The sequence below is a fragment of the Homo sapiens genome, chromosome 1 (genome assembly GCF_000001405.40).
Source record: "Homo sapiens chromosome 1, GRCh38.p14 Primary Assembly".
NCBI lineage: Eukaryota > Metazoa > Chordata > Mammalia > Primates > Hominidae > Homo > Homo sapiens.
Window position 1 is genome coordinate 43,047,994 of NC_000001.11, and position 281,318 is coordinate 43,329,311.

Genomic DNA, 281,318 nt, shown 5'->3' on the forward strand with positions numbered 1-281,318 from the left:
TTACCACTGGACACCCCTGGAAGTTGAAATGACACAGGCTTTAGGGCAAACTTTTCTGTGGCCCGTGGGCAGCATGCAGCCCAGGATGGCTTTGAATGTGGCCCAACACAAATTCATAAACTTTCTGAAAACATAAGATTTTTTTGTGATTTTTTTTTTTGTTAGCTCATCAGCTATTGTTAGTGTATTTTATGTGTGGCCCAAGACAATTCTTCTTCTTCCAATGTGGCCCAGGGAAGCCAAAACATTGAATACCTCTGCTTTAGGGTCAGACACATCTGGGTTCAAATCTCAGCTTCTTTACTGATTGGTCATGGAACTTCAGTCTCTGCACTTCCTGAAGCGGCCTCATCTTTATCATCTCTCTGATTCCTGTCTCTTTCTCTTCCTCTTCCCATCCGTACCACATGCCCAGCCAGAATGTTGCAGGGGCAGATTCTCAGCCAGGAACTGCCAATGAGCTATTAAGGAAAAGTCTCCATTTCCAAGACCACTCACCATCCTCCTGGCCTCTCATTCCCTCTCCAGGATATCTGTCTCCTTTTATTCAGGCATTTGGGCACCCGAGTTGAAATTGAACAAACTTTCTTGAGTTCCCTACTTTGTACCAGCTCCTCAGCTAGGTACTTTCCCATAATAACCTCTATGATAACCCAGTGAGGGAGGCCTTATTATTATGCCCATTTGATAGATGAGCAAACTGAGGCTCAGCAGAAGTCAGAAAGTGGAGCTGGGATTGGTCCCTAACCCATGGCCCTTCAAGCCAAGTGCTCTGCCTCCATGCAAGCACAGCTGGGTGCAGTCATTGCCCAGAGCTGTGTGGATGGCATCAGAGAAGCCTGACTCATAACTAGGTAGTTGGGAAGCCGGGGCCACAGTGACTGCAGCCTGCCCTGGCCTGCAGTGTCTGTGTGCTGAATTAGGCAGCTTGAATTGCTCGTGGAGTCAGGGTTGTCTTGGGCAAGCCCTAAAGGCTCCCTGGAGAGTTTGGGATTACCAGAGCCCTTTGGATAATAGCAAAAGTCATGATAATGACATTAACTGTGATTTGTTGAATCCTTACTACATGCCAGGTCTCATTTAATCCTCCCGGCAACCCTGAGAGGAGGAATGGTTGCCAGAATTCCCCATCCAGGTTTGTGTGACTCCAAGGCTCACCTGGCTTCCCTTGATGCAGGTGGGATATGCATCTCCCCCAGTAATGCCTGATAGCTCCACATTGGCTTTCTTCCCAAGAGACCCGGCCTTGGCCCGGTCCTCTGGCCCTGCCCTTGCCCTGGCTCCTCAGAACCCTGCCCCTAAGCCCTCAGTTTTGAGTTGGAGTGTGAAAAGGATAAACACTTCCTGGGTGTGGCTGAGTCCCTCCTCCCTGAAACATTGAGACCTAAAAAAGATGGAAGAGACTTTCTGAACCCTATTTAGACCAAGAGAGGAAAAAAAATAAGGGGCAGGCTTAATGTTTACAGACAATATAACATAACCCAAATGACCGTGTCTTCTCTATCAAGGAGAAAACTCTTCAAACTAGACAAGTGGAACAAGTCTGGCTCACGGGAAGCTGTGGGCCTGCCTGGGCTGGGACCTGGCTGCTCCCAGCTGCTTTTGCTCCATTCAAGGCTGCATCAGGCAGAGATGGGGCCATTCCAGAGGCTCTTCTGGGGAGAAGGGAGGTGCCAGGAGACAAAGCCAGAAACATACTATCTCAATTTAAGCATGGGAAAAATATGGTGCAGCTAGCTTATGACAATCCTAGGCAAAATTCCAGAAGTTCCTTTCCTAAGCAGGGATTATTGGGAGCCAGGATGGGTTCACTTAGGTCAAGGCATGACTAACTCCCCAGATTACTCTTGGAGGAAGGGTAATCAGAGCATGTGTGGGAAAAGGACCACAGACTCAGAATGTAAAAATAGGACTGTGCTGTTATTGCAACTGCTCTGAGGAAGAACGAAGAGAGCTCATCAGCCAGGGTCTGAGATCCACTTCACCCCAGCCCATCACATATCAATGCCATAGGCTTCCCTTTTGAGCAGGTTGACTCAAGGATACTGCCACAATTTGCCTCTTGGGTGGCAATGGAGGAGGGGCTTGGGACATTCAAATGAGGAAGATGAAGAATTCAGAGGCAATGGATACTGATAACATCCATTTCAGAGGGGGTGGTAGTATTTGTCCAATAAAGCATTTAGGATCTTGAAAGAGGTTGCAGTTTGCCTGGGGGAAGAGAATATTGAGAGTCTCTTAGAATGCACGACATGAAGGTCTGCAGGTTAAGGACCTGGTGCCACCAGCATCACAGTCGATTTTGCTGTGGATGAGGCTTTTGAAATGTTTCTCACACATATCTTTGAGGGTAAATGGAGAAATATGGACCAAATCTTAGGGTAGCTCAGCCTTTGCATGGCTGTTTGCACCCCTCTGCCCAGAAGAGAAGGAATGGATTGATTCTGTTGGGTGCGGCTCTGCCTGCGTTATGACCTGGAGCATCAAGCAGTGTGGTCCTTTCACTAACCCATATTGGTCTGCTCTTGGGGCGCCCTGTGAGGAAGGCTGGGTGCACAGCACAGGAATGTCTGTCTACTGTGTGAGAGGAACACTTTGCTGACGTCCCTCCCCGAGTCCTGGGATTGGTCCTGCACTACTGTCCACCTGCCTGCACGGCACGGCCATTTCTACTGGATGCCATGGAATAGAGAGGTTAAAGGTTCAGGTTCTGGAGTCAGGCTGCTCCCTGTTCCAGGCTCAGCTCTACCATTTTTTAGTTGGGTGACCTTGGGACAAGTTACTTAATTTATCTGTGCTTTATATTCTTTATCAGAAAAGGAGGATAATAATGATGGCTAGTTCATAGGGTGAGAACACTGGCTTTCCTTTTTTTGACCTGTGACCCACAGTAAGAAATATATTTTATGTCAGCTCCCAGTACACACATTCCTACATATATGTACATACATGTGTATGTATAACTGAAAAACATTTTTCCAAACAACCCCTAACCTTAACGCAGGTTGACGAACCATGGTCTATTCTATTCTTTTCTTTCATTAAGCAAAATGCTAGTTGAGAGCCATTAAATTGATTTTACTATATACATGGGTCATTGGCCACAGTTTAAAATCTCCAGGTTAGGCCGGGCACGGTGGCTCATGTCTATAATCCCAGCACTTTGGGAAGCCGAGGTGGGAGGATCGCCTGAGGTCAGGAGTTCGAGACCAGCCTGGCCAACATGGTGAAACCCCGTCTCTACTAAAAACACAAAAATTAGCCGGGTATGGTGGTGCATGCCTGTAATCCCAGCTACTCGGGAGGCTGAGGCAGGAGAATCATTTGAACCCAGGAGGTGGAGGCTGCAGTGAGCCGAGATCGTGCCACTGCACTCCAGCCTGGGCGACAGAGCAAGACTCTGTCTGAAAAACAAAAAAGAAAAAAAAGAAAATCACCAGGTTATGGTATAGCTGGAGTAGTGTAGTTTCAAATGCTACAATTTTCTTCCACGTATCACATGTGAAGAGAACCATTTTCAAGCTAGAAAGTGTCCAGAAGAGAATGACCAGAGTATCCCATTCCATTGTTCTTTTTCTTCCTTCCTCTTTCCTCACTCATCCACTCATTCAATGATTATCTCTTCACTCACTTAGTCACATATATCATTGATATAAATTCCTGTTTCACCTAGAAAAGAGACTCCTGGGAAATATATGCTCTGTAAACCATGGGAAAGAGGGGATAAATCTGTTCCTTGCAGGCCTCTGGGCAGAAATGGGACTTTCCGATGGAAGTGACAGGAAGACGCGTGGGGGTCATGGTAGAGGAAGTGTTTTCCAGCCCTGGGTGCCAATGGATGACGGGTTCGGCTGCCCTGTGGGACTTCTCTCTTGGAAGTATGTGATCGGAGGTGGAGAAAGGGGGGTTTCAGTATTGGGTGGAGGGTCGGCTGAGGTTGTTCCTTCACCCTGTGCTCCACCAAGCTCAGGGATCTGCTGCAGCCACCACCAGGGCCACTATGGAGGTGGAGAGGAGACTATGTAGTTGGGTTCTGTGTCCTCACCTTACAACGAAAGCAACTCCATTTCTGTTTTATACAATGGGATTCTCCCTGCAGTTTCTTTTGGAGTGGAGAAAGGCCTGAAAACATTCCACGGCTGCTAAAAAAATTTTTTAATCCCCACACTAGGAGCTAATTAAATCCCTGTGAGTCTCAGAAGCAATCATTTCTAGGATTCTGAGACTCAAATTTTTTTCCTATAAAAACAAGTCCATTAAAATTATAGCATAAGCCTTTGTTTTGCACGCTTAAATCCAGATATAATTGAGAGCAAGAGTTAAAATAATTATAAGTGTGGCAGGAAAATGGATTGAGATGTTATTTTGTGTTGGTGGTTTTTGTCCTTCATTCCAAGTGTTGGGCGGTACCTTTGTGCTCCCTTGCCTTGGGGGTGGTATTGCTGAAGCCAGGCTGAAATGAGAAGTCCCTGGTAGACAACTGGTCTTGCAGGCTTTTGTTGTTTGAAAGCCTGAGTTTTTTGAGGGGATTGGGCTGGGAGAAAGAAAAGGAGGAATGAGATGGAATTGGGTGAGTAGGTCCTGGGAAGAACCAGCAGGATCCCAGAGGCAAGTGGTTGGTTATGTGCTCCCCATTAAGGAGCCTGGATTCCAGGCACCCAGGTACCTTTGATCCTCCAAAGCTGCAGAGATGTCAACCTACTGGGGTATTTGGGGTTTAGAGGGGACCATTATGGTTTGAGGTCTACAGTATTTCTCTAACATTAATGTATTCAGGAATACCTGAGAATCTTGATAAAATGCAGTCTAATTCAGTAGGCCTGGGATGGGGTCCTAAAATTATGCATTTCTAATAAGCTCTGAGGGACTCTGATGTTGCTGCTCCCAAGACCACACTTTGAGTAGCAAGAAGCTAAAAGGGCTGGTTCCGTGTTTTCTGGGCACGACAGAAGCCTTCCAGACTCTTGCATTCTCAAAGCAGGGAGGCCCCTTCCAATAATAACAGAACTGGAATTTCCCATCAGCACAGCATAAAGGGGTGCACTATCAGTTTTAATTTTATTTGAAAGAACTTGCAGACTTGAGTTTGTGATTACAAACACATAGCTGGGGTCCAGGTTGCTCAGGTTAAGTTGTATCTTTATGGGAATTTGAGGGTTATTCACCCTGCCATTCCTTCTGTCTTGCCCCAGGGTTGGATTTAGCAAGCAGCATACATCTGCTCTCCCTTTCCTGGGTTATAAATTCTCTGGGCTTTGTGTACATTGTTTGGGGTTTTCTGAGAAGCTGGGAGTTAGAGGCCTCTTCTCCTGTCCCCCCTTCTCACTCCTGGGCAGTTTAAGTCCCTTGAGGAGCTGCTTATCTTAGTTTCTTTGCCTGGAATTTTATCTGTTCCTTATCTTATCTTTGTCTGAAAGCACAAAATCCACCTTTATGTACCCCATCCCCACCCTCACCTCAACCTAGGATAAGAGAAAAACCAAGGAGTAATGAAAAAACCCAGAGAGCACCCCTGTTTGATGACCTCTCTTTTCAGGAAGGGAAGCAGTGTTAGTGTCAATTCTGCTCGATTACCTCTTCATCTCTACTTCCTTTGCTTGCTTAATGCGCTACCTGGGAGTATAAATTATTTTGTACAGATCCGACAAAGTATAATCCCAGCACTTTGGGAGGCCGAGGTGGGTGGATCATCTGAGGCCAGTAGTTTGAGACTAGCCTGGCCAATGTGGTGAAACCCTGTCTCTACCAAAAATACAAAAAATTAGTCTGGTGTGGTGGTGGGCACCTGTAGTCCCAGCTACTCAGGAAGCTGAGGCAGGAGAATCGCTTGGATCTGGGAGGCAGAGGTTGTGGTGAGTTGAGGATACGCCACTGAATTCTAGTCTGGGCAACAGAGTGAAACTCCGTCTCAAAAAAAAAAAATACGTAAAGGGTTACCATTCCCAGGCTAGCCCTCTGTAGCTACAGCCAACCTCAGGAAACAATTCATTTTCTTTTTTTTGAGACAGTCTTGTTCTGTCACCCAGGCTGGAGTGCAGTGGCATGATCTCAGCTCACCGCAGCCTCCGCCTCCCGGGTTCAAGAAATTCTCCTGCCTCAGCCTCCCGAGTAGCTGGGACTACAGGCACCTGCCACCACACCAGGCTAATTTTTGTATTTTTAGTAGAGATGGGGTTTCACCATATTGGCCAGGCTGGTCTTGATCTCCTGGCCTTGTGATCCACCCACCTCAGCCTCCCAAAGTGCGGGGATTACAGGTGTGAGCCACCACGCCTGACCAGGAAACAATTCTTAAAAGAGGCTTCACCTTCTTTCCACAGAATCCCTAAAAACCCATTTGTAAATGAAGCAATCTGTAAACACCCGTTGCTTGGAATGTAATGGTATCTCATATATGCGGAGCACTTTACACTTTTCAAAGGGATCTGGCATTGATCCAGCATCTACTTGCACTAGGGGTGCTGTCTCGTGTAATCCTCCCAGCAGCCCCCATGAGGAGGTATTACCACCCCTTCTCCATATTTATTTATTTATTTATTTATTTATTTATTTATTTATTGAGACAGAGTTTCACTCTTATTGCCCAGGCTGGAGTACAGTTGCACAATCTTGGCTCACCGCAACCTCCGCCTTCCAGGTTCAAGTGATTCTCCTGCCTCAGCCTCCTGAGTAGCTGGGATTACAGGCATGTGCCACCACACCCGCTAATTTCGTATTTTTAGTAGAGACAGGGTTTCTCCATGTTGGTCAGGCTAGTCTCGAACTCCCGACCTCATGTAATCCACCTGCCTTAGCCTCCCAAAAGGCTGGGATTACAGGCGTGAGCCACCACGCCCGGCCCTTCTCCATTTATTCATCCACAAATATTTAAGCGAATGAGCCTTCCTGACTTAAGCAAAAGTTGTAGAAACAAAGGTAGACGTGCTGACTATACAAAAGGAAAAAAAAAGGAGCTTAAAGGGATAGAAACCTGTACCTATGGCTTCCTTGGCCCATAAGGATGCCCCTCTTAGTATCTAAGGGATAGGAAAAAGTGATCAATGGGAAGCACTGAGATGATGGTAAGAAGGGACTCTGATCTCCTCAGCTAGGCAAAGCCATGGGAGGAATTTCTCTCCTTGGGTCTACAGTGAGTCAGTTCTCTGGGAAGTGGGTTGGGTGAATGCTGGAATTTCCTAAGTGGTGGGAGCCTGAATGTGCCGGGTCTTGTATCTGAAGAGGTGAGAGATTTAGAGCAAGGCTGTGCCTAAGCTTGGAAACTAGGTGACAGGCCTTGTCCAGCAGCACTGGCACCAGGAGTCCCAGAGTCGAGCTCAGCTTTTCCATTGACCACCCATGGGGCTTGGACCAGAACCTTTCTGGTTCTAAGCCTCAGTTTCCCCTTCAGGAAAATGGAGTGGTTGGATGGGATGCTCTGAAGGTCTGAGACTGCTCTGGTCTTCTAGGGTTGACAAGGGAAATGGCTTCCTTGCCTTTGAGGCTGAATCTGATTTCTTTCCTTCTTGTTTTTTTTTTTTTTTTTTTTGAGACGGAGTCTCGCTCTGTTGCCCAGGTTGAAGTGCAGTGGCAAAATCTCCGCTCACTGAAACCTCCGCCTCCCGGGTTCAAGGGATTCTCCTGCCTCAGCCTCCCAAGTCTCTGGGATTACAGGTGCGCACCACCACACCTGACTAATTTTTGTATTTTTAGTAGAGACAGGGTTTCATCATGTTGGCCAGGCTGGTCTCGAACTCCTGACCTCTCGTGATCCACCCGCCTTGGCCTCCCAAAGTGCTGGGATTACAAGTGTAAGCCACCCCGCCCAGCCTGGATCTGTTTTCTTTAGGGGGAGTGGGGTTGGGAGTGGGGTGGGGAGCACACGCAGGTACAGTCACACGCATGGGAGGCTGTCCTGTGCCAGGTGCTGGAGATGCAGCAATGAGCAGCGCTGACCCAGGTCCTGGCCCTTGCTCTTGGGGAGCTCACAGAATGTCAGGAAGGACAGACACTGAACAAGGAATTAAACAGTACTTCACTGAGTTAGGAGAGAGACCACGATGATGAGAAGGAGCCCACATGTGAAGGGCAGAAGGGAGTTCCAGGCAGAGGGAGCAGCCACACACAGGCTATAGGCAGAAACACAACCGCCATGCTTGGGCAACAGAGAAAGCCTGAGTGGCACAGTGGTGAGGGGAGATGGATGGGCAGTGACATGTCGCTCACAGTCTGGCTTAGGTACAGAGTCCTGTTTGGAGACAGGAAACAGGACTCGGTGACCCCCCTCTGTTTCTTTCTCCCTGTGTAGGGAAGACACACACACCCCCTTGGATATAGCCAGGTAGGGGCTGCTGCTCTTCAGCTGAGCTTTGCAGAAGATCATTCAAGTCAGGAAAAAGTCTGTTCTTCTCCCCCCACTCCCAACGGTGGGGGGGACCTTGGGGTCTCGCCCAAGGAAAGGAAGCACTGCTTCCTGGTTTATGTTGAGATGGGAAAGACTTGCCCAAGAACAATGGCGTTTTTGCAAAACACCACTTTGTTCTGGTGAGACCAGGAGGTGGTTTCCTTCGGGACCTAGCCTGGTCCCACTGCCCCAGACCTGCCAACCACAACAGCCACATGGCGTTCTCTCTCGGACCAACCTTTCATCTGAGACACTTGCTCACGCACAGCTCTGACTGGCTTAATTAACCCTTTGGGCCCCACCCTGCCCAGGCAGGATCATCTCAGGGCTCATGGAGATGTCCTTAGAGATCCCAGGACATGCTGGCCAGGGGAACCAAGTCTGATGGGATGGGGGAACCAATCAGACTTGACATTCTGTTTTACCATTCAAAAGGACCTTCTGGAAAAAGCACTCAGACCTATCCTAGGAGTGTCTCAGCTCAAAAAAGTCTTTAGAGCACCAGAGTCAGAAGGTCGTACTTTTCTTGGTGGGGGAAAAATAAGCAAGCTTTTCAAGGCCACACATACAGTTAGTTGTAGGACCAAGTCTAGAATGCATGGCTCTGACTGTCAGCTTTTAAACATGTACATGCAATCCCCTCACAATAAGTCATAGACACGAGGATAAGAAACATCCTTCAAAGGCGTGTTCTAAACACTTGTTTGCAGAGTTCTCTGGGAAACAGTTCAATTCCCTGTCATAAAACAGCATGCAACACATCTTGGAAGAAGCATGGGTTCTTTCCACATGCTGTTCTGCCCTACGGGAAGTTTAAAATTAAGAGAGCAAAGGGAAGAAAATCTACATTGGAGGGGCAGAGAAATCTGCAGTGGCCTGGAATGTCTGGAGGGAGGTGGGAGGGAGAAGGGTGTGTTGGGAGCTGGGCTTACTGATGTCACAGGCAGTAGGGGATGAGTCCCATGACCACTCCCGTGTTTTTCAGGCAGGCATGGCTGTTCCTCTATGAATCACTAAATGAACCAATTTAGCGAAACAATCATGTCTGTTCAAAGGGGGATATTAAGGGAAAGCAAGTGTGCATATCATTGTATGATCAGAACAATAAGTTAGAACTTTCCTTTTTTCTCTCACTGTTGTGACATTCGGCCTGGCATAGAAACGGGTACAGATAAACAGCAACAGTTTCTCATTCTAATGGAGAGCTACGGTCATGGTGACCGTGTTGGGGGTGATGGTGTGTTCATGGTGGTGGGGGTACTGGTGACAAGTATATCGTGGTTATAGTGATGGTGGTGTTGGTTGTGGTTATGGTGACACTGGTGTCGGTTATAACTGTGGTGGTAGTGATACTGATGGTGATGTTTAGTGGTGATGCTGACTGCAGTTATGGTAAGGATGGTGGTGGTGGGTAGTGTGACAATGATGGTGGTGTCTTGCTTACGGTAGTGGTAATGGTGATGGTGGGGGCACAATGATGTCGATATGGGTAACAGTGGTAAAGATAGGGTGACGATGTTGGTGTTGCAAGGAATGGTTATAGTTTTGATGGTAAAATGACAATTATGTCAATGTTTATAGTGGGGTTGGTATAAGGAGGTGTTGTTGGTCAAAATGATTTTAATGATGCTTCGTGTTGGTGATAATGGTGGTATTGGTGTTGGTGTTAGTTACAGTAATGTTTTTAATGGTATTGGTGACACCTGCCTGTCTCAGTAGGTGACATTGATGGAAGTGCTAGTCGCATGGGTGCTAGTGTGATGGTGAACTTGATGGTAGTCTTGCAGTCATGGCTGATGGTAGTGGCAGCAGAGGTGGTGTTCCCAGCGATAATGGCAGTAGTAGGGAGGGTGGTGGGAAGTCGGTGGTGGTAGCGGTGGTAGAGGCCGAGATGATGACCAGGAGGTTGGGGATTACACGGAGAGCGGTACGGGTTCTGGCAATGATACCCTTAGATACCGTGAGTCGACTGCAAGCTCTCTTCTCTGGAGCTGACAGCATGCTGGACGTGGGGAAAAAGGCTCACCACATTCTCCAAAAGCCCTTCTTTCCACCTGCTGCAATCCTGGTGAGGTTTAATTCTCTGTGCAGGCAGAGATGGCTGCTTTCTGGGGGTCTGTGGGGATGGTGCTGAAAAACAGGTCTGTTGCTGGGAAAGTGGACAGAGAGGGAGGCTCAGGATTGCTGAGCTGGAGGGTGCTTTAGGGGCAGGTCAGCAGGAACGAGGCACGTGAGGGTGTGCTGATGGATGGCAGGGGCCGCGCTGGGGCTGGGGCTGGGGCGGCAGGGAGGCAGTGGTGGCCGGCGTGCAGGGGCTCACGTAGCTGGCAGAGCCAGGGCTGTACTTCCTGCTGACTCAGCAGAGCAGGCAGGAACTGATTCTTTTCGACTAATGTGTCTTCTCCCAGGATTAGCTCATACCGCTCTGGCTGGGAAAGGGGGAGAGGCAGCCTCTCCCATCTCCCCAGGCTTAGGGGCCCTTTGGAGGAGAGGGCAGGCAGACTATGGGGCCCCAGCAGGACCAGTAACTGACTCTGTATGTCCTCGATCTCATTCTCAATGGGCTGCCATTTGGCTGGCAGGGAGCCAGCTCCCCAAATATCAAGGGATCTAGCTACCCTACCCCCACCCAAACCCAATCCAAATGGCTGCCCAGTTCTGCTTCACAAAAGGTCTACCCTGCCCAGTTCTGCTTCACAAAAGGTAGCATAGCCTGGGGGTGGAGAGAGTAAACTGGAGTCAGACTGTCTAACCTCCTTCGCCAGGTCTCCCATGTGTTAGCTGTGTGACTGTCTGTATCTTGGTTCATCATTTGTGAGTTAGGGACAATGACTGCTGCCCAGAGGCTGTTGTGGGGATAGATGAGTTAAGCCTACAAAGTGCTTGAATAAGGTCTGGCATGGAGTGGGTATTCAAAAAGTGTTTGCTGTGATTGCTACTACTGAGTGTTCAATAACTTTAAGCAAGACTCTTAAGCTCTCTGAGACTCAGTAGTCTCACCAGTAAAATGACGATAATTTCTTAACATGCATACTTGATATGAGAATTAAAATGGATTAAGTGGATGAAAGCATCCAGTACAAAGTAGCACATCAGTTATTACTATCTTTGTTGTCGTTAGCACAGGGGCCAGCTTCAGCGTCCTTCCTGGAGTGGAAGTGGGGGGTTTGAGTGTCCTATTGGGGTTTGGATCCTTAAGAGTGTGCTATCTTGTGATCGCTGCCTCTCCGCAAGAGAAGTAACTCCTCGTGAGTGGGAAGATTTGAGCAGATCAGCAGTTCAGTTTGTAGCCTCTTGCCCCCCACCCCTAGCCCTGCTCAGTACTCATGCCCTGGGTAGGGATCAAGAAAGAAAGAGAAGGTTCTGGGAGCATCCTCCTATCCTGAAATTTCCGTGGAATCTTTTTTTTTCCATTTCTTCATCCTAGCTCCCTTTCTTTCTCTTTCCTTTCCCTTCCTTGTTCACCACTCATTCATTCATTCATTCGTTTATTCATTCATTCATTCATTCATCTATAGGACATAGAAGTCATGGGGTCTGCCCTGGAGAAGCCTCTAAGTTCCCACTCTTAGGGAGAACATGGCTCAGGCTCCAATCAGGGCTTCATTACGTGATTCTGTGCATGCAACAGAGGGGCGGGGATGGCACATCAAACGAAAATTCAACTTTCTCTGCATTAAGGAAAACTATCAACAATGATGCTGTGTAGGGACTGTAAAACCAACATCTAAACAAAAGAACGACTGTCTAACTAGTTGATTGCCTCAACTGTAAAAGAGATTAAAATGGTACACTTCCACGGATGTGGTTTTTTGTTTCTACTTGTTTGGACTTCAAATGCATAGAGTCGAGCAACTCACACTCCTTCCTCCGTGCTAATGTAATTTTTCTCCCTCTTCCCAGATTCTCATGCTCATTCCTTACTCCTTTACTCACTCTAGGAATCCACTCCAATGTGTTTTAAAATGTGCCCTTAAAATATGTTTGTCTTTATAAAATATGCATTTGGTTAACAATCAGTTGCACAAGTGCTTCTTGTTTATACCTCACCATGATGTAGCACAATTGACTCCTCCACATACCACTGATGCTCACAATGATCCATGTCCAGCACTGGGTACCAGATCAAGCTATGAATTTTACAAGGCCCATGTCCTTGAGTTGCTCACAGGCTAGGGAAATAGACAATTTAGGACAGGGTTGGGACACAAAGGAGTCAGTGATCAATTCTACTGGTGGGGCGGGGGAGGGCTTCCCAAGGGCAGAGCCACCTGAGCAGAGCTTTAAAAGGTGAATAAGGCCGGGCACGGTGGCTCACGCCTGTAATCCCAGCACTTTGGGAGGCTGAGATGGGCGGATCACCTGAGGTCAGGAGTTCGAGACCAGCCTTACCAACATGAAGAAACCCCGTCTGTACTAAAAATACAAAAAAATTAGCCAGGCATGGTGGCACATGCCTGTAATCTCAGCTGCTCGGGAGGCTGAGGCAGGAGAATCGCTTGAACCCAGGAAGGCAGGAGAATCGCTTGAACCCGGGAGGCAGAGGTTGCGGTGTGCCAAGATTGTGCCATTGCACTCCAGCCTGGGCAACAAAAGCAAAACTCAGTCTCCAAAAAAAAAAAAGGGCTGGGGGCGGTGGCTCACATCTGTAATCCCAGCACTTTGGGAGGTCGAGGCGGGCAGATCGCAAGGTCAGGATATCGAGACCATTCTGGCTAACAAGGTGAAACCCCGTCTCTACTAAAAATACAAAAATTAGCTGGTCGTGGTGGCGGGTGCCTGTAGTCCCAGCTACTCGGGAGGCTGAGGCAGGAGAAAGGCGTGAACCCGGGAGGTGGAGCTTGCAGTGAGCCGAGATCGCGTCACTGCACTGCAGACTGGGCAACAGAGCAAGACTCCTTCTCGAAAAGAAAAAAAAAAAAGGTGAATAAGAGCTCACTAGGTGTATAGCAGGGAGGAGGAAATGGGAAGAGGTGCTCCAAGTAGAGGGAGCAGTATATGAAAAGGGTTGGAAGCATGTAGCAGCTTAGCATGTCTAGGAAATTGAATGATTTTGTTGTGGCTGAGGCAAATGGTATGAAAAGGAAGGGCAAGAGAAAGCAGCTGGCATTTATTGAGTGCGCCAGATGCTGTTCTCAGTGATTAAGTACTGAATTTCTTTTAAGCCACACAACAACCCTAGGCATTGTGAAAAGAAATTAAATTTTGGGACCCCAGATGCATTTAGTCGAAGGGAAAAGTCAAGCTGGGAACTGGATCATGCAAACCTGCCTCCCACTTTTAGTTCCTAAGTAAGATGGCTGGCCAGGCACAGTGGCTCAAGCCTGTAATCCCAGCACTTTGGGAGGCCGAGGTGGGCAGATCACCTAAAGTCAGGAGTTCGAGACCAGCCTGGCCAACATGGTGAAACTCTGTCTCTACTAAAAACACAAAAATTAGCCGGGTGTGGCTGCAGGCGCCTGTAATCCCAGCTACCAGATGAAAAGGTACCCATATTTTGCCCACAAGGAAATTCCTAGTGAGCTGTTAAAACTTCACAATGGCAATGCATATTGGTAGCTTATCTTTACAAGGCAGTCACCCCAGCCCACCAGACGTAAATGCATATCTGATTGTTCCCCTACCCCATTGTGTCTGTGTTATCTTATGTAAAATGCAGATTCCTCCCATTTTTCCTCTGCCCCTTTGTTTATGTCATCTTACCTAAAAAAGATGCAGATTCACTTACAGGAAAACTGTGTACTTCTCAATATCCCACCCTTTCCCCTTTAAATTGGGAGCCCTGAAAATCATCTTTGAAGAAAGGCGTAAAGCTGTCTCCCAGGTGTGTCCTTAACTTTGGCTAATCAATCTCCTAAAATGATTGAGACTCGACTCGTTATTTTCCTCAATTGACAGAGTGTACTATTATCATTCCCATTCTACAGGAAAGGAAACAGAGGGCCAGAGAAGTTAGTAACTTGCTTACAGTCACGTAGCTTATAAATGAGGTACCCAAAACTGCATCAGGCTGCCTGGGTTCCTAATCACAATGCTATGACCTCCAAAAGATGACGAAGGTGAGGAGGTCAGAGGTGAGGCTGCAGAAGACCTTAAATGCCAGTTGAGGGGCAAGGAAGAAGGCAACAGGAGGCCCTGAATCAGAGCCTGAGTGCCATTGAGCTGAGTGAGTGTGAGTGACCACAAGTGTGCATGAGGGTGCACATGCTACAAGCGCGGTGTATGGGTGAGTGCGTGGGTGTGCTTGGATGCGTGCATGTGCTTGGATGCATGTGAGTGTGCCGCGGTGCACATGTCTGTGCCACAATGTAGGACACACGTGTCTTTGTGAGACTAGGCGAGTGTGCATGTGTATGAAAAAATCTGCGGTTGTGCACGGGTCTGAGCATGTGTCTTTGTGGGTGTGAGTGTGGGCCTTGGTCTTCCTGCCACCTTGGGGCCCCATGGAAGCTGTCAGAGCCCATCAGCCTGGCCTGGTGTGAGAGGCCTGGTCTTGGCCTCAGATGCTAGATGGGCATACATCAAACGCAGCCTGAGCCTGGGACCAGTGGGGTAGAATAATTTAATGAGAATCCAGAAGGGAGGCTGCAGCTGGTGGGGAGTGGGAAGGGGGGCCCATTTCTGCCCAGTGCAGCTTCCGGGTTCCAGAGCCCAGCATCTGGGGTCTGTGTGTGTTCTGGGAAGGGAAGATGGCTGTGTTGGGTGCCTGGCCATGACCCCCTCCTGCTCCATGCAATGGCAGAACTGCATCTAATCTGGGTATGCCAGGACACCAACTAGTCCTGGTGTTGTGCCTCCTGCCTGGACACCAACCTAGTCCCCAGGTGTCCCATGAGACTTCAGGGGAACCAGGACACAAAGTCCAGCATTTTCATCTCTAAAGCTGTTCTGACATTTCCATGAGATGGAACACATAGAAAATCACTTCTAGACCAACTAGTCCAACCCCCTTGCCTTACAGAACGGAAACCGAGACTCAGAAAGGGGCAGGGAATTGCCTAAGGTCACCCAGCAAAATTGAGTTTGGACCAGGCTTAGAACCAAGAAATTCTCAGTTGGCATCCAGCGACATTTTCACACTTTTAGACCAAGATCAACAACACATATAAACATTAGCAAAATGCAAGGTTGTTTATTTGATGGCCTCTGCCTCTATGGCCTGGCCACTCCTTTCCTCCCAGGCTGCCCACCTCTGCAGAATGGAGGCCGCTTCCCCAGTGCCCACAGCCAGAGGTGCTTTGTGAGGAAGGCCAGGGACAGGGCTGACAGAGCACTCTTTATTCTCCCCTTGGATGGAAGTGTGTGTGTGTGTGTGTGTGTGTGCGCGCATGTAGGGGGGTTGCCCTTTTGTGCTGGCCTTAGGTCAGAGAGAGAAATGTGAGGGGACCCAATTTAGTCAGTTTTTCTATCTAAGATGTGGGTAGAAAAAGGAGGGATTTTGCTCCGGAGTAGGAGAAGGGGTGAAAATGACGTGCCCTGGCCAGGACACAGTTGTGATAGGGCAAATCAAAACTTTGTCCTTGTCCTTAGTATCTTGGGCAACACACACACTGTCCTGTCATGTCCAACAGTCACAGTGTGAAAGATTTTTTCTGGGAGGTTCCCATGACAACTGTCGATTCATGGCAAGAACCTTCCACAGGTCTTAGGCCACCTACAGAGCTGGGCTCGGACTCCTCAGCTCCACCTGCAAGTCTTCTCCAGATTCTAGGATCTAGATTCCGGAGTCCAGAACCTGGGGCGCAATTCAAGGTCTATTGCTGAACCTAGTCCACAATTCAGGTTCTGTTTTTTTTCTGGTTGCCACAGGATTGAAAGATTTTGTTGTTGGTGGTGGTGGTGGTGGTGAGGCAGGGTCTCACTCTATTCTGGAGTGCAGTGGTGTGATCAGATCATAGCTCATTGCAGGCTCAAAGTCCTGGACTCAAGGGATCCTGTCACGTTAGCCTTCTGAATAGCTGAGACCACAAGCACGTGCCACCACACCAGGCTAATTTTTATTTTATATTTTTAGTAGAGATGAGGTCTTGCTATGTTGCCCAGGCTGGTCTTGAACTCCTGGGCTCAAGTGATCCTCCTTCCTTGGCCTCCCACAGTACTGGGATTATAAGTGACAAATACTCTTAATGTAAAAGCTTTCGACAGGGCACGGACTCTCCTGTTAGAAACAAACATCACTACTCCCTATTAACCTATGCCCTCCATTTTTACTCATCTATATTACCTTCCTGGCACCTGAAAGCACTTAAATTTAGGACCCTTGAGCCTGAGCTCCTTGAGGGACCAGGTCCTTGTTACATGCCATCATCTAGCACACAGCAGATTCTTGGTAAATGTTTACTGAGTGCTTGACTCTAATTGGCCTCATCTTCTATACCTTCACCCTACCCTCTACTTCAGTTCACACTTAAGCTGTTCTCTGAAACATTTTTCTCTCTGCCTCAAAAGCTTTTTGGTGAACCCCTACTCACCCCTCAAGAAACTGCTTAAGTGGCCTCACCTCTGGTCCAACTTGTCTGCTTCCTGCCCAGCGTTCATCTATTAGAAGATGTTGACAACTATCCTTCCTCATAGACTAGGTTTTGAGATTAGTTGTATTTGAAATGTGCATAGCGTTCCAGTCACCAAGAAAGACTTAGTTGGCTTAACTGGCCCATCTCAAAGTGTCCTGCAGAAGCCTGAGTTAGCCAGCTCACCAACCTTGGTAAACCCCATTAGCAGCTCTGAGTCTCTGCCCCCAAATCCTGATGCCTCGATCCTCATCTTCACTTGGGTCTAGGAAGAGGCCTCGTGACTCAGGGTCTGGCCCATGGAGGGAGGAGCGTCCCCAAAAGGGCTCCAGGCAGAAGACAAATATTAGTGAACAAGCTGGGACCAGCCCTGCTGCCAGCCTGGCCCAGACACCCTTGGCCCATGACTTACTTGGCACTTGCTGGGGCTACCTGCTGGGCTTGGCCAAGATGATGTGGGACCGGTTGCCTGGGCCTGTGGGGAGCTGCTGGCAGAATACACTCCCCAGGGCTACAGACGTCAAGGGCAGGGCATACCCACGCAATGCTTCACTGGTTCCAGGGCACCCCCTCTTAAAGGCTCAGTGTGTACTCCTACCCCAGGGTCCAGCCTTGACTGTGCAGGGCCCCGATCAGGGTCAGCTTATCTCTTCTGCATCAAGAGGGTGGGTACATGTGAGAGTGGGAGTGAGGGAACATGGGTTATGTGTTGCGTGTGTGAATAGATCTGTGAGCATGAGGATTGTGTGAGAACGAGTGTATGTGCATGTGGATGGCGTGTGACTCTATGTCCATGTATATATGTATGTGTGTGAAGGGTAAATGTCTGTGGGTATGCTCAGGTGTGTATGTGTATGTTAATATGTATGCTCATGGGTTTGTGCATGAGACTCTATGAGTAAACTATGTGGTTTGTGGATGTGTATACATGTGACTCCATGTGACAACAGAGACGTGAATGTCATCTTGGTTCTGCCGTTTCATAACTGTTGAAAACTTCAACAAATCCCTTCCCCTTTCTTTTTTCATAAAATAGAATGAACAGGACAAGGCAAGATGACTTTTTTTTTTTTTTTTGAGATGGAGTCTCGTTCTTATTGCCCAGGCTGGAGTGCAGTGGCGCTATCTCGGCTCACTGCAACCTCCACCTCCTGGGTTCAAGTTATTCTTCTGCCTCAGCCTCCTGAGTAGCTGGGATTACAGGCACCTGCCACCATGCCCAGCTAATTTTGTACTTTTTAGTACTGGGATTACAGGTGTGAGCCACCGCGCCCAGCCAAGATGATCTTTTAAGTCCCCTTCCAGCTTTGATATGCAACAACTGGTTTAGGGGTTGTGTACAAGTGTGTGAAGGCTCTGCGTGCACCTGTGCGTGTGTGTGTGTGAGAGCAGCAGAGTGGTATTGTGCAAGGGGCATGGCTCGGAATTCTGATTCCATATTTATCAGCTGTATGGTCTCAGATTAGGCCCTTCCCCTTTCTAAGCCTCAGTTTCCTCCTCTGCCGATAGGGCTAATGATTCCTATAAGGCTGCTTTGAGGGCTAAGAAATATTGTTTGTAAAGCGCCTAGCCCAGAATCTGGCTCAGCTCCCTCTCTGAGATGTGTGTGTGTGTGTGTGTGTGTGTGTGTGTGCACGCATATGTGTGTTCCCCACATGCACACATGTGGGTACTCATGTGCACATGCTCCACTGTGCCGGTTGGTCCAGAGTACAGGGTAAGTGCTCTAGATCACTCCTGCCTTCCGCAGTTTCTGACTTCTGTCTGCTGGGAACACAGCCACCCAGGAGAGACTGCCTTGGGTAGACAGTCTCTCAACTACCTGTCTGGACCCACGTGGTCCTGAGGCCTCCCTGCTGCTCCAGACTGGCCGTCACATGGGTGCAGTGGCCTGGAAAGCAGGATTGGGGTGGGCAGGAGACAGGCTCCCAAATCCGATTAGGGCCCACCCGCCATCCGGTGTGTTAGAGACTAAAGAGATTCTTCTTCTTAAAGGGTCAACTGCAAGTCTGGGATGGTGGCTGAGCTGATCTTGGGACCCCAGGCCCTTCTAGAACGAAGTCTCAGCGTGGGAGCCAGGAGCAGACAGGGTCTCGACCTCAGAGAGCTTCCAGCCTGATGGAGAGAGCCGGAAGAGTCAGGCTGGCTCTGTGGCTGCCCGTGGTCTTGGGGCAGGAGGGCTCCAACTATGGGCCTGGAAAAAGGAGGGGCAGAGGCTTGAGGGACTGGTAGAGACTGGGGAGAGAAGAAAGAGGCAGGGTGTTCTAGGCAGGAAGATCAGTATGGGCAAAGTGGGAAGGCTGGACTGAGTAACGTACATATGTGTGCACGAGTCTGTGTATACTAGCGAGAGCATGCCCTAGGGGCCTTGGAGAATATAAAATCCAACTTTTCATTTTATTGGTGAGGAAGCTGAGGCTAGAGAAGGGAAGGGACATGTCTCTGGTCAGAGTGAGGTCCTGACTGACTCCAGCTCCAGTCCAGGTTCTGCCTCCAATTCCTGGGTTCTAAAGACGGAGGTGTCAAGCTGAGCTGCCAAGTCCCTCCTTCTCCGGCTTTTTGCTGGTCCCACAGTGGTCTTGGTGATGCAGAGCAGGGGCTTAACAGTGATGTCTGCCTTCTGGCCAATGGGAGGGTCTGGGGCTGGGCACTCTATCCCTGTCCAGGAGTCCCAAACAAACCCGGAGTGGCTGCTTACACCTCGGCCTTATCCACAAGGCATGTCCCAAGCCCAGACTCTGGACACCCAGAGAAGAACCCAGCACTGAACACCAGGCCGAATGGGCTCCAACACCCACGCTAGAGAAAGCCCCAACCACCTGACCCAGAGAGAACTTACAACTGGGCTCTGAACACAGAGAAAAGGTCCCAGCACCTGACCCAGACGCATCTACACAGGCTGAGTTTCCATTACAAACTCAGTACTGGATCACTACAACGCCATCCAGAAACTCCCGTAAAGAACCGAACATCCAAATGCGAGCACCCAGAGAGGGTCCCAGCACCCAAACCCTGAACACTAAGAGGAGATCCCAACACCCGAACCGGGTCCATTTGGATCTGCTTCCAACCCAGACCCAGAACATCCCGATTAGATGCCTACAATTGACTCAGATCTGGAGCCCACACCGGGAATGGACTCACCCAGTCCTCCCTCCTCCCCATCCAGCCTCGGTGAGGCTCATCCTGAGAGGTCTTCCAAGTTCGAAGACTTTTTCTGCCGATATGTGTGACCATCGATCGGGATGACTGCGACTGGGGAAGGGAGCAGGAGGCCAGGCCTGTTCCCTTTGGGGGAAAGGGGAGGGGATCCAGTTTGCAGGGCTAGGGTGGGAGCGGGCAGGCGGGGTGTGCGCCCCGGCCGCTTCCAGTCGGCGCGGGAGCTGGGACGGAAGCTGTGCGCCCTCGGAGCCCCTGCAGTCCCCTCACCGGGCGCTCCCAAACAGCCCGCGGGGCGCTGGGCGCGGGGCCAGGAAATCCGGCGCCGGCCCTTGAAGCGCACCCGGGCCGGGAGGGGGCGGCGGGGGCGGCGGGGGCGGGCTGGGCGCTGGCACCACGACCGCCCGCTGAGCAACGTGACTGCGCGGGCTCGGGTCCCCACCAGGACAAGGCGGCCTCTGTGCCGACCCAGCTGATTCCTCTCGGGCTGCAAATCCCTTCCGGCTGACAGCCCTGCCGGCTGGGGCCAGGCAAGGGAACGGGAAGCGGGGTTGGGGGCGAGGTGGGCGCTGAGGATTGGAGCCCATTGGCGGGAGGCCCCCAGGAAGGCCGTCTGCTCCGTACATCCAGGGTAGCAAAGGCTACCGTTCCCGGACAGAGAAGCCGAGGCTAGGAGAGGTCCAATTACTAGCCCAAGTCGCACAACTTGTTTCTTGGTTAAAGCCAGAGTTCTAAATGACGCCCCATGATAAACTCTGTATTTGTTGTTGAGAGTTAGGTGGCGTTATTAGTCTCAGTTTATAAATGAAGGAATGTGAGGCTCAGAGTTGAAGCCGCCAGCCCAACGTCCTAAGACAAGAAGGGAGTGAGGCTGGGACTGGAGCCCAGGACTGCCTGCTCCAAAACATGGGGGCCAGGCAGTCCCAGCAGACCCCTGACCCCAGGTAATCACTGACAACAAGCCGGAGGCTCTGCCATGGGCCCGTCCCAGGGTCCCCCTGCTCATGGCCTTCTGTCTGGTTGGTTCAGTGTGGTGGACCCGAGGAATGAGTTCCGTTAATCTCCTGGAGGACAGATGTGGGGCTGAAGGAGGGAGATGGGGTGAGGGTGGAGGCGCCAGGTGGCTGGAGAGGGGACTGGAGGGCAATGCATCTGGGAAATGACTTTCCAGAGGTCCCTCTGCCCTCCCCCTGCAGCTGGGGACGGAGCTGGAACCCCAGAGGCCATGAGGGTGGGCTGGGGAACCATCCAGGATCCAGCCTCACCCTGGCCTCCCAGGAACAGGATGGGGATTGTCCCGTGAATTCTATGGAATTAAAAAATGGCACCTTCTCAGCGGGAAGGGAGCTCGGCTGGTTCCCGGGACTGTCTGGCTTCTGTCCTGACTCCTACAACTGCGGCGGCTTGGGACTTTTTCCATTCCTTGACCAAGATTTGACCTAGACAGGGAGTGTGGGGGCTCAGGGGAGGAGGGAGGATGGCAGGCGCATGGGGGCGACTGCTGAGTGGACACGTGACCTCCCGCTATGCATGTGCCTGTGTGTCTGCACAGAATGAATATCTCTGTGATGTTCTTATGCACATGTGCCTCTGAGAACGGATCGTGGTGGCTCTGGCGGGGTGGGCGTATTGTATCTGTGGGTGCTGTTTGTGCCTGGGCACCTTGACCCTGCCAGGATCTGCGTTATCTCTCCGAGTCTGTGTGTTTGTGGCTGAACCTGTATCTATGAGTCTTTGTGTGTGTCTGGGTTTCCGCCCCCAACAGAGCCTGAATGCCATTTTGCTGCCTGAATGTGCAGAGGAATGTAGGGGGCCAAGGGAGAGGGGAGCACATGTCCTGGGCTGTGGGCCTGCTGGTTATGGAAAACTACTGAGGCCTCCTGGAGCTGGGCAGGCCAGGCCCGGCCCAGAGCCAGGCTCTGCAGCTTTTGCCCTTCCAGGCTCCTCCCACCCCTTCTCTGCAGGGCTGGGGACCTGCTGAGATGGGTTCTTGGTGGAGCAGAGAGCATGGCCTCCCTCCCACCACTCCCCAGATGGTTTGCCAGGCCTGGGGGAAAAGTAAGAGGGCGAGATTAGTTTCCTCTGAAGTCCTCCCAGCCCCAACATTCTCTCCATTCTGTGAATGTTAAAGGGATTTTAAAAAGGCAACTTCACCTCTATTTTGGGGGATGGTGAAAGCAGTAGGGTCTCAGACTGTTAGAGCAAGAAGGCTCCTAAAGATTATCTAGTCCCACCCCCTCCGTCTTACAGATGAGGGCACAGGCCCAGAGTGAGGGATCTGGATCCCCCAATCACCTTCTGGAAGGGCAAGGACCATGTTATCAGGTCCGCTGTCTCCCCATCACCACAGGCCTCTCCTCCATCATGCTGCATGACCTACCCTGGGTAGAGGAAGAGGAATTTGAGAAGGCCTTGGAGGGAGCATTTTGACATATGGAGGTGGGGTTGAGACTCTGGGTGGCAAGAAGACATGGGTTAAGGTGTGGAAGTGGGCAGCTGAGGAGTGCGGTCAGAATGGAGAGTGGGACAATTGGACACACTGGGTCCTAGGACTGAAATGGCGTGTCTGAGCTATACATGAGGGTCCCCGCAGACCAGGTGGAAGCATGTGGACTTTATCCTGTAGGTGATTCTGGTAAGAGGTAAAATTGCCATGTAGCTGAGTGGTTTAGGGCACATGATCTGCAGTCGAATCAGATTATCTTGTATTCCAATCCCAGCTCTAAGACTTTGGTAACTGTATAACCACACATCCCTGAGCAGATTAAACGCTCCATACCTCACTTTTCTCATCATTGGAATGGAGGTAATAGGCCATGCATGGTGGCTTGCATCTATAATCCCAGCACTTTGGGAGGCCGAGACAGGACAATAGCTTGAGTCCAGGAGTTTGAGACCAGCCTGGACAATGTAGTGAGGCCTTGTCTCTATTAAGAAAAAAAAAAAAAGAAATGGAGATAATGATAGTATTTCCCTTCCATGTTTGTCTTGAGGAATAAAGGAGAATACAGGCAAAGCCCTCAATGCCTGACACTGGTCAGTGCTCAGTAATAGCTGTGATGCTCCTGGTGGTGAGGCCTGTATTTAAGGCTAGCCCAGAGGGACAGAGAGAGGACAGGGACACCAGTGGGGAGTCCACGAGAATCATGTGGATGAGATGCCACGCTGAGGTCCATGACGCTGTCCCCTGGGTTAACTGGCTGGAGTCCTCAGCAGGGCTGCAGGAAGGTGGGCAGAACCCCCTCCACTGAGTGGCCTTGAGTTTGTTCCTGGGTGACCAGCACCTGAAAAACCATTTTCAGAGGAGGATTGGTGGGATGGGGAGGAGACTGGGGAGAGATGGGGCTCAGCTTCTGACAGCCTGAGGGTAGTGGGGTGGGGCCCGGGAGAGATTTGGGAAGCTCAGGTCACTCATTGCTCGTGGTGCTGGAAGTTGCTGGTTTGGGTGAGGTCATGCACCAGCCTAAGAGAGAGGAAAGGTGCCCTGCAACCCAGGGAACCCCTTTTGAGCCAGACCCTTGGGAGAAGCAGCAGCCACAGGGGCTAAGGAAACCAAGGTAAGCAGTGGTCAGAGAAGGTGAGGGAAGAATGTGCTTCAAGGAGGGAGCAGTCAAGACAGCCCCGTCTGGGGAAACAGCCAGGTGAGGAGGTAGAGGTGGAGGAAAAGGCAGCACAGAGGCCATGGGCTTTGGCATTGAAGAGGCCACCTCTGTAGAATCTGCTTTGCAGAAGAGGGAACAAAACCCAAGCTGCGGCTAGATGAGGGATTAATTAATGGGATGGGGAAGTGGAAACAGAGGCAGGTGTCCTGTGACTGCTCAGCAGCTTGGCTGAGGAGAAGGGGGAACGATTTGTGGCAGCCAGACAGGGGAGGTTCGGAGCCTTCTGGGGATGGGATGACAGGGGTGATATTCTCATATTTCCAGTGGAGAAACTGAGGCTCAGAGGGTTAAGAAGCTTGTGCAAAGTCACGATAAATTATTGGGGGAAGGCAGCCCAAGATCTCTGACTCTTAATGTAGTAATTTTCTAAATGGACAATTGAAATAGTGTAATACACACACACACACACACACACGGATATTAGTTCTGATCATAGAAGTAAAACATGTGCATGGGAGAAACCTAGAAACATGTGCAAAAATGTAAGAGAAAAACACAAAAATCACCTGTAATTCTACCACACAGAGATAAATGTTTTTACCATTGTGTGTCATGACTTTCTACTTTTTTCCTCTGCAAGTATACGTAAATACATACTGGGATCATGTTGCACAAGGTGTTTTGTAAATCCCTTGTTTCATTTAGTAACATAGCATAAATGCTTTTCCATAAGAATAAATATTCCTTGAGAATTTTTTTTTCTCTTTTAGCTCACAGTCTAGGCAGGAAGATAAGACTTACAGATGGGATTCTACAGTAAGCAGTCAAGCAAAATTCATGAGGTGGTGGCGAAGTGGCTGCATCCCTGGACTGGGAGCACAGTGAGCTGGCTCTTTGGCTTCTGACTTGTCCACTGATTGGTTATGTGGCCTTCAGCACACATAACGTATTTGGGCCTCAGAATCCCAGATATCTCCAAAGGGTTATCAATGAGTCTCTCAAGGCAAGCTGTCATGATGACAAAAGTGTTGAGGGAGAGTCTTAGAAAATGAAACCATGCCGGGCACGGTGGCTCACACCTGTAATCTTAGTATTCTGGGAGGCTGAGGTGGGTGGATCACCTTAGGTCAGGAGTTCAAGACCAGCCTGGCCAACACGATGAAACCCCATCTCTAAAATACAAAAATGAGCTGGGCATGGTGGCACGTGTCTGTAGTCCCAGCTACTCGGGAGTCTGAGGCAAAATAATCACTTGAACCCAGGAGGCGGAGGCTGCAGTGAGCTGAGATCACACCACGGCACTTCAGCCTGGGCAACAGAGCGAAACTCCATCTCAAAATAAAACCCAACAACAACAAAAAGGAAATGAAACCACATTATCATCATGATTCCGCAGGTCAATTTCTTTATCTGAAACTTGGGAAGCGTGTTTACCTACCTTGCCTGCCAGGATTGGTGATAATCAAATTAGATTAATTATTATTTTTTTTGAGACGGAGTCTCGCTCTGTCACCCAGGCTGGAGTGCAGTGACATGATCTCAGCTCACTGCAGTCTCTGCCTCCTGGGTTCCAGCAATTCTTCTGCCTCAGCCTCCCAGGTAGCTGGGATTACAAGCATGTACCATTACGCCTGGCTAATTTTTGTATTTTTCATAGAGACAGGGTTTCACCATGTAGGCCAAGCTGGTCTTGAACTCCTGACCTCAGGTGATCCGCCCACATTGGGCTCCCAAAATGCTAGGATTACAGGCTTGGGCCACCATGCCCGGCCTAGATTAATTATGATGTCTAAAAACAACTAATATTTGGACAATGTTTTGCTGTTTACCCACATTATCTCACTTAATCATTCCAACAATCCTATGGGGTAGGTACTGTTTTTGTATTCTATGTTTCCGGATAAGGAAACCATGGCTTGGAGAGATGGTGTCACTTGCTCAAGGTCAAAGGTAGTGAGTGGTAGAGTTGGGATTCAAACGTAGCTCTCCTTGTTACTAAAGCCATGAATCTTTGCACTGTGCCATTGTGATGTGTGATGCAGGCCTGCAGAGCAGTAGAGGGACATGGAAAAGAGGAAAAGAGAAAAAAAAGAGTAGAAAGTCAAGCTGCTTCATCCTTGGTTTAGCCGTTGTCGTCCCAGGTACCAACATCTGTGGGGAGTTGCCGCCCCCTGGTGTTCTATATGTGATATGTCCTGGAAGGGAGGAGAGCTAGCAATCTGCTTGCTCCACAGTAAAAGTGGGAGGAAGGAGCTCAGAATACCCCAGCTTGTCCTTTTAGAGTCGGGACGGGGGGTGGTGGTGGGTGCATATTTCACCCAACAGTTCTGGGTAGAAGCTTGGTATATTTCAGCCCCTACTTGCTCCTTATCTGGGTGCCCTAGTGCAGGGTTAGTGGCCACTTTGACAATATTCTATTTCTGACTCAAGTGCTAGTTAGAAGGGTGTTACATCATAATTATTCTTTAAACTCTCCATTAATGTTTCATATGCTCTTCTGTATCTATGATACAACTCAATAGAAAAAATAGGATTTTTGGCAATTCTTAGGGAATAATTTTTACTCTGGGCCGAAAAAATTTGTCATTGGCATAGCATCAAATGGCAGAGTGGTACAGCCAACACCTGAAGATGTGTACTTTAAAGGGCTTTTTCACCTGTTACCTCATTTTACAGTACCATAGCCTTCCAAGGAAGGTATTTATTTTCATTTTACTTATGAGAAAATAGGCTCAAGATTCCCCCGACCCCGCCATCCACCTGTCTGAAACCAGGAAACTTTCCAGAATCCCACACTGCCCCATTGTGGCAGCCCTTATGGCTCACTCAGTAAATAGGCCATAGTGGCATGCCCAAATGAGATCCATGTTGCCTCCAAAATCTAATGTGATGCTTCTTTCTTTGTGATGGGAGATGCCAGATGCAACAACTATCCTTAATCTTACAAGGGATATTTTCATGTTCACCTTATAAACGATATTTTGATGTGCTAGAGAGCTCTGGAAGCAAGAAATTTCACTAAGGTGGTAGATTCCTTAGTTTTTGTTTGGGATTTGTTCCATACCATCTGGTATATATGTGTCTTACCAGCGTGTCTAGGGTATCAAGTAATACTCACCTAGTCCAATCAATATGATTTTATCGTGTAGTAGGCCAGCATGATCTCCTATGAAATGGGGAAATTATTAGGTCCTAGCAGGCTAGAGTTTGATAGAGGGCTGGACAGTTGATATAGCTTTGAGTGAAGAAAGTGAAGTTGTATTGTTAACTCCACCAGGTAAATGCATTCTGCTTCTAGAGGTCCCTACTGACTGACATTCCTAGCTCTCTGTCTTTGGATATCTTGTTCTATAGTGTACCAAGGATGTTTTGGCCTTTCTCCTTAATGTAATATAGGCCACCATTAAGTCCAAGTTTCAGTTAGCCAGCCCAGTAAGCTGTTATAGCCACTATCAGTTTCTTGAGCTAACATATCTGTATCAATGAATTCAGTGCAATCAAAAATTACATTTTTCTCTCTCTCTGGTATAACACTCTTGTAATCCACTTCCCTAAATATTTCCCAGGCTTTTACTAGTATAGCCTTGCAAAATGTATACTGGCAAAACCTTGCAGTTCTTTTGGTGTTTTTGATATCTATTCTTCTTTTTTTTTTTTTTTTTTTTTTTTGAGATAGAATCTTGCTCTGTCACCCGGGCTGGAGTGCAGTGGCGCGATCTTGGCTCACTACAACCTCCATCTCCTGGGTTCAAGCAATTCTCCTGCCTCAACCTCCCGAGTAGCTGGGATTACAGGCACCCACCAGCTAATTTTGTATTTTTAGTAGAGATGGGGTTTCGCCATGTTGGCCAAGCTGGTCTCGAACTCCTGACCTCAGGTGATCCACCCGCCTCGGCCTCCTGAAGTGCTGGGATTACAGGCATGAGCCACTGCGCCTGGCCCCCTATTCTTTGTTAATTTGTATAAATTTAAGGTTGTACAAGTGTAGTTTTGTTACATGGATATTTTGAGTAGGCAAAATCTGGGCTTTTAGTGTATCCATCACCTGAATAGTGTACATTGTACCCATTAAGTAATTTCTCATCCCCCACCCTCCTCCCACTCCTCCACCCAATGTCTATCATTCCACACTCTATGCCCATGTGTACACATTATTTAGCTCCCACTTGTAAGTGAGAACATGTGTTATTTGACTGTTTCGGAGTTGTTTCACTTAGGATAATGGCCTCTAGTTCCATCCGTTTTGCTGTAAAAGACATGATTTCATTCTTTTTTTTTTTTTTTTTAATTTGAGACAGAGTCTCGCTCTGTCGCCCAGGCTGGAGTGCAGTGGTGGGATCTCGGCTCACTGCAAGCTCCGCCTCCCGGGTTCACGCCATTCTCCTGCCTCAGCCTCCGGAGTAGCTGGGACTACAGGTGCCCACCACAACGCCAGGCTAACTTTTTGTATTTTTAGTAGAGATGGGGTTTCACCATGTTAGCCAGGATGGTCTCGATCTCCTGATCTTGTAATCCGCCCGCCTCGGCCTCCCAAAGTGCTGGGATTACAGGTGTGAGCCACCGTGCCTGGCCAATTTCATTCTTTTTATGGCTGCATAGTATTCCATTGTGTATATATACCACATTTTCTTTATTCAGTCATCCATTTGGTTCCTATTCTTGAGTCACACTTTGTAGTCCGGTAGTCCTTCTTTCTCTTTGGATCTACTGTGATTTGAGTATTATTATGTGCCTGGAAGGAATGATGGATCATGCATATGGATTTTGAAAAGAATCAGTATGCCTCTTCAAGGTGATTACCTCTAGAAAGATAACTATAGAATCTTCTGGAAAGGGGCAGCTAACACCTTCAGATGAGAGGAAGGGCTGGTTTTCATGGCAAAAGAGAACTAGTATAATTTGGGGGCTCAAGGGGGTTTAAATCTACCGAAATGCCCCTATTACAATTCTCAGAATCTGTCTTTTTCTATCAACAATATAACTTTATATTTAAAAAGCAAGGCTGTGAATTTAATTTATATGTAATTTAGTCAACCACAGGAACAGATTCTGGTTTTCATAAATCTAGACTTTGCACTACAAAAAATAAGGGATTCCCTCAAGTTGGTCATATTTTCTGGCTTTCTACCTATGTAGCCAGCTGAGAATTTAAAGCTCTGACTTTGCCATATTATTTCTCCAACATGCTCAGAAGAAGCCAGCCCGTCCTATAGTCTTTGTATTCCTTATTTCTATCATAATGTTCTTTTTTAAATCTATTTTTTATTCCTCCTTTCTTTGCCAACCAAGAAGCAGCACTGGAATTTTTATGATAATGTTCTATTACTATAGCTACTTAGTAATAAGTAGCTTATTAAGGTAATTTTACACAGTATTTAAAATAATATATGCAACCCATCATGTGAGGTCAGGTGTGAAATTCTCCTCTTGTGGCGTCATGTTAGAGCTCAAAAAGTTCTAGGCGTTAGACAATTGTGGATTAAGCTACTAATTACTAGCCTTGTCATTGATAGGTCCTTGATTATAACCATTTGTAGGTAATAATTTAAGTAACTGCATTAATGTTGCATCCCATGGACTAGCAGTATCCCCTTTTCCACATGGATATGACAGCCACATATCATAAGAGGACATGAACAGATCTGAGTGATGCCAGGGGTGGGTTGTGTCAAACCCAGTTTAGGTGCCTCCTTAGATTTGCTCATGTCGCCTGCTCCAGGATCCCCCACCTTTTGTTCAATGGAGAGCCCCGTCCCCCGCCCCTCCCCCACCCACCATGCCTCATCTCCTAACACCACCAGGGTGTGTATCAGGGTGTGGCTTTCAGTACAAACTGTTGGCAAGCTGTTCTGCATGAGCACGTAGCTACCTGGGCCTTCTTGTGAAGTTCGGTGACGCACCATCTTGTATTTGCTTTCTTTTCTCCCTGCTTGACTTCCCTTTTCCCCTCACTCTTATTGTCCTTGGATTGTACTTTCCAAGAAAGATTTAGCATGTAAACTTTGCCTCAGGTTCTCTTTTTTAAGGGACCTGGGCTAAGACAGGAGAACTCCAGAAGTGCAGTGACTGAGCCAAAAGTGGGTATTTTTTGGTTTGTTTTCTGTTTTTGTTTGTTGTTGTTGTTGAAAGCAAGAGAAATAGCTTAAGATAAAAAGGAGATAATTCTTTTAAGGGAATGTAATTCAAAGAATCAAAGAAAAGACTGAACAAGTCCATAGACAAGATGGGAAGCAGGGAAAATCTGCTGATCTATGTAACAGAACCAATGGATGGTGTTAGTGGTACAGGTTGAACACCCCTATTCAGAAAATCCAAAATCTAAAATGCTCCAAAGCCTAAAACTTTTTGAACTCCTACAAGTAGAAATTTCACACCTGACCTCATGTGATGGGTTGCATATGTTATTTAAAATATTTTATAAAATTACATTCAGGCTATGTGTATAAGGTATACACAAAACATAAATGAATTGCATGTTTAGACTTGGGTCCTATTCCAGAGATATCTCATTGTATATATAGAAATATCCCAAAATCTGCCAAAAATCCAAATCCAAAATCTGAAACACTTCTGGTCTCAAGCATATCAGATAAGGAATATTCAACCTGTAGTTTTAAAAGATGTCCACAAATCTTTCTATATTCCTGCCTTCAAGAGTTGGAATCTAATTCCCCTATAGGTGAGTGTGAACTATACCTAGTGACTGATTTCTACTGAATAAAACGTGTTAGAAATGGTAGTGTGTGACTTCTGAGGCTAGGCCATAGAAAGAATTGTGGCTTTCACCTTACTCTGTCTTTGATCACCTGTTGCTGCCATGCCATGAAGACAGTAAAACAGCCCTGAGGTGGGAGGTGGGGGCTACAGGGTGAGGAACTGAGTCTTCCTGCCACCAGCCACATGAGTGGACCATCTCAGAGTCTATCCTCTTGTTTCAGTCAAGCTGGGACTGCAGATGACTTCAGCTTGGCTGACATCTTTAATACAATCTCACAAGAGACCCCGGGCCAGAACTATCAGCTAAGAACCTACAGAAACTGTGAGATAATAAATACTTGTTATTTTAAGCCACTGAGTTTTGGTGTAATCTGTTGTGAAGCAGCAAATAACTAATACAGTATTGTTAAGGTATCCTCAGTGATTATGGATCTTTGTGTCACCATTATCATCCCCATCTGCAAATAGGGATAATAATAGTACCTTACTTATACAGTTGTTTATAAGGATATAAAACACTCAAGATAGTGCCTAGAACAGAGTGAGGATATCTACTGACTAGTAGATATTAGCCGTAGTGATAGTACTGCAGCTGCTACTACTACTAACATCTATTGACTTCTCGCTCTGTAATCTCAAGATTCAAATTCTCAGGAAAGAGAATATGATTAACTTCTCTTGGGTTATATGCTCTTCTCTTTGGTAAGGGAGAACAGGGCACTTTGATAAGAAATCCCACCAAGTCTATATTTCCTCAAAGGAAATTAAGATGTTATTGCGAGATTAAGGGACAATGTTTGCAAGGCAGGCAAAAACAATACCCTCTACACAGATCGTGTGTGTACATATATATATATATATATATATATATATATATATATATATATATATTTTTTTTTTTTTTTTTTTTTTTTTTTTTTTTGAGACGGAGTCTCGCTGTCACCCAGGCTGGAATGCAGTGTATATATTTTTAAGGCTTTTTGAATATAAACCCAAATTGCTTTCCCAAAATATATCAAATATATCAATCTGTGCTCCTACCAATAGCACAAGAGTAGCCTTCTCACTTCATCTTTGCCAACATTGCTACTATCCTGAAGAAGGCAGAAAGAGCCAGATTAATGGATGGAAAATAACATCTTATTGTTTAAATCTGTGTATTAGTCCATTCTCGCACTGCTATAAAGAAAAGCCAGCTGGGCACAGTGGCTCATGCCTGTAATCCCAGCACTTTGGGAGGCTGAGGCAGATGGATCACCTGAGGTCAAGAGTTTGAGACCAGCCTGGCCAACATGGTGAAACCCATCTCTACTAAAAATACAAAAATTAGCCAGGCGTGGTGGCACATGCCCATAATCCCAGCTACTTGGGAGGCTGAGGCAGGAAAATTGCTTGAACCCAGGAGGCAGAGGTTGAACCCAGGAGGCAGAGGTTGAACCCAGGAGGCAGAGGTTGCAGTGAGCGGCGATCACGCCAGTGCACTCCAGCCTGGGCGACAGAGTGAAACTCTGTCTCAAAAAAAAAAAAAAAAAAGAAATGCCTGATCATGTTGTTGGCCCCCCTGCCAAAAAAAGAGAAATGCCTGAGACTGGGTAATTTATAAAGAAATGAGATTTAGGCCAGGCACAGTGGCTCACGCCTGTAATCCCAGCACTTTGGGAGGCCGAGGTGGGTGGATTACCTGAGGTCAGGAGTTCAAGATTAGCCTGACCAGCATGGCAAAACCCTGTCTCTACTGAAAATACAAAATTAGCCGGGCGTGGTGGTGGGCGCCTATAATCCCAGCTACTTGGGAGGCTGAAGTAAGAGAATCGCTTGAACCCGGGGAGGTGGAGGTTGCAGTGAGCTGAGATCATGCCACTGCACTCCAGTATGGGCAACGAGAGAGAAACTCCATCTCAGAAAATGAATAAATAAGGTTGAATTGGCTCATAATTCTGCAGGCTGTACAGGAAGCATAGTGCCTTCTGTTTCTGGGGAGACCTCAGGGAACTTACTATACAATCATGGCAGAAGGTGAAGGGGAAGCAGGTATGTCTTACATGGCTGGAGCAGGAGGAAGAGAGAGAAGGGGCAGATGCCACAGGCTTTTAAACAACCAGATCTCATGAGAACTCTATCAAGAGAATAGCACTTTGGGGATGGTGATAACTATTCATGAGAAACCACCTCCATGCTCCAATCACCTCCCACCAGGCCCCACCTCCAACACTAAGGATTACAATCCGACATGAGATTTGGGAGGGGCCACAAATCCAAACCATATCAGTCTGCAATTCTTTACTTGTGAGGTTGGACATGTTTCCATGTTTTTATTGGCCATCTGTATATCTCATATCGTGAATTATGGGAATTGAGACTCTCAAGATAGAGAAGCTGAATAGTACCGGAGACAGTGGTGAGCAATGAATCCTACAAAGCACACAATTGAAATCCTATGAATGATGAGGACATGCCTGAGAATCTTTGGTATTAAATGTGAAGAATTCTCGAAACAGAAGAGACATATAACTAGGCAAAACCTATTAACAGACTGTATTCTTGGAAATTATCCTGCTACTTTGTGATTTTACTATTAGATAAAAATTGGTATAAAATATTTATAGCCAGATACAAGAATGAATGTGACTGGACAAAACCTGAAATAGAAGCAAATTGTCTCTGTATGAAAGTATGATATCTGGAAATGTTGGTATGAACAACTTGACCCCTAAAAGTTAACTGATCTTAGATTACCAGTGTCAATATTTAGTATAAAAGGCTATGTATGCAATAAAACTTTGGAATTCTCCTACTGAAGGTAGACATTCCTCTAGTTATTAGAAATAAATCCAGGTGTCTGAAAATCTAAGTATTCTGGGTTTTGTTGTCTTTGTTTTGCTACAACTTGGACTAAAAGCTTTGTCTTTTAACTTCATAATGTTAGACTTACAGAAAAGTTGCAACAAAGCTACAATAATACAAAAACCCAATGAGCACTTCACATATTTCTCTGTGTGTGTGTGTATACTTTTTCTGAATTTTCAAGAGTAAGTTGCAGAAATGATGCTCCTTTACTCCTAAATATTTCAGTGTATATGTAGGCCCCAAACAAGAACATTATCTTAATAACCTCAATATAATGATCAAAACCAGGAAATTAACATCAATACCTACTATTTTGTAATCTACAGACCTTGTTGAGATATCTCCAGATTTTCTAACAGAGTTCTTTATAGCAAAAGAAGATTTTTATTCAAGGATTGATTCCAGTTGCCATGTCTTTTTTTTTTTTTTTTTGAGATGGAGTCTCGTTCTGTCGCCCAGGCTGGAGTGCAATGGCATGATCTCGGCTTACTGCAACCTCCGCCTCCCAGGTTCATGCCATTTTCCTGCCTCAGCCTGCCAAGTAGCTGGGACCACAGGTGCCTGCCACCATGCCAAACTAATTTTTTGTATTTTTAGTAGAGATGGGGTTTCACTGTGTTAGCCAGGATGGTCTCAATCTCTTGACCTTGTTATCAGCCCACCTTGGCCTCCCAAAGTGCTGGGATTACAGGTGTGAGCCACCGTGCCTGGCCTAGTCTTTTTTTTTTTTTTGAGACGGAGTCTTGCTCTGTCACCCAGGCTGGAGTGCATTGGCACAATCTCCACTCACTGCAACCTCTGCCTCCTGGGTTCAAGCAATTCTCCTGCCTCAGCCTCCTGAGTAGCTGGGATTACAGGCTTACACCACTAGCCTGGCTACTTTTTGTATTTTTAGTAGAGACGGTGTTTCACCATGTTGGCCAGGCTGGTCTTGAACTCCTGACCTCATGGTCCACCCAACTTGGCCTCTCAAAGTGCTGAGATTACAGGTGTGAGCCACCGTGCCCAGCTCTTTAGTTTGTTTTTGTTTTTTGTTTTTGTTTTATAGAGGGAGTCTTGCTCTGTCACCAGGTTGGAGTGCAGTGGCACCATCTCAGCTCACTGCAACCTCTGACTTCCGTGTTCAAGCGATTCTCCTGCCCTAGCCTCCCGAGTAACTGGGATTACAGGCACGCACCACCACCCCAGCTGATTTTTGTATTTTTAGTAGAGACAGGGGTTTCAGCATGTTGGCCAGGATAGTCTTGAACTCCTGACCTCATGATCCACAAAGTGCTGGGATTACAGGAGTGAGCCACTGTGCCTGGCAGGATCTTTTCTTCTTTCTTTTCTTTTTTTTCCATAAAACATTTGATGTGTTTGAAGGCACTAGTATATCAACTTCCTATTGCCACTGTAACAAATTACTACAAAGTTAGTGGCTTAAAATGACACTAATTATTTTACAAGTCTGGAGGTGTAAAGTCTGAAGCGGGTCTCACTGGGCTCAAATCAAGTGCTGGCAGGGCTATACTCCTTCTGAAGGCTCTAGAGGATAATCCATTCCTATCTTCTAGAGGCCACCTCCTTTCCTTGGCTCAAGGCTTCATTCTTCCATTTTCAAAGCCAGCAACGTTATGCTGCCATCCATCTTGTTCTCTCTCTTTTGTCTCCGTCTTCCACTTATAAGGACTCTTGTGATTACATTAGGCGCTCCCTCTGGATAATCCAGGATTATCCCCATCTCACAATCAGCTGACTGGCAACTCCCATTCCATCTGCAATCCTATTGCCCGTTTGCCGTGTAATCTAACATATTCATGGGTTCTGAAGATCAGGACGTGGACATCTGCTCACCACAATGAGCCACTTTATTTTTAGAATGTTGTTTAATTTTGGCTTGTCTGATGCTTCCTAGTGATTAGATTCAGGTTATGCACTTTTGGAAGAAATATCACAGATTTTTTTAGTCAATTGATCTTATATCTGGACACTTTGCTTAACTCTTGTATGGGTTTTAGTTTCTTGATTATTTTGGATTTTCTGTGTATTCTCATATCATCTGTGAATAGTAATAATATATTTTTCCTTCCCATTTTTACACTTACTATTTTTCTCATTGTTTTGACCAGGACTTCTAGCATCATGTTAAACACTTAACTGGGATACCAGGCATGTTTTTCCTTGTTCTTGATCTTACTGGAATGGATCTAAAATTCTATGCTAAGTCTGTATAATGTGCTATAGGGTTTTATCAAATTAAGAAAAATCCCTTCTATTCTAACTTTGTGAAATATTTTTTCATTAAAAGAAGTTGAACTTTGTAGGAGTTGTCCCTTGCCCTTTGAAGCACATGTGTCTTACCAAGGCATTCAGAGTTCTGGCCACATTTTACTCACTAGGTCCAACTAACATGACATCATCAAAGTGGTCTGTGGGGTGGTCAAACAGTTCAAGATTCTTTGGATTCTATTATAACAGGGAGAAGAAGAATTTACATAGCCCTGGAGAAATGTGAATTTTGTGAATGTAAACATGAAACCTGTGAATGCATAATGCTGTCCGTCCTATGTAAATGCAAACTCCTATGGATCCTCCTAAACAAAACAAAATATCCAAACACCTTTAGTCCTTCCTTACCAAAAAGCTCATCTTTCATACCTCATAACTTTACTTACCAAAAACATGTCTTACTTTCCTCACATATGGAGTTATTCTCCTTTTCCTTTTTAATTTTAATTGCCATATATTGATTAGTATTTTTACAAACTCTTAGAAACCTTAATTTTCAATAAAAACTAGCAAGCATTGTAAACTGTCCTATCATTTTATAATTTCTAGAAACAGGTGCTTCCTCATAGAACAATTTTTTCATGTTTGCTAACAGACCCAAATATATTTAGTCTTTTTATAAAATTTTAAAAGCCAAAAATAAAATTAAACTTGTGTTCAGTAATTTATGTTTTAGTATTTTATGTTAATTGGAAATAACATAGTTATTCAATGAATAGCTATCATTTAATTTAACCTAGCAAAACTCTAAGGGTACAGTTACTAAAGAGATTTAGAAAACTTTTTTTTTTTTTTTGAGACGGCGTCTTGCTTTGTCGCCTAGGCTGGAATGCAGTGACGCGATCTGGGCTCACTGCAAGCTCCACCTCCGGGGTTCATGCCATTCTCCTGCCTCAGCCTCCTGAGTAGCTAGGACCACAGGCGCCCGCCACCACGCCCAGCTAATTTTTTTTTTTTTTGTATTTTTAGTAGAGACGGGGTTTCACTGTGTTAGCCAGGATGGTCTCGATCTCCTGACCTCGTGATCCGCCCTCCTCGGCCTCCCAAAGTGCTGCGATTGCAGGCATGAACCACTGCGCCCAGCCTTAGGAAACAGTTTTTAAGCAGACATATTATAAAACATAATTGTTGTTAAAAAGTTCATTTATAAACTTTATCCAAGTTATAGCTATTTAGATCACTTTTTTTTTAACAATTATGCCTAGAATACTCATGAAAATTAAATGAGACATTAGAGACAAAGTTAGCCATCTTTTTAGGTTATTTCCCCATTAACCATTTATACATCATGAGCATATCAGGCAGTCATTGCTGAAGCAGGAACCCTAAAGTAAAATACATGGGTATTTCATTGATAACCCAGAAGACACAGCTGTTTTCATTAAACCAAATGATATTAAGCTTGTCTTATTTGCCAAAGACTCATCTACGTCACGTGAACTTGACAAGCATGTTGGGTTAGTTCCCATATTTCTAGCAGTTTTAGGTATTGCTCATTTATTTCTAAGCCAATTCAAATAATGCTTTTTACAAATATTAGTAGAAAAGACCTTTAAGATATTTCATTTGCTCAATTTTTAAATAGCCAAAAATCATGCCCACGAGAAAGAAAGTAGACAGATGGGGCACAGCATACAGTTAGCAGGGGTCCAAGAAGAGGGGCTTAGTTGACTGAGAAGTTTTCATGGGAGAAGCAGGATCCAATAGAGACAATAGAAAGCTCCCCCCTCTCCCCACCCCCACCAAAATTACAAGCTTCCAATTAAGCTGACTTATGTTGATAGAGCTCTTTAAAAGTCCTTTAAAAATATCTTATAATCAGGTTTCAGCTGGGACAAACAGCAAATATTCCTGGCAATATTAAATTCCTTTTTTTTCCCCGTGAGTATATGGTTCCATTTCAGCTTAGGAGAGAAGGCCAAACAAACAAAAAAGACCTTCCTATCATGCTGCAAATATACAAATAATTCAAACTAATTTTTGCAAGTGTTTCTTTCCTAAGCTAAATAAATTTACTGAAAAAAGAATTTATGGCAGGTTTAAAGGATTTGAACTGTCAGGCCTCTGAGCCCAAGCCAAGCCATCGCATCCCCTGTGACTTGCACGTATACGCCCAGGTGGCCTGAAGTAACTGAAGAATCACGAAAGAAGTGAAAATGCCCGGCCCTGCCTTAACTGATGACATTGTCTTGTGAAATTCCTTCTCCTGGCTCATCCTGGCTCAAAAGCTCCCCCACTGAGTACCTTGTGACCCCCACTCCTGCCCGCCAGAAAACAACTCCCCTTTTTCCTTTACCTACCTAAATCCTATAAAACGACCCCACCCCATCTCCCTTCACTGACTCTCTTTTCAGACTCAGCCTGCCTGCACCCAGGTGAAATAAACAGCCATGTTGCTCACACAAAGCCTCTTTGGTGGTCTCTTCACACAGACGCGCATGAAATTTGGTGCCGTGACTCGGATCGGGGGACCTCCCTTAGGAGATCAATCCCCTGTCCTCCTGTTCTTTGCTCTGTGAGAAAGATCCACCTACAACCTCAGGTCCTCAGACCAACCAGCCCAAGAAACATCTCACCAATTTCAAATCCGGTAAGTGGCCTCTTTTTACTCTCTTCTCCAACCTCCCTCACTATCCCTCAACCTCTTTCTCCTTTCAATCTTGGCGCCACACTTCAATCTCTCCCTTCTTTTAATTTCAATTCCTTTCATTTTCTGGTAGAGACAAAGGAGACACGTTTTATCCGTGGACCCAAAACTCCAGCGCCGGTCGCGGACTGGGAAGGCAGCCTTCCCCTGGTGTTTAATCATTGCAGGGACACCTCTCTGATTATTCATCCATGCTTCAGAGGTGTCAGACCACGCAGGGATGCCTGCCTTGGTCCTTCACCCTTAGCGGCAAGTCCCACTTTTCTGGGGGAGGGGCAAGTACCCCAACCCCTTCTGTGTCTCTACCCCTTCTCGGCCTTTCTGGGAGGCAAGAAACCCCCAACCCCTTCTCCTTTACCCTTAGTGGCAAGTCCCACTTTTCTAAGGGAGGGGCAAGTACCCCAACCTCGTATCTCTGCACCCCAATCCCTTATTTCCACACCCCAACCTCTTATCTCTGCACCCTGATCCTTTATTTCCGTGCCCCGACCTCTTATCTCTGCACCCCAACCCCTTATTTCTGCGCCCCGACCCCTTTCCCCCTTTTCTGGAGGGTAAGAACCCCTGAACCACTTCCCTCCGTGTCTCTACTCTCCCTTTTCTTTAAACTTGCCTATAGGCAACCTTCCACCCTCCATTCCTCCTTCTTCTCCCTTAGCCTGTGTTCTTAAGAACATAAAACCTCTTCAACTCTCGCCTGACCTAAAACCTAAATGCCTTATTTTCTTCTACAATGCCACTTGACCCCAATACAAACTCGACAGCGGTTCCAAATAGCCAGAAAATGGCACTTTCAATTTTTTCCATCCTACAAGATCTAAATAATTCTTGTCATAAAATAGGCAAACGGTCTGAGGTGCCTGATGTCCAGGCATTCTTTTATACATTGTTCCCTCCCTAGTCTCTGTTCCCAATGTGACTCGTCCCAGATCCTCCTTCTTTCCCTCCCGCCTGTCCCCTCAGTCCCAACCCCAAGCGTCGCTAAGTCTTTCTAATCTTCCTTTTCTACAGACCCATCTGACCTCTCCCCTCCTTGCCAGGCCGAGCCAGGTCCCAATTCTTCCTCAGCCTCTGCTCCCCACCCTATAATCCTTTTATCACCTCCCCTCCTCACACCTGGTCCAGCTTACAGTTTCGTTCTGCGACTAGCCTTCCCCCACCTGCCCAGCAATTTCCTCTTAAAAAGGTGGCTGAAGCTAAAGGCATAGTCAAGGTTAATGCTCCTTTTTCTTTATCAGACCTCTCCCAAATCAGTGAGCATTTAGGCTCTTTCATCAAATATGAAAAACCCAGCCCAGTTCGTGGCTCATTCGGCAGCAACCCTGAGACGCTTTACAGCCCTAGACCCTAAAAAGTCAAAAGGCTGTCTTATTCTCAATATACATTTTATTACCCAATCTGCCCCCGACATTAAATAAAACTCCAAAAATTAAATTCCGGCCCTCAAACCCCACAACAGGACTTAATTAACCTCACCTTCAAGGTGTACAATAACAGAGTAGAGGCAGCCAAGTAGCAACATATTTCTGAGTTGCAATTCTTTGCCTCCACAGTGAGACAAACCCCAGCCACATCTCTAGCACACAAGAACTCCAAACGCCTGAACCGCAGCTGCCAAGGGTTCCTCCAGAATCTCCTCTCCCAGGAGCTTGCTACAAGTGCCGGAAATCTGGCCACTAGGCCAGGGAATGCCCACAGCCTGGGATTCCTCCTAAGCCGTGTCCCATCTGTGCAGGACCCCACTGGAAATCGGACTGTTCAACTCACCTGGCAGCCACTCCCAGAGCCCCTGGAACTCTGGCCCAAGGCTCTCTGACTGACTCCTTCCCAGATCTTCTTGGCTTAGCATCTGAAGACTGACACTGCCCGATTGCCTCAGAAGCCCACAGGACCATCACAGACACTCTAGGTAACTCTCACAGTAGAGAGTAAATCCGCCCACTTCTTAATCAATATGGAGGCTACTCACTCCACATTACCTTCTTTTCAAGGGCCTGTTTCCCTTGCTTCCATAACTGTTGTGAGTATTGACGGCCAGGCTTCTAAACCTCTTAAAACTCCCCAACTCTGGTGCCAACTTAGACAATACTCTTTTAAGCACTCCTTTTTAGTTATCCCCACCTGCCTAGTTCCCTTATTAGACCGAGACACTTTAACTAAATTATCTGCTTCCCTGACTATTCCTGGGCTACAGCCACACCTCATTGCCGCCTTTTCCCTCAGTTCAAAGCCTCTTTCACATCCTCCCCTTGTATCTCCCCACCTTAACCCACAAGTATGACACCTCTACTCCCTCCTTAGCGACCGATCATGCACCCCTTAACCATCCCATTAAAACCTAATCGCTCTTACCCCGCTCAATGCCAATATCCCATCCCACAGCATGCTTTGAAAGGATTAAAGCCTGTTATCACTCGCCTGTTACAGCATGGCCTTTTAAAGCCTATAAACTCTCCTTACCATTCCCCCATTTTACCTGTCCTAAAACCAGACAAGGCTTACAGGTTTGTTCAGGATCTGTGCCTTATCAACCAAATTGTTTTGCCTATCCACCCCGTGGTGCCAAACCCATATACTCTCCTATCCTCAATACCTCCCTCTACAACCCCTTATTCTGTTCTGGATCTCAAACATGCTTTCTTTACTATTCATTTGCACCCTTCATCCCAGCCTCTCTTCACTTTTACTTAGACTGACCCTGACACCCATTAGGCTCAACAAATTACCTGGGCTATACTGCCGCAAGGCTTCACAGACAGCCCCCATTACTTCAGTCAAGCCCAAATTTCATCCTCATCTGTTACCTATCTTGGCATAATTCTCATAAAAACACCTGTGCTCTCCCTGCTGGTCATGTCCAATTAATCTCCCAAACCTCAATTCCTTACAAAACAACAACTCCTTTCCTTCCTAGGCATGGTTAGTGCAGTCAGAATTCTTACACAAGAGCCAGGACCGCACCCTGTAGCCTTTTTGTCCAAATAACTTGACCCTACTGTTTTAGGCTGGCCATCATGTCTCCATGAAGCGGCTGCTGCTGCCCTAATACTTTTAGAGGCCCTCAAAATCACAAACTATGCTCAACTCACTCTCTACAGCTCTCATAATTTCCAAAATCTATTTTCTTCCTCACACCTGACACATATACTTTCTGCTCCCCGGCTCCTTCAGCTGTACTCACTCTTTGTTAAGTCTCCCACAATTACCATTGTTCCTGGCCCGGACTTCAATCCAGCCTCCCACATTATTCCTGATACCACACCTGACCCCCATAACTGTATCTCTCTGATCCACCTGACATTCACCCCATTTCCCCATATTTCCTTCTTTCCTGTTCCTCACCCTGATCATGCTTGATTTATTGATGGCAGTTCCACCAGGCCTAATCACCACACACCAGCAAAGGCAGGCTATGCTATAGTACAAGCGACTAGCCCGCCTCTTAGAACCTCACATTTCCTTTCCATCCTGGAAATCTATCCTCAAGGAAATCACTTCTCAGTGTTCCATTTGCTATTCTACTACCCCTCAGGGATTATTCAGGCCTCCTCCCTTTCCTACACATCAAGCTCGAGTCCTGCCCAAGACTGGCAAATTGAGTCAGAAAACTAAAATACCTCCTAGTCTAGGTAGACACTTTCACTGGATATGTAGAGGCCTTTCCTACAGGGTCTGAGAAGGCCACCGCAGTCATTTCTTCTGTCAGACATAATTCCTCGGTTTGGCCTTCCCAGCTCTATGCAGTCCGATAGCAGACCGGCCTTTACTAGTCAAATCACCCAAGCAGTTTCTCATGCTCTTGGTATTCGGTAGAACCTTCATATCCCTTACAGTCCTCAGTCTTCAGGAAAAGTAGAACAGACTAATAGTCTTTTAAAAACACACCTCACCAAGCTCAGCCACCAACTTAAAAAGGACTAGACAATACTTTCACCACTTTCCCTTCTCAGAATTCAGGCCTGTCCTCAGAATGCTACAGGCTACAGCCCATTTGAGCTCCTGTATAGACGCTCCTTTTTATTAGGCCCCAGTCTCATTCCAGACACCAGACCAACTTAGGCTGTGCCCCCAAAAAACTTGTCATCCCTACTATCTTCTATCTAGTCATATGCCTATTCACCATTCTCAACTACTCATACATGCCCTGCTCTTGTTTACACTGCTGGTTTACACTGTTTCTCCAAGCCATCACAGCTGATATCTCCTGGTGCTATCCCCAAACTGCCACTCTTAACTCTTGAAGTAAATAAATCATCTTTGCTGGCAGGACTATGCTGAATCTCCTCAGGCACTCTCTAATCAGATGTCCTAGGTCCTCCCAATTCTTAGACCTTTTATAACTGTTTTCCTCCTTCTCTTATTCCATTTAGTTTTTCAATTCATACAAAACCGTATCCAGCCCATCACCAATAATTCTACACGACAAATGTTTCTTCTAACAACCCCACAATATCACCCCTTACCACAAAATCTTCCTTCAGCTTAATCTCTCCCACTCTAGGTTCCCACACCGCCCCAATCCCGCTTGAAGCAGCCCTGAGAAACATCGCCCATTCTCTCTCCATACCACCCCCCAAAAATTTTCGCCATCCCAACACTTCAACACTATTTTGTTTTATTTTTCTTATTAATATAAGAAGGCAGGAATGTCAGGCCTCTGAGCCCAAGCCAAGCCATCGCATCCCCTGTGACTTGCACGTATACGCTCAGATGGCCTGAAGTAACTGAAGAATCACAAAAGAAGTGAAAATGCCCGGCCCTGCCTTAACTGATGACATTGTCTTGTGAAATTCCTTCTCCTGGCTCATTCTGGCTCAAAAGCTCCCCCACTGAGTACCTTGTGACCCCCACTCCTGCCCGCTAGAGAACAACTCCCCTTTTTCCTTTACCTACCCAAATCCTATAAAACAGCCCCACCCCATCTCCCTTTGCTGACTCTCTTTTCGGACTCAGCCCGCCTGCACCCAGGTGAAATAGCCATGTTGCTTACACAAAGCCTGTTTGGTGGCCTCTCCACATGGACGTGCATGAAATGAACTTTGTTCTGATTTTAGATTTTTAATCTGGTTAAGGGAGTCTCTAACACTAGCTGTTATACTGTTTTGTGTCTTAAAAAAATAAGTTAGTTACTCAAGCTCTTTGTCTTCTGCGAAGAGTCTTTTAAAAGAGGCAATAAAAATGTTTGAAATCATTTTAGGAGCTTCTGCACCTCAGCAGGTATCCCTGGTGGGGCTAATTTGGGAGCCTTCATTTTTAAATGCCCTTCTTAAAGTGCAGTGTTGTTCATATGGAATGTTCTACATAATGGTCATTGTAATTTTAAATTTTCTTTGGCATAATTTGCCCATCGGTTTAAAAATATGCAAGATAATGGGCCATAATGTTTGAATATGTGGCCGGCTAAAGTCTCTGAAGGAGCACTATCTTTGCATACCTTAGAATCTGGGATCCCATTCTGTTTCTTATTAATCTCTCAAGAGCGAAAGGAAAAACTCTACAAATACACTAGCTGCAAACAGGGTGCAACCTACATTTCTGTCTTGCCATGTATTAGCTGCAAATGGAACACAAACAACATTTCTGTTTGGTTATTCTTGGGGTGCTTCTAACCTTTTGGTCTGGTGCCTGCACATGCAGCTCCAATACCTGTGTGCCTCCAATAGACAGCAAGTCAAAATAGTGTTGACTCATGCCTGTTAAAATGTTATTTTGCTCTTGGAAGATGTTCAGAAACAAGAAAAATCTAGCTAACCTAAATTTTAAATTAGGTGTGCAGAAACCGAAAGAGTACTCACCAGATGGATGATGTCCCTGAGGCCTTTATAAAACCAGATCCTGAATAAAGTCAGAGCTCAACCAAAAGGAGTGAGTCCAAAATATATGAGGCGACTGACAGAAACAAAGAGGTGATTCATGAAAATGAAGAGCACAGCAGCTCAGGTGGGTACTGTACTCTATTCCTGGGGCCACCAGTCTCTCCAAGGTGAGCTTGCTTCCCTGTCACTTCTGACACCAGATTGTCAACTATAATGAGTGACAAAGAGACCAACTCTGCAAAGCAAAGAGTTTATTTGGGAATAGCAAAGGGATTGCAATCTGGGATATACATACTATGGCAACCATATGCATATCTGGAGAGGCTGGGGCAAAAGGAAACTTTTTTTTTTTTTTTTGAGATGGAGTCTCACTCTGTCTCCCAGGCTGGAGAGCAGTGGCATGATCTCGGCTGACTGCAACATTGCCTCCCGGGTTCAAGCGATTCTGCTGTCTCAGTCTCCCAAGTAGCTGGGACTACAGGTGCGCGCCACCACGCCCATCTAATTTTTGCATTTTTAGTAGAGACAGGGTTTCACCCTATTGGCCAGGCTGGTCTTGAGCTCCTGACCTCAAGTGATCTGCCCGCCTCAGCCACCCAAAGTGCTGGGATTACAGGCGTGAGCCACCATGCCCCTCCAGGAAACTTTTAAAGACAAAAAAAGAAGTCCACATAAGGTATTTTGAAACAAAGACCATAGGTTACAGGGGCTTGTTGCAGGAGCTGGCATCAATTCATTGGTGGAGACACTTGTTGCTAGATAAATGTCCTTGTGCCAGTGGTTACCTGGAATACAGCAGTCTTGAGGAAGTTCTTGTGATAAGTCCTGTTACTGGTCTATGTGCAGGAATTTCTTGTGGTAAGTCTTGTTATGAGGATGTATGCATAAGGGCTTCTTTTTCATGGCCTCCCCTGACTCCATTTTGTTAGAATTTGACATAAATGACTCCCTTTTGGTACTGGCAACTTTCACAGCTTCTTTTAAGAAATGCTGTATCTCAGTGCTAACAATGGTACAGAGAGAAATATTGTAAATGGACACCTCTGAATTTAAATGCAGCTCAGAAGAGTCAGACTATAAAGAGGCATTTTAGGACTACTTTTACATATGTATTTCACTGGGTAATGCACTCACAAATTTATTTCCTCTTCATGCAGGCACAGAAGTGATATATAATAACAATTTAAGAAAGCCCTTTTAATACCTATTTAATGGAAATTCAATGTGATAAAAAGCATGTTATAGTTTTATTGGTAGAGTTTTTTCTTAGTGGTACATAAAATAATGATGTTCTTAAAAACGGACATCTTAGATTTAATTACACGCAGCAGTACATACAGGACACTTAAAATGATATATGCTACATAGTGTATGCAAAAAATTGTAGCTGTTATTACTACTGTATCATTTTAGTTGTGTTTCTGGAGGAGGGGGAAGAGAACTCCCACTTTTTGTGTTAGTCAAGTATGGGAAAAACAGGGTCGGGGAAGACCTCTTAAAACCATTGCAGCTTTGTAATCACAGCAACGATAAGTGCAAAAATGATCCTAATGAAAAAAACTCACAAACTTTAAAAAAGGTTAAACTCCTAATGAGAAATAACTGTGAATTTAGGACTTTAGCTTAAAAGATGAAGGTAGCTTGATGAAGAGGATGTAAAGAAGGGATATAAGTGCTGATTTATGGAGATAAGTATAAAATACACAAATACCAGGGGAAACTTTACATCAGTTACTTCCATGACAGAGCTGTGGCCAAAAGGAAGACTGTGGAGCAAATGAGTATGATATACACGATGGATCAGAGTCTCCTTAGCTTGCTGCAGTCAGTCACATTAGTGTGCTCAAATTCAAATGTTGTTAGTTGGTGGTGGAAGGCATTAATATTCCGGAAAAATTACATATGAACCAGTGTAATGACTACCTAATAATGGCTTCATTCCCCTATATGCTAGTCACATGGAGCTAATCTGACTTACAGATGCTTGACTTAGAGCAGAACAGACTGAACATTCAACATTCTTAAATAAAAGAATTTTCTTTTTTCTTTCTTTTTTTTTTTTTTTTTTTAAGATGGAGTTTCACTCTTATCACCCAGGCTGGAGTGCAATGGCACAATCTCGGCTCACTGCAACCTCTGCCTTCTGGGTTCAAGTGATTCTCCTGCCTCAGCCTCTCGAGTAGCTGGGATTACAGGCATGTGCCACCACGGCCGGCTAATTTTGTATTTTTAGTAGAAACGGGGTTTCTCCATGTTGGTCAGGCTGGTCTTGAACTCCTGACCTCAGGTGATCTGCTTGCCTTGGCCTTCCAAAGTGCTGGGATTACAAGCGTGAGCCACCGCGCCCGGCCCAAGAAAAGAATTTTCAACACAGAATTTCATATCCAGCCAAACTAAGCTTCATAAGTGAAGGAGAAATAAAATCCCTTACAGACAAGCAAATACTGAGGGATTTTTCTCACCACCAGGCCTGCCTTACAAGAGCTCCTGAAGGAAGCACTAAACATGGAAAGGAAAAACTGGTACCATCCACTGCAAAAACATACCAAAATGTAAAGACCATTGAAACTATGAAGAAACGGCATCAACTAATGGACAAAATAACCAGCTAGCTTCATAATGACAGGATCAAATTCACACATAACAATATTAACCTTAAATGTAAATGGGCTAAATGCCCCAGTTAAAAGACACAGACTGGCAAATTGGATAAAGACTTAAGACCTGTCGGTGTGCTGTATTCAGGAGACCCATCTCACGTGCAAGGACACACATAGGCTCAAAATAAAGGCATGGAGGAAGATTTACCAAGCAAATGGAAAGCAAAAAAAGCAGGGGTTGCAATCCTAGTCTCTGATAAAACAGACTTTAAACCAACAAAGATCAAAAAAACAAAGAAGGGCATTACATAATGGTAAAGGGATCAATGCAACAAGAAGATCTAACTATCCTAAATATATATGCACCCAATACAGGAGTACCTAGATTCATAAAGCAAGTTCTTAGAGACCTACAAAGAGACTTAGACTCCCACACAATAATAGTGGGAGACTTTAACACCCCACTGTCAATATTAGACAGATCAACAAGACAGAAAATTAACAAGGATATTCAGGACTTGAACTCAGCTCTGGACCAAGAGGACCTAATAGACATCTACAGAACTCTCCACCCAAAATCAACAGAATATACATTGTTCTCCAGCACCACATAGCATCTATTCTAAAATTGACCACATAATGGGAAGTAAAACACTCCTCAGCAAATGCAAAAGAATGGAAATCATAACCAACAATCTCTCAGACCACAGTGTAATCAAATTAGAACTCAGTATTAAGAAACTTACTCAAAACCACACAACTATGTGGAAACTGAACAATCTGCTCCTGAATGACTACTGGCTAAATAACAAAATTAAGACAGATATAAATAAGTTCTTTGAAACCAGTGAGAACAAAGACACAACGTACCAGAATCTCTGGGACACAGCTAAATCAGTGTTTAGTGGGAAACTTATAGCACTATATGCCCACAGGAGAAAGCAGGAAAGATCTAAAATTGGCACCCTAACATCACAATTAAAAGAACTAGAGAAGCAAGAGCAAACAAATTCAATTCAAAAGCTAGCAGAAGACAAGAAATAACTAAGATCAGACCAAAACTGGCAAGACAATCCTAAGCAAAAAGAACAAAGCTGGAGGCATCATACCACCTGACTTCAAACTATACTACAAGGCTATAGTAACCAAAACAGCATGATACTAGTACTAAAACAGATATATAGGCCAATGGAACAGAATAGAGGCCTCAGAAATAATACCACACATCTACAACCATCTGATCTTTGACAAACCTGACAAAAACAAGCAATGGGGAAAGGATTTCCTATTTAATAAATGGTGTTGGGAAAACTGGCTAGCCACATGCAGAAAACTGAAACTGAACCCCTTCCCTACACCTTATACAAAAGTTAACTCAAGATTAATTAAATATTTAAATGTAAGACCTAAAACCATAAAAACCCAAGAAGAAAACCGAGGCAATACCATTCAGGACATAGGCATGGGCAAAGACTTCATGACTAAAATACCAAAAGCAATTGCAACAAATACCAAAATTGACAAATGGGATCTAATTAAACTAAAGAACTTCTGCACAGCAAAAGAAACTATCATCAGAGTGAACAGGCAACCTACAGAATGGGAGAACATTTTTGCAATCTATCCATCTGACAAAGGGCTAATATCCAGAATCTACAAGGAACTTAAACAAATTTACAAGAAAAAACAAACAACCCCATCAAAAAGTGACAAAGGATACGAAGAGACACTTCTCAAAAGAAGACATTTATGTGGCCAGCAAACATACGAAAAAAAGCTCATCACCACTGGACATTAGAGAAATGCAAATCAAAACCACAATGAGATACCATCTCATGCCAGTTAGAATGGTGATCGCTAAAAAGTCAGGAAACAACAGATGCTGGAGAGGATGTGGAGAAATAGGAATGCTTTTGGACTGTTGGTGGGAGTGTAAATTAGTTCAACCATTGTGGAAGACAGTATGGCAATTCCTCAAGGATCTGGAACTAGAAATGTCATTTGACCCAGCAATCCCATTACTGGGTATATACCCAAAGGATTATAAATCATTCTACTATAAAGACACATGCACACGTACATTTATTGCAGCACCATTCACAATAGCAGATGTGAAACCAACCCAAATGCCCATCAATGATAGACTGGATAAAGAAAATATGGCACATATACACCATGGAATACTATGCAGCCATTAAAAAGGATAAGTTCATGTCCTTTCCAGGGATATGGATGAAGCTGAAAACCATCATTCTCAGCAAACTAACACAGAAAAAGAAAACCAAACACCGCATGTTCTCACTCATAAGCAGGAGTTGAACAGTGAGAACATATGGGCACAGGGAGGGGAATATCACACACCGGGACCTGTTGAGGGGTTGGGGGTGATGGGAGGGATAGCATTAAGAGAAATACCTAATGTAGATGACGGGTTGATGTGTGCAGCAAAACACCATGGCACATGTATACCTATGTAACAAACCTGCAGGTTCTGCACATGTATCCCAGAACTTAAAGTATATATATATATATATATATATATATATATGTATATATATATATATATATATGTGTGTGTGTGTGTGTGTGTGTGTGTGTGTGTTTGTGTGTGTGTGTGTATAACCCTCCAAAAGACTCCTAGATTTGATAAATGACTTCAGTAAGGTTTTAGGATACAAAATCAATGTACAAAAATCACCAGCATTTCTATACATCAATAACAATCAAGCTGAGAAGCAAATCAAGAACTCAATCCATTTACAATGGCTACAAAAATACCTAGGAATACATTTAACCAAGGTGAAAGATCTCTATAATGAAAACTATAAAACAATGATGAAAGAAATTGTAGATGACAGAAAGAAATTCAAAAGTATCCCAGGCTCATGGACTGGAAGAATCAATATAATTAAAATGACCGTACTGCCCAAAGCAATCTGTAATGCAATTCCTATAAATTACCGATATCATTTTTCACAGAATTAGAAAAGAAATCCTAAAACTCATATGGCACCCCATAAAAGCCTGAATAGCTAAAGCAATTCTAAGCAAAAGGCAAAAAGCTGGAGGCATCATATTACCTGACTTCAAGGATATAGTAACTGAAACAGCACGGTACTGATATAAAAATAGACACACAGATCAATGGAACAGAACAGAGAACTCAGAAATAAAGCCACATACCTAGAAGCAACTGATTTTTTACAAAGTCAACAAAAATATACACTGGGGAAATGGCATCCTATTCAATAAACGGTGCTGGGAAAATTAGATAGCCACATGCAGAAGAATGGAGGAAGGCCCATATCTCTCACCACATACAAAAGTTAACTCAAGATGTGTTAAAGACTTAAAAGTAAGACCTGAAACTGCAAAAATCCTAGAAGAAAACCCACAAAAAACTCTTCTGGATATTGGCCTAGGCAAACCACTTATGACTAAGACCTCAAAAGCAAATGCAACAAAACAAAAAATAGACAAATGAGACTTAATTAAACTGAAAAGATTCTGCACAGCAAAAGAAAAAATTGACGGAGTAAACAGACAACCTACAGAATGGGAGAAAATATTTTCAAACAATGCATCCAACAAAGGACTAATTTTCAGAATCTACAAGGAACTCAAACAGTTCAACAAGAAAAAAACAACCCCATCAAAAGTGGGCAAAGACATGAACAGACATTTTTAAAAAGAAGATATACAAGTGGCTAAAAAACATACAGAAAATGCTCAACATCACTAGTAAGATGAGAAATGCAAATTAAAACCACTATGAGATACCATCTTACACCAGTCAGAATGGTTATTATTAAAAAGACAAAAAAGAACAGATGTTGACGTGGGTGTGGAGAAAAGGGAATGCTTATACACTGTTGGTGGGAATGTAAATTAGTACAACCTTTGTGGAAAACAGTATGAAGATTCCTCAAGGAGCTAAAAATAGAACTACCATTCTATCCAGCAGTCTCACTACTGGGTATCTACCCAAGGAAAATAAATAATTTTATAAAAAAGACAACTGCACTTGTACGTTTATCACTACACTATTCAGAATAACAAAGTCTTGGAATCAACCTAAGTGTCCGTCAGTAATGACTGGATATATACCATGAAATACTGTGTAGCTGTAAAATGAATGAAATGGTGTCTTTTGCAGCAACATGGATGAAACTGGAGGTCACTGTCCTAAACGAAATAACTCAGAAACAGAAAGTCAAATACCTCACGTTCTCACTTATAAATGGGAGCTAAACAATGCGTTCACATGGACATACAGAGTGGAATAATAGACATTGGTCCCTCCAAAATGTGGGAGGGTGGGAGGAAGGTGAGGGGTGAAAATTTATCTACTGGGCACAATGTGCACTATTTGGGTTATGGGTATGCTAAAAGCCTAGACTTTACCACTACACAGTATATTCATGTAACAAAAGTGCACTTCTACCCTCTAAATCTATAAAATAAAAATTAAAATGAAAGAAATGAATTAAGGATCAGAAACTTGCTTTGCATCGCATGGTTGGTGAGTGATGATGACACCAGGAATCAGATCCAGGACTTCCCAGCTCCATAGCCCATGCTTTTTACACTTACATTGCAAAGCCCACTTCAACCAAATTTCTCTGATTCCTCACATCCTCTTCTCGCACAATTTATACCCCAAAATAAGCCAACCTTTCCTGGATGAACTCTTAGCCATGGCTTCCTCAGGCTAAAGTTTTGAAGCATGGCAGGTTAGCAGAGCCAAAAGATAGTTGGGTTTTGCTTTAAGTGTTTTCTCAAGTTGTTAAAACTGGCTCTCAAATTGGTATCTTTAATTAGTAACTGAATTTACTAATATTGTATAAGGTTTGTGAATTCAGAGTGAGTAGAACATTGCCTTTTCTTTGCTTATTTGCCTTATTATAGAATTTCCAAAGTTTATCTTGGTCATAACTCCTGACTTGGGGCCTTCAAGTGATATTAGGCCCCTGAGAGTAATTCTCCTTTGAATCCAGAGCCTTCTGATCTTATGAAAAAGGAGATGTTTGTCTTTCCCTAGACTTTTTTTTTTTTTTTTTTTTTGAGATGGAGTCTCACTCTGTCGCCCAGGTTGGAGAGCAGTGGCTCCAGCTTGGCTCACTGCAGCCTCTGCCTCTTGGGTTCAAGTGATTCTTGTGCCTCAGCCTCCCGAGTAGCTGAGATTTCTCTAGACTTCTTGTGTCTTTCTTGTGGTAGAAGCAGGAAAAAAAAAAGAATTAAAATTGTTACAGCATATGAAAAAAAATCTCAGGACTAGGTTCCCTAGAATTTGGAAACTTTTGTTTATGATTTTTTTCTTCTTTTTTTGGGAAACATTTCTGGTTTCTCTCATCAGGAAGTTTGTTTATATATACAATAGTTAGTTGCATGGGTAGTAGGTTGTGTTTAGCAATGTCCCTGAGTGTGGCTCACCAAGGGGTTGGCATTTGGTTTAGCTTTTGCAGGTGAGGTGTTCTTAGGAACTTTGATATTGATTGAAGATTTGGAGGTGATCAGAGGTGAGTTCATTGCAGCAAAGAATATTGTCGCATAGGTTAGTTTACTCTCTTTTTTCTTCTTATATGTGTGTGTTTCTTTATTTTTAGCCTGTTCTTGCTATGTGATTATTTATTATGATTCCTGCTGCCTAGCATCAATTCTTCTCTATTTTCCAATCCTCATTCTCCAGCCTTTTATTATTTCTGTTAACCCCAATAACTTCCCTTATTGCTTAAAAAAAGCTCTTTCATATCAACAGCCCTGATACAATTATTGCTGGTATATATAGCAAAACTATTGACTTCAATACTTTATTTTATTTTATTTTATTTTTTTGAGACAGGGTCTCACTCTGTCACCCAGACTGGAGTGCAGTGGTGCAACCATGGCTCACTGCAGCCTAGACCTCCTGGACTCAAGCAATCTTCCTGCCTTGGCCTCCCAAAGTGCCAGGATTACAGCTGTGAGCTACCATGACAGGCTTTATATGTTATTTTTATATCAGGCCATCTCACTAAACACTCCGTTTCAATGCTTGTCCTGAATTTTGAATGTTAATTCTAATAGTTTTCTCCATTGATTACCCTGCCTCAGAATTTCTGGCTATTCAGATTATCTGCAAACAATCTATAAGTAAGAGAAAATTTTTGTCTCTTATTTTCTTAAATTTGTGCCTCTTGCTTCTTGCTCTTGTATTGAGTAAGACATCCAGAAAAATACTGAATAGAGGAGTGACAGAATGAGATTTGCTGTAGTTTTTAGTTTTGGATACATATAAGGCTTACTTATATTTCTAGATTACTAAGCATTTTTAAAAGAAGTCAGTGTTGAATTTTATGGAATGTCTTTTCAGCAACAATTAAGTTGATCATGGTTTTTCTCTTTTCCTAGGTTAAACCATCCTAACATTTCAGTGTTGATAGTAGTGGTAATCATAGCATTGATACTTGACGTTTATCAAGTGTTATTATGCCATTCAGTATTCTTAGTTCTTTATGCTCAACTTAGCATCATAACTCTTTTACAACATGTTTGGATGTCGCTCTTCTGGCCAGAAGCCTCTGTGGCCCATGGCACCTTTGCCCAATTTTTGCTTGGGCCGCTGGGCTCATTCTGCCCACTTGATCTGGCAGGCTGCACTTGGCTCATGTTACCCAGCTGGATCCTATGCCTGCCAAGGGTGAGCCAGGCATGGAGTGGTGAGGAGTGTGTGAGAGAGTGTGAGGTCCAGCCACTGTGCAGTCAGACATGCCAGCTGCTGCTGTGGGGCAGGCAGCTCCAAGTGCCAGCATGGGTGCCAGCTCTCTGCAAGGCTGTGGCAGGTCCAGGTGCATGGCAAGCAGCTTCCTCAGCTGGCACTGGGGAATGCAGTAGTGCCTGAAAGCTTGGAGATGCCAGGCACCACAGGACCACAAAGAGGGAGTAACAGCTTTGGCTCAGGGAGCTCCCAGGTCTGGGATCCCCAAGGGGTTGCAGCTCTTCTCTCCTTCTCTTTGCCCACAATGTGGCAAGCAAGGGACATGTTTCTGCCCTGTTTGTGTTACAGCTGTTAGTTCTGCCATTTGGTCAGTCCTGAGGTCTTGTCCTGCAACCAGGAAGAATGAGGTAGACAGAGAAGTGGAGGGTGAGTAAGATGAAGAAAATGTTTATTGAACAATGGAAGAGCTCACAGGACACCTGCAGGGGGTAGCTCCTTTCTGCAGCTGGGGTGTCCCAACGAGTGTTCAGCTCCTAGCACAGGAGACCCTGGAGTGGGAAGCTCCTCTCTGCAGGCAGGTCATCCTGTCATCTCTGCAGCTCTCAGCAGACAGAAGGCCCTGGAGTGGGTTTCTTCTTCCTGCAGGCAGGCCTTCTGGTAGTCTCCTGGGGTAGCTCCTTTCTGCAGCTGGTCTGCCCATCCTCTGCTCAGCTCTGGCTGAGCCCAGGGCTTTTATGGGCCTCAGAGGGGAGGAAGTGCCTGCCAGTTGGCCCATGGGTGGCCATGAGTGGCCAGGAAAAGGCACCACAAGTTTCCACTCCAGTCTGTGGGACTGGCAGCCCAGCCCTCAGCCTTCAGGCCCTTACTGGCCTGAATGTGGGGCCTCACCAGGGGCCCACCCCTTCCACCATCTTCTGTCTGCCTCCTGCCACCATTCATGGCTTCTGGGCTCATAGCAAATTTGCTTTGAGATCAGAGCCAGTGCTGACAGCAGGGAGAAGCCAGGCAGCAGGAGCAGCCACTTCTGAGCCTGCAAGGGCAGGGGTGCCTTCCTGGGCACCCAAGAGTACGGGGATGCCTGAGTCTGCAGCTGCAGTTTGTGTGGCTGCAGCTGCACAGAAGTGGGGAGGGGGGCAGGGCTCCTGCCTGCTCCATGAAGGGGGAGACCTCTGTGAAGTATAGCCATGGTTTGGGTGGCTGCAGCTTTACCTGAGAGTTCAGGGAGGCTGAGATCTGCAGCCATAACTTGGGGGACTGCAGCCACAACTTGAGCAGCTGCAGCCCAGCCCAGAAAGGCAGGGCTTCTGCCTCCTCCATGGAGTAGGAAGCCCAGGTCTGCAGTGTGCTTTGGGTGGCTTTGAGTGGCTACAGCTGTGCCCAGTAGGGCAGAGATCCTGCCTGCTCCATGGAGCAGGAGGCCATGTCTGCAGCCCTTGTTTGGGGGGCTGCAACAGCACCTGGGGAGCTCCTGCCCAACTCGGAAGGGGTGAGGTTCTCATTTGTCCCCTGCTCCCTCAGGCTCCATGGCACATGCAGCCCCAGCGGCACCTCCCTGCTGCAGTCCAAGTGATGGCAAAGGCAGGCCGTCTGGAGCACCGCTACTACTGTATTATTACCATGTCAATTTATGAATGAAGAAAATGAGGTACTGAAAAATGTAAAAACTTGTCTCTAAGTTAGCCACTTTTTGGCCATGACATTATTATTCATTTAGAACCCTGCTGATTTTAATTTTCCTGATTTAATTTTCTTCAGAAATTTTACAACTATATTCATAAGTGAAATTAGTCTATGATTTTCTGTTTTCGTGTGCTGTCATCCAGTTTTAATATAAAGATTATGTTTTTCTTGGCCGGGCACAGTGGCTTACGCCTGTAATCCCAGCACTTTGGTAGGCCAAGGTGGGCAGATGACGAGGTCAGGAGATCGAGACCATCCTGGCTAACACGGTGAAACCCTGTCTCTACTAAAAATACAAAAAAAATTAGCCAGGTGTGGTGGCGGGTGCCTGTAGTCCCAGCTACTCGGGAGGCTGAGGCAGGAGAATGGCGTGAACCCTGGAGGCAGAGGTGGCAGTTAGCCGAGATCTCACCACTGCACTCTAGCCTGGGTGACAGAGCAAGACTCCATCTCAAAAAAAAAAAAAAAAAAAAAAAAAAAAAAGATTATGTTTTTCTCAAAGCATTAGTTTGGAAATGTTCTTCCTTTTTCTGTGCTCTGCTGTTTCCCATTTCATTTTCTAAATTAGTTTGTATTATATTTAATAATAGCAACCATTTACTGAGCACTTACTTGGGTTAGGCACTATGTAAAACCCTTAACATACATTAGGCTATTTGTTCATCACAATTGAAAAACATATACTTTTTTATTTATAAGATGTATTAGTTCTTTCTCATGCTGCTATAGGGAACTGCCCAAGACTAGGTAATTTATAAAGAAAAGAGGTTTAACTGACTCACAGTTCCACATGGCTAGGAAGGCCTCAGGAAACTTACAATCATGGTGGAAGGCACCTCTTCACAGGGTGGCAGGAGAGAGAATGAGCGCAAGCAAGGGAAATGCCGGGTGCTTAAAAAACCATCAGATCTCGTGAGACTCACTCATCATTATGAGAAAAGCATAGGGGAAACTGCCCCTATGATCCAATTACCTCCACCTGGTCCTGCCCTTGACAAGTAGGGATTATTACAATTCAAGGTGAGATGTGGGTGGGGACACACAGCCAAACCATATTATAAGATTTTTTTTAAGTTTATTTGTCCAAGGTTACACAGCTAATATGGGTAGATAAGGGTATGAATCTAGGCTATCTCACTCTAGAGCTGGGTATATTCTTAACTTGAGTGTCAGGAGTGTGGGGGAGACTATATCTACAGGTCCAACTTGCTCCTGGACAGAGGATGTATGCAGAGGAGATGCCTCACAAATGCCCAGAGTGTGGTTGGAGATGCAGTCATAGCTCCCAACTTGCAGTGCATCAGATAACCCACACAGAACAGAAACTGTATTGTTGCTTCCAGTGTGGGGAAAGCTTCAGCCCCAGTTAATTTCTTTTTATGCATAAAAGAGCCCACACAGGGGAAAGGCCTTCAAGCATTTAGTATGTGGGAAAAACTTCAGTTAGAGCTCAAGTCTCATTGCTCATTAGAGAACCCATACTGGGGAGAGACCTTACAAATGTCCCACTTGTGGGAAAGGTTTCGGCAACAGTTTTAATTGTATCACTCATCAGAAAAGTCATTCTTGAAAACAAGTGTTAAATGACCAATATGGAAAAAGGCCTTGCAACCACTAGTGCCTTAATTGACTGGTTATGTGGTAGGAAGGGGGGGAATCCTGACTGATTTAGAGTCAGACAATGTGTATCTCTCTCTCTAAAACCTATGTAAAAAGTCTGTTTCTGAATTAAAAAAAATTTTTTTTTTTTTTGAGACAGAGTCTCACTCTGACACTAGGCTGGAGTGCAGTGGCATGATCTCGGCTCACTACAACCTCCGCCTCCCTGGTTCAAGTGATTCTCCTGCCTCAGCCTCACAAGTAGCTGGGACTACAGGCATGCACTACCACACCCAGCTAATTTTTGTATTTTTAGCAGAGACAGGGTTTCACCATGTTGGCCAGGATGGTCTTGATCTCTTGACCTCGTGATCTACCTGCCTCGGCCTCCCAAAGTGCTGGGATTACAGGCATAAGCCACTGCACCAGACCTCTGAATTACAATATTCACCTCTTTTGCTGCTGTGTCTGTCCCACAGACCCTGCCCGATGGATGAAATGAGTACTCAGACACAGGTATGCAGTGTAAGAGCAGCTAAGTGACTGCCTGGCTCTAGTGGCCAGAGAGCAGCCCTGAGAAGCTGGAACTGCTTGCTTTTATTCAGTGCAGGCACAGTGTGGAAAACCTGGAGCCCACACAACCTGTAGGTAATTAACATTTGTAGTTCCCCTTCCAGGGTGTGTTATGCACATGGATAATCAAAAATCAGTTCCTTGTCAACATTAGTAAACAAGCATGTTTAAGATAAATTCCCCCACACTCTCTAATGGTGTGAAGTAGTATCTCATGGTGTTTTTGATTTGCATTTTACTGGAGGCTAATGGTGTTGAGCATCTTTTCGTGTGCTTGCTGGACATCTGCATATCTTCTTTGGAACAATGTCTATTCAGATCTTTGCCTACTTTTTCATTTGTTTATTTGTCTCCTTATTGAGTTGTAAGTGTTCTTTGTATATTGTAGATATAAGTTTCTTATCAGATATATAATTTGCAAGTATTTTCTCCCATTCTATGGGTTTTTTGCTTTCTTGATGGTGTCCTTTGCAGCGTAAAAGTTTTAATTTTGATGAAATCCAATTTGTCTATTTTGTTTGTTTGTTTTTGCTTGTACTTTTGGGTCAGATTTAACAAATTATTGCCTAATCTGAGGCCATGAAGATTTACCCTTTATTTTCTTCTAAGAGCTTTATTTTATGTCATTTATATGTGTGTGTGTGTGTGTGTGTGTGTGTGTGTGTGTGTGTGTGTGTGTGTGTGTATATATATTTTTTTTTTTTTTTTTTTTTTTGAGACAGTTTCCCGCTGCCACCCAGGCTGGAATGCAGTGGCATGAACACAACTCATTGCAGCCTTGACTTCCAGGGCTCAAGCAATCTGCCCTCCTCAGGCCCCCAGCTAGCTGGGACTACAGGTGCATGCCACCACATCCAGCTACCTAAGAGCTTTCTATTTTTAGCTTTTACATTGAGATCTTTGATCCATTTTGAGGTAATTCTCATATATTATGTGAGGTGGGAGTCTGTATTAGTCAGTTCTCACATTGCTATGAAGAACTACCTGAGACTGGGTAATTTATAAAGAAAAGAGGTTTAATTGGCTCATGGTTCCATGGGCTGTACTGGAAGCATGGGTGGGGGAGGCCTCAAGAAACTTACAATCATGGCGGAAGGTGGAGTGGAAGGAGGAACATATTACATAGCCAGAACAGGAGGAAAAGAGCAAAGGTGGAAGTGCTAAGCATGTTTAAACAACCCGATCTCATGAGAACTCACTATCATGAGAACAGTAAGGGGGAAATCTGCCCCCATGATCCAATCACCTCCCAGTGTGTCCAGAATTGGTGGGTTCTTGGTCTCACTGACTTCAAGAATGAAGCCGTGGACACTCGCGGTGAGTGTTACAGTTCTTAAAGGCGGCGTGTCCAGAGTTTGTTCCTTTTGATGTGTGGATGTGTTTGGAGTTTCTTCCTTCTGGTGGGTTCGTGTTCTCGCTGGCTCAGGAGTGAAGCTGCAGGCCTTTGTGGTGAGTGTTACAGCTCTTAAGGCGGCGCGTCTGGAGTTGTTTTTTCCTCCCGGTGGGTTCGTAGTCTCAATGGCTTCAGGAGTGAAGCTGCAGACCTTCGCAGTGAGTGTTACAGCTCATAAAGGCAGTGTGGACCCAAAGAGTGAGCAGCAGCAAGATTTATATCAAAGAGTGAAAGAACAAAGTTTCCACAGTGTGGAAGGGGACTGGAGCTGGTTGCCACTGCTGGCTGGCACAGCCTGCTTTTATTCTCTTATCTGGCCCCACCCACATCCTGCTGATTGGTCCATTTTACAGAGAGCCAATTGGTATGTTTTACAGAGAGCTGATTGGTCCGTTTTGACAGGGTGCTGATTGGTGCGTTTACAATCCCTGAGCTAGACACAAAAGTTCTCCGTGTCCCCACTAGATTAGCTAGATACAGAGTGTCAAATGGTGTATTTACAAACCCTGAGCTAGACACAGAGTGCTGATTGGTGCATTTACAAACCTTGAGCTAGATACAGAGCGCCAATTGGTGCATTCACAATCCCTTAGCTAGACATAAAGTTTCTCCAAGTCCCCACCAGATTAACTAGATACAGAGTGCAGACTGGTGCATTCACAAACCCTGAGCTAGACACAGGGTGCTGATTGGTGTGTTTACAAACCTTGAGCCCTTGAGCTAGATACAGAGTGCTGATTGATGTATTTACAATCCCTTAGCTAGACATAAAGGTTCTCCAAGTTCCCACTAGACTCAGGATCCCAGCTGGCTTCACCCAGTGGATCTCGCACCAGGGCCGCAGGTGGAGCTGCCTGCTAGTCCCACGCGGTGCGCCCGCACTCCTCAGCCGTTGGGTGGTAGATGAGACCAGGTGCCATGGAGTGGGGGGCAGTGCTCGTCGGGGAGGCTTAGGCCACACAGGAGCCCACGGGGGAGGGAGGGGGGCAGAGGGGTGGTGAGGGGCGGGGGGCAGGGGGTGGTGGGGGGTAGGGGGGCGGTGGGAGGTGGTGGGGGGGCGGGGGGGTGGTGGGTGGTGGGGAATGGGGGGGTGTGGGGGTGGTGGGGGGCGGGGGCGTGGATGGGGGGTGGGAGACTCAGGCATGGCGGGCTGCAGGTCCCGAGCCCTGCCCTGTGGGGAGGCAGCTAAGGCCTGGTGAGAAATCCATCGCAGCGCTGTGGGCCAGCACTGCTGGGGGAGCCGGCGCACCATCGGCAGCTGCTTGCCCAGGTGCTAAGCCCCTCACTGCCTGGGCCAGCAGGGCCGGCCAGCCACTCTGAGTGTGAGGCCGCCAAGCCCACGCCCACCCGGAACTCCAGCTGGCCCGCAAGTGCTGCGCGCAGCCCCAGTTCCTGCCCGTGTCTCTCCCTCCACACCTCCCTGCAAGCCGAGGGTGCCGGCTCTGGCCTTGGCCAGCCCAGAGAAGGGCTCCCACGGTGCAGCAGTGGGCTGAAGGGCTCCTCAAGCATGGCCAGAATGGGCACTGAGGCCGAGGAGGCACCGAGAGTGAGCTTTGGGGCTGCAAGGGCTGCCAGCACGCTGTCACCTCCCACCAGCAGGCCCCTCCTCCAGTACTGGGAATTACAATTTGACATGAGAGTTCAGCAGGGACACAAATCCAAAGCATATCATTCTGCCTGCGGCCTCTACTAAATCACATGTCCTTCTCACACCGCAGAATCCAATCATCCCTTCTCAACAGTCCCCCACATTTTAACTCATTTCAGCATTAACTCAAAAGTCCACAGTCCAAAGTCTCATCTGAGACAAGGTAAATCCCTTCCACTGATGAGCCTGTAAAGTCAAAAACAAGTTAGTTGCTTCCAAGATACAACAGGGGTACAGGTATTGCATAAATAAACCTGTTTAAAAAGGGAGAAATCAGACAAAACAAAGGGTCTACAGGCCCCATGCGAGTCCAAAACCCAGAAGGGCACTCATCACATCTTAAACCTGCCAAATAATCTCCTCTGACTTGATGTCACACATCCAGGCCACAATGATACAAAGGGTGTGCTCCCAAGGCCTTGGGAAGCTCTGCCCCTGTGGCTCTGCAGGATACAGCCCCCCTCAGCTGTTTTTACAGGCTGGCATTGAGTGCCTGCAGCTTTTCCAGGTGCACAGTGCAAGGTGTCACTGGATCTACCATTCTGGGATCTGGAGGATGGTGGTCCTTTTCTCACGGGGCAGTGCCCTAGTGGGGACTGTGTGGGGGCTCCAATCCCACATTTCTTCTCTGCACTGCCCTAGTAGAGGCTCTCCATGAGCACACCACCCCTGCAGCAGACTTCTGCCTGGACCTCCAGGCATTTCTATACATCCTCTGAAATCTAGGTGAAAGCTCCCAAGCCTCAACTCTTGCCCTCTGTGCACCCACAAATTTCTTACCATGTGGTAGCTGTCAAGGCTTGTGCCTTGCACCTTCTGGAGCAGTGGCCTGAGACATATCTGGGACCCTTTTAGCTATGGCTGGAGCTGGAGCAGATGAGACATAGGGAGCAGCATCCTGAGGTTGCACAGGGTAGTGGGGCTCTGGGTCCAGCCCATAAAACCATTCTTCCCTCCCAGGCCTCTGGGCCTGTGATGGGAGGAGCTGCTGCAAAGGTCTCTGAAATGTCTTTATGGCATTTTCCCCATTGTCTTGGCTATTAACATTTGGCTCCTCTTTACTTATGCAAATTTCTGCAGCCTGGCTTTAATTCCTCCCTAGAAAATGGGTGATATGGTTTGGCTGTGTCCTCACCCAAATCTCATCGTGAATTGTAGCTTCCATAATTCCCTCATGTTGTGGGAGGGACCCAGTGGGAGATAATTGAATCATGGTGGCAGTTTCACCCACAGTGTTCTCGTGGTAGTGAACAGGTCTCATGAGATCTGATGGTTTTATAAGGGGAAACCCCTTTCACTTGGCTCTCATTCTCTTCTCTTGTCTGCTGCCATGTGAGATGTGCCTTTTGCCATCTGCCATGATTGTGAGACCTCCCCAGCCATGTGGAACTGAGTCAATTAAACCTCTTTCTTTTGTAAATTGTCCAGTCTTGGGTATGTCTTTATCAGCAGCATGAAAAAGAACTAATACAATGGATTTTTCTTTTCTACCACATGGTCAGGCTGCAAATTTTCTAAACTTTTATGCTCTGCTTCTTTTTCAAATATAAGTTCCAGTTTTAGATCATCTCTTTGCTCACAAATATGGGCATAGGTTGCTAGAAGCAGCCAGGCCACATCTTGAACACTTTGCTGCTTAGACATTTCTTCTGCCAGATACCCTAAATCATCACTCTCAAGTTCAAAGTTACACAGATCCCTAGAGCAGGGGCACAATGCTGCCAGTCTCTGCTAAAACATAACAAGAATGACCTTTACTCCAGTTCCTAATAAGCTCCTCATCTCTAGTTGAGACCACCTCAGTCTGGACTTCATTGTCCATATCGCTATCAGCATTTTGGTCACAACAATTTAACAAGTCTCTCTGAAGTTCCAAACTTTTCCTCATCTTCCAGACTTCTTCTAAGTCCTCCAAAGTGTTCCAACTTCTGCCCGTTTTCCAGTTCCAAAGCCACTTCCACATTTTCAGGTATCTTTATAGCAATGTCCCACTCCTGGCACCAATTTCTGTATTAGTCAGTTATTGAATTGCTATGAGGAACTGCCCAAGACTGGGTAATTTATAAAGAAAAGAGGTTTAATTGGTTCATGGTTCTGCAGGCTATATAGGAAGCATGGGTGGGGAGGCCTCAGGAAACTTACAATCATAGCAGGGAAGGCAAAGAGGAAGGAGGGATGTTTTACAAGGCTGGAGCAAGAGGAAGAGAGCAAAGAGGGAGGTGTTACACATTTTTAAACAACCAGATCTTGTGAGAACTCACTATCACAAGAACAGCAAGGGGGAAATCCACCCCCATAATCTAATCACCTCCTACCAGGCCCCTCTTCCAATACTGGGAATTACAAATGGACTTAAGATTTGGGTGGAGACATAAATCCAAACCATATCAGGGTCCAACCTCACTCTTTTACATGTCACTATCCAGTATGTTAGTACCATTTATTTAAAGACTATGCTTTTTGCATTGAATTGTCTTGGCGCCCTTGTCTAAAATCAACTGTTCGTTAATGCATTTATTTCTGGACTATCAGTTTAGTCCACTGATTTACATGTCTATCTTTATGCCAGTAGCTGTCTTTTTTTTTTTTTTTTTTTTGAGTTGGAGTCTCACTCTGTCACCCACACTGGAGTGCAGTGGCGTGATCTCAGCTCACTGCAAGCTCTGCCTCCTGGGTTCACACCATTCTCCTGCCTCAGCCTTCCGAGTAGCTGGGAATATAGGTGCCCACCACCAAGCCCGGCTAATTTTTTGTATTTTTAGTAGAGACGGGGTTTCACCATGTTAGCCAGGATGGTCTCAATCTCCTGACCTCATGATCCTCCCGCCTCGGCCTCCCAAAGTGCTGGGATTACAGGCATGAGCCACCATGCCCGGCCACAGCTCACTGTCTTTATTACATTAAATTTGCATAAATTCTGATGTCAGGAAGTATGAATCTTCTGATCTTTTCCAAGATTGCTTTGCCTCTTCCAAGTCCCTTGAACTTCCATATGAATTTTAGAATCAGTTTGTCAAATTTTGCAAAAATGCCAGCTGGGATTATGAAAGGGATTGTGTTGAAGGTATAGATAAATTTGGAGAGTATTGTCATTTTAATAATATTGTCCTCTGGCTCATAAACATGAGATGTCTTTCCATTTATTTCAATCTTTAATTTCCTACATAATGTATTGCACTTTTCACAGAATAAGTTTTGTATTTTTGTTAAATTTATTCCTAAGGATTTTATTCTTTTTGATGGCATTATAAATAGATTTTCTTAGTTTCATTTTTAGATTCCTTATTGCCAGAATTGCTTTCTTGTATATTAATCTTGCATCCTGCAGCCTTGCTGAATTTATTAGTTCTAACAGTTTTTTAGCCAATTCCTTAAAATTTTCTATATACTAGATTATGTCATCTGCAAATATAGATAATTTTACTTCTTCCTTTCCATTCTGAATGTCTAATAAAATTTAATCTCTTGCCTAATTGTCCTGAATAGATAATCTGTGTAGTATTTTATTATGTGACTATACTATAATTTGTGTATCCATTTTACTATTGTGTATTCAACTTAGTTTTGGATTATTTTGGCTATTACAAATAATACTGCTATAAGTATTTTTACATATCTTCTGGTGTGCATATGCATTAATTAATTGCTATTGGGTATATATTTAGGACGGGAATTACTGAATCATAAGGTATGCATATGTTCAGCTTTACTATTTACTGATGAACAATTTTCTAAAGTGATTTTATCAAGTTTTACTCTCACCAGACGGACATGAGAGTTTGTTACTCCGTGTTCTTACCAACTTTTGGTATTGTCAGTTTCACACAATATGAACCATTCTGGTGGGTGTGTAATGGTATCTCATTGTGGTTTTATTTTTATTCTCCCAATGATTAATGATGCTGAACAACTCTTTACATGTTTATTGGTTATTTGAATTCCTCTATTGTAAAACACTGCCTCAAATATTTTATCCATTTTAAAAGAAGTTTGTCTTTTTCTTATTCATTTGAAGGAATCTTTTAGATATTCTAGATAGGACTCTTGCTAGATACTGTACATGTATTACGAATTTCTTCTCTTCCTCCTTCCCTCCCTCCCTCCCTCCCTCCTTTCTTTCTTTCTTTCTTTCTGTCTGTCTGTCTTTCTGTCTTTCTTTCTTTCTTTCTTTCGAGATGGGAGTCTTGCTTTGTTGCCTAGCCTGGCGTCAAGTGATCCTCCCACCTCAGCCTCCTCAGTGGTTGTGACTACAGGCACACACCACTGTGCCTAGCTCACTCTTTTAATGGCACCTTTGGAATTTCTTAATTTTCTTATCTTTTCTTTTTTCTTTTTTTTTTTTTTTTTTTTTTTTTTGAGATGGAGTCTAGCTCTGTCGCCCAGGCTGGAGTGCAGTGGCACGATCTGGGCTCTCTGCAAGCTCCACCTCCCGGGTTCACGCCATTCTCTTGCCTCAGCCTCCTGAGTAGCTGGGACTACAGGTGCCCACCACCACACCCAGCTAACTTTTTGTATTTTTAGTAGAGACGGGGTTTCACCATGTTAGCCAGGATGGTCTTGATCTCCTGACCTTGTGATCTACCTGCCTTGGCCTCCCAAAGTGCTGGGATTACAGGCATGAGCCACTGTGCCTGGCCAATTTCTTAATTTTCAAACAATCAAAAATCAAATATAAGAATATTTTTCCTTTCCTTATGGTGAATGCCTTTTGTGTGTTTTTAAATAAATCTTGCCTATCTTGAGGTCATATAGATATTTTTATCTTGCAAAACTAAAACTCTATATTCATTAAAAAAAAAAAGCCATTTTCCCCCCCAGCTTCTGGCAACCACCATTCTACACCTGTCTTTATGAATTTGACTACTCTTGGTACCTCATATAAGTGAAATTCATACAGTATTTGTCCTTTTGTGACTGGCTTATTTACTTAGAATACTGTCCTTAGGGTTCATCCATGTTGAAGTATGTGTCAGAATTTCCTTCCTTTAAGACTGAATAATATCCCATTGTATGTATATACATTTTGTTTATTTGTTCATCTGTTGAAGGATACTCGAGTTGCTTCCACCTTTTGGCTATTGTAAATAATACTACTGTGAACATGGGTGTACAAATATGTTTGAGACCCTGCTCTCAATTCTTTTATGTATATGCCTAGAAGTGGAATTGCTATGGTATATCCATAATTCTGTTTTAAATCTTTTGGGGAGCTGCCATATCATTTTCCATAGTAGCTGCACCATTTTTACAATCCTACCAACAGTGCACAAGGATTCCAATTACTCTATATCCTTGCCAATACTTGTTATTTTCTGTTTATTTAAAAAATATAATAGCCACTCTAATGGATGTAAGATGGTATCTCATTGTGGTTTTGATTTACATTTACATTTACCTAGTGGTTAGGGATGTTGAGCATCTCTTCATGTGTTTATTAGCCATTTGTATATCTTCTTTAGAAAAATGTCTAGTCATATCCTTTGCCCATTTTTTTTTTTTTTTTTGAGATGGAGTTTTGCTTTTTTTTTCGAGATGGAGTGCAGTGGCATAATCTCGGCTCACTGCAACCTCCACCTCCTGGGTTCAAGCCATTCTCCTGTCTCAGCCTCCCAAGTAGTTGAGATTACAGGCCCCTGTCACCATCCCCAGCTAACTTTTTTATTTTTGGTAGAGACAAGGTTTCACCATGTTGGCCAAGCTGGTCTTGGACTCTTGACCTCAGGTGATCTGCCTGCCTTGGCCTCCCAAAGTGCTGGGATTACAGGTGTGAGCCACCACGTCCAGCCCTCCTTTGCTCATTTTTAAATTGGAGTTTTTGCTGTTGTTGTAGAAATTCTTTATACATTCTGGATATTAACCCCTTTTCAGATATATGATTTGCGAATATATTCACTCATTCAATTGGTTACCCTTTCACTCTGTTTCTTGTGACTTTTGAGGCACAGGAATTTTAAATTTTGATGTAGTCCAAGTGATCTATATTTTATTTTGTTGCCTGTGCTTTTGGTGTAATATTCAAGAAATCACTGCCAAATCCAATGTCATGAAGCTTCCCCTTATGTTTTCTTCTACACATTTTATAGTTTTAGGTCTTACGTTTAGGTCTGTGATCCATTTTGGGTTACTTTTTGTATGTGGTTTAAGGTCCAACTTCATTCTTTTGCATGTAGATATCCAGTTTTCACACCACCATTTGCAGAAAAGACTGTTCTTTTCCTATTTAATGGTACTGACACCCTTGTCAAACATCATTTGACCACATAGAGGTTTATTTTTGGGCTCTCCAGTCTATTCCATTGGTCTTTATGTTTATCTTTATGCCAGTACCACACTGTTTTTATTACTGTGGCTTTATAGTAAGTTTTGAAATCAAGAGACCTCTGACTTTGTTTTTCTTTTTCTTTTTTATTATACTTTAAGTTTTAGGGTACATGTGCACATTGTGCAGGTTAGTTACGTATGTATACATGTGCCATGCTGGTGTGCTGCACCCACTAACTCGTCATCTAGCATTAGGTATATCTTCCAATGCTATCCCTCCCCCTCCCCCACCCCACAACAGTCCCCAGAGTGTGATATTCCCCTTCCTGTGTCCATGTGATCTCATTGTTCAATTCCCACCTATGAGTGAGAATATGCGGTGTTTGGTTTTTTGTTCTTGCGATAGTTTACTGAGAATGATGATTTCCAATTTCATCCATGTCCCTACAAAGGACATGAACTCATCATTTTTTATGGCTGCATAGTATTCCATGGTGTATATGTGCCACATTTTCTTAATCCAGTCTATCATTGTTGGACATTTGGGTTGGTTCCAAGTCTTTGCTATTGTGAATAATGCCACAATAAACATACGTGTGCATGTGCCTTTATAGCAGCATGATTTATAGTCCTTTGGGTATATACCCAGTAATGGGATGGCTGGGTCAAATGGTGTTTCTAGTTCTAGATCACTGACTTTCACAATGGTTGAACTAGTTTACAGTCCCACCAACAGTGTAAAAGTGTTCCTATTTCTCCACATCCTCTCCAGCACCTGTTATTTCCTGACTTTTTAATGACTGCCATTCTAACTGGTGTGAGATGGTATCTCATTGTGGTTTTGATTTGCATTTCTCTGATGGCCAGTGAGGATGAGCATTTTTTCATGTGTTTTTTGGATGCATAAATGTCTTCTTTTGAGAAGTGTCTGTTCATGTCCTTCACCCACTTTTTGATGGGGTTGTTTGTTTTTTTCTTGTAAATTTGTTTGAGTTCATTGTAGATTCTGGATATTAGCCCTTTGTCAGATGAGTAGGTTGTGAAAATTTTCTCCCATTTTTTAGGTTGCCTGTTCACTCTGATGGTAGTTTCTTTTGCTGTGCAGAAGCTCTTTAGTTTAATTAGATCCCATTTGTCAATTTTGTCTTTTGTTGCCATTGCTTTTGGTGTTTTAGACATGAAGTCCTTGCCCATGCCTATGTCCTGAATGGTAATGCCTCGGTTTTCTTCTGGGGTTTTTATGGTTTTAGGTCTAACGTTTAAGTCTTTAATCCATCTTGAATTGATTTTTGTATAAGGTGTAAGGAAGGGATCCAGTTTCAGCTTTCTACATATGGCTAGCCAGTTTTCCCAGCACCATTTATTAAATAGGGAATCCTTTCCCCATTGCTTGTTTTTTTCAGGTTTGTCAAAGATCAGATAGTTGTAGATATGCGGCGTTGTTTCTGAGGGCTCTGTTCTGTCCCATTGATCTATATCTCTGTTTTGGTACCAGTACCATGCTGTTTTGGTTACTGTAGCCTTGTAGTATAGTTTGAAGTCAGGTAGTGTGATGCCTCCAGCTTTGTTCTTTTGGCTTAGGATTGACTTGGTAATGCGGGCTCTTTTTTGGTTCCATATGAATTTTAAAGTAGTTTTTTCCAATTCTGTGAAGAAAGGCATTGGTAGCTTGATGGGGATGGCATTGAATCTGTAAATTACCTTGGGCAGTATGGCCATTTTCACAATATTGATTCTTCCTACCCATGAGCATGGAATGTTCTTCCATTTGTTTGTATCCTCTTTTATTTCCTTGAGCAGTGGTTTGTAGTTCTCCTTGAAGAGGTCCTTCACATCCCTTGTAAGTTGGATTCCTAGGTATTTTATTCTCTTTGAAGCAATTGTGAATGGGATTTCACTCATGATTTGGCTCTCTGTTTGTCTGTTGTTGTTGTATAAGAATGCTTGTGATTTTTGTATATTGATTTTGTATCCTGAGACTTTGCTGAAGTTGCTTATCAGCTTAAGGAGATTTTGGGCTGAGACAGTGGGGTTTTCTAGATATACAATCATGTCATCTGCAAACAGGGACAATTTGACTTCCTCTTTTCCTAATTGAATACCCTTTATTTCCTTCTCCTGCCTAATTGCCCTGGCCAGAACTTCCAACACTATGTTGAATAGGAGTGGTGAGAGAGGGCATCCCTGTCTTGTGCCAGTTTTCAAAGGGAATGCTTCCAGTTTTTGCCCATTCAGTATGATATTGGCTGTGGGTTTGTCATAGATAGCTCTTATTATTTTGAAATATGTCCCATCAATACCTAATTTATTGAGCGTTTTTAGCATGAAGGGTTGTTGAATTTTGTCAAAGGCTTTTTCTGCATCTATTGAGATAATCATGTGGTTTTTGTCTTTGGCTCTGTTTATATGCTGGATTACACTTATTGATTTGCGTATATTGAACCAGCCTTGCATCCCAGGGATGAAGCCCACTTGATCATGGTGGATAAGCTTTTTGATGTGCTGCTGGATTCGTTTTGCCAGTATTTTATTGAGGATTTTTGCATCAATGTTCATCAAGGATATTGGTCTAAAATTCTCTTTTTTGGTTGTGTCTCTGCCCAGCTTTGGTATCAGAATGATGCTGGCCTCATAAAATGAGTTAGGGAGGATTCCCTCTTTTTCTATTGATTGGAATAGTTTCAGAAGGAATGGTACCAGCTCCTCCTTTTACCTCTGGTAGAATTCGGCTGTGAATCCATCTGGTCCTGGACTCTTTTTGGTTGGTAAGCTATTGATTATTGCCACAATTTCAGATCCTGTTATTGGTCTATTCAGAGATTCAACTTCTTCCTGGTTTAGTCTTGGGAGAGTGTATGTGTTGAGGAATTTATCCATTTCTTCTAGATTTTCTAGTTTATTTGTGTAGAGGTGTTTGTAGTATTCTCTGATGGTAGTTTGTATTTCTGTGGGATCGGTGGTGATATCCCCTTTATCATTTTTTATTGTGTCTATTTGATTCTTCTCTCTTTTTTTCTTTATTAGTCTTGCTAGCGGTCTATCAATTTTGTTGATCCTTTCAAAAAACCAGCTCCTGGATTCATTAATTTTTTGAAGGGTTTTTTGTGTCTCTATTTCCTTCAGTTCTGCTCTGATTTTAGTTAATTCTTGCCTTCTGCTAGCTTTTGAATGTGTTTGCTCTTGCTTTTCTAGTTCTTTTAATTGTGATGTTAGGGTGTCAATTTTGGATCTTTCCTGCTTTCTCTTGTGGGCATTTAGTGCTATAAATTTCCCTCTACACACTGCTTTGAATGCGTCCCAGAGATTCTGGTATGTTGTGTCTTTGTTCTCGTTGGTTTCAAAGAACATCTTTATTTCTGCCTTCATTTCGTTATGTACCCAGTAGTCATTCAGGAGCAGGTTGTTCAGTTTCCATGTAGTTGAGCGGTTTTGAGTGAGATTCTTAATCCTGAGTTCTAGTTTGATTGCACTGTGGTCTGAGAGATAGTTTGTTATAATCTCTGTTCTTTTACGTTTGCTGAGGAGAGCTTTACTTCCAAGTACGTGGTCAATTTTGGAATAGGTGTGGTGTGGTGCTGAGAAGAATGTATATTCTGTTGATTTGGGGTGGAGAGTTCTGTAGATGTCTATTAGGTTCACTTGGTGCAGAGCTGAGTTCAATTCCTGGGTATCCTTGTTGACTTTCTGTCTCGTTGATCTGTCTAATGTTGACAGTGGGGTGTTAAAGTCTCCCATTATTAATGTGTGGGAGTCTAAGTCTCTTTGTATGTCACTCAGGACTTGCTTTATGAATCTGGGTGCTCCTGTATCGGGTGCATATATATTTAGGATAGTTAGCTCTTCTTGTTGAATTGATCCCTTTACCATTATGTAATGGCCTTCTTTGTCTCTTTTGATCTTTGTTGGTTTAAAGTCTGTTTTATCAGAGACTAGGATTGCAACCCCTGCCTTTTTTGTTTTCCATTTGCTTGGTAGGTCTTCCTCCATCCTTTTATTTTGAGCCTATGTGTGTCTCTGCACGTGAGATGGGTTTCCTGAATATAGCACACCGATGGGTCTTGACTCTTTATCCAATTTGCCAGTCTGTGTCTTTTAACTGGAACATTTAGTCCATTTACATTTAAAGTTAATATTGTTATGTGTGAATTTGATCCTGTCATTATGATGTTAGCTGGTGATTTTGCTCGTTAGTTGATGCAGTTTATTCCTAGTCTCGATGGTCTTTACATTTTGGCATGATTTTGCAGCGGCTGGTACCGGTTGTTCCTTTCCATGTTTAGCGCTTCCTTCAGGAGCTCTTTTAGGGCAGGCCTGGTGGTGACAAAATCTCTCAGCATTTGCTTGTCTGTAAAGTATTTTATTTCTCCTTCGCTTATGAAGCTTAGTTTGGCTGGATATGAAATTCTGGGTTGAAAATTCTTTTCTTTAAGAATGTTGAACATTGGCCTCCACTCTCTTCTGGCTTGTAGGGTTTCTGCCGAGAGATCCGCTGTTAGTCTGATGGACTTCCCTTTGAGGGTAACCCGACCTTTCTCTCTGGCTGCCCTTAACATTTTTTCCTTCATTTCAACTTTGGTGAATCTGACAATTATGTGTCTTGGAGTTGCTCTTCTCGAGGAGTATGTTTGTGGCATTCTCTGTATTTCCTGAATCTGAACGTTGGCGTGCCTTGCTAGATTGGGGAAGTTCTCCTGGATAATATCCTGCAGAGTGTTTTCCAACTTGGTTCCATTCTCCCCATCACTTTCAGGTACACCAATCAGATGTAGATTTGGTCTTTTCACATAGTCCCATATTTCTTGGAGGCTTTGCTCATTTCTTTTTCTTTTTTCTCTAAACTTCCCTTCTCACTTCATTTCATTCATTTCATCTTCCATTGCTGATATCCTTTCTTCCAGTTGATCACATCAGCTCCTGAGGCTTCTGCATTCTTCACATAGTTCTCGAGCCTTGGTTTTCAGCTCCATCAGCTCCTTTAAGCACTTCTCTGTATTGGTTATTCTAGGTATACATTCTTCTAAATTTTTTTCAATGTTTTCAACTTCTTTGCCTTTGGTTTGAATGTCCTCCCGTAGCTCAGAGTAATTTGATCATCTGAAGCCTTCTTCTCTCAGCTCTCAAAGTCATTCTCCATCGAGCTTTGTTCCCTTGCTGGTGAGGAACTGCGTTCCTTTGGAGGAGGAGAGGCGCTCTGCGTTTTAGAGTTTCCAGTTTTTCTGTTCTGTTTTTTCCCCATCTTTGTGGTTTTATCAACTTTTGGTCTTTGATGATGGTGATGTACAGATGGGTTTTTGGTGTGGATGTCCTTTCTGTTTGTTAGTTTTCCATCTAACAGACAGGACCCTCAGCTGCAAGTCTGTTGGAATACCCTGCTGTGTGAGGTGTCAGTGTGCCCCTGCTGGGGGGTGCCTCCCAGTTAGGCTGCTCAGGGGTCAGGGGTCAGGGACCCACTTGAGGAGGCAGTCTGCCCGTTCCCAGATCTCCAGCTGCGTGCTGGAAGAACCACTACTCTCTTCAAAGCTGTCAGACAGGGACATTTAAGTCTGCAGAGGTTACTGCTGTCTTTTTGTTTGTCTGTGCCCTGCCCCCAGAGGTGGAGCCTACAGAGGCAGGCAGGCCTCCTTGAGCTGTGGTGGGTTCCACCCAGTTGGAGCTTCCCGGCTGCTTTGTTTACCTAAGCAAGCCTGGGCAATGGCGGGCGCCCCTCCCCCAGCCTCCCTGCCGCCTTGCAGTTTGATCTCAGACTGCTGTGCTAGCAATCAGCGAGACTCCGTGGGCGTAGGACCCTCCGAGCCAGGTGCGGGATATCATCTCGTGGTGCGCCGTTTAAGCCAGTCGGAAAAGCGCAGTATTCGGGTGGGAGTGACCCGATTTTCCAGGTGCGTCCGTCACCCCTTTCTTTGACTCGGAAAGGGAACTCCCTGACCCCTTGCGCTTCCCAAGTGAGGCAGTGCCTTGCCCTGCTTCGGCTCGTGCACGGTGCGCGCACCCACTGACCTGCGCCCACTGTCTGGCACTCCCTAGTGAGATGAACCCGGTACCTCAGATGGAAATGCAGAAATCACCCGTCTTCTGCGTCGCTCACGCTGGGAGCTGTAGATTCGGCCATCTTGGCTCCTCCCCGACTTTGTTTTTCGATTGTTTTGTCCCTTGAGATTTTATCTTAGTTTGACGTGGATTTTTTTTCATAGAATCATTGCCCAGGTAATTTTTTAATTTCTAAAAAGAAATCATTGAGATTTTGATAGACATTATGTCAAATCTGTAGATCCCTTTTGGTAATATTGACTTCTTAACAATATTATATCTTCCAATCTATGAACATGGATTGGAAAGGATATTCTACTTAAGGGTGTCTTCCTTAATTTCTTTCACCAAAATTTGTAGTTTGCAGTGAACAAGTCTTTTGCCTCTAAGGTTATTCCTAAGTATTTTATCCCTTTGATGCTATTGTAAATAAAATTTTGTTCTTAATTTCCTTCTTGGATTGTTTGTTGTTAGTGCATAGAAAGACAACTGATATTTGCATGTTGATTTTATATCTTGTAACTTTGCTAAATTGGTTTATTAGTTTCAACACTGTTTTTGTTGGGATTTTTAGGGTTTTCTACCTATAAGACCAAGTTGTCTGTGAACAGAGATAATTTTACTTCTTCCTTTCCAACTTGGATGCCTTTTATTTCTTTTCCTTGCCTAATTTCTCTGGCTAAGACTTCTAGTACTATGTTGAATAGAGTGATAAAAAGAGACATTCTTGCTTCTAATTTAGAGGGAAAGCTTTCAGTCTTTCACCATTGAGTATGACGTTAGTTGTGGGCTTTTCAAAGATATGCACAGCGGCTTTTAAACGTCTTGATTTTCCTAAGACTTTCACCCCTGCTTCTTCTCAGGGTCTTAGATGTTCCATTGTAATTCTCTGCCTGTAATCTCCCGCTCCAAGTGCCCTTGGGTCTACAGTTCTCCGGCAGTTTTCATGTGCCATGGCACCTGCCACTGCTTTCAGTGGGGTCCAACCTGCTATCCAACTATGCCACCGTTCCCATCTAAGCTGAGTCAGATGAGATAAAAATCAGTTCCTCAGGCAGCCTCCAGACAAGACAGAACAGTGCAAACAAGTCCCAGTCTTTTCCCTCTGAAAGGGGAATTGTGTGACTTCCTCCTGACTGTGTTGCACTGAGGAGAAGGTAGGCAAGGGCTCAAAAAAAAAAAAAAAAAAAAAAAAAAAGCAACACAATTTCCTACTGTGTTAAGTGTTGCTTTGTCTTGATTGGGTGTTTAATTGATTGGTTGCTGCAGATCCTTGACTGGTTTCTACAGCTCCTACAACTGTAAGAGCCGAGATTTTTTTTTTTTAGACAGGGTCTTGCTGTTGTCACCCAGGCTGGAGTGCGGTGGTACAATCTCAGCTCACTGCAACCTCCGCCTCCTGGGTTCAAGCAATTCTCGTGCCTGAGCCTCCCGAGTAGCTGGGACTACAGGCATGTGCCACCACACCCAGCTAATTTTTGTATTTTTAGTAGACACAGGGTTGTGCCATGTTGGCCAGGCTGGTCTTGAGCTCCTGACCTTGAGTGAGCTGCCTGCCTTGGCCTCCCAGAGTGCTGGGATTACAGGCGTGAGTCGGCGCACCCGGCCTCTGATTTTCAGTAAATACGTTGTCATTTACTTGATGTTTCCATGGGAGAACAGGGACCTGGAGCTTCTGCCATCTTGCTGACATCACCATAACATAACTCTTTAGACTTCCAAGTCTTGTCTTTTTAAAAACGTTCACATTTAGTTCTATGATCCAATTTGAATTGGATTTTTGCATGAATACCTGGTTTTGAATTGTAACTCCACCATGTTATTTCAATGTGGCCTTAACCTCTCTGGGCCTCAGTTCCTTCATCAGTAAGATGAGGGGCAAAATAGCATTGGGAGGATTCTGCATTTACATCTGAAGAACTTAGAAACACAACTGAAAAATACTGTCGTTTTTTTCCTTATCCACACTGGATACATTCCAAGGTCCCCAGTGGATGCCTGAAACCACAGATAGTACCATACCCTATATATACTATGTTTTTTCCTATAGATAGGTACCTATGATAAAGTTTAATTTATAAATTAGGCACAGTAAGAGATTAACAATAGCTAGCAATAAAATAGAACAATTATAAGAATAGACTGTAATAGGCTGGGCGCAGTGGCTTATGCCTGTAATCCCAACACTTTGGGAGGCCGAGGCGGGCAGATCACTTGAGGTCAGGAGTTTGAGACCAGCCTGTCCAACATGGTGAAACCCTGTCTCTACTAAAAATACAAAAATTAGCTGGGTGTGGTGGTGCGCACCTGTAATCCCAGCTACTAAGGACGCTGAGGCAGGAGAATTGCTGGAACCCGGGAGGTGGAGGTTGCAGTGAGCTGAGATCATGCCACTGAACTCCAGCCTAGGAGACAGAGAGAGACAGTCTCAAAAAATATACACACACACACACACACACACACACACACACACATATATATACCATAATAAAAATTATGTGAATGTAGCCCCTTTCTGTCTCAAAATATCTTATTGTGCTGTACTTACCTATTTTCAGACTGCAGTTGATCATGGGTAATTAAAACTATAAAAAGTGAAACCACAGATGAGGGGATACTGTAGTACATTTAATAAATGTTACTTGCCATTAATATTTCTGTAGATTTTTGATCAACTTTTGCTCTGGAAGATCAGAGGGGACTGACCTAATTAGGTCTGATAAAAGGCTTAACTTTATCACTTAGCATTGCTTGAGTATTTTACTGGCCTGGTGGGTGTACTGAGAAAAGCAGGCTTATGTTTCAACAGTGGACTCTATTGTGCGAAATAAATATGAGTCTCCTCCCTCTTTGCTGTTGCCTTATTTGTACTAGCATGCCAGTTTGAATACACAGTGTTCATGTCAATATTTTTGTTGATCAATTTATCAGCTCAATTTATAGAAACTTTCAGAGTCTTCCTTATTGATGTGTTTCCTGGGGCAAGGCCCATTGTTTTGCTTAACATTTCCTAGAACCTAGATGGGCCTCTGTACTCAGTTGCCCCAAGAATTTTGATCAAAACATGGACCAGGCTTTGGTATTAAATTTCCAAAGCCTGGAGGCTGAAAGCAGTTTGGAAAAGAGTTGATTCACTTTAAGCAGTTCTTCCTCGTGGGTGTGTGTGTGTGTGTGTGTGCGTGTTTGATTTTAAAGATTTCTGGAATACTTTCTAAATACAGAAAAATATGCAAATGAATATAACAAAAATATAACAATCATCCTTGTATCCATCATCCAGGTTTAACACCTTTTAACTTTTTGCTATAATTGTATCAATCCATTCTTCCCCAGAAGTAGACACTATTCTGAAATTAGTGTATATTCTTCTGTTGATGTTTATAGTCTTTTATCAAATATGGATTTATTAAAAAATAATATTATATATAGTATTATTTTGTTCTCATATTTTAAATATAAAATAATGTATGTTTTACTTTTTCTGATTTGTTTTTTTCACTCAACATTCTTGTTAATGACTTATCTATGCTGATACATGGATCGTTGTAGTGGGTTCATTGTTAACTGTTGCATAGAATTTCATCCCCTAAATATTCCACAATTTATTTATTCACTCACCTACTGAAGGACACACACACTGTATAGATAGTGTTTAATTTCCATTTACCTTTCTTCTTTAGTTTTATATTTATTTATTACTAATTCATCTTCATACTTTCCCCACTATTGTCTAAGTTTTCTCCCAAATTCAGATACACAAGATTTTCTTAAAACTTCATCTTGTTGAAGATCTCTTTTCTGGAGCCTTCTGAGTTGCTTCAACCTGGTTTGGTTACTTTGTTATCATCCTGAAGTCTCACTTTTCTCTCATATTGGGGATGCCTTCTTGGCTTCTCTCCTGTGCTAGAGTCTCCGTTCCTCTGCCCCTCATCTCTGCACCCATTCAATGGTGCTTCGTGTTTATGCAAGGAGCTGTGGTAGAGGGATTAGAAGCATAAGCTTCAGAAGGAGACAGATCTAGGTTGAATCTTTGTTTATCACAATTATGAGCAAATGTATTATCTTCACTTAGCTTCAATTTCTACATTTATAAGGTGGACATAAAACACCCATCTCACAGAGTTGCCATGAAGATTAAGTGAAATGCTATTTCAGCTGATATTTGTGCTACACATATTTTCCCCCAGACTACACCGTAACTTTTCAATTTGTTTGTTGTACCTTTAGATACATAGACACATTTTATTTGTAGTCAAATGTATTATCCTACATAATTTACATTTTATATGTTCTGTATCCTTCCCTACCCCAAGCTCATAAACAGATCATTATTATAATTTCTTTTAAAAGTTTAAAGTTTTGCTTTCACATCAAACTGATTATCTACCTGAAATGGATCTGTATATATGGTGTGATATATAAGGCTCTGTTTTTTTAAATATGGGTAACCAATTGTCCTAAGATCAAATATTGAATAGACCATTTTTTCTACTTTGATTTGTAGGGCTTACTTTTGTCATATTACTGTCCCATGTATGAAGGTCTGTTTCTGGTCTCTTTATTCTGTTTCAGTGGTCAAAAACCACACAATTTTAATCACTATAATTTAAAAATAAACACTAATATCTTTAAAACACTAATATCTTTCTGTTCTTTCATAAAATTGATAAACTCTTATGTAAACTTACATTGTACTTTGTATTTTCTCTGGTGTTTCTATATACACAACCCAATTATTTATGAATGCTAGCAACTTTGTTTACTCATCAATTCTTAAACTCTATGTTTGTTTTTCTTGTCTTACTGCACTAGTCAGGACATCTAGTGCAATGTGAAGAGAAGTGGTAATTATGGGCATCTTTGTCTTGTTTCTGACTTAAATTATATGTAGTATTTTACCATGAAGGTTGATGTTTGCTATAGATTTTTAGAAGATATACTTTTTAGGTTTAAGAAAGTTGCTGCTGGTTTTTTGTTGCTGTTGTTGTTGGTTTTTTCTTTTTTCTTTTTTTTTTTTTTTTTGAGATGGGTCTTGCTCTGTTGCCCAGGCTGGAATGCAGTGGCACAGTCATAGCTCACTGCAGCCTAGAACTCCTGGGCTCAAGTGATCTTCCCTCCTCAGCTGCCTGGGCTTCCTAAAGCACTGGGATTACAGATGTGAGCCACTGCACCTGGCCAAGAAAGCTTCTTTTAATCCTTATTTGCTAAAAGATTTTTTTTTTTGTACATATGAGATATGGTTTGCTAATGTATCGAGGCTCTTTACATCTCTCTTCGTAAATGAAACTGGTCTATGTATTTTCTTTCTTCAGCTTTTTACTGGCTTTGGTATCAAATTAGATTGATTACCGTAAATGAATTTGAGAGCATTTCCCGCCCAGTGTCCCCCTTTTTGGATTATTTGGAACAACTTGTGTAAAATTAGAATCATATGCCACTTGAATATTTGACGGAACTTGCCTTTAAAATTTCCAAGGTCCTTTTTTTAGTGGGGAGGGGGGCAGATTATTACAAACTATTAATTCTATCTATTTAAAGGTTATAGATCAATGTAGGTTTTAAGACTGTTTTTGGTAAATTATATCCTTACATAAGATTGTCCATTTCATCTAAATTATATTTTTATATAAAAGTGTCCTTTTCATCAGTTTAAAAGTTATCTATTTTCAAATTTATTAGCATAAAGCTATTCATAGTATTTTTCTTGTGATTTTACCAAGCCTTATCTGTGACCATACTTTGTTATTTATTTTCCTGGGACATGGTATAGTTCATCTCCAGTCACCTTCCTCTGGACTTACAGGTTATTCTTGTCCAGAATTTTAGTGCTATTTTAAAAATTTTAACACAAAATTTGGTCATAACTATTATTGTTGGCTGGGTGCAGTGGCTCACACCTGTAATCCCAACACTTTGGTAGGCTGAGACAGGAGGATTGCTTGAGCCCAGGAGTTCCAGACCAGCCTGGGCAACATAGGGAGACCCCATCTCTACAAAAAAATTTAAAAATTAGCTGGGCATGGTGGTATGTGCCTATAGTCCCAGCTACTCAGGAGGCTGAGGTGGGAGGATCACTTGTGCCCAGGAGGCTGAGGCTGCAGTGAGCCATGATTGTGCCATTGCACTCCAAACTGGGTGACAGAGGGGGACTGTCTCAAACAATAATTATTATTATTACTTTACATACTTGATATTTATTTGTCATTTTTGTTGCCTGTAAATGTCTTTGTTTCACCCTTATTAGTGAAAGATCATTTTGCTGGATCTTGAACTCTAGGCTGACTATTGTTTTCTCTCAGCACTTTGCAGGTATTATTCCATTGTATTCTGACCTGTATTGCTGCTATGGAGTAGCCAGCTATCAATTTAACTGGCAGCCTTGCATAGGTAATCTCTCTTTTCTGGCTGCTTTTAAGACCTTCTGTTTGTCTTTTGTATTCAGTGTTACCACAACACCAGGGGCTTGGTGTGGGTCCTGCTGCTTGCCCCAGAGAAAGCCCATCACTGAGACCAGGATTATTGCCAAGGAAGAAGGCTTTAGGCTTTAATTGGGTGCTGTAGCCAAGGAGATGGGAGATCAGTCTCAAATCTGTCTCCCCTGATGACTGGAATTAGAGGTTTATATGGCAGGGAAGAAATATAACAATGTATAAGAAAACAGAAAATGTACCCCTCCCAAGGAACTAGGGAGGGGTAAGGAAGCAATAGTGATGAATGAGGTGTCTGGCATTTCATTGTCTGGATGCTGTGACCTGGTGAGTTTCAGCTCTTTGATACTTTTTTTGAGTGGCCTGAGGGTGTTGCTAAGAAGGAACTCAGATAAAACAAATGCAAGTTTCAAGCTTTAAGGGCCAGGCTTGGTGGCTCACGCCTGTAATCCCAGCACTTTGGGCAGCTGAGGTGGTTGGATCACGAGGTCAGGAGATCGAGACCATCCTGGCTCACACGGTGAAACCCCATCTCTACTAAAAATACAAAAAAAAAATTAGCTGGGCGTGGCGGTGGGTGCCTGTAGTCCCAGCTACTCGGGAGGCTGAGGCAGGAGAATGGTGTGAACCCAGGAGGTGGAGCTTTCAGTGAGCTGAGATCATGCTACTGCACTCTAGCCTGGGCGATACAGTGAGACTCCGCCTCAAAAAAAAAAAGAAAAAAGAAATTGACCAGAAGGGTCCATTTCTATGTTTATCCAAAAACAAAAAGACAACAAAAAAAGTGTCTATGGGACTATTGGGTTGATTTCATCCAGCAGTTGACCATGTTGTATCCAGATGTGAATTTCTTTTTACTTATCCAGCTTGAGAATTTGTCAGACTTCTTTAATCTGTTGTTTTGTCTTTCATCAATTTGGGGGAATTTCTTCAAGTATTGTCTTTCTCCTATCTACTCTTTCCTGCTACATCAAATTTATACAACATGTTCTCTTCTATCTTATGTGGATGTGGCTTTTAAGTTCTTTTTCATGTTGTTCATCTCTTTGTCTTGAAGTAATTTCTTCAGTTTTTAATTCCAATTTACTAATTACCTTTTCTTTCTTTCTTTCTTTCTTTTTCTTTTTTTTTTTGAGATGGAGGTCTTACTTTGTTGCCCAGGCTAGAGTGCAGTGGTGCAATCTCGGGTCACTGCAGCCTCAACCACCCGGGTTCAAGCAATCCTCCTGCCTCAGCCCCCCAATTAGTTGGGACTACAGGTGCGTGCCACCAGGACTGGCTAATTTTTGTACATTTGTAGACACAGGGTTTTGCCATGTTGCCAAGGCTGGTCTCAAACTCCTGAGCTTAAGCAATCCACCTGCCTTGACCTCCCAAAATGTTAGGATTACAAGCATGATTTATAATCCTTTGGGTGTATACCCAGTAATGGGATTGCTGGGTCAAATGGTATTTCTAGTTCTAGATCCTTGAGGAATTGCCACACTGTCTTCCACAATGGTTGAACTAATTTACAGTCCCACCAACAGTGTAAAGGCTTTCCTATTTCTCCACATCCTCTCCAGCATCTGTTGTTTCCTGACTATTTAATGATTGCCATTCTAACTGGCAGGAGATGGTATCTCATTGTGGTTTTGATTTGCATTTCTGTAATGACCATTCTTTTTTTTTTCTTTTTTTTTTTTTGTTGAGACGGAGTCTCCCTCTGTCGCCCAGGCTGGAGTGCAGTGGCACAATCTCGGCTCACTGCAAGCTCCGCCTCCCAGGTTCACGCCATTCTTCTGCCTCAGCCTCCTGAGTAGCTGGGACTACAGGCACCCGCCACCACGCCCGGCTAAGTTTTTGTATTTTTGGTAGAGATGGAGTTGCACCGTTTTAGCCAGGCTGGTCTCAATCTCCTGACCTCGTGATACTCCTGTCTCAGCCTCCCAAAGTGCTGGGATTACAGGTGTGAACCACCGTGCCTGGCCTCTAATGACCATTCTTGATGGGACTTTAAATTGAATAGTGCCCTTTTGGAAGCATCCATTAAAAGTTAGTGCATATATATATACACACACACACACACACACACACACACATATATATACACACACATATATATACACACATATATATATGTTTGGCCTAGCAATAAAAATTTGTATTATTGTTATGTTATGATGTCATTATATCCTCTACCTTAGAAAAAAGACATTATATCCTCTACCTTAGAAAAAATCATATTTCTTTATATTCACACACGTAATGTTAAAGCATATTTTTTTAAAGTGTGGAAGCAGACTTAACCTCTGGTATGAGGACTGGTGCTGAAGAGAGGATCGAAGAGAACCTTTACTTATTTGTATTTGAACGTTTATAATGAGCATATTAATGGCTACTCGTGTAATTAGAAAAAAAATAAAAGAAATCACAAATAATAGCAATTAAAACTTGAGAGGTTTCTGATGCAGCCAGGATGTACTAGCCCTTGCACTGTCACTTAAGAACCAGCAAAGCCAACTTTGAAGGCTCCTAATAGCACTGATCTTCAGTGACTGGTTTGCATGTCAAGGATAGCTGAAGGTGGATTAAAAACTTCTCAGGCAGACACATAATCACCTGAATTCAGGGACCTGCCTTAGAATTGTGTATGACACTTCGCAGTCATAATCACAGGCCCCCGGCTTTGAGCTGCTGAGAATCTCGCACAAGCTCTGCATTAGGCTGACACTTCCCAGGAGGATATAAGAACTGCCAATTATACAGAGAGCTACGCTCTGTAATATCTTGACAGTCTCCACTCTCTCTCTTTCCTCCTCCTGCTATGAGGCTCCAAGTTTATTCCCCAGTTACTGGGGGCCACTCCTGGGTCCCTCTGCCTCGGAAGTCTTCCCTCCTGGCTGTGGCCCAATTAAGCCACAGTTGAGTTGCTCAGAAGTGAGAATTCCTGGGAGGCTTGTTAAGTTCAGTGCTTCAGGAAATGGAAGGAACATCATTAAGAACTTCAGCTTAATAGGCAGCTGGGCCAACACCAGCTGCAAAGCAGAAAAAGTGTAAGTGACTCAGTGTCCCTCAGAGGCATCAAAAAAAACTTGTTTTAACTTTTACCTAATTCTATCCCAAGTGTGTACACTAGCTACGAAGCACATACCCAAGACACCTTCACTTTCCCCACCACTATCACTCTGTTATTTTCATCATGTATCATTACAACCTCATCACCCATCAGTATTCTCATCATCGCTTTGATTCACCGTCATCCCAGAACTATCATCCTTTTCCTATTACACTATCATTCTCAGTATTATCACCAACTCATCATTTAACCATTATTATCACCATCAGTATTATAATCACCCCCATTATCATTGCAAACACCATCATTCAGCTGCACCATTTCACCACTCCCATGGCCACAACCATAATATACGTCTGTAGTTCATGAGAACAGAAAAACATCCTGAAGATTCTAAGAAAAAGCCCTTATTTGAAAGGCAGACAACAAAAGTATTTTTAAATAAGTTTTTCTCTTATTTCAATCAGGTGCAAGAATAAGAAGGTAATAGACTGAGATAAGAAATTAAATGAAGAAATACAATAAAATAAAATTTGACACAATGGTCAAAATATAACCTAAACTGGAGAGAATAAACAGAAAAATGGACCTTGCATAAACATTAAAATCTTCTCAGAATGCAAGAGAAAAGAAGGAAAATTCTGATAATTACAGAATGGAGGATGAGTTACATAGATCCAACCTGTAAGTATTAAAGAATGTCTAAAGAAAACAGTAAATGGATCAGAGGGTCAGAGTAAGTGGATCCAGGGGTATAATATATAGGAAAACACTTTCTGAATTTCCAGAGAAATACTCTGAAGATCGAAATGCCCCACTATATTCCAAGCAAAATTAGTAAAAAGATCTACACCTGCATGCATTCTCTTCTGATAATCTCTTAACCACACTTCCGCTAGAATGATCCATTCAAATCACAAGTCTTAGAACATCATTCCCAGGTTCAAATGCTTTAATCTCTTTCCAGAGCTGTTAATATAAAGGACTAAATTCCAACATGGCCCACAAGGCCCATGGTTGGCCTTGCACTTCTGCACCTGCTCTCCCTTGCTTTCTGCCCGACTGGACCTTCTTTCTGTTCCTTGCACAGGCATGCTCCTTCTAGCACAGGAACTTGGCATATGTTGTTGCCTCCCCCCAGGAATGCTCTCATCCTCCCCCACGAATTTCCTCTGGTTAACTCTTATTTTAGGATCTCATACAACACTTCCACAAGGAAACCCTCCCAGACCTCTCTAACGAGGCGAAGCATACCTACTATACGCTCGTGTAGCACCATGCACCTTTCTACTTTAGTACTTCCGACAAGTAGGTTTATGTTTATTTATAGGACTCTTTGATTACTATCTGCCTCCCACTCAGAGTATAACCTCCACAAGGGTAGGGACCAAGGAGCCAAGTTAAGTTTCCAAGCAGGGCACACACTGCCAGATCCCGTATTAAACACACACATCCTTGCAACACCAAATTGGGAAGTTCCACTGCTGGCTGTCCGCTGTTGCCCTTTCTCCTCTTTCTTCTTTCACGGGCCTCTCCAGTCAGCCTTTGCCTTAAGAATTCTCCAGGTGTGCGGGAGACATCAGACTCATTTATCCCCAAAATTCCAAGGGACACATCAAAACGTCCCAAGCCCTCCCAGTGAACTGTCCAACGTCATCATGGGGCAAAGGTGGGGAGGAGACCTAGAGGACAGCCCAGGAGGGAAAAAGCCACATTACTCTCCCCCTACAATAAAGACTACATTTTCCTGTTTAAAGAACCTCCCTTTCACATTTCAAGTCTTTTCTTGTAGTCTATAGGTATGTGATAATGGAGTGATGGTCACAAGATTGGTTTGTGTCTAGCAACGTGTTGAGGCTCTTTTAAAAAGTAAAGATGTAAAGATCTCAAAGTCTTTTGAGAAAACAGGAAAAGTCCCAGTCAACATCCTGTTGTGATCATATTCCTGAAAGACTGGAAGATAGGAATATGAAAAGGGGATCAACCACGATTCCACTTCCCTAAAACCAATGGCTTTTTCTTTTCAGTGTATTTTCTTCCACTGTTTTATCAAGTACTGCTTTTCTCCACTTCATTTCACATCACATGCATTGCTCCAAATTACTCCATGCTGATTACATGTATCTTAAATGGATGCATAATATGATGCATGGTTTCACAAAACTTTATTTTGTAATCAATACTGAAATGAACTTCTTCGCAGATGTAGGATTTTCCATTTTTGTACTAATTCCTAAGGGGTGATTTCTAAAACTGATGTTATAGACTATGTTTGGCAACTGATTTTGCTAGCCAACATCCATTCTCACTGCTTCTAGTAACAGGACTCTGAAGCTTTCCTCTGCTGAAGCTTAAAAAAGCCCAGAAATTCCAGCACACTATTTTGTGTGGTTAAAATAAAAGGATGATCAAAGTATGAAGCACATAGTTTATTGCCATACAAAAATTTCCTTTGTTCACAACGCTTAAAGATGGGGAGAATAATTAGAACAAATTTCACTGGGAATACACTTGACAGGTGAAGTACATTAACCACATAGTGAATGAGTTCCAATTTTGTTACAGTCGAATTATTAAAGTCTAGTTGGTCAATTAGGATGACAACAGGCTTCTGTGGAAAGAAAAGTCTAATTGAAGTTTAGGGAGTGCCTTTATATGGCTTGAGCAACACAGTGGAAATCTGTGACAACATTTATATTCCCTAGACATGAGAGGGCAGTGCCAGTGTTGACTGGTGAGGCTTCAGAGATTAACTCAAAGGCTAACATGGTTCGGCCCTGTTGCAGCCTGAGCTGTAGGTCTTTGCAGAAGCAGCCGACAGAGTGTAGCCCTGCCACGGCCTAAATTCTCAAAGTGTCTGTCAAACTCTTAGGTTATATGTACTTTGGAACCCAGCAGTTGAAGTCTGTAACTCACCTACGAGGTGTCATAGGTGTGATGTGTTATGTAACATTCTCAGAGGGAAGAGAAGTACACTCCAAGTTCTTACCACATAAAACATATATCACTCATGTAGCAAATTATGTAAGTGTTTGAAATCATTTCAAAGCTACGTAACACACATCGAATACTTCCATCAAATGTCCATATAGACTATCATGTAATCAAAGAATAGACTCCTTTTTTCCCCAACAGATGCCTCTTTTTTCTTTTTCTTGCCTTATAGAACTGGCTAGATTCTCCAGCACAACATTGAATAAAAATGCAGATATTCTTGTCTTGTTCTTGAGCTTAGGACAAAATCATTCATGCCTTTCACCATTAAATGTAATTTTAGCTGTAGAGTTTTCATAGATACTCTTCATCAGGTTCAGGAAGTTCCTTCTATTCCCTCTTAGCTGAGAGTTTTTATCAGGAATGGTTGTTGGATTTTGTCAATGCTTCTCCTTCATCTATTGAGATCAATCACATGGTTTTTAGTTTGTTTATATGGTGAAATACAGTGATTGATTTTGGGATGTCAAATGAACTTTGTGTTCCTGCAATAAATCCTACTTGGTCATGATGTATTATTTTAAAAATATATTGTTAGATTTGATTTGCTGATTTTTAAAGAATTTGTGCATCTATGTTCTTAAGGAACATTGGTCTATAGTTTTCTCGTAACGTCTGTTTGGTTTTGCTATCAGGGTAATGCTAGCCTTGTAGAATGAGTAGAGAAGTATTCTCTTCAATATTCTGGAACAGTCTGTGTAGAACTGAAATTGTTTTCTCATTAAATGTTTGGTAGAATTCACCAGTGAAGCTATCTGGGCTGGAGTTTTCTTTTAAAGAGAAGGTCTCTTTAAAAATTTAATTTATTTAATAAATAAAGAACTATTCAAGTTATCTATTTCTTCTTGAGTGAAGACTGGTTCTTTGAGAACTATTCATTGATCTTTTTTCCTTGTTTACTGTTTACTGCTTTATTGATTTGCACTCTAATTTTCATTATTTCATTTCTTCTGCTTATTTTTCATTTCATCTGCTCTTCTTTTTCCAGTTTCTTAAAGTGGTTAAGAATGTTACTTAAGTACTGCTTGAGCAACATTCCACAAATTTCGATATGTTTTCAATTTTTATTCAGCTCAAAATACTTTCTAATTTTCTACTTTTTAGAAGTCTGTTATTTAGTTTCCAAATATTTGGGGATTCCTATTAGTCTTTGTTATTGATTCCCAATTTAATTTTCAGTCAGAGAACATACTCTTCTGAAAGGAAAATAAAATCTTGGCACTTCAAATTCACTATGCCAAAAGGGAAAAATTAACCTTGGAAGCTGAGTCATGAAAAAAAGCAAAACGCTTGCTTTTTCTTTTGTTCTTAAACTGATAGCTATAGCTAGAAGGCCACATGTGGGAGCCTCCCTCACCCTGACAATGTAAATTAACAGCTTATCTTCACAGGCAAGGGACAAAAAGAAATCATCTCCCACCCACCCCAGGAATGCATGTTTGACTGCTTCCTCTACTCTATGTTTATTTTATGTAAAGTGCAGATTTACTGAGCAGAAGACAAATACATAATTGACTGTTCCCTCTACCCCTCCTTTTGTAGTGCAACATGTGGATTCAGTGAGCCTAATCAAAACCTTGAAAGAATGTGACCATACCCTCCCTCTTTTTTTTCCTTTTTCCCCTTTCCCCTCCTGCCCACTTTTCCACATTTAAATATTGAATACTTCAAAATCCTATTTGGAAAAAAGTACAGGTCACAGATCCTACAATCCTACTGTGGCTTGTGTCTCTTTTTCCGAGGCACATCCTCAACCTTGGAAAAATAAACTTTTAAATTGATTGAGACTTGCCTCAGTGATTTTCTTTGGTGTATACTCTGTATCACTTGAATACTTTCCAAGTGAAGACATGCTTTATAATCCAGAGTATGGACTGTTTTGGCCAGATGTTTTCTATATACTGGAAAGAAATGTGTATTCTGCTGTTGTTGAATGGCATGTTCTATAAATCTCAATTACATCAAGTTGGTTGATAGTCTTGATGTCTTCTATATCTCTGTGGATTTTCCATTTGTTCTAGTGATTATTGAGAGAAAGGTATTGATATATCTGCCTATAATTCTGGATTTATCTACTTCTCTTTGGAGATTTCTCCATTTTTGCTTCATGTATTTTGAAGCCCCTACTCACCAGCATGGTCTTCCTGAGCCCCTCCAAGAGTAATCTCACCACCAGCCCATCCACCCCTACCCCAAGGTCAACAACAGTGTCAGTAGTTGGCCTACAGGGGACCCATTGTGTGCATGTGATTAGGGAGACTCTGGGACCACCTGCCTAACTCCTTGTACACTTCCAACCACCCTTACTCCGTGTCTCCCAGACAACCAGACTGGGGCAAGTGTTGGGAAGATGGAGACATAGGAATGATCAGGATGGGAAAGAGGCTCCTCCCCCTCCTCCAACAGGCACTGCTTCCAGCCCAGACTGGTGTGTGTGGTTGTAGGGCAGGAGGGGGTGTAGGGCCAGACCTGAATCCATCTATGAGGAAAAGTAAGCCTGTAGGCTCAAGTCTCCACTCCACCCTGAAGTTTGGCAGGGTAAGGCAGATGGAACTCCTCTAGCTCCTCCAGTGCTATGAGCTGCTTCCTTTCTGAGAGAGAGGTAGGACTTGTGAGTCAGTGCTTCAGGTGTCCCCATGTCACTACCAGACTGCTCATGGCCACCAAATTCTTCCAGCAGCCTTGGGCTGGGAGAGGAGGCAGTCAGGGTGACTATTGATGGCATTAAGTGTTGGAGGGCTGTGCAACTCCCCGCCCCTTGACCCACTCTCTTCCCTTTGGCTTTGCAAAGGAAAACCTCCTTGTTTCTCACCTTTTCTTACCTTCTGGTGAGGTAAGGTGAGGGAGAGAGGCCTTACGTTTCTTCTCACTGCCTCTCACAGGTTATCCAAGCCCAGAAGTGTTACCAGAAAGGGGACCGGATCCAGACCCCAAGAGAGGGTTCTTGGATCTCATGCAAAAAAAGAATTCAGGGTGAGTCCATAGAGTAAAGTGAAAGTAAGTCTATAATGAAAGTGAAGGAATAGAAGGATGGCTGCTCCTCCATAGACAGAGCAGCCCGGTGGATTGCTGATTGCCCATTTTTATGGTTATTTCTTGATTATATGCTAAACAAGGTGTAAATAATTCTGGCCTGCCTTTTTTAGATCATATTGCGTAACTTCCTGTCGTTGCCATGGCATTTGTCAACTGTCATGGTACTGGTGGGAGTGTAGTAGTGAGGACGACCAGAGGTCACTGTCATTGCCATCCTGGTGTTGGTGGGTTTTAGCCAGTTTCTTTACTGCAACCTGTTTTATCAGCAAGGTCTTTATGACCCATGCCTTGTGCCAACCTCCTGTCTCATCTTGTGACTAAGAATGCCTTAACCTCCTGGGAATGCAGCCCAGCAGGTCTCAGCCTTATTTTACCCATCCCCTAGACAAGATGGAGTTGCTCTGATTCAAACGTCTCTGACAAAAGCACTCTCAATATCTGAGCCCCCCATTAACAAGAACAAATAAATAAACGAAAACCATAATAAAACATCAATAATCTGGTGTCTAGGAGAAATTTAGCTGTTGTACACCATTTGTTATGATGAAACTCCTCCAGCTTCTCCAAATGCTGTGAGCCATCTCGTGTCTGAAGTTCAGATAGAACCTGTGACTCAGGTACCTCAGGTGTCCAAGCATCACTACCAGATTGCCCTTGACCACCAGATTCTTTCAGCAGCCTTGGGGTGGGGGAGTGGACAGTGAAGGTGACTGTTGCAAGCATTAAGTGTTGGAGTGCTATACTGCTTCCATCCTCTCCAGCCCCTCTGTTCCCCATGATTTGTTTCTCCTGGAGTGAATACACGCGGAGGACCTTAAGAGCAAGGTCTTAAAATATGTGCAACACATACAAGCTTTTCAAAGAACAATTATTCAGAATACATACAGAACTCTTACAAATCAGCAAGACAGGCAAGCTAGTAGAAAATAATTTAGAGATAGAAACAGGCACTTAGTACAAAAGGATACGCAAATCACCAATAAATAGGCAATGGCCCTGGGACTTCCTGCTCACCGTACCTGTACCAACAGCCTGACTGGGCCAGGCTTTCCACTGGTGCAGTTCTCATACCTGTCACTGCCAAGAATGGCTCTTTTTGAAGTGAGGCTGCTGAGTCTGGGAGCATCAAGAGTGGGAGGGAAAGCATGGGCTTGCTATAGCCATGTTTCAGAGCAAAGAGCACAGACTGGGGTTTGGGCACTGATTAGTCTGTCAGTGTTTATTGTGGTTTTGCCAATTACTTTTCCCCTTGGGCTTTAGCGTCCCTATTTATCTGATGGAAGAGTGGGATGAAATCAGAGTTGTTACCTGATATTCAACACATGAATTCTATTTAATTTGGCCAGCACAGTCACTGTCCTTCTCACTCTCACTCTCTCAAATAGGATTGGCTGTCAACATTTAAATATCAAGATTTCGGAGCGGGGCGCGATGGCTCACGCCTGTGATCCCAGCACTTTGGCAGGCCGAGGTGGGCAGATCACGAGGTCAGGAGATCGAAACACAGTGAAACCCCGTCTCTACTAAACATACAAAAAAAAAAATTAAATTAAATATCAAGATTTCTGGCTTCTCTTGAAGAATTAGGTGATGGGCCCACATTTCCACACTAAAACAACTGTCCAGAACTGCGTAGGAGGCCGTGTCTATTAGGCTGGATCAGAAATCTTGCTCAAGCAACACCCCTGCTGCCTCCCTCAGCATGAACCTCGGTATGAAGACAGAGACAATGTTATGTGTTCATCCCATAGGTTCTTCCCAGGCATTTCCCGGCCCCGTAGGGTTAGCATTGGTTGGCAAAAACCATGTGACAGAGATTTGCTGATGGCAATGTGATGCAGTAAAGAGATGGTGTAAATTCTCCATGTATTCTTACATTGTGTGGTTGGAAGCTAGAAACCTCTGAGAGGACAGACTGGCAAGAAAGAACCAGCTGACATCCCCAAGTGATCACTATAGGACAGCTGCCAAGAAAAGCTCGCTGACTCCTCTGAGCCCCAAATAGAAGCAAAAAACAAAGCTTGGTTGTGTTAAGCCACTGATATGCAGGGGTTATCTGCTACCATGGTAGAGCTTGTCCTCTGCTGACTGATGAAATGGATCATAAGAATAGTAGCAAATATTCATTGAGTGCTTCCTGATTTGAATGCCTAGTCATTGGGCTAAATACTTTACATATAATACCTTAGTTAGTCTTAATAATTATTCTGTCTGATAGGTACTATTATTTTACCCTTTTTAGATAAGAGGTTTAGAGATGTTAAGTCATATACTTGAGTTCATAGTAAGTGAGAGAGTTAGGCAGTCTGATGCCAAAACTTTCGCTACGCTCCTCTCTTTTTTCTATTCTATATTGTCTCGCTGAGTCTGTCTTTCTCTGTAAAAAAGGCAATGATAACCTCAACTTTAACAGTCAGATATTAGTTGTGCTAAGAGATAGTCTGGGTTAATTTTAAATTATTTGGATCAGTTTGAAGTTACGTGGAGAAATTGGCAATGGTTTAATCTACTTGAACCAGTCTATACCAGATAAGTACAGTTAGAATTAATTTGAGCTGGATTCTGCTAGTATAGACATTCTGGAACACCCTTGGATTTTTGCTAATCCTTTAACAGAGATATTATTGGCAGTTAGATAGTAATTATTATGTTAAGAAAATGTAATTATATTCTTAGGTTACTGAAGAGTTTAATCAGAAATAATTAAATGTTTCAAAAATCATGTGGGCATCTCTAACACTGCTAGTGTAGCAAAACCTCCTGTCCAAAACCTCCTTCCAGTCACTACCTCCTCCATCTTTTCCAAAGAAAAGCCTTACCCTGACTTAACATGCCATAGTGTGGGCGAAGGATTACCCAGGTGCTGAGGCAAGAGACTGAAGGCACAAACTGTTGCAGTATAATAAGGAAAATAGTTAGAATAAGAATAGTTATAATACAAATTAGATATAGAGATAACCATAGACATTATCAATCATTAGTATAAATATTATTACTCATTAGCTTTTAATATTACTCTTTGTTGTATTACTAATATAACCAAGGAATAACCAGCGGGTATAGGGTCAGGTGCCAACGGGACATTGTGAGAAGTGACCTAGAAAGCAAGAGGTGAGCCCTCTGTCACACCTGCATAAGGGCCACTTGAGGGTTCCTTGGTCAAGCAGTAATGCCAGTGCCTGGGAAGGCACCCGTTACTTAGCAGACCGTGAAAGGGAGTCTCCCTTTCCTTGGAGGAGTCAGGGAACACTCTGCTCCACCACCTTCTTGTGGGAGGCTGGATATTATCCAGGCCTGCCCGCAGTCATCCGGAGGCCTAAACCCCTGCCTGTGGTGCTGTGCTTCAGTAGTCATGCTCCTTGTCCACTTTCATGTTCCTCCCGCACTCCTGGTTCCTCTTTGAAGTTCTTAGTAGATAGTGGTAGAAGAAATAGTGAAAGTCTTAAAATCTTTGATCTTTCTTATAAATGCATAGAAGAAAATGCTGACATATACTGCCTTCCCTCTCTGCTTCGGCTACCTAAGAGCAAAGGGCCCCCTGTCCCATGATCACGTGACTTGCTTGACCTTATCAATCACCTGGACGACTCACCTGCCTTACCCTGCCTCCTTGTCTTGTATGCAATAAATATCAGCACACCCAGCTATTTGGGGCCACTACCGGTCTCCACGTCTTGGTGGTAGTGGTCCCCCGGGCCCAGCTGTTTTCTCTTTATCTCTTTGTCTTGTGTCTTTATTTCTTACAATCTCTCGTCTCCGCACACGGGGAGAACACCCTCAAAGCCCCGTAGGGCTGGACCCTACACCATAGATTAGTTTTGCTTAGCTTTAAACGCTTTATAAATGGAATTACACAGGATGCATTATTGTGCCTGCATTCATTCAACACTATGTATGCCAGATTTACCCATATTATTGTATGTAGCTGTATTGTTCATACATTTGTATTGCTGTATAATATTCCAGTGTATGAATATGCCATAATTTATTTATCCATTACACTGTCATTGAATATTGGGTTGTTTCCAGTTTGGGTTTATTACAAATAATGCTGCCATGAACCTCTTTCATATCTTTAATTATACTTGTGTAACCATTTATTTAATACATATAGATAGGCAGGAAGTTACTGGATTATACAATACATGCATACTCTTCTTTAGTACATAATGTCAAACATTTTCCAAAGTGGTTCTACCAATCTACATACCCAGCATCAGGGTATAAGAGCTCCAGTTGCTCCATAATCTTGCCAGTATTTGGTATAGACCATCTTTTTAATTTTAGCCATTCTGATGGGTCTGTAGTATTAACTCATTGTGGTTTTAATGTGTATTTTCCTGAACATCTATGAGGTTGAGCACCTTTTTATATATGATTGGTCATTTTGCTCTCCTCTTTCATGAAGTACCTTTTCAAGTCTCTTACTATTTTTCTACTGGAGTGTGTATTTTTTTATTTATTTATAGGAGTTCTTTTATATATTACTGATAAGATCCCTTTTTATATTTGTGGATTTTCTTTTTACATTGTATGGTGTGGCTCTATCATAATTTACCTATTTTTATTTATAATTATTTAGATTGCTTTCAATGTTTTTATTCCAACAACTTCTATGAATTGAGGATTGTGGGTATTGTTTAGGATAGAGTATTTAGTATCAATCTCTTAGGTTTTTTTCAACAGCATTCAGCACCATATGAAAGGCAAATGGCTGGGATCAGCCAGGTTGAGTTTTTCTTTCCAGGAAAGTGAGATTAAAAAATATAATACCACAAGATAATTGATAATATTGGTTTTCAAAAAGTCATTGAAATTATAAAATTGATAAGGTCAATCACGTGACTTGCTTGACCTTATCAATCACCTGGGCTACTCACCCTCCTTACCCTACCCCTTGTCTTGCATGCAATAAATATCAGCGCGCCTAGATATTCCAGGCTGCTACCAGAATAGCGCACCCAGCTATTCAGGGCCACTGTTGACTCTGAACTATGTAAGGAGGGAAGTAAAGACAGCATGGGAATTAGAGTTACTAGATATAGAGAAAGAAAGGATGGTGGGCTGGAGGCCAAGTGAATTGGGAGGAATAGAGTGACTACACTGTAAGGACAGGAAGTCATGGTCAGAGAACAGTATATCTGAATATGTGGTTTCAGAAGTGGGACAATTCTTCAGTAATGAGAAGGACCAGATATGCCCGTAAGTGGCTGAAGTAGAAGGCAAGTGGTGAATTTTGGTGAAAATTTGCAAACCATGCATCTGACAAGGGGTTATATCCAAAATATACAAGGAAATCAAACAACTCAATAGCAACAAAACAAAACAAACACCAAATAATTTAAAAGTGGGCAAAAGACCAAAATAGACATTTCTCAAAAGAACACATATATATGGCCAACAGGTATATGAAAAAAATGTTCAACATCACTAATCATCACGGAAATGCGAATCAAAACTACAGTGTGATATCACCTCACCCCAAATAGAATGAGTATTATCAAAAAGGCGAAAATGACAAATGCTTGTGTGGATATGGAGAAAACGGAACCCTTACGCACTGTTTTGGTGGGAGTGTAAACTAGTACAACCATTATGGAAGACAGTATAGAGTTTCCACAAATGAATTAAAAGTAGAAGTATCATATGATTCAGAAATCCCACTACTGGGTACTGATCCAAAGAAAATCAATATGTCAAAGGGAAATCTGCACTCCCATGTTTCCTGGAGCCTTATTCACAATAGCCAAGCTATGAAATTATCCTAAAAGTCCATCAATGCATGAATGAATAAAGAAAAGGTAGTACATATGCACAATAGAATAAAATTTAGTCATAAAAAAAGCATGACACCTTGTTATTTGTAGCAATGTAGATGAACCTATAGGGCATTACGTTAAGTGAACTTAGAGGACATCACATTAAGTGAAAAAGCCAGGAACAGAAAGACAAATACCACATGATCTCACTCATTTGTGGGCTCTAAAAAAAGTCAATCTCATAAAAGTACAGAACAGAATAGTGGTTGCTAGAGGAGAAATGGGGAGAGATTGGTGAAAGAGTACAAAATTACAGATAGGAGAAATAAGTTGTGGTGTTCTATTTCACGTTAGAGGGACTATTGTATATTTCAAGACACCTAAAAGAGTCTTTTCGATATTTGCACCAAGAAGAAATAAGTGAAGTGATGTATTTGTTACATATACTGATTTGATCATTACACAATGTACACAAGTATTAAAATATCACACTGTACCCCATAAATATGTGCAATTCTTATGTGTCAAAAATCAAACTTTTACAAAATACAGAATGTGTTATAAGTAAAACACACACACACACACACACACACACACACACACACACACACACACACAGAGAGGCCAGAGAATTGAATCAGGCCATCTAAATGAACACTGAAGTCACTCAGTGTGATGAACTCAAGAATAGGACTTTGAGACAATTGTAACCATGTTAATAGGAAAAGAGAGAAAGAGAGTGTCCAGGAGATGTTAGGGGACAGTGCAGGGAAATGGTGATGTATAGCACAAGCTTTAAGGAGCAAGAGGTTTTCTTTTTTTTTCTTTAAACATCCCTCCACTGGGAGTTCAGACCCACTGCCCATCTATCTCCCTAGCACCTGCTGCTCTGTGTTCCCCCACAGGCCCCTCAGGTCACTCAGCATCCTCAGCATTGGGCGGGTCACTGCTTGGCTCAGCAGAGACATGAGGAAGGGTCCTGAGCTTTATAACCCTTGGGCACTGCAGTGGGGAAGTGGTCATGGGCTGGGGCACCATTGCTGGTTTTCAGTGTTCGTGCTGAATTTATCAAAGTTTAACAACATACCTTATACCAGCAATTCAAGTCTATTTATATGTAAATATGCATATTATATTTATTCATCATATATAGTTGCATCATTTATACAAATATCAATACAACTGACTCTAAAATATTATATATTTAATAAATAAAGTCTATATTACAAATACATATGTACATATACACATAATGTGTGTAATTTTTTTTTAACTTTTAGGCTCTGGAGTGCATGTGCAGGTTTGTTATATAGGTAAACTGCATGTCACAGGGGTTTAGTGTACTGATTATTTGCCACCCAGCTAATAAGTATAGTACACCATAGGTAGTTTTTCAATCCTCTCTCTCCTCTCACGACCGTCAAGTACACATGTAGGAGCAAGAGATTTTTAGTAAGAAGAGAGGAATAATGGTTTGAAAGGAATCAAAAGGAGCAAAGAGAACCTATACACCACATTCCCACACTGAAGTACTTAGAGTTTCAGAGAATAAGTAGAGTCTCTACCTGAAATACACAGGAAGCAATGTCCTCAAGGGAAATCCAAATTACATTTAAAGCCAGGAGAAGCAAGGAACTGTCCGTAAAGAAGCAGTCTAAGGAAATAGGGAAGTTTACTAATCATGCAGCTGAACTTCCATAGAGTACAACTGAAAGTAAGGGAGGAAAAGGGTGTTGGGTCAAGAAAGAACAATCAGAATATTATGGTGATAAAAATACCAGAGAGAATAGGTGAGCAAAGGGACTTATGATTTGGATGGTGATCAAAGAAACCAGGAATGGTCAGCAGAGGGGGTTGCTTCATCAGACTAAAGAAAGGGGGAGGGTGCACTCTCCTTAGTTATCTGACATGGAGACAGGCATCTCTGGTAGTGAGCAAGGAAGTCCAAATCTAGTCGTTAGGCACCCAGGAGTGGGCAGTCATCCTGCCAGTCTCAGCCCTACGTTTATGGTTCCAGTTAAGAGTAAGTCATCAAACCAAGAGAACACAGGAACCAAGATGGTACGCTCCAAAAAGTTCAGTTCTGCTCTGAAGCGCCCCCTACAGGATCCTGTTCAGAGACGCAGGAGGAGGCAAAGCTGCTGGTCTGCGCTTTGCGCCATTCTGTGCTCCCTCCTACCTGCCCTCTTTTGGCCCAAGTTCTAGTCCCATCTGCTTTGTCACCCCCTGCCCACCTAAGGGACTTCATTCTCTGGTCTTCACCGTCCTCATGGTAAAATGGACGTGACATCTTTAATCACACATATCTATCCAGTGATGTAAATGCAGTGAAAAGGGCTTTGAACAGTGTTGTCAGGGAAGGAGACTGAGGCACTAATTTCTTCCCATTTTCCCAATTCCTGCTTCAGCACCGCTCACCTAGGCTCCAGCCCTCTAAATCTATCCTAGCCCTTTGGTCGATCTTTGCCTACTGAGGGCAAAATTACATAGTATCCCAAAAACAAGGATTAATACTACAGCCCCATTTCTTCTCTTTGCCATTTCCCATGACAACTCTTAAACCTAGAAACTGGTGCCATTTCCCTGATTGGTGGGACCTGCTCACTAGACCAAAAGGGATGTGTATGTACATTTCATAATGGGCATTCAGTTAGGGGATGATGTGAGGGCTGTGTGTGAGATAAATCCTGGAGTTGGTCTGGCCACATCCCAATGACTCATTTGGACTCCTTTGGACAAGTAACTAGAGCTCCCATTTGAAAGAATGACAAGCAAGCTACCTCAAATTTCTCTTTCTCAACCCATGACTTCACCTTTTCTGTTCCTTAATGCTCTCATCATCCAGCCCTCCTTTCTGCTGTTTTTCCTCAGTTTTCAAGCCTGCACCCTAGTCTTCTGTGCCATCCCACTTTTTTGGGGTTCTGCCCTATCTGTTACCCCTCTCCGAATAATGTCAGCCCCGCCCACTACCCTACTGTAAGGATCTGCCCAGCTCTTCCTCTGTGGGTTTTAAACCGTGCATCTGCTGCCACCACGTTCATCAGGGTCCCAATTTCCATTACACCCCTGCCTTTCCCCCGCTCCTCCTCCTAGCCCTTGTTTCTAATCCCCTGTACTCTAGCTCCCACTCCCAATCGAGCCACCCCCAACCAACCATGACAATTCACAGCTCTCATCCTGGAGAGATGGTTTCCCTCATGCTGGGACAGTTCTGGGGCAGTTCAGAATTGCCAGGACTGTGGATTCCCAGCAGCTTGGCCTGGTGGACACACGGAATGCAAGACAACAGCAAACCCACCTTCAGCCTTGGTAAGTGACAGGACCCCTTTTCCATGACCAGATCCTGGTTACCTTGATACTATTTCTATTTTGTCTCCATTCCCGTCTGGGCAATCCTCTTCAGATGCCAGAGATTTCCTTTTTTTTGACAGTTTGCTCCTTTCCTCTCATGCCTGGTCAGCCAGCCTGCATGAGGTTCTCTACGTTTGAGACTGGCTTCTCCACGGAACTTGGTCTGTAGCCACAGAGCAAACTGCAGGGCCATTGACAGAGAATGAAGAGGAGAGTGAAGAGTGGAACACATCTAATGTGTTCTCTGGAGGGTAAGTCTTGTCGATCTGCCCTGCATTCAAGTGAGTGCAACCCCTGAGAATCACACATAGGGCACAAGGTCCCTGCTGTAGATAGATGGGGACTTAGGTTTGTTTCCTTTGGTCTGGTTCCTCCCAGACTCCATTTTCTTCATCCTAGGATTCCAGGACCATCCCAAGGACGTTCTGCCCTTGAGAAATGTCTCCTGCAAAAAGGGGAGGGTCCCTCCATTGTGCTCTCATCAAAGCTCTGAGGGTGAGCCTCTTGCTCAGGCAGCACTTCTACTTCAGAATGGGAAAGGTAGCAGTCTAGAAGGCAAGAATGTGTCCAGATCCTGACCAGATGATAGCATCACATGAACACATGACATTAAGAAGTGCTCTCCTCAAACTGAGGTCTAGATTCAATATAATCTCAATAAAAATCCCAAAAGATATTTTTAGGGAACTTGACAAGCTCATTATAATTTATATGGACATACAAAGGGCCAAGAAGCGGCAAGACTGTCTTGAGAAGACATTCTTCCCTACCAGATATTAGAATGTGTTACATAAATTATGGTAATTAAGATAGTGTAGTGCTGTTGCAAGCTTAGACAAATAGACCAATGGCACAGAATAGAGTCCAGAAATGGACTTGCACAAATGGGGACACTTTTTTTATGGACACAGTAGCATAGCAGACCAGTGAGGAAGGACTATCTCTTCAATAATTTGCTGGTGGGTCAACTGGATACTCCTTTGGAAAGAAAAAATTAAGCTGGATTCCTACCTCACACTGCACTCGAAAACCAATTTCAGGTGGAATACAGATCTCACTGAGAAAGGGTAAAACAACAAATCCTCTTAAATATTAATAGTTCTGCCCACAGATGGCCATGGAGCTCTTGAGATGTGTTATGAAGTGTAAAATCTGCACTGGATTTTAAACATTAGTAGGACAAAACAATGTAAAATATCTCAATAATTTTTATATTCAAACGTTGAATCATTGACAAATTGGATATACTGAGTTAAATATCACATTATTAAAATTAGTTTTATCTAATTCTTGCTCTCTTAATGCAGATACTAGAATGTTTTAAACTACATGAGTGGCTCAGCTCATACTTTTATTGAACAGCACTGCTCTAAAAAGTAACATAAAAGTAACCTCAGGTCATCAAATTAGAAAAAGATGTCTTAAATGAAAATTAAGAAGCAATAATCATAAAGGAAAAGACTAATATATTTGACTACGTTTAACTTTTGGTGTCCAGAAGACACCATTAAGAGACTAAAATGGCAAGCCACACAGAGGGAAAATACATTTGCAGCATGTACAGCCCTCAAAATAATATATTAAGAACTCCAACAAATTGATAAACAATCCAATTAAAAATTTTGTTCAACACTGTGTCCCAGACTAAACCCATTCTGCAATTCACATTGTGTCCTGAGCGAATGAATGGATGGATGAATGAATGAAGTACTGAGTGGGGAAGAGCACAGTCTTCAGACAGTATTTAGGTGCTTACTAAAAATAGGGGTGGCTTCTTTCTTTATGCTAGACCTACTTTTTATTTATTTTTTATTTTTTAGAAGGAGTCTCGCTCTGTCCCCCAGGCTGGAGTGCAGTGGCGCAATCTTGGCTCACTGCAACCTCCGCCTCCCGGGTTCAAGCGATTCTCCTGCCTCAGCCTCCCGAGTAGCTGGGATTACAGGCATATGCCATCACGCCTGGCTAATTTTGTATTTTTGGTAGAGATGGGGTTTCACCATGTTGGTCAAGCTGGTCTCGAACTCCTGACCTCAGGTGATCCACCTGCCTCAGCCTCCCAAAGTGCTGGGATTACAGGCGTGAGCCACCGTGCTCGGCGATTCTTTTAAAATAAACTACATTATTTAAGGTATCTAGCAGACTCAAATTCATAGAAACAAAAAGTGAAATGCCAGGGGCTGGAGAGAAGGGAAAAGGGAAACTTGTTGTTTAATGGGTGTGAAAAAGTTCTGGAGATTGGTTTCACATAGTTTGAATATACTTAATACTACTGTACTGTAATACTTAAAAATGGCTAAGATGGTAAAATTATATTACGTGCATTTTAAACACAAACATTAAAAATAAACTATAAAGTCAACAAGTTCCTTAATTAGGAAAGGTTTATTCTGTCAATATTATCACATTGGTAATCTTGGTCACACTGGCCAGAACGTTTTCTCAGAGAGGAAACCTCCGGTTTTTTTGTGAGGTTTTGATTCTGGGCATCTGCTTTAAGGTGGGAGAGGTTTCTGACTCCTTCCAAAAGCTTTTTTAGGAAATGATTGGCCAAGGTGAGGTCCAATCATCTGTCCCTTACCTCCTGGGTCTGCCCCTTGCCGGGAAGCCCTTTCCTGGCGGTATCCAGGGGACCTTCTAGTAACCAGCCGGGCCTGAGGAGCTGGGGCAAGTGAGTACAGTGCCAGAATAGGGCGGGGCGCGAAATAAGATCCCGACCGGCGGGCGCGGGGCGGGGCGATGCAGGCAGGGTAAGGGGCTGGCAGAGTGAGACCCGCCCCGACCGGGCAGCACTACCCGAGCGCTGTTGCCTGGAGACCACGGGACGCCGTTGCCTGGAGACAGCGGGGACGCGTTGCCTGGAGACTGTGGAAGGCCCAGGCAAGAGGGCGCGTGGCAGCCCAAGGCCATGGCGGGACACCCAAAAGAGAAGGTGATTCCAGATGAGGTCCATCAGAACCAGATCTTGCGGGAACTGTACCTCAAGGAGCTACGAACCCAGAAACTCTACACGCAGTATCACGTGAATCCCCTCCGCAAGAGTGAGAGGCACGGCGGGGTGGGGGAAGGGCGAGAGCGGGAGGGCGCCGGGGAAGGAGGAGCCCTCCGGGTTGCGGGGTGGGAACGCGGTCCCAGCAAAAACTCTTTCCCCAGCACCCGCCCCCTTTCCTAGATTTCAGGAACCATGACTTTGGAGAGGCCACATCATATCAGATGTATTCGCTGTATTAAAGTTCATGCGCAACACGATTAAATCTTTTCGTTGTAGAAAAAAAAAAGTTGTAGGGCTTTTTATTATTTTACTTTTGAAATAATTATATTTTGCAGGCTGTTTGTGTTTTGTTTTTGTTTGTATTTTGGGTTGTTTTTAACAAGTGAAAGGTTTTTCTTCAGGCTTCTGATATTGCCCTTCGGAAAGTTCTGGGGTGCCCCCTGATAAAACATCCCTACCCTCCACTCTTGTCACTGAGCACTCTCCTTGGGCAGTTTGTTCTGTCCTGTCACACCAGCTTCCCCTGAATGCCACTGGGCCTGAAATGGAGCTTCAGATCCACACGCCCAACCACCTCACAGCTCCCCTCCCTGGACAACCCACAGGCACCTCAGACCCAGCAGGAGGAAAGCCAGGCTCATTCCCACCTTCCCCACTCTCTGCTGCTCCAGAATACCCTGTCTCTGCAAAAGGCCCCGGATGATTCACTCTCATGATCAGAATCATTCACTCTCATCATCTAATGATCTCATGATCATTAGAAGCCTCGGAGTCCTCCTCAAGGTCTCTCTCCCTCCACACACTTAAAAAAAGGCACAAGTCCTGTTTATTAACATTCCTCTCCCCTGACCCACTTGTTCCTGCTTCAGTGAAAGACACCATCATGCATATGGATTCCTCTCTGCCTCTGCTCAGGTACTTTCATGCTCTAAGTAGCACCTCAAACAGCCTCTGCCTGCATCCTCACTCCTGAAGCCTCTGCAGGGCCCTAGTCCTTGCCGCCTGGATTGGTCTGATGGGCTCCCAACTCCTTATTCTCTTTCCCTCCAAGCTGGCCCCTCCGACCAAACCCCTACACCTTTGCTAGCTTAGCACTATGCTAGGAGGACAATTAGATCACATCAATCCCACCTAAAATCCTTCTCATAGCCTCTGAGGTAAAGTTTAAATCAATCACGACATAAGGCGCATTGGATCTGGCTCTGGTTCCTGCCAGCTTCATGCCATACTCCTCTCCCCCACTTTACCCTGCTCCTTTAAGAAATACTTTGGTGCCTACTCTGCACCAGCCATTGCTGACGAATCCCACACACACTCCTTTCCCCCCTGCCATTTCTAAATACATGGATTTCCTAAATGCATCATGTCATTTCCCACTTTACCTGCATAAACATTGTTGCTTCTTCCTGAATGCCTCTCCCAACTCTGTGCCTAATATGTAAAGTCCACTTTGTTGCCTGGCTCTATAGAGAAAATGTACTGTCTTCACTTTCCTTCTAACTAACTTGGTTTTCTTCTGGAGTCCCCAACCACTAGTTTCAGGAAAGCAAATTAGTGTCCAAAGCCGTTCAAACTCGGTCCATTCCAAATAATGGAAATAATCTCTTCAGGCAACCTTCATGCTCTCTAGGGAAAATGCTGCCTCCCAGCTCATGTCCCTTGAGCATGTGAGCCATTGGAATAAAGTGAGAAAATATTACAACTTGTATTGATTACTTTTATTTATAAAGATAGAAATTTTATTTGCTAATATACTGATAATAGTCCATAAAAACTATATAATTATACATATTTTAAGGGCGCATGCTCTAAAGTTCTTTTACTGATAGGAGTTTGAGACAAGCAGCTTGGAGACCACTGGTTTCTACTGGTGTCTGCTCATTTCCCACTACTCTCCATCCAGCTCACTCCACTGGAGCCACTCTGGCTCTCTTGACGTTTCTCAAACTCCCCAGGCTCACGCTCATATGCTTCCCACACACACAGCACATTCCCTCACTTCATTCAAAACTCTGCTCATATGTATCTCCCTAGAGATACATCACCCACACCCCAGCCCCAACGCCAACTCTCCATCCACGTAACCTGCTTTACTGTTCTCTATCACACTTACATTTGCCGGGTGATATATGTATGTTTATTGCCTGTCACCACAAATAGAGTAAAAGCTCAGGGGACACAAGAGCCAGCTCTGTCTTGTTTACAGCCTGTTCTTCAGTGCACAGTAATTATGAGCTGAGTGGATGAATGTGGGTGCTGCTCCTCTGTTACCATGTGCCCTCCTGGGCATAGATCACTGCCTGGCAAACCTCTTTGGCCTTCCCCATAGGCCAGCACTGTCCAAGAGAATTCATCAGTGATGAAAATGTTCTCTGTCTTGGCTGTAGTCAAAACTGTAGCCATTAACCGCCTGCAGCTATTGAGCACTTGAAGTGTGACTAACGTGGCTAAGGAACTGAAGTGTTCATTGTAATTAATTTTAGTTATTCAAATTCAAGGAGCCACATGTGGCTGATGACCACCATTCTGGGCAGTGCCACTCTAGATTGTGAGGTTCTTGAGGGCCTTATCCAATCGTGCATTATCCTAGCACCCAGGATAATACCTGGCATGTACCAGATACTCAGTGAGTGCCAAATGGGTGCCCTGTTTAAGGTGGACCTTAGAGAGGGCAGGGAACTCATGTTTTAATCTGAACTTGTGAAGCTGTTTTCTTTTTTTCTAGTTCATACAGTCACCAGGAAGCCCATGTCTTGGCATGATAACCTGGAGGAACCTGCAGATGGTAAGTCCTGGGCTTTGAAATGCCATTGAGATAGAGCCCAGAGAGGCAGGCTGGCTGGAGAGACCTCTCAGGGTCGTGATATCTTGGAGCAAGCATCAGAGTCCTCTGCTTTGATCCTGGAAATGGGACTCATACTAACCAAGCTCAAAAAAGACGGATACTCAGACAGTCTGTGGTAGATAGAATAAAAAAAATAAAAATTTTTTTAAATAAAATTTTTAAAAGATGGACATACTCAATTATAACTGTCAAGCCAACTAACGTTCCTATTGACTTAACATTGCCTTCGTTCATTCATCAAACATGTAGATGTTATAAGCACAAGTTCTGAAGCTGTACTAACTCAGTTCAAATCCTGGTTCTGCTACTCATTAACTGTAACATTGGGCAGGTTTTTTACCTCTTTTAGCCTATTTCTCAGGATTGATGTGAGGATTAAACAAAGCAATACCAGTGCATAGAACAGTAGCTGGTACATGGTCCTCAGGAAATATTAGTCCCATGATTATTTTCATTATTAGGTAATCTCTATGGTGGGGCTGGGTGGAGGGATCTCATAGCATAATGAAGAAGAAGAGAAGTAGACTTGGAAATAAGTAGACAAGTAAAGAGGGACCATGACTGATGTGAGAACAGCATAGGAAACAGGTGCCCCCATCAGGCAGTGGAGTTCTGGGAAGACCTCTTGGAGGAGGCGACCACAGGGTGAGGTGGAGAAGATTGTGGAAGGACATTCCGAGTTCTATAGAAAGTTACAGAAATGAGAAACATGACTACAAGTAGTTTGGCATGGCCACAACATACAGGTGGAGAAAGGGCCCTATTTGGGAGTGAGAGAGGAGAGATATTTGGTGGAAAACCTGATCCCTCTTGGAAAGCTTTCCTTCTTCCCCTCTACCTTCCATGAGCAAAATTTGGTGAAGGACAGATGACCGCGGCTGGGATGGGAAGTGGGGGAGCAGAGGCTCTCAGAGCATTACGAAGGAGGCAGATAAGTCAGTAGACTAATAGAGAGGGCATCATCACAGGCAATAAGGTGTTATCTGTAGTGCACTCTCCTGACTAGGGTAAAGGATGCAAGCTGGGAACCTGTAGCAATAAGGAATAGAACAGGAAATGAGGGTCCTGAAAGCCAGGCAGGAGTTAGCTGCTCGCTCTCTTATATGAAGGATGTGCCAGCCCAGTGTCAGTCCCTTGAATCACCTTCCTTCATTTCATTCCCAGCCATCTTGCTGAGATAGACATTTTCCTCCCATTTCACAGATGAGTAAAGTGGCCCAGAGAAGTGATGCCACCCAACAAGCCGGTAGTAGCACTGACTCCAAAGCCCAGGTTCATTCCATTGTCCGCCTGCGTCTCTCCGGTGGAGACTCGATAGGGCAGAACTATGGAGCTGCAAATCCATCTGTTGTCGGCAGCCATACTTATTTCAATACACAAAGATTTGACCTCACTTCTTACAACCTTGCTCCTCACTCTCTGTTGTGCTACACTGGCCAAACTCGCTCATGCCTCAGGACCTTTGCTCTTGCTGCCTGTGGTGTGCTCTTCCTCTGCCTCTTCCCAGGGCTGGCTCCTGCTTGGCAACCAGAGAGGCCTTCTCTCGCCACCCCATCTACAGCAGCTGCCCTTGCCTGCACATGACCCTTCACCTATTCCTTTCTTCACAGTGTGTATCCCTGTCTGCCACCATCACGTCATTTTGTAAACCTGAATACTGTGTCCTCTGCCTCATCTAGAGTATGAGCTCTAGGAGAGCAGGGACCATGCTGTCACTCAGCACTCTATGCCCAGCGCCCGGAAGCATGTCTGGCACAGAGTTTGAGCTCACCACATATTTGTTGAAAGATGAGTGGAGAGACCAGACACCCTGGTCTTGAGGCTGAGGCAAACCTCCAAGGCACAGATGCTCTGCCTGAAAGGAACAATGTGGACGCAGGAAAGGGCACAGGACCAACCTCTGGTCCCAAAGCCTGACTCCTTCATAACTCATACCTCGTCTCCCAGCCAGGTTTCTGAATCTCATTCACCATGCTGCCCAGGGACCAAGGAAGAAGTACCCAGAGACACAGACTGAAAACCAGGAAGTTGGATGGGACTTAGAGCCCTTGGTAAGCGTGGCTCCTTCCTCAGGAAATACGAGGAAACACAGCAGCAATGTAAGTGGTGACCGTAGAATAGAGCAGGGGGCCAGACATGCCTGGGCTTGAACCTGGCTACCTCTTACCAGCTGGATAAGTTACTAAGCTCTCTTATGACTCAGTTTAATTGTTGTAAAATGGAGCTAATACAGTACCTATCTCATAAGCTTGTTATGAGGATGAAACGAGGTGATATTTGTGCAGTACCTGGAACAGTGCCTGGCACATGGTAAACACTGTGTGTTTAAATAAAGGTACTGACAACAGATACCTGAGTCAGCTCCATCAGCTATCAGCAAGGTGGTCTTGGGTGTACCACTCAATATCTCTGAGTTCGGCTTCCTTATCCATAAAAAATGGACATGTGGCTGAGCGTAGTGGCTCACACCTGGCATCCCAGCACTTTGGGAAGCCAAGGCAGGCGGATCACCTGAGGTCAAGAGTTTGAGACCAGCCTGGCCAACATAGTGAAATCCCATCTGTACTAAAAATACAAAAATTAGCTGGGCATGGTGTCGCACGCTTATAGTCCAGCTACTGGGGAGGCTGAGGCAGGAAAATCACTTGAACCCAGGAGGCGGAGGTTGCAGTGGGCCGAGATCACGCCATTGCACTCCAGCTTGGGTGACAGAGTGAGACTCTGTCTTAAAAAAAATATTAATTTTAAAAATATATAAATAAATAACATTTTTTAAAATTAAAAAAATAAAAATTTAAAAAATTAAAACAAAAAAGCATAAAAAATGGACGTGTGAGTAAGGGTCCTCTCCTTGTTTGATTGGAAGGGCACAATTAGCCACTTTAGCACACAATCACCCCAAGGAATACAGTGCTTCCTTTTTTAAGGAAGAAATGTGCAATATGGAATAGACAAGTCAAAGAAATTTCTGCCACACGAGTCTTTAAATCTGCTTATGTCTTTGGTCATGCAGAAGGTTTTCATTTTTAAGTCATCAAATATGCCACCAATTCTCATTATGGTTTCTGGGTTTTGTGCCTTGCTTAGGAAAACCTTCAACACCTACATTACCAAGCAACTATTCTATATTTTTCTCTAACTTTTTTTTCTTACTTCTTCTTCTCTCTTTATATATGTGTGTGTATATATATATATATATATATATATATATATATATATACTCTCTTTTTATATATATAAAAATATATTCTCCCTTTTTATATATATATTCTCTCTTTTTATATTCTTTTTATTTATATATGTAAATATATATAAATAAAATTATATATAAATTATTATATAAATTTTTATATAAAAATTATATAAAATATTAAATAAAATTTTATATAAAATTATATAAAATAAAAATATATAAAATAAAATTATATATAAATAAAAATTATTTATATATATCCCCTCTTTTTATATATATACATACAAAATATGTACATATATATGTACATATACACACACATATATGTATACATATATACGCACATATACACACACATATATGTATACATATATACGCACCTACAAGGACGGACTTGGTACAAAGAGACAGGTATGGTTAGAGAGCTGGAGAAGATAACTACTCAAAGAGAAAGAGGAGGTGGGGAGGTAACATCGTGAATAAGAGAAAAGTGTTAAAATATGTATTCAATGACAGTTATTGAATATAAATATGAATAATGGGTCAATATTCAATGACTGTTAAAAACCAGAAGGAATGGTACTGGAAGTGCTAGTGGAAAAAAATAAATTTAAAATTTAAAAACCAGAAAGAAGACTTTTCCAAGTGGGGAAACTACTGTGAAGGGCATAGGCACCACTATGAGGTTTTGCAGTGAGGGAGGGAAAGAGCCTGGCCTCGACTCTGATTACAGCATGGGCAAGTGCGACTGTGTAGCCAAGGAACGAGGTGGGGGTAAGTGACGGAAAAATACTAGGAGGAAACATCAGGGATAAGGGCAGATTCTGGCTAATTTCCACCTAATAGGGTGCTTGCTGAAGGCAGGCTAGCAGGATCAGACATCACTTGGAGAGTGGTGGAGGATGGGGAACCCAATCAGATATCAAGGGTGATCAGATATTAAAGGTAGGGGGTTCTGGTTAAATCAGCTTAGCAGGATTTTTGCTAGAATTGGACAATGTAGAGGAAATGGAAATCCCAAAATCAGACCTAGTTGAAAAGTAATTCAGGGTTCCTGAGTAGAGTTCATTCAAGGAAAGAATCTTTGCCGGGGAGAAGAAAGGTTGTGAAGGATGGGGTGTTTGTGTGAAGATAGAAATCAGCCAAGATAGATCATGAAGCAACTTAGAAGAATAGTACAATGCACAAGTAAATTAATTCACCATTCTTCATTTTGTTAAAGAGTAAAGACCTGGCTCACACAAGTACAAAGTGTGCATGTGGAGATGTTGCATCTTTGACCTTCCAGGACATCTCGTGCAGGCTTACGATGACAGGAAGGACAAGTGTGGCCTGCCCTGCTCAGACCTTCGTAGGCTCTGCAGATCACAGAGTGCATGTGTCTCCAGATCAGTGAGCACTCTGGAGTTGCAGAGGGTCTGCAAATATTCCATGCTGTTCATCATATAAACCTGGGGACAATGCCATCACAAGAGCACTGCTAGCATAGTAAGAAAGTATACCCCAAAAACCATGAGATGCAGGTGTTGTGTAACCAGAAGAGGTAATTAAGTTGGAGCTTCAGAATGAAGTAGCTGGGCCAGAAGAGGCTTGATCAGCTGCAACTTGAAGCTCCCTGCCCCCTGGCAGAGCCTCACCTTGGATAGACAAGATACCTCCAGTCTCAGTACTGGGACACTGGCAAAGCCAGACTCAATGACCATCATTCAGCCTCTCATCTCCTGGTAACATTTTCTGGAAATACATTTTTTAAATTATTTGCACGGTGTAACTTCTATAAGATCGATGTGTCAGAGTGCCGACTTTTACTTAGATTCTATGTGACTCTTTCAACAAATTCATTCTTTCAGCAAATATGCATTGAATACCTAGCATGCGCTGGGTCTTGCTCTAGGTGCTGAGGATACTGTGGCCTCCCAGTCAGGCAGTGTGACAGGGAGAACCACGACTGTGCGTAGGTTATTCTCCTCTGACCTCACAACCTTTTTGATGTACATGTGGTCATCTCCATTCCGCAATGCAGCCACAGGCTGGGAGGGTGGAGCCTGATATAAGCCAGGCCCATTGACTCCAAACCCAGGTCCTCCTGCATCCTCACAGGCTTCTTTCTGATTCTGCATCCTCCTTTCTAGATCAACCCAGAACGCCATGACCGCAGGCTGAATCACTTCAGGGTCTGCAGTGACATCACTCTGTACAAGGCTAAAACGTGGGGCTTAGGAGATGATCACCACAAGTAGCATCCCAGCGGATGAGCCCATCTGTGGATCTAATGCCTTAAGTGTGCACAGCCCAGAGAAATAAAATACTACTTTAAAACGAAGTTTCACTTTTCTCATTTCTGGTCAAGTCCACTGATTGAAATCCTTGTGTGGTAAAGCAATGTGAGAAATCAGATAAAGATGGTGGGCTAATTGCATACAATCATCTGCTCTGCCTTCCTAATAGTAATAAAGGATCACAAAGGGATACAAAACCCACCACTGAGAGAATGGAAGGAAAATGTTACCAATAGAAAAAAACTGGAAGTGTGTTCAGGAGATAGAAAGCTGATGGAGGAGGATGGCAGGAACTACAAAATGCAAGCTGATGGAATGCCTCTGGGCACAGGGTTTCCAGAACTCTAGATAGAGGTTCAGGACTCTGAGACAGAGTGAGGTGTGAAGCAGAGAACTGAAATTGGATGTGGGTAGGGGTAATCCCACCCCTACACCAGAAGCCAGGTTTATAACCTCTCCCCCACGCTGGAGGCTGGGGGTTTATTCTTGGGGGAAGAGGAGAAGCCCAGGGCTCAAGGATACTAAAACACAAGGCATGAGCCAGGCATGGAGCTGAAAATCATCTGTGAAAATCTACAAAAAGAAGGCTGAACCCCTAGCCCAGGTGCCCACCCACACATATACTACATTTTTACCCTAGGTTTGAAGATGGAGTGTTCCCCTCTGGAAAAATAATGAAACTTCTCTAGAGACCCCCACATAGTACTGTTTGAGAGACCTTTAAGGAAAGAACCAGGGAAGTCAGTTTACATTTCCCCTTCCTGCTACGAACCATTGCTCCTGGACCTCATCCTGTTAAGCTAGCACGTGCTTCAGAGTTGCAGCCATCTCAGCTTCTGCTCAGCCTCTGCAGCCACTGTGCCACCTCTGCATGACCACATAGGCCACAGATCTGTGCAGAGTGAGCAAACGACTGGGTGGGGGCTGCATCAGCAGAAATCTGGTCTCCTGCACCCCTAGGTGCTGCACGTCCCTGAGGAAAGGGTGGAGGGCACAAGGGATCCAATACCATCTCTTCCTCATGGGGCCTTAGCTTCTTAAAGAGGATGCCAAGGAAGGGAGGGGGCGGAAGGAAGGAAGTCAAAGGAATCTTTACAAAAGGGCCAGCAGGTAAGGAAAGTAATCTAGGAACTGATCATAAAGATGTCATTGAGCCAGGCACTGAGGCTCAAAAAAAAACAAAAAAGGAGAAATGAAATCAAAGAGGCAACTCACGAGATAATGGAGCAGGCAAATGAAAAGAAGTGTGCTGAGGCCGGGTGGTGGCTCACGCCTGTAATCCCAGCACTTTGGGAGGCCAAGGCAGGCGGATCACGAGGTCAGGAGATCGAGACCATCCTGGTTAACATGGTGAAACCCCGTCTCTATTAAAAATACAAAAAATTAGCCGGGTGTGACAATGGGCACCTGTAGTCCCAGCTACTCGGGAGGCTGAGACAGGAGAATGGCGTGAACCTGGGAGGCGGACCTTGCAGTGAGCTGAGATGGGGCCACTGCACTCCAGCCTGGGCGACAAAGCAAGACTCCATCTCAAAAAAAAAAAAAAGAAAAGAAGCGTGCTGCCGCTGAAGCCTCAAATGATGAGTTCCAGAAAGTTAGACTTGTTCCCAGCTGCCATCAGGCTAGAGCCTTTGTTGACCATTCTGTACACCAAGGGAGTTGTCTTTGTAAAACCGCAGAAGCCAACGTTGCCATCCTATGTTGCTATTTAAACCATAGAAAACCAGAACAGGAGCATTTTGGCATTTTTTTAAAACTAGGAAGTATAAAAACTTAGAGAAAATAAAATTAATATCTAAATTTTAATATGTAGTGATCATTTTGGCTTTTCCTTTGGCCTAAGCGGATAAAGAAGAAACTGTTAAAGATCTCTTATTCCTGAGTGAGGGGGAATGCATCTAATGACAAGAAATCATTGCTCATTATTTAAAAAGAGCTAGGTATATTTTGTCTTAGGATCTTGATTTTTATTTTAATTATTTGTTTTGAGAAGAAGGCCATGGACCCTCCAATATATAGTAGGGTTTGGTTAAGGATGGAAACCCTGAGGGCAAGTCTCAGCAGATTCGCCCCATTTTATGTCACAGAAGCTCATATACAGAAATTCAGAGTACATTGATGAGGAGCAGTGGAATCCTGCATTGTGGTACAAGGTAAGATACTTGTAAATGCTGCATATAATCTCGGTTCTCTTTTGTAAAATACAAATGAAATACTATGCATCGTTTTTATATCAGAATAGAACAGGTTAATTTTCCTCTACATATCTGTTTGCATATTTCTTATGTATCCACTCTGCTTGTTTTCAATGTTCTTTTAAAATTTTTGTTGGGCTAAAAAGAGCCTTTTCTTTGGTATCATCATAGCTACCATCATCTACAGCGAAACTGCATATCTAGTACTGGAAGTAATTCAACCAGCAATGTAGTAGGTAATATACAGGATAATGATCAGATATCATTTCTGATTGGCCAGAAGAGTGAGTTTACATGCATGCAGTTGAGGTCCAATGACTTCCAATTAAAGATCTTAGGCCTGGCGTGGTGGCTCACACCTGTAATCCCAGCACTTTGGGTGGCCAAGGCGGGCGGATCACCTGAGGTCAGGAGTTCGAGACCAGCCTGGCCCACATGGTGAAACCCCCATCTCCACACTACAAAAATTAGCCAGGCTTGGTCGTGGGCGCCTGTAATCCCAGCTACTTGGGAGGCTGAAGCAGGAGAATCACTTGAACCCAGGAGGCGGAGGTTGCAGTGAGCCAAGATCACGCCATTGCACTCCAGCCTGGGTGACAAAGCGAAACTCCATCTCAAAAAATAAAAAACAAACAACAACAAAAAAATCTTATACCAAAAGATTCTGCAACATTATTGGACATCTTGTCTTCAATGTGAGAAAGGTACCTATTATAATTACACTTGAATTCATCATCATGAATATTTGAATTTTCAGGACAGCATAAAAAGTGGATTTGTTGATATGCAGAAAGGTGAATCTAGTTTTATAATCTAGTGTAAATTATAAAATAGATTAAATGCCTGAATGTTTTCATCACAAGGTTGTGCTCTGAAAGCAATCAGTGTGCTTCTGCAGCTCTGCTCCTGCAAAGAGAGCAACCACATTTTCTGCTTTCATCTCCTTCCCAACTCTGCCCGAAAAACAGAAAGCTCTTACTTTGTATACTCATCTAAAAAAGCATATAAAGTCAGTCTTCACTTTGCACAATAGTGCAGGACTACAAAGATGTCCTGCTTGCTGAAACTATGCAAAGTGATCTTAATCATCATTGGGGGAAAATTACAATTGTTCTGTGACCTTTAAAAAAAATTGTCCAAAAGTCCTTGAGGTGGGCAGATCACGAGGTCATGAGATCGAGACCATCCTGGCTAACACGGTGAAACCCCGTCTCTACTAAAAATACAAAAAATTAGCCGGGGGCAGTGGCGGGCACCTGTGGTCCCAGCTACTCGGGAGGCTGAGGCAGGAGAACAGCACGAACCCGGGAGGCGGAGCTTGCAGTGAGCCGAGATCGCTCATTGCACTCCAGCCTGGGCGGCAGAGCGAGACTCCGCCTCAAAAAAAAAAAAAAAAAAAAAAAAAAAGTACCAATCTGGCCGGGCGCGGTGGCTCACGCCTGTAATCCCAACACTTTGGGAGGCCAAGGCGGGCGGATCACAAGGTAGGGAGATCGAAACCATCCTGGCTAACATGGTGAAACCCCGTCACTACTAAAAATACAAAAAATTAGCCAGGCGTGGTGGCGGGTGCCTGTAGTCCCAGCTACTCGGGAGGCTGAGGCAGGAGAATGGTGAAAACCCAGGAGGCGGGGCTTGCAGTGAACCAAGATGGCACCACTGCACTCCAGTCTGGGCAACGGAGCAAGACTCTGTCTCAAAAAAAAAAAAAAAAAAAAAAAAAAGTATGAATCTTTAAGTCTTCGAAACAAAACTAAACAATGAAAAAAAAATTTGTGTGAAAGTATTAAAAACTCTGTTCAATGCGTAACAAAATTAAAATACTAAAATTTAGTAGACTCACTTTAAAACAGTAGAAATATTGAGAATCAAGTGTTTTATTTCTGTATGAAAAACCATGCTTGTCTTCTTTTTTCCCTTCTATAACTTACGATGAAGAACAAGCATTTTTTCCGTGCCTTGGCAAATTGTCTTTACTCCTTTCTAAGTTTGGATTTAGTTTCAACATTTTATCACTTGATCTTCCAATGTCATTAGATAGCTCCAAGAGTCCCTTTAATGTACAGTTTTTTACTAGTGTCACTCTCTGGAGACATCTTCATCCTTTCCATCTCTTTCCTCATTTGTAAGTTTGCCTTCACAAGGTTTCTCTGGCTGTATATCTAGTCTCTAGAAGGGCAACAGCATTCACAGTCCAATATCAGCTATTTCATCTACAATTCCATTTGCATTGCACTCAAATTTTACTTCCAGCCTCACCATTTAAAAAATATTTTTTTTTTCTTTTGAGACAGGTTCTCACTCTATCACCCAGGCTGGTGTACAGTGGCACAAACATAGCTCACTGCAGCCTCAAACTCCCAGGCTCAAGAGATTCTCCCACCTCAGCCTCCTCAGTAGCTGGGACAAGTGCATACCACCAATACCTGGCCAATCTAAAAAAAATTTTACTCTATTTTTTTTTGAGATGGAGTCTTGCTCTGTCGCCCAGGCTGGAGTGCAGTGGCGCGATCTCGGCTCACTGCAAGCTCCGCCTCCTGGGTTCATGCCATTCTCCTGCCTCAGCCTCCCGAGTAGCTGGGACTACAGGCGCCCGCCACCACACCTGGCTAATTTTTTGTATTTTTAGTAGAGACAGGGTTTCACCGTGTTAGCCGGGATGGTCTCGATCTCCTGACCTCGTGATCCGCCCACCTCGGCCTCCCAAAGTGCTGGGATTACAGGCGTGAGTCACCGTGCCCTATCACTTTTTGTTTCTTTGGTGTACATTAATCCTTGGTGGTCAATTCCCTCTCAGGTATCTACTTCTATAAAATGCATGAGGAGTTTATTGCTAAAGACAAAGAGGCAACACAACTACACACTTTGCTGTGTGTGTGTGTGAAATGAATAACTGATGCAGTGACTGATCTTGGGACAGACTTTGAAAGAAGTGATGGTCACTAGTCTTCGTGCATCTGTCATTTATGAAGTGATTTGTGGACTAAAGAGCTAGCAGCGACTGTTTCTACTTTACGCATCTACTCAGTTATTACTTTGGTAACTGAAATGTGAACATTGTTGAGAAACTTATTTAATTACATCATGATAACTGAATTCATGCATATTAGAATCTGTATTGGGGACTCCTAGGTTCCTACTTATTTTTCAATTGATGGGATTGTATTTATTTTAAAGCAATATGAAGGAGGCTGAGTGCAGTGGCTCATACCTGTAGTCCCAGCACTTTGTGAGGCCAAGGCAGGATTGCTTAAGCCCAGAAGTTTGAGACCAGCCTAGGCAATAGAGCAAGACCCTGTCCCTACAATAAATAAATAAATAAATAAATAAATAAATAAATAAATAAATAAAAACACCTAGCCAGGCATAGTGGCATGCACTTGTAGTCCCAGCTACTTGGGAGGCTGAGGCAGGAGGATTGCTTGAGCCAAGGAGTTTGAGGATACAGTGAGCTATGATCACATCACTGTAATCCAGCATGGGCAATAGAGTGAGACCCTGTCTATACAAAAAGAAAAAGAAGGCATAATGCTACCTGCACCTTGATCACCCTTTATTTTGAGGGTTGGAATGATAGAAGTGATGTAAATGAGTTCTACAGAGGATATTTCTAAAACTAAGGAAAGTGAGTCCATATGTAAATCTTTGCTCTGTAATAAAAAAGAGAAAAAAACAAGAAGTAAAAGAGGGGGGACATAGTTTTCAAGAAAGCCTTTAGAGGTATGTTGTTATTAAAAACTTACTTTTGGCTTTATCAATGTGAAATGTTGTTAACCTGTGCTTTCTTTTGTGAAACTCTCAATATTTACTTGCATAATTCAAAGTCTCAAACTGCTTCTGAGCCTGTTACACATTATCCCCATTCAATAATATGGCATGAATTATGAAAGAGGACAGAGTAAATATTTTTGTCTTCTTGATATGACCTGTGTGACCAGTTTTGTTAGTTGAAATTAGTTTACAAAAACTAAATTCTCTTTGTTCTACATTACAATCTTAGTATTATATGAATCCAGAAATATCCTTTTCATGTGCCAATAATGCTACAAGAAAATGTGAAAATAAATTATTCTTTCTGCTAAAGATACTATATAGCTCTCAGGCATTTCTAACTTCTTTAAAAATAAAGTATGATTTCTAAACTGGAATGGAGAGAGAAGGGGCAGGTAAAATGGTTTACCACCCTATCAACACAGAGTAAAGCCCAACAATTAATGTGGCCTGCCTACTCAATGTACCACCTACGCAGAGCTTCCGCTTATGTATGAACAACCAAGGCTTGCCAGATATTAAGGAAAGAAACCCCAGCAAAACAATCCTAATCAAAGGAATATGAGAGGATTATCAGATTATCGGATTATATTAGGATAATGTTCTAAGTGTTTTACATTGATTAACCGAATACTGACAGGAACCCAATGAGGTAGATACATCTACATTATGCTAGAGATGACAAGGCAAATAAAAATTAAATTCCCTACGGTCAAACAGCAAGTAAGCAACACAGCCAGGCCCCAGAATCCACGCTTCTTAGCTTCTACAATACTCTACTGCTCAAACACGGGAAAGAGGAGATCAAAATGCATGGGCTGCAGAAACAGAATGAAGGGAACAGAGGGAAACTTTATCAAAAAAATTAAAACTATAATCATATTCTGAGAGATATAAGATACTGCATCTAGAGGATAAGAGTAAAATGATATGAAAAATGACCAAATAGAGAATAAGAAACTCTTGGGGGATAAATGAAATGAAAGCTAAACTTCATATTCAATAAAATGATTTTAGGCCGGGCATGGTGGCTCACGCCTGTAATCCCAGCACTTTGGGAGGAAGAGGCAGGTGGATCACTTGATGTCAGGAGTTTGAGACCAGCCTGGCCAACGTGGTGAAACCCTGTCTCTACTAAAAATACAAAAATTAGCTGGGTGTGGTGGCGCACGCCTGTAATCCCAGCTACTCAGGAGGCTTAGGCAGAATCACTTGAACCTGGGAAGTGGAGGTTGCAGTGAGCCAAGATTGTATCACTGCACTCCAGCCTGGGCGATGGAGTGAGACTGTGTCTCAAAAAAAAAAAAAAAAAAAAAAAAAGATTTTAAAAAACAAAAATATATCTCCCCCCAAAAGTAGAACTGAAATAAAACTTAAAAACAGTGCCTGCGAAATTCTAAAATTCTAAGGAGGAAATTCCTATCAGCCCAAATTAAAGGCAATTTCAGAAATGCAAGGAGATAAAAAGTTTACCTCTCATCTTCCCTTTCTTAGTAAGATACCAAAAAATGGTACACAGCAAAAGAAGGCATATGCTAAGATGGGAAAACATGGGATTCTGGAAATAATGGTGCCAACTTAAACGGTCTAGAAAAAAGGTGACAGTTGTGTGGCATAACTAGGTTGTAGGAGAAAAATTATAAAGTGGGTAAAATGACAAAGCATCTGGAAAGAACTAAGAATATAGAAGGAAAATTAGGCAAGCAGAAGAATGTAAGGTGAAGGTTAACTGGAGGAAAAACCAAAAGCTGTACCACAAAGAAAATCACGGTGGCTCACACCTGTAAAATATGGGCATTGAGCTTTACAGGGATTGATCGTAATATAACTATTTAGAAGGATGAGACAAAGGAAATGAGAAGGTGTCAGTTAAATCATTATTTATCATAAAATGAAGGCAATTTGAACTCAATGTCTAAATTATCAATAGATAGCAATGGAAAGTAACTTCTCAATCTTTTAGTCTAGACTATTTAACCAAAGGTATGTGTTCCTTTAATAATTTTTCTTTAGTTTATTGAAAGAAATGTTTACAACATGACACCAACAGAAGGGATCAAAGTGTGTCGTGAAATTGCGAGTCTTCATTCCTTTTTCTTGGTTCTTTGTATTCAAAGATGCTATTTAGTGTGTTCTGTTCTTCATCTTCTCTCTTGTTCGTTTTCCAGGTCTCTTCTACAGAAAAAGACATACCACATCTGGTCACATAGCAGCTTGCCTTCTGCCCCAGGGTGAGGACGAACAGAACTGAAGGGAGAGGGCAGGGTTGGGAGTGGGAGGGGAGGCTGAGCCTGCTCCTCACCCGGGCACCTGGGCTCACTTACATTTGACCCTTTCTTGCCAGGCCTCTTGAGGCCTCTGCCATGAGCTGTCTTGGCCCGGAAGCTAGATACATCATCATAGCTCTCCCGAGTGTTCCACTTTGAGCCTTTCTTCTTTCCACCAAAACCAAACTTCTGGTTTTTATACCGTCGTTTAGCACTGGGCCTGGAAAAGAATGGTCCTAGACATCACTACAGCACTGTAAAGCCTGATGAACCTGATGGCCCAGCAATGCTCTCAGTTTCCTTTCTATAAGCAAAGCCCCTTAGGCACGTCTGTAACCCAGAATCTCATCCTTGGCCCCACAATCCTATGCTACAGCCTCTCTAGACAAACTCATCTAGCTCACCTATTTACAGTTTTGACCACCAGGGCAGGAAAATAAAGCAAGAAGCAGGGAAGGCTCTACATATATTACATGGCTTCCTGCTGTCTTTAGAAAGCTTTCTATTTTAACCAAATCTTATTAAATCACCCTCAGTTGTGTCTATTCCTCTCAAGGGTAAATACATGCAGTTAACATCCAAATGTAATATGTTACATTTGTAACATTCAAATGTAATGTAATGAATACGTTCAAATGTAAACATTCAAATGTAATTATAGGCATTCAAATAACATTCAAATGGAATAACATTCAAATGTAAAACTGGTCATCCAATAGGAATCTTGAATTCAGCATCTCCAAATTCACATCATCTCCTGGACTGGCTCTGCTTCCTGTACATATGCCCTCACTTGAGGCTGGCGCTGCTCCCACCAACCCAGACACACAGGCTAAACATGTGGGAGTCAGCCTTGGTTCTTCTCTCACTCTTTATACCCAATTCAATTACTGAGTCCTGCTCATTTCACCTCTTAAATGTTTCTTCAATCCTTATCTCGACTTTTGCAATAGTACCCTTGTCAATTTCCCAGCTTCCCTCAAGTCTGTCACTTATACAAAATCCACTGTGATCTTTTTAAAAACATGAATATAACCTGCTCATTACTGTTAGTACAACCTACAACCTAGTCTCTCCACTGCCTTCTGACAAAGCCCAAGCTCCTCAACAAGGCAAACCCACAGCCCAGGTCCCCCCAAACACATTGCACCCCTCCTTGCTTTGCACTGTATTCCCAGTGACACCAAGGGCTTACTGTTCCTCACAAAACCCTGAGGTTTCACATCTCGATGGCTTTGCTCGTTCAAGCTCTTACTTCTTCCCAAACCCAGCTTCTCTTCTATTCTCGTGGTTAATTCCTACTCATGCTTCAAGCAATGCTCAAGTCGAACGCTCCTCCAGAAATCCACCCCAGACCCTGTCAGGTATTTATAAAAGCTGACTCAGTACTAATCCCCAAATGCCTCTATCATAGCACTTACTATCTTACATGGAAATTATCATTTCCCCTAGGCCTGGTATCCAGGTATGCAAAAAAGCAGACTAGAAAAAACAATGAGAGCCCACATTCTCTCTTTCAGTCTTCATACTATGAGGCAGACACTATTTCCTCAACTTAGCAGATGAGGCAATTAGCATTTAGAAAGGCATGGTAACTCGTTCAAAACTGCCCTCCTACTGAGTGGTAGAGTCGGGATCTGAACCCTAGGTCTGAACTCTCAACCATCGCACTGTGTGATGGGGAATCAACTTTACTCAGCATTCACTTAAAGGGTGCCACATACTTAAAAGTACCTTCTTAGGATGGGTGCAGTGGTTCACACCTATAATCCCAGCACTTTGGGAGGCTGAGGTGAGTGAATCACTTGAGGCCAGGAGTTCACAACCAGCCTGGCCAACATGGTGAAACCCTGTCTCTACTACAAATACAAAAATTAGCTGGGTGTGATGGCAGGCACCTGTAGTTCCAGCTACTCAGGAGGCTGAGGCACAGAATTACTTGAGCCCAGGTGGCAGAGGTTGCAGTGAGCCAAGACTGTACCAGTGCACTGTAGCCTGAGTGACAGAATGAGACTGTCCAAAAAAAAAAGAAGTTTAAAAAGTGCCTTCTTTTACTCTTCAAAGACTGACATGGCTAAAAGGGCCCATCACACAGTCATAGGGGTCCTGGCCCCAGGCAGCAGCTGCACTCTCTGGACTCTATGGCTGCGCCGGTGGAGGTGCTATGTCTGCCATACTCGTGACCTGTGGCCCCATCGCACCTCACAGAACCAAAGAAACCATGCCAAAACCCTTCTCACCCCTTCCTCATCTGCTGGCCTTTGGCTCCTGCCTTCTTGCGCTGTGCCAGAGGTTTCTGATCTCCCTCAAGGAAATCCAGTTTATCAGAGAAGCCTGTAAGTGAAGAAGTAGTTTTGATCAGCACCATTGTATTTTAAGAATAAAAGTTTAAACCACCATATGAGGCTGTTATTTGCTACACTGATTTTAAGAGTCACATCCTGCTCTCCAACACCATTCCCAAAACTTTGATCCGACAGGTCCACATCAACCAAGAAGGCTCCAAAGCACTAAGTGTTCAAATCAACTCTAAAGTACCTGCTACCCTCGTTCCCCTATTAGAGATGTACCAACCTTTCTGATATTTCTTAATAGCATTCATCATATGGGCTTTCTCCTGCTGCCTCTTCTGAAGAACCTCCGTTTGCACCTGTGATATGAACACAAGGACCGTTACAGCCATTCCATACCATTACTCCAGTGTCTACATTGTCTTAATAGCAACACCATGATTAATACCACTACCCTCTGACATTTACTACGTGCCAAAAACTGTGTTAGGGACTCTAAGTATATTCTCAGATCTAGGTATATTCTTCATAGATGAAGATATATCTGTCTCATAACAATCCAGTGAAGTTGAAATTTGTGTTATCCCCTAAACTGAAGCACAGGGAAGTTAACTTGCCCAAGTCGCACAGTGAAAAAATGCACAGCCAAGATGACCCAGGCTGTTTGACTCCAAAGCCAGCACTCACCCTATTATACAATCCTGCCTACAAAACTGAAGTAAATCATGTTTAAGACTACATCGATTTTTCGCATCACATTTGGACAGATTAATTATCTAACTCACTGTTACTAGGCATGAAAGTACCAAAAGGAAGAGAAAAAAACAATGTCCCCAGGTAAAGAAAAGAAAAAAGTTTGAAGGATAAAAGGAGACACTTTATAATACTCTAACAGAGGGTTTCTCAATCTTGATACTGCTACAGTGTGGAGAGAATAATTCTTTGCTGGGGGGTAGGGGCCTGTCCTACACTGTAGGATATTTAGCGGCACCCCTGCCCTCTACCTACTAGATGCCAGTAGTACCCTCCCTCCCAAATTTGACAACTAAAAATATCTCCAGGCAGTCACAGAAAACTCTTGGGGAGCAAATTCACCCCCAGTTAACAAACTCTTCCCCAGTGTTTCCTTAAATTAGGAACAGTGAACTAATAGGCCCAAGTGAGTTTGTCTTTGCTTTTGGTAACTTTGGCTATGTTAAATTAATTACTGGTGTCTTTGAGAGAATCTCAGCCATCCACCTCCAGATCAAAGAAATAATAAATCCGCAGCAGGCCTTTTGTAGAGGACAGGATCCCAGCCTATTCCTACTTTGCTGAGAATGTATCAGTGAAATGACTCCAAACGTGGACAAGAGTTCTGCAGCCCAGATCACAAGTGCTTATGTCCAAATGTTGACGAAGTCTTAACACCCACACCAATCTTCCTCACATTCATTTCTTCCCACAATCCTAACTTTAAAATCTGTCATCTTCTTTCTTAGATGACCATGAAATAAAAAAGGAAAACCAAGAAAAGTTTTAGGGTATGCCTGATCTGGTGTTACATTAGAACTCAGACATTCATAGTTCAAACACGCAGGCAATCTTTCAGATTGGATGACAATCATTATGATAATTTCTTCAGGTACGTGATTATCACATAGATCAGTGAATCCCAAACCAGGATGCATTTCAGAATCACCTGGAAAGCTTTTGGGGAAGAGGGGAAAACAGGCACAGATTCCTGGGGATTCTGAAGTCTAGAATTCTGTTTTGAAAAATTTCCCCTGGTGATTTTGCTATAAGGTCAGGTTTGGAAACCACTCATCTGGACCCAGTGTACAGATGTGAAAACTAACGCCCAGAGAGGTGATTGGCTCACCTGCAGTCACCATACTACTCCTGGGGAACCACTCATGTCCAGGCAAGATTGTGCTCATGAATACCAGCACATACACTGAGAGACGGTAAATACATGATCAACACACAGTTCCGTTCAGTTCAGGGGACCAAGTCAGACCACGGCAATCTCATCTAACACACACTCCGCCTCTTCCTGTTCCCTGCACACTTTTCTTCTCACCTTCTTCCCGTATTTCCTAAGTGCTCGCAGTTGCTTAGCTTTTTCAGACCTCTCCATGGCAGCCTGTTTAGTCTGCAGCTTCTGTCGAATCTACAACACAAAATGCTGTCAGTTCATGTCATTTGAATCTGGAATGACCACTACTTAGGATTCGCTAGAGCAGGGAACAGATATTCCCTGTTCTTTAAACTGCGGAACTTATAAATCATCAGTTCCAACCCCTGAGGACAATGGGGCCCACAGGCTGAGCACTTTACCAAAAGTGCCAGAGTGAAGCCAGAGATTGAAAGTCACCTTCCCGCTCCCAGTGTGCTGTCTGTTTCATTATACAAACTGCCTATTTGTAGCCCAGGAAAGAAGACAAACTTCTCCCCATTTCTACTGTCAGTAGACTGAGGCTGGAAACCAGTATGCGGCCTCAGTGTCCTTTTCTAGTATACCACATACACAATAAAAACCCAGGCAGATACCAGGTGCCTAGCCTTTTCAGTCAAACATACACATTTTAGTTAAAGGATGAGAAGTTGTCAGTGAGAATTTGTACAGAGTTCACAGTAAGAAGGTGAACTACTACCACGACAAAAGCTCCCTAAAATCCAGCTTGAGACCCCAGGGTACTATTTAAATATACTTATCCCTCAGTATCCATAGAGGATTAGTTCTAGGACCCACTACAGATATCAAAATCCACAGATGCTCAAGTCCTTTATATAAAAATGGTGCAGCATTTGCATATAACCTACACTCGCCTCCAGTATCCTTTAAAGTCAGAGGACCTCAACTCCCAGGCCACAGACCGCTACGAACCCACTATGAATCTGTGGCCTGTTAGGAACCAGGCCGCACAGCAGAAAGTGAGTGACAGGCAAGCAAGCATTACCACCTGAGCTCCACCTCCTGTCAGATTGGTGGTGGCGTTAAATTCTCATAGGAGTGCGAACTCTACTGTGAACTATGCATGGAACTATGCATGCAAAGGATCTAGGTTGCCTGCTCCTTATGAGAATCTAATGCCTGATGATCTGAGATGGAACGGTTTCATCCCAAAACTATCCCCTCCCCAAGTTCATGAAAAAATTGTCATCCACGAAACTAGTCTCTAGTGCCAGACCGCTTCTTTAAATAGTCTCTAGATTACTTATAATACCGAATACAATGCTATGCATCACCTCATTCTCATGGATTCAATGTAGTTCTCGGCACACGGAAAATTCAGTTTTCCTTTTGCAATATTTTCAAATTTTTTTCCCCAATATTTTTGATCCAAGGTTGGTTGAATCCACAGATGCTGAACCCATGGCTATGGAGGGCTGAATGTATGTTGGATTACATGCTGGCAATCCCTTCTTCCAAAGTTAAATGAGGTCCAAGTTCTACCCAACTCTAAATTGTACTATATCTGAACCATCTAAGAATCCCTCATTTTACAGAGGAGAAAACTGAGGCCCAGAGAAAAGTAATTGTCTACAAGTTCTAGCACTGACAGTGGCAAGGGCACAAGAATGCTGTCCTCTCTGCACACCATGTCATGACCATGCCAGCTAGGAAATGCACTGGGCCATCTTCACCTCGGGGACCACACTTCACACAGCACTGTTCCTCTCCTTAATTGCTGATTTTAGAAAAAATGTCATTTTTATATGCATCTAATTGGTGGTAACTGGCATGACTCTGAAGTAGCCAATCTATGGAAGAGGTAATAATTGTCCTCTGACAACTGGCTCCCCGTTATTGGGCTCATAGCTATCTTTCTAAGCCAGCTGAATATGCTTAAGTACAAAGTTTTGACTTTCCAGAGGAAAACTTCTATTTCTTACCTTCTGCATCTGCAGATCAGATTTGGCCATTTCCGCAAAATAATCAGTGGGTCGCTTCGTAGGGACTTTGAGCTGATGGAGGCGGGGTAAGACTGCAAGCACTGCGGCCTGGGCTTGGCGATAGCTGAGAATCGTAGGACAAAATGTGTAATGAGGTGAAGGAGGAGGCCTTACGTTCCTTTTCACCGCCAATCATGAGTTATCCAAGCTCAGAAGGACTCTCAAAATCTGACCTCCATTAGCAAGAACAAACAAACAAAAACTGTCTCACTGATTTAGTATCTAAAAGAAATGTAGCCGTATACTAGTTTTTAAAAAGGGGAGGGGTGTTGCTAAAAATAGTTTAAGAGAATGACTACTCTAAAGGTACCCATTAACACAAACGAATGTCGATTATGGATTCTTATGTAATTACTAAAGCAATTCCACACAAGAACATCCCATAAGCAATGTTTGTTTGTTTGTTTTCCTAATAACTGAAGCATGCACAAAAAGTTTTAACATGAATATTTCAAATTAGCCCATAAAGTGGATTTTGGATCGTGACCGTGGACCAAAGAGCTCTTCTCTCAAACAGGAAGAATCTCCTAGCTATTCTTAGTCAAAAGAAGCCGCTCTCTCTACTCCTAGGCTTATTCTGAGTGCAGACTTACTAATTTCCCCTCTTTCCCACTCTCCTGCACAAGGATCCTCAACTTCTCCAACATTTGAAAACAAACATACAAACTCATCTCTCGCTGGAAGTCGTCTTCTGGATCAACAGCTTTCTGGTCCTTGTTCTGAGGTGCTGGCGCCTCAGATCCACCGATCTCCGGTACCGGACCCAGTGTCACATCGAGCCTTTCAACCCATTCCAGATCCCGCTTGAATTCTGCCAAACATTGCTTCAGGCCATTCTAGGAAATCCAGACACTGAGCTCACAAGAAGGGAACTCTGAGTTTGTCTTTCCCAAGCACAGGCTGTTAGGCGAAGGGACAAAGTGCTAATCCCCAATACCCAGACAGGTAATTGACCCTCTTGGCGAGGCGCAGGGTGCATCTTTCCTGGGACAAGAATCGGTCTCCCAAGCCCAACAGCGCCTGAAGCGCATCCCATGTCCGAGTACCCCCGACCCTGTGCCCACGCTCACCACGTCGTTCACGGCCTTCTTCGGCCCCTCTAGCACGACATTGAGGCCTGGCTTCAGAAGCCCTCGGGAAAACGCATCCTGCAACTGCAGGACACAATCACGGTCACTCCCAGGGGTGTAAGGCCCCCTCTCCCACGCCCAGCCCCACGAGCTCGGCTGACACCTACCTCTCTGTCTGTGACAAGGGATTCATCGGATTCCGACTCCGAATCCGAGAGCGGGGGAGTGTCCATCTCGCCGCACGCACGTCCCACACCTACAGGAAGAAACGGGGTATCCCGAGACCCAAGCGGCTAGCAGAGGGCGGCCCTGGCCGCTGCTGCCTGCCTTCAGCCCCCTACTCCCACGCCGTGGCTCCACGTGCCACCGAATCGCTCCAGCGCCAGCAACTCACAGCTACTGCTCAACTTTTGATTGGGACTTCCGCTTCCGGCGGCAAACCATACTTCCGGTTTGTCGTTGCTATAGGAACCGCTACGGCGTTTGAAAGTGTCCGGGTTGCTTAGGATCCCTACAGGTAGCGCCTCTGGATACATGCGTGGTCTGCTGACCCAGAGAGAAACGAAAGGTGGGAGGGGGTACCTGGGGGTCGCCAGAAGGAGCTGGTAGCAGTGAGGGTACAAAGGAAAAGGCAGAAAAAGGAGCCGCGGGGGTGGGGTGGCGCGGAGGAGGACCCCGGGGGAGGGGAAAGGGGAGGGACAAGGGGAGGGGAAAGGGGAGGGACAAGGGGAGGAGAAAGGGGAGAGACAAGGGGAGGAGCAAAGGGCGGGGAGGGCGAGTCCGGGCCGGGGGCGGGGTCGGAGCGGGGCGGTGCTCTCCACTCTGAAGCGCTGCCTTGGTCTTCAGCAGAACTGTTTGGCGGGAGATCATGTCAGCCGTGGTAGCTCAGACGCTGCATGTTTTTGGTCTTCGATCCCACGTGGCCAACAATATCTTCTACTTCGATGAACAGATCATTATATTTCCTTCAGGAAATCACTGTGTGAAGTACAATGTGGATCAGAAATGGCAAAAATTCATTCCAGGTAAAACTTTTTCCATCCTGACATATACAGGAATGGTATGTGCCACATATAACCCCATAATCCCAGCATGATGATTGGAAAGAAAGATTTTGGCCAATTTGAATATATATGCAGTATTATAAATGTAGAGGAAATAAATGGCGACTTGTATTATGAAACTAGATTAATCAGTCACGCATATGTAGTTAAAATCACATATAAAATGTTAATTTAAAAGTACTTTTTTCACTGTAATTTCATGAAAATATGTTAAGAACCCCTCTTTTGGTGTCTTCAATATCACTGCCTTTGTCATCACCAGAGCCACTTTTTGAGTTGTCTAACAGTTTTCCTGAGCACACCACCTTCATTATATCACCGTTTGAATCCAAGTATGATGAAGACACTGTAAACTTTATCCCAAGTCGCAAATAACCATTTGTATAGCATTACAGCCCTTATTTTTGTTCACAGTGGTCCTGTTAATGATATTCATTATTTCAACAACCGAATCCATTTTCCCATTCTTTGTTGCATTGACACCTTTTATTGTGACATATACATACAAAAGAATGTACCCTACATATATGTCATATTTAAAGAATTACAATAGAATGTAGATCTGTGAACCCAGCCACCCAGCATAGGAAACAGAATATTACCAGTTCTAGTGCTTCTCCCTGTATTCTGTGTCTTGCTGCATCAGTTCAATGTCATGCTTTTGAGATTCACACATCTCGATACATATAGCCAAGTTCATTTTATTGCTATGTAGTGTTCCATCATATGAATATAATGTCTCAAATATATGTATTCACTCTAATATTGAGGGACATTTGGGAAATAACAATCATTTGCTATTACAAACTATACTACTATAAACATTCTTGCATGCATATACATTCATCTATTTGTGCAGATTCTCTAGGGCACACAGCCAGGACTAAAATTACTGAGCAATATGATAGTACCAATTTACACTCCCACTAGAAGTGCATAAGAGTTCTTATTCCTCAGCAACCCTGCCAACCCTTGGTATTGTCCAACTTCGTAATTTTTTGCTAACCCAATGGTTGAGAAAAGGAATTGTGGTTTTCGTTTGCATTTTGCTATCATTAATGATGATGAGTATCTGTTTATGGGCTATTCCTATTTAGTCGTATGTTAAATGCCTTGTTCAAGTCTTTTACTTGTTTTTTACAGTTTGTTGTGCAGGATATTTTTGGGCAATTTTATTGATTTACATGCACAATTTATATATTCTGTATATCAATAATTTGTCAGATATATATATATGTCTTGCAAATAATTTCTTTCAGTTTGGGGCATTTTTCTCCCATCTTACAAGTATCTTTTGATGGACAAAAATTATTAGTTTTAATAAAGTCAAATTTATCAACCACATAATATTCTGTTGGAATAAGCTGTATTAAATACAGTTGACTTTAATTTATTGATGTTTATTTCCAGCATATTTGCTAAATTATTATTAATTCTAATGATTTGTCTATAGATTATGCAGAGACTTCTACATAGACTATCATGTTATCTACAAATAACGATGACTTTCTTCCTTTTTCTTGTGTTACCTGTGCTGGTAAGCACCTCCAGACAGTGTTGATTAGGGGCAATAAAAATGGACATCTGGCCAGGTGTGGTGGCTCATGCCTGTAATTCCAGCACTTTGGGAGGCCAAGGTGGGCAGATCACGAGGTCAAGAGATCAAGACCATCCTCGCCAACATAGTGAAACCCCGTCTCTACTAAAAATACAAAAATCAGCTGGGCGTGGTGGCACGTGCCTGTAGTCCCAGCTACTCGGGAGGCTGAAGCAGGAGAATTGCTTGAACCCGGGAGGCAGAGGTTGTGGTGAGCCAAGATCGCACCACTGCACTCCAGCCTGGGAAACCAAGCCAGACCCTGTCTCAAAAACAAAAATAAAAAAGATCATATGACTTTCCAATATAAATTAAATTATGGTTTTCTACAGACAACATTAATTTATATTTGCTCTCATACTTACCAAACTTTTTCCCACCATTACTCTTTACAAATCAGATATTCCAGCTGGGATCATTTTCCTTCTGCATTTACTGATAATGTATTAATAAATTCTCCCAGTTTTTGTCTGAAAATGACTTTATTTTATCCTCATTTCTGAAAGATAGTTTCAACAGGTGTGAAATTTTTATCAGCATATTATAGATCATATTCCATTGTGTTTTTTTGGCTTCTCTTTTGTTGCTGTGGTTAAGAAATTAGCTATCAGCATCGTCTTTCTGTAGATGATCTTTTTTTCTGGATGTTTAATATCTTCTCTGTCTATGGTGTGTGTGTGTATGTATCTATACACATACACCATATACATATATACGTATAAAATACACACCATATATACACACACCATATACTATATGTACATGTATATATACATAGTATATATACATACATATAGATACAGACACACACATCAGTATAGTTTTTATTTTCATTTTTTATCCTCCTAGGGATTATTTGAGATTCCTGGATCTAAGGACAGGTATCTTTTTTGTTCTGTTATCTCCTTCTGGAACTCCAAACCATCTCAACTCCATCCTTCCAGTTTTTTATTTTATTTTATTTTATTTATTTATTTTTTAAGAAACCAGGTCTCACTCTGTTGCCCAGGCTGGAGTGCACTGGCACAATCATAGCTCACAGCAGTCTCAAACTCCTGGGCTCAAGCCATCCTCCCCACCTTAACCTCCTGAATAGCTGGGAATACAGGCATGCACCACCTTGACCAGCTAATTGTTTTTATGGAGATGGGGTCTGGCTATGTTGCTGAGGCTGGTCTTGAACTCCTGAACTCAACTCATCCTCCCACCTCAGCCTCCCAAGTAGCTGGGATTACAGGTGCAAGCCACCACACCTGACGTTCATGTTTTTGGGTTTTTTTTTTTTTGAACTCTTATTTGGATTTTTTATACCTTACTCTCTCTGTGTTGCATTCTAGATAATTACTTTAGATGTATCTCGTAGTTCATTGCTTCTCTTTTCTGCTGCATCTAACTTAATGTTTAATGTATCCATTGAGATTTTACTTTCAGTTATTGTGCTCATATTCTTACACTTCTTACTGTATCACTTCTCTTCTGCTCCTAACTCCATCTTATATCACCAGGGGCCTTGTACACATGTGGGTGGATCCTTGCAGCCCATATGTTCAAATTCTACCCATATATTCTATAAGCAACCACCCTGTGCCCATCCTTCAGGCCCAGGTTGAGTAGAGACAGCCTGGGAAGAAACCCCCAATGTTGGTCTTGTCAGCAGGCTCAAGACTATCTGAGCAGGGAACTCCAGAGTCCTGGGTACCTGCAACGTGATCTAGAAGAGGCAGGACAAACTCCAGGCAGCCACTGTATCCCACTTAATGGTAAGGGGTACAGCCAGAGAAAGACTCCGGGATGCTCTAAAATTTGAGGCCCAAGGGAGGATCTCCACTGACCAAGTCTAAGGGTATTACCGGTGAAGGGAAAAATATAAAGGTCATGACATTGGGAGACCTGGCTTTGATCTGGCTCCCCATTTTATAGGCTCACAGAGCCTCAGTCTCCTCATCTGTAAGATGCAGATGATGCTCAGCTTGTTCAGCTCAGAGTCATGATGAGGCTCAACATATTCATTTGTTCACTCAACAAAAATGTATTAAGTACCCCCTGTGTTCCAGGCACAAAATAGACACGCACATATGCACATAAAATGCTGTCCTCACAGTGCTTCCATTCTAAGAGGGGAGAGTGACAAACAAAATAAAAAGAAGTACAGTCTACATGCTAGATAGTGATAGATGCTAATAAGAACAAACAAAGCATGGAAAGTGAAGCCGTTGGGGGAGTAAGAAGTTGTAGATAGGGAGGCTGGGGAGGGCTCACTGAGCAGTGATTTTTGAGTGAAGACTGAAGGAAAGGAAGGAGCTGGCTGTGCTGATGTGGGAGGGCAGGGGGAGTAGCCGAGAGACTAGCAAAGGCTCAGAGTTAGGAGGGTGCTTATTGTGTTGGAGGAATAGCTGGGAGGCCAGTGTGGCTGGAGTGGTAAGAACCGGGGGGTGAGGAGCAAGAGGGGAGGCAAAGAAAGAATGGGGAGCAACACCACAGAGGGGCTTGCAGTTCATGAGCTCTTACTCAGAGTCAAATGAGAAGCCATAAAGGGGTGCGTTCTGAGTGGCAACATGATCTGTGTTTCCTCAGGTTCATTCTGGCTGCTGTACAGAGGACAGATTTAAGGAGGAGAAAGAAAGGAAGCAGGGAGAACAGCTGAGGGATGATTGCTGTAATTCAGGTGAGAGATAATGGCACTTGGAGCAGGTAGAGGCAGGCGACAGGGTGGTGTGAAGAGATCAATAATGGATATGCTTTGACAGATTTCTTCATAGACACCATGTGGGGTGGAAGCAGGAAGAAGCAAGGTTTTGGGCCTGAGCATGGAAAGCATGGAGTTGCTGTTGATTGTGATAGAAAGGGCTAAAGAAGGAGCAGGTTGGTTTTGGACCTGTTAAGATTGATGTGCCTGCTAGATATTTTCATGGAGATGCTCAGTAAGCAGGTTGATTTCAGGTCTGGATTTAAGGGAGGGAAGTCCAGGCTAGGAAAGGAATTTGAGGGTCATCAGCCTAGAGGTGAAATGTAAAGCCCTTAGAGTAGATGAGACTTCCCTAGGGCAGTGGTCCCCAACCTTTCTGGCATCGGGGTAGGTTTCATGAAAAACAGTTTTTCCATGGACAGGATGGAGAGGGTATGGGGGATGGTTTCAGGATGAAACTGTTCTGCCCCAGATCATCAGGCATTAGTTAAGATTCTCACAGAGAGCACACAATCTAGATCCCTCGCATGCACAGTTCACAACAGGGTTTGTGCTGCTATGAGAATCTAATGCCGCCACTGATCTGAGCTCAGGCGGTAATGCTTGCTCACCTCCTGCTGTGTAGCCCAGCACCGTGGGTTGGGGACCCCTGCCCTAGGGCATGAATATATTTACAAAAGAGAAGCAGCTGAAAGAGTGAGCTCTGAGCACTCCTGCATTTAGTGCTGGGGAAATGGGGAAGAATCAGCAAAAGAGGCTTTGGAGGAGTGGCCAAAAAGATCACAGGATATCTATGTGAGAGGTGAAGGATTCCCTATTTAATAAATGGTGCTGGGAAAACTGGCTAGCCATATGTAGAAAGCTGAAACCGGATCCCTTCCTTACACCTTATACAAAAATTAATTCAAGATGGATTAAAGACTTAAGTGTTAGACCTGAAACCATAAAAACCCTAGAAGAAAACCTAGGCAATACCATTCAGGATATAGGCATGGGCAAGGACTTCATGTCTGAAACACCAAAAGCAATGGCGACAAAAGCCAAAATTGACAAATGGGATCTAATTAAACTAAAGAGCTTCTGCACAGCAAAAGAAACTACCATTAGAGTGAACAGGCAACCTACAGAATGGGAGAAAATTTTTGCAATCTACTCATCTGACAAAGGGCTAATATCCAGAATCTACAAAGAACTTAAACAAATTTACAAGAAAAAAACAACCCCATCAAAAAGTGGGCAAAGGATATGAACAGACACTTCTCAAAAGAAGACATTTATGCAGCCAACCGACACATGAAAAAATGCTCATCATTACTGGCCATCAGAGAAATGCAAATCAAAACCACAATGAGATACCATCTCACACCAGTTAGAATGGCGATCATTAAAAAGTCAGGAAACAACAGGTACTGGAGAGAATGTAGAGAAATAAGAACACTTTTACATTGTTGGTGGGACTGTAAACTAGTTCAAGCATTGTGGAAGACAGTGTGGTGATTCCTCAGGGATCTAGAACTAGAAATACCATTTGACCCAGCCATGCCATTACATGGTATATACCCAAAGGATTATAAATCATGCTGCTATAAAGACACATGCACACGTATGTTTATTGTGGCACTGTTCACAATAGCAAAGACTTGGAACCAACCCAAATGTCCATCAACGATAGACTGGATTAAGAAAATGTGGCACATATACACCATGGAATACTATGCAGCCATAAAAAAGGATGAGTTCATGCCCTTTATAGGGATACAGATGAAGCTGGAAACCATCATTCTGAGCAAACTGTCGCAAGGACAAAAAACCAAACACCGCATGTTCTCACTCATAGGTGAGAATTGAACAATGAGAACACTTGGACACAGGAAAGGGAACATCACACACCGGGGCCTGTTGTGGGGTGCGGGGAGGGGGAGGGATAGCATTAGGAGATATACCTAATGTAAATGACTAGTTAATGGGTGCAGCACACCAACATGGCACATGTATACATATGTAACAAACCTGTACATTGTGCACATGTACCCTAGAACTTAAAGTATAATAATAATAATAAAAGGATATCTATGTGAGAGGCGAAAATGTTTTAAGGAGGAGAGGCGAGGCATCAGCTGGGTCGAAACAATGCAAAAGCATTTTACAAACTCTAAAACCAGTCAACATATATCAAGAACATACTAAGTTCCAGACACTGGTGATTGAATGAATGAATGAATGAGCAAGAATGGCCTCTGCCCTCCAGGAGCTCTCAGTATTGTAGTGGAGGCAGGTTGTGTAATTCAAATGAGTAGGACTGTGCAAATGAGCTGGACAGATGCTATACCAGGTAGGAACCTGGCACAAAAGCACAATAGGAGGGAGTGAGCAGTGTTCCTTTGCCTCATCTAGGCTATTACATACTCCTAGTTTTAACTTTCCCTTATGCTTTTTACCTCAAATCTGTATTTTCAGCCTCAACCCCTCCCGCCAGCTTTAGAACCATGTCCACCTGCTGGACCTCCGTACCCAACTGTTCCACAGAGTGTACCTCACACACAATATATCTGAGATTGAGTTTATCTTTTCCTTTCTTCTCCCTCTCTTTGGGAAATGCAATCAGGGTCACATTATTGTTTTCGAGGGCTCTAGGTACTTTTGATTTCATGGCCCCCTCCTTCATTAAAAAATGTTTAAAAATATATTTATAGGCCAGGCGTGGTGGCTCATGCCTGTAATCCCAACACTCTGGGAGGCCGAGGTGGGCGGATCACCTGAAGTTGGGAGTTCGAGACCAGCCTGACCAACATGGAGAAACCCTGTCTCTACTAAAAATACAAAATTAGCCAGGCATGGTGGCACATGCCTGTAATCCCTGCTACTCGGGAGGCTGAGGCAGGAGAATCACCTGAACCTGGGAGGTGGTGGTTGTGGTGAGCCGAGATTGAGCCATTGCACTCCAGCCTGGGCGACAAGAGTGAAACTCTATCTCAAAAAATATATATATTTTATATATATATATATAAAATATATATACACACATATATTATTTAAAAATATATGCAGTAATATACTTTATGACTGTATTGGTATAAAGAGGAATATAATCTAGGCTGGATTCACCATTATATATTCATGTTTTTTCTGATTTTCAAATAAATACTAAAACATTTTCCTAGGTCCTCAAAAGTATTGTGGGTCCTGGGCACTGTGTCTAGTGGATAAGTGGATGGTGGATACAGGCCCAGGGCAGGGAGCGTGAGTGAGGCAAGGGAGGATGAGCTAGAGAGTGATGTGACGGGTCCCCATGTGTTGGGCCCTCATGCTGCTGCTTCACAACACGCCAAGGAGAGATGCAGCAAGTTGCTCAGCAGGCGTGCATGCCCAGCCCATGGGAATTCTCTGGAAGGGATGCAGAGAGTAGCTGTGGCTCAGAGAAGATCCCAGGTTCTAGGTCACTGAGAGCCTTGCACAAAAGTTTGGACTTCACCTGGGAGGCTGCTGAAAAATTTTAGGAAGGGTGAGTGCAAGGGAGGCTGAGGAATCCAGTAGTTGGCATCCCAACCTCTGGAGTAGAGGAGGAGTGATGAGCTAGCCACTCAGGGAATAAAGACCTCTATGGTCTGACCCTATTCCACCCCTTTAGGCCCATCTTTGGTCACCCCATCTCACATGCAATGCTCCAGCAACACCCACTGCTTGCAGTTCCCGCACTATGCTGTACCCTTTGTCACATCCACCCCGTGGCTCAAGCTCTTCCTGCTATCTACCACCCAGTCCCCATCTCACCTCACCCCCTGCCCTCCTTCAGGAAGGTTTCCCTGACTTCTCCTCCCACCTCATCCTCCAAGGTGCCTGCCCTAGTCATTTTCTTTTGGGGACAGTCTCGCTCTGTCTCCCGGGCTGGAGTACAGTGGCATGATCTCAGCTCACTGCAATCTCCACCTCCCAGGTTCAAGTGATTCTCCTGCCTCAGCCTCCCGAGTAGCTGGGATTACAGGTGCCTGCCACCACACCCGGCTAATTTTTTTATTTTTAGTAGAGATGGGGTTTCACCATGTTGGCCAGGCTGGTCTTGAACTCCCCATTTCAAGTCATCTGCCCACCTCGGCCCCCTGAAGTGCCGGGATTACAGGCGTGAGCCACCACACCTGGCCCCTAGTCATTTTCATAATACCCAAACACAGCTATGCCAAGGCCGCCTTTCTTCTTTGTGTCCACCACTGTCCACTCCAGTGCCCACCACAGTGCCTGGTTCCTGTTGAACCCTGGTGAAAGTGTGATCTACCCTGATTATTTCCTTTTTCCTCTGTTTGCAGGCTCAGAGAAGAGTCAGGGCATGTTGGCCTTGTCCATCAGTCCCAATCGGCGGTACCTCGCTATCTCTGAGACTGTGCAAGAAAAACCTGCCATCACCATTTATGAATTGTCATCCATCCCTTGCCGGAAGCGCAAAGTTCTTAATAATTTTGACTTCCAAGTTCAGAAATTTATTAGCATGGCTTTTTCTCCAGACTCCAAATACCTATTGGCTCAGACGTCACCTCCAGAGTCAAATCTTGTCTACTGGCTGTGGGAAAAACAGAAAGTAATGGCCATTGTTAGAATCGACACTCAGAACAACCCTGTCTACCAGGTACCTAGTAGTGTGACAAGTATCGTGAAAATTATAAAAAATAGAACTACTTTTTATTGAATGTTTTCTGTGTACCACAGTTCTAATTTCCTCCATGCATTTTAAAATTTATTCTTACAACAACCGTATAAGGTATGCACAATCATTATCCCCATTTTACAGATGAGAGAACTGAGGATCCAAGAGGTTAAGTAACTCACTCAAGATCACAGAGGTAGTGAATAGCAGAGCTAGGAGTTCCCCAACTCCAGCTCCTGTCTTCTCTACTCTGGCCCAGAACTGCTTTCTGGTCACAGGTTTGGCCCAGAAGTGGATTAATAAAACTTGCTTTCTCTCCCTGGTCCTAGCCTCTTTTTCCAGCAGCATTGCCGGGCAGTAGGAAGATTTCCGAAATGTGATGTAACATGGTAGGTCTTTAGGAAGCTGTTGCTGAAGTTGCAGTTATGTAAGGAACAGAACCTTCTATTGTGTCTCGAGGGCAAAAGGAAGAAGACCCCTCAGGAACCTGATTGATGGCTTAGGCAGGGGGTCCCAAGGAGGTTTGATCTTGGTTCACTCACCCTAGTCTAGGATCTAGCACTCAATTCCACAAGTTCAACGACTCAGTTGTGTTCATGTTCAGAGATTCTAGCTAATCAGTGTCTCTGGCATAGACTCAATTATTCAACTCACAAGATACTGATGTGTAAACCAGCATATCACAACCAGAATGCTCACATCATTTATCCAGTGTATTCCCTTCCTAGTAATAGAGAAGTTGAGAGGTGAAATTATAATAGTAATCAGAAGGCTGCTGGGTGATTATTCCAGAATCAGACCAAAGGCAGGTAGAACCAGAAGGGTATTTCAACCAGGCCACAGTGAGGCCTGATGAAGGACCTCCTGCTCTGACTAGTAGATTCAGCAACCATTTATTGGATGCCCATGATGAATCCAGCACTGGGAAAACAGATGAAAAAGTCACAGCCCCTCAAGTTGCTCACTATATAGTCAGGACAGCAGGTTGACTGCCTATTACTGTACAGGTAGTCCCCAACTTACTATGGTTCAACTTAAAATATTCGTCTTTACAATGGTACAAGAGTGATATGCACTCAGGAGAAAGAGACCAAGTAATACGCTTTCATGATGCAGGGCAGCAGCTGCAGCCACAGCCCCCGGTCAGCCGCTCAATCACTAGGGTAACAACCAAGATACTCTACAGTGTGGTGCTGTGTGGCCACATGGCTTTGCCCATTTTCAACTTATGGTGTTTTCACCTTATGATGGGTTTATCAGGACATGATCCCATTGTAAGTAGAGGAGCAGGTGTACATTGGGATAAGAGCTGTGATTGAAGGATGTTCAGTTGGTAGGAGACCACATAGCATCCCCTGACATGTGGTTTCTTTCCTCTTGGACAGGGCTATGTAAACCTATCAGACCCTCTTTTTCTGTGTTTCCAGCTGAGCTTTATTCCATTTTGTTGGCACTGGGTGTGGCTCTTGTCAAAAGCTGTTCATTCTGCTCTTTGGCCTTTGTAGATTTCCTAGTTTGACTCCTAGTTGGACTCATATCCCTATAAATATAATGGATTATAGATGTGTGCCCTTATCAAATGCAGCATAAAGTTACATGATTTTGTGATGTTTTGGAGATATTCTGAGCAGCCTGAAATAAATATTAATTTGTAAAATGGGAAATAATTCCATCAAGAATAGTTTCATAAATTTTTTTCTTCAATTCTCTCACATTTTACAGGTGAGCTTCAGTCCACAGGATAACACTCAGGTGTGTGTCACTGGAAATGGGATGTTTAAGCTTCTCCGTTTTGCTGAGGGAACCCTGAAGCAAACCAGCTTTCAGAGGGGAGAACCCCAAAACTATCTAGCTCACACCTGGGTGGCTGATGACAAGATTGTCGTTGGCACTGACACAGGCAAACTCTTCCTCTTTGAATCTGGAGATCAGCGTTGGGAGACCAGCATAATGGTCAAGGAACCTACCAATGGCTCAAAGAGCCTGGATGTCATTCAGGAATCAGAGAGGTAATGGTGCTTCCTGGGCTGGTGCTCCCACATTCATTGTACTGACAGCATTATGCAGAAGACAGCACTCTTTAGAAACCACTCATAACCCCTCTACCGTAAAAGTCAACTATGCCCATTTTCCCTCTTCCTCTCTAGTTTTCGTCTATATTTAAGCACAGATTTAACAGTTATAACCATAGACTAAATACAATTCTTTTTATTTTTTATACCTAACCTCATTTTATAAACATTATAGTATTACTGGTCTTCAAAACTATAGTTTTTAGAAAATATATTTTCCAGTGGCTAATTTAATGAATTGATTCATGTCCACCAAGCCCTTGTAGTATGCAAAAGGCATCTCTTGCTAGATGCTGGGGACACAAGTCCTCAAGGAACTTATAATTCAGCAGGAGGCGACAGACCAACAAGTGCAAGGAAATGTTTTAGGTAAATCTGACAGAGGATAGGGGTAAAGTGCAATCTCAGGAAGGAGTGGTTATTGACCATTATAATAGAGATGCCACGTTATCTCTATGACAACCAGTAAAAATCATATCTCCTGTGTATTGGAATGTACCGTTACATGCACCAGACACTGCTTTAAACATTTTATAAATATTCCCAATTTGATTCTTACCCTGTATAGTTCATACTATTATCGTGCCCATTTTGTAGACAAGGAAACTGAGGATCAAAGAGGTAAGTGAACTACCCAAGATCATTCCGCTGATAAGTGGCAGGCTCAGGATTCAAACCCAGATCTCTCTGATGCCAGAGCCTGGGCCCTCAACCCCAATGACATCCTGTAGATTCTTCTTCCTCAGTAACCTTCAATCCACCCATTTTCACTACCATCCCCCCATGCCAATGGCATATCCTTTTTTTTTTTTTTTTTTTTTTTTTTTTTGTGAGTATGTAGGAGCTTCCTGAAAAGTCTCTATAACCTTCTCCAGGAGCTGTGTTCACAGTCCTTCAGCTCTGGGGTCCAGGCCTCCCAGAACAAAGCCCAGACTTCTTGGTTTGGCCCAAGCATACCTGCGACTGTTTTCCTCTACAACTCTCGCCTCTGTCTACTCCACACGCCCCAAGCACTCTCTTGCTTCTAGGCTTGGCCATGTGCAGTTTGTGTACGGTTCCCAAGCCAAAGGGTAGTATTTGACTGTGGAAAAGGGGATCATTGGGTGGTTTCTGTCACACCCAGTGACAGTCTTCTTTCTCCTCCCCAGCAGAATTCATCTCCTCAAGATTGTCTCTATAAATTATGTATGCTGTTTTTTTGTTTCCAGCCTGATTGAATTTCCACCAGTCAGTTCTCCACTCCCTTCCTATGAACAGATGGTGGCGGCCAGTAGCCATAGCCAGATGTCCATGCCCCAGGTGTTTGCCATTGCAGCCTATTCAAAGGGATTTGCCTGTTCTGCTGGGCCAGGGAGAGTTCTGCTGTTTGAGAAGATGGAAGAAAAGGATTTTTACCGTGAGAGCAGAGAAATCAGGGTAAGGCGGGAAGAAAAAAAAGAAGTAAAATGGGGGTCCTATTGGCATTTGTTCCCCAGCAGCAGTTCTCTGAGAAGGCATCTGATGGGGAGGGATAGGGCAGGATTGCTGAGCAGAAATGGTGAAATGGTGACTCGAGATGTCTGTCCTGAGAGAGATTTTAGGATGAGGTGAACAGAATTAGAGTTTAAAAATAGGAAAATCGACCAGCATATTGGCTTATGCCTGTAATCCCAGCACTTTGGGAGGCCAAGGTGGGTGGGTCTCTTGAACTCAGGAGTTCTAGACCAGCCTGGGCAACATGGTGAAACCCCATCTCTACAAAAAAAAAAAAAAAAAAATTATGAGGTCAGGAGTTTGAGACCAGCCTGGCCAACATGGTGAAACCCCGTCTGTACTAAAAATACAAAAATTAGCCAAGCGTGGCAGTGTGTGCCTGTAGTCCCAGCTACTTGAGAGGCTGAGGCAGGAGAATAGCTTGAACCCAGGAAGCAGAGGTTGCAGTGAGCCAAGATCGCTCCACTGCACTCCAGCCTGGTCGACAGATTGAGACTCTGTCTCAAAAAAAGAAAAAAAAATACAAAATACAAAAAGTAGCCAGGTATGGTGGCACGTGTCTGTAATCCCAGCTAGAATTGCTTGAACCCGGGCAGCAGAGGTTGTAGAAAGCCAAGATCACACCACTGCACTCCAGCCTGGGTGACAGAGCAAGACTCTGTCTCAAAAAAAAAAAAAATTAGCCAGATGTGGTGGTGTGCACCTGTAGTCCCAGTTACTTGAGAGGCTGAGGTGAGAGGATGGCTTGAGCCTGGCAGGTGGAAGTTGCATTGAGCCAAGATCATGCCACTGTATTCCAGTCTGGGTGACAGAGCCAGACCCTCTCTCAAAAAAACAAAGAATAGGAGGATCCCAGGAAGCAGCCTGGTCTGGGAGTCTGTAAGCTAAAGTTATCCAAGAAAACTCTGAAAGCCTAGGCCGGGCGCAGTTGCTCACGCCTGTAATCCCAGCACTTTGGAAGGCCGAGGCGGGCGGATCATGAGGTCAGGAGATCGAGACCATCCTGGCTAACGCGGTGAAACCCTGTCTCTACTAAAAATACAAAAAATTAGCCAAGCGCGGTGGTGGGCGGCTGTTGTCCCAGCTACTCGGGAGGCTGAGGCAGGAGAATGGCGTGAACCCGGGAGGCGGAGCTTGCAGTGAGCTGAGATAGTGCCACTGCACTCTGGCCTGGGCAAAAGAGCGAGACTCCGTCTCAAAAAAAAAAAAAAAAAAAAAAAGAAAACTCTGAAAGCCTAAGGCCACAATGACAACGTGGGGACATTACTGATAGCTGTTTTGCATTTTGGGCAGATTCCTGTGGACCCGCAGAGCAATGATCCAAGTCAGTCTGACAAACAGGACGTTCTCTGCCTGTGCTTCAGCCCCTCAGAGGAAACTCTGGTTGCCAGCACCAGTAAGAACCAACTCTACAGCATCACCATGTCCCTGACAGAGATCAGCAAGGTGAGTCTTTCCAGCAATGGTCCTTCCAGACCAGGACCTATCTGCCTGCTGGGGGACTAGTCACCATGTGGGCAAATTTTAATCCAAATAAGTTAGCATAAACTCATGCATCCCCTTAATACAGAGCAAAACAAAATTCTAATTTTAAGATATTCACATAGAAGCATGCTGATAGACTCAGTGGGGCTGTGATTGCTACAGTAACTTTGGAGGACAGACGTATTGGCATTGTCCATCAAATTTAAATCTCACATATCCTTTTACCCAGAAATTGCATTTTAAGGCATTTAATCTATTGCTATATTTGCTCATGTACACAAATATGTATATATAAAAATGTTTCTTTTTCCTTTTTACTGTTTTGGAATAACAAAGAAAGCTAGTATAAATACACTGCAGACATTACAACAAAAAAGCACTATTAAAGATAGAGATCATATTGTACTTAAAATGGCTCAGTACCAATAAGATATTACAATTTTAAGTTTGCATGTACCTAATACCATAGATTCAAAATATATAAAGCAAATCTGGGCAGAACAAGGAAAATAGACCATCTACAATCATAGTAGAAGATTTAACATATCTTTCTCAGTAATGGTCCTTTTTTTAATAACAACTTAATTGAGTTATGATTCACATACAAATTGCCTATTCAAAGTATACAATTCAGTGGTCTTTAGTATATTCAAAAAGTTATGCAACCATTTATCATAGACAGCCTTAGGACATTTTTATCACCTCAAAAAAAAAAAAAGCGCATACCCTTTAGCTATTATTATTCCTCCATCCTCCCAATTATCACCCCTCCCCACCCCAGCCCTAGGCCACTACTTACCTACTTCATGTCTCTATATATAGATTTGCCTATTCTGGACATTTCATTCAAATGGAATCATAAAACGTGTGGACTTTTATGACTGGCTTCTTTGACTTAGCATAATGGGTTTTGTTGTTGTTTTGAGACAGGGTCTTGCTCTGTCACCCAGGTGGGAGTGCAGTGGTGTGATCATGGCTCACTGCAGCCTTGACCTCCTGGGCTCCAGCAATCTTCCCACCTCAGCTTCCCAAGTAGTTAGGACTACAGGTGCACGCCACCACACCCAGCTAGCTTTTGTATTTTTAGTAGAGACAGGGTTTTGCCATGTTTCCCAGGCTGGTCTTGAGTTCCTGAGCTCAAGCAGTCCACCCGCCTCATCCTCCCAAAGTGTTGGGATTACAAGTGTGAGCCGCCACACCTGGCCAGCATGTTTTCAATGTTCATCCATGTTGTAGCAGGTATCAGTACTTCATTCCTTTTTTATGGCCAAATAATATTTAATTATATGGATATACTATATTTTATTCATCAAATTTGTATATTTGGGTTTTTTCTACCTTTTGGCTTTTATGAATAATGCAACTAGTTTTTATGTGGATGGGTTTTCATTTCTCTTCCTAGAAGTGGAATTGCTGAGTCATATGGTAACTTCATGTTCAATTATTTGAGGAACTGCCATACTGTTTTCCAAAGTTGCTGGACCGTTTTATATTCCCATAAGCAGTATATGAGCATTCTGATTTCTCTATATTCTTGCCAAAACTTGTTATTATCTTTTTTATTATAGCCATCTTAGTGGGTAAGAAGTGGTATCTCATTGTGGTTTTGATTTGCATTTACCTGGTGATTAATGATGAACGTCTTTTCAAGAATTTCTAATTCTTCTTTGAAGAAATGTCTATTCAGATTTTTTGCCCATTTAAAAAATTGAGTCATATGTCTTTTTATTATTGAGTTGTAACAGTTATTTATAATTCTAGATATAAGTCCTTTATCAGATATGTGATTTGCAAATACTATGTCCCATTCTGTGGGTTGTCTTTTCACTTTTTTGATGTTGTCTTTTGATGAAGTTTTCAATTTTGATGAAATTGAATTTATCTATTTTTCTTTTGTTGGTTGTGCTTTCCATGTTATATTTAAGAAGCCAATGCCTGAGGCCATGAAGATTTACCTCTGTATTTCTTCTAAGAGTTTCATAGTGCTAGCTCTTACATCTAGGTCTTTAATCCGTTTTGAATTCATTTGAGTATATGGGATGGTATAGGGGTCCAACTTCATTCTTTGGCATGTAGATATCCAGTCGTCACAGCATCATTTGTTGAAAAGGCTAGTCTTTCTCCATTGAGTAGTCTTGGCATCTTGTTGGAAATCAGTTGACACATGGGTTTGTTTCAGGACTTCCAATTCTGTTCCATTGATCTGTCTATCTTTATGCCAGTACCACACTGTCTTGATTACTGCTGCTTTGTAGCAAACTTTAAAATTGGGAATTGTGAATCTTGCAAATGTAGTCTACTTTATCAAGATTGTTTTGGGTAGTCTGTGTCCCTTGCAATTCCATATGGATTTTACAGTCAGCTTTTCAATTTCTACAAGAAGCCATCTGGGATCCTCACCGGGATTGCATTGAATTTATAGATCAATGTGGGGAGTGTTGCCATCTTAACAATACTAAGCCTTCCAATTCTTGAGCATGAGATATTTTCCATTTATTTAGATTGTCTTTAATTTGTTTCAAGAACATTTTGTAATTTTCAGAGTATAACTTTTGCACTTCTTTTGTTAAATATATTCTGAAAAATTTTCTTCATGATGCTATTGTAAATTGAATTATTTTCCTAATTTCATTTTTGGATTGTTCATTCTAAGTGTATAGAAATACAATTAATTTTTGCATACTGATCTTGTCTCCTGCAACCTTGCCAAACTCATTTATTAGTTCCAGTAGTTTTTGTGTTAGGTTATTCTGGCATTGCTATAAACGAGTACCTGAGACTGAGTAATTTATAAAGAAAGGAAGTTTAATTGGCTCATGGTTCTGCAGGGTGTACAGGAAGCATGGTGCTGGCATCTGCTTCTGGTAAGGGTTCAGGAAGCTTACAATCATAGTGGAAGATGAAGGGGTAGTATGCACATCACATGGTGAGAGCAGGAGCAAGAGAGGGAGGTGAGAGATGCCACACACTGTTAAACAACCAGATCTCTCATGAACTCACTCATCACCAAGGGGATGTCACTAAACCATTCATAAACCATTCATGAGGGATATGCCCCCAATGATCCAAGCACCTCCCACCAGGTCCCACCTTCAACACTGGGGTTACATTTCAACATGAGATTTGGAGGAGACAAATATCCAAATTTTATCAGCGTTTTTAGTGAATTCCTTAGGATTTTCTATATATAAGATCATGACATCTGCAATAGAGGTAGTTTTAGTCTTCCTTTCCAATCTGTGAATGCCTGTTACTTATTTTCCTTGCCTAGTTGCCATGGCTAGAACCTCTAGTATCATGTCAAATATCAGTGATGAGTGCAGATCCTTGTCTTGTTCCTAATCTTAGGGAGAAAGCATCCAGTCTCTTTTTTTTTTTTTTTTTTTTTTTGAGACGGAGTCTCGCTCTGTCACCCAGGCTGGAGGGCAGTGGCGCAATCTTGGCTCACTGCAAGCTCCACCTACCGGGTTCATGCCATTCTCCTGCCTCAGACTCCCGAGTAGCTGGAGCTACAGGCGCCCGCCACCATGCCCAGCTAATTTTTTGTATTTTTAGTAGAGACGGGGTTTCACCATGTTAGCCAGGATGGTCTCGATCTCCTGATCTTGTGATCCGCCTGCCTCGGCCTCCTAAAGTGCTGGGATTACAGGCGTGAGTCACCGTGCCCGGCTGCATCCAGTCTTTAACGATTAAGTTTGATGCTGTCTGTAGGTTTTTTTGAAGATACTGTTTATCAGGCTGAAAAAGTTCCCTTCTATTCCTAGTTTGTTGAATGTTTTTATCATGAACGGCTGTTGGATTTTGTCACATTTTTTTTTTCCTGTGTCTATTGAAATTATTGTGTGAGTTTTCGTTTTTTACTTTATTAATATAGTATATTATACTAAGTGATTTTCAGATGTTAAACCACCCTTGCATTCTTGGGATAAAATCCACTTGGCCATAGTATATAATCATTTTCATATTAGTATATTCAATTTACTAGTATTTTGTTGAGGATTTTTGTATCCATATTTATAAGAAATAGTGATCTGTAGTTTTCTTGTGATGTCTTTGACTGCTTTTGCATCAGGGCCTCATAGAATGAGTTGGGAAGTGTTCCAGCCTCTTCTAATTTTTTGAAGGTTTGTGAAGAATTGGTATTAATTCTTCTTTAAGTGTTTGGTAGAATTCACCAGTGAAGTCATCTGGGCCTGGGCTTTTCTTTGTGGAAAGTTTCTTTTTCTAATTAATCTCTTTACCTATTTTCATCTATTTAGATTGTCTATTTCTTCTTGAGCCAGTTTCAGTTTTTGTGTCATTCTAGGAATTTGTCTATTTGTCTAATATAGTGGCATGCAATTGTTCATAGTATTCCTTTATGATCCTTTTTATTTCTGTAAGCTTAATGGTAATATTCCCTCTTTTGGCCGGGCGTGGTGGCTCACGCCTGCAATCCCAGCACTTTGGGAGGCTGAGCCAGGCAGGTCACGAGCTCAGGAGATTGAGACCATCCTGGCTAACACAGTGAAACCCCGTCTCTACTAAAAATACAAAAAATTAGCCAGGCATGGTGGTGGGCGCCTGTGGTCCCAGCTACTCGGGAGGCTGAGGCAGGAGAATGGCGTGAACCCGGGAAGCAGGGCTTGCAGTGAGCCAAGATCGTGCCACTGCACTCCAGCATGGGTGACAAAGCAAGACTCCGTCTCAAAAAAAAAAAAAAAAAAAAGTAATATTCCCTCCTTCATTTCTGATTGTATTAATATGATTTTCCTCCTCCCCCCATTTTTTTTTATCTCTTTAAAGAATCAGCTTTCGGTTTCATTGATTTTTCTCTATTGCTTTGCTATTCTCTATTTCATTAATGTTCACTCTAATCTTTACTGTTTCCTTCCTTTGGCTTGCTTTAGGTTTAGGTTGCTCTTTTTTTTTTTCCAGTGTCTTAAGGTAGAAGATTAGGTTATTTATTTAAGATCTTTCTTTTTTGAAAATGTAGGTATTTGCAGCCAGAAAAAAACTCCTCTTAATATTGCTTACCATAAATTTTGCTATGTTATGTCTTTATTTTCATTAATCTCAAATATTTTGGAATTTCTCTTTTGATTTCTTTTTGACCCATTGGTTTTAGGAGTGTGTTGTTAAATTTCTGCTTATTTGTGAGTTTTCCAGTTTCTTTCTGTTTGTTATTAATTATTAATTTAATTACACTGTGCTTAGAGAATATATTTTGTATTATTTCTATTCTTTTAAATTTATTAAGGTTTGTTTTTGGCCTGGCATATAATCTATTCTGGAGACTGCTCTATATGCACTTGAGAAGAATGTATATTCTGTTATTATTGAGTTGGGTGTTCTATATACGTCTGTTAGGTCTGGTTGGTTTTTAGTGTTGTTCAGATCTTCTGTTTCTTGTCATCTTCTGCCTACTTGTCTTGATTGTTTTTGAAAGTGGTGTATTGCATGGCCTGGTGTGGTGGCTCACGCCTGTAATCCCAGCACTTCGGGAGGCCAAGGTGGGCAGATCACCTGAGGTCAGGAGTTCATGACCAGCCTGATCAACATGGAGAAACCCCGTGTCTACTAAAAAAATACAAAATTAGCCAGGCGTGGTGGCGCATGCCTATAATCCCAGCTACTCAGGAGGCTGAGGCAGGAGAATCGCTTGAACCCAGGAGGCAGAGGTTGTGGTGAGCCAAGATTGTGCCATTGCACTCCAGCCTGGGCAATAAGAGTGAAACTCCATCTCAAAAATAAATCAATAAAAAAGCCGGGAGTGGTGGCTCACACCTGTAATCCTAGCACTTTGGGAGGCCGAGGTGGGTGGATCATCTAAGGTCGAGAGGTCGAGACCAGCCTGACCAACATGGCGAAACCCAGTCTCTATTAAAAATACAAAAAAATTAGCTGGGCGTGGTGGCACATGCCTGTAATCCCAGCTACTCAGGAGGCTGAGGCAGGAGAATTGCTAGAACCCGGGAGGTGGAGGTTGCGGTGAGCCGAGATCATGCCATTGTACTCCAGCCTGGGCAACAAGAGTGAAAACTCCATCTCAAAAAAAAAAATAAAAAGAAAGAAAGTGGTATATTGCAATCTTCAACTCCTATTGTTGAGCTGTCTATTTTCCCCTTCATTCTTGACAATTTTTACTTTATACATTTGGGTGCTCTATTTTTAGGTGCACATATCTTTACAATTAATATATTTTCCTGATGGGTTGACCATTTTGCATTATAAAATATGTCTCTATTTCTAGTAACATTTTCTATTTTGAAGCCTATTTTGCCTGATCTTACTGTAACCACACCAGCATTTTTGTTGTTGCTGTTTGTATGGTATATCTTTTTTCATCCTTTTACTCTCAATATATTTGTATCTTTGATTCCAAACTGTGTCTCTTATACACATCATATAATTTAATCTTTTTTTATCCAGTCTGACAATCTCTTTTGATTGGATTGTTTAATCAGTTCACATTTAATGTTATTACTGGTATAGTTGAATTTATGTCTACCATTTTTGTGTGTGTGTATCATGGGGTTTTTGTTCTTCTGTTCCTCTCTATGCCTTCTTTCACATTAAGTAAAATTTTAAGGTAGTGTTTTAATATCTTTAATTATTTTTCCCTATATACTTTTAATTATTTCTTAGGGCTTACCATACACACTTTAACTCATTATAATCAGATTCAGTTTGATTCAATTTCATACTAACTTAATGCTAGTAACATATAGAAATGTTATTGCCACATAGCTACCTTCCCTTTCCCCTTTTTAATGGTAATATTGTTATATATATTACATCTATGAGTGTTACAAACCCCAATGACATATTCTTATAATTATTACCTTATATAATTTTATATATTTTAAAGAAGCTGAGGTTAGAATGGGGAGCAATTATATATTTATAGTCTTTTTATGTTAACCTTTACTATCATTTCTGGTTCTTTTCATTTGTTTCTTGAGTTTGAGTTACCACTGAAGTCATTTCTTTAATCTGGTACACATTTGTTCCCACCCACCATTTGTGTGCTATTACTGGGAAATATATTACATTTCTATATGTTATAGCAACAACAGTATATTATATGCATATTGTTTCCTACAATTGCTTTTTAAATCAGCTAAAAGATGATGAAATATATATTTATATTGTCTTTTATAATTACCTTTACCAGTGCTCTTTGTTTTGTGTGGATTTGAATTACTATCTGGAGTAACTTGCTTTCAACCTAAAGGATTTCCTTTAGTATTTTCTGTAAGTCATATCTGCTAGCAACATATTTTTTCAGTTTTTTTGGTAATTTTTTTTCACCTTTAGTTCTAAAAGATAGCTTTGCAGGATTTTTGTTTGACAGCTTTTTCTTTAAGCACTTTGAACATGTTATCCCATTCTCTTCTGGCTTCCGTTGTTGTTGCTGAGATATCTGCTATTAATCTTATTGGGACTCTTTTGTAAGTGATCAGTCATTTTTCTATTGATGCTTTCAAAATTTTCTTCTCATCTTTAGCTTTCATTATTTTTGCCAAAATGTGTCTGTTTGTGGAACTCTTTGTGTTTTTCCTACTTGGAGTTCATTGAGCTTCCTATATGTGTACACTGGTGTTTCCCAATAAATTTATAATATTTTCAGCAATTATTTATGAAAATGTTTTTTCTGTTCCTTTCTCTTTCTCCTCTCCTTCTAGCATTCACCTTATGCATTAGTTGGTGTGCTTAATGGTGTCCCACATTTTTCTGAGGCTCTGTAAATTTCTAATTCTTTTTCCTCTCTGTTCTTCAAATTGCTAATCTTTTTTGATCTATAAAGTTCACTAATTCTTCTGCCAGTTCAGATCTATTCTTGAGCACCTCTAGTGGATTTTTCATTTCAGTTATTGTAGTTTTTAACTCTAGAATTTCTATTTTCTTACAGTTCTATCCCTATATTGATGGGATCCTTTTATTCTTCTCTATTTGATGCATATCATTTCTACCTTTACTTGTTTAATCATGGTTTCCTTTAGTTTTTTGGACACACTTGGAATGGCTAATTTCAAGCCTTTGGGTGCTGCCGTAGGGAATTTTGTTGCCTGTGAACAGAAAAATGCAAATTAATACAACTCTGAGATGCTTCTTTATAAGAAGTTTCATTACTATATTGTCAAAAATTAAAAATCCACTTATTACCAGAGATTTCTGAGGACAGGGGAAAATGATAACCCTAATATGGTGATGATGGGAGTGTAAACTGATACAGCCATTCTAGCAAGGAATCCGATAATTCTTGGTCAAATAGAGAGTGCATGTACCTTGTTATCCAGTAGTCTGCACTGGATACACACCAGGAATTTGACCCCACAGAGCCATTAAAGAACATGGACAGGCCAGGTGTGATGGCTCACACCTATAATCCCAGCACTTTGGGAAGCTGAGGCGGGTGGATCACAAGGTCAAGAGATCGAGACCATCCTGGCCAACATGGTGAAACCCCGTCTCTACTAAAAATACAAAAATTAGCTGGGCATGGTGGCATGTGCCTGCAGTCCCAGCTACTAGGGAGGTTGAGGCAGGAGAATCGCTTGAACCTGGGAGGCGGAGTTGCAGTGAGCCGAGATCACGCCACTGCACTCCAGCCTGGCATCAGAGCGAGACTCCATCTCAAAAGAAAAAAAGAAAAAAAAAAAAACATGGACAAAGATATTCACCATAGTGTTTGTAGCAATGGACGGTTGAAGACAATCCACATGTTCATTCCTAGTGGTAATGAAGAAGTAAAGTAGCTAGATGCACACTGTAGAATATCAAACATCAGTTAGAAGCAAATTATACATACTGCAACATAGATGATTCCTTAAAAATTTCGTGTTGAGAAAAAAGTAAAAGTACAGAAAGAGATCTGAAGCACAATATCATTTATAGAAATATAAAACACATATGTATATAGTCAGTGACATACATGAAATCCTTTTGTTGGTGCCTACTTATCATAGGGAGGAACAGAAGTAAAAATTGAGAAAGAAAGGAGCGAAATAAAATAAAATTTGTCTTATATGAATTTATGATGAATCTCTGCAAGTCTGCTTCTGAGATACAAAATGAAAACAAAGACACAGAAAGCAAGGAAATATGAGATAATGTCATCAGATGAGATTTAGAATTGGAAGAAAAAGGTTGGAATGTTTGAAAAGGAGAATAAACAGTATGAAATACTTATCTTGGATATTTAGAATGTGAATTTATTGAAAAAATATGGTAGAGTTACCAGACAGGGTTAAATGCCCACTGGAGGTTTGTGGTCATGCATTTGCAGTGAAACCGGTAAGCCCACTTGTGTGATTCCCCATCATTGCATGACTCCTCAGGCAGAGGGGGAAGAGAGAGCATTGCTTTTGTTTTTAAGACAAGAGAGATTTGAGTGTGTAAAAGCTAATAGGAATGTGCTCATAGAGACAGGCAGGTTGAAGATATTGGAGAAAGAAAGCGTAACAGATGGAGAAGAATAACAATAACCTGTGCCTGCCTACCCAGCATAGCATCTCTTTCTCTGAGATAGTAGGGTCTACAGCCATAACACCGTGAATGCACCTGATCTTGTCTGATCTCAGAAGCTAAGCAGGGTCAGGCCTGGTTAATACTTGGATGGGAGATACTAGCGTAGGATAGAGTGGATGCAGATAAATTTATAAGTGGCAGAGGGGCAGAATTTGAAAAAAAAAATCCATTTCAGCCTTTGTCTTGGCTTGCGAACAGACCTAAATATGTACATCTCATTAAATTTCCCAACGATCACTCCTCATTCAGGTGTTCCAGAAACAATGCCTCTGATGACAGACATCTGTAACCTACATAACCAGTGCAGTAGGATGCATTTCAATTTAAAATCATCCATCCAACTCTCATTTGCTACTGGTGATAATTAGTGCAGTCTCTCCAGAGAGAAACTTGGCATTATTTATCCAGATCCTTAAAAATCATTCATACAATTTTTCCCAGTATTCCACTTCTAGAACTGTATACTAAGGAAATAATCAGAGAGATACAAAGACTTGTGCAAGGATATTTAGTCTAGTGTTATTCCTATAATAAATAACAAAAATTGGAAGCCACTTAAATGTTCCTACAGCAGAGGAAGGGTTAAATTAAATTCTAAGATATCCATTGAAGAAAATATTTTATTGCCATTAAAATAATGTTTAAAAATAATATTGGCTCAGCCAAGCATGGTGGCTCACGCCTGTAATCCCAGCACTTTGGGAGGCCAAGGTGGGCGGATCATAAGGTCAGGAGATCGAGACCATCCTGGGCTAACATAGTGAAACCGCGTCTCTACTAAAAATACAAAAAAAAATTAGCCGGGCATGGTGGCAGGCGCCTGCAGTCCCAGCTACTCGGGAGGCTGAGGCAGGAGAATGGTGTGAACCCGGGAGGCGGAGCTTGCAGTGAGATGAGATTGCGCCACTGCACTCCAGCCTGGGGGACAGAGCGAGACTCCATCTCAAACATAAAATAAAATAAAATAAAAAATAATAATAATATTGGCTCAGGAAAATATGCATAATATTCAAACAGTTTAGCCACAGCCTGATTTCTGTGCACCCAGGCTAATTAATGTTCATGGGAACTAATTAGAGCTGACATGTACAGCCAGCCTTTTGCTTACTCTGCGGGATCTTGTTCTGTGTGATTTCTCTAGGGGGAGCCTGCTCACTTTGAGTATTTGATGTATCCATTGCACTCAGCACCCATCACCGGTCTAGCTACCTGCATCCGCAAACCCCTTATAGCCACCTGTTCTCTGGATCGATCCATCCGCCTTTGGAATTATGAAACAAAGTAAGGAATGAAAGGCTTGCCTACTTTATTATGCAAGACCCCAGTTGTGAATTTATGTGAATTATTTTAATTACAGTGTTCCAAACTTTAATTATTTAGAAGCTTTCAGTTGGAAAAGATTTTTAAAAAATCAAGTCAGTCAACCTACCTGTTTCTCACTCTTGCGTGGGCTAGAAAACTACTTTGTGGTTTATTTAATGCTTACCACATGCTAGACACTGGGGACATGAAGAGATGAAGACAACACCTCAGTCTCTCACCTTCTTACATAAACTCCTGGGTCCCTCCAGCTCTCCTATCCCCTTGTTTCCCACAGGAACTGCTCTTTGCTTCAGGGAGCTCTCCAGACCCTTTCTTCCTCATCTTTCTCCCAGGACATCACTATCTCAACCACCCCCAACTCCCTCCTGACTTTACCTTCCAGCACAGCTTCCCTGGGAAGCTCCAACCCTAGGTGGACCCCCACCCCCTACTGTTTTCTTTGTTCTTATGTACAACTTCTGGGGCTTCTGGGGAAAAAATACTTGGACAATACTCATGAATTTTGGAATATAAACAGAGCTATGTCTTCAGCATCGCTAGACCACACCTTGACCAGTCTCCCTATCTACCATGCTCCACGCTGGACATTATCCCCTAATAACCAAGATCTAGAAAAGAGAGGAACCAACAATTGCAAACAGTAGTGTGTCTCAAATACGATGATAACAATATATATCAGATACAGTAGATGACTGGAAGGATTTAGTGAGCTAAGCTTACAATTCAGTAATTGATCTTTTTCACAGCACCCTGGAACTATTTAAGGAATACCAAGAAGAGGCATATTCCATCAGCCTTCATCCATCTGGACACTTCATTGTAGTAGGGTTTGCTGACAAACTACGCCTCATGAATCTACTCATTGATGATATACGTTCTTTCAAAGAATACTCTGTTAGAGGATGCGGAGAGGTAAAAAAAAAACTGCTGAAGACAAAAGTCCAGTTTCTTAGAAAGCCACGGCTGAAATATCAGGAACTAACATGATCTGGGGAGGTGGGACCAAAATCTGTCTTGGAGAACTACAGTGGCTTAAAAAAAGGGGGAAGGAGGAAATCCAGTTATTTTCCCAGCAACCTTATTGAGTATATGGTTCCATCCCCATATTCTTATGTCCACCAGACTATTTCATTGAACCTAAAACCTTGTGAGATCCCCGCTATGATAAGTCCTGTCTGTAATTGTGGAATATTAACAAATATTTTAAAAGAAAAGTAATCTCAGAATCAGAGTCACAGCTAAGAAGGTGAGGTTGGAGACGGAGGAGCCAGGGAAAAATAAGCATCAATGGTGAGAGGTAATAAAGAGCGCATCAGCTTTCCCTGAGGTGTCTTGCAGAAACAAGGCAATGATTTCAGGAATTACTTCCCCGGCTCTGAAACATGCTTCTACAGGCAAAATGATTGCTTGTGGTCCCAACGGCTTAATGATTTGTGGGCCTGACAGTGTCAGCATCTGGCCACTATGAGTTACAGGAATAATGAAAGTGTCTGAAAATGTCAGCCACTCCTCAGTCTCATTTGCACCTTCCCCCCACTCCCACCCTCACACGTAGTTTCAGTCTGAACTCGTTGGGAAAAGCACCTCTTGACTGTAACCTCTAATTAGACTGCTCACTTCCTGCTTGCTTGCTCTCTTGCTGTCTTTCCCTATAGTGTTCCTTTAGCAATGGAGGTCACCTGTTTGCTGCAGTCAATGGAAATGTGATTCACGTTTACACCACCACGAGCCTAGAGAACATCTCAAGCCTGAAAGGACACACAGGGAAGGTAAGTGAGTGAACAGTCTCTGGGGAAACAAGGGGCACGGAGCCAAGTATGCCGCCAGCCAGTGGGATACAGGTGAACAAAAGAGAGATGGTTCCTTTCCTCATGGGTTCACTGTCTACTTGGGGAAAGAGACAATAAAACAAATGCACAGACAAATGTAGTTACTAATTGCAGTTCCACTGAAAGAAAAACATGGTGTTGTTGTGAGAGAAATAATGAAGGGGGCGGCATAATTTAGGTGGCTGTATTTGCAAAGGCTTGGTCCTATAAGAGTGAGTAGGAGTTAATCAGACACAACTGGTGGGGATAATCACTGCAGATAGGGATCCAAAGGCCAGAGATGGGAGACTCATAGGGTGTCAGAGAACGTGAAAGTCTGTGGGCCTGGAATGTGGTGCCAGGATAAACCGTGGGGTAAAGATGGGCTGAGATTGGAGAGGTCACAAGGGCCCAAATGCATGGAAACTTGTAGGCCTTGTAAGGATTTATCCTTCTTATTTCTTGAAATCATGGAAGACTTTCAGGGCAGAGAATATGACCGGATTTGCATTTTGAAGGATTACTTTGGCAGCAGAGTGAAGACTATTGAAGGGGGCGAGGGTAGAAATGGTGAGGAGGCTATTGTGGATATCTACACCATAGATAATAGTGGTGGTGATACAGTTAGGGAGAAGTGGATGGATTCAAATGATTTTAGAAAGTAAAGTCGTGGTGGCTTATGCCTATAATCTAAGCACTTTGGGAAGCTGATGTAGGAGGATCGCTTGCACTCAGGAGTTCGAGACTAGCCTGGGCAACATAAGGAGACCCTGTTTCTACAAAAAGTAAAAAATATTAGCCAGGTGTGGTGGCACACACCTGTGGTCCCAGTTACTTGGGAGGCTGCGGTGGGAGGATCACTTGGGCCCAGGAGGTCAAGGCTGCAATAAGCCATGATCACACCACTGCACTCCAGCCTGGGTGACAAGAGTAAGACCCTGTCTGAAAAAAAAAAAGAAAGAAAGAAAGAAAGAAAAGCAAAAGAAAAAAAGAAAGTAAAATCACTAGGTCCTAGAGTAGTAGATTAGATGTGAGGCATGATTAAGAGGGAGAGGCATAGAAAGGGTAAGAAGTCAGCAGATGAATTTGGAGATAAGAGGCCATTGGAAAAGAGAGGCATTCTAGGCAGAAGGACTTGTTGGAGATGATGAAATGGAGGTATGAAATAGGACAGTGCTCATTGGTTCATATGGCTGGAACACTGGACACATTTGAGCAATGATAGAGGGAGTAGGAAAGGTTGGCTGCATCGCAGAAGGTAGTGTATGCCATGCCAAGGAATTGGACTTTAGTCTCTAGGTGACGAGAAACAACGGAAAGGATTTAAGCAAGAAAGTAATGGGATCAGAAAGGTAACTCTCTGAACAGTATTGAGGAAGGATTAGAGTGGAAGGAAATTGGAGTGATGGAGAGCAGTTAGGATGTGAAGGTGAAAGCTGGGTTAGGAACTAAACCATGACTTTAGTAGCGGAGGCAGAGAGAAGAAAGAGATGAAGTTCCATTTTGGCCATGTGATATTTGACGTGCCCAGAAGTGTGATGTATGTGTGTGGAGGTCAGGAGAGAAGTCAGGGCTGAGTATGAAGATTCGGGGAATTAGAAAGTAGAGGAAGTCAGAGGCATAGATTAGATCACCAAGGGCCTATGTAGAATCTGAGAAGAATATTGGACAGCAGAGGGAAGACCAACATTTAAGAGACTGGTGAAAGAAGAGGAGCCGATGAAAGACTGAAAATAAAGATACAAAGAGAACTTGGAATCAGATAATTATCTCAAAGAAGCCAAGGAACTAAACAATTTCTGAAAGGTTGAAGTGGTCAGTGGTACTAGATGTCAGAGGGAGGTCATGTAAAGTCCAAAACTGACCGTTGACTTTAGCAAATAACAGATCATTGGAAGGAAAAGTAAAAATGTGTGGAAAGTGAAAGTGCTATGTAAACACAAGCATTTTTGTTTGTTTTTGAGACGGAGTCTCACTCTGTCACCCAGGCTGGAGTGCAGAGGCGTGATCTCGGCTCACTGCAACCTCCACCTCCTGAGTTCAAGCGATTCTCCTGCCTCAGCCTCCCAAGTAACACAAACTCTTTTTTTGAGACAGAGTTTCGCTTTCGTTGCCCAGGCTGGAGTGCAATGGCACAATCTCAGCTCACCGCAACCTCCGCCTCCCAGGTTCAAGCGATTCTCCTGCCTCAGCCTCCTGAGTAGCTGGGATTACAGGCATGTACCACCACACCCGGGTAATTTTGTATTTTTAATAGAGACGGGGTTTCTCCATGTTGGTCAGGCTGGTCTTGAACTACTGACCTCAGGTGATCCACCCACCTCGGCCTCCCAAAGTCCTGGGATTACAGGCGTGAGCCACCGCGCCTGGCCCACGGACATTATTAATGAGAGCTGCTGAGCCTCCTCAGCTTCAGCAATATAATTAGTCTTCAAGTGACTGTGGAGATGCGGATGAAAGTACAGAAAGTGATTCTGATGCCCAAGCTCACCAGTCCAGGAAAACAGCCATTTGTTTCATCACTTTACAAGTACTTAAAACACTGGTCTCTAATTAGGGATATATGTTAGAATGACATGTGTAACATTTTTTACAAATACAGATACAGGATGCAGCTAAAGCTATGCATACAGGGAAATGTATAACCTTAAATACATATACTGTGTTAGAAATGAAAAAAGATACATAAGCATCCATCTCAAGAAGTTAGAAAAAGAACAGCAAATTAAATTCAAATAAAAGGCAGGAAATAAAGATAAGAGCAGAAGTTAATAAAATAGAAAACAGACAAAAGATCATCAAAGCCAAAATTTGATTCTTTGAAAACACGAAATAGACAAACCCTTGGCATGACTGATGAAGAAAAAATTAAGAGTGTGGAGATACCAACAACCAATATGAGGATTAAAAAGGGGATATCACTAAAGGTCCTATAGACATTAAAAAGATCTGAAAGGGGTCCGGGCGCAGTCACTCACGCCTGTAATCTCAGTACTTCGGGAGGCTGAGGCAGGCGGATCCCTTGAGATCGGGAGTTCGAGACCAGCCTGGCCAACATGGTGAAACTTCATCTCTACTAAAACTACAAAAATCAGCCGGGTGTGGTGGCACACACCTGTAATCCCAGCTACTCAGGAGGCTGAGACAGGAGGATCGCTTGAACCTCGGAGGCGGAGGTTGCAGTGAGCCGAGATTATGCCACTGCACTCTACCTTGGGTAACAGAGTGAGACCCTACCTCAAAAAAAAAACAAAATGAAAAAAAAATTGAAAGGATATTATGAACTTTATGCAAATAAATTTTAATATATAGATGAAACTGACAAATTCCTATAAAAATTGAATCTGTAGGCTGGGCGCAGTGGCTCACACCTGTAATCCCAGCACTTTGGGAGGCTGAGGTGGGCGGATCACGAGGTCAGGAGATGGAGATCATCCTGGATAACACGGTGAAACTCCGTCTCTACTAAAAATACAAAATATTAGCCGAGCATGGTGGTGGGCACCTGTAGTCCCAGCTACTCGGGAGGCTGAGGCAGGAGAATGGCATGAACCTGGGGGATGGAGGTTGCAGTGAGCCGAGATCATGCCAGTGCAGTCTAGCCTGGGCAGCAGAGTGAGACTCTGCCTCAAAACAAAACAAAACAAAACAAAACAAGAAGAATCTGTAACTTAAAACCTTTCTACAAAGAAAACTCTAGGCCCAGATCTTATCACTGGGGAATTTTATCAACATTTAAGGAAAAAAAAATAACACTATCACTAATCTTGAAAAAAACTCTTCTAGAGAATTGGAAAAAGAAGGAATACTTTCCAGTTATGTTCTATGAGGCCAAAATAATTGTGATACCAAAATCTGTCAAAGACACCACAAGAAAAAAAAATAAGCTAGTCTTTTTCATGAGCACAGATAGAAATATATATTTATATATATATTTTAGACGGAGTCTTGCTGTGTCACCAGGCTGGAGTGCAGTGGCACCATCTCGGCTCACTGCAACCTCTGCCTCCTGGGTTCAAACGATTCTCCTGCCTCAGCCTCCTGAGTAGCTGAGATTACAGGTGTGCGCCACCATGCCCAGCTAATTTTTGTATTTTTAGTAGAGACAGGGTTTCACCATTTTGGCCAGGATGGTCTCGATCTCTTCACCTCATGATCCACCTGCCTTGGCCTCCCAAAGTGCTGGGATTACAGGTGTGAGCCACCGTGGCCGGCCAGCTTTCAAGATTTTCTTATCTTTGGCTTTCAACATTTTGTTTTTGATGTGTCTGGATCTAGATTTCTTTGCATTTATCCTACTTGGAGTTTATTGTACTTCTTGGATGTGTAGGTTAATGTTTTTCAACAAATTTGAGATTTTTCAGCATTATTTATTTGAATATTTGTTGTTTTTCTCTCTTCTCCTAGTGCTCTCATTACAGTACCATACGTGGGTGCATTTAATGGATGCCCACATTTCTCTGAAACTCTGTTAATGTTAATTTTTCTTGATTAGTGTTTCTCTCTGTTCTTCCAATTGCACAATCTCTATTGAGCTATTTCAAGTTTGCCAGCTCAAATCTACTGTTGAGCCTTCCAGTGAATTTTTCGTTTTGGTTATTGTACTTTTCAACTCCAGAATTTCCATTTGATTTTTGAACTAATTTCTGTTTTCTTATTATATTCTTTATTTGATGAGGCTTGTCATCCTACCTTCCTTTAATTATTTAAGCGTAGTTTCCTTTAGTTAATTGAACTTATTTGTATTAGCTACTTTGAAGTCTTTGTCCGCAAAATCTACCATCTGGGCCCCTTCAAAGGCAATTTCTATTGCCTGAATGCTTTCTTTCTTTCTTTTTCTTATTGGTTACACTCTTTTTGTTTGTTTGTTTGTTTGTTTATGTTTCAATTTTTTGTTGGCTGAATATTTTAGACAATATATTGTAGCAGTTCTGAATATGTGTCCCCCCAGGGCATTGTTGTTGGTTGGTTGGCTGATTATCTGTTTCGTGACTTGGCTGAGCTAATTCTGTAAAGTCTGTTTCCCCTGTAGTGAGCAGTGTCTCATATCACTACTCAGATCTATTTTTCATCTTTTCTTTTAGCCTGGCTACCTAGGGTTGCCCATGAGTTGCCTAAGCTGCTTATTAGTTACAGATGGTGCATAAACCCCCTTAGACAATTAGGTTTTTACCTTTTACTACCAGATTTATGTGTGGCTTGGAAAATGCTATCACAGTTCAGAGAGTGATGGCTTTTGCATCATGTTCAGCCAGAGACTGGTAGTTTGGATGACCCCTTTCTGATTGTTCATAAGAGGGTACAGCCTTGGGCATGCACAGAGTCTTCCAGGCTGCGAGGGATGAATATGATTTCATTTTTAAGCCTGGCTTCCTAGGAGATGCCCCTGGGTCGGGAGAGCTTAATGTTCCGCATTTGGTAGACTGTTGTGTTTGGTAGGCCCGTTGTGCCAGTGAGACTCTGCCCTATGTTAACGGGTCTTTGTGTAGCTTAGGAGATGCTTTCAAGTTTTCCTCATATCCCACTCTGACTGCACCTGAATCAGTACAGTCTAACACATACACAAGACCTTCCAGCCTCTAGAGTTGTCTGTTATCCCTGAAGGACTCTTCTTCTCTGTCCCTTTCCCTTGTTCTATCAAAATTCCACTCCTCTATATCATTTTGCTTACATCCTGGAGTTATCAGCCTCCTCTTAATCACTTTCCACCAAGATCTCCACTGTTTTAGACAATGCCCATAGGCATGGACTTTTCCATGTTCTATTCCAAATAAAGTCAGCCCCCTCAAGCAGAGCTGTAGAGCTCCCTGTCTTAGCACCTGACTTTCCCACAGACAGAACCTTTGCTCCACTGCACCAGAGCTGGGGCGGGGACCTGCTTTTCCAGGAGTAACATCCTCACTTCTGTGAGTGACACTTGAGGTGTGTGCGTGTGTGTGCACATGCGTGTGTATGTGTGTGTGCACGTATGTAAGCCCCTGGTCTTTTTGGCTTGCCCTTCATGGCTTGGAACTTTCACTCTATAAGCAAACTGGGTCAGGAATCATTAGGGCACAGTTATTCTCAGTATGCTGAGCTTAGAGTGGAGTTTCTTCCAACAAGTGACAATGGGCCGAGGGGAAGAGAGTCTGAGCCCTCTTGGCCACACCTGCTTGGAATAGAGCTTCTGCAACATGGGGCTGGGGTAAGAATAAGAAATCCCAGCAGTTTCCCTTTCCAGACCGAAACCATAGCCCAAGATCAGGAGCTATGGGGAGAGGGAGTCGCTTATCTTGGCCACATCTGCCCAGAGTGCACAGCAGTGAAGTTTCTGGAGCTGAGGCCGTAACAGAGCGAGTCATGGCTTAAATGCAGCAGACTCTGTTCTTACTGGGATTGAGTAGATTTTCTTGAATAAATGTTTTTCCATTTGCTGTATTCCCTGAGGACAATTTCCAGAGACATTTTATTTATTTTATTTTAGACAGGGTCTCACTCTGTCACTGAGGCCAGAGGGCAGAGGTACACTCATAGCTCACTGCAGCCTCAGCCTCCCCAGTTCAAACCATCTTCCTGCCTCAGGCACATGCCACCATGCCCAGCTTATTATTTTTATTTTTATAAAGACAGGGTTTCACTATGTTACCCAGGCTATTCTCAAACTGCTGGGCTCAAGTGATCCTTCCACCTCAGCCTCCCAAAGTGTTGGGACTACAGATGTGATCCACTGCACCCAGCCTTCTAAAGACTTTAAATGATTATTTTTTATCATATTTACCAGTTAACCTACATTGTCAGAGAGAAGGTCAAGTTGAGGTTCTTACCGTGCCATTCCAGAAGTCCACTCTCTCTGTGCTATTTTTGCAAGTTTCTGTGAATACATAATTATTTCAAAAATGTTTTGAAAAAACAGCAATAATTGGTTGGTTCTAGCCTTAAGAAACCTGTAGGATTCAGTCTTTACGTTCATAAAGTGAAAAAGAAATGAGAGTGTTTCATCTTCAGTAATTTGCAAGCGTCATAGAAAACAGAATGTGAACGTTCACAAGAAGCTATGTTTTGTGCTAACAGAAGGGCCTACAGCAGGAAAGGACGTTCTGCTCAGTCTAGTGGAGCACCTAAGGAGTTTGCACCCTTTTCTGTGTTAGGGTGTAAGTGTGTGTACACTCTTCACTGGATATGTCTTCCTCTCCTGCAGATTCGCTCAATTGTGTGGAATGCAGATGATAGCAAACTGATTTCTGGTGGCACAGATGGTGCTGTGTATGAATGGAATCTGTCCACAGGAAAGAGAGAGACAGAATGCGTGCTCAAGTCTTGCAGCTACAACTGTGTTACTGTCTCCCCCGATGCCAAAATTATCTTTGCTGTTGGATCAGACCACACCCTCAAGGAGATTGCAGATTCCTTGGTGAGTCTGCCCCTGCCCCGCCTCTGGGCTGGTGCACGGATCTGCAGGGACAGCTTCCCGTGCTTACAGCACAAAGTATGCACGGAATGAGGGCCTCTGCATACAGGGCCCCTTCTTCCCAAGATAACATCAGGCTCCTCATTCCTTTTAGATTAGCTCAGTTATCGTCACTTCCTGAATTTCCTGCCTAGTTTCCTTCCTGACTGGGTGAAATTGTAAATTGCGGGGCTCTTTTTCATTTCCCTTTTACTTGCTGTCTGTAACTTCTCTCCCACCTTCCAGGCATGGAGGTCATGTCATCTCTAAACTGTACTCTTACCCTTGGTCTGCACTTACATTCCTGGGGTAAAAACCTAACTACGGTATGCACTGAGTAACACCAATGATGGACCACATGGACTGTAAGATTGTAATGCCATAAGATTATAATGCCAAATGTTCACTGTACCTTTTCTGTTTAGATACACAGATATTTTCCATTGCGTCACAGTTGCCTACAGTATTCAGCATAGTCACATGCTGTTCAGGTTTGTAGCCTCGGAGCAGTAGGCTCTACCACATAGCCTAGGTGTATAGTAGGCTGTCGCAGCTAGGTTTGTGTAAATACACTCCGTGATGTTTGCGTGACAAAATAGCCTAACCATGTATCCCATATCAAGCGATGCATGACTGTGCAGTGAGCTGCTCTCACCTAGGCTTGCCACTGTATTCTTTTGAAATCCCCAAACTCTGAAACCGTACAGTTACATTGGGCTCCAAATAGTGAAGGGAAAAGAGAGGAGCTCAGCAAGGATGCATCATACAAACATGGGCTGTGCGCTCCTCCAGCTGGTTCCTCCCACTTTTCCTGTGACTGGTGCCTGGGAAAGTGCGTAGATACCACGGCAGCAAGCTAGCCCAAGGCAGATCTCCCGTGGCTGGAACACAGCTGACAGTATGGTGACTCTCCTGTGTACCCCCGAGTAGCCTGGTCCTAATTCAATGGCAGCTATCAGTGCTGTGCCAGAATAAAGCCCCTTTAGGGCAGGGCCATCTTTTGCTCCTCTTGGCAGCCCTACTAGCTGGCACATTGTGTGGTGCACAGCATTCAATAAATGTGTGTGTAGGCATGAAAAAATGCTCATCATCACTGGCCATCAGAGAAATGCAAATCAAAACCACAGTGAGGTACCATCTCACACCAGTTAGAATGGCAATCATTAAAAAGTCAGGAAACAACAGGTGCTGGAGAGGATGTGGAGAAATAGGAATAATTTTACACTGTTGGTGGGACTGTAAACTAGTTCAACCATTGTGGAAGACAGTGTGGTGATTCCTCAAGGATCTAGAACTAGAAATACCATTTGACCCAGCCATCCCATTACTGAGTATATACCCAAAGGATTATAAATTATGCTGCTATAAAGACACATGCACACGTATGTTTATTGTGGCACTATTCACAATAGCAAAGACTTGGAACCAACCCAAATCAATGATAGACTGGATTAAGAAAATGTGGCGCATATACACCATGGAATACTATGCAGCCATAAAAAAGGATGAGTTCATGTCCTTTGTAGGGACGTGGATGAAGCTGGAAACCATCATTCTCAGCAAACTATCGCAAGGACAGAAAACGAAACACCGCATATTCTCACTCATAGGTGGGCATTGAACAATGAGAGCACTTGGACACAGGGTGGGGAACACCACACAACGGGGCCTGTCGTGGGATGGGGGGAACAGGGAGGGATAGCATTAGGAGATATATCTAATGTAAATGACGAGTTAATGGGTGCAGCACACCAACATGGCACATGTATACATATGTAACAAACCTGCACGTTGTGCACATGTACCCTAGAACTTAAAGTATAACAATAATAATAATAAAAGAAAAAAAAAATATGTGTGTAGGTGGGTGGGTGAATGAGTGCATGAATGAGTGAGGGAATGAAGGGGCGCTCTGATAGTACAGTAGTCCCACCTTACCCACAGTTTCAGTTACCTGTGGTCAACCAAGGTCCAAAAACAGGTGAGTACCATACTGTGAGTAAGATATTTTGAGAGAGAGAAATCACATTCACACAGCTTTTATACAGTATTCTTATAACCGTTCTATTTTATTATTAGGTATTATTTATCTCTTACTGGACCTAATTTATAAATTAAACCATATCATAGTTATGTACGTATAGGAGAAAACCATAGTATATATAGGGTTCAGTACTATCTGTGGTTTCAGGCACCACTGGGGATCTTGGAACATATCCCTCAAGGATAAGGGGAGACTAATGTATGGTTTTGCTTATGTAATGAGCATTAATAAATGCTTGCTGAATGCATTTATGAGCAATAGCCCATTCTCATTTTGAAATGCACCCATGCATAGCAGTCAAAGCAGAGACTGGAGCCCACCCAGGTACATGAGTTGAAGCAAATGCCTTTCACACAGATGGTCCGTCATCCATAGACTAGGGATAACAGTAACTGCCTCAGAGGGTTTCGTGAGGATTGAATGAGTTGCAACATGGAGAAGGCACAGAACAGTGCTTGGCACATAGTAAGTGCTATATGAATATCTCTCTCTATTAGTATTATTCCTAACTCATGAACCTGGTTATTTACCAGCAACACAACAAGGAATATCTAGTTTGCGCCTTTTTTTGTGCTAGGCACTATACCGGATGCCAAAAGGGGATAGAAAAAGCATTTTTTAAAGACAAGCCCCTAGGGATCTGTTAGAGCAGAGGGCGAGAGAGTATGGCACTGGGACGTGGGGGCCACAGCTCGACCCCTCACACTGAGCAGAGCTGCCTGTGTCTCAGATCCTTCGAGAGATATCGGCGTTTGATGTCACCTACACCGCCATTGTCATCTCGCATTCTGGACGCATGATGTTTGTGGGCACCTCGGTGGGAACCATTCGTGCCATGAAGTACCCTCTGCCTCTGCAGAAGGAATTCAATGAGTACCAGGCCCATGCCGGTCCTATCACCAAGGTGAGCAGGGCCCTCTCCCCAGGAACCCAGTCCCACACCTGCCTGCTACGTGCCTTGTTCATCCCTTCAACCTCCCAATGTCTTTTCTCTCTCCTTCTTCTCTCTTATTTATTCATCCATCATTCATTGAATCACCATCTATTGACTATGAATATACTCTTTGTTTAAACTACTTCCAGGAATTTAGCCTAGGAAATCATCAGAGATACACCTAAAAATGTATGTACAACGTTTTCACCATAATATTATGCATAATAAGGGGCCGTTTGGTGGATGCCGTAGCTGCCGTGAGTGTGGGCTGCACTTGACCACAGCTGCCTCCTCCTCCAGAGAATGCCCCAGACTGAAAGGAGCCATAGCCCTGAAGATTGGCCCCTACCTCTCCCTGAGGGTACAAAAGGCCACCCCAGGGGCAATACCATGAGTACACATTTGTAAATTGTCCTTCCATTCACCCTTCTCATAAAGTAGTATCTATGTTCAACAGTCAAAATGTGGAAGCAACCAAGCATCCATCGACAGACGAATGCATAAGCAAAAGATGGTATATCTATACAATGGAACAATACCCTGCCTAAAAAGGAAGGGAATTCTGCAATGTGCTACCACATGGATGAACCTTGAGGATGTTATGCTAAATTAAATAAGGCCAACCACAAAAAGATAAGTACAGTGTGATTCCACTTTTAGGAGATACTTGGAGCAGTCAGAATCACAAAGACAGAGTGGTGGTTGGCAGGGGCTGCAGGAAGGGGGAATGAGGAATGATTGTTTCATAGGTATAGAGTTTTGGTTTTACAAGACAAAAGGATTATGGGGGTAGTTGGTGGCAATGGCTGCACAACATTACAAATGTATTTAATAACATGAACTGTACACTTGAAAATGGTTAAGATAGCAAATTTTACAGAATATGTATTTTACGACAATTTTAAAAATGAAATAAAAAAGAATTATCTTGCACGCGAAATGGTTGCCAAGAAATCATAGCCAATAGTAAATTAAAAGTTATTCATAGTGCAAAAAAAAAAAAAGTAATGTCTATACCTACACTGGACCCCCCAAAAAACAGGCACTGGGAAGGTATGTGTCTCTTCTTCCTTACTCTCTCTTTCTGCAGATTGAATGACACAGCACCTGAGGTTTTGAGTTATATCCCAAACTCCTTAGTGGCTTACCTGCAACACTAGCTGTATTAAGAAAAGGTTTCTCATTATAAAACAGAACATTTCTGTACCAAGCCTGGGCCTTGGGTCCAAAGTAAATTACTACAACATATTCCACCTCTTCCCTTCAGATCTGCTAAGTTTTGTGGATAACATATTTATTTTTCTGATTATAGAAGCAATGCATATTTATTTTAAAAATAAAAATCCTTGCCAGGCGCAGTGGCTCACGCCTGTAATCCTAGCACTTTGGAAGCCCAAGGCGGGCAGATCATGAGGTCAGGAGATAGAGACCATCCTGGCTAACACGGTGAAACCCTGTCTCTACTAAAAATACAAAAAATTAGCCGGGCGTGGTGGCACGTACCTGTAGTCCCAGCTACTCGGGAGACTGAGGCAGGAGAATCGCTTGAACCTGGGAGGCGGAGGTTTCAGTGAGCCGAGATCGCACCACTACACTCCAGCCTGGGCAACAGAGCAAGATTCTGTCTCCAAAAAAAAAAAAAAAAATCCTCATAATGGTATCATCATTTCTTTGATGCATTTCCTTCTACATTTCCATGTGTGTGTGTTTTAAATAAAATTAAGATCATACTGTGAGGCCAGTCTCGTGGCCTGCTAGTTTTTAACTTCACACTACTGTAAGCGTTTGTCCATACAATTAAATATTCCTCAGAAGCATGATTTTAGTAGCTACACAAATATCCTATCCTATGATGGACTGTAACTTACTATTCTCTTGCAATTAGGCATTTAAATTATCTTATGATCTATAGTGAACAGCCCAGTTTACAAATTTATATGTGCATCTCTGATTCTCTCCTAAGACTAAATTCCTAGAGAGAGAATTCCTGAATTCAAGAGTATTGCTATTCTCAAGATTCTTGACACATACTGCTGATTGTGAGAAGACATTTTTCACAGTTAATCCTTTTGTTTTAACTTTTTATCTTGAAATACTTATAGGTTTAGAGGAAATTTTAAAGATGGCACAGAGTTCCCGTGTATCCCTCAATCAGTTTCCCCCAGTAATTACATCTTCTAGAACTGTAGCAAAATATCAAACCAGAAAATTGACATGGTCCACAGTGTATGTAGTTCTGAATTATTTCTCACATGTACAGTCTGTGTAACCACCACTACAATCACACTATAGAACCGTTCCATCCCCACAAAGATCTCCATCTGCCCTTCAGAGTCCTACCACTCCTCCCGACTATCATCCCGAATCCCTGCCTACCACTAATTTGTTCTTATTTCCATAACTTTTGTCATTTTGAGAACTGTATATGGAATTATACTGTATGTGGCCTTCTGAAAATGGCTTTTTTATTGATACGTAGTATTTGTACATATTATGAAGTACCTGTGATGTTTTGTTACAGTCATAGAGCATGTAATGATCAGGTCAGGATATTTAGGGTTTCCATCCATCTCGCGTATTTATGATTTCTGTGTGTTGGGAGCATTTCAAGTCCTGTCTTCTAGCAATTTAAAAATATACAATATATTGTTGTTAACTATAGTCACCTTACTCTGCTATCAAACATTAGAACTTATTTCTTCTTTGACCTGGCACGTGGGTCATGCCTGTGATCCCAACACTTTGGGAGGCTGAGGCAGCCAGATCACTTGAGGTCAGGAGTTTGAGACCAGCCTGGCCAACATGATGAAACCCCCGTCTCTACTAAAAATACAAAAATTAGCCAGGCATGGTGGTGCACGCCTGTAATCCCAGCTACTCGAGAGGCTGAGGCAGGAGAATTGCTTGAACCTGAGAAGCAGAGATTTCAGTGAGCTGGGAGATCGTGCCACTGCACTCTTAGCCTGGGCAACATAGCAGACTCTATCTCAAAAAAAAAAAAAAAGAAAGAAAGAAAGAAAAGAAAACTGATTTCTTCTATCTAATGTTTGTATCTGTTAGCCAATCTCTCTTTAGCACCCCACCAACCCATACACTCTTCCCTAGTATCTATCATGCCACTCTCTACTTCCATGAGGTCAACTTTTTTTTCTTTTTTTTGAGATAGAGTCTCACTCTGTCGCCCAGGCTTGAGTGCAATGGCATGATCTCCGCTCACTGCAACCACCGCCTCCTGGGTTCAAGCGATTCTTCCACCTCAGCCTCCCAAGTAGCTGGGATTACAGGCACATGCCATCATGCCCGACTAGGGTCAACATTTTTTAGCTCTCACATATGAATGAGAACACACAATATTTGTTTTTCTGTACCTGACATATTTCACTTAACTTCACGACCTCCAGTTCCATCCATGTTGCTGCAAAAACATGATTTCATTCATTTTTTACGGCCAAATAGTATTCCAGTGGGTATATATACCACATTTTCTTTATTCATTCATCCACTGATGGACACTTAGGTTGATTCCATATCTTTACTATTGGTGGTACAATAAATATGGGGGGGGCGGTGGAGCGCAGGTATCCTTTCAATCTGCTGATTTCCTTTCCTTTAGAAAAGTATCCAGTAATGAGATTGCAGGATTGTATGGTAGTTCTATTTTTAGTTTTTTTGAGAAGTCTACATACTGTTTTCCATAGTGGTTGTACTAATTTACCTTCCCACCAACAGTGTATAAGAGTTCTCTCTTCTCCACATTCTTGCCAGAATCTGTTATTTGTTGTCTTTTTGATAATACCTACTCTAATTGGGGTAAGATGGTATCTCATGGTGGTTTTGATTTGCATTTCCCTGATGATTAGTGATGTTGAGCATTTTTTCATATACCTGTTGGCCATTTGTATGTCTTCTTTTGAGAAATGTCTATTCATGTCCTTAGCCCACTTTTTTTTTTTTTTTGAGATAGAGTTTTGCTCTTGTCACCCAGGATGGAGTGCAATGGTTCAATCTCGGCTCACTGCAACCTCCCCCTCCTGGGTTCAAGAGATTCTCCTGCCTCAGCCTCCCGAGTAGCTGGGATTACCGTGCCTGCCACCACGCCCAGCTAATTTTTGTATTTTTAGTACGGATGAGGTTTCACCATGTTGTCCAGGCCGGTCTCAAACTCCTGACCTCAGGTGATCCACCCTCCTCAGCCTCCCAATGTGCTGGGATTACAGGTGTAAGCCACCACGCCCGCCCCTTAGCCCACTTTTTAATGAGATTTTTAGATTTTTTTGTTTGTTTAATGTTGAATTGTTTGAGTTCTTTGGTATTCTGGATATTGGTCTTTTGTCAGAGCAATAGTTTGCAAATATTTTCTCCCATTCGACAGGTCGTCTCTTCAGTCTGTTGATTGTTTCCTTTGCTGTGCAGAAGCTTTTTAGCTTAATGTCCTGATTGTGGCTTTTTCCACTCAGCTAAATCTTCAAATCCATCCAAGTTGTGTTGTGTATCAATCATAGTTTATTCCCTTTTATTTCTGAGTAGTATTCCATGAAAAACAAATCACAGTTTGTATAGCCATTCACCTATTGTAGGATATTTTTAATTTTTTCCAGTTTTCAGCTATTATAAATAAAGCTGCTGTGACCAATCATATACAGGCTTTTGTGTGGAAATAAGTTTTCATTTCTCTGGGATAAATGCCCAGGAGTATAATTGCTGAATCATATGGTAAGTGTATATTCAGGTTTGTTTTTTTTTAAACTGCCAAGCTATTTTCCAGAGTGGCTGTACCATTTTACATTCTTACCAAGAATGTATGAGACCCAGTTTCTCTGCATCATTGCCAGCACTTGGTGTTGTCACTGTTTTTTATTTTAGCTGTTCTAATGGGTGTGTAGTGATATCTCATCATGGTCCTAATTTTGCATTTTCCTAAATGGCTAATAATGCGGAGTATCTCTTCATGTGCTTACTTGCCATCTGTGTATTTTCCCTGGTGAAATGTCTCCTTATCTTTTGTCTACTTTCTGATTGGATTGTTTGGCTTTTTTACTGTTGAGTTTTGAGAGTTTCTTGTTCGTTCTAGATAATAGCTGACTCTTCAGATTCCAAATCCACAGAGAATGTAGACGTAACCTTACTTCTTCTATTCATTAACAGATGCCTGTGAGGGCTCCTCTCTCATTCTTACCTGGGATCAAGTTTACCTCCCTGTGAGGCTGTGCCCAGGATTGCATGGGGGGAAGCCTTGCGCAACAGCTGGCTCAGCCCTGGTCATCTGTGGCCTTGAAAGCTTCCTGGCCATGACCCTTTTTCTCTTCAGATGTTGCTTACCTTTGATGATCAGTTCCTGCTGACTGCTGCTGAGGATGGCTGCCTGTTCACCTGGAAGGTCTTTGATAAGGATGGCCGGGGAATCAAGCGAGAGAGGGAGGTGGGCTTTGCCGAAGAGGTGCTTGTGACTAAAACAGACATGGAAGAAAAGGTAAGAACTGGATCTAATGAAGAGGGATATGGAATTACTTACCAGACTGCATTCAGATGCAGGTCCAGCACTGGGGCCCTCTACAGCCTGGCTACACCCTATGCCCAGTGCAGACCCCCACGGCTCCCTGCACATCTGCTGTCCCCACAACCAAGCTCTCCTCCTCATTGCCACTGTCCACCCGACTCTGCCTGTCTTTCTGCCATGTGATCATCTTGACTTACACTGTGCTTTGCTTTTATTCTGTGATCTGGTTTTCTCTTCCTACTCTTTGAAACCAAGAATAATGAAACATACAGTTCTCTTATGACCAACAGTTCCTAGCACATGCTGGGCACATGGAAGACAATCAATAAATATTTACAAAAGTAAAGTATGTTCTCATTTAAATCTCACAACATCTCTATGAAGAAGATACTGTCATTCTCCCCATGTTTCAAAAAACAAGTTAGGAGAGCTTGAGGGATGTGTTCAAAGTCAGTGTGCTAATAATTAATAGGACTAGAGTTCTAATCCAGATTTAATCCAGAGCCCCCTCCCTTAATCACTATACCAAAGGGACATCCCTTCCTTCCTGTTGATGCAGTAAACATTCCATAAAGGTGTGTTTTGCAGAGATATGAGTGCATAGCTCTGTGTTACGCTTCCTAAGGGAGAAGCTGAATGGATGATAAACACACAAGGCTCATGGAGGATCGCAAAGCTACACAGTCATTGCTGTTTGTCCAGAATCTTAAGTGTGTTTATTGAACACCTACCATTTGCTAGGCACTGGGGATGCACATGTGAAAAGACAGTTGTGGGCCCTGTGACATGACCAGGAAGCTTACAGTCAAGTGAGGGATAGAAACAAGTAAAGCCATCAGAGCAGCAATACAACACTGCCACAAAGCACGGTGACAAGCCCCTGGCATTCGCTGGAGATCCCTTCCAGAGCTCCCTAGAATTTTCTGCAGGAAAAGCAAAGAGGGAGAAGAGGATGAGGGAGGGGCCCGTGAGAGTGGGGGCCTGACCTGCTGCAGAAGGGACATTTCCTTTTCTCTGTTATCTTTTCTGTTCTTCCCAGAGGGTAGGGGAAGAGGCCAAATAGGAGACAGCAGGCTGAACCAAAGGCCTGAAGGTGCCCAAGCTGGCTTCTGACCACAGCCCCCAGATGGGCCTGACAGTACCGCTGCCAGGCTGGAAATGACTTGTGCATATACCGCTCCTTCTTGAAACTCCCTTCTGTCTTACCATCCTTGTGACCACACTCTGTTCCCTGAAAACCTTTCTGACTCCTCCTCCCCGCTTCTGTCCTGGCTCTTCCTCCGCCTGTCCCTTAAAAAGCATGTTCCCAGAATTCCCAACTCTCTTTATATTCCATTATAGTCTAAGTAACTCTCAGGCCATGATTTACCTTCTCTGCCTAGGATTTACAGAGGGGTCTGCTGTGTACCTGACACTATACTAAGGTCTGGGATTACAGAGATAAAAGACATAAAGCATCCTTTAGCTGATAGCCTGGGAAGAGGGCAGAGTATCACAAAGAAGGGAATTAAACGTGCAGTGGAATGAAGTGTCATGAAAGAACGATGCTGTGGGAGCACAGGGGAAGGAACTTGGCTCAGGCCAGGTGGTGCCAGAGGACATGAGCCTTGCTCAGATCCTTCCAGGACAAATGGACAAGGGCCAGTGAGCAATGAGCAGTGAGTGTGTGCAGAGGGATGAGGGAGTGGTGGTCTGCAAAGCTGCTCCTAGTTAGGTTGTGCCAGAGAGAAGGGCTGAAGATGAAGCTGGAGAGAAACAGGTCAGGGGGGCCTTTTACACCCTGCATTAGGCTGGACATTGTTCATAAGGACCATTCATAAATTTAAGCTGGGGAATGACTTAACATGATTCGCATCTCGGAGAGAATAATCTGCAGCAATGTGAAGAATAGATGGAGGAAGGACACTGAACAAGGACCTCAAACACAGCATGTCAAAGGCCGGGTCATTCCCATGGATAAATATATCCCACTAGCCAGGGCAGACCCCTGGGATCATTGATAAGTATTCATTCAGTGCTGACCATGCTGCTAGTTTTATGCTAGGTTCTGGGGATAAAGCAGAGAAGCAAGACAGGCCAAGCCCCACCCTCAGGTACCGGTCCTTCTACCTAGGAGACAGCCTTCATCCATGATCCTTACCTCTCCACCCCACACCCAGTCAGGCACTATCCTCTCTAAACTCACTCTCTCCAACCTCTCCATTCCTCTCTGGTCCCCTTCCCTACCTCAGTCCAAACCCTGTCTGTCTCTCGCCTGGTCTATGCAGTTGCCGCCCACCCACCCCAGCAACTCATCATCCTGCCTTTGGTCCTTCCTTAATCTAGTCCGTGCTGCGTACCGCCATTGGAGAGATCTTTATAACACCAAAGTCAGCCTGATCGGGTTCGATGAGGACCTTTGGAAGCCCTCTAAGATAAAATCCAAACTTCCTAGCATGGTCTACCGGGCCCCTGATGGTCTGACGCAGTCTTGGCTGCCCCTTCCTATACATCCAACCTGTGCCATATCACATGCAGTGAGTGCCCTGGCCAGGCATTCCTGCTCCATCCTCTCTGACTTTGCACGTGCAATTTGTGCTTATCCTTCTTCTCAGTACTTCCTGTGCACCAGATCCTCACTAGTCTGCTGGCCAGGAATGCAGAAATGTGCGTAATCCATTCCTTGATGTCAAGTCGTTCACAGGTGGTAGAGGAGACAGACCAGAAATGATGAGATAGGGATGCACGGGGTGTCCCCATAGGTAAGCAAGAAGAAAACACTGCATTCTGACCCACTCTGTCATCAACATTAACTTTTTAAGGAAATGAAGGGTGTGTGTATTATAGTATTTTTAGAAAACTTTGGCATCATTGAGTACGATGGGAGAAGACACTAGGCCGGGTGCGGTGGCTCAGTCTGTAATCCCAGTACTTTGGGAGGCTGAGGCAGGAGGACTGCTTGAGCCCAAGAGTTCGAGACCAGCCTGGGCAACATAGTGAGATCCCCATCTCTACAAAAAATATAAAATATAAAAATTAGCCAGGTGTGGTGGGGCATGCCTGTAGTCCCAGCTACTTGGCAGGCTGAGGTGGGAGGATCACTTGAGCCCAGGAGGTCAAGGCTACAGTGAGCCATGATCACACCACCGCACTCCAGCCTGGGTGACAGAGTGAAACCATGTCTCAAAAAAAAAGAGAAAAAAAGGAAGAATAAGAAGATACTAGGCATAAAAACCAGCAAGACAGAAGAGTTAGGACCTATATTAAAGTATTAAAAGTGAGTCTAAGAAGACATCAAGAGGGACAGATTGGCAGTACTGAGAACCACCCAGCTTTGGGCACTTACCACAATTTGTAATAATGTGTTTGTCTGGCTGCCTCAGTAGACTCTAAGTTACATGGGGACAGCCATCATGCTTCAATAAATATCTTCTGAGATCTTACTCTGTGTTAGACATTGTTCCCGTACTTGGGATATATCAGCAAACAAACCCTACAAAGATTCTGGTCTATGTGGAGCTTAAGTTCTGATGGGGAAAGAAGAATAAAAACAATAAACAAAATAATAAGTAAATTGTAGAAAGTGCAAGATCTAAGGAAATAAGAAGTAGAGCAGAGTAAGAGAGGTGATGGGTCCTGGGAATGGGAAGGGGTTGCAGAATTAAACAGTGTGGTGCAAGTCAGCCTCGTCAAGCAGGAGATGCTTAAGCCGACTTGAATGAGATGAGCGCATGACTAGCACAATGTAGTAAAGATTTTTTGAGGATAGAGGAGGAAGCTCATATGTCTCCTCATTTTTAGCTGATGTGCCTTCTGGGGAAAAGATGACAAGTTCTAGTTGAGACACATTGAGTTTGAAGCTAGGCAGAGCTGCAGGTCTCAGGTCAAGGCCGCAGGTTTAAATATTCTGAGTCACCCTTACTGTCAGTGTTCTTGATCCTTCTGTCCTTCTCCCAAAGGCTCAGGTTATGTTGGAGCTAAAGACTCGTGTGGAGGAATTAAAAATGGAGAATGAGTATCAACTCCGACTAAAGGACATGAACTATTCTGAGAAGATTAAGGAGCTAACAGACAAGTTCATCCAGGAAATGGAGTCCTTGAAAACAAAAAACCAGGTCTGTTTAAGAGACTGACCAACAAGCACAAATAACAAGAAATTTCCACTTTCAAGACAGGACTGGCATATACTGCCCAAGCTATGCTCAAACAGTAAGATATGTGAAAATGTCCAATTTTAAAGCATAGTCGTTGATATCAGAAATGCTTACAACTGGCCAGGCACAGTGGCTCATGCCTGTAATCCCAGCACTTTGGGAGGCCAAGGCGGGCAGACCACTTGAGGTCAGGAGTTCAAGACCAGCCTGGCCAACATAGTGAAATCCCATCTCTAGCCAGGCATGGTGGCACGTGCCCATAGTCCCAGCTACTCGGGAGGTTGAGGCATGAGAATCATCTGAACCTGGGAAGTGGAGGTTGTAGTGAGCTGAGATCGCTCCACAGCACTCCAACCTGGGCAACATAGACTCTGTCTAAAAATAAATAAATAAATAAATAAAAATAAATGCTTACAATCAATTGCTAAGTGAAAAAAAGCAGAATATAAACCACTTTATGGTGAATGGTATTAATCGGTATTAGTGGTATTAACAGATTAATTAATCTGATCTATAGTAGTAAAATACATATAGAAAATAGATAACAGTATAATTATCTCTGGAAGTTGAGATTACAGATAATTTAAATTTTGTTTTACATACTTTTTGTAATTTCCAAATTCTCTACAATGAGAATTATGATTAGGAGAAACTTATTTTAAAACAAAATGAAACGATAAGAAAAAGCAAAAAGATAAGAAAATCAAAGCATAGATGGAGAATAACTAGCAGAATACTGATTCCTGGATTGTCAGGAAGTTAAATAAAATTAGTCTACATGGCCTTTACATAGTTAGATTTGGTCTGGGACTCTCCCAGATTCTTTTCTTTGTTCTACACAAATCTGGACTCCTATCTAAAATCCCCACTGGGCAAGGTGGCTCACCCCTATAATCCTAACACTTTGGAAGGCCTAGGCAGGAGGATCGCTTGTATCCGAGAGCTTGAGACCAGCATGGGCAACATAGTGAGACCCTGTCTCTATGTAAAATAAAAAATGAGTCTGCCATGGTGGCATCTGCCTGTAGTTCTAGCTACTTGGGAGGCTGGGATGGGAGGACTGCTCGAGCCTGGGAGGTGGGGACTGTAGTGAGTCATGATCTCTGCACTGCACTCCAGCTTGGATGACAGAGCGAGGCCCTGTCCCTCACCCCCTAAAGAAATCCCCAATTATGTCCTTGAGGGATATTTGTTTCTTTAATGTCTATGGGTCATAAAGTTCGGCTAAAAAAAAAAAAGAAAGAAAAACCTTGGCTATTAATTGTATTAATTAATTCACTTTATAATTTTATTCATTTAGCCAACAAACATTTATTTGGTGCTCTATATAAGCCAGGCGCAAAGTTAGGTCCTGAAGATGGCACACCACCTCCAACTCGCCCCCCAAGCCTGAAAGCTTTCCTGCTCAGTTAAAGAAAACACTTCCTCAGAAGCTTACCCATGAGCACAGCCAAGGATTTTGTTGACAGCAATGTGCTGGCAACAGAGGATTCAAATGAATCCCTACTTTTTCACCCAGAAGTCCTTTTGACACGTGTCCAAAACTGAACTCATCATTGACAAACCCATTTAGTAGCAAGAATAGAAATAGGAACAGTATAGAGCTTTTAGAGCAGAATATAACATAAATGAAAAGTGACAATGTGGTTGCTGCTTCATAGAACAGTGCTTGGTGCAAAATGAGGGCTTGAGAAATGTTTGTGAGTGAAGGAGGGTGTTACTTGTAAAATCAGTTCTTGCCCTAGTAGTGCTTTCAGCAGATGTGTGTAAATGAGGAAATGTGACTCTGTTTTAGGTCTTAAGAACAGAAAAAGAGAAGCAGGATGTTTATCACCATGAGCACATAGAAGACCTCCTAGACAAGCAAAGCCGGGAACTGCAGGACATGGGTGAGCCCACAAGTAGAGGCCTCGTTGGTTAGGGTTGGAAGAGCTAGGTTATGGGGAAACACTCAAGAGTCCCCCAGACACAGTAGAAGTCTCAGGGAATATGGCTCTGTCTAAAAACAGGCTACATGTATCCCCTGGAACTCACTGTGGTTTTCACTTCTGTGTTTTTACTCATTCACTAAGCACATTAAACACCTATTGCATGAAAGTAGGAGGCACGGAAAAGGTCAAGTTTGGAACCTGATAGTCTTGCCTTGGGTCCCAGGCTCACCACGTACTTGCCAGGTGCTCTGGGGAGTCACCTAACCTTACCGAGCCTCACTTTGCTATAAAGCAGGAGTCCTAATACTTATTTTTCACACTCAGGATATTCTTCTTGGCCCTGAGTCCCCAAATACCACTCTGTGCTTTCCTGGAAACTTTTCTTCCCAGAGCAGGCAGGCAGGGAGTTTGGCTACCTGATGAGATGATGGGATGAGGGGTTGGCAGCAAGGAAGCTAGGCAGGCATTTGAATCTTGGCTCTGGAGGCAGCTGCTCCAGCTGGTGCTGGAAGGGATGGGAGAGCGCCCAAGGCTCCTGGGTGTCCCTGAAGCAAGTGCTGCTCTCCCACCTTAAATACCATCCTTGCTTCTCTCCAGAATGTTGCAACAACCAAAAGTTGCTTCTAGAATATGAGAAGTACCAGGAGCTGCAGCTCAAGTCCCAGAGGATGCAGGAAGAGTATGAAAAACAGCTCCGGGATAACGATGAGACCAAGAGCCAGGCCCTGGAGGAGCTGACTGAGTTTTACGAGGCAAAACTGCAGGAGAAAACCACCCTTCTGGAAGAGGTACTCACAGGAAGCCATGCTGTGCCTCCCTTTCACAGAGAAAAGCCACCCATTCACTCAGATCTCCATGGCATAGCCACTGTATGCCAGGATGTGTTATACACTGGGTCAGACATGGTTTCTACCCCCAAGGAACTTATATCAAATGGGAGAGACAGCCAAATAACATCGCAAATAAATATAACATTATGACTGTCACAAGTTCTGTGAGAGAAAAATATAGGAAGGCTGGGTGTCCAGTGAACAAGACCAAAGGAGAACAGGGATGGGGTGTTGGTAAGATTGGGGTTGAAGTGGTGGAGCATGAGGCCTGATTTGGTAGGAAAAGAGGGGAGGCAGGAAGACAGGACAGACGGGAAGAAGGTGGACAGGTCAAGGGCCCTGTGGCCATGGTCTCCGTTTCTGGAATGACACTCGCCTTTGACTCCCTGGGACAGGTCCCCATGCTCATCTCACCTCAAGCCCTGTTGGCACAAAGATGTGTGAGTCCCTTCTCCCCTGACCACACGCCCACTCTCTCTGAGCCAGGCACAGGAAGACGTCAGGCAGCAGCTGCGGGAGTTTGAAGAGACCAAGAAGCAGATTGAGGAAGATGAAGACCGAGAAATCCAAGATATCAAAACCAAGTATGAGAAAAAGCTTCGGGATGAAAAGGAATCAAACCTGCGGCTCAAGGGAGAAACAGGCATCATGAGGAAGAAGGTAGCAGGCTGTTCTCCAAGAGACCTAGGGTGGGCGAGGGTGTTGCAGAGAAAGCTGGGGTGGGTGGACTGACCGGCCTGGGGGTGCTGGCCAGGGTCCTGCCTGTCCCCATCTTCAGCGAGCAGGCTGGGAGAAGAGCACCAGCCAGTGCACCCTCACGCAGATGGACCCTCCCCACCTCGTCCTTGGAAAGGCAGCTGCACGGGCTTCCCTGCTCTCCTTTTCACAGGATATTGGGGTTCCCTGTGTGCAGACAGAGGCTTTCTAGTTTTCACTTACTGGCAAGTAGGATTCAGTTAATGTTTTCTGAGATAACCCTCCGATGGAAATGGAAATGGAAATAAGGTCTTCTGGGGATGAGATAGATGAAGTCTTGGCCGGGAGGCATCCTCGGGCTCTTGGTCCAGGGAGTCATGGGCGGCTCCTGTTCAGCACCACAGGTGGGAGAGGGAATGGGGGTGTAGGATGCTTAGTTTACAAAGTGGGGAAGATGTTTTTAGTTCACTCACCATCAGGGGTGAGGGAGGATTCAACTCAGTTTCCCCAAAACATTTAGCCCTGGAAAAGCTAAGTTCAAAGCAAGCTGAAGTTTCTTCCTATTAGAAAGCACACTAGTAAATCCAGGGAACAATCAGTCTTCCCTTCTTGGTCATGGCTAAGATGGCTCATCAGTTAGGGCCCACTTTCTGTGACCTTGATGCAGTGTGGATCCCAGCTTTTCAAGATCAGTGTGGTCATAGAAGTCTCTGGTCCACTTGGTGTACCGGTCTCTGGAACCTCTTGTGAAGACAGTCAGTCCTCTCATATGGAGAATGGGCCTGGATGTTATGGGACAGAATACTACATCATCCATTTGGCCTGGGAAATTCCTGAACCGTCCCAAATGCTCCAGATATTCACTCCTAAAATCCCAGAAATGTTGAATGCTAAGTGTTTTCAGTCCACAGAAGGTGGCCAGTGGTGGGGAGCCCCTTACACTGAGACAGTGGGAGGGATGGAGATGAGTTCTGACTTTAGTGGTCTTTGTTGTTGCTGTTCGCTTTTCTAGTTCAGCAGCCTACAGAAGGAGATTGAAGAACGAACCAATGACATCGAGACCCTAAAAGGAGAGCAGATGAAGCTGCAAGGAGTCATTAAGTCTCTGGAGAAGGACATCCAAGGCCTCAAGCGAGAGATCCAGGAAAGAGACGAGACTATTCAAGACAAGGTGCAGCTCTCCTTCTGTCCTCCCTCAGCTACGGCCAGATGGGCCAAGGCGAGGAAGGCAAAGCTCAGGGGAGAGAGGGTCCCTAGCTTCTCAGGACGCATTTCTTTAACTTGATGGGGGAACCAGCCGTCAGTGAAGTGCCTGTTGTGTGCTTGGCACTGGGCTAATCGCTGTCAACACATCACTTTCAGCTCTGCCAACAACCCAGGGGGCCTGAGAACCCAGTGTTATGGTTCGGGAAGCTGAACTCCAAGAGGCTGGGTATCTTGCCCAGGGTCACACACTTCAATAGGTGACAGGCTGCAATAAGAACCGAGTCAGCTGACTCCACTGCTCCAGGCATCCTTGGAGGCGCTTCCCCATGGGCTGGGGACAGCTCACTTGCCGCACTGACCACATGGTCCCCCTGTCGCAGAGGGACTCTCCTGGGATTGACCCTGTCCAGGAGGCTGCCTCCACTTTTGGGATGCCTTTCTTACAAAACACTCAGACGTCAGAGACATCACATTCTGTGGGGCAGATACCTCAATACCCAGTATGTAGTATCATCCTCCTGAGCACATCCAGATTCCGTGCCCTCCTCTCCATCTCCCCTGCCACTACGGCCCAAGGCAGGTGGAATTCTCCAAGGGCCAAGGACGTGGGCTTCAGTGTTAGGGAACTAGGTCTGGCACAGGTTCCATTTATTGACCATTGCACCTCGAGCAACTTCTCTAAGCCTTCATTTTCTCACCTATAAAATGGGGATGATAACCACCTCAAGGGGTCTTGTAAGGATCACATAGGATCATGGGATCATGCCTGGATGTCATTTCTGCATGTGAGTGTCGGTGTACATATCCAGGGTTTTGTTTGTTTGTTTGTTTGTTTGTTTGTTTGTTTGTTTTTAGGGAAGATCCAAAGCTCTGTTCAGATTCTCAAAGGGGGCTTTGACAAGAAAGAGACAAAGGCCTCCTCACCTAGAAAGTGGCAACAGCCTCCTAAGCAGTCTAATGGCCTCACTTCCCATCTCCCACCACCATGGACTGGCAGGGTACAGGTGCAATGCTGCCACTCTCCTGCTCAAAGCCCTCACAGCTCCCCATTGCTACAGCAGGGGTCAGCACGCTCTTTCTGTAAAGACCTAGGTAGTAAATATTTTTGGCTTTGGAGGCCATGTGGTCTGTCTCAACGAATCAACACCGCTGCTGTAGTGTGAAACCACCCATAAACAAAACATTAGTCAATTAACTTGGCTGTGTTCCAATAAAGTTTTACAGAAATAGACAGCAGGCCCAATGTGGCCCACAGGCTGGAGTTTGCCAACCCCTGGCCTAGGAGATAAATTCTGAACTCTTTCCCCCAACATGAAGACCCTCACCTCCCTCCTCTATTTCCCCAGCCTCACCTCTCACTTCCCCCATGAACCACCGCTTGGCTCTCAAGCCAGTCATTCTCAGCACCCTCAATATATACTTTGCCTTCTGTGCTTTACAACATTTATCACATTTTAGGCTTAGATTTGCTTCTGTGTCTTCTTTCCCAACTAGTGTTTTCTTTTAAGGGCAAGGGACTGTGTTGTATTTATATTTGGAAACCCAATACTTGACAAAAGATCTTCATTCAGTAAATGTTTGATGGATGGATATACTTATGTTCTGATTACTATCACCGTGCAACAAATTAACCTTAAAACTTACTGATTGAGGCCAGGTGTGGTGGCTCACGCCTGTAATCCCAGCACTTTGGGAGGCAGAGGCAGGTGGATCACTTGAGGTCAGGAGTTCGAGACCAGCCTGGCCAACATGGTGAAACCCCATCTCTACCAAAAATATAAAAATTAGCCAGGAGTGGTGGCACATGCCTGTAATCCAAGCTACTCTGGAGGCTGAGGCAGGAGAATCGCTTGAACTTGAGAAGCAGAGGTTGCAGTGAGCCAAGATCGTGCCACTGCGCTCTAGCCTGGGTGACAAAGTGAGACCCATCTCAAAAAGAAAAACTAAGTGATTGAAAGCAACTATTTTATTCTGCTTACAGGTGCTACAGATCTGGAATCTGGACAGGGTACAAAAGGATGGCTTATCTCTGTCCCCGATGTCTGGGGCCTCAGCTGGGAATACTGGGGGTGACTCAAAACAGCTGGAGGCTGGAAGATCAACATCCAATGTGGCTTCTTCAGTCACATGTCTGGCACCTTGGCAGGGGTGTCTGGGAGGCTAGGCTCAGCTGGGTCTTTTGATCAGAGCCCCTAATGTGCCCACCAGCCTGGATGTCTCAGTGTAGTTGGACTTCTTACATAGCAGATGCCCTCCCCCAATGCAGGTGTCCCAAGAGAGCCAGATAAAAGCTGCTTGGCCTTTTTTGGCCTAGCCTTGGAAGCCACACAGTCTCCCTTCTGCTGCATTATTTGGGTTACGAACAAGTCACAAGTCAAGGCAAATGCAAGGGAAGGGGATTCGCTTCCACCTCCTGATGGAGAAGCAGCAAGGTCACGCTGTAGAACAGCTGGAGTGTGGGGCGGGAGATGCTGTGGGGGCCATCGTTGGAAAATACCGCTGTTCACAACCTAATATGAATGAGTGAGTGAATGCATGAGAGTCCTTGTACAGAGGCTGAGGGGTCTGTGCTGTAGCCCCATGGGGGGAGTGCCAGCCTCTGTACTGACGAAGGGAGGAGAGGAGTCTCCTGGTTGACCTCTTCAACCAGGAGAGTCACAGGCTTCGTGCTCTTTTGCCCTAAAGGGCTGCAGTATACCAGGGCCTTACAATATCTCTCACTTCTCTCTCATCTCACCCCCAGGAGAAGCGAATTTATGATCTGAAAAAGAAAAATCAAGAACTAGGGAAATTCAAGTTTGTGCTTGACTACAAAATAAAGGAGCTGAAGAAGCAAATAGAACCTCGAGAGAATGAGATCAGGGTGATGAAGGAACAGATTCAGGAGGTAAGAAGCCATTTGCAACACTCTGGCCTCTCAGACCCTCTGTCTCTTCTTCCACAATTGGCTAGCTGGCCTCAGGGACTGAGGAGAAGCTCTTCTCACAGTCCTCTCTGCTCCCAAGGTGTGTGCAGCCTCCAGTCCACAGGGGTGCAACAGGGAAGGCCGTGGCCCCGCTGCAGGCTCAGCTGACCGAAAGCAAATCGCTTGGGAGTTAACTTGCCACGGGACCTGGAGATGGGCTTTGGCCCTACCCGTGCCTCAGTGTGCGGTGTACTGTGCCCTCCTAAGGGAGATGCAGCTATTGGGCATTTGGCCACCAGAGGGCAGTGTGTACTCAGCCAACAGGCTATCCTTCTAGTTCAGCATTTTTTTCTCAAACTGGAAATGTTGGTTGAGACCCCAGGTGAGGCCATGGTGTTTGGACTTCATCTGATAAGGAATGAGAAGTCATCAGAGGCTCTTGAGCAGAAGAGTGGCATAATTAAGAATATGTTCTGGGAAGCAAACAGGATGAAGGTAGAGAGGCGAGATTAGAAGCAGGATCAACTGGACAAGGGTTTCTGAGAATCCTGTGAGGTCCCCCATGCCCCCCACCACACGCCACCTTTCCCTGCAACGTGTGTTGCCCCATCAGCCTCCCCTGCTGGGCTGACAGTGGCGTCCATGTTGATCTAAAACCGAATTCTTGATTTTTCTCTCCCCCTTCCTCCAGTTTTCCCTCTCTCAGTTAGTGGTCTATGATCCACCCAGTTACTTAATGCAGAAATGCAGAAGTCTTTCTTGATTCTTCACTTCTCTTAACTCCTTATCCAAATCATCACCAACATCTGTCTGATCAATTTCCAAAACATATCTCACATCAAACCCTCCTTTCCCGCTGCTGCTATCACCCTGGTACAAGCAGCCACCATCTCTTATCTGGACTGGACTCCAGCCTCCAGTCTGGTCTCCACATAGAGGCCTGAGTGAACTCCCCAGTGGGGTCCCATCCCACCTACAGTAAAATCCAAAGTCCCAGTCAGGCCCACAAGGTCCTGCGTGATCCAGCCTCTCCCTGCCTCTCCAGCCTCCTCTCACAGCTCCCCCTCCCTGCTCCAGCCCACTGACTTTCTGACAGTTCCTGTAAGTCACGCTTTTCCATCTCAGGACCTCTGCAGTGCTGCTGCCTCTGCCTGGAAGGCTCTTCCCCCAGATCGCCACATGGCTGGCTTCTTTGCATCTTTCAGGTCTCAGCCTATATGCCTTCCCTGACCGCCCTAGACAAAATAGGCTTCTGCTCCCTCCTCCATCTTCTCTAATTGTTTGTGCTGAGCCGGGATAACAGATACAAGGGTGTCAGACAGCACTGATGACCCAACTAGAAGTGCCAGAGCCATGGGGGTGCCAGTCTGCCCGGTGACGCCTGTACTCTGGTAAGCCCAGTAAAGAGCCAGGTGGAGATCAGTCCAGGGCCAGGGGGCCCAGAGAGGGTATGTCCTTGTGACAATGACTTTTTCCCTGGCTTCTGGGATGAGAAAGGATGCCCCCAGCTGACCACAGACCTGCCTCCGCTGGGCCTCCTACCATTCTTGAGTGCTTTCAGGGCCCCAAAATGGCAGCTGTCGTCCTTTCGGGGTGCTATAACAAAATACTTTAGAAGGGATAATTTATGGCCAACAGAAATGTATTGCTGAAAGTACTGGAAGCTGGAAAGTCTAAGACCAAGGCTCCAGCAGATTTGGTGTCCAGGCCTGTTCCTCATAGATGGCACCTGCTATGTGTCCTCATGTGATGGGAGGGCAAAAGGGGGCAAACAAGCTCCCTCCAGCCTCTCGTACAAGGGCACAAATCCCATTTGTGAGGGCTCTGCCCTCGTGACCTGATCACCTCCCAAAGACCTGACCTCCTAATCCCATCACTTTGGGGGTTAGGTTTCACCATTGGAATTTGGGGTGGAGGGCACCAACGTTCATCAGACCATAGCAGCCTGAGAAGATGAGAGGAAGAGCAGAGGCCCCACCCACCTGGAGGGCCAGCACACCACAGGCCCCTGGAAATCACTGCCCCCTTTCTCCTTCCTCATTTGACACATTTGTCAGCTGCATTTCAGGTCGGGTCCGTTGTTTGCTAATGGTCAGCTTACTTTCCCCACCAGCACACCTGGGGGGACCATTCATCTTCTCTGGCAGTAACAGGGGCCAACCGTGGCCTTGATGCTCAGCAGGGAATACACTTGCACCTTGGGAGTGATTCCAGCAGGATCCCTCCTACCTCCTTTCGCTGGTGCCAGTTGCTGTCAGGACTGATACCTGGGCCTGGGTGCTTCTGGGAGCCTCTGACCTTGGGGCTTCCCTCTGGGGGTCATAGACACCTTTGGTTCATGCACTGTGGATCTCCTGTAAAGGTCTTTTTCTCCCAGGAAGGAAGCCTCAAGCCCTTGGCTCATTTGTAGAGCTGCAACTTCTAATAACACTTCCTGATTCAGGTACCCGCCCTCACATACTCTTTTTCCAACTTGGCTCTGATGATCCAAGGGTCCCTTTGCCCTGCCTAGGGGAGAGGTTTCCCGAGGCTTGTCGTTTTAGTTTACACTCATTTACTAGGGCAGGGTTTCTCAAGCTCAGCACTACTACTATTTTGAGGTAGGTAATTCTCTGTCATGGAGGGTCTGTCCTGTATATTGTAGGATGTTTAGCAGCGTCCCTGGTCCCTACCTGCTAGATCCCAAAAACACCCCCTATCCAGGATGTTAAAACTAAAAAATGCCTTCAGACCTTGCCAGAGGTCCCCTGGGGGGTGCAAAATGCTTTCTACCCTCCTGCCTGAGCCCCATTGAGAATCTCTGAGTGTGATGAAAAACACATGGAAAAGTAGATGGATTTTCCACACTGGGAAAAGATGCTTGTTTCCACATAAGGGGCTAGGCTTCTGGCTGTCCAGCCAGCTACTCAAATTTGACCTATTTCCCAATTTTTCTATAAACAGATTATTTTTATTCTCAGAGTAGTATGAGTCTTTGCCTGGGGGAAAAAATGAACAGAAGTAAACAATATACTCCTGTATGCCCTCTCTGCTAACCTCATCTGTCACTGCTGGCCTGAGATTTAGAGAATGAGGCACTCAGACATGATCTTCGGGAGCCCCGCAAACAGAAGCCCCCTTTCTCTCTTCCAGCTGCCATTGCCTTGGCCTAGGACGCTATCATCTGCCTCCTCAGCCAAACTGGCAGCCTCCTGACTGGTCTGCCTGGCCCCCGTCTTGCTCTTTTCAGCAGAACCTCTGCATCAGGCCCTCTAAGATGCAAATTACATCATTCCACTCCTGGTCTAAGCCTTCAGTGGCTCTCTGAGCTTTCAGGATAAAGGCAAACTTCTCACCATTTGAGCCTCTGCCCTTGGATCCTGCATGACCTAGCTCAGCCAGCCTCTTCTCCCTCCCCTCTCCCCCCTCTTCAAATCCCTGCTCCTGCAGCCACCCTAAGCCACTTGCAGCCTGCAGAGATGCGCCAGGCTGCCCATGCCTCTGGTCCTCTCTGTGTGCAGGCTGTTCTGTCTGCCTGGAATTCTTTCCCCTTTTGTCCTCTAATACTTATTCTTCCTCCCAAATCCAGTGGACGCATCCCATCTTTTTGGGTGCTGCCTGCTCACCTCCTCTGTGTACACACAGTGCTTTCTGCCTTAACTGCAGTGTTTATCCTACTCCACCTGAATTTCTGATTTACTTCTTTCTTATCCTTGCAGACCTGAGGCCTCTTGAAGGCAGAAACTACTTCTTAATCAGCCTTAGATCTCTAAGTCTACAACAAGCTGGGCGGCCCTTTCTAATGGGCACATTCTTTAGCTGTGCAAATACCCACACTCAATGTGTATCCCCTACAAGGTGGTTCTATATAACTCTGCCAACACTGCCTTCTTATCTTGTCATTCCTCTTCCAGAAGCAGGGTGTTTCAGGCTCTTTTCGTGTCCCTCACTATTGCTCTCCTTTGTCCACCACACTTGCCATTATTCGTTCATTCATCAAATATTTGAGTGCCACCTTTATGCCAGGCTTTGGGTCAGAGGGCTATTCTGTCTATACAAAATGCTTCCAGTAATGAGGAAAACCTTCTAAAAGCTGCCCTTTTGTGTCTAGAACATGGATGTGTTCATTAGGGCCTCCTGGCACCCCCCAGAAGGTTACCAAGAGCCTTGAAATTTGACCAAAGGGCCTGGGATAGACTAGAGGGGGAGGGTCTACTCTACCTAGCCGTGAAAAAATCCAGTGAATGATCCCATTCTCCCAAAACAGTCAGCAAACCTCCCTCTTATCAGAAATACTAGTGTCCACCAGATATAGTCCATAAGTCATTAGGAGTTAGGTCAATGAAAGCTCATGCACAGCTAGTCTCATCCTAATTGGACACTCCAGTTGTCATTCCCATGACTTTGGTTAATATAAATGCAAAAATGAATTTTTAAAAAATCTTTCAGCCCGGGCGCAGTGGCTCATGCCTGTAATCCCAGCACTTTGGGAAGGCGAGGTGGGCAGATCACTTGAGGTCAGGAGTTCAAGACCAGCCTGGACAACATGGTGAAACCCTGTCTCTCCTAAAAATACAAAAAAAAAAAAAAAAAAATTAGTTGGGCATGGTGGCAATTGCCTGTAATCCCAGCTACTCGGGAGGCTGAGGCTAGAAAATTGCTTAAACCCGGAGGCGGAGGTTGCAGTGAGCCAAGATAGAGATCGCACCACTGCACTCCAGCCTCGGCAACAGAGCAAGACTCCATCTAAAAAAAATGTATTTCAGAAGCTCACTGGTGGTTTCTTATTTTTCTTGTGAAGACAGGACACTTCTCAGTTGTACTTTTTAAGACCTTTCAACAGAATGATGAGGCTGAGGCCCCTTCTCAGCTTCCCCTTTCCTGTTTTATGCCTTAGATGGGTGGTGCCCACATGTTGGTCCCTCCAAACTTTCTGCTTTAGAATGACCCCATTCTAAAGTGGCCCCAGAGGGTCGAGATTCACTTATACAACTTCAGAAAGCAGGTGAGGAAGGTGCTTCTCTGGGGAACCCTGCCTCAGGTGAGAGTTGAGGTTCTAGTGCTTGGGTGTCACCAATTTATAAGGAATTCAAGAAAATAAAATAATCAGCATGGTTGAAGGAAAGGGAAAGTGACTCAGAGGGAAAACTTCCCAGCCTGGCCGTGGAAACACGTGATGCTGGTTTAGCATATCAGTCTAGGGGTGGGGAGCTGTTAGGAAAGCAAGTAGAAGAAAGGTTTTGATCCAGAGGACACAGAAGGGGATGAGAAAAGAAATGCCCGGGTGTCAGGGGTGGCATCCCCACTGAAAGACTACAGTTCTCAAATACAGTTTTCATTATCTAACTTTCTTCTTCTTGACTCTTTTCCCTTGTTGTCTACAGATGGAAGCTGAACTGGAGAATTTCCATAAGCAGAACACTCAACTGGAGCTGAACATCACAGAATTGTGGCAGAAACTGAGAGCCACCGATCAGGAGATGCGCAGAGAGAGACAGAAGGTGTGAGGGTTTCAGAGTCTGGCAGTTCTTGGATTCGGGATCTGGCACCTATCTGCAATGGGCAGCTGGCTTCCAAGAGGCAGAGCCAGCCCACTGCGAGGATATGTTTCCCATTTTAACTCACATTCTTTACTTGCTCCCAGCCCTGCCTGATTTCAGGCCCATGTAGATTTACATCACTGAACTCATCTGAGACTATAAAATGACTTTGGGTAAGTGATCAAGGAGGTGGGAAGCCAGCATGGCAGGAATATTTGTAGCATTTGGCTTCTTTGGAGGAGGAAAGTACGTGCTCAGAGAGGCAATTTGTCGCCGCTGGTTTAAGGCTTTGATGACCGAAAAATTGCCAAGGCCAGGGGAACCTCAAAGGTCATTGATTCCCATTTCTCCATGTTATAAATAAGAAAAATTAGGCCCCAAAAATTGGGAGGTTAAGAAACTTCACCCAGCACCCACAGCTAGGTAGTACACACAGGGCTAATAATGGAATCTAGGTTTTCTGGATGTGGGCCAGGACACAGTTGTGCCCTCCTGCCTAGCACAGGCCACTCCTTAACATTTGTTGAATAAGATTGGAACTTTCCGTCCAGGCACAGTGGCTCATGCCTGTAATCCCAGCACTTTGGGAGGCCGAGGCAGGTGGATCACGAGGTCAGGAGTTCGAGACCAGCCTGGCCAACATAGTGAAACCCCGTCTCTACTAAAAATACAAAAATTAGCCAGGCATGGCGGCACACGCCTGTAGTCCTAGCTAACTGGGAGACTGAGGCAGGAGAATTGCTTGAACCTGGGAGGCGGAGGTTGCCGTGAGCCAAGATTGCAACACCGCACTCCAGCCTGGGTGACAGAGCAAGACTCCGTCTAAAAAAAAAAAAAAAGATTGGAAATTTCCATCTTCTGCAGTAAGCATTAACTAACTCTGCACTAGGTAACACCAGCAGCTGCAGAGCTATAAACGAGAACTGATACAGATCCTGCCATTTCCATGCTGAAGAGGATGACTGGTGATTTGTGGCATGTGCATAATAGTTATATTGAGAGGTAGAAAACGATGGAACATGTAGAAAGGGCCATGGGAGCAAGGAGAAATGACTTTCTCTAGGTCAGGGTTGGGGAAGACAGGTAAAAGCATGATGAAGAGGGGACACTAGCCCAACTGTGTAGATGAACCAACCTGCCCACTCACAGCAGCGCTCCTGACTATCGGGAAGGGTAAGCACTGGATGAGCTAACACGGGGGACGTGGAAGCCCTGGCCAGGAATCTGCAAGAGAGAAATGATGCCATCTGTCTTGGCTCTAAAGGGATATGGGTGACCACATGAGCTTCCTTTTATCTTTTAAGGCCTGTGGTCCTGAAAGGGAATCAGAGTCAATAAAGGAGCCCATCTGTGTGGCCTCTTAAGGATGAAGCCCCATGTAGGCTGTTCAGGCTGGGTGTCCAGCCGAGGGCAGGTGCACAAGACTTTTCGTGCCTCCACCTGTTGGCTGTGTGCCCGTCTAAGTTTCTATGCCCAGTATGGCCCCTGGCAGTCAGCTGTAAGTCCCAGATGAGGCATCTCTTTTCCCTTTCTGTGCCATTAACCTCTGCCTGCAGCCCCCGCCCCTCCACCGAGAGCACCCTACAGCACCAGAAGGAAACGTCTCTGATTGCAGGAGCGAGACTTGGAAGCGCTGGTCAAAAGGTTTAAAACAGACCTCCACAACTGCGTAGCCTATATTCAGGAACCGCGGCTGCTGAAGGAGAAGGTTCGAGGTCTCTTTGAGAAGTACGTGCAGCGAGCAGACATGGTAAGCTCAGCCTCCCCTCCTGCCATGCACTGACCTCCGGGGTCTCCTCTCCCTCACTGAGAATCTCCTGGGCCCCGTCAGGTGGAGATCGCAGGGCTGAACACAGACCTGCAGCAGGAGTACACCCGGCAGCGGGAGCACCTGGAGAGGAACCTGGCCACTCTCAAGAAGAAGGTGGTCAAGGAGGGCGAGCTGCACCGCACAGACTACGTCCGCATCATGCAGGTACCTGCATGCTCCCCTCAGCCCCTGTGGAGGCCAAGCCATCCAAGATGAGAGATCCCATCAAGGGTCCCTCTGAGACCACCTGTCTTCAGGGCTCCCCAGGTGTCTGGGGGCCCAGTAGCTCCCCCTAAAGTCTTATTTTGGCTCCTCTCCTCTGAGCTCGTCTTGGCTGTGACTGTGGCTGAGAGCTCACCTAGGAGGTTTTCTAGGCACTTCCATGCTGCACCCTGGCCTCCACCCCACCCAATGCCCACCTCCCTTCTCCACATACCCGATTCCTCTTTTCTACACCATCTTTATCCAGAGCACACCTGTGTCCCCTGCCTCACTCCTCTCATCAGCCCCTTGGCCCTCTAGACCTTCATCCACATCATCTTACCTCTCCTGAGCCACTTTCCCTTCTCTCTTCCATTCCCAACTCTCATTTCACCTGACTTTGTTTTGCTCCTTTGTATTCTGCTACCCATATCTCGTGGCCACGCCTCATCTGATTTTTCTGGTGCCTCAGGTCCCTACCCTTATCTCTTGTGTCCCAAGTTAGCCACAACGTCCCAGAGCTGGCCTCACTCTGGTTTAATAAGCGCCTCACACCCACCTCCCTGGATCCTTCATAGGCTGTTCAGAGAGCCTGACCCCATTACTGCCGCCTCCACACAGGCACGTTATCAGGACTGCCAGTCGGGATTCTTCTGCCAGATTTCTGTTTGGGTATCAGTATCATCTGAGGCAATTAATGTGAATTAGTATCAAAAGGGAACATCAGAATCACATTTATAAAGCACGTACCTTTTTATGTTCACATTTCTTTATTGCCATAATTAAAATACTGGAATGGGAACAGGTTGCAGTTAGATTGAAACAAACCAGTTCCCAGCTTGGCCAGTTCATACACAGCTGGGCAGAGCGCACTGTGATTCAGGCCAGACCCAGGCAGGGCTGGTCTCATGTCATCTTACGACCAGTCCCTGCTGAAAAGCAGCCCAGTCCATCTACCCTTTGCCCTACTCCTTGGCCATGAAAGCCATCGGAGGCCCAGAGATAGAAGTGCCTCCAGCTGGTGGAGCCCTGAGACACCAGCAGCCGCACACTGAGCCACTGCTTAGGGCCTGGAGTACCTAGAGCATGGAGAGCCCCCTGGGGCTCTGGAGTGCAGTGAGCAGGGAAGGGAAACCAGGATGACAGCAGGAGCAGTTGTCAGCTGCTGACATCACCTAGCACCCTCTGTGCCCTGTCACCAGAGTACAGGCCTGAGGAACTGGGTCCCTCTCTCCATGCCAAGCAGCCAAAGCAAACATCGATGTAGGAGGAGGAAGATCACAGGCTAGCCAGAGGGTGTGAGCGTCAGCATGAGGCTGCTGGGGCGGGCATCCTGTCCTCTTCTGCTTCCCTATGCCCCGGAGGGTGCTGGGCCAGGGTGGGGTAGAAAGCAGAGGAGACCCAAGCGGCCTCCTGCCCAGCCCTGCCACTCCCTGATGGCTGGCAGAGGGAGCCATCAACAAATGAAGTCCCGGGAAGAACATTTTCTCCAGCAGCATTGTAACCTATGTGCTAGGGAGTCCTGTGGATCCAAATAAGTAACTCCAGCAACTGCAGGGAGTAAGAAGGGGCCCAGGGTGGGGGGTGTGTGGCAGGGGGTGCGGGTCTCCGGGTCCCTACCCCTTCAACCAGAAAGAGACTGCTTGCTGCTAACAGTGGAGCTCTTTTTGTTGGAAAAAAGTCTGGAAGATTTAAAAAAAAGAAAAGTTTTCAAAACCACTGTGCCGACCCTGGTTTACCCTGCTCCACCACTCCTCTGCCAGGAGACCTTGGGTAAATTCCTTAACTCAAGGAGCCACCTTGCCTATATGTAAAACAGGGAAGAAAACACCAACCTGAGAGTGGGGGGTTCCTGCAAGATTGAATGGGACAACCACATAAGGCACTAGGCACTGGCCTGGTACAGAATAAGTGCTAAAAAAAAAAAAAAAAAAAAAAAAAAAGGCAATTTCCAGCCGGGCGCAGTGGCTCACGCCTGTAATCCCAGCACTTTGGGAGGCCGAGGCGGGTGGATCGTGAGGTCAGGAGATCGAGATCATCCTGGCTAACACGGTGAAACCCCATATCTACTAAAAATACAAAAAAATTAGCCGGGCGTGTGGTGGGCACCTGTAGTCCCAGCTACTCTGGAGGCTGAGGCAGGAGAATGGCATGAACGTGGGAGGCAGAGCTTGCAGTGAGCCAAGATCGGGCCACTGCACTCCAGCCTGGGCGACAGAGCGAGACTCCATCCCCCCCCAAAAAAAAAAGGCAATTTCCATCCTCTTCATCCAAGCAAAGGACCTATCCAAGAACCAAGGTAGAAATCCAGTGGGAAAGCCTAGAAGCCCATCACAGGATGGGCCACGGGTGCCTGTGGACTGCAGGTGGCAGGGGTGGAGGGTGGAGGGTGGATGGCACAACTGATTCCAGACCCTCAGTTGGTGACCTTGGTGTGTGCTGGTCAGGAGCCAGCTGGACCTCATCTTCAGTTGCCATGGCCCTGGCACTTCAATCCAAAAAGGCTGAGGAAGGCCACAGCAAACATGGCATCTAAGAGTAACTCATTAGAAAATAACAGAAAATGAGGTCACTGTCTCATTTGTTTATTCAGACAGGAGCTCAGCCTCCCCACTCCATTCCTCAGCACACTGGCAGATATGAAAATAAGAGTTGCTATGAGATACAAACATCTAGGACATGCATTTTATTCATTCAGTACACATTTTTTGAGGGCTTCTTGTACAGCAAGCTCTGTGTCAGTCACTGAGGATTCCAAGATGAACGTGATAGTGTTCCTACTCTCAAGGAGTTAATCATTGGGAACCTGGACCAGATACAAATAATTACTGCTCAACTCATTGTATGCAGTGCTGTGGGCTCATCCTGGAAATGGGGTTCAGTGATGCCTTCAGGACTTGTGGAAGGTTTCTGGGGCAAGGGGCATTTGAGCTGAGCCTTGAAGGGTGAGTAGAGGTTGATCGTGGAACAAGTCAGGGAAGAGACTTCCAGGCTGTGGGAACAACCTGAGAAAAAGCAGAGAAGAGTGAGGCCTGTGAGGTGCTTGGAGACCCAAGAGTCCACGAGAAGAGAGTCCAAGTGGAGAAGAACCCACTGAAATGGTTGGTGGCTGAGGGTCATGTTGGAAAGGGCGTCCATGCCATGCCAAAAAGTACAGTTTGTCCTGTAAACAGGCTCCACCCAAGGTTTCTTAAGTAGGGGTGTCTTTGTTTTGAAAAGACAAAACACTCCATTGGCAAGGTGGGAAGACTGGTGGGGAAAGAGGCAGGTGGCAGAAAAACCCATTAGGAAATGACTGTCATGTTAAGGGTAGATGAGAAGTACTTGGAAAGGGGAAAGTTGTGGTGTCAAAAGGCATTTCAGAGTAGAAATGACAAATAGAAATGTCAGGTTAGACATGGGAGGAAGGTTGAAAGAACGGAGAAGGATTCCAGGATGGCTCATTTGTGCAGTTAGGCAGATGGTGAGCCCACTGACTGTGGGTTCCAGAAAGATGTCACTGATGCAAGGATTCCAAGTCCATGGAATAAATCTGTTGCCTGCTTTTTCCAGGCTGTGAGGTACTGCCATATTCTAAAGGCATCGACTCAGGCCATGCCATTAGGGGGTGCTGTAGGCATTCCCTTCTCTTCTCTGCTCAATACGGAGGTCGGAAAGACCTGCCAGGGTCATCAGTCAGTTCCAAAGGCCAAAGGCAGTCCTGGACAGCTTGGCAGAGCCCCTTTGCTTAGAAAGCTTTTTACATAAACAGTTTCACATCCCCCAAGACTTGGCACGTTGGTGGACCCCAGGTCAGATTTCCTCTGCAGCTGTGTAGACCTGGGTGGGGGTCTGGAGGATTGGAGGGGATTTTGGAAGTCAAACTGACAAGGGAGAGATCAGGAAGAGAAGGCTCGGCAAACCCATTGCATTCACATTTTTAATCCACAAAGCCATCCAAAGCAAAAACGGTCGACCTCAATGTGACCTCGGGACCCCTCGGAACACAGGCCACCCCAGAAAACATTTTGCAGGTAGCCCAACTTATACTTATTGGGAGTGTCCTTGGCCATCATACTATGTGAGATATTGGAATGGAGGTGACATAAATGTGAGGGGGGACAGCAGAGCCTGGAAAGCAGTAGTCACGGAGGAGCAGGGCTCTCTGGATGGAGGCACGACAGGGTTCAGACACCAGCTCTACCACTGAGATACGGCCTCAGTTTCCTCACAAGGTTGGTGTAAGGATGAACTGAGGGACTGTATGCATGCTGTTTGATACATTTGCAGTGATCCAATCAACCCTTGCAATTGTGGTTACTCTTATTATCGTTATCATCAAGCTCTTCCTGCCTTAGGTTCTGCTTGCCGCCTCCTGGCTCTGGGCCTGGAACACTCTTCTCCTCTGTCTCCCCTGGGGTTGCACACTGTCACACTGGGTTGGGCAGGGGCCCAACCATGCTTCAGCCTCTCATGGCAGCTCTGCAGTGGAGCCAAGCGGGACCTCCCATGCCTGGCACAGTGACCAGTATAAGCTTTCAGGAACTGGTTCTTAGATTACTTTTCTTACATGAATACGTGAATGAATGAATGAATGAATGAACAGAACAAGAGAGTCAGGCTGCACTGAGTGGTGGGCCTCAATCATACTCCAAAAAGGATCAAGCCCTGGAGACCCATTTAGGTAAGGGAGCATCATGAAGATGTCAGAGGTTGGCAGGGGGGTCAGGAACAGGCATTCACACCAACAGGTACCAGGAGCCAGAAATCCCAATCACAGTGACAGGGCTGTAGAGGGTGGAGGGGGTGGGGAGAAGCCAGGGCAGGGCTCCACTTGCCGGGGGGCCTTTACAGCAGAACAAGGGAGAACACTGAGAGCTGGTGACAAACCAGCAGGAAGGATGAACATCAGAATCAACTCAGACACAAAATCAATAGGACTCAGTGACAGAATGGATGGAGATGACCAAAAAGAGGAAGCAGCTAAAGATGCAAACTGTGAGAGAACTCGAATTGTGCTTTCAGTTTCTAGTGCTTATTCTGATGATTGTTATTGAGTTATTTAATGAGGATCAGGAGAAGTGAAGCTTAGCGAGGCCTACTGAAGGGAGAAATGGAGAGAGACCTCAAGCAAGCAAGCTTCCCCCTGTGGCTCTAAGACCTTCCCTTCTGTTCTGGTCTCTTTCACCTGTCCCTTATCCCTTGGTCTGTAACTTCCTTATTAGTAAGAATCTCATCTTATTCGGTTTGGTATCCACTGCATTAGTTATACATTTTCTCATCCATTTCACAAATATTTAATGAGCACCTCTAACATGCAAGGCAGGGTCCAAGGTCCATAACCCAATAAATATGTATTGAATTGATCATGTCATGATATAAAGTCTGCAAGGAGAAGGTCCATGGGAGGATCTAGCAGAGTTTTACCAGGCAGCATCTGGAAAGGAAATGCGGGAAACCTATCACTGTTATGAGACAATTTGGAACTGTAATGTTCCCCACCCTCCCTCCCAAACTGGGGAGACCGAAGAATGACAAGTCCAGCTTGGTGAGTAGATGAGTTTATTTAGGTCTTCCATGTGGGGCACTCCTGGGCAGCAGCAGGACAGCTCTAGAGACCTGCTTTGCCTCACATCGCTAAGCTGCTTTTAAGCTAATTTTCTGGCTCTTCACCTACTGTGTATGTGCCATGGGACTGTTTTCCTTAGTAGGTTTTCAGATATCTTCTAGGATGTTTGGATTCTCAGGGACACCTGCTCCACAGCTGGGCACCATGGCCTTGACTAACTGCCTGGCCTTGAGGGTTCAGACAGTGAACATACACCCTTAAGTAACCTGGTGGGGGACCCATCACACTACAATCAGCAAGGCCTGGGTTGGTTCAAAGGGTAAAGCATTCGATGGAGAAAACATCTGATTCAGAAACACAAGTACAAATCCTAGCATGAAGAATGAGGGGTTGACAATGAGGACTGGGCATTTCATCCGAGACAGAGAGATTTCATTACTATAAAGGAATACCTGAGGCTGGGTAATTTATAAAGAAGAGAGGTTTATTTGGCTCACAGTTCTGAGGGCTGTACAGGAAGCATGGCACCAGCATTGCTTCTGGTCAAGACCTCAGGAAGCTTTCACTCATGATGGAAGGCAAAAGAGGAGCAGGCGTGTCACATGGCGAAAGAGAGAGTAGGAGAGGAGAAGGGGCCGGTCTCGCTCTGTCGCCCAGGCTGGAGTGCAGTGGCACGATCTCGGCTCACTGCAAGCTCCGCCTCCTGGGTTCATGCCATTCTCCTGCCTCAGCCTCCCAAGTAGCTGGGAGTACAGGCACCCGCCACCACGCCCGGCTAACTGTTTGTATTTTTAGCGTAGACGGGGTTTCACCATGTTAGCCAGGATGGTCTTGATCTCCTGACCTCATGATCCACCTGCCTCGGCCTCCCAAAGTGCTGGGATTACAGGTGTGAGCCACCGTGCCCAGCCGAGGCCAGGTTCTTTTAAAACAACTAGTTCTTGCAGGAACGAATAGAACAAGCACTCATTACTGCGAGGATGGCACCAAGCCCTTCATGAGGAATCTGCTCCCATGACCCAAATACCTCCCTCTAGGCCCCACCTCCAACACTGGGGATCAGTTTTCAACAGGAGATTTCGAGGAGACAAACATCCAAACTATATTGTAAGGAATACTGAAATTAAGTAATATACTGGAAGTCTAAAGGTGTAGATCTGTGCTTTAGATGAAGCATTTCTGGAGGAAAAGAATCATTGCGGTGTCTCTAGCCCGACCCCTGCTCCCTTCTGGGTTCCACAGGTACCTCCCCACAGCAGAGGACCGTTTGTCACAGCTCAGGGAGAACAGTGCTTAAGACCATCCTGTTCTCTGGGCTCTGACTCCGTAGCCACCACTCGTGAGATAATGTCCCAAGTAGAAGCACAGTTTGTTCCTGGCACAGGTCCATTTTATGTAGATTTGGCCTGCAACTGCCTTTTCTGGTATACAGACCCTCAGGTGCTTTGCAACTGAAAGTGTGGTCTGGCCTGCAGACCAGCAGCAGCATCTCTTGGAAGCCCAGTGCAGGATTTCAGGGCCCATTCCAGACCTATGAGTCAGAGGGGCATCTAACAAGGTGGTCAGGTGATGTATTTGTATGGTCATACACGAGGAACTGCTGTAGACAAGCTGACTACTGTGGCTGTGGGCTCTAAGAGCAAAGTGGCCAGTCTCTTTGGGCCCTTGGGGATGGGGCTCCTCCTTGGGGTACTTGTGCTGGGTGTGAAATGGAAGGCAGAGATTTGAGGTGTGGGAAAAGAGGAAAGAGACTGTTTGGTCCCAGGGTGCAGAGCCTGCACCACCTGGCCCCCAGCAAGCTTCGTCCTCACTCCTGTCGACTCCCCTCCTTTCACTCTGCATTCCAGTGATGCAGGACTGTTGCAGGTCTCCCCCACCCCCATCAGCTGTGTCACATTCTGTGCCTTTGCTTCTGCTGTTCTAGTTGTCTGGGACACCCTTTACCCTCTCCTTGGTGACTCCTTCAAGCCTCAGCCCAGGGGTCAATTCCTAGGAATCCACCCTAGTCATTCAGGCAGAAGGAAGCATCTTTCCTCTAGGCCCACTCCTCCATCACAGCAAGGTGGCCACCATGTTAAACTGTACCCACACCCCGCACTAAACTGTAAACTCCTCAAGAGCAGAAGCTAAGATTTACACTCTCTATACTCTAGGATTAACATAGTATCTCCATAATATTGGATGACTACATTATAGGTACTCAATAAACATTTATTAGATGAATGGTTGGTTGGATGGATGGATGGATGGATGGATGGATATTTGTCAAACACAAATAAGAGAAGTGAGCTTCCAATGGATGCAGCAGATGTTAATTATCCATTTACTTTTCTGTTTTACTCACTAAATAGCATGCTGCTAAGGGCAGACCATATCCTATTTCTGTTTGCACTTTATGGACTTACCAGATAGCCTATAAATGTGGGTTCAGCAAATGAATGAAAAATGAATGAAGTATAGCACAGTGCTTACGAACTCTGGAGCCAGACTGTTGGGGTTGGAATCCTGACTCTACCACTTGCTAGCTGTGTAACTGAGCAAGTCATATACCTCTCTGTGCCTCACTTTTCTCTTCTGTAAAATTGTGATTATAATAACAATTTATAATTGTTTTTGTGATTATAATAGCCATATAATTATATATATATAATATAATAGCCATATAATAGCCAATAATTGTGATATAATAATAGCCATAGGGTTATTATGATGCATTTAAACTCATATAAAAAGTGCATGGAAAAGCATTGTTGTTGCTGTTGACGTTGCAACAAGCATGGGTGGATGTGAATGGTGCTGAGTCTACCCGAAAGTAAGTTAGCTGGTTCCTTAAGAGGCTGAGCAATAGGCTGGAATAAAGGCTCAGGCCCCAATAGAGGATCCAGAGTTCTGGATCCAGACCTAACCCTGCCCATTCCCCATACACTCAGCCCAGGAGGGTATGCCTTGTGCCCACTGACCACTCATCCATCCACCCTCCCTCTCTCTTCCCCCTTTTCTGCAGGAAAATGTCTCTCTGATCAAGGAAATTAATGAGCTCCGCAGGGAGCTGAAGTTCACTCGGTCCCAAGTCTATGACCTTGAAGCAGCTCTGAAACTGACCAAGAAAGTCCGACCACAAGAAGTTTCAGAGACAGGTAATATCACCAGTGGCCAGGGGAGATGGGCACTGGGACGAAGGGATTGATGGCAGCTGCAGGCAGGTCTCCCTTTGGCTTCCTTCTGTATCAGGTCCCATCTACACATGGCCTTCTGGGATCCTGTCCGGGGCACACACCTGCTCTTTGAGGAATCCATGAGGGCCTTCCCACACTCCGACACACACAGGTCCACAGTCCCCTGGCTGACATCCTTGAGGTTAGCTACCGTTCAGAATGCAGACTCTTTTAGATTTTAGAAAGCGAATACTTTATATAACATTCCCAGAGGGGTCTGGGGCAGTGCCCTAAAATCAAACACTTTAGTATTTCTGTAGTGACATATGAATATTCACACTAAGCTTCCTGAATTTAAAAAAGCACTCTGTTTTTAGATCTTCTTGCATTTTAGAATAGTGAATAAGGGATTGTGAACCTGTACAATTAAAATGAAGACAAAAAGCAAGATGAGGAGCTATTTAAAGGAAGAGGGGAAATAATTACATAAATATTAAATGAGTCAGTTACTGCAATTATATCCTAAAGTTCCTCTGAATTTCTGACGGCCAAGGCAAAAAGAGAAACAAAGAAATATGATCGTTTATATCATGCTCATTGTATGGCAAAAGGGAGCTTTTTTTCTGGAGAAACAAACGTTTCCCTGGCAATAAATTCTCTGAGAAACTTACCACATGGATCCTTACAAAAGGAATGTGGAGTAACAATGAACAGCCTTTAATTACATATGCCGCTTTCAGGCCCCAAAGAAGCATTTTTCAAGTATCCACTCCTTATCTGGACAATCGATAAAAACCAAGAGATTAAGGCATCTCTATGGCAAATTAAGCCAACATGGTTCAAGTTTTTGTTTTCTGGTGGTTTACATTAAGGAATAAAGATTAGAGGCTTGAACTGAAACATCCCATAGCTATGGATTGGGTCTCTGAAGTGTCAGTTGTCTCTTGTCCCATGGTCACATAAGCTTATGATGGGGAAAAGTGGCTGAAAGGTACACAGGAACCTTGTACTATTTTTGCAACTTATTGTTAGTCTTCAACTATATAACTATATACATTTAATTACAAAATTAAATACATATATAAGATTTTATGTATATGTATATAATTTTGTTGTCTTGTGCACTTTTGGCTAGGGTTGAAGTTGAAACAAGAGTAAACCCTGAGTAGTACCTGAAGTGGCAATACCAGGCCTACAGGGTTGATGTGAGAGCATAGCGTGTGTCATAAAGACTGAGATACTTGGGGCCAGGTGCGGTGGCTCACATCTGTAATCCCAGCACTTTGGGAGGCCGAGGCAGGCAGATCACAAGGTCAAGAGATCGAGACCATCCTGGCCAACACTGTGAAACCCCGTCTCTACTAAAAATACAAAAATTAGCTGGGCGTGGTGGCGCGGGCCTGTAGTCCCAGCTACTCGGGAGGCTGAGGCAGGAGAATCACTTGAACCTGGGAGGCAGAGGTTGCAGTGAGCTCAGATTGCACTACCGCACTCCAGCCTGGACAACAGAGTGAGACTCCATCTCAAAAAACAAAAAACAAAAAAACAAAAAAACCTGACATGCTTGACTTCTCAGAGGTGAAACCATCTTCTCTTGAAAATAAAGCACAGATGTGAACAATTGCAAAACTTCTCTTAAAAAATGTTTCAGGCCAGGCGCCGTGGCTCACATCTGTAATCCCAGCACTTTGGGAGGCCAAGGCGAGCGGAACGCTTGTGCCCAGGGTTCAAGACTAGCCTGGGCAACATGGCGAAACCACATCTCTACAAAAAATACAAAAATCAGCCGGGCATGATGGCATATGCCTGTAGTCCCAGCTATTCGGGAGGTTGAGGTGTGAGGATTTTAGAGTAAAATTGATCACCTGAACCTCAGAGGTTCAAGGCTGCTGTGAGCCATGATCACGCCACTACACTCCAGTCTAGGTGACAGAGCAAGACCCTGTCTCAAAAAAAAAAAAAAAGTTTTAAATATGTCCAAGTATCCTAACAAATATTCATTTGAGACCTCCTCAGGATGCCATGTGATATAGCCAGGGTCTTCATATTACTATCTTGGAGATTTCCAGACATATACAAAAATTGAGAGAGAAGTCTAATCAATTCCTGGGACCCCAGTCCCCTACTTCCAACAAATATCAACTCCTGTCACTTGTGATTCATCAACATACCCCCACCCCGACCCAGAAGCCAGAGTGGTGAACCTAGAAGAAATCCAATGTATGCCACAAAACCCTCAAAAGGCTCAGGAATGATCAGAAGCAGATATCTCTGGAGGTGGAAGTGAAGGTAGGGCTGAAAACAGAAAAAAATCTGTTTAAGAAGCTGTTAGATCCACCTACTATCCAACACAGTGGCTAAAAACAGACCCACATCAAGTCCATCATCTTGAAATTTCAGAACACCAGAGTATGAGGAAAGAACTCCTCCAGACTTCCAAAGGAGTTAAGGAAAATTTTTATACAAAGGATCAAAAATCACAATTACAGGATACAAAATCAATGCACACAAAAATGTTGCAATTTTTATATACTAACAATGTACTATCCAAAACGGAAATTAAGAAAACAATTGCATTTACAATTGCATCAAAAAGAATAAAATACTTGGGAATAAATTTAACTGAAGAAGCAAAAGACTGAACACTACAAAACATTGCTGAAAGAAATTAAATACCAGTAAGTGGTGGATTGGAAGACTTGTCGTTAAGATGTCAGTACTACCCAAAGTGATCTGCAGATTCACTGCAATCCCTATAAAAACCTCAATGACATTTTTGCAGAAACAGAAAAATCCATTCCAAAATTCATATGGAATATCAAGGTACCCTGAATAGCCAAAACAATCTTGAAAAAGAAGAACAAGGTTGGAGGTCTCATACTTTCTGATTTCACAACCTGCAACAAAGCTATAGCAATCAAAACAGTGTGATACTGGCGTAAAAACAGACATACAGACCAATGAAATAGAATATAGAGGCCAGATATAAACCCTCAAATAAATGGTCAAGTGATTGTCAACAAGGGTACCAAGATCATTTAGTAGGGAAAGGACAGTCTTCTCAACAAGTAGTGTTGGGAAAACTGGATATACACATACAAAAGAATTAAGGTAGACACTTACCTTACACCATATACAACAATTAACTCAAAATGAATCAAAGATCTAAACAGAAGAGCTAAAACTATAAAACTCTTAGAAGAAAGCATAGAGGAAAAGCTTCATAACATTGGATTTGGCAATTATTTATTTGGCGAATGACACAAAAAGCACAGGCAACGAAATAAAAAATAGATAAGTTGTTTGTGAGATTTGCAGCAATGTAAGCAATGCAGGCATGTATGTGAGATTTGGCTCCATACTAAATCTGGCATCATGCTTAATTGTATTAAAAACCTGAACATATTTTGTTTTCGAGTACATACATGACGGCCCATCAGTGATAAACAGCTTGAGATTAAAAATTACTAGAAAGTCTCACCTTTTTTATTACTACTTAATCCAAGTGAATGTCACTTTAAATTAGTTTGAGAGAAATTCTAATCAATATAATTTCCTTAAGGACAAGGCCAATGTTTCCTGAACATTAAAACTTTGTACCCATATCACAGTTCTTCTTCATTAAAGGAAAAGATCTAAAACCAACACAAACTATTGATTCAAGTGACTCACACTAGAAACAAACACCACTCAAACAGTTCCACTTTCATCCACCTCTCCAAACAACAATATATAATGTACTATTTCTGTTCAGAACTTATAAAAGCCTTCCACTAGAAACTAAAGAACATGGATGATTTTATACATATGCATACACAAGCAAAACACAAAAGAGAACAAACAGCAAACAAATAAAAATTAGAAGCAAAACAAACAGGAAACCAACCCCAACATTTCCCCACTCAGTCTACCCTGGAGACTACCATGTTACCCAGAGCCCAAAAAACCACATGATGAATATTTTATTCTTCATACACAATTCAATATCCTTAAGTCCACCAATATCACCATACATCCTGTGCAATCAAGAAATTCACCCTAGGTACATGACCTATTAGTAAGTACTCCAGTGCCAGCACTATTGATGCAAAACAGCAAACATAGTGTGAAGCAATACAGGCATGTATGTGAGATTTGGCTTCACACTAAATCTGGCTTCATGCTTAACTGTATTAAAAAAGAACTGCCAAACCGCCAATGCATTTGTTTAAAATATTTCTTATTTTGCCTTCATCAAGACTAAGAATTTTAACTATGAAAGTGTTAATTATCCAAATTTCTCCAATTCTTTATAAGGTTTTAAAGAATATTTTATTATCTAAACTTTCTAATTTCTCTGTATGTGCAAAGAAACAAACAAACGAAAACTACATATGACTTACACAGACCATGCGTGACATGCTTAAGCTTTCCATCCAGTCCCAGATTTTATTCTTCTTCATTTTTCTTTAAAGAACCAGTCATTTGGCCAGGTGCGGTGGCTCATGCCTGTAATCCCAACACTTTGGGAGGCCAACGTGGGTGGATCACGAGGTCAGGAGATCGAGACCATCCTGGCTAACATGGTGAAACCCTGTCTCTACTAAAAATACAAAAAATTAGCCGGGCGTGGTGGCAGGCACCTGTAGTCCCAGCTACTCGGGAGGTAGCCACTCAGCTACTGAAGCAGGAGAATGGCGTGAACCCAGGAGGCAGAGCTTGCAGTGAGCCAAGATTGCACTGCTGCACTCCAGCCTGGGTGACAGAGCAAGACTCTGTCTCAAAAAAAAAAAAAAAAAAAAAACAGTTATTTTGCTCCAGGACAAAAATTCATCATACAAAATTCTTTCTCATACAAACTTACTATCTTCTCTTTATAACCTTCCTTACCAAAAAATATATCTTCATATCCATAACTTTCTTCACATCTCTCTCCCCTACATTGTTTCATAAAAAAATTTTCTTTTTTTTTTTTTTTTGAGACAGAGTCTCGCTCTGTCGCCCAGGCTGGAGTGCAGTGGCGCAATCTCGGCTCACTGCAAGCCCTGCCTCCCGGGTTGACACCATTCTCCTGCCTCAGCCTCCCTCGTAGCTGGGACTACAGGCACGTGCCACCAGACCTGGCTAATTTTTTTTTGTATTTTTAGTAGAGATGGGGTTTCACCATGTTATCCAGGATGGTCTTGATCTCCTGACTTCGTAATCTGCCTGCCTCAGCCTCCCAAAGTGCTGGGATTACAGACATGAGCCACAGTACCCGGCCATAAAAAAATTTTCATGTCCATAATTTGAATTAACTTTTAATAACTTCTAAATTAGACAAAATTATTTTTTTCTCACTAATAACATCTTTTGGCCCATTTCATATACAGAATTATATATTAACTATAATTATTATCCTTAATAACCTTAAATTTTAGTGAAACCCTAAAAAGCAAGAAATCCTGAACTATCAGATATGAGCATTTTATACATGAGAACAATTCCACAACTTTTAGAAACATATTTCTCCATATCATAACCTTTTTTTAATTTTATTTTTTGAGATGGAGTCTCACTCTGTCACCCAGGCTGGAGTGCAGTGGCGTGATCTCGGCTCAGTGCAAGCTCCGCCTCCCGGGTTCATGCCATTCTCCTGCCTCAGCCTCCCGAGCAGCTGGGACTACAGGCACCCACCACCACTCCCAGCTAATTTTTTTTTTTTTTTTTTTGTATTTTTAGTAGAGACGAGGTTTCACCATGTTAGCCAGGATGGTCTCGATCTCCTGACCTTGTGATCCACCCACCTCGGCCTCAGCCTCCCAAAGTGCTGGGATTATAGGCGTGAGCTGCCGTGTCCAGCCCATAACCCTTTCTTAATTGGAAATGACCCAGATACCCACATAGCCAATGAGCATCAAAAATAATTTTAAGATTTTAAGTTACACAAAAAGTTTACCTAAAACATTTATCCCATTGACATGTATTTGGTTTCTTCATTTTTAACAGTTTATCTAGATTACTTCTGAAAACTGAGATATTAGACACAATTATACAAAGTTAGTTATTTCCTTCTTAACCATTTCTTTTTTTTTTTTTTTTTTTTTTTTTTGAGATGGAGTCTTGCTGTGTCACCCAGGCTGGAGTGCAGTGGCGCGATCTCGGCTCACTGCAACCTCTGCCTCCCGGGTTCAAGCAATTCTCCTGCCTCAGCCTCCCGAGTAGCTGGGACTACAGGCACACGCCACCACACCCAGCTAACTTTTTTTTTTTTTTTTTTTTTTTTTTAGTAGAAATGGGGTTTCACCGTGTTTGCCCAGACTGGTCTCGAACTCCTGAGCTCAGCCAATCCGCCCACCTCGGCCTCCCAAAGTGTGGGGATTACAGGTGTGAGCCACTGCGCCTGGCCCAACCATTTTCTTAATAGCCAGTGAACATCAGGTGCTCACCTAAATAAGAGGCTCAAAGTTAAATACATAGATATTTTTGCCAATAACTCAGAAGATTCACCTAACAACATTAAATTAGTCTCATCTGTCAAAGAAGGCATACCAAAATCATTTTGTTTTGGCTAGATTAACAGCTTTATAACCTTCTATGCCAAACACTGAAACCTCAAAATATCTAGCAGAGACATATATAAAACCCAAACAAAAATGTATGCTGACAATTTCATTCTACCAATAATTTTAAAGCCGGTTTGTTTAGTAAAGATTTACATAAGTCACGTGAACTTGAAAATTGCTTGGACTTTTTCACCTAACGTATGAGTGCTCTTTTACTTATAAGCCAGTTTGGTAGACACAACATGTAACAATAAGTGTACATACAAATAGACACATACAAGTAGACACACACACAAACGAAAATCCAATAATTTTACCTTAGAACTCTAGCCATGAAATGCCAATACAAGCGTACTGGTTTTACATGGTTATACGTTGTTTGCCCCAATAGTTAATCCAGTGAAGAATGTGAACCAAAATTTTGGGTAAAGCAGTGTCCATGGCAGTTTGATTTTTAAAGGCCAAACTTCCCCGGACTCCAAAGAACACTGGGGCTAAACAGCACCGAAGGAAAACATCACATATTAACCAGGCCCAACTCTGCTTAGAACAGCAGCACAAAAGCCTGGATCCATGCAACTCCATCCCACTTTTCCATTCAGCAGCAAAGTCCAGATTCCAAACAAGATTGGGGCCAAATAGTATTGCAAAAGAATATCAAGTTGGCTAAATTCTGATTTCCCATGACTATATCAAACACACACAATCACCAAAACACTATCCAACTGCTGCAGCAACAAACAAGCCCCTAGTGTCCAAACTGAAACAGCCAGAGTGCACCCTTTCTCTACTGGTTGGGCTTGATCGACCTGCAAATGGAAATTCCATAAAGAATTTCCCAAATTGAGAGGAGCTGATCCCACTGTCTGGTACCCAAAAGAGACACTCACTTGCCGGGACACAACACACAATTACAAACAAGTCCTCAAGAGTGTCCATACTGAAACAGTCAGGGTGCTTCCCTCTCAGTCAGTTGGTCTTGTTCCACCTACAAATGGAAATTCCTTTAAAATTTTCCCAAATTGAGAGGAGCAGATGCTGCTCACCTATCTGTGTACAGATGTCAAATTTCAAAGGCAGTTCTTCCAAGGCAATCAGGAACAAAGTTGGGGCTGGCTGTGGCAGGGCCAGAGAGAGACGGAAATTCACCTCCAGCCAAAATTAGGTGGGCAGCTGCTTAGGAGGGCTTCTGAGACTCCCAGACCACAGCAACCGAGCTGCCATGAGCAAGACATTCCCGGTCAAGGAAACAAAATATATTGCTGAAACACCAGGAGTTTGGTCAAGGTCCTGGTGCTTGCAGCATAGAAAGCCAATCACTGGGAGGACAAGTATTACCAAGGAAGAAGGCTTTAATCAGGTGCTGCAGCCAAGGAGATGGGAGCTCAGTCTCAAATCCATATCTCTGACTGACTAAAACGGGGAGGGTTTATATACCAGGGAAGAAATATTACATGGGTAAGAAAACAAGAACTAGGGAGGGGCCAAGGGCCACCCGGTGCAGTGATCTGGTGAGTTTCAGTTCTTTGACATTTCCTTTTTAAGGAGCCTGAAGGTCCTTTCCTGAAGAACGAACTCAGATAAAACAAATACAGGTTTCAGGCTTTAAGAGAAGAAGGGTAAATTTCTATGTTTATTCAAAAACAACTGTCTATGGAACTATTGAGACAGTTTCATTAGCAATATGGACATATAAAATTTCACAAATGAAAAAACAAAGCAATTATTAACTTTAGGAAACACAAATTATTGTATGGAAAAGAGAAATGAATCATTGTATACTACATGGCTCAACTGTGACCAGCAATTATATAAATCATAATTAAATTCTGACTATTGATCTACTCAAAATTAGGAGGATGAAAGGACGGGAATTTGCAGGGGCAGGGGAAGGTGCTGAAGGAAAGCTAAATCCTCGTCTTTCATAGAGAGAAGTCAATAGAGAATGCCTAAAAATGATAAGTCAAAGAGGCAACGTAAGTACATTAATCAAAGCAGAGTATGGAAGTAGATATAAAGGAATTAGCTAAACTAATTGAAATTGTTGCCTCTGAGGATTGAGAAATTGAATGGAATGTAGAATAAGAGATACTGTTCTTTGTAATAAGCCTTATAGAGTTATTTGACTATGAGCATATATAATTTTCATAAATAAATTAATAAAATATTAGGAAAACTTTGCTTTCCTTCCAGTTTACTATTGCAGGCACATTTTTATTTTTCTCCCCTTATGCATATGGGAAAACTGACAAGGATATCTGTTTTAAAAACAAAGAAAAGAAAAGAAAGAGTCAAAGCAAAATAGAACGAATTAAGAAACTAAAGGTTGACTAGAGGAGAAAACTTATCTTGCATAAGAAGATGGGTGAGAAACTGTTTGTGTCAATCTTGGCTCTGGATGAAGGAAAGAAAAAACTTCAGACAAGGTCTCTGCATGACAATTTCTAACCAAAAGTCCCTACTCAGACAAGTTTTAGTCTAGAATTTGCATTCAATTTGTGGCTTAAGGCGATCTTGGCTGAAAATTTACCTTAAAAGGACCCCACAGTAGTAGTGTCCCTAGGCCCCAAGCAGAAGCAAATGCAAATTTTCTCTGGAGGAGTACCTTTTAAATATAGGCTTCAAAGAATTCCCATAAATAGTGTTCTGAGGAACATGAGCTCACAATCAAAAGTCATTAAATACTTGAAAAAATAAACCACCAGAAGTGAAAATCAACAACAACAAAAAAATCAAACTACAGAATAAAACCAACAAAGACTCATAGCTAGTATGATTATTAAAATAAGAAAATTTCATGTCTGAAAAAATAAAAAAGGAATTTGAAAATAAGACAAAAAAGCAAAAGTCTTCCAAAATTGCATAGGCAGATTTGAAAAGGAACCAAATAATACTTCTAGAAATGAAAACTATTATAATTAGAAGCTCAATGGACAGATTGAACAGTAGATTAGACACATCTGAAGGGGGAATTTGTGAGCTAAAAGAATAAATTGCCCAGATTGCAGCCCAGAGAGATAAAGATATAGTAAAAGACAAAGAGGAGGGAGTGGGATAATGCAATGTATGTCTAATTGAAGTTTGAGAAAGAAAGAATGAGGAGAGGCAACATTACAATAAGGTACAGCCAAGAGTTTTTCCAGAATTGATGAAAGATGCCAATCATCAAATCCAGGAAGCCCAGTGGATCCCAAGCAGGGCGCATGGGACAGGAGGACAGGGCAACTAGAACACTGAGGGTGCTGTTGGGAAGATGGAGGAAGAAACTCACTGGGGTCTAGCTGGCCAGAAAAGGGAGTAAATCTAAAAGGAGCCAATTTGGTAGGCAAGAAATTGAGTTGTCCAGGAAGAGAGGGTTCTCAGTTCAGTCCAAGATCATGTGTGTCATGCACAGAGCAGTTACAGCAGTTGTGGTCAGAGAACAGTGCTAGAGTGAAAGACCTAAAGCATGGCATCAGGGGAAGCCACAGGAGTGGGTGCTGGCATGGCGTGGAGGCCAAGGTCACTAATGCTGCAAGTTCAGCCTTGCGGGGCAGGGGTGAGCCGTGGACCCTGGTGGACACTGCCATTGCCCAGGATGATGCCAGCACCTGAGACAGGGAGGATGACTCAGGGGAGAAAGTTCTCAAGGAACAAGGTATGAGTGGACACACCTGGAGAGGCACGAAGGGGTCTGTCTCCAGGAGCAGGGGTTTTGCACAAGGAGAAAGACTGGCAGTTCAGAAGCCAACATAGGTCAGGAGAAGAGTGCCATCCTGCTAGGATGTGGAGAATGGGAGAAGGGGCAGCCTCCATGGGTGGGGGCCTCTGTGCAGGCGGATCTGGGGGCTCAGGAGAGGGGCTGGGCTGGGGTGGTTCTCAGTATTCACCTCATCACTCTGAAGTATGCTGCTTCACTTCTCCATCTCTCTGCGAGACAGCAAAATGGCTTATCACTGTACCTCCAGCATCTGGGATTGAGTGCTCCACAGTAGGTGCCCAATAAATGTTTGAGGAAGCAGGGAGGGAGGAGGGGAGGATCGGCTCTGCAGCAGTGCAATGGACAGGCCCACATGAGTCCTGTTGTCTCTTACAGAACCCAGCAGGGACATGCTCAGCACAGCTCCCACCGCAAGGTTGAATGAGCAAGAAGAAACTGGGAGGATCATTGAAATGCAGCGCCTAGAAATCCAGCGCCTCAGAGACCAGATCCAAGAGCAAGAGCAGGTCACAGGGTTCCACACCCTCGCTGGAGTTCGGCTTCCTTCCCTCTCCAACTCCGAGGTAGACTTAGAGGTGAAGACCAACTGACCCCCTCTGGTGAGCCATCTCCAGCCACAGCCAGAAGAAACACAGCATGTCTGTCCCCAAGCCAGACTTGCGGTTGGAGTCTGTATGGTCCCTGCAGCACTGACCCCAGCAACCTCTTTCTCTTGCCCTGGGGAATTTGGGACACAGAATAAAGGTGTTTGCCCACACCTTGTCTAACTTCTGCTTAGCTGGGGGGCCAAGGCCAGAAGAGGGAAAGAGAGGAGGCTGAGGACTGGGGGCTCCAGCTCATCTGAAGCCACCTCTGCTTGTCCCTTTCTGGGCACAGGACTGCCTGGCACTGAGAGATCACACTGGACTTGGGCTCTCTCCTCTGCCAGCTCAGGCAGGACCAAAGCCTGTTCATTCCTATCTCCTTCAGGAAATGCAGCGAGGCTTTCTAAGGACTTTTTTTTTTTTTTTTTTGAGACGAGTCTCACTCTGTCGCCCAGGCTGGAGTGCAATAGCGCAATCTCGGCTCACTGCAAGCTCCACCTCCCAGGTTCACGCCATTCTCCTGCCTCAGCCTCCTGAGTAGCTGTGACTACAGGCGCCCACCACTACACTCAGCTAATTTTTTGTATTTTTAGTGGAGACGGGGTTTCACCATGTTAGCCAGGATGGTCTCCATCTCCTGACCTCGTGATCCGCTGGGATTACAGGTGTGAGCCACCGCACCCAGCCACACTCAGCTAATTTTTGTATTTTTAGTGGAGACGGGGTTTCACCATGTTGGCTAGGTTAGTCTCGAACTCCTGACTTCAAGTGATCCACCTGCCTTGGCCTCCCAAAGTGCTGGCATTACAGGCGTGAGCCACCATGCCCAGCCTCTGAGGGTTTTTTTTTTTTTTTAATCTGTGTAAAGAAGAAGGAAAAGATGACAGTAAAATAACAGACATGGGAAGTGTTGGAAAAATTCCCCAAAGTCTTACATTATCTGCTGACCCTGTTCTTGGAACTGTAAGTAGAGCCCTGCCCTCATTTCCCTTGCCTCCATGTCATTCTAGACTTGTCATCTTTGTTCTGCAGGGTCCTGCTCTGCTCCTCCATTTCTGGAGTGAGAGAGGATGCACTTCTCCCTCTGGTTATTCCTCTCAGGCGCCATCCTGGGAGACCCAGCCACACACAGGTACCAGGAGAGATAGTTCTTTATGCATTAAAGAGCAAAAGAATATAATCCAATGTCCCTCTCTTCTCCCACATGCAGAAGCCAGATGCCCCTCTAATACCCAAATAAGAAATATTTAAGCCCACAGTCCCTGCTCGTCCCTGCTGGTCACCTATGGCTGTCTTAAACCTGGCATTGTCCCATCTTTCCCTAATCACTTTACTGAAAGTCTGGGCACTGCTCATGGGTTGACTTTCACAGAGAGCTGAGGCTTGGCAGTCACATTTGGCAAGGTCTCCCAAAGGCTGGTGTAGCAGAAGGAGCATGCAGGCAAAGGCCTTGGAGCAAAGGGTTCCACAGGGTCTGCAGGAGACTCTGTCTGCTGAGCAACAACCCCGACCCAGCCTGCACCCTGTCACAGCAGCCAGCCCCTTCCCCCCTGCTGGCATGTTCTTCACATGTACTCGCCCCACTGGGAAGCCAGATCCAGAGAGCAGGGAAGGATCCAGGCACCCCCAGAGAGGTTCAGCTGCAAAGATGACAGCCCATTACATTATTATGATGGGTAGGTGGGATCTTCCAGGACCCAGATTCCTCCACTCCAAACTAGCATGCTGGCTTCACCTTTGAAGAAGAAACGGACTTGAAATGAGACTGGGGATGAGGGGCCAGCAGGGGCAGATTGTGCAGGACCGTGAAGGCACACAGAAGCTGTGGGCCACCCAGAGGCCAATGCTAAGCCGCTGGGAGTCACCGCCACTGCTCACCAAGCTCTTGCCACATTGGCGTCCTTTCAGTTCGTACAAGAGGCCGAGGTCTTTCCTGCCTTCATCTCTTTCCACATACAGTTTCCTCTGCCCCCTCTGCTCTTGCCCCCACACCTCACTTTGTGAACTTCTATTTATCCTTTAGATCTCACCTTAAAGGGCACTTCTTCAGAAAGGCAGTCCTTGACTCCCTCCTATCTAAACTGCACCCACCACATCGTTTTTCTTCTTAATCATCACGGTAACATGTCTGTCTAGTTGCTTAATATTTGTCTGTCCTGCTAGGAGAGTTCTACAGGGTAAGGGATGCAGTAGTGGACACAAGGGATGTTGTGGTTGCCCAGGTGAAACAGGACAGTGGCTTGGACCAGGATGATGGCAGTGGGGAGGAAGACACGTGAACTCTTCGGACTTAAGGACTGGTGAGGGTTAGCCAAACCAAGGTGCATGGAGCAGGGGCCTGGGAAGAAGAAAAATGCACTAGAGACTGGAGCTTTCCTGAAGACCAGAAGGAAATTCTTAATGGCTAGGACATATCAATATTCAAGTGATAGATTTTTTAACTGCAAAATGACTTAGAATCGAGATGTCACATTCCACGTACAAGATGGACCTTGGTTCTCAGACAAGGAAATCCAAACCAAAGAGGAGTAAAGTGACTGGCACGTAGTCACACAGGCAGGGGTGGGGCTGCAGGCCAGTCGGCCCAGTGACTCCAAAGGTGCTGCTCTTACGCACTGCACTGGAGAGATGCCCAAACAAAACACTGTAGGCCAAGTGAAGGTTATAGGAACTTGAAACCCTGAGAGTCTAAATCAGAAGTTAAAGGAGTGGAAACTCCCAGGCTAAGCTAACCTAAGCCTAACCTAAACCTGGATGCTGTCCAGCTGGTGAGGAGGAAGTATGGGCCAAGGGAGGGCCCCACCCTAGCAGAACCTGGCACCTTGGCCAGCAGGTCAACAAGGTCTTTTCTTGGCTGCACAGGGGTGCACACAGCTTCTTGTTAGTAAATGTAGGGCCAGAGGTTCAATCTTGCTTATGTCTCCATGTTCTGTCTTCAGTGCTTGCTCCTAATCCACCCATCGGGAGGCATTGGTTCTCTAGCATCTGAGACCTCCCTCTACTTTTGTCTATCCAGACTCCGTGGGGAAACTGAAGGCATTCACCCCATTGGTGCCCCCTTTTCCTTCACGAGTCTCTTCATCCAGTTTACTGCTTCAGCCCCGACAGTGCTGGAGTGGGCCTAGCAGTCACCTCCTCCTGTAAGCAGCCTTAGGGCCCCTGCTGGTCACTCAAGTGACTAGGCATTGGCACACAGACTCCACTCTTGCTCTCCCGGTTGCAGTCCATCATTGAGCTCTAGGTACTCATTCAATTCTGGTGTGATGACTGGTGCCTTTGGGGAGTGCTGTGCCTCTTTGGTATAATAGCCTCCAGAATTCCTCACTGGGCCCTCTCACCTTCTAGAGTTTTGGCATCAGCTGTGGCCAAGCAGTGTGGGCTACCTAGCTGAGGCTCCCCTGGTGTCCTGCTATCTCAACACTGAAAAGCCTGCCCTACAGAAGGTTCTAGCATCACTGTCCTGCTTCTTATACAAAATATGGCCAGCCATTGCTGGTCCCAGGAGGTACCTGAGGGCCTGGGAACATCTGTGTGCCCAGGCAGGACCCCCTTATAATCATTCCTCTGCATTCGGAGTGAGAAGTGAAAGGGAAGACATCTTAGGGCCAGGAACGGGGGTTCACTCTTTCTGAACTCCCATGGGGTGAGCTCTCCTAGACCACTGGGGTTCAAGGGCCTACTTAGGCTTCAAGCATGTCTAAGATGTGCCCAGACTGCCCTGAGCTGAGGTAGGCTGGGGAGCAGATTTCCAAGAAAATAAGCCTGCCCTGTGCACCTGGAAGCAGGAGGGACTAGCATGACTAATCACCTACGATGACCAGTAGAATACAAGAATTTGTATATGTTGCTCGTCTGCTATGTGTCACATGGTGGGATTTGGCAGGGGCTACAAATAGGAATTAGTGCTAGCCACCTAATGCATGTATTAATATATTAAGTGTATTATAAGTGGAACTATGAGAATGTTAGGGAAACACCCGAGGTTTGGTCCAGGTCCTGCTGCTCACCACACGGAAAGCCAATCACTGAGAAGACAAGTATTGCCAAGGAAGAAGGCTTTAATCAGGTGCTGCAGCCAAGGAGATGAGAGCTCAGCCTCAAATCTATCTCCCTGACTAAAACTAGGGGTTTATGTTACCAGGGAAGAAATGTAACAATGTGTAAGAAAACAAGGACTACAGAGGGGCAAGGAGGCATCTGGTGCAGTGATCTGGTGAGTTTCAGTTCTCTGATACTTTTTTTAAAGGTCCTTTCCTGAGGAAGGAACTCAGATAAAACTAATACAAGTTTCAAGCTTTAACAGCAGAAGGATCAATTTCTATGTTCCTCCAAAAGAACAGTCTGTGGGAGTCTTGGGCCAGTTTCCGTGCTCACTTTCTATTTGTCAATTGCTCAATCATGAGGAATCTGGCTGTCGATCTTCCTGGCTGCTTCATGCTGAGGAGGGGTGTCATAGGCAGCTCCATACCATGAGTGACCATGTGGCCACTGAGGAATCAAAGATTAAGCTAATATAGAGTTTTCTTCTGAAACACAATCTTTCTGTCTCCAGTCTGCCACTTCCACCAAAGACGAATCACAGCAGGACCAATCTACCTGCAAGATAGGCTTCGGTCCCGTATGCTTGACCTGATTATCTACACGAAGTGCAGCAAGAATCATTGCCAACATAAGCTCTCCAAAATTGGCTTTGCTGGAACCTATCATAAGGCCATTTCAGTCAAAGCACTGGGAAAATAACCAGTTCCTCCAAGTGTGTCCCATTACAAAAGAAAACAGGTTCTTATTAAATGTATGAAAAGAAACACATTGCCATGAATTAAGAATATTCGGCTGGGCACGGTGGCTCATGCCTGTAATCCTGGCACTTTGGGAGGCCAAGGCAGGCAGATGACGAGGTCAGGAGATCGAGACCATTCTGGCTAACATGGTGAAACCCCGTCTCTACTAAAAATACAAAAAAATCAGCTGGGTGTGGTGGCAGGCACCTGTAGTCCCAGCTACTCGGGAGGCTGAGGCAGGAGAATGGCATGAACCCAGGAGGCAGAGCTTGCAGTGAGCCGAGATCACGCCACTGCAGTCCAGCCTGGGTGACAGAGTGAGACTCTGTCTCAAAAAAAAAAAAAAAAAAAAAAAGTACAAAGAAAGCCGAGCACGGTGGCTCATGCCTGTAGTCCCAGCACTTTGGGAGGCAGAGGCAGGTGGATCATGAGGTCAGGAGATCGAGACCATCCTGGCTAACATGGTGAAACCCCATCTCTACTAAAAATTTAAAAAAAAAATCAGCCGGGCATGGTAGTGGGCCCCTGTAGTCCCAGCTACTTGGGAGGCTGAGGCAGGAGAATGTTGTGAACCCAGGAGGCAGAGCTTGCAGTGAGCCGAGATCATGCCACTGCACTCCAGCCTGGGCAACAGAGCAAGACTCCATCTCAAGGACAAAAAAAAAAAAAGAATATTCACAAATAGTTTCCATATTCTGGAGAAATTAGGCAGCGAGAGAAACATGTTTCAAATTCTGCTTACAAAAGTATACTCAATACACTTAAAGTATATTTCAAGGATATAAATAACTCAAAAGAAAAAAATTCTCCAGACTCTGAAAAACAAAAGGAATCGGCAATATTTCAAACAACAAAAGCCATTAAAAAATTATTTCAGTCCCTTATTAGTTCAGTCCATGCAATCAACTCCTGCTCTGCCTCATATTGGGATATGAACACATTAGCCTTTCAATAAGGGCCCTGAAAGTTTTCTCTCTAATCCAATGGCACAATCTCCAAAGTTATCAGAAACCTGCTTTCAAGAGTGCAGTGTGGCACCATCTTGGCTCACTGCAACCTCCACCTCCTGGGTTCAAGAGATTCTCGTGTCTCAGCCTCCCAAGTAGCTGGGAGGCATACAACACCACACCCACCTAATTTTTGTATTTTTAGTAGAGACAGGGTTTCGCCATGTTGGCCAGTGTGGTCTTGAACTCCTGGCCTCAAGTGATCCACTACTTCAGTCTCCCAAAGTGCTGAGATTACAGGCATGAGCCCCCATGCCTGGTCCCAATTTTCTATTAAAGAGCAGATCAATACTCCAAGACAACCCTGTCATTCCAAAACATGGGCCCAGACGCTGGCCTTGCATCACTGTCCTGAGGATTTGACTGGAATCAATGCTGAAAATTTATTGGGTTGGTGCCTTCTTGAGGCTCAAGAGTCAAAGCCCTGTAACTTAACAGCACAAACATTAATTAATAGGATATTTATACTACAGAAAGTCCTGTCGTTTTCTCTAACATGTTACAAATTAAAACACTGTGATTTGGTGTTTAGGAATAACTGCCTGCAGTATTTCAAACCAGGGTATTAAAGTAGTTAGGTTACTCATTGCATATGTCTAATTGCTAGTATTCTAGTGACAGAACTGTGACCCAAAGTATCAAAAATGTGATAAGCCCTATGCCAAACTTATCAAACTAAGACAACTTTTTCCTCTATCATTGAAATATGGTAAATGCAAATATCAGTTTTGGAAATTCAATATGAGAAATAATCTCCTTTCACTTAAATACTGAGAGGTGAAGCTGGCTGGGCTTCTGGGTCGGGTGGGGACTTGGAGAACTTTTCTGTCTAGCTAGAGGATTGTAAACACACCAATCAGCGCTCTATGTCTAGCTAAAGGTTTGTAAATGCACCCATCAGCACTCTGTAAAAATGTACCAATCAGCACTCTGTCAAAACACACCAATCAGTGTTTGTGTCTAGCTAAAGGTTTGTAAATGCACCAATCAGCACTCTGTAAAAATGGACCAATCAGTGCTCTGTAAAATGGACCGATCAGTAGGATGTGGGTGGGGCCAAATAAGAGAATAAATGCTGGCCACCCGAGCCAGCAGTGGCAACCCGCTTGGGTCCCGTTGTGCACTGTGGAAACTATGTTCTTTCACTCTTCACAATAAATTTCTGCTGCTCACTCTTTGGGTCCGCACTACCTTTAAGCGCTGTAACACTCACTGCAAAGGTCTGCAGCTTCACTCCTGAAGTCAGGGAGATCACGAACCCACTGGGAGGAACAAACAACTCTAGACGCACCACCTTTAAGAGCTGTAACACTCACTGCAAAGGTCTGCGGCTTCACTTCTGAAGTCAGCAAGACGACAAACCCACCAGAAGGAAGAAACAACTCTGGACATGCCACCTTTAAGAGGTGTAATGCTCACTGCGAAGGTCTGCAGCTTCACTCCTGAAGTCAAGCGAGAACACGAACCCACCAGAAGAAAGAAACTCTGGACACATCTGAATATTGGAAGGAACAAACTCCAGACACACCATCTTTAAGAGCTGTAGGCCAGGTGTGGTGGCTCATGCCTGTAATACCAGCACTTTGGGAGGCCGAGGCAGGCGGATCATGAGGTCAGGAGATTGAGACCATCCTGGCTAACACAGTGAAACTCCATCTCTACTAAAAATACAAGAAATTAGCCAGGCGTGGTGGTGGGTGCCTGTGGTCCCAGCTGCTCGGGAGGCTGAGGCAGGAGAATGGCGTGAACCCGGGAGGCAGAGCTTGTAGTGAGCTGAGATTGCACCACTGCACTCCAGCCTGGGCAACAGAGCGAGATTCCATCAAAAACAAAAAAAACAAAAAAAAAAACAGAACTGTAACACTCACCGCAAGGGTCCGTGGCTTCATTCTTGAAGTCAGTGAGACCAAGAACCCACCGGAAGGAACCAATTCTGGACACAATACTATACAACAAAACAAGGACAAAGTAAGAACAAGTACAAAACAATTTCTTTTCAGCTATTTTAAAAGCACATCATCACACTTCCAAGACTGGTTTCCAGACACAGTACTGACAACTGATTAGGTAACTTTTACTGCCAAAATCTTCAAACCAGTGCAACACTTGCACATATTTTGTTTTCAAGTTACACACATGAAGGTCAATCAGTGATAAACTACTTGAGATAAAAACAAAATCACTAGAAAATATCACCTTTTTTTTATTACTACTTAATCCAAGTGAATGTCACTTTAAATTCATTTGAGAGAAATTCTAATCAATATAATTTTCTTAAGGACAAGGCCAATCTTTCCTGAACATTAAAACTTTGTATCCATATCACAGTTTTTCTTCATTAAAGGAAATGATCTGAAATCAACCCAAACTATTGATTCAGTTGACTCACCCTGGAAACAAACACCATGCAAACAGTTCCACTCTTATCCACCTCTCCAAACAACAAAATATATAATGTACTATTTCTGTTCAGAACTTAAAAAAATAAGTCTTTTGTTTTTTAGCTCTAGATCATCAGAGGCAAGCAAAACCAACCAAATTCCAAATGGCTGGTGTGCTCCATCAATTCCTGCAGGCCCAACAAAGGTAGCCTAGGAATTCCAGATAAACAGAATAAATGATGACTTCCTAGAAATGCACAGAAAACAAAATAACTATTCACAGAACAAAGTAAAAGCCTTCCACTAGAAACTAAAAACCATACATTGTTTTATATATATATACATACACAAGCAAAACGCAAAGCAGAACAAACAGCAAACAAATGAAAATTAGAAGCAAAAACAAACAGGAAACCAACCCCAACCTTTCCTCAACTTAGTCTACCCTGGAGGCTACCATGCTATCCAGAGCCCAAAAAAAAAAACACGTGATGAATATTTTATTCCTCATACACAATTCAGTATCCTTAAGTCCACCAATATCACCATACATCCTGTGAAATCAAGAAATTCACTCTAGGCACATGACCAGTAAGTACTCTAGCACCAGCACTATTCATGCAAAACAGCAAACCTAGTGTGAAGCAATGCAGGCAGGTATGTGAGATTTGGTGCAACACTAAATCTGGCTTCATACTTAACTGTATTAAAAAAGAATTGCCAAACTGCTAATGTATTTCTGTGCAATATTTATTATTTTACCTTCATCAAGATGAAGAGCTTTAACTATGAAAATGTTAAGTACTATGAAAATGTTAAGTATCCAAATTTCTCCAATTCTCTACCAGGTTTTAAAGAACATTTTATTATCTAAATTTCTTCAACTTATTTTTATTATTTTTTTTTTTTTTGAGAGAGAGAGTCTCGCTCTTGTCACCCAGGCTGGAGTGCAATGGTGCAATCTCAGCTCGCTGCAACCTCCACCTCCCGGGTTCAAGCAATTCTCCTGCCTCAGCCTCCTGAGTAGCTGGGATTACAGGCACTCACCACCACGCCTGGCTAATTTTTGTATTTTTAGTAGAGACAGGGTTTCACCATGCTGGCCAGGCTGGTCTCAAACTCCTAACCTCAGGTGATCCACCCATGTCAGCCTCCCAAAGAGCTGGGATTAGAGGCATGAGCCACTGCACCCAGCCAAAACTTTTTCAACTTTCTATTTTTCTCTGCATGTGCAGAGAAACAAGAAAAACTACATACAACTTACACAGACTATGCACTACATGCCTGGGCTTTCCATCCAGTCCCAGATTTTTTTCTTCTTGTTTTTACTTTAAATAACCAGTCATTTTACTCCAACACAAAAAATTCACCACACAAGATCCTTTCTCATACAAAATTATTATCTTTTCTTTACAATCTTCTTTGCCAAAAATACATCTTCATATCCATGACTTTATTCACACCTCTCTCCCTTACTTACTGGTTCCTTACTACTTTGTTTCATAAATAATCATTTTCAAGTCCATAATTTGAATTAACTTTACTTTTAGATAACTTCTGAATTAGACATAATTATTCTTTTTCTCACTAAATAGCACATTTGTGGCACATTTTATAGACATAATTATATATTAACTATAATTCTTATCCTTGGTAACCTTAAATTTTAGTGAAACCCTAAGAAGCAATAAATCCTGAACTATCAGATATGAGCATTTTATAGCTGAGAACCATTCCACAATTTCTAGAAACATATTTCCCCATATCATAACCCTTTCTTAACTGAAAATGACCCAGATGTCAATGAGCATCAAAAATAATTTTAAGATTTAAAATTACACAAAAAGTTTACCTAAAACATTTATCCCATTTACATGTATTCAATTCTTTCATTTTTAACAGTTTATCTAGATTACTTCTGAAAACAGTTATTAAACACCATCATTTAAAGTTGGTTATTTCCTTGTTAACCAGTTTTTTTCTTTTTTCTTTTTCTTCCTTTTTTTTTTTTTTTTTTTTTTTGTTTGTTTGAGATGGAGTCTCACCCTGTCACCCAGGCTGGAGTGCAGTGGTGCAGTCTCAACTCACTGCAACCTCTGCCTCCTGGGTTCAAGCAATTCTCCTGCCTCAGCCTCCCAAGTAGCTGGGATTACAGACATGCACCAGCGCACCCAGCTAATTTGTATTTTTAGTAGAGATGGGATTTCACCACATTGGCCAGGCTGGTCTCAAACTCCTGACCTCAAGTGATCTGCCTGCTTCAGCCTCCCAAAGTGCTGGGATTACAGGCATGAGCCACCACACCCAGCCTAACCAGTTTTTTCATAGCCAGTGAACTTCAGGTGCTCACTTAAGAGCCTCCAAGTTAAGGGCCGGGCACGGTGGCTCACGCCTGTAATCCCAGCACTTTGGGAGTCCAAGGCGGGTGGATCACGAGATCAGGAAATCGAGACCATCCTGGATAACACAGTGAAACTCCATCTCTACTAAAAATACAAAAAATTAGCCGAGTGTGGTGGTGGGCGCCTGTGATCCCAGCTACTCGGGAGGCTGAGGCAGGAGAATGGTGTGAACCCGGGAGGCAGAGCTTGCAGTGAGCCGAGATCACGCCACTGCACTCCAGCCTGGGCGACAGAGCGAGACTCTGTCTCAAAAAAAAAAAAAAAAAAGCCTCCAAGTTAAAAACATAGGTATTTTAACTAATAACTCAGAAATTCAGCTGTTTTCATTAAACCAACAACATTCATTAGTCTTACTTATCAAAAAATTTGCACAAAGATCATTTGGTTTGGGCTGGGTTTATAGTTTTATAACCTTCTATGCCAAACTCTGACGCCTCAAACTATGTAACAGAGACAAATATAAAATCCAGACAGAAATGTATGCTGACAATTCTGAAGACATTTATATTTTCATTTTACCAATAATTTTAAAACCAGTGTGTTTAGTAAAGATTTACTTAAGTCATGTGAACTTGAAAATTGCTTAGACTTATTTGCTTAATTTATGAGTGCTCTTATAAGCCAACACAACATATAACAGTAAGTGTACATACAAATAAACACATCTAGGTATGTAGACACATACACAAGCGAAAATTCAATAGCTTATACCTTGGAACTTTACCCATGCCATAGCAATACAAACTCACCGGCTTTACATGGTTACACTTTGTTTGCCCTGATAGGTAATCCAACAAAGGCTATGAGCCAAAATTTTGGGTAAAGCAGTTTTCATGGCAGTTTGATTTTTAAGGGCCAAACCTCCCCAGACTCCAAAGAACACTGGGGCTAAACAGCACCAAAGGAAAACATTACATATTAACTAGGCCCGACTCTGCTTAAAACAGCAGAACAAAAGCCTGGATACATGCAACTCCATCCCACGTTCCCATTCAACAGCAAACTCCAGATTCCAAACAATTTTGGGGCCAAAGAGTATTGCAAAAGATTACCAAATTAAATTCTAATTCCTCATGCCTATATCAAATACACACAATCACCAGAACACTATCCAACTACTGCAGCAACAGACAAGCCCTTAGTGTCCAAACTGAAAAGTCAGGGTGCTTCCTCTCTCTTCTGTGTTTGGGCTTGATCAACCAGCAAATGGGAATTCCTTAAGGAATTTCCCAAATTGAGAGGAGCTGACCCCGCCATCTGCTACCCAAAAAAGACGCTCACTTGCCGGGACATAACACACAAGTACAAACAAGTCCCCAAGAGTGTCCATCCTGAAACAGTCATGGTGCTTCCCTCTCGGTCAGTTGGGCTTGTTCCGTCTACAAATGGAAATTCCTTTAAAAATTTCCCAGATTGAGAGGAGCAGATCCTGCTGTCTGGACCCACAAAGGACACTCACCTATCTAGGTGCCTAGCTTGAGTCGGAGGCTCTGTCTAATCAACTATAGCTGCAGTGGTGGGTCAGAAAACATAATCTGGTCGTTGGGATTCTTCCTTGCAGTGAGGATGGTCATGGTGAATGGGACCAATACTCCAAAAGATGTCTATCTCAGGGAACTGTCACTCACTGAGAAGGGAGTGGGTGCCTGGAGGCATTGGAAGCCTGTAGGTGCTATGCCTTATGCCCATTGTTCCCTGAGACTGTCCTCAGGACGGAAAGAACAGTGCCTCTCCACTTAACACTATATCTCCAGCACCCCCACAACACCTGGTCCACAGGAGGGATACGATCAGTGGATGCTGAATGGATTCATTCTTTTTTTTTTTTTTTTTTTTAAGACGTAGTCTTGCTCTGTTGCCCAGGCTGGAGTGCAGTGGCTCGATCTCAGCTTACTGCAACCTCCACCTCCTGGGTTCAAGCGATTATCCCGTCTCAACCGCCTGAGTAGCTGGGATTACAGGCATGTGCCACCACACCTGGCAAATTTTTTATATTTTTATTAGAGATGAGGTTTCACCATGTTGTCCGGGCTGGTCTTGAACTCCTGACCTCAAGTGATCTGCCCACCTCAGCCTCCCAAAGTGCTGGGATTATAGCTGTGAGCCACCGTGCCCGGCCTAATTATATTATTTAATCCCCTTACAACTATATAAACTAAGTTCTGTCATCCCCATCTTACAAATGAAAGAGACTGAGACACAAGGAGGTTAAGCAATTTTTCTCCGGTTACACAGCTAGAGCTGGGGCTTGAACCTTCAAGATCAATCTAGCTCCAAATCCAGTGTTCTTTCCACCATTTATTCATTCAACAAACATTTATTGAGCACCTACTCTATGCCAGTCCTATTCCAGGAGGTAGGGATAGGACAGTAAACACACACAAATCTTTCCTTCATAAAGCTTACAATCTAGGAGACAACATTTCAGATTGATAAGACAGATATATAGCATGTCAGAGTGATAGTGCTGAGGAGAAACATAAGGAAATAAAACACAAGGGCAGGGGATAGGAAGTACTGGGAGGTTGCAATTTGAGATGAGGTGGCCAACAAGTCTCCCTGAGAAGATGCCATTTGAGAACATTCCTGAAGGAGGGAGGGAGGGAGGGAGCCATGTGGGTCAGAAGCATTCCAGGCAGATGGAGCTGCTGGTGCAGAGGCTCTGAGGCAATAGGAATGAAGCCAGAGAGGGCCTTATGGCGGTGGGAGGACTCTGTTCCTCTGAGGAAGGCGGGCTGCTGGAGGGACTCTGCACCTCCTAACTGAATCACTCGGGCCACTGGGTTGAGAACAGCCTGTGGTGGGAACATGGCAGAAGCTGGGAGACAGCCCCACAGCCTCTGTGTTCTCCCCACAGTACTCCCATTCACCACCTTCTTGTGGATCTGCGGGTGGTTCGTCCGCACCTTCCGCTTTGTGCCCACGGCCACCTCCTCCTCCTGACCTTCACCGTCACCAATCTGAATTACCCCAACAACCTCTGCTTTGGGGACAGAGTTCAACAGCCCTGTGAAGAGCCTGCCTTTCCACTTGACTCCAAGTTACTTGATAAGACCCAGAACTAGAATAGAGACTTGCCCAATCAATGTTTAAACCAACGAAGCTTTTAGGTGTTGTTTCTCCCATCCAAAAATTTCCCTTCAAACCCCTAAGGGAAGGGGTAAAGGAAGGAAAATTTCATGGGTCCCCTGCTGCAGCTCTGCCTGGGACAGCTGGCCCATGGGTCTGGCTGGGACTGGACCTGGGGACCAGGGTGGGTAAATAAATGTCAGATGTGTGCAAGAGGAATCTGCAGCCAGCAAGCCCTGTTGGGCCCCTGGCTCCCCTGCTCCTCTGAGTCAAGCCCCTTTATTATAAAGGGGATACCTTTATAATGCTTTGCAAATTGGCAGGATGAACACCTGCAATGCCACACCACTGTCTCCCCACCCCACTCCGCCCAACCATCCTCCTGATCCAGACTGCACTGACCTTTTTCTGAGGGAAAGGACATCTAAAGCCATGCCATCCAGTAAGGACACAGCCACATGACAGATGTGGTGCCTGGGCATTTGCAGTGTGGCTGGGATAAATGAGATGCTCTGTAAGTATAAAATAATACCTACCAAATTTTCAAGACTTTTGGTTCACGCCTGTAATCTCAGCACTTTGGGAAGCCAAGGCAGGAGGATCGCTTGAACCCAGGAGTTTGAGAACAGCCTGGACAACATAGCGAGACCCCCATCTCTATTTTTAAAAATAAAAATAAAATACCCTGTACAAAATAAAACTGTAAAATAGCTCATCAATAACATATATAAAAATGTGTTTTGGAATTAAAATGTATTAATTTAAATGTATTAATCTCATGGGTTTCTTTTTCATTTTTGAATGCAGCTATTAGAAAAGTTTATATATGTAGCTCACGCTATATTTCTTTTTTCTTCCCCGTGCCCCAGCCCCCGCCCGCAGACGGAGCCTTGCTCTGTCACCCAGGTTGGAGTGCGATGGCACAATCTCGCCTCACTGAACCTCTGCCTCCCAAGTTCAAGCAATTTTCCTGCCTCAGCCTCCTGAGTAGCTGGGATTACAGGGGCCTGCCACCATGCCTGGCTAATTTTTGTATTTTTAGTAGAGACGAGGTTTCACCACGTTGGCCAGGCTGCTCTTGAACTCCTGACCTCGTGATCCGCCCACCTCAGCCTCCCAAAGTGCTGGGATTACAGGCGTGAGGCACCATGCCCGGCGGCTCAGGCTATATTTCTAGCGGACAGGGCTGTTCTAGAATTATGACTGGCCTCCAGTCATCTCCGCAGAACAAAGCAAAGAGATGCGAAAGCAGGTCGAGCACCATTATTTTGTGAACTGATAATAACAAGATAAGGGTGATCTTGTTTTTCTTTTCTAGTTCATACACATCAGGAGGAGAAAGCAAGAGACATCACAGGGGCTGATCCAGGAGATGAGGGACAGCCTACAACAGCTCCAGCCAGCCTGCCCTTCACCAGTCCGGAGGGTGGTGTGTGTGTGGTGCCAGATTTGCCTATTAGAAGCTCCCACCATGTCCCTATTAAACTTTAGAACCCTCCATGGGCCCCTTACACAGCCCAAGTGCCTCACTATGGGCCTTCAAGACCCTGAACAGCCTGAGCCAAACTTGTCTTTCCAGCTTCCTCTCACATGCTTCCTGCTCAAAACCCCCACAGCTGTCAGTTCATGCTATCATTTAGTCTGCTAATCAATCATTCAACAAATATGTATTGATTACGTCCTACATACTAGCTACTGAGGTCATGATGATTAGCAAAAGAGGCACTGTCCGTCTGCTTGCTGGGGACCACACATCTAGCAGGGAATGACAGGTAAATACATAATAGGCAATTAAGCATATTGCAGTAAGAGTAGTTGTTGGGGAAGCACAGGGGCCATGGGTGCACCAAAGAGGCACCTCTAAACCAGCCTGCAAGTCAGGGAAGGCTTCCTGGAGGAGGTGGCATCTCAGTTGAAGAATGCAAGTTGCCCAGACTGAGGCTGGGGAGTGGCAAATATCCCAGGCAAGGGAGAACTCTTGAGTTCAAAAACTGGAAGGGCAGAGAGGAGGGCAGGGTGCCAGTGGCAAATGACTGGCCTGGTGTATATGGCAGGGGCTTTATGAGCCTTGTGAAGGAGTGTGGCATTTCTTCTGAAGTGTTTATTCTGGGAGTTCCTGTCTCCTGCCTGAAAGGCCTTCACCCCTCCTCCCTGTTCACTCAAATCCTGCTTCCCCAGTAGGATCCAGTCTGTGGGGCTCATTTGAGGGAGAATGAGCACGGGGCTTTTGGAGGCTGCAGCCTAGGGCCAAGGGATGGAGGTACTGGGGCTGTGTTTGGGGGTCCGCTGATGTTGGAATTTGGGGCTAAAGCTGGGTTTGAGGTTGGCGTTGGGTTTGGGGGCTGGATTCAGGAACAGGAGTCGAGGTTCGGGCTGAGCGTGAGGTTGGGATCTAGGACCTTAGTCCAGAATTTGAGTTGGAGTTAGGAGTTGGGGGCTGAGGTTTCTAGCCAGATTAGGGGTTGGATTTGGAGTTGGGACTGGAATTGAATTTGGAAATGGGGCTGGGGGTTGGGGCTGAGATGTGACGCAGGAGCTGGGGCAGGGGTGGAAGCTGGGAGTTCTAGCTAGGGTTTGCAGCTGCAGCTAGAGTTAGGGGTTGGTTTTGAAGCTGGAGCTAAAGCTAAATCGGGGTCGGAGCTGTGGAATGGGTTGGCGCCCAGGCTCTGGGGCAGATAGACGACATTCCTCCTGCTGCCCAGGTCTGCGAATTGTGTTCCGAGCCCTAACTGCAGCGGACAGAAGCCCCTCCCTTCACAGGAATGCCTCAGCCCAGCAGAAGGAGCAGTGCCACGTCAGCCAATCGGCTCAGGCCCTGCCCTGGAAACGACACCTGTTCATCCTCCTCCCGGCAGGCTCACCTGAGTGCAGGTTAGGCAGGTGAAGTGTCTCCCCGGAAACCAAGCTAGAGTGCCCCACCTGCTCGGCCCTGCCTTCTCGGATCGGATCCAGCACATCCAGGCTTCTCGTGAGTTCCCCCATTGTCCCCCAACGCCCCACCGCCCCCATGTTCTCCCACTCGCTTCTCCCCTGAGAACCTCCACCCCGCCCCCAGCCTGACACCCGTTGTCTCAGCACACCTGTGCAAGCATTTTCAGACCAACGAAGTCACAGCCCAGGGGAATGCTGGGACTGACTCCACGGCCACGCCCACCTCCCCCACTTCCTTGAGAGCATCGGCACCAGCCCCCGCCCACCTCGGGGGTAGGGGTCAGCCTCTGCAGAGGAGTCTCCGGGAGGACAGATACCTCGTCAGGATGTAACCTGTGCACGGCCACATAGTAATATTCCCAGAATGACCCAGGACCTACGTCTTCTGCCCTGTCCTGCCTTGGAGGGGTAACATCGTTTTCATGTATTCAAAAAGCACGCTTTGAGCATCTATGCAGGCTCTAGGCCCCACTGGAATTCTGAAACGAAGATGTCAGGTGACTCATCCCCACCCCTCAAGATAAATGTTATTGTCTTCACTTTTCAGACAAGGAGACTGAGGCTCTAAGAGACGAACCATTCAGGCTTCCTGGCCCCTCCCCCAGACCCCTCTCCTGGGCTCTGCAGGGCTCTGGGCTGACTAACCCACACCCACACTTAGCACAGGCACTGGCCTGCTTGCTTCTGTCTCTGTCTTCTGCTGCAGACTGGGGCTCCTTGAAGGCAGGGACCTCATGTGCTTTATTTTTGCCCAATGTGAGACATGCTTTCCTCTGGAGGACAGGTTAAATCAGCAGCCACTGTTAGGTGCCTGGCCATGTTCCTACCGGTGGGAAGGACTGGAGCTGGGGTTCAAATCCAGAGCCCTCCTTTTTCCTTTGCTCCACTTTAGAGAAATCGTGGAGGAGGATGGCATGGGGGAATGGCGAGTGTGGAGAAGAGCAAGGGGAGCAGAAAGACCAGTGAGGAGGTGGAGGCGGGAGCCAAGGATACGAGAGCAGGGAACTGGCTAGAGAAATGTTTAGAGGTGGAGCCCCAGGGACAGGACGTGGATTAGATACAGCAGAGGGAGGAGGAGCTGGCTGAGAGGGCAGTGATGCCATGCCTGAAGTGAGGAACGCAGAAGGAACAGGTTGGAGTAAGACAACGAGCTTGGGTTGGGACCTGTTGCATCACAGGGACATCAAGGTGACAATTGACTCAGGACGGAGATGTAGGTTGGAGAGAGGAATTTGGGAACTGGCAGCTTATATTACCAAACTCATGGCTGTGAGATTGGATGGGATGTTAGGGGAGGGAGGGTGTTAGGGGTCTGGTCCTAACCCACAGAGAAGGAGGAGACACAGCCCTAAAAGAGAAGTGTCAAGGTCAGTCAGGCTTCTGGTTCCAGAAGGGTTAAGTCATAAGCGCCCCCTCCATCCCCACAGCTCCTCCCGAGGAACCAGTGGTGACAGCTGAGGCCATGTGAGTAGGATCCTGAATGAGGCTTTATCTCTGGCTGTTCGTCCCATCGTCCACCGTGGCACCAGCTCCCTCAGCCAGCCGGGATGGGACCAGCGACTGAGAGAGCCAGAGGCAGAGAGGTCAGGGCCTGGGTGAGGGGATTCCCTGGAGGGTTTTAGGGGGTACCCTATGGGCAGGGTACTCCCCTGGGGTCATTGGAGAGCCATTCCCAAGGGACAGTACTGCAGAGGGGGCTATCCCAGGGGAGATTCGGGGGAACACTGGGGTGGATTCTCAGGGATCATCCCCAAGGCTCCCAGGTGGGACCGTGGGGGACAGGTGGGCTGGGAAGGTAAGACTGTGATCCTTCCCCTACAGGTGAGGGTGACCATATCCTGGACTGTGAGAGGAATGGGACTCTGGGCCTGTAGCTGCCAAGCAGGTGGCAGGTGCTCCAGGCTGTGATCTGAACCCTCTGACCCCTGACATTGACCTCCTACCCTGACCCCTGCCTGACCAAGCCATGTCTGAACAGGAGGCTCAAGCCCCAGGGGGCCGGGGGCTGCCCCCGGACATGCTGGCAGAGCAGGTGGAGCTGTGGTGGTCCCAGCAGCCGCGGCGCTCGGCGCTCTGCTTCGTCGTGGCCGTGGGCCTCGTGGCAGGCTGTGGCGCGGGCGGCGTGGCACTGCTGTCAACCACCAGCAGCCGCTCAGGTGAATGGCGGCTAGCAACGGGCACTGTGCTCTGTTTGCTGGCTCTGCTGGTTCTGGTGAAACAGCTGATGAGCTCGGCTGTGCAGGACATGAACTGCATCCGCCAGGCCCACCATGTGGCCCTGCTGCGCAGTGGTGGAGGGGCCGACGCCCTCGTGGTGCTGCTCAGTGGCCTCGTGCTGCTGGTCACCGGCCTGACCCTGGCCGGGCTGGCCGCCGCCCCTGCCCCTGCTCGGCCGCTGGCCGCCATGCTGTCTGTGGGCATTGCTCTGGCTGCCTTGGGCTCGCTTTTGCTGCTGGGCCTGCTGCTGTATCAAGTGGGTGTGAGCGGACACTGCCCCTCCATCTGTATGGCCACTCCCTCCACCCACAGTGGCCATGGCGGCCATGGCAGCATCTTCAGCATCTCAGGACAGTTGTCTGCTGGCCGGCGTCACGAGACCACATCCAGCATTGCCAGCCTCATCTGACGGAGCCAGAGCCGTCCTTCTTCTCACAGCGGCCTCAGCGTCCCCAGAGCCGAGCCAGGGTGTGAGTGCATGTGAACGTTGAGTACACATGAGTGCGTGTATGCCCCCAGGCTGGGTCAGCTCTTCTGTGGATTGCATGGCGTGTGATTAAAAGCCCATGTGTTCCCACACATCCACATCATGGGAAGGTTAATGTGTGCCTCCTTGGAACTGGGTGTTGGTGTCCATGGAACTTCCTCTCTGTATCTCAGGTCAGTAGGCGCAGAAACGCCTCATGATGAAGATTCTTGAGCCCCATTTCCAAGACCCCTCACATCCAATCCTGTCCTGTAACATCCATCAAGGATTTCCATAGGGGTGACTGGTGCCCACCCAAGACTGCACCAGTGCCTGCTCATTGAGGAGAGTAACTGCTGGCCAGGCAGAAAGAATATGGGCTCTGCAATGAGACAGACCTGGAGGGGACTCTCCCGTTGAGCACTAGCAGCTGGAGGAGTTGGGAGTTCATGGCTATCATGGTTGTGTTAATCGATTGTGGGGATGAAATGTCATTGTGTATGGAAGGCGGGGCTCATGGCTGATTGGCAATAAAATGGCGGCTGCCGTTGTCATTGTCTCCATCTCAGGATCTCACCTCAGAGACCCTTCCTCCCCTACCCCAAGCCCCGCCCCATCCAAAGCAAACTCCTCACTCCTATCTCAGCCTCATAAACCGTGCCTTGAGGGTCTCCTCAGTCAGGCCTGTGGTTTCTCCTCTTAGGTAGGGAGAGGACGGAGTGGATGCCAGCCTTGGGAAGGTGGTCGGTTTCCAGTCCCAGGGAGAGGTGAGGGACCTGAGTCCTTCGCATTTGCTCACATGCTAGTTCAATATGAGGCCTTAAGTGTTTGGTGTTATCAGCTGGTTTCTCTGGCAACTGCACCTCCCTTCGGTTGTGCCTCTTCAGCGGATTCCCTGAGGGTGGTTGGGAGGCTACATCTCCCTGCCCCACCTCTGAAACCAGAACATCCCACGTCTGGGCAGTGGCTGCACCAGCTGGCCTGCTCTAGGTTCCTGGGCATGGGAGAGGTGTTTCAAATCCCCTAGGGTGGTGAGAGTCACTTCCTGCTTGGAGTCAGCCCTGGGAGGATCTCCCCTCTGTAGCATGCAGTGCCATTTCCTGGCTGATGGTGAGCCACGGGAAGCAGCACTCAAGTGTTTCATCACTTCCTGCTTCTCGAGGTGCAGACTGCATGAAGCCCGTGGAAGATGCCCAGAAAAGCAGGGAAATGAGACCTGTCTCCAAAGAAACGTTACAGTAGAACTACAGAGGCTCTGACAACAAAAAGTTGGCTTTCAGCAGAAAAGGTCAAGGATGTCTCCTGGAGAAAACACGGGGCTGACAGATGAGGGGAAGAGTGTTGCCAGTGGAGGGAGGGAACAGCGTGAACAGACCTGGGAGAGAAAGACAAGGCGTGTCCCAGAACGCCAAGGACAACAGAAATGGCTCCCCTGGGTGCTCCAAGGGTGCCTCATACCCACCATATTCAAAACTGACCCTGCTCCTCTCATCTTGAATGAGCTCCTCTCTCTCACCCGGAGGTGCCACGCTCAGGGGGCATCTAGAGTAGAGACTCGGTGCAATGCTAGTTGGCACCGTCACTGTCTCCTCACCCAAGTCCACTGACAAATCACCAACTCCTCTGGTTTCCCTCACACAGATTTGTCTGACAATCCATATCTTCATGCTCACTGCCCAGAAGGGACCCTCTTCATTCCTGCCTGAGTGGCACATCGGCCTCCTCCTCTCTCCCTGCTTCTGCTCTTTTCTCTTCATTCCCCTTCCCCCTGCCATGCACACACACATCCCTTGAGCCAGAGTGATCATCCTAAAGCTAAAACGAAAATCTGCCTCAGAGCCTGTCTGTGGCTGCCCATACCTCAGCCTTCCCAAGTGCTGGGATTATAGGCGTGAGCCACCACACCCAGCCGACATAGAGTAGGTTCTTTATTGGATGGATGAAGGACTCCGGCATGGCCAGATGGCAATGAGTGTGCAAGGAGCAAGGAGAGACCCACCTATAGCTGGGAGGGGATAGGGAAGGTAGGCCACTGCCCCTGTTGGCCCTGAATCTGTCCCTCCCAAAGCCCCCTGCTCTCTACCTCAGTTCTCACTCTTCCTGAGTTCCCAAGGGCAATCTATCACTATGACCCACTCCTGGCCTGATATGGGACTACAGAATGTCCTGCTTTCCTGTAATATGGGGAGAAATACCCTTTCCTTTCATCTGAGACAGGGTTAGACTCTTTTGCAATTCTCACATTATTTCTTTTCTTTTGAGATCAAGTCTCACTCTGTCACCCAGGCTGGAGTGCAGTGGCGTGATCTCTGCTCACTGCAACCTCTGCCTCGCAGGTTCAAGCGATTCTCATGCCTCACCCTCTCGAGTAGCTGGGACTACAGGCGCATGCCATCTTGCCCGGCTATTTACAATATTTCTTTTAAGAAACTAAAGAAAAAACAGAAGCCCAGAGGCTTAGAAAATGGGGAAAGAGAGGGTTACCTGGCATAAGCATCTGACTGAGCAGCTGCCGTGGGTGAGTGGGTGAGCACCAGGCTCTCCTGGGAAGGACGGGAGATGGAGACTAGGGCTCATGGCCCCAGGGCACTGATCCCATAGGGTAATGGACACCCAACTGTAACAGGAGACAGGTGATGGTACCAGCTAGGTAAAGCACGGGCAGGGAAGAAATGTGTCTACCTCCTCAATCACTGAAGTAGGCTTCCCACAACCTCTTGCCTGCAGCCTGCTCAAATCATTTCACTGAATACTTTCTTTGCCTCCATTGCAACCAGAAGCCCACTGGCATCTCCGTTCTCCCTCTGTAAAGCTGCTGCCTCCTGACTTCACTGCCCCCTCCTGCCCACCCCCTTACCATCTAGTTAAGGTTCTGTGGCCATCATTTCACCTGCTCTTTGAGGGACTTGTCAAGTCCTTAGCCCTCTGCCCTTGGGTCCCACCCTCCCAGCCAAACCCCCTCCATAGACAAATCCATCCATCTGCCTTGGATGCGCCCGCCCCACTGTGAGTGGCCATTAGAGAAATCTGTACAGCCAGACAGCCTGCTGTCACTGCGAACTCCTCTATCAAGTTCTCAGCTGAGGCCAGGCACGGTGGCTCACGCCTGTAATCCCCGCACTTTTGGAAGCTGAGGCGGGTGGATTGCTTGAGCCCAGGAGCTCAAGACCAGCCTGGGTAACATGGCAAAAACCCCGTCTCTACCAAAAATACAAAAAAGAAGTTCTCAGCTGAATCTGCACTGCGGCTCCTCAGTGACACTGCCTTTTCCTGGTTGGCTCCTGCTCCTACCGTGACTCTGAAGTTCTCTCCACCCTCTTCACCACCCCCAACCCCCACATCCTCCCACCCCAAACACCACTCTCAGCAAAAGACAGCCTCCTCTCTTCATGAGAAGGCGAGAGCCCGTGACAGGAGCCCCTCACCACGGCCCCCACCAAATCTATCCTCACTTACTCCTACTTGTCCAATGGCCTTGGCAGCCCAGCAGAGGAATTTGGACTTTGTCCTCAGGACACTGGAAAACATGGAAAGACTTTCGCCAGGGGAGTAGGGTACTGTGGCCAGAATAGGATTTGGGACTTGCTGGCTGCGGTGTGGAGCCAGGGATTGGCCTTAGAAGAAAAAGAATGAGAAGAAATGGCCAAACAGCCCGTCTCGGCTGGCCACTGAGGGACGAGAAGAAGTTGGCCCAGCTAGAGAGGTTAGGAAGAGTATCCCAGAAAGAAGGAATAGCACAAAGAAGGGTCCAGACCTGGAAATCTAAACTGGCATTGGATGAAGGAAAAATCCAAAACAAGGGCTGATGGAGAGACAGCACAGCCTTGTCTGGACCTAGAGGCTCCCATCGGTGGCAGTGAGGTGGAGAGAGGAGCTTGACACATGTCCCTCCTGGGTTTAACATTCAAACTCTAGGTTCTCAGCCATGTCCCTTCATATCTGAGACTGGAAGAATATGCTCTAGAAACTGCCAAATCTGGTCCAGTCCAGGTGGTCCTCACATCACATCCAGTCACATCTCACAGGAGACCTTGGGCCTCTGGACACTCAGGTCTCAGACCTTGGAGGAGCTTCCTCCAGGCCCCAAGGGACCTGCACATGCCCCGTCATACTCAGCTCATGCAGGAGCACAAGGACAGGGGCTGCCTTCCTGCCTTTTGCAGGGGACCTGTGAGACTCCCCTGGGCATAGCCCTGGCAGCCACCCCAGATACCTGGAGGGCAATAGAAGCTGAGGGCCAGGCCCGGCCAGAGATGGGACACACCAGCTCTACCCTCATGACCTGCTCTCCCAAAACTGGACCTTGTACCCTGGGACTTCTCAGCCGCTATTCACTGTAGAGGGTAAAGGTGGGAGGACCCAGCCCAGGCAAGATGAGAGTCCAACAGCCGAGACAGTCCTTCTCTGAGTCTATTTCATCGTTACTTCAAGGTGAGATAATGGTGTTATTGCGGAGTGGGCAAATTGCAGTGAACTTGTTTGAGCCTCATCTTCTCAATCTATAACATGGATTAAGCAGGGCTGTTGTAAGAAAATGCTAGAACAGCCTGGTGTGATGGCTCACGCCTGTAATCCCAGCACTTTGGGAGGTCGAGGTGGGCGGATCACTTGAGGTCAGAAGGTCAAGACCAGCCTGGCCAACATGGTGAAACCCTGTCTCTACTAAAAATACAAAAACCTTAGCTGGGCGTGATGGCACATGCCTGTAGTCCCAGCTACTCAGGAGGCTGAGGCAGGAGAATCACTTGAATCCAGGAGGTGTGGAGGTTGCAGTGAGCCGAGATCGCACCATTGCAGTGCAGCCTGGGTGACAGAACAAGACCTCCGTCTCAAAATAAAAGTGCTAGAACAACATCAGTACTATTATTCTACAGCAGCAGAGATTCTATTTCAAACCCTTTGCTGTCCTGACCAGATCTTCCAACCTAAGTCCTGAGAAAGAGACAGTCAAATCCCCAGCGGGAAGGGAATGAGGAGGAAGGAGATGGGGCAAGCGTCTCCCTCAGAATGAACACAGGTTACCTCTTATGAGGAGCTGTTGCCCTCGGGGTGCCCGCAAGGATATCACTAACACTGCAGAGCACTTGCTCCGTTCCACTTGGCATAGACTCATTTAATCCTGCTAACAACCTTATGAGGTAAGTACTGTTGTAATCCCCATTTCACTGAGAAGTTGGGTCACTGAGAGGCTAAGTAACTTGCCCAAGGTCTCCCAGCATACATGGCCGAGCCAGGATTTAAATTCAGGTAACATGTGCCCTCAACTCACCTTGCCAGTCTGCTAGGATACTGCTGGAGTGTTTTTTCTTTGGTGTTTTGTTTTGTTTTTTTTTTTTTTTTTTTGAGACTGAGTCTTGCTCTGTCGCCCAGGCTGGAGTACAGTGGTGTGATCTCGGCTCACTGCAAGCTCCGCCTCCTGGGTTCACGCCATTCTCCTGCCTCAGCCTCCCGAGTAGCTGGGACTACAGGCGCCCGCCACCACGCCCGGCTAATTTTTTGTATTTTCAGTAGAGACAGGGTTTCACCGTGTTAGCCAGGATGGTCTCGATCTCCTGACCTCGTGATCCACCTGCCTCGGCCTCTCAAAGTGCTGCGATTACAGGCGTGAGCCACTTCACCCGGCTTACTGCTGGAGTTTCTTAAACGTCATGTTGGTGGCTTTGTGTGACTCCATCTTTGGCCTCCACACAGTGCAAGGGATGTAGCCTTGCCTTTGAGGCAGCAGGATGAGACAGTGGGTAGCTGGGTTGGGATTCCCAAGGCAGAGTAGGTAGTGGCAGCTGCCAAGGAGTGGAGGACAAGGTGCAGGGCCAGGGGCAGAGGCAGGCGGGGCCAGGACCCGAAGCCAGAAGACGCCAAACCAGAGAGGGCCTGGCTGAATCCCAAGCTCCCAACACCCCCAGCCCTTTGCGGCTGTGGGCTCAGGTCATGCTCCCTCTTTGCACTTGGGGTCAGGCATGCAAACCACAGTGGGAAGAAATTCCTCCAAGGAATCAAGGCCTTGAAGGACAGGGTCCAAGGTTCTTGTGACTACAGGGCCCTCCTCAGCCAGGCTTGCCACCCACAGCTGGTTCTGAGGGGAAGCCCCAGCTCGGGCACCCTGTGGGGCACAGGCTCAGCAAAATCAACTGCGAGTCTGGGATCAGGCCCTTACCTTCTTCTCCTGGGTCCATCAGAGGTTCTGACTGAGGCCCCAAAGAGTACAGGAGAACAGGGACAGCCAAGCATAGAACTGCACGCAGGGCAGCTCCTCTGTGGTGGGAATTGAAGGAGCCCAGGGGCAGGGGGCAGGCTCAGCTGCCTGGGCAGCAGCTTTTCCTGGTAGGCCAGGACATGCCCCTTAGGTCAGCCTCTGGGGTCCTCCTCCAGGGTCTCAGGCTGGGGCAGCCTCTGCTCTCCCCAGGCCTGTGAGGGGCAGACCATCTCTGGACTCAGGAACCATGGCCAGGTTGGGGGTCATGTGAGCTGGGCTTCCCTCCTCTCTGCTTCCTCCAACTCCCCTGCCAGGGCTTGGTCCGCTGACAGTCTTGAGATGTGTTTCCCGCTCCGCTCCTCTCTGGCGATCTCATCCATTCCTGCTCTCAATGACCCTGGTGCCAAGTGTTCCCAAGCCCGTGTCTGCAGACTAGACTTCTCCCTGTGAACCCAGCAGCCCCGAGGCATCTCCCCTGGAAATCCTGTATCCAACATTGAATCCCCATTGCCCCAACCTGCTCTTCGTCAATGTACCCAGTAACCAAGCCAGAAGCCAGGGTGCGTTTTTCTGATACCTACCTACTCCCCATATCCAAAGTCAACAGGTCCTATCAGCTCTTCCTCCCTCTTGTCTCAAAGTCTGTTCCTATGTCACACCTTAGACAGGTCTTATTACCTTCTCTCGGTGTCTCCCCTCCAATCCATCTCTGCACAGCAGCCAGAATGACTTTTCTATCATGATTATGTCATGCCCTTGCACAAAAAAAGTCCACAGATGAGCTTCCATTGCTCTCAGGTTGAAGTGTGAGCTTGGCATCCAAGGCCCTAACAGATCCACTCTTGGGCTTCCTCACTGCCATGGGCACCCCTCAGATACGACACTCAAGTCCTCTTCAATCTCCTGCCTCTTTCCCAAGCACCTCACTACATTTGCCAATGCCTCACTTTCCTTCTGTACCAGCTCATTCCTCAAAGGCTGACACTGTACTTGGGGAACACATGGGGGTGGCTGCCTGGCTCATGAGAACTGCCCCTTGTCTGAGAATGATCTGGAACAAACAGATGGGCTCCCCAAACCATGCCCCCCACTCATAGCAGATTGTGCTTTAAGCCTATGTATACTTGACCCAAACTGGGCCAAATTGATTCTCTTTTCTGAGCACTTGAAACTTGGAACTGAGAGTTTGGAAGTCCTGGTTATAGAGAGTCCCATCAGTGCCCCTAAACGACAGGATGCTAGGGGTGAAATGCCTGACCTCTGGCTGCTGGGACCGCCTGCTTCCTGCTGTCCCTTTGATTCTATGCAACAGCCAGGACTCTCCCCCAAACTCCTTTCTATTGCTTGCAATTAAAAACAGCTTAACTCAAGTCTTTTCCATCTTAAAACTAGCTCCCTTGTGCAAGAATCTGAGGATACACAATAAGACACAATCTGGGGCCTCAGGGAGCTCCCAGTTTAGCTATGGGGGCAGGCATAGTAAGAGGCAAGTACGAACCGTCATAAAGATTAAAATAAGCCTGTAAATCCCAGCACTTTGGGAGGCAGAGGTGGGAGGATCACTAAAGTCTAGGAGTTCGAGACAAGCCTGGGTGATACAGTGAGACCCCATCTCTACAAAAAATAATTAGCCATGCGCAGTGGCACATGCATGTATTCCCAGCTACTTGGGAGGCTGAGATGGGAGGATCACTTAAGCACAGGAGATCGAGGCTAAAGTGAGCTGTGATAGCCCCACCATACTGCAGCTTGGGTGACAGAGAGAGACCCTGTGTCAAAAAAAAAAAAAAAAAAAAAAAAAAAAGATGGCCAGGTGTGGTGGCTCACACCTGTAATCCTAGCACTTTGGGAGGCTGAGGAGGGTGGATCACCTGAGGTCAGCAGTTTGAGACCAGCCTGGCCAGTATGGCAAAACCCCATCTCTACTAAAAATACAAAAATTAGCTGGGTGTGGTGGTGGTGGGTGCCTGTAATCCCAGCTGCTCAGGAGGCTGAGGTAGGAGAATTGTTTGAACCCGGGAGGCGGAGTTTGCAGTGAGCTGAGATTGCGCCATTGCACTCCAGCCTGGGCAACAAGAGCAAGACTCCGCCTGAAAACAAACAAAAAGATGAAAACAAAATGTGGGCAGGACAGTACTAGAGAAGGGCTCATGGAAGGTGTCTTGGAGGGGGGAGCATCTGAGCAGTGTCTTCTAGCTCTGAGTGATAAAGCCCAGCTCAAGAAAAATAAAAATGAGTGACAGCTTTTTATTTTTATTCAAAATGAAAATAGATTTATTAATTCCTGTGAAAAACATATTATAACCGGATTACCCACTTTATTTATAGGAAAATATTTCATTAAGAAGCTGGCCGGGCATGGTGGCTCACGCCTGTAATCCCAGCACTTTGGGAGGCCGAGGAAGGCGGACTACCTGAGGTCAAGAGTTCGAGACCATCCTGGCCAATATGGCGAAACCTCGTCTCTACTAAAAATATAAAAATTAGCTGGGCGTGGTGGCGGATGCCTGTAATCCCAGCTACTCAGGAGGCTGAAGCAGGAGAATCGCTTGAACCCAGGAGGCGGAGGTTGCAGTGAGCCAAGATGTGCCATTGCACTCCAGCCTGGGCAACAGAGTGAGACTCCGTCTCAGGAAAAAAAAAAAAAGGAAGCTTGGCACTGGTTTTCACCTGCACAAATGTTACCATCTGGGCATATTTGAAATGCTGGCAGGTAGGCAGGCCATCACAGTCATAGAGGATTTAGGAGAAGAGTAGCGTAGGCAGGGGGACCAATGTGAGCAAAGGTGCCTGGGGAAACTGCATGGGAAGTGGTGGGAGGGAGAATAACATTGATTTCGACAGTAAAGTAGGGGAAGGCAAGAAAAGAAACCAAGAGGCCGAGAGGCATGATCACAGAGGGCCTTATGTCCACACTCAAGCCTTTGTTTGGCTTTATCCTGAGAACAGCAGGGAACAGTTGAGAGTTATTGAGCAAGAGAGGGTCATTGTCACTTTGCTGGCTAGTGTCAGGGAAGTGGGGTTTACTCCATCCCTGGCCAACCTTTAAGCCCCAGCCACCTCTGTCCCTGAGGTTCAAGGCCCCCATGTCATAACCACTGTCCTTAAGCTGTCAGGCATGGAGGGAGTGGGGAGGGTCTAAAGATGGGAGCTCAGAGGGAGAAGTGGTCCCTGCTACCCTCTGTCCCCAGCTCGCCAGTCCCAGGCTGAATGTAATTGTCCTCGATGAAGCCATCATCATCCTCATCTTCAGCCACCTGTGGGCGGCCTCCCCTTCCTGTCTCAGGCAGTGGGCGGTGCCGGTAGCTGGCATGGTATCGGCGGCAGAGGTGGCATTTGGCAGCAAGTGCAATGAGGAGCGAGAGGACCACAGCCCCCAGCACAAATCCTACCAGCACAGGCCATGCCCGAGCCCCAGTGCCTGGGCCAGGGGCCACAGCAGACGCTGTGGGGAGCTCCGAAGGCCCAACAAGTGCTGCAGAGAAAGGGACAGCATTATAGGTGGGCCCCAGAGGGGGCTCCCTGGAGAAACCAAGAGCAGTGCAGGTAGGGTCCTTCCCCCAACCCCAGCATCTAAGGGGAAGCCCCCCACCCCCATCATCCTCCCACTGTCACTCACTTTTGTTTGTCTCATTCATGGAGGGGCCTGATGACACCAGTGAGTCTCAGCCTCAACCAGAAAGAGCCCTGGCTCTGAGGAGGCCCCCAGATGCCAGGCAGCCCCAGGGCACAAGTCCTAGAAAATAACATAGGTATGGGTGTCAGGGATGGTCACAGGGTGCACTTTCCAGGTCACACTCACAGCCATGGTAGCCCTGCACAAACTCTGGGGACTGGACAACTGACCACACCAGCTCTCCACAGAAGAGAAACAAGCTGAGCCTACAGAAACTGGCTATTTGTAAGGGACCATCACAGGGTTTGGCTCTGGAAGCTGCTAAAAAAAAAATAAATTGTAGAACTTACTGAGCATTCCTTATAATTCAAGCACCAGGCATCATGCTCACAAAACCCAGTAAGGTAAGTATAAACATTATCCCCACTTTATAGATGAGGGCTCTGAGGCTGAAAAAGGTGAACTGACTCAACTAAAGTCTTCAGATTCGAACCCAGAGCCCAGTCTGTTGCACTGCTTGGTAAGCTGAGGATGGGAGACAGGGGCAGAGGTGGGTCCTGGCTCCCGAAGGTCAGAAAACAGCAATTGCTTGGAGCTACCCAGCCAAAGCGGAGACCACATATGGGGAGGGTGATGCAAGTTGCTACTGAGGACAGGGGCCCTGGACACAGCCAGAGCAGCCCTGGCCCTTCTAAGTTGAAAGCCGCTGCTGCCCACCTCTACCCTCAGCCCTTCAAGCAAACCCCTGTCCTTTCACCTCTACTCAAAGGAGGCCCACACTCTGCCCCCACAGGGAGGCTCAAGCCAGGGAGTATCCAAATGAGGATCACCTGAATCAGGAAATTATCACCCAGGGCTGGGGACACCTAGAGGAGGAACACTTCAATTAGGGGAGTAGCTGGAGGAAGATCATCCAGGCATGGAAACACCTGTAGGAGGAGCACCTGGATCAAAGGAGTGTCTGGAGGAGGCGCACCTGAATCTGGGGAGTATCTAGAGGAGGAGCATGAAAGTTAGAAGTACCTGGCAGACGAACAGCTAGGGCAGGAGCATATCTGCCAGTGGAGCACCTGAACCAGGGGAGTCCTTGGGGGCAGAGTAGCCGGGCTAGGGAAGTACTTAGGAGAGAAGTTGAGGGGAGTACCCCAGTATATTCTTTGATACAAGTGCCTTCAAACCCCCCCCAACCTCCTCACATCCAACCTGGTATCAATCCCCATCATGTCTTCCACTAAACATCTCTGGAATGACAATACCCTCTTCTCCACCCCACTGCCACAGCTGAGTCCAAGCCACCTTCCTCTTGTACTCTAGCCATAATCTCCTAACTGGGCTCCCCACCTCTGGTCTCTTCCACAGAGTGATGGGCCTACAACCCAAATCTGACCCCATCACTAGCCTGGTTAAAATCCCTTCAAAAGCTCCCCATGCCCCACAGTGCCTTGCAATCCAGCACACGGCCCTCAAGCCAAACTCTTCTTCCTCTTCTCCACAGTTCCCTCCCCAGCACTTCAGACAGACACACATGCCCTCCTCCCACTCACCCACCCTCCTGCTCCCTGGCCACGCCCTCCTCAGTTTTTGGGGCGCCAGTCTGTCAAGGCCAAATCAGACCATACCTGCCTGTGAGGTTGTCCCTGGACCTACCCTGGATGACCTGTCACCATCCTGCCCAGTCAACCACCAGTCAGAACCAGTCATTGCTAGGCGGGCAGCTCCCCGTGGGCAACGGCTGGCTGAAGGATCTGTACCCTGGCGCTGCAGGGAGCTGGGCGTTCAGCCCCTCAGTGTGGTGCTTGTGAAATTAACGAGGGGAGCGTGAGAGTGAATATACAGGTGGGAGCGGGAGAGACGTCCTGGGAAGGAGAGGTCAGCTGCTCATTCATTCCTCAGCCTGCTGTGGGCCTCATCCTAGTACTAGGTCCGCAAAACATGAGAATGTGTTACACTGGAATGAACTGAATTCAATTTGACGTTTCTAAGGTTGTATTCCTATTCCTTTCCTCCCTGCCCTGTGAATTCTTCCCAAGAAGACACACACACACTAACCTTCCAAGGGTGCATATACACTCCCCAACAGGCCTCTGAACTCACAGCCCACACTGATCTGCCCATCCCCCATACGCACAGCCCCTCCCCCCAGGTCACACTTTCCTCCACCAACAAACACCCCTCTGACATGCACAGACACCTACCCCAACTCTGATGTGTAGCTTCCTTCCTGCTGCCAGAAGCCCCTTGGGTACTGTGCAGAGCCTGGGTACCCCCTCCCCGGCCCCCCCGGGCCTTCTCTTCTGTTCCCACCTTCAAGAACTGTGCACAATCCGCGGAGTAAGCTTCCGGCTGGGGCCGGCAGAACCTGGACAGGTGGGCGGGTCAAGGCAGAGCTTGACTCACCTGCGGAGGCAGTGGGCGGGGCTGAAGCTGCAGGTCTGGCAGAGGGCGGGCTGCGGCAGCGCCTCCAGTGGGGAGGGATAATTCTACCTCTCCCCCAAGCTTTTGCCAAGAACTTTATGGGTGTAGACCTCACCCTCACCCCCCAATGCTTGCGGTTTGTACAGCTGGGATCCAGAGAAGCGTCCAGCGGGCCCTAGAGGGGCAGACACCTCAGCAGGCAGGTGCTCAGGTTGATAAACAACTGAACGTCCGGTGACTGGTACAAAGTCCAGAGTTGAAGAGGGAGCTTTGCAGGCCTGTAAGGGTGGTGGGCTGGAACCAGAGCGGGTGGGGAGGGCATTCTTTCCAGGCAAAGCCAGGAGGACCAAGAACACTCCCAAATTGCCTACAAATGTGTGTGTAACTGTGTAGGGGGTGAGGGGTGGATCTGGATGGGGGCTCAGCCTTCATCTGGATCTCAGGATCCCGTGACCCCACAAGCCAGGCTCTGAACCTCTCCCGGGTGCTCTCTGATTCCCTTTAGCTTTACTCCTCGTCTCTGGGCCTGGTGCCCCCTGTTCTTCAAGCTCCAGTTCAGGAATCACCTTCCCTGAGTCCTCCCTCTACCCTGCAAGTCCCCACTCTTCCATGCCCAGAGCACCCACTGTCGCAGCATTCCTCATTATCTTGTGATTATTCGCTCTCCTGGGGTGGGGCCAGGCTTTGACAGCCTGTGGCTCCCAGCACAGTACTGACCCAGGGCAGGCTCCCCGTAACTACCTAAGGGAGGAAGGACCGCACGCGCCAAGGCCTGGAGGCCCCGAATTCGCAAGGATAGGCCGGGCACAGTGGGAGCAAGGGCTGCAGAGAGGCCAAGTATGGTGGCTCACGCCTGTAATCCCAGCACTTTGGGAGGCCAAAGCGGGTTGATTGCTTGAGCCCATGAGCGGAGATCAGCCTGGGCAACATAGGGAGACCCCATCTCTACTAGAAACACAAAAATTAGCTGGGCGTGGTAATGCTCACCTGTAGTCCTAGCTACTGGGGAAGCTGAGGGGGGAGGACTGCCTGAGCCCAGAAGTTTTAGGCTACAGTGAGCCATGATTGCGCCATCACACTCCAGCCTGGGCGACAGAGCAAGACCCTGTCTCAAAAAAATAAAAGGGGGGTACAGAGAGGGGATGCAAACAAGGCATGGTAGAACTGTGGCTGGAAGGTGGGGGCCAGTTCACACTTGGCCCTGAAGATCTTAGGATGAAATCTGAACCCTCAGGGCCATCCCTTCCCACCTTTCCTGCCTCCTCTGCTGCAGCTACACCAAACTATTTTCTATTTTCTTTCTTTTTTTTTTTTTTTTTTTTGAGACAGAGTCACTGTGTCACCCAGGCTGGAGTACAGTGGTGCGATCTCAGCTCACTCCAACCTCCAGCCCCTGGGTTCAAGCGATTCTCCTCCCTCAGCCTCCTGAGTAGCTAGATTACAGGCATGTGCCACCACACCCAGCTAATTTTTGTATTCTTAGTAGAGACGGGTTTTCGCCATGTTGGCCAGGCTGGTCTCGAACTCCTGACCTCAAGCAATCTGCCCGCCTTGGCCTCCCAAAGTGCTGGGATTACAGGCATGAGCCACTGCGCCCAGCCACCAAACTCTTTTCTATTCCCAGAACTCACCATGCCCTCTCCTCTCCCTGGCTCTGCAGGCTCTGCTCCCTTCTCCTGGGACTCCTGCCTTCCCCACTCTCCACTGCACCCCTGCAGATGGTGGCCCTTCTCCCCTATATCCCTGAACATGTGGGGTGTGATTTTCTCTTTAGTTTCCCTGCCAACCTGTAAACTCTGGGAATGGACTCTGCATCTGTCTTGTTTCCATCATATCCCCCATATCTAAAATGGCAAAAGTATACCCTTCTGAAACAAATTTGAGGAAAGAAAGGATTATCCTGGATGGGGCAATGAGGTGCCAAGGAGGGCTTAGGGTTTTACTTTATTTTTGAAGCAAGGAAATCATGAGATTCAACTGATATTCATTGAGCACCTAGCGTGTCCTAGACACTGTGCCAGGTTTTCTTAAATTAAGGTGCTCATATACCATAACCTAATTCATATAACATAAAATTCCCCATGTTAGCCATTTCCAGGCACACGATTCAGTAGTGTTTAGCACACTCATAACGTCATGCAACCATCACTCTAGTTCTAAAACTTCTTCATCACCCCAAAGGGATACCCCTGACCAGTTAAGCAGTATTCCCCGTGTCCCTTTCCCCCTGGCCTCTCACGACCATTACTTTGCTTTCAGTCTCTATGGATTTGCCTGTTCTGGATATTTCATATAAATGGAATCATATTTGTGCCAGCTTTTTAATGAACTATTTCACTTAATCCTTGTAACCATGCTATGAGATAGATGTTAACTGTCCCCTTAACAGAAAAGGAAAATGAGGCTGTGAGAAGGTAATTGGTATGAAGTCCTGCAGAGGAAAACAAGCAGAGGGTCTGCTCATCCATCATTCAGTAATTTATTCAATGAATATTTTTTGAATGGCCACCAGAGTCACAGCCAGCCCATATGTCACACATTGCTAAATAGCAGATGGCTATCTGCTGAATGGCCCCACATCATGGAGAACAGAGGGCAGACTGGGTGTCAGCACCCGCGGCTCCTCAGCCAGGAGCTCTGATGCAGTGAACAACCTTTACAACCTTCTGTGGCAGCCCTGACAACCATGCAGAGGCTCTGTGCTAGCTTCTGGGACAATTTGTGCCGCCATAAAGCTTCCATTCTGGTGGATAAGACGAACAATACACAAAGAAATAAATAAGATTATTTCAGATAACAGTAAATGTTGGGAAGAAAACAGCTTCATGATAGCTCCATGTGAACTTGAGAGGTGGGTGCTACTTTAGATAGTCAGAAGAGGGGACTCACTGAAGAGGGCATGTTTGAGCTGAGATCTGGCTAAGAGTGAGACAGTGATTGTGCCAATATCTGGGGGCAGAGCATTCTAGGCAAAGGGAACCGCCAGCACAAATGCTGAGATGCGGGAGCACGGCTGGCTTGTTCAGCTACAACAAGGCGGCCGCTTGATGGAGTGCAGAAAGAGGGGTGCAGATCCAAGGGTCTACACCAGGTGCATATCAGGAGCTATTCCTGAGGGGCCTCACCGGATCTCTCCGGGAGATGGGAAGCCACTGGGGGTTTGAGCAGAGGACTGCTGTTTGCATTGTAAAGGAAACTGTCTGTCTTCTGCATGAAGTACGGACCAGGGGAGGCCAGGGTAGAAGCAGGAGGCCAGTTAGGAGGCTGTTGCGATCATCTAGGGGAAAGGACATGTGGCAGCCAGGAAGTCTGGTGGAGGTGGGGACAAGTGCTCAGACTCCAGATATATTTTGAAGGCAAAGTTGACATGACTGGCTGATTAAATGTGGGGCTTGAGAAAAAGAAAGGATTCAAGAATAACTCCAAAGTTTTGGTCTGAGCAACTGGAAGACTGGAGCTGTCGTTTAATGAAGTGGGAGGAGTCTGGGAGGGAAGCTTTGGGAGGGAAACTAGGACTTCAGTTTTGGACACGTAGGATGCCTGTGAGCTCTCCGGTAGCATCCTAAGTAGAGTGTAGCATCAAGTGGCCTGGATGCAACAGGCGGTGGGGACTAGAAACATACACTTAGGAACCAACAAAATGTAGATGATTTTCAAAGCCAGGCATCTGGATGAGATCCTCAAGGACAAGTATAGAGAGAGAAGAGCCCTGGGATGTGCCAGGAGTAGGGGTCAGGGTAGGGAGGAAAAGCAGGAAAGGAGACCAGGGAGGGGCCCACGTGGTAGGAGGCAAATACGGGGACCGTCCTGGCCAGGGAAGAAAGCATTTCAAGGGCAAGGGCTTAGCTAGCTTGGTTAGTCAAATGCTGCAGGAAGGTTTGTGAAGATAAGGAGTGAGAATTGACCTTTGAAATTGGCAAAGTGGAGATCACCAGTGACCTTGACAAGAGTAGAGGTTTTTTTGTTTTTGTTTTTGTTTTTGTTTTTTGAGACGGAGTCTTGCTCTGTAGCCCAGGCTGGAGTGCAGTGGCATGATCTCAGTTCACTGCAACCTCTGCCTCCCAGGTTCAAGCGATTCTCCTGTCTCAGACTCCCAAGTAGCTGGGAGTACAGGCATGTGCCACTACACCTGGCTAATTTCTGTAGTAGAGATGGGTTTTCACCATGTTGGCCAGGCTGGTCTTGAACTCCTGACCTCAAGCAATCCGCCCACCTCGACCTCCCAAAGTGCTGGTATTATAGGCGTGAGCCACCGTGCCTAGCAATGAGAGCAGGTTTTTTTTGTTTTGTTTTGTTTTTGTTTTTGTTTTTGAGATGGACTCTTGCTCTGTCGCCCAAGCTGGAGTGCAGTGGCGTAATCTCAGCTCACGGCAAGCTCTGCCTCCCGGGTTCACACCATTCTCCTGCCTCAGCCTCCCAAGTAGCTGGGACTACAGGCGCCCACCACCACGCCCGGCTAATTTTTTTGTATTTTTAGTAGAGACGGGGTTTCACCATGTTAGCCAGGATGGTCTTGATCTCCTGACTTCGTGATCCACCCATCTCAGCCTCCCAGAGTGCTTGGATTACAGGTGTGAGCCACCGCACCCAGCCAAGAGCAGTTTTACGAGACAAGAGAGTGTTCTGGGGACAACTGCCTGATTGGAGTGAAGCATAAGTATGGGACCAGAGGAAGTGGAGACCACACCTCCAAGGAGTTTTGCTATAAAAGGAGCAGAGACATGGGACTGACACTGGAGAGGGGTGTGGGACTAAGGGAGGATTTTGCTTTAAGGGGAGGAGCTGTTAGACCATGTGTGTAATGCTGGCCAGAATAAGCCAAGAGAGACTGGAAATTGATGATGCAGAAGGAAGAGAAGGGACAAGGCAAGTGTGGAGTCCCTGAGGAATCGAGAGGGTGGGGTCAAGTGCACGGGGAGGGTTGGCCTTGGACAGGAGCAGCAGAGTCCCTCTGAGTCAAAGGAGGAAGGTGGCTTAGACAGGTAAAATGCACTAGGTCTGTGATGGGAGCCTTAGGAAGCTTTCCCCTGATGGCTTCTGTTTTTCCCGAGAAATAAGAAGCAGTGTCCTTAGCTGAGTGAACAGCAGGAAGGGGGTGCTGAGGCTGAAGAAGAGAAGAGAAAAGAAGGTGTGAATTCATCACCCCAGAGCGTGGCAGAGAGAATGGGCCCAGGCGTATAATGGGCTTGCCAGACAGCCTCAGGCCTCCTTTAAGGTAGATGGGCATGGTCAGTTAGGGTGTCTGAGTTTTTTCCTCTTCTAGTCCCTCCAAGTGCAGGTGGGGAGAAGATGGAAAGACGGGTTTCACCAAGATTAGGGATTTGCTGGGCAAATATGATAAAGCAAGAAGGGAGTGGGCAAGGGAGCTGAGCTGTAGGCAAGGGAGTGGTTGTAATGATGGCCCACAGTATCTGGTCAGGTTAAAGGGGGAAGTGGGTACAGAGGGGTGCAGAGAACCCAAAAAGGTGGTAGGATCGATGGATTTTAGGATGGGTTGCTGGTGTACTAGAGAGAGTGAGTAGAAAAAATAGAGAAACAGGAGGTGGTGGGCAGATGGTGGCAGAAGGAAATTGAAGTTACACGAGGGATGCAGTTTTGTTTTGTTTTTGGGTTTTTTTTTTTTTTTTTTGAAACAGAGTCTCACTCTGTCACCAGGCTGGAGTGCAATGGCGTGACCTCGGCTCACTGCAACCTCCGACTCCCTGGTTCAAGCGATTCTCCTGCCTCAGCTTCCCGAGTAGCTGGGATTACAGGCACGCGCCACCATGCCCAGCTAATTTTTGTATTTTTAATAGAGACCGTGTTTCACCATGTTGGCCAGGATGGTCTCTATCTCCTGACCTCGTGGTCCACCCACCTCGGCCTCCAAAGTGCTGAGATTACAGGCATGAGCCACTGTGCCTGGCCTGCAGGTTTTGTTTGTTTGTTTGTTTGATTGATTTAAGAGACGGAGTCTCACCTTATCCCAGGCTAGAGTGCAGTGGCACGATCATAGCTTACTGCAGCCTCTGTCTCCTGGGCCCAAGCGATCCTTCCGGGTAGCTGGGACTACAGGCTTGTGCCACCACGCCCAGCTAATTATTTTATTTTTTGGAGACAGGGTCTTGCTTTATTGCCCAGGATGATCTCAAACTCCTGGCCTCAAGCTATCCTCTCACCTCAGCCTCCCAAAGTGCTGGGATTACAGGCCTGAGTCACTGCGCCTGGCTGCATGCAGTTGTTGACAAAGACAAGTCCTAGGATATGAACGATGGAGTGGTCCCAAGGTGCAGTCTACAGACCAGTGATGGTTTTGCTCTTATCCAAAGCACACGATTAACTCAACCTTCAAAATCAGAGGTCTGTAGATAACGTCTGAAAAACTCTGTTAATCAGTGGCAGAGCCAGAATCCAAACTCGGGCTTCTGACTCTCAGTCCAGCACCTTTTCAGTGGCGCAGCAGCTAAGTTCCTCTGCTCCTATGAGTGAAACTGATCATCCAGGTGTTGGACTCCTCAAAATCTTTGGAGTGACACATCGCAATCACTTCCTTTAAAAAAAAATGTGATTATATTTCCTAAGAAAACTCAGGATGCTGCCACCAGAAGATCAGGGAATGGGTGCTGAGCAGGCAAAAAACCGAGGCGCCCTAGCCCCTCCCCACACCTGCTCCCTTCTGCATCAGACACAAGCCCTCCCTGCAGCAGATGGGACTTCTAGCCTGAGGGCCTTCGCCTTAGGGTAGCTGCAGAGCCCTTCTGAGAAGCTGATGAATGCAGGAAAATGCATGTGTGCACCCAATCACAGATATGCTCACAGGCCGGATGCTAATAAGATGCTCCACAAACACTTATTGGATGAATGAATGGTTAGAATTCCAGGCAACTCACTTGCTCGCTCCAGATTAAGAACTGGTGTTATGGGCTGGGCGTGGTGACACACGCCTGTAATCCTAGCACTTTGAGAGGTTGAGGCAGGCCAATCACTTGAGCTCAGGAGCTGGAGATCAGCCTGGATAACATGGCAAAACCCCGTATCTACAAAAATAAAAAATTTTTAAAAAAATTAGCCAGGCATGGTGATGTGTGCCTGTAGTCCCAGCTATCAAGGGGGCTGAGATAGGAGGATCGCTTGAGCCTTGGAGGTCGAGGCTGCAGTGAGCTGTGATCGCACCACTGCACTCCAGCCTGGAAATGAGACTCTGTCTCAAAAAAAAAAAAAAAAAAGGAACTGGTGTTAACACTTTCCACTCTGTGTACAGGGACCTCTGTTCTGTTGTAAGCAGATGCCCCTTTTGAATCGGTAGAGGACACCTTCCTTCTCTTTGTAAGCCTCTGGAGGAAGGCTGCCCATTTCCCAGGCTTCCGGCCTCTTCCAGCCCCAGCCTCCCAGAGAGGAATTAGCCCCTTCTTGGGACTTAGGACTGTCCTTAGGGACACCACACTCTTCCTCCTTCATTCAAACTCCACCTTCCCAGAAGGCTGCCTTTCCCTATTCCTAGTCTGCCCTCCCTGACCTCCTAGACATGCCCTGGCATTGGAAGTCCCACTGAGGGCTGTGCTTGAAGCTTGGTGAAAACGAGCCCTCTGAGCCAGTTATCCCTAAGAAGTCACAGTTCCCTGAGTCAGCTCAAAGGATCTATCCTCAGTGGAGCTTCCCAGGAGACTGAGACTAAGGAATGTTTTGAGACACATCTTCTAAGGTTTCCTCACTTCTTCAGGAGGAGACCAGCCTATCCAGGGCCATGTATGCCATGAAACCCTGAGGGCGAGAGCTCACCAATCCTCATGGGTCACCAACCACACCACCCTGAAACTCCAGTGTGATTATGTCATGGAGCTGCCACATGGGATCTAACCTCAGGTTCATGGGACAATTTCTTCCCAAGCCACCAGCTCCACCTCACTACATCTGACCTAGGAAGATAATTAGATATCACACATGCATGGTGTAACGATGGCAGTCTATGAATCCCCTTGGTTATTATCTCTGGGGTAGCCAGGTCTCGCAAGAACAGAGCTCAGCAGGCCTGCCAGGGACTACCACACCCTCTCCTGAGGATGTCGTGTCCATGCAGCTGGCCAGAGGCCGTAGACCCACTGGACAGAGCTGCCCCACCACGCTGCCCCTCCCAGCCCTGCCTGCCTGGGCCCCAGCAATACCAACGGTCATCTCTGCCACATTCTTGCTTTCTCATGGGGGCCCTGTTAGAAACGGGAAGGGAGGAAAGCTGGTGCCCACCTGAGACCCCCAGCTCTGAGACTCCAGGGGTGTTGGAGCAGTTCCCATAGAGAAATCCTCTGGGGGCAGGCACCACTTAAGTCTGTAGGAGAGGTCTCTCCCCAGGGGAGCAGGAAGCCCACACCTGTGTGCTGGTGCCATAGTTCACTCCAACTCCCCAGTGGGAGCCAGTGTCCCTTCCTTAGGGTGCGGGCAAGGGTGGAGCTGGCAAAGCACCAATATGCCTTCAGGGAGAAAGGGCTAGGGAAAGAGGAGTTGAGACACTGCCTTCAAGCCTTTCCTCATCATCCCTGTGTCACCACGAAATAAATCATGCATCATGAGCACTAATGGACTTGTGTTGTCACTACCTCTTATCCTCAAAGTAAGATTGAAGCCAGGGGTGGTAGCACACACCTATAGTCCCAGCTACTCAGGAAGCTGAGGTGGGAGCATTGCTTGAGCCCAGGAGTTCGAGGCTGCAGTGAGCTATGATTGCGCCACTGCACTCCAGCCTGGGTAATAGAGCGAGACTCTGTCTCTAAAGTAATAGTAATAATAATAATAATAATAAATAAACAAAGTAAGATTGAACAACCAGAAAGCAGCCCCCATGTGTGGCTCCTGCAAAGAATGCGTGGCTGTGGCCCGAGCCAGCTTTGTCTCATAAAATGTGTTTTGTATGCTAAGTAGGCTGCTGTTGTTTGAGGCAGAAGAACAATGAGTCACTTGTGTCATGTGCTATTGGGTGTGCTATTCTTCTAGGATTTCAGAGTGACCTGAGCTAAAGCAAGGACCTGATGGAACTTAAAGGCAAGACATCCTTAAAATTCATGCCTGCCCATCTCTCCTGGTCAGCCCTTGCCTTTTAAAGGGCACCACTCCATCATCACACAGCACAGAGTTGAGCTCATTGTTTTCCAGAATAAAATTTCAGATGCATGCTGGATACAAAAGGATTGTTTTTCTTCAATCATTTTTAAGAGTTTGAAGGATGACATGCAGATGAAAGCAGCCTCCCTGGGTGTGCTGGCCTTCTTCCTGTCTAGGTAGTATAGTCTAACAGGCCTTGGGCATAGTTAAGCTCTCTGGCTGTGGATCAAACTGTCTGGGGTCAAAGCTGAACACCATCACTTAACTAACCTGAGGATGCATCTGTTTCCTCATCTGCAAAATGGGGATCATAATAATGACACCCGGCTGGGTGCGGTGGCTCACGCCTGTCATCCCAGCACTTTGGGAGGCCAAGGAGGGCGGATCACCTGAAGTCGGGAGTTCGAGACGAGCCTGAGCCCGACCAACATGGAGAAACCCCATATCTACTAAAAAAAAATACAAAATTAGCCTGTAATCCCAGCTACTCAGGAGGCTGACGCAGGAGAATGGCTTGGACCCAGGAGGTGGTGGTTGCAGTGAGCCGAGATTGTGCCATTGCACTCCAGCCTGGGTGACAGAGCGAGACTCCATCTCAAAATAACAATAATAATAATAATAATAATAGTGACACCCATCTCAAAAGGCTGAGAGTCCATGAGGTGTAGGCATCACCTTTTCCCGGCACCTGTAAACCCGTAGCAACTGTTAGCCATTATAATTGAGGTTTGTTGGTGTTCTAGCATAAGACTCTGCATTGCTGGGTAAATTCCATTCTGACCAAAGTGGGTAAAAGTTTGTTATGCTTTACTAAGTACACTCTGAGCTTCTAACTGCCTGAACCCTATGTGGGTGTTGATTTCAGTTTCTGACCTCACAGGACTCCTCTGGGCCAAATGGCCTTTGTCAAGCAGTTTCTATAAAAGGGACTTCTTTCAGAGCCTTGTTGAATTAACTGGGGCTTCCTTTAAATAAGGGCTTGTTTTTAGAAGCTTTCTTTTTCCAACAAGGAAAAGAACACAATGGATTCCAAGTAATCTCCAGTCCTCATCACAGCTTGTCACAAACACCTGGCACGTCTTTTCTGACTAGAGTGAAAACACACACACACACACACACACACACACACACACACACACACACACACACTAGCTTCAGGGACACAGCCTCAGCCTGATGCTCCAAAAGCATTTACTGCAAACTTCCTCTCACTACAGAGTTATTTCCTGGAAGAACAACAAAAACTGTTTTTGAATTGACAATGTGGCTTTAGTTGCTGCTGAAGTTAAGTGAAAGTACCAACCATTGTTACTATTAACCTAAACAAAATCTTAAAAGAATTACTTTCTTTTTCTTTTCTTTTTTTTGGACAACAACAAGAACAAGATATTTTTCCTTTCTTTGCTGATCAGTATGAAGAATGATTTATCAGTAAAGTCAATTTCAGGCAAAGGCAGAACTTAGGAATTGGGTTAAAGTGTTGCTTATTTCAACCAAAAGAAAACTTTCTAATTTGTTTGGGCAGCATTTACTTGGTTCTTCGAAAAGCAATTGTGACAAACAGTACAGAGAGTTAAGGCACTTATTGGCATATAAAAAGATGCCAGCATTTGGAGTTGCACATAACAAAGAAATATCTTAAATACTTTTCAAAATATTCTAGGAGCCAAGACACAAGGGCATGCTTCAGGAGAACACAGGAATGTAATTTGGGAGGAAAATTGCAACTACCCCTTCCCTTTAAAATCACTGAGCAAAACAAAGCAGCATTCTACTTCACATACTGACTTTACATAGTTTATATATAATAGTTTGACTTTAAGAAGCAAAGATGGGACTCTCACTGTTTATCTTTTATTTATTCTTTTTTATTTTTTGAGACAAAGTCTCACTCTGTCACCCAGGCTGGAGTGCAATGGCATGATCTCAGCTCACTGCAACCTCTGCCTCCTGGGTTCAAGCAATTCTTGTGCCTCAGCCTCCCAAGTAGCTGGGACTACAGGCGCGTGCTACCACATCTGGTTAATCTTTTTGTATTTTTAGTAGACATGGGGTTTCACTATGTTGGCCAGGGTGGTCTTGAACTCCTGGCCTCAGGCGATCTGCCTGCCTCGACCTCCCAAAGTGCTGGGATTACAGGCATGAGCCACTGTGCCGGGCCTCTCACTATTTTGAAAAATAATTGCATGGTCACCCATGTAACCCACCCCAGTCTGGCAAGTTTAATTGGGAGAGGTCTCCGTTACTTAGAAGAGTACCAATTTGACACTTTAATTCAGATAGCCCTGACTTCATTTTTGGGGAGCAACTTAGAGAGGTTCATTCTTTCCCCCCTGACTCATCCTCTGTTGATCCAGTCCCGAATTTCACCAGCTTTTTTATGCATAATTTGCATAACAATTTCACCCAAATGGATCTCAACTGAGCATCATTTCTGCAAGAAGACTATGGAGTTTGTCTATAGAGAAAATTAAATCAAATTCATAGACATTTTTAAGAGTCTGTCAAATGTTTCCACATGTATTTACATGTGGTCTAAAACCCTAAGGGCATTGTAAGAAGCCACACAAAAGACCCAAATGAATGTTCTAAGGGGCATAAAGCAGTTTGTTGTCTGAGCCACCTGTTAAGGGAAATGAGTGGAACTTGGAGAGTCAGGCTTTCCTGTCCCTCTTGATCATGACGGTCACTTGGAGAACAGTGAGTCCAACCCGCTGGGGTGGCCACAGGGGATGGACCTTTACTAACATAAAAGAAAAATTTTTTAAAAATTCTTTGAATGGTTTCCAAATGAGCACTCCCTCCAAAGTGGAACTTAATACCACAACAGATATTCACCCTGTGCAAATACAGGTTGAGCACCCCAATCCGAAAATGTGAAATCTGAAATGCTCCCAAATTTGAAACTTTTTGAACACTTTGTGATGCCACAGGTGAAAAATCCACACCTGACCTCATGTGATGGGTCATATATATCATATGAAATATTGTTTAAAATTACCTTCAGGCTATGTGTATAAGGTATGCATGAAACATAAATGAATTCCATATTTAGACCTGGGTCTTATCCCCAAGATATTTCATTATGTATATGAAAATATCCCAAAATTCAGAAAACCTGAAATCTGAACACTTCTTGTCCCTAGCATTTTGGATAAGGGATACTCAACCTGTACATGCAGTATGAATATATATTCCTATTTTTTTCTTTTTTAGGCAAACGCTAACATACAATATACACTTCTGTACCTTCTTTTTATCACTTACTAATTAGTATGTCTTAGAGAGCTTTTAAAAACCAGTATATAGACTTGGAGAGTTTCTTCAACTAATTTCACAGCTGTTATATTTTACTGTATAGCTACATCAAAATTTATTTAACCATTTCCCCATTGATTGACACAGGAATTGGTCCTAATCTTCTGCCATTACATATAATGCTACAATGAATAACCATGACATTTTGTACTGTGGGAGTATATCTGCAGGATAAATTCCCAAGAATGCAATTGTGAGTCAAGGATACGTGTGTTCATGAATTTGACAGATATTCCCAAGTTGCCCTCCATCAGAATTACATCAACATGCCTATATAGAGCATGCCTATTTCCCCACAACCTTGCCAAGACAGTGTGTTATAAAACTCCCAGACTTCTGCCAAACTGATAGTGAGTATGGTAGTGAGGAAGAGTTTTTTTATTTTTATTTTTATTTTTGAGAGGGAGTCTAGCTCTGTCACCCAGGCTGGAGTGCAGTGGCGCGATCTCGGCTCCACTGCAACTTCCACCTCCCGGGTTCAGGCGATTCTCTTACCTCAGCCTTCTGAGTAGCTGGGATTACAGGCACGTGCCACCACGCCCGGCTAATTTTTGTATTTTTGGTAGAGACGGGGTTTCACCACATTGGTCAGGCTGGTCTCGAACTCCTGGCCTCAAGTGATATGCCCGCCTCGGCCTCCCAAAGTGCTGGGATTACGGGTGTGAGCCACTGAGCTTGGCTGTTAAAAAATAAATTACCTTGAGTTGACCTGGCGCCTTGAGTTTAACTCTATCATTATCAATTCAGTTTGTTTTGGGTTTGGAGGTTAACCCTCCAATGTGTAGAACTTCATATTTGCATTATTTTTGGCCTATAACTTTCGAGTGACTGAGACTTCAAGATGTGCATTATGGCTTAAGTCGTCTTATACATCTGCAACAGCAGATGTATACACAACCCACTCAAAATTTGTGTGTGCAGTAATATTTCATTTGGGACATATTGTTTGTAAACTGATGCTATTTAAATTACTTGCAGCATAATCTCAACACATGTAAAAATACTTTTACACTTGTAGGATATTGTTTTATAATACAAATTCTTGTGTACAAACTCCATTAACATTTTATTTATGTACAGATCATTATTACCAGTTTTTGTTTCCCAGTTGAGAGTGGGGAGGGCAGATGGGCTCAGAATCTTTGCATGTGCCAGCATCCTGCAGTCTCAAACTTTTCCATTCAAAGCAAATACCTGTGCCAATATCTGTGTCACTTCCAACAAGAATGAATGCTGCCTAAGTGCTCTCCACACATTTGCAAAATGACATCAGGCCCCCCAGGTCTTCCAAGAACCAAAGGAAAAGTTCCACAAAAGTGAATCCTGCCATACAAACAGTCCCAGCACTTTCCAGCTCCTTTTTCATTCCAGATTCAAAGGTCTGGCACCAGGATGAGCTGAAGTGTAAGGCATCCACCACTCTCCCCCTGCTCCTACTCCCATCCCACCCAAAGCCTTGTCTAGAGAAAGCTCCTCCCAGCCTCAGGCCCAGGAATGGGAATCTCTGTGGGTCACACATCAGTAGGGAGGTCTTTCCCGATCCTTTTCTATGCTACTCCAGGAGTCAAAGCGTCTCCTGGGACTTTTCAGGGCGCTTCAGAAGAGCCCTGGGCCTAAACCAGCTCAACCAAGCTGCAGGGACCCAGCCTCCTGAGAAAAGTGAATGTGAGCCCGGTGCATTCAGAGGAGAATGAAGCCTTCACCCAGAACACACTCTGGGAAGATGTCCCAGGCCCAGGGGGAGGGTTTGTACTACCAGACCTAAGTCACCTAAACTGACACCAAGTCTCATCCATCCCAACCATTCCATTCCGGGTCAGAGGGGTCATCGATTTAACCAGCAAGGCTGCCCATCCAACGGTTGCTCCCTCTGCTCCCTGGAAGGGCCTCCTCGTGGGCGTTCTGTACCTACAGGTCTTGTTCCGTTCTGGGAACTGCCAGTGGTGGCAAGAGGTGGAGCAACGGGTGCCAGGGCAGGGAGAGGTGAGTCTGGGAGGGAAGCAGAGGCAAGATCCATGGGGCTTTAGAGACTTTGCCAAAGCAGTGCGACTGCTCCCAGGTTGTTGTCAGCCGTCAAGAGTGAGTGCACCTCCCTGGGCAGACTTCTGCTGCCCCAGTGCCCAGGAATAGGCAGGGGTTTGCCGCAAAATGAATGACACCTGGCAGACAATAAGCTGAAGCTTTCATTAGCAGCTTAAGCTGAGGACTATCTATGCAACCGATACTCCCTGTGTGCTCCCCGGGACTGCTTAATGTGAGCCCTTGTGGAGCGATTGGCACCAAGAAAGCAAGGACTAAGTCAGAAGTTCAAGTCCCAGCCTTGCCACAGCCTCAGGGTGCCCTCGAGCACAGCAAGCCTCAGTTTTCCCATCTGTACAATGAGAGAGGTACACAAGGTAGACTCGAAGGCTCTTTGTTGCCAGGGCCCTGTGTTCCTTTGAGTGTATGTGCTTCTCAGGCCCACAGAGGTCCTTTGTGTTTCGTATGTGAACTGCTCTCTAGGAAACCCATGTAACTGTCTGTGTCCTGGGGCACATACATGAGGACTCATGTGGGCCGTATTGTGTGTTTGTGCCGGGGGGAGGGGAGACCCCAGAACAATGTCCCCCACCCCACCCCCCTCCTCAATAGGCGGAAGCCACTGGCTTCCTCCCTTTCCTGCCTCCTGCCTCCTTTGTGCCAGCAAGACTGAGTACTGGAGAGAGACAGGGGATGGGAAAAATCAGTCCAGCTGTCCCCAGGTCTGCCCTTACCATAACCTTCCCCCCACCTCAAGTGACTCCTCCCAGGCCACACCCATCCCCAGCCTTGTGGGGGCCAGATTGGGGGGCCTAGAGGCTCAAAGGCAGAATGAGTCCTCCCACCCCCTACCCTGCCACCCCTCCCACCCAAGCCACCTCATTTCCTCTTCCTCCCCAGCACCGACCCACACTGACCAACACAGGCTGAGCAGTCAGGCCCACAGCATCTGACCCCAGGCCCAGCTCGTCCTGGCTGGCCTGGGTCGGCCTCTGGAGTATGGTCTGGCGGGTGCCCCCTTTCTTGCTCCCCATCCTCTTCTTGGCTTCTCATGTGGGTAAGTCTCCCCTGAGTCCCTCACCCCATTTCTAGGCCCCGAGGCCCTGATTTCTACCCAAGAAACCCTATTTTATCATAGAGACAGAAAGTAGGATGATGGTTGCCATGGGCTGCAGGGAGGAAGAAATGGGGAGTTTTGTTTAAAAGGTACAGCGTTTTTACAAGATTTTTACTTGGTTTTACAAGATTAAAAGAGTTATAAACATGGGGCCGGGTGCGGTGGTTCATACCTGTAATCCCAGCACTTTGGATGGCTGAGATGGGAGGATCAATTGAGGCCAGGAGTTCAAGACCAGACTGGTCAACATAGTGAGACCCCGTCTCCATTGTGTTTAGACTTTCGTCTTTTTCAAAAAAAAAAAAAAAGGATGGATGGTGGTGATGGTGGGACAACACTAGGAATGTATTTAATCACATTGGGTTATATGCTGCTTACAAATGGTTAAGATGGCAAAATTTGCCGGGTGTGGTGGCTCACGCCTGTAATCCCGGCACTTTGGGAGGCCGAGCGGGTGGATCACAGGGTCAGGAGATCGAGACCAGCCTGGCAAACATGGTGAAACCCCATCTCTACTAAAAATACAAAAATTAGCCGGGCGTGGTGGCAGGAGCCTGTAATCCCAGCTACTTGGGAGGCTGAGGCAAGAGAATCGCTTGAATCTGGGAGGCAGAGGTTGCAGTGAGCTGAGATCGCGCCACTGCACTCCAGCCTGGGCGACAGAGCAAGACTCATCTAAAAAGAAAAAAAGATGGTAAAATTTATTTTATATGCATTTCACCACAACAAAAAATTTTGGAAAACAAGCCCTATCATCACTGCCATCACTTTGATCCACTAGAAAGTGAGATCAAGGCCAGGAAAACACAGGCAAGTGCTAGAAATCACTGCAACCTGGGATCAGGGGAGGAGTGAGGAGTAGCCGCTGACTGTGTTGGATCTGAGGATCTGTGGAGGGCCATTTTCAGGGGGTGTTCATAGGGTAATTGTGTTGGATTCACTCAGTTGTTCACTGGACAAACATTTATTGAGCACCAACAATATTCCAGGAGTTGTGCTAAGTGCTGGGCCATTAGTTGAGAGGCTGGCAACACCTAGTCTGTACAATGAGATTAAATGATGCCAGCCTCCTATGGTTGTTATGGGGTTTAAATGAGAAAATGATGCAGAGCAGTTGGCACAGTGCACTGTGCTTGGTAAGGATTTCTGAGTAGGTGGCAGCTGATTCCTTCAGTCTGCTGGTCAGCCGATTAGAACACAGAGGCTGCCTTTGAGTGGTTCATGGTCTAGTGCAGAACACAGGACAGGGGAAGAGGGCTAAACAGGGACAGACACAGGAGCTCTAGAGGAGCACTGAGGAGGAGTTCAGCTTACACTGCCTCAGGTAGGAGACAAAAAGGGAATCAAGGAAGATTTCACTAAGAGGGGTGGTCTTCATTCCAGGCAGCCAGAACATAAAAAATGCAAGTCTCAGAGGCATGGAGGTGCATGGGAGAGAAGGTGCCTGTTAGGAACACAACAGGAGGGATAGCGTGGGAGCATCACGGGGCTTAGGAGCACGAACATTATCCTGAGGGCAATAGGGAGCCATGGGAGGTCACAGGCAAGAAAGTCACAAGGTCAGGTTTGGTCTTAGATCACCGTGGAGGATGAGTTGCAGAAGGAGGGGCTGTGGCTGTTGGGATGGTCTAGGTGAGTAAGGATGAGGGCTGAACAAAGGCAGGCTGGGGGGGTGGGGATGAAGTCAAGAAGCGTTCAGGAAACAATGTGCAGAATTCTATGACTGATGAGGCAGGCAGCACAGTGCTCAGAGATGTGGACTTTAGAATCAGACAACCTGGCCCTGCCACTCACTAATTGTATGACCTTGGGCAAGTTACTTAACTTCTCTGAGCCTCCCTTTCCTGGCTATAAAACAGGGATAATAACATCCACCTCCCAGGATAGCTGGGATGGTAAAATGAAACAATATCAGTAAAGTGCCTGGTGCATAACTGGCAGCCAATAAACATTCATTATTATGACAATGGGAGTAGAGATGACTCCATAGTTTGTGTCTCAAGTGGCGGGTGCTGTCCAGTGAGTCAGGGAGCACTGGAGAGGAGCAGATTTGGGAAAAGCTGATGGAAATGCAGGTCCAAGCTGAAAGACCGTTCCCGAGTTACTGACTCAGAGGTGATGGTTAAAACTGGGGGAGTGGGCGAGCTTGCTCAAAGAAGCCAGTAGAATAATTACCATGATCCTCCTCTGTAACTGGAAAGAATATCCACTTCACTGGTTGTGAGGATCCAGTGGAAAATGGGGGTTGGTATGTGGTGGGCGGTCAGTAAATGCCAGCTTCGTTTGCTCATGGTAGCCTTTCAAACACTGATAAGCTAGGTGGCATTTAAACTAATGAACTGCTTGACAGTCAGCTACAAGAGACAGAGAAGGAAGGGCTTGGCTGGTGGAGGGGTTCTGGGTCCTGGAGCTAAGGCAGGCTCGCAGGCTCTCCACCGTCCAGACTGGACTCTGACTCCACCTGATCTCTCCTGCCTCAGCCTCACATTTTGTACTCCAGTCACACAAACCTGGAGAGCCCCCTCCACCTGCCACAATATTGCCACTGCAGGCCTCTGTCCAGGCTGTTCCCTCTGTCTAGGATGCCCTCTCCCTGCCCCTGATTTCTCTCCCTCCCCATTGTCCTCACGCCAATGTGCCCTGCTCCAACTGTACCTCCCAGGAAGCATCTCTTCATCTCCCTGAGCTCCCCCAGGCTGGAGCAGGGGTCCCTTCTCTGTGCTCAAAAGCACAGCGCCCTACATTTGGCAGCTGTGTTCATGCCTGTTCCTCCAACTAGGGCGTGAGCTCTTTGGAAGGCAAACAAAGACCAAGACCTACCTCGTGTCTGTGTCTGTCTGGGCTCCAGGCCTTGCCCTGGGGCTGCCCTCCCTGGCTCTGGGCCCAGCCCCAAGCTTAGCTCCATTTCTTTTTGTTTTTCTTTTTCTGGAGAATGGGGTCTTGCTATGTTGCCCTGGCTGATCTCAAACTCCTGTGCTCAAAGGATCCTCCCACCTCTGCCTCCTTAAGTGCTGGGATTCCAGGCGTGAGCCACCGCACCCAGCCCTAGCTCCATTTCTGTGCCACAACCTTCTGGCTGCAAAACTCAGCCTCTCCCACCTCAAATCCCAGCCCACCAGACATTTCTAGATCTCCATAGTGACAGAGAGGGGGACCCATGGGACACTTCTGTTCTGGCTGGCTCTCCTGGCCTGCACTCTCGTGGTGGAGGCAGGGAGAAGTGGCTCACAGCAACCTTTGCAGGGCAGTTTTAGAGACGAGTGGGGAAACAGGACTGATAGAAATAAAGTGAGGAAACGGAGACAGGGAGCATAGATCATTCTTTCCGAAAGCTGGGGCGAAAGGGAAGCCATCTGGCAGGAGAAGGGAGGGGACACGGCCAGAGAAGGATTCGTGGTTTTGTTTTTGTTCTTTTAGAATGAAGAGACTTGAGGGAAAGAGGCCAGTGCGCATGGAAGGGGAAAGGAGGGGGATGGGAATGCCTGATAAAGTGAGGCCTGTGGGGTCTGAAGAACCGGGCAGGGGAAGGAAGAGGGGTGAAGGTTGGAGACCCTCTTCTGAGTGGACGGTGGATCAGTAAGACCAGAGGGCTGGGGCTGGGGGCTCTGGGGCACTAGGGTTGGCTGGGACTACAATAGAGTCACTGGTGTCCTGGCCCCAGGCGCGGCGGTGGACCTGACGCTGCTGGCCAACCTGCGGCTCACGGACCCCCAGCGCTTCTTCCTGACTTGCGTGTCTGGGGAGGCCGGGGCGGGGAGGGGCTCGGACGCCTGGGGCCCGCCCCTGCTGCTGGAGAAGGACGACCGTATCGTGCGCACCCCGCCCGGGCCACCCCTGCGCCTGGCGCGCAACGGTTCGCACCAGGTCACGCTTCGCGGCTTCTCCAAGCCCTCGGACCTCGTGGGCGTCTTCTCCTGCGTGGGCGGTGCTGGGGCGCGGCGCACGCGCGTCATCTACGTGCACAACAGCCCTGGAGGTGAGTTAGGCAGGCGGGGGGATGGCGCGGGGAAAACCAGGCCGCTGACCCACCTTCCACCCCGCAGCCCACCTGCTTCCAGACAAGGTCACACACACTGTGAACAAAGGTGACACCGCTGTACTTTCTGCACGTGTGCACAAGGAGAAGCAGACAGACGTGATCTGGAAGAGCAACGGTAAAGAGGGGCATTTGAACTGGTGGGGAGGGTAGACCCATCGTTCTGAGGCCCCAACACTTTCATGACCCATGGGACCCTCAGCTTTGGCCCCTGACACACCCGACCTCCAGGGCCTCTCCTCTGTAGTGGACCAGGTCCCATGGGATGTGCCTGCACCCATCTTATCTGTAGTTCTGAGCTGCCTTCCTTCTGTACACAGAGGGCCAGGAGCCTGTGGTCAGCTGCCCCTTCCCTCTTAGCCCCAAATGAGCACGATGTTAAACCCTCATCTCTCCCCTGGGAGTTAGCAGGTGCTGTCACATAGCCCACCTGGCAGACCGCATCAGTCCCCCTGAGGAGGAAGAGAACTGGTAACATCATGCCCAACACAGGCAGGGCAGAGTCTAGCCTCTCCCAAAGATCTGTCCAGCCCAGATCCTTGATGCCCAAGACAGCCTCATGCTGAGGCCTGGGTAGACCCGTGGGATCTCAGTCCCAGGCCTGTCCTCCACCCTGACCCTTTGGCCACCCCATAGAAGGAAGCTGTTTTCCTATGTGGCCCCAAGATTCCTGCCTCAGTCCTCAGATTCACAACCCCTTGGCTGACTCTTGCATACCTGGGCTCCTGAGGGAGGAAGACCCTTCCCTTTGGCCAAGGGGGCTGCCTCCTGAGCTCTGGACCCCGTGAATTGACAGGAAATGTGAAGAGGCACAGGCAGACCTGGGTCTCTAGGCTCTCTGTTCAGCCCTGAGCAAAGAGGCAAGAAGCGGGTGGGGCAGCGACTGGAGCACTCTTCTAAGAGGGAGAGGCTCAGGGGAGAGACCCTAGAGTAGATGGCACTTGAATTGTGCTCAGAGGAGAAGTGGGAAGACAAAGAAGGCAGAAAAGGAAGGAAGGGCCTTCCAGGAGGAGGGACTGAGAAGAGCAGTAGGGTCTGAAACACAAGGGTGTTTCTAGAAGAGAAACAATCCATTCAGGAATTCAGGAATGTTAGGAGTCAAGAAGGGTGTGAAGACGAATGGGGCTGGATGGCTTGGCCACGGCCAAGTTGGTGAAAATGATGTCTAAGGAGCTGGATTTTTGTCCTGAGGTCACTGGAGAACCAGGAGAGTTTCAGCAGAGGAGTTAGAGAGGAGTCTGTTGTAAAAAATCACCCTGGCTGCTGGGTGGAGGAGGGACAAGAAAGGGTGACACTGGAGGCAGAGGAGCCTTGTGAGGCCCCTGGAGGCTAGGACCAGGGCAGTGGCAGTGGGTGTGGGGAGAAGCGGACTGGGTTAGGGGATGAGGAGGAGATGGACTGAGCAGGACTTGGTGATTTACTGGGTGGCTGGTGGAGCATGAAGAAGAGGGCACTTCTGAGCTTTCTGGCGTGGGCATAGGCTCTCGTGGTGCCGGCCCTAGGTCTCATCACTGTGCATGGGGCTCATTGATGTGAGCTGAGCAGAGGTGGACAGAGAGAGGTGACACAGCCCTCATGTAGTGCTGAGGCCCCTGACACATTCATGTCCCCCAGGATCCTACTTCTACACCCTGGACTGGCATGAAGCCCAGGATGGGCGGTTCCTGCTGCAGCTCCCAAATGTGCAGCCACCATCGAGCGGCATCTACAGTGCCACTTACCTGGAAGCCAGCCCCCTGGGCAGCGCCTTCTTTCGGCTCATCGTGCGGGGTCAGAGGCAGAGGGCAGAGGTTGTGGGTAGGGTGGGAGGCTGGGAGCCCTATGGGTACTTCCTGTGGGTCCCCTGGAGCCCCTGGATCTCCAGTCCTCAGTGGTCAGGTGGGTGAGGGTCAGCTGCTGAAGACACCTTCCTCCAGGTTGTGGGGCTGGGCGCTGGGGGCCAGGCTGTACCAAGGAGTGCCCAGGTTGCCTACATGGAGGTGTCTGCCACGACCATGACGGCGAATGTGTATGCCCCCCTGGCTTCACTGGCACCCGCTGTGAACAGGGTAAGGAGGAGGGGAGCTAGGACCCAGGCAGGAGAGGATCCCTGACTGGGAGAAGACCCTAGAACCATGTGGGTGGAGCTTGGAGGGTAAGGGCGACAGGCAGGTCCTGGGCCCAGGGGCCCACAGAGGCCCATACACCCCACACACTCTCTTTCTAGCCTGCAGAGAGGGCCGTTTTGGGCAGAGCTGCCAGGAGCAGTGCCCAGGCATATCAGGCTGCCGGGGCCTCACCTTCTGCCTCCCAGACCCCTATGGCTGCTCTTGTGGATCTGGCTGGAGAGGAAGCCAGTGCCAAGAAGGTATGCCTAACCTACCCTCATGGTCCCTGACCAAGACAGCTGGCCAGGAGCTTGACCCGGACCCTCCACTCTGCCTCTGACTTACGCAGCAAGCCCTCCTGCTCACTTGACCAGTCCTTCTATCCTCAGCCTGTTGTATAACCTGTGCCCCATCTGCGCCCTCATCTGTGCCCTCATTGCCCCCTGTCCCATGCCCCTCTAATCATACCTCCTCTATTCCCAGCTTGTGCCCCTGGTCATTTTGGGGCTGATTGCCGACTCCAGTGCCAGTGTCAGAATGGTGGCACTTGTGACCGGTTCAGTGGTTGTGTCTGCCCCTCTGGGTGGCATGGAGTGCACTGTGAGAAGTCAGGTATAAGCACTATGACCTCTGAGAGCCCCCCAAGATAAGTCGGCCTTTACCAAACACATCTCCCCGGTGGAAGAGAGTAGTCCCTCCTTTCCCTACGAGGGTCCAAGTCCTGCCCTCAGGGAGCTTAGAGTCTGATGGACAGGGAGCTCTGGCAGGGAGTCAGTCTGGTAGGGAGTCAGTCCAGCAGGGAGCCAGTCCAGCAAGGAGCTCACTGCCAGCCAGCCATAGTGGAAAGGGCAGCAGCCCAGAGAATGTGGGAGCCCAGAGGATGCCCCTGGGCAGACTGAGCAGGTCAGAGAAGGGTCTGGAAGCAGGTGTGATCTGAGATTAGATATGAAGGACAAAAGAGAGATAACTGAGGAAAGAACAAGAGCAAAGACCCAGGGATTGGGGACTCAGGTTTGGGTGCCAGGACAGTGGAGTAGGGGACCCAGGGATTGGGGACTCAGGTTTGGGTGCCAGGACAGTGGAGTAGGGGACCCAGGGATTGGGGACTCAGGTTTGGGTGCCAGGACAGTGGGGTAGGGGACCCAGGGATTGGGGACTCAGGTTTGGGTACCAGGACAGTGGAGTGGGGGACTGGGGAAATGGTCAGAAGAGGTCAAATCGTGGGGCCTTTGAATGAAGGCCAAAGAGTTTGCACTTCATATGATGGGGCAAGAGGGAATTGTTAAAAAGGAACAAGGTAGTCAGATCCGTGTTGGAGAAAGGACCCCTAGCTGCTGGCCGGGGAGCGGGAGCAGGAGACCCTCGAGGACTCTGTACCTAGGGACCAGAAATGATGAGGCCTGAGCTAGTGTGCTGGCTGGGAGGATGGTGAGGGGTCTGCTGGCAGGTATTAGACGGTATCGGGAAGTGGGGAGGTGGTTAGGAAGTAGACTTTGCAGCTGATGGGATGTGGGGCTGGGACGCTGGAGGAGTCATGCGGGCCTTTGCTGGTTTTCAGGCTGGAGGGACTGGGTAGATACCTCCACTGAGAAACAGAACACGGATGAGGGGCGCTTTGGTGGTCACGTGTCTGCCCCTGTGGGAGCTCCAGGATGAGTGTCCTTTCTCCCCAGACCGGATCCCCCAGATCCTCAACATGGCCTCAGAACTGGAGTTCAACTTAGAGACGATGCCCCGGATCAACTGTGCAGCTGCAGGGAACCCCTTCCCCGTGCGGGGCAGCATAGAGCTACGCAAGCCAGACGGCACTGTGCTCCTGGTCAGCCCCCAATCACCCCAACCCACCAGCCCCTCAGGCCGCCTGCTTCACAGCTGATCCCTAAGACCCCCTAGTCCCTCAGAACTTTCTGCAGGGCCCACCCATTGGCCTGACCATTGCTCACATGAGGTCAGGCTGATTGGTGAGGGGGCTGCCACTGGGCCTCTGTCCTGCCATCAGTCCAGACGGACACCTGGGTGCCTGCCACAGAGGTGCCCGTTCCCTGTGACCTGTCCCCTTCCCCCATCTCTTTTAGTCCACCAAGGCCATTGTGGAGCCAGAGAAGACCACAGCTGAGTTCGAGGTGCCCCGCTTGGTTCTTGCGGACAGTGGGTTCTGGGAGTGCCGTGTGTCCACATCTGGCGGCCAAGACAGCCGGCGCTTCAAGGTCAATGTGAAAGGTCAGTGATGTCCTAGGTCCACAGGGAATGGACGGTGAGCAGAGTAGGCTCTAGATGATGCTGCTCAGGCTGGAGATACTAGCAGGAAGGACAAGGACATCTAAGGTCATAGCCTAGCACCAGACAAAAAGCGGGGTTGTGGTCAACCAGAGGTCCGGGCTGGGCAGTGTCAAGGCTGGAGTACAGCTTAGACCCATCTGGAAAGGACATCCCGTGCCCCAGAAACTGGGGACACTCTCCAGCCCCGCCCTTCCTCCTGCCCAGCCATGCTGTCCCCCACCAACCGTCACACACAGACAAGTATACCTTTAACTCTGCTCTGGGATGCTGCCTCCCATCTCTGAGTCACCCCACAGACACTCAGTGCTAGCCCAGGGGAGCATATGGGGCTATGGAGCTCAGAGGGTGACCAGCTTGGCTTCCTAGAAGTGGTGCATGCCTAGAAATCTTCCAGGTAAATAAGGAGGGACCTCCCAGTGCCCAAGATTACTCAGACCAGAGCACCCCCACCTGCTCTAAGGCCTCCTTCGCCTTCTCCAGCTTCTCCAGCACCCTAAGTCTTAACCATTCACACCCCTGCCACCCCCTGACCCTGCTGTCCCTCTGCTCCTGCCACCCCATGTAAGCCCCCTCTCTCACCTTCTGCTTTCTCGTTGCCACACTCTGCCTCCCAGGTCCTCGCCATCTCCCTATCCCGTGACTATGCATGACTCTCTGCCATCAAGCCTCACCTTCCGCCTTTCTCTTCTCACTGTGCCCAGGCTTAGGAGCCAGACAACCTGGGCTTGAATCCTCTCTCCACAAATTCCTTGCCCCATCACCTTAAGGAAACTACTTAACCTCTCTTACTTTGTTTCTCTCTTTGTGAAATGGGGATAGCTAGCACTTGATGGGGTTGTTACAAAGATTAAATTTGATGATGTATTTAAGCATTTAGCACAGTGCCCGATACAGGGTGTGTGCTCAATGTATGTCGATAATTATTGTTATTATTTAAAATGTCACCTAGTCCCTAGATTTTGATAGTTCTCTGGCAGCTCTCACATATGATCTGCAGCCAGGACCCCTCTTCTGACTCCAGATCATTTGGTGGGGACTCCATGAAGTGGGGCATCTACTCTGGAAGTCTGGTTTTGAAGTTGGTGTGGAAAGTAGCTGCTGTATGATTCGGAGGCCCATTTTATATCCAGCCACTTCCTGGACATCTAATCCCCTGCGTGAGCCAAAGGCACCAAGGGCTTCTCTGCACCCAAAATGGACCTTCATCTCCCCGCAAATCAGCACTGCCCTCCTGACATGCTCATTGCTGCCTGACACTCCCTCAGCTTACAGCGCGGCATCCTTTTCCTCCCTCGCTCCCTCCCTCTTTCCTTCCTTCCTTTCCTCTCAAAAAGCCAATCTGGTAAACATTTGTAAGAGTCAAGGGAACCTGTTAAAAGCACTAATGCAATAATCTGGAGAGAAAAAGTTGAGGCCAGAATAGGAGCAGCGATCATGGGGTGAGGAAGTGGGGCAGGAACAAGAAGGCTGTTTTGGAGTAGAATGGATAGATCTGAGGCGGCCTGCGCAGACAGACCTAGTTCAACACATGGCTGTATCTCCTTCTAGTTGTGTGTCCTTAGGCAAGTTATTCGGTGTCTCTGAGTCTCAGTGTTTTCATAATGCAGGGTAATGTGCCCTGACAGAAAGGTGGCTGTGAGAATTAGAGGTCATGCTATGAAGCGTGTGGCGGGGAGCAGGTGCTTCAGTGCCAGTGCCATTTTTTTTTTTTAATAAGAGAGTGGTGAATGAGGGCAGGGGCAGAGAGCAGGATGATGCCCAGGTAGTCTCCCTGACCTGGGTTTCGGCCCCTTCTGTCTACCCCCACACTGCATGGGAAGAGTGCACCCCCAAACCATGTCTGGCCATGTCACTTCCTCATCTACCATCTTTTGGGACACCCTCATGCCTTTATTGCTTAATCCTTGTGCCCCAAGCTACCCAGGGGCCTGAACTCTGTCCTCCCTGGGCCCTGGCCACTATGGTCATCTGTTGAACTTGGTGTCCCTCAAGCCCAGAGGGTCCCCAGCTTGAAACAAAGATGCAGAAGTGGACTGGATAGGCTGTGTGCCCATGCCTTACCCTGAGTCTCCTGGCAGTGCCCCCCGTGCCCCTGGCTGCACCTCGGCTCCTGACCAAGCAGAGCCGCCAGCTTGTGGTCTCCCCGCTGGTCTCGTTCTCTGGGGATGGACCCATCTCCACTGTCCGCCTGCACTACCGGCCCCAGGACAGTACCATGGACTGGTCGACCATTGTGGGTGAGTAGGGAGAGAGCTGGGGCAGGACAGAGGTGTTGGGTAATAGTGAAGGGATACAGTGAGCAGGAGAGGGAGGGCAAATGGTGCGAGGGGGCTGAAGGGAGCATGGCAGCTTCTAGAAGAGGTGGGGGCTGAATAATGTGTGCTTTACACCCCACGCCCAGTGGACCCCAGTGAGAACGTGACGTTAATGAACCTGAGGCCAAAGACAGGATACAGTGTTCGTGTGCAGCTGAGCCGGCCAGGGGAAGGAGGAGAGGGGGCCTGGGGGCCTCCCACCCTCATGACCACAGACTGTCCTGGTGAGAGGCCAAGAGTCATCCCTTCCTGTCCCCCCAAGGGTTACTTTCCCGTCGACCCCAGGGACCCCTGCCTTTCCCACTGGAGGTTGTTCTTCCTTGTTCACTGGGGATCATTGTCCTGTCCAGCCCCAAGTACCTACTGGACAGTTCTGACCCCTGACCTCTGGCCCCAGAGCCTTTGTTGCAGCCGTGGTTGGAGGGCTGGCATGTGGAAGGCACTGACCGGCTGCGAGTGAGCTGGTCCTTGCCCTTGGTGCCCGGGCCACTGGTGGGCGACGGTTTCCTGCTGCGCCTGTGGGACGGGACACGGGGGCAGGAGCGGCGGGAGAACGTCTCATCCCCCCAGGCCCGCACTGCCCTCCTGACGGGACTCACGCCTGGCACCCACTACCAGCTGGATGTGCAGCTCTACCACTGCACCCTCCTGGGCCCGGCCTCGCCCCCTGCACACGTGCTTCTGCCCCCCAGTGGTATGTGCAAGGCGCAAGGATAGCTGGGGGTTGGGGGAGGACGTGGGACACAGGGACACATGAGACCTAGGAGACACGGGAGGCTGTAGGAGATTAATGGACATGGAGAGGACACAGGACACACATAGGGTATTAGGCAGACGTGACCCCAGCGGGGACATGGGACTTGGGGAAGATCCAGGGTACCAGGAGGACACAGATCACCAGGAGCATGTGGGGAGAGCATGGGGAGGTCAGGGTTCATGGCGAGAACCAGGGTCATGGGAGGGCATGAGACTTGCGGAACACAGGGCATGGGCGGATGTGGAGAGGACTTGGGATACAAGAAGTACAAGGAGAAGCAGAAGCTTGAGGGTGAAAGTGGCCTGGGGGAATGGAGAGGAATTCAGTCTGGTGGGGAGGAGGAAGTTGGCAGGGTGGCCCCTGTGCTTGGACCCACAGAGGAGGGAGCACAGCTAGAGCAGATGTGTCCAGCCCCACAGCTACATAGCCCGGTCCTATCTGAGCCTTGCCTTCCCCCACCATCTCCCCAGGGCCTCCAGCCCCCCGACACCTCCACGCCCAGGCCCTCTCAGACTCCGAGATCCAGCTGACATGGAAGCACCCGGAGGCTCTGCCTGGGCCAATATCCAAGTACGTTGTGGAGGTGCAGGTGGCTGGGGGTGCAGGAGACCCACTGTGGATAGACGTGGACAGGCCTGAGGAGACAAGCACCATCATCCGTGGCCTCAACGCCAGCACGCGCTACCTCTTCCGCATGCGGGCCAGCATTCAGGGGCTCGGGGACTGGAGCAACACAGTAGAAGAGTCCACCCTGGGCAACGGTGAGAGGGCAGGGCCCACAGGACCCCCCGGGCTCTGAGCGGGGAGAGCTCAGCACGCTCTCCTTCCACATCACCCCCTACTGTGGAGCTAGGGCATCCCAGGCCCCTCCTGACAAAGAGTCAGCCCCAGTCCTGGGGACTCAGCCTTCCATTCTCATGATCCACTGTCCCAGGGCTGGGAAAATCATGTCGCCCCTCTGACACCCCTCATCCCTTCCTTCATGTGGCCCAAGTGATTTCCTGACAGTCCTGGCACTGGGATCTTTCACCTCTCCCTCTGTGTAACCCCATGGTGGCCTCTGGGTTCCCTGACCCAGGTGTCCCCACAATCTGCCCCTCTCACTGTGTCCAGGGCTGCAGGCTGAGGGCCCAGTCCAAGAGAGCCGGGCAGCTGAAGAGGGCCTGGATCAGCAGCTGATCCTGGCGGTGGTGGGCTCCGTGTCTGCCACCTGCCTCACCATCCTGGCTGCCCTTTTAACCCTGGTGTGCATCCGCAGAAGCTGCCTGCATCGGAGACGCACCTTCACCTACCAGTCAGGCTCGGTCAGTGACCCGCCCCGCCCCTGGGTGCATGCTTGCAGCCCGTGTTTATGTTTCTACCTGTGTACACACAATACCTTGTACACCTTGTGTGTGTGTGTGTGTGTGTGTTTATGTTGCAGGTATAAGATTACACTCAACAATGTTCAAGGGTACAAAATATAATTTTCTTTATTTCTCTAAAACTGAATTCAGCTCATGAGCCCATTTATATTAGTGGTGAAATATTTAATATTCCCATTTCAAAAGAATTCCGTGATGACCATATTTCACAATGGACATTCCAGTTTTGGGCTCCGTCAATTGGAGATTTTCCTCTCCCCTCTTTTATTTCTCCCTAGCGGTTATCTAGGCCTAGATAGCAAGGTGATCAAATGGAAGGGCACTTGGGGTTCATGCTGGCTTTTGTCCTTGCAGGCCTTCCTGGGCTCGGGAGCCAGCCTCTGTCTGCACACATCTTTGGCTGATGTTCTTAGCCCTGCTGTGGCCACCTGCCAGTAGGCCAGTCATGCTGTGAGCTCCTCATCCTAACCTTCATTCTTGCAAATCCCAGGGCCTCCTTTTGGAGACTTAAGAAAGGGGCTGGGCACAGTGACTTGCACCTGTAATCCTAGCATTTTGGGAGGCTGAGGCGGGTGGATCGCCTGAGGTCAGGAGTTTGAGACCAGCCTGGCCAACATGGTGAAACCTTGTCTCTACTAAAAATACAAAAATTAGCCAGGCGTGGTGGTGCATGCCTGTAATCCCAGCTACTCGGGAGGCTGAGGCAGGAGAATTGCTTAAACCCGGGAGGCGGAGGTTGCAGTGAGCCGAGATGTTGCCACTGCACTCCAGCCTGGGCAATAGAGCAAGACCCTGTCTCAAAAAATTAAAAAAGAAAAAGAAACAGAACTAAAGAACTGTAGGGGCTTCCTTATACCTTATGGAAGGAGGCATATTCTGTGGCCCTCAGACCGCTGCCACAACCCCTTCCCACTTAGACAACTGTTTCTACCACTCCAGAATTGTGCTGGCCTGCTCCTTGAAAGAGGAAGCACAAACCTCCACTCCTCCTGGCTTCCCTGTAATCCTGCCCGAGTTGTCTGTCCTCCTGTAGCCCACACCCTTCTGTCCCTCAGGCCCCTGCTTAGAGGTGGGGTGTGGGAGGGCACCCACTGTCACTTTATCCTGTCACATTCTAGCCGCCCATCCGCAGGTCCTGTCTCCTCTGAGGGCTTCTTCATTGTCGTCACTTAGGATCTGAACTCTGTCCTTGGCCTTCCAGGCCTGGACTCTTGATATTTAGAGCTAAGCTTTGGCATTTCAAATAAAAAATAAAAAAAGAAAGAAAACCCTCTTCTCTCTCAAGGGCTGATCCTTGTGATAGAAAGCCTAGTGTCTCTGCTATGCCTTTGAAAAATCCATTCAGAGGCCGGGCGTGGTGGCTCATGCCTGTAATCCCAGCACTTTGGGAGGCTGAGGCGGGTGGATCATGAGGTCAGGAGTTCAAGACCAGCCTGCCCAGTTGGTGAAACCCCATCTCTACTAAAGCTACAAAAATTAGCCAGGCACAGTGGCAGGAGCCTGTAATCCCAGCTACTAGGGAGGCTGAGGCAGGAGAACTGCTTGAACCCGGATGGCAGAGGTTGCAGTGAGCCAATATCACGCCACTGCACTCCAGCCTGGATGACAGAGTGAGTGAGACTCCATCTCAAAAAAAAAAATCCATTCAGAGATTCAATTGGCTTCTTTGTTCCAAGCTGTGTTGGCTCTTCCTCTGAGGTCAGTGCACACAGAAAGCCCTCACTGCTGTGGTGGGGGAGGGTAATGGGTACAGATGTCGAGGGCAGGAGGTGGGAAAGCAGTCCTTAACATACATGGTGTCATACTCTATATCAAGATATATCCCCCTAGCCTGGGCAACATGGCAAAACCCCATCTCTACAATAAAAGAAAATATGAAAATTAGATGGGCGTGGAGGTGTGCACCTGTGGTCCCAACTACTCGGGAGGCTGAGGTGGGAGGATTGCCTGTGCCCAAAAGCTCGAGGTAACAATGAGCTGAGATCGTGCCATTGCCCTTCCGCCTGGGCAACAGAGCGAGACCTTGTCTCAAAACAAACAAAAAGATATATCCCTGGTACATGTGCCTGCATATGGATAGGAAACGTGTGTGCACAAATGTGTGTGCTCCATGTATGAGTGCACACGTGCATCCCCTGTGAGTGCCACATGTTTAAATGCGTGTGTCCCAGATGCACGTGTCCCTATGCCTGTGCACCTTCAGGCCTGCATGTGTGTATGGACCTATACATGATGCACCTACATATGGTGCTGCCCAAGAACATCACGTGCATTTGCTATGTGCCGTCAGCACCAGTGCTTCTTGCAAATCCCTGGGCCCCAGGTCCTCAGCCCTTGCCCATCAAGCTGGACTTCAGTGCACTTAGGAAGCCCCACCAGAAGGTCTGTCTTAACCCTGCTTCCAGTTCTCATATTGGCAGTTTCTTTGGTCCTGTTCACTTATTTCCTTTTCCCACCATCAGCCCCACCCAGATGGCCTCCTCCTACTGAGTTAGGAAATTGGACATTCCTCTTTGTTATAGTCTTGCTATTTTCAGGTCCTGGCCTGATTTTAGAGCTATGGAGAAAAGCCAAGTGTGTGGACAGGGTAATCTCTGCTTCTGCTACTGTGGAGAAAACCCCTCCACTGGCTCCCAGCAGCTCAGGGCTGAGCATGTAGTAGGTGCTCAATAAATGTCCCCTGGCCTACTCCCTAAGGCTGGAATCTTCTCCAGAGCTTCCCTGGTGACCCCCAACAACAACAACAACAAAAAGCCTGGTTGTAGGATTAGCACAGTCATAGGAAGCTCATTCCGATCCTTTTCTGTTTTAAATGTTAGAAATATCCTCCTTCCATTGACTCACATTGTGGCTTCTAGCAACTTTACCCACAAGCCCTGGTTCTGCCTTCCAGAGTCCCGTACACTAGATCCCCTGGCTGCAGCCTCTGCATTTCTCTCCTTGGACATCTGTCCACCCAGCAGCCTACCTGTGGCTCTGTTACCTATGATTCTGTCTCAGTTATGTCCTCTGTCTGCCTGTCTGTCCCTGGCTGACCACCAGGGTGCCCTCCATCTGGGTCTCTGCCCACTTGTCTGACACTGAAACCTCCTCGTGTGCCTGTCTGTGCCTCCTTCCGCCCCCTTTGACTCTTGCGTGGACCGTCTGCCCTCTTGTCTCATCCTGTGAAGGGCGAGGAGACCATCCTGCAGTTCAGCTCAGGGACCTTGACACTTACCCGGCGGCCAAAACTGCAGCCCGAGCCCCTGAGCTACCCAGTGCTAGAGTGGGAGGACATCACCTTTGAGGACCTCATCGGGGAGGGGAACTTCGGCCAGGTCATCCGGGCCATGATCAAGAAGGACGGGCTGAAGATGAACGCAGCCATCAAAATGCTGAAAGGTCCACTGGGGCGACCCCTGGCCCAGCCCTGATGCTCTCCTTTGTCCCACAAATCCCAGGCCCCACCTGGCTTCCTCCAGCAATTGACCCCAGCCCTTGCCAGCCCTTTCTCCAGAGTTATTTCTGGCAAAATAATATTGGATTCTTTACACAGAGTATGCCTCTGAAAATGACCATCGTGACTTTGCGGGAGAACTGGAAGTTCTGTGCAAATTGGGGCATCACCCCAACATCATCAACCTCCTGGGGGCCTGTAAGAACCGAGGTGAGCCCCCAGCTCATCACCTACCCCTTCTTCCAAACCCCCATCCTCAGCCATCACCTCCACCACATGAGTAGCTTGCCAGGGGCTGCTGGTGACCTGTGCACCACCCTTGATCCTCCTTCATCCCTGTCTGTTACCATCGGGTGCCTGCTCCCACCCTAGGTTGCCTGTGTCTAAATCACCACTGTCTGTCTCTTTGCCTCTCAGGTTACTTGTATATCGCTATTGAATATGCCCCCTACGGGAACCTGCTAGATTTTCTGCGGAAAAGCCGGGTCCTAGAGACTGACCCAGCTTTTGCTCGAGAGCATGGGACAGCCTCTACCCTTAGCTCCCGGCAGCTGCTGCGTTTCGCCAGTGATGCGGCCAATGGCATGCAGTACCTGAGTGAGAAGCAGGTGTGTGTGAGTGGGGGCGGGTGGAGGCCAGAGGGGGAAGCCACTGGGCTGGTGTCAGTGGAAGAAGTCAGCCGGCCCTGATTGTATCTGGGGATTGAGGTTCCTGGCCCAAGTGTGTGGGTGGGTGCAAGCACAGCGAGGAGGCAGGGCCAAGGGGCAGGTCTGGAGGAGGTGGGGACTTCCAGTATGGAGGGTGCGGGTGTTGAGTGAGCAGGTCTAGATGCTAGCCTGGAACTCAGGAGAGAGGCCCAGGCTGGAGACAGCATCTGTGTGTGAGCTGTCACCCCACAGATGGTGCCTAATGGCAATGGGCCTGGTGCGATCTGCCGGAGAGGGGGAAGGGCAGAGATCCAAGCCCAAGTCAACTCAGGCCTGAATGAGAGGACAGGGGGATGACTGTCCAGGGGAGTGTGAGTCTGAGGGAAGGCATTTTATCTTTTTTTTTTTTTGAGACTGAGTCTCACTTTTTTGCCCAGGCTGGAGTGCAGTGGTGCGATTTCAGCTCACTACAACCTCTGCCTCCTGGGTTCAAGCAATTCTCCTGCCTCAGCCTCCTGAGTAGCTGGGATTACAGGCATGTACCACCACACCCAGCTAATTTTTGTATTTTTAGTAGAGACGAGGTTTCACCATGCTGGCCAGGCTGGTCTCGAACTCCTGTCCTCGAGTGATCCACCCGCCTCAGCCTCCCAAAGTGCTGGGATTACAGGCATGAGCCACTGCACCTGGCCAGCATTTTAAAGATAGTAAAGTTTTGAGTATGTTTGAAAGCAGAGGGGCAGGGGAAGGGGCCAGTGCAGAGGGAGGGGCTGGTGGAGAGAGGTCTCTGGGGAAGCTGGAGGGCTAAGGGAGAGAAACTGGAACCCAGGGGATGGGAAGAGGGAGGGGGAGAAGCATGGAAAGAGGAGAAGGTGCAGTATGGCCACCACTGTCTCAGGAAAAGGGATCCAGCCTGAACTTGGTCAGGGCCCAGGAACGAGCGGGTGAGAGCCAACACTGATCTTTCTCAGATATGAGTCAGCTGACGAGATTGCAGCCAGGAGGGTAGGAGTATGGGGTATTGAAGGTAACAAGGGTACCCACGAAGACTGACTCCTTACTGGCCTGACTGTCCTGGGCTCCCTCATCCCCAGTCTCTCCTGACTTCTGACCCTGCCTACAGTTCATCCACAGGGACCTGGCTGCCCGGAATGTGCTGGTCGGAGAGAACCTAGCCTCCAAGATTGCAGACTTCGGCCTTTCTCGGGGAGAGGAGGTTTATGTGAAGAAGACGATGGTGAGTCTCATTCAACCCTCACCCTTAGGGCTTGTGCCTGGCCCTGCCCCACAGGAGCCTCAAACAGGCCCTTCCTCCACACTCAGCCCCTCAAACCCATTCTCTCCTAGGGGCGTCTCCCTGTGCGCTGGATGGCCATTGAGTCCCTGAACTACAGTGTCTATACCACCAAGAGTGATGTGTGAGTGTGAGATGAGAGGGCACAGGAGGGCTTGGCCCCCAAGAATCACCCAGGCCTGACCTAGACATATCTCAGAAATGTCATAGGTGGTCTAAGGCATGACCTGGGCTGTGTTCCAGGTGTGACACAGGTGTGTCTTGGGTATAAAGTACCTAGCCAAGGTGGGGCTTGCTGGAAGGAGTCTTGGAAGGTGTTTCAGGAATAGGACTGGGGTAAAGGTAGTTTCGGATTATGTTTGTGTAAGTGACGGGGGATGCCTTGGAGAGGTTTGGGAATGCTGGCGGATGCTTCCTGAGGTAGATGGAGAGGCCACTCAGGAATTGCTCTCATCTTCCTCCCTGAAGGGCAAGGTCATGCCCACCTGAGGATCTTACCAGAGCATGACCCCCAAGACTCCCTCTCTGTGCCCCCTCCCCTGCAGACAGCCCTCTTGGCACACTCCTCCTGTCTCTCCAGGGATGTCCATCTTGATCTGAACCTACCCCTTGCCCCAAGCCCTTTGGCCTTGCCTGCATGGCTCACTGCTTACCACACTGATCACTCCTCTGACCACTACATGCCTACTTCGTGCTTCTGCCCCAACACTCCCTTGATTCCCTCCACCCCCTTTGAACTCTCTCCCCTGGTCTCAGGGCTGATGCACACTACACAGAGGCTGTTAAAGTGTGAGATGCAGTCAAGAGTAAGAGCTTTGGAGCCTGAGTTGGAACGCTTGCTCTGCCACTAACTAGCTGTATGGCCTTGGGCAATCTAGCTAACCTCTCAGTGCCTCAGTGTCTTCATCTGTAAAATGGCAAGACTAATAGAACCTGTATCATAGGGTTGGTGTGAGGGTTAAATGAATTAACATGTCTGTTAAATGACCAGGGCCTGGACCACGGTAAGTGCTCAATAAAAATGTTAGCTCGGCTGGCTGTGGTGGCCCACATGTGTAATCCCAGCACTTTGGGAGGCCAGGCAGGCAAATCACTGGAGACCAGGAGTTTGAGACCAGCCTGGGCAAGATGGCAAGACCCTGTCTCTACTAAAAATACAAAACATGGCCGGGCGTGGTGGCTCACGCCTGTAATCCCAGCACTTTGGGAGGCCAAGGCGGGCAGATCACAAGGTCAGGAGATCGAGACCATCCTGGCTGACACAGTGAAACCCCATCTCTACTAAAAATACAAAAAGAAATTAGCCGGGCATGGTGGCGGGCACCTGTAGTCCCAGCTACTTGGGAGGCTGAGGCAGGAGAATGGCGTGAACCCAGGAGGCAGAGCTTGCAGTGAGCCGAGATCTCGCCACTGCACTCCAGCCTGGGCGACAGAGCGAGACTCTGTCTCAAAAAATAAATAAATAAATAAATAAATAAATAAATAAAAATACAAAACATTAGCTGAGCATGGTGGCACACACCAGCTACAAGGGAGACTGAGGTGGGAGGACCACCTGATCCTGGGAGGTTGAGGCTGCAGTAAGCCACTGCACTCCAGCCTGGGTGACAGAGTGAGACCCTGTCTCAAAAAAAAAAAAAAAAAAAAAACAAAACAAAAGAGCTCTAATTGTGCTGAGCCCAGGGATGGGGGCAGTATGAAGGAGCTTCATTGGCGCAGAGACAACAGCTGGCCAAGGCCAGATACTTACAGAGTAGACACATACAGCGGGGCTGGGAGGCACTGCACATCTTGGGCAGGTAGAAGCTAAACTGCTAGGGACCAGGGCCTAGAAGGTAACTAAGTGCATCCTTCTTATTTCAGCTGGTCCTTTGGAGTCCTTCTTTGGGAGATAGTGAGCCTTGGTGAGTTCCTGATCCCCGTCCCCCAGAGTGCCCCACCTTACCCCACGTGGAGCCCTGGACCGAGAGCACTTTGTCCCCTCCTGCAGGAGGTACACCCTACTGTGGCATGACCTGTGCCGAGCTCTATGAAAAGCTGCCCCAGGGCTACCGCATGGAGCAGCCTCGAAACTGTGACGATGAAGTGTGAGTCACCCCATCCTTGAGCTCCATGATCCTATCTCTGTGATGAGTGACCTCAGCTTTGATCCCTGTGACCCCATCACCCCAGCTGGCCTGACTCCTCATCTCAGCAATGCCCCCTCGCAGGTACGAGCTGATGCGTCAGTGCTGGCGGGACCGTCCCTATGAGCGACCCCCCTTTGCCCAGATTGCGCTACAGCTAGGCCGCATGCTGGAAGCCAGGAAGGTGAGGAGACTGGGGCTGAGGTGGCGGGCTGGGCTCACAGAGTGCTCCAGAGTGCCCTCTCAGAGGTGCCATGACCCCTGTCCCAACCACACTGCCTGCCCAACCTCCCTCAGTGGGGGCTGTCACCACGGCTAGGCTGGGCCCCAGGATGCAGCCTGCCTTTCCAGCCCTCACTGGTTTAGACACCAGGCCCTTCCAAAACTCTTCCAAGGCCACTGCTTAGCCCCAACAGCAAATCCCTACCTTAAGCCCCAAGTCCCAGACTGCTTGCCTGTCCTCTGCTGAGGCCATCAGCCTGTCCTCATCTGGGACACCTCTCCCCACCTGCCAGAGCCAGAGCAGAGTGCATGAATAGTCACTAACCAGATGGATGGATGGGTGAATGAGTGATACAGTAACCGTATGAATGAATGAATGGAATTAGTGGATAGATGATACAATAATCATATGAACATGTAATTCAATAACTCAATCTACTAACCATGTGAATAAGTGAATTATCAAATAAATATAATGAAAAATATATCAAAATTAGTAAATATGAAGAGTTCTTCAAGTAAATTAATGATTAAATAACCATCTTAAGAATGAAGGAATGATCAAATAACCATATAAATGGATGAGTCGTCTAAAATGGCTTTTGAACAGATAAGTTACTGAATGAATGAACGCATAAGCCAAGAATTCATTGAAAGAGTGCATGTAAAAACCCTCCTCTAACAATGGCATTGAGAGCCTCTCACCTGAGGCCCCAACTGTGGCCTGATGCCTTCACTGCCCTGGGCTGGTAAAGGCCACTCTTGGCCATGGGGCCATCTTAGGTCTCCAGAACAAATCAGTGTCAGTTCAAATGCCCCCACCACATGGAAGTCCAGGAGCTTGAGGCCAGATGCACCCCCATTCCTGGCCCCCACTAAAGCTTGCTCTGCCCCCAGGCCTATGTGAACATGTCGCTGTTTGAGAACTTCACTTACGCGGGCATTGATGCCACAGCTGAGGAGGCCTGAGCTGCCATCCAGCCAGAACGTGGCTCTGCTGGCCGGAGCAAACTCTGCTGTCTAACCTGTGACCAGTCTGACCCTTACAGCCTCTGACTTAAGCTGCCTCAAGGAATTTTTTTAACTTAAGGGAGAAAAAAAGGGATCTGGGGATGGGGTGGGCTTAGGGGAACTGGGTTCCCATGCTTTGTAGGTGTCTCATAGCTATCCTGGGCATCCTTCTTTCTAGTTCAGCTGCCCCACAGGTGTGTTTCCCATCCCACTGCTCCCCCAACACAAACCCCCACTCCAGCTCCTTCGCTTAAGCCAGCACTCACACCACTAACATGCCCTGTTCAGCTACTCCCACTCCCGGCCTGTCATTCAGAAAAAAATAAATGTTCTAATAAGCTCCATTCAATGTCTACCTTTTACTGCTGGTCAATCTTGGGGTGAGGGGCGTAGTTAAACCCAAGAGACAGAAACTGGCCGGGCGTGGTGGCTCACTCCTGTAATCCCAGCACTTTGGGAGGCCGAGGCGGGTGGATCACGAGGTCAGGAGCTTGAGACCATCCTGGCGAACATGGTGAAACCCCGTCTCTACTAAAAATGCAAAAAATTAGCTGGAAGTGGTGGCGGGCACCTGTAGTCCCAGCTACTCGGGAGGCTGAGGCAGGAGAATGGCCTGAACCTGGGAGGCGGAGCTTGCAGTGAGCCAAGATCGCACCACTGCACTCCAGCCTGGGCGACAGAGCGAGACTCCGTCTCAAAAAAAAAGAGACAGAAACTGGGCTTTCTAGGAAAAGAAACACTGTCTGAGGCCTCAGCCCTCTGTTGAGGTTGCCTGTCCAGGATAGGAGGTGCTCTGGAAGACTCATTTTACACAAACACCACCAGCCCCTACCTCTGTCCTGATTAGAAGGCCAGTTTTCCCCTGTTCCCTTCCCTGCTCTCCAGCTTCCATCACTAACGTGTCTCCCTGTGTATCTCTAGGTAGCAGCCAGCCTAGGATTCTTTGTTCTGTCCAAATAGTCCATGCCAGGATCATCTATAGCCAGCCTCAACTCTGCCTGGCATCTCAGCGCCAGACGGATCCTGGCCTGTCTAGAGTTTCCTTAGGTGCCTTCTTCTTTACCTTATGCCTCCAGGCAGCCTTCCCTGGCTTGGTAGCCACTTCACTGCCCAATGTATGAGCCCAAAAGGAGGAGGGCAGAGGCCACTCCCAACTTCAGCCAGCCAAGGTAGGATTCCTTTGCCATCTTCAGGGCCTCATAGTGCTGTGAGAGGTGCTTCTCTCCTGGTCCTGAAAGTGAGTCCCACACTACTCCATGCTGTGCAGCCTCTGGACTTGCCTACTGTTTGGATTGCTCATGGCTGGCCTTAGATTTCTCTCCTATTGGTCCTTAAGAAACAAGATTGATTGTGTTTTACACATTTTTTCAGTGAATCAGAAGACATCAAAGAAGGCATAACATGGTGTGGCACTGTGATGAAGAGCACAGGTTCTAGGATCACACCAACCTGTGTTCAAGTCCCTGCTATGTCACTTATCATCTGTGTGGCCTTGGTCAAGTCTCTGAGCTTCAGTTTTCTCATCTAATTAATGGAGTTAGTAACAGCTACCTCGTTGTTTGTGTTAAATGAGACCACACAGGCCCATCTTTCACAGCACTGGGCCTGGGCCATAGTAAGTACACAGTGTCAGCTGATATCATTATATACAAATGCAGGAAGCTGCAGGGAGGTAATGATTAGGATCTGTATTCTGAAAATACTTGGATGGTTGGAGGAGGATGAATTTAAATGGGAGGCTACGTAGGATGAGGGAGATGGGAACTGCTAGAATAAAACTTCATTTCAGATCCACATTCACTGCAGGGATTTTGCCAGGTCCAGGCTGTGGAGATTAAACCATTGTCTTTGATGGAGACCAATATGTAAACAAGGATGCCTCTGTGAAGTGACAGCTATGTTAACAAGCAACAAAATACAGCGGTGTATGCTCTAAGAGAGCGGGGGAAGCTGGGGAAGGCTTAAACAGGAACTGGAGTCAGAACAGTTTCCCAGAGAAAGTGATGTTTTAATCTGGACCATGAAGAGGAAGCAGGGTTTCACCAAAGGAAGAGACCCTGGCACAGGAAACAACACCTGTGATATGTGGCATGTTCAGGAGCTGCAAATAGTTCTCTGTGGCTGGAGCAAAGGGAAAACAGGGTAATGAACCCAGAGAGGTGACGGATGCCAGGCTATGCTGAGCCTTATAGGATATGAATCTTTATCCTAAGAGCAGAGGAGCCACAGAAGAGCTATAAGCAGGGGTGAGTCATAATGAGATTTGCATTTTTTTAAAGTCACTCTGGCTACCCTGTGGAGAACAGATTATATAGGAAAAACAGTAAAGGTGAGGAGCATGGCTATAAATTAGAAACCTTAGATGAGATGAATAAATTCCTAAAAATACACAAACTACTGAAACTGACTCCAGAAGGAATTCACCAATCTAAATAGACTTAAACAAAAAAAGAGATTGAATTAGTAATAATAATTAAAAAAAAAAAACACCCACAAAGAAAAAGCCCAGGCCCAAATGCTTCAATGGTGAATTTTACCAAACATTTAAAGAATAAATACAAAAACTCTATACAAACTTTTCCAAACAATAAAAAACGAGAGAAGGCTTCCCAATTTATTCTGTGAGGCCAGTATTACCCTGATACCCAGAACAGACAAAGATTGCACAAGAAAAGAAAACTACAGACCAATATCTCTTATGAATATGGATGCAAAAATTCTCAACAAAACACTAGTAGGAAGAATCCAGAAACATAAAAAAAAGATTATACATCATAATAAAGTGGAATTTATCCCAAGAATGCAAGGTTGGTTTAACATCTGAAAATCCATACACTATATCAATAGACTAAAAAACAAAAACTACATGATCATTTCAGCAGACACAGAAAAAGCATCTGACAAAATATAACACCCTTTGTGATTTAAAAAAAAAAAGCTTTAACAAACTGCAAATGGAATCTTTGTTAATCTGATAAAAGATGTTTACCAAAAAAAATACAGTTAGCATCATATTTAATAGTAAAAGACTGAATGCTTTCTCCCTAACATCAGGAATAAGACAAGGATACGTGCTCTCCTCACTTTTATTCAACATCATACTGGAGGTCCTAGCCAGAACAGTTGAGCAAGAAAAAGAAAGAAACAACATCCAGACTGGAAAGGAAGAAATAAAACTCTATTTGCAGATAACATGATAGTATATATAGAAAATCCTAAGGAATCCACTAAAAAACTAATAAATGAGTTCAGAACAGTTGCAAGATACAAGATCAAAATGAAAAAAGCAATTTTCTTCTATATACTTGTAATAATCTAAAAATGAAAATAAAACAATTCCATTTATGATTGCCTTAAAGAGAATAAATAAAATTATCAAAGACTTATACTCTGAAAACTATAAAACATCATTGAAAGAAATTAAAAATCTAAATAAACAGAAAATGAAGCATCTCATGTCCATGAATTGGAAGGCTTAATATTGGTAAGATGATAATACTTCCCAAATTGGTCTATAGATTCAATGCAGTCCCTATCAGAATCTCAGCTGGCTTCTTTGTAGAAATTGGCAAACATTGACCGGGCACGGTGGCTCATGCCTGTAATTCCAGCACTTTGGGAGGCCGAGGTAGGTGGATCACGAGGTCAAGAGATCAAGACCATCCTGGCCAACATGGTGAAACTCCATCTCTACTAAAATTACAAAAATTAGCTGGGCGTGGTGACAGGTGCCTGTGGTCCCAGCTACTTAGGAGACTGAGGCAGGGGGGTGGCTTGAACCTGGGAGGCGGAGGTTGCAGTGAGCCTAGGTTGTGCCACTGCACGCCAGCCTGGCGACAGAGTGAGACTCTGTCTCAAAAAAAAAAAAAAAAAAAAAAAAAGAAATTGGCAAACTTTTTTTTTTTTTTGAGACGGAGTCTCGCTCTGTTGCCCAGGCTGGAGTGTAGTGGCATGATCTCAGCTCACTGCAAGCTCCGCCTCCCGGGTTCACGCCATTTTCCTGCCACAGCCTCCCAAGTAGCTGGGACTACAGGCACCTGCCACCACGCTGGCTAATTTTTTGTATTTTTTTTAGTAGAGATGGGGTTTCACCATGTTAGCCAGGATGGTCTCGAGCTCCTGACCTCGTGATCCACCTGCCTCGGCCGGGATTACAGGTGTGAGCCATCGCGCCCAGCCGAAATTGGCAAACATTTTTAATTCATATGGCATTGCAAGAGACCCAGCCAAAATAGCCAAAACAATCTTGAAACAGAGGAATGAAGTTGGAGGACTCACATTGCCAGATTTCAAAAGTTACTACAAAGCAACAAAAATCAAGACGGTGTGGTACTGGCATAAGGAGAGACATATGAGATCAATCAAACAGAACTGAGAATCCAGTATGGTCAACTGATTTTCAACAGAGGCGCCAAGGCCATTTAATGGGGAAAGAATAGTCTTCAACAAATGGTGCTGGGACAATTGGATAGCCACATGCAAAAGAATGAATTTGGACTCCTACCCAAACACCACATACAAAAATTAACTCAAAGTGGGTCAAATACCTAAATATTAGAACCAAAATTATAAAGCCCTTAAAGAAAGCATAGAAGTAAATCATAATTACCTCAGATTTGGCAGTGGATTTTTAGATATGACAGCAAAGATATGGGTAACAAAATCAAAAATACATAAGTTAGAATTCATCAAAATTGAAAACTTTTGTGCATCAAAGGACACTATCAGGAAGGTGAAAACCACAGAATAGAAGAAAACACTTGCAAGTCACATATCCTGTAAGAGACTTGTATCTAGAATATATTAATACAAAGAAGTCTTATAACTCAATAGTAAAGTGACAGATAACCCAGTATCTTTTAATGGACAAAGGCTCTGAATAGACATTTCTCCAAAGAAGATAAACAAATGGCCAATAAGCACATGAAAAGATGTTCAACAGGATGAGTCATCAGGAAATGCAAATCAAAACCAGTGTGAGATACTACTTCATACACACTAAGATGGCTATAATCAAAAACATAACAAGTGTTGGCAAGGAAGAAAATGAACCATCATACACTGTTGGTGGGAATGTAGAATTGTGCAGCCTCTTTGGAAACCAGTCTGGCAGTTCCTTAAACATGTGGAAACTCTACACATAAAGTTCTCAGAAGACCCAGAAATTCCACTCTTAGGCATATATACCAAGAGAAATGAGAACGTATGTGCACACATATATGGATGTTTATAGCAATATTATTCATAATAGCCAAAAAGTAGAAACAACTCAAATGTCCATCATCTGATGAATGGATAAATGGTATGTGGTATATCCATACAGTGGAATATTATTCAGCCAAGAAAAGGGAATGAAGGCTGGGCATGATGGCTTGTTCCTGTAACCCCAGCACTTTAGGAGGCTGAGGCAGGCAGATCACTTATGCCCAGGAGGTCAAGACCAGCCTGAGCAACATGGCAAAACCCTGTCTCTACAAAAAATACAAAAATTTGCCAGGAGTTGTGGTGCATGCCTGTAGTCCCAGCTACTCGGGAAGCTCAGGTGAGTGGATCACCTGAGCCTGGGAGGTCAAGGCTGCAGTGAGCTGTGATCGTGCCACTGTACTCCAGCCTAGGCAATGGAGTGAGACCCAGTCTCAAAAAAACAAAGAGTTGGGGGTGGTGAATGAAATACTAATGCATGCTATATTGTAAATGAACATTGAAAATACCATGCTAAGTGAAAGAAGCCAGTCACAAAAGACAACATATGGTAGTCATATTCCATTTATATGAAATTTCCATACTAGGCAAATCTATAGAGGTAGAAAGTAGATTAGTGGTTGCTTAGGACTAGAAGGAAGTTGGGGAGATATGAGGATGAGTGTAAAAGGTACAGGATTTCTTTTTGAGGTGATAAAAATGATCTAAATTTGACTGTGGTTGCACATATCTGTGAATATACTAAAAACCACTGATTTGTACACTTTACATGGGTGAGTTGTATGGTGTGTGAATTATATTTCAATAAAGCTGGGTTGTTTTTTGTCTGTTTGTTCATTTGTTTTTTTGAGATGGAGTCTTGCTTTGTCACCCAGGCTGGAGTGAGTGCAGTGGCGTGATCTTGGCTCACTGCAAGCTCTGCCTCCTGGGTTCACACCATTCTGCCTCAGCCTCCCAAGTAGCTGGGACTTCAGGCGCCCACCACCACGCCCGGCTAATTTTTTATTTTTATTTTTTTTAGTAGAGACAGGGTTTCACCGTGTTAGCTAGGATGGTCTTGATCTCCTGACCTCGTGATCTGCCCACCTCGGCCTCCCAAAGTGCTGGGATTACAGGTATGAGCCACCGCGCCTGGCCAAGCCGGGTATTTTTTTTAAGTGAAGGCAAGGAGATCAGTGAAAGACCACTATATATAGTAGTGTGGGTGAAATGATGGTGTGGTGGTAGCAAACTGGAAGAAATAACTGAAGAAAGAATAGACAGGGGTTGAATACGGGACTGAAAGAAGAGTCTAGGATCACTGCCAAGCTTCTGTTCATATGATGGGTGGGTGGTGATACCAGTC

At 45.6% G+C, this 281,318-nt stretch overlaps 6 protein-coding genes, 2 long non-coding RNA genes, 1 other non-coding gene and 1 pseudogene across 44 annotated transcripts, besides 29 other annotated features; 5 read left to right on the top strand and 5 right to left on the bottom strand.

The window, feature by feature from the left end:
- Positions 10,139-10,674: an enhancer, noted in NCBI's record as "H3K4me1 hESC enhancer chr1:43523803-43524338 (GRCh37/hg19 assembly coordinates)". NCBI's record gives its function as "activates a minimal SCP1, AML or CMV promoter by ChIP-STARR-seq in primed H9 embryonic stem cells {active_cell/tissue: H9 hESC(primed)}" and the evidence as "EXISTENCE:reporter gene assay evidence [ECO:0000049][PMID:30033119]".
- Positions 20,279-20,378: a silencer, noted in NCBI's record as "silent region_774". NCBI's record gives its function as "represses an Ori minimal core promoter by ATAC-STARR-seq in GM12878 lymphoblastoid cells {active_cell/tissue: GM12878}" and the evidence as "EXISTENCE:reporter gene assay evidence [ECO:0000049][PMID:35858748]".
- Positions 21,501-22,468: an enhancer, noted in NCBI's record as "H3K27ac-H3K4me1 hESC enhancer chr1:43535165-43536132 (GRCh37/hg19 assembly coordinates)". NCBI's record gives its function as "activates a minimal SCP1, AML or CMV promoter by ChIP-STARR-seq in primed H9 embryonic stem cells {active_cell/tissue: H9 hESC(primed)}" and the evidence as "EXISTENCE:reporter gene assay evidence [ECO:0000049][PMID:30033119]".
- Positions 25,894-25,943: a silencer, noted in NCBI's record as "silent region_775". NCBI's record gives its function as "represses an Ori minimal core promoter by ATAC-STARR-seq in GM12878 lymphoblastoid cells {active_cell/tissue: GM12878}" and the evidence as "EXISTENCE:reporter gene assay evidence [ECO:0000049][PMID:35858748]".
- Positions 42,963-43,653: an enhancer, noted in NCBI's record as "OCT4-NANOG-H3K27ac hESC enhancer chr1:43556627-43557317 (GRCh37/hg19 assembly coordinates)". NCBI's record gives its function as "activates a minimal SCP1, AML or CMV promoter by ChIP-STARR-seq in primed H9 embryonic stem cells {active_cell/tissue: H9 hESC(primed)}" and the evidence as "EXISTENCE:reporter gene assay evidence [ECO:0000049][PMID:30033119]".
- Positions 53,826-54,330: an enhancer, noted in NCBI's record as "H3K27ac-H3K4me1 hESC enhancer chr1:43567490-43567994 (GRCh37/hg19 assembly coordinates)". NCBI's record gives its function as "activates a minimal SCP1, AML or CMV promoter by ChIP-STARR-seq in naive H9 embryonic stem cells {active_cell/tissue: H9 hESC(naive)}" and the evidence as "EXISTENCE:reporter gene assay evidence [ECO:0000049][PMID:30033119]".
- Positions 71,578-72,219: an enhancer, noted in NCBI's record as "NANOG-H3K27ac-H3K4me1 hESC enhancer chr1:43585242-43585883 (GRCh37/hg19 assembly coordinates)". NCBI's record gives its function as "activates a minimal SCP1, AML or CMV promoter by ChIP-STARR-seq in primed H9 embryonic stem cells {active_cell/tissue: H9 hESC(primed)}" and the evidence as "EXISTENCE:reporter gene assay evidence [ECO:0000049][PMID:30033119]".
- Positions 72,220-72,860: an enhancer, noted in NCBI's record as "NANOG-H3K27ac-H3K4me1 hESC enhancer chr1:43585884-43586524 (GRCh37/hg19 assembly coordinates)". NCBI's record gives its function as "activates a minimal SCP1, AML or CMV promoter by ChIP-STARR-seq in primed H9 embryonic stem cells {active_cell/tissue: H9 hESC(primed)}" and the evidence as "EXISTENCE:reporter gene assay evidence [ECO:0000049][PMID:30033119]".
- Positions 73,409-73,930: an enhancer, noted in NCBI's record as "H3K4me1 hESC enhancer chr1:43587073-43587594 (GRCh37/hg19 assembly coordinates)". NCBI's record gives its function as "activates a minimal SCP1, AML or CMV promoter by ChIP-STARR-seq in naive H9 embryonic stem cells {active_cell/tissue: H9 hESC(naive)}" and the evidence as "EXISTENCE:reporter gene assay evidence [ECO:0000049][PMID:30033119]".
- On the top strand, positions 94,969-108,403 carry CFAP144 (cilia and flagella associated protein 144). 3 transcript variants are annotated; one of them, XM_005270876.5, is made up of 4 exons: positions 94,969-97,304; positions 102,768-102,827; positions 104,835-104,986; positions 108,213-108,403. In XM_005270876.5, the coding sequence occupies exons 1-4, from the start codon at positions 97,256-97,258 to the stop codon at positions 108,318-108,320; spliced, it is 369 nt and encodes a 122-aa protein (XP_005270933.1). In that variant the 5' UTR covers positions 94,969-97,255; the 3' UTR covers positions 108,321-108,403. The 3 variants fall into 3 exon arrangements, with proteins under 3 accessions (XP_005270933.1, XP_005270932.1, NP_001094846.2); XM_005270875.6 differs by lacking the exon at positions 94,969-97,304 and adding an exon at positions 99,911-100,091; NM_001101376.3 differs by lacking the exon at positions 94,969-97,304 and adding an exon at positions 99,911-100,091 and having other exon boundaries at positions 104,835-104,938.
- Positions 104,937-105,900: an enhancer, noted in NCBI's record as "H3K27ac hESC enhancer chr1:43618601-43619564 (GRCh37/hg19 assembly coordinates)". NCBI's record gives its function as "activates a minimal SCP1, AML or CMV promoter by ChIP-STARR-seq in primed H9 embryonic stem cells {active_cell/tissue: H9 hESC(primed)}" and the evidence as "EXISTENCE:reporter gene assay evidence [ECO:0000049][PMID:30033119]".
- A 7,777-nt stretch (positions 108,404-116,180) lies between the features above and the next one.
- EBNA1BP2 (EBNA1 binding protein 2) lies at positions 116,181-124,577 on the bottom strand. 3 transcript variants are annotated; one of them, NM_001159936.1, is made up of 10 exons: positions 124,287-124,577; positions 124,060-124,148; positions 123,893-123,976; positions 123,486-123,658; positions 122,763-122,886; positions 120,946-121,035; positions 119,167-119,242; positions 118,833-118,926; positions 116,650-116,812; positions 116,181-116,500 (listed from the first exon to the last, which is right to left on the bottom strand). In NM_001159936.1, exons 1-10 carry the CDS (start codon positions 124,426-124,428, stop codon positions 116,450-116,452), a joined length of 1,086 nt encoding a protein of 361 aa, NP_001153408.1. In that variant the 5' UTR covers positions 124,429-124,577; the 3' UTR covers positions 116,181-116,449. The 3 variants fall into 3 exon arrangements, with proteins under 3 accessions (NP_001153408.1, XP_047297445.1, NP_006815.2); XM_047441489.1 differs by having other exon boundaries at positions 124,475-124,533; NM_006824.3 differs by having other exon boundaries at positions 116,191-116,500; positions 124,060-124,297.
- Positions 123,372-124,008: an enhancer, noted in NCBI's record as "H3K27ac-H3K4me1 hESC enhancer chr1:43637036-43637672 (GRCh37/hg19 assembly coordinates)". NCBI's record gives its function as "activates a minimal SCP1, AML or CMV promoter by ChIP-STARR-seq in primed H9 embryonic stem cells {active_cell/tissue: H9 hESC(primed)}" and the evidence as "EXISTENCE:reporter gene assay evidence [ECO:0000049][PMID:30033119]".
- Positions 123,372-124,063: a biological region, named in NCBI's record as "H3K27ac-H3K4me1 hESC enhancer GRCh37_chr1:43637036-43637672".
- On the bottom strand, positions 123,659-123,719 carry MIR6733 (microRNA 6733). Its single transcript, NR_106791.1, has one exon. It is a non-coding gene; the product is annotated as a microRNA 6733 (primary transcript).
- Positions 123,834-124,063: an enhancer, noted in NCBI's record as "active region_911". NCBI's record gives its function as "activates an Ori minimal core promoter by ATAC-STARR-seq in GM12878 lymphoblastoid cells {active_cell/tissue: GM12878}" and the evidence as "EXISTENCE:reporter gene assay evidence [ECO:0000049][PMID:35858748]".
- Positions 124,009-124,644: an enhancer, noted in NCBI's record as "H3K27ac-H3K4me1 hESC enhancer chr1:43637673-43638308 (GRCh37/hg19 assembly coordinates)". NCBI's record gives its function as "activates a minimal SCP1, AML or CMV promoter by ChIP-STARR-seq in naive H9 embryonic stem cells {active_cell/tissue: H9 hESC(naive)}" and the evidence as "EXISTENCE:reporter gene assay evidence [ECO:0000049][PMID:30033119]".
- Positions 124,009-124,763: a biological region, named in NCBI's record as "H3K27ac-H3K4me1 hESC enhancer GRCh37_chr1:43637673-43638308".
- Positions 124,194-124,323: an enhancer, noted in NCBI's record as "active region_912". NCBI's record gives its function as "activates an Ori minimal core promoter by ATAC-STARR-seq in GM12878 lymphoblastoid cells {active_cell/tissue: GM12878}" and the evidence as "EXISTENCE:reporter gene assay evidence [ECO:0000049][PMID:35858748]".
- CFAP57 (cilia and flagella associated protein 57) lies at positions 124,337-206,365 on the top strand. 17 transcript variants are annotated; one of them, XM_011540796.2, is made up of 24 exons: positions 124,337-124,460; positions 124,739-124,917; positions 129,128-129,218; positions 133,541-133,857; positions 135,598-135,884; positions 137,156-137,363; positions 138,714-138,866; positions 149,560-149,699; positions 150,488-150,653; positions 151,397-151,510; positions 158,727-158,939; positions 161,750-161,923; positions 167,262-167,423; positions 171,389-171,544; positions 173,379-173,472; positions 174,112-174,302; positions 174,831-175,004; positions 176,053-176,211; positions 178,990-179,133; positions 184,515-184,631; positions 186,286-186,420; positions 186,502-186,645; positions 195,234-195,366; positions 205,984-206,365. In XM_011540796.2, the coding sequence occupies exons 2-24, from the start codon at positions 124,885-124,887 to the stop codon at positions 206,196-206,198; spliced, it is 3,720 nt and encodes a 1,239-aa protein (XP_011539098.1). In that variant the 5' UTR covers positions 124,337-124,460; positions 124,739-124,884; the 3' UTR covers positions 206,199-206,365. The 17 variants fall into 17 exon arrangements, with proteins under 17 accessions (XP_011539098.1, NP_001182760.2, XP_006710446.1 ...); NM_001195831.3 differs by lacking the exon at positions 129,128-129,218 and adding an exon at positions 184,073-184,171; XM_006710383.2 differs by having other exon boundaries at positions 124,742-124,917.
- Positions 124,404-124,453: an enhancer, noted in NCBI's record as "active region_913". NCBI's record gives its function as "activates an Ori minimal core promoter by ATAC-STARR-seq in GM12878 lymphoblastoid cells {active_cell/tissue: GM12878}" and the evidence as "EXISTENCE:reporter gene assay evidence [ECO:0000049][PMID:35858748]".
- Positions 124,564-124,763: a silencer, noted in NCBI's record as "silent region_776". NCBI's record gives its function as "represses an Ori minimal core promoter by ATAC-STARR-seq in GM12878 lymphoblastoid cells {active_cell/tissue: GM12878}" and the evidence as "EXISTENCE:reporter gene assay evidence [ECO:0000049][PMID:35858748]".
- Positions 129,629-130,130: an enhancer, noted in NCBI's record as "NANOG hESC enhancer chr1:43643293-43643794 (GRCh37/hg19 assembly coordinates)". NCBI's record gives its function as "activates a minimal SCP1, AML or CMV promoter by ChIP-STARR-seq in primed H9 embryonic stem cells {active_cell/tissue: H9 hESC(primed)}" and the evidence as "EXISTENCE:reporter gene assay evidence [ECO:0000049][PMID:30033119]".
- LOC105378685 (uncharacterized) lies at positions 133,689-202,601 on the bottom strand. Of its 5 annotated transcripts, none has more exons than XR_007066039.1 (7): positions 202,226-202,599; positions 167,273-167,400; positions 163,457-163,574; positions 158,353-158,399; positions 147,572-147,657; positions 146,053-146,956; positions 133,689-133,791 (listed from the first exon to the last, which is right to left on the bottom strand). It is a non-coding gene; the product is annotated as an uncharacterized LOC105378685 (long non-coding RNA). The 5 variants fall into 5 exon arrangements; XR_007066040.1 differs by having other exon boundaries at positions 147,572-147,620; positions 202,226-202,598; XR_007066038.1 differs by lacking the exon at positions 147,572-147,657 and having other exon boundaries at positions 163,457-163,578; positions 202,226-202,595.
- Positions 137,978-138,478: an enhancer, noted in NCBI's record as "H3K4me1 hESC enhancer chr1:43651642-43652142 (GRCh37/hg19 assembly coordinates)". NCBI's record gives its function as "activates a minimal SCP1, AML or CMV promoter by ChIP-STARR-seq in naive and primed H9 embryonic stem cells {active_cell/tissue: H9 hESC(naive and primed)}" and the evidence as "EXISTENCE:reporter gene assay evidence [ECO:0000049][PMID:30033119]".
- Positions 138,479-138,979: an enhancer, noted in NCBI's record as "H3K4me1 hESC enhancer chr1:43652143-43652643 (GRCh37/hg19 assembly coordinates)". NCBI's record gives its function as "activates a minimal SCP1, AML or CMV promoter by ChIP-STARR-seq in naive H9 embryonic stem cells {active_cell/tissue: H9 hESC(naive)}" and the evidence as "EXISTENCE:reporter gene assay evidence [ECO:0000049][PMID:30033119]".
- Positions 148,424-148,543, top strand: RNA5SP46 (RNA, 5S ribosomal pseudogene 46; annotated as a pseudogene).
- Positions 158,200-159,399: an enhancer, noted in NCBI's record as "P300/CBP strongly-dependent group 1 enhancer chr1:43671864-43673063 (GRCh37/hg19 assembly coordinates)". NCBI's record gives its function as "activates an origin of replication core promoter dependent on BRD2, BRD4, P300/CBP, MED14 and CDK7 cofactors, with strong dependence on P300/CBP, by STARR-seq in HCT116 cells {active_cell/tissue: HCT116}" and the evidence as "EXISTENCE:reporter gene assay evidence [ECO:0000049][PMID:35650434]".
- Positions 173,386-173,665: an enhancer, noted in NCBI's record as "active region_914". NCBI's record gives its function as "activates an Ori minimal core promoter by ATAC-STARR-seq in GM12878 lymphoblastoid cells {active_cell/tissue: GM12878}" and the evidence as "EXISTENCE:reporter gene assay evidence [ECO:0000049][PMID:35858748]".
- Positions 189,353-199,884, bottom strand: LOC124904164 (uncharacterized). Its single transcript, XR_007066042.1, has 2 exons — positions 199,767-199,884; positions 189,353-189,686 (listed from the first exon to the last, which is right to left on the bottom strand). It is a non-coding gene; the product is annotated as an uncharacterized LOC124904164 (long non-coding RNA).
- Positions 221,621-222,124: an enhancer, noted in NCBI's record as "NANOG-H3K27ac-H3K4me1 hESC enhancer chr1:43735285-43735788 (GRCh37/hg19 assembly coordinates)". NCBI's record gives its function as "activates a minimal SCP1, AML or CMV promoter by ChIP-STARR-seq in primed H9 embryonic stem cells {active_cell/tissue: H9 hESC(primed)}" and the evidence as "EXISTENCE:reporter gene assay evidence [ECO:0000049][PMID:30033119]".
- On the top strand, positions 221,990-226,009 carry TMEM125 (transmembrane protein 125). Of its 5 annotated transcripts, none has more exons than XM_011540705.3 (4): positions 221,990-222,092; positions 222,535-222,800; positions 224,191-224,346; positions 224,585-226,009. In XM_011540705.3, exon 4 carries the CDS (start codon positions 224,730-224,732, stop codon positions 225,387-225,389), a length of 660 nt encoding a protein of 219 aa, XP_011539007.1. In that variant the 5' UTR covers positions 221,990-222,092; positions 222,535-222,800; positions 224,191-224,346; positions 224,585-224,729; the 3' UTR covers positions 225,390-226,009. The 5 variants fall into 5 exon arrangements, with proteins under 5 accessions (XP_011539007.1, XP_047301911.1, NP_001307173.1 ...); XM_047445955.1 differs by having other exon boundaries at positions 222,593-223,260; NM_001320244.2 differs by having other exon boundaries at positions 222,593-222,800.
- Positions 226,010-233,883: 7,874 nt separating this feature from the next.
- On the bottom strand, positions 233,884-237,864 carry C1orf210 (chromosome 1 open reading frame 210). 3 transcript variants are annotated; one of them, XM_011540802.3, is made up of 3 exons: positions 237,653-237,864; positions 235,259-235,375; positions 233,884-235,114 (listed from the first exon to the last, which is right to left on the bottom strand). In XM_011540802.3, exons 2-3 carry the CDS (start codon positions 235,275-235,277, stop codon positions 234,792-234,794), a joined length of 342 nt encoding a protein of 113 aa, XP_011539104.1. In that variant the 5' UTR covers positions 235,278-235,375; positions 237,653-237,864; the 3' UTR covers positions 233,884-234,791. The 3 variants fall into 3 exon arrangements, with proteins under 3 accessions (XP_011539104.1, NP_001158301.1, NP_872323.1); NM_001164829.2 differs by lacking the exon at positions 237,653-237,864 and adding an exon at positions 237,560-237,588; NM_182517.3 differs by lacking the exon at positions 237,653-237,864 and adding an exon at positions 237,451-237,588.
- Positions 237,569-238,127: an enhancer, noted in NCBI's record as "H3K4me1 hESC enhancer chr1:43751233-43751791 (GRCh37/hg19 assembly coordinates)". NCBI's record gives its function as "activates a minimal SCP1, AML or CMV promoter by ChIP-STARR-seq in naive H9 embryonic stem cells {active_cell/tissue: H9 hESC(naive)}" and the evidence as "EXISTENCE:reporter gene assay evidence [ECO:0000049][PMID:30033119]".
- Positions 238,128-238,685: an enhancer, noted in NCBI's record as "H3K4me1 hESC enhancer chr1:43751792-43752349 (GRCh37/hg19 assembly coordinates)". NCBI's record gives its function as "activates a minimal SCP1, AML or CMV promoter by ChIP-STARR-seq in naive H9 embryonic stem cells {active_cell/tissue: H9 hESC(naive)}" and the evidence as "EXISTENCE:reporter gene assay evidence [ECO:0000049][PMID:30033119]".
- Positions 252,829-252,928: a silencer, noted in NCBI's record as "silent region_777". NCBI's record gives its function as "represses an Ori minimal core promoter by ATAC-STARR-seq in GM12878 lymphoblastoid cells {active_cell/tissue: GM12878}" and the evidence as "EXISTENCE:reporter gene assay evidence [ECO:0000049][PMID:35858748]".
- Positions 252,959-253,048: an enhancer, noted in NCBI's record as "active region_915". NCBI's record gives its function as "activates an Ori minimal core promoter by ATAC-STARR-seq in GM12878 lymphoblastoid cells {active_cell/tissue: GM12878}" and the evidence as "EXISTENCE:reporter gene assay evidence [ECO:0000049][PMID:35858748]".
- TIE1 (tyrosine kinase with immunoglobulin like and EGF like domains 1) lies at positions 252,989-275,115 on the top strand. 6 transcript variants are annotated; one of them, NM_005424.5, is made up of 23 exons: positions 252,989-253,136; positions 256,858-257,172; positions 257,240-257,350; positions 258,847-259,002; positions 259,149-259,280; positions 259,439-259,579; positions 259,803-259,931; positions 260,993-261,138; positions 261,395-261,539; positions 263,678-263,836; positions 264,001-264,138; positions 264,312-264,608; positions 265,142-265,432; positions 265,785-265,975; positions 269,206-269,416; positions 269,571-269,681; positions 269,889-270,079; positions 271,242-271,355; positions 271,466-271,536; positions 273,276-273,316; positions 273,403-273,499; positions 273,623-273,722; positions 274,658-275,115. In NM_005424.5, the coding sequence occupies exons 1-23, from the start codon at positions 253,079-253,081 to the stop codon at positions 274,727-274,729; spliced, it is 3,417 nt and encodes a 1,138-aa protein (NP_005415.1). In that variant the 5' UTR covers positions 252,989-253,078; the 3' UTR covers positions 274,730-275,115. The 6 variants fall into 6 exon arrangements, with proteins under 6 accessions (NP_005415.1, NP_001240286.1, XP_005271220.1 ...); NM_001253357.2 differs by having other exon boundaries at positions 256,941-257,172; XM_005271163.3 differs by lacking the exon at positions 259,803-259,931.
- Positions 272,950-274,149: an enhancer, noted in NCBI's record as "CDK7 strongly-dependent group 2 enhancer chr1:43786614-43787813 (GRCh37/hg19 assembly coordinates)". NCBI's record gives its function as "activates an origin of replication core promoter dependent on BRD2, BRD4, P300/CBP, MED14 and CDK7 cofactors, with strong dependence on CDK7, by STARR-seq in HCT116 cells {active_cell/tissue: HCT116}" and the evidence as "EXISTENCE:reporter gene assay evidence [ECO:0000049][PMID:35650434]".

Bases quoted from the DNA above. Each gene is read 5' to 3' on its own strand.
- CFAP144 (XM_005270875.6), top strand. From the start codon at position 99,959: ATGGCGGGACACCCAAAAGAGAAGGTGATTCCAGATGAGGTCCATCAG. The intron at 100,092-102,767 runs GTGAGAGGCACG...CTTTTTTTCTAG, and splicing joins CGTGAATCCCCTCCGCAAGA to TTCATACAGTCACCAGGAAG. The intron at 104,987-108,212 runs GTAAGTGGTGAC...CCTCCTTTCTAG, and splicing joins CGAGGAAACACAGCAGCAAT to ATCAACCCAGAACGCCATGA.
- EBNA1BP2 (NM_001159936.1), bottom strand. From the start codon at position 124,428: ATGTATCCAGAGGCGCTACCTGTAGGGATCCTAAGCAACCCGGACACT. The intron at 118,927-119,166 runs GTTGGTACATCT...CTTCACTTACAG, and splicing joins TATTAAGAAATATCAGAAAG to GCTTCTCTGATAAACTGGAT. The intron at 116,501-116,649 runs GTAAGTGAGCCC...CTTTTTCTGTAG, and splicing joins CTGGCAAGAAAGGGTCAAAT to AAGAGACCTGGAAAACGAAC.
- CFAP57 (NM_001195831.3), top strand. From the start codon at position 124,761: ATGTCAGCCGTGGTAGCTCAGACGCTGCATGTTTTTGGTCTTCGATCC. The intron at 176,212-178,989 runs GTGCAGCTCTCC...TCTCACCCCCAG, and splicing joins ACGAGACTATTCAAGACAAG to GAGAAGCGAATTTATGATCT. The intron at 186,646-195,233 runs GTACCTGCATGC...CCTTTTCTGCAG, and splicing joins ACTACGTCCGCATCATGCAG to GAAAATGTCTCTCTGATCAA.
- TMEM125 (XM_011540705.3), top strand. From the start codon at position 224,730: ATGTCTGAACAGGAGGCTCAAGCCCCAGGGGGCCGGGGGCTGCCCCCG.
- TIE1 (NM_005424.5), top strand. From the start codon at position 253,079: ATGGTCTGGCGGGTGCCCCCTTTCTTGCTCCCCATCCTCTTCTTGGCT. The intron at 265,433-265,784 runs GTGAGAGGGCAG...CACTGTGTCCAG, and splicing joins AGAGTCCACCCTGGGCAACG to GGCTGCAGGCTGAGGGCCCA. The intron at 265,976-269,205 runs GTCAGTGACCCG...CATCCTGTGAAG, and splicing joins TCACCTACCAGTCAGGCTCG to GGCGAGGAGACCATCCTGCA.